Source organism: Equus przewalskii, chromosome 1 (genome assembly GCF_037783145.1).
Source record: "Equus przewalskii isolate Varuska chromosome 1, EquPr2, whole genome shotgun sequence".
Lineage (NCBI taxonomy): Eukaryota > Metazoa > Chordata > Mammalia > Perissodactyla > Equidae > Equus > Equus przewalskii.
The window spans coordinates 71,251,725-71,537,631 of NC_091831.1; the positions used below are offsets into that span (position 1 = coordinate 71,251,725).

The following is a 285,907-nucleotide window of genomic DNA, read 5'->3' on the forward strand; positions in this document are numbered from 1 at the left end:
TGTTACAGTTGTGGTGTGTGTTGTCTCCATGCTCTAACTTGTCTTTTATTGTAGAGAAAGTTTCTGTTTTTATTTTGATGTAGTCAAGTTTATTTATCATTTATTTTACAGATTTTGTACTTTGTGTCTTAAGAATGACTTTCCTATCTCAATATGCATACTTTCATATTTTCTTCACTTATAAATATATTTTAACATATTCAAGTGATTTTTGTAATTTTGTTGGGATAAATCATCTGGATTTGTTTTAGTATTGTGAGGTAGCTCTCTACCTTTCTTATATTACAATGTATAGTTAGTCAGCCCAGTACTATTTTTTGTAATCGGTATTTTTACACTCTTTTACTGTATATAGTAAATTCCCTAAATGCATGGGCCGGTTTCAGAACACTATCCTCTTTCAAAGTGAATATCTATTCTATATGTTTATTCTTAAATATTTCAATTATAATAGTTTATTATACAGTTTTATATATCAGAGAATTTCTACCTCATTGCTTTCCTTTTTCATAACTGTCAACAATTCTTGCACATTTTCTCCTTTGAATATAAGAATCTACTTGTCAACTTCATAGGGAAAATCCTGTGTGATTGTAATTAATATTGAATTTAAATTCTACATAAATTTTTGGGAAAATTGGCATTTGTACCATATTTAATCTTCCCATCAAGGAACACAGTGTATCTCTTTATGCAAATTTTAATTAAAAATACATTTAGAGACACTGTACTTTACCATTTTCTCCATGTAGGTCCTGCATATTTTGTTTGGTTTACCTCTTGCTGTGTTGCAACAGTGTTGCTGTTATGAGTGATGCCTTTCTTCCTATGCTATAATTCATCCTTGCCGACAGACAGGAGGGCGTGGAGTAGACAGACAGGTCTCCACCTAATGGAATTCATCCTATTCTTATAGTTTGTTAGTTCAGTTTTCTAGGTAGAAAATCACATTGTCTGACAAAAATGACCCTGTATTTTACGGTAAACCTTGGTCTCTCTTGTCCATTTCCTCCCTTGCAATTATTAGCCTATTGGGGTTTTCTTACTCATTTTGATAATTCGCGTTTTCCTGTAAATTTCTCCATGGTGTCTATGATTTCAAACCTTTTATTGGACAATATTGGCCTGCTATGATTTACTTAATTTGCTTATCTTCCCTCATCTTTCCTATTATTGTCCATCTGTGTTTTCTCTCACTTTCTCCTGATCGGTTTGACCAGGTTGCTGTACCCAAGTTGCAAATGTTCGTGTGGCAGCACTGAGTCCCCCAGCACCTGTCCAGCTCAGGACTGCTATATTCCCAGGGCCTGCCTTGGGTTTTACAGACTAACAGAGTGAACTTTTTCCCATTGTATGTCTGATTTCTATTTCATTACTTTCTTCTTTCTCTATTGCTTTATTCAACTTTCTTGGGTTTATTTTGATGTTAGGTCTTCTTTCTCTATTGCTTTATTCAACTTTCTTGGGTTTATTTTGATGTTAGGCTTCCTGCTTTTGAATTAAGATAGTAGTGCATTTATTTCTAACCTTCCTTTTCTTTAATAAATGCATTTAAGGTTCTAAATTTTCTCTGAATATTGCTTTGAAAACACTTCACAAGTTTAGAAAGTAGCGTACTTTGTCATCCATTTCTTGGTGGTTGGCAATTTCTGTTGTGAGGTTCTTTTAAATCCAAGAGTTATTTTAAAGTGTGTTTTGTAATTTTGGGGATTACTATTTTCTAACTTTATTACTTTGAAGCCAGTGAATATGGGCTGCACAAATTGTACTTTTGGATTTAAGAAATACTTAGGAGATGTAAATCTCAAGAAATTTTTGTGTCTTTTTAAAGATTAATCGTTTGTAGAAAGATTTTAATGGAATAATTCAAATCCTCCACGTATGTATCTATGATGTATCTATCATCTATTTATCTTTCTCCATTTTACCTATTGATTTCTCAGTGAAGTGCATAAAAATTCCTGCTCTAAGGAGAACTATTTTAATTTCTTCTGATGTTTCTATCAGTTTTAAAAAATATCTTTATATTTCCCAGTTTTATTGAGATATAATTAAGATACAGCACTCTATAAGTTTAAGGCGTGCAGCGTGATGACTTGACATGCATATATATTTGACCTTAGTTTAATTAACCTTAGTTAACCATCACCTTACATAGTTTAAAAAAACTTTTTTCCCTTGCAATGAAAACTTTTAGGCTTTACTGTCTCAGCAACTTTCAAATATACCATATGGCAGCGTTAACTATAGTCATCATGTGCATTGTAGGCCAGTACTTAATAATCTTATAACTGGAAGTTTGTATGTTTTGACCATCTTGTCCTAATCCCCCCACCCCCCACGCCCCACCCCCTACCTCTGGCAACCGTAACTCTGATCTTTATTTTTATAAGTTTGGTTTTTCGGATCCCACATCTAGGTGAGATCATACGCATTTGTCTTTCTCTGTCTGACTTACTTCACTTAGCATAATGCCCTTGAGGTCCATCCATGTTGTTACAAACGGCAGGATTTCCTTCTTTTTTATGACTGAACAGTATTACATTATACATATACATATCTCACATTTTCTTTATCCTTTCATCCATTGATGGACACAGTGTTGTTTCCGTGTCTTGGCTGTTGCAAATAATGCTGCAATGAACATGAGGGGTGCAGATAACTCTTCAACATAGTGATTTTGTTCCCTTAGAATATATACACAGAAGGGGAATTGCTGGATCATATGGTAGTTTTATTTTTTATTTTTTTCGAGGAAGATTAGCCCTGGGCTAACATTTGCTGCTAATCCTCCTCTTTTTGCTGAGGAAGACTGGCCTTTAGCTAACATCCATGACCATTTTTATACGGGGGATGCCTACCACAGCTTGGCTTGCCATGCGGTGCCATATCTGCACCTGGGATCTGAACTGATGAACCCCGGGCTGCCGAAGCGGAACATGCACACTTAACCACTGCGCCACCAGCTGGCCCCATATTTTTAATCTTTTTGAGGAAACTCCATACTGTTTTCCATAGTGGCTGCACCAATTTACATTCCCACCAACAATGCACAATGGTTTCCTTTTCTCCACATCCTTGCCAACACTTGTTTTCTCTTGTCGTTTTGATGATAGACATTCTGACAGGTGTGAGGTGATATCTCTCTGTGGTTTTGATTTGCATTTCCCTGATGATTAGTGGTGTTGAGCACCTTTTCATGTACCTGTTGGCCAATTGAATATCTTCTTTGGAAAAATGTCTACTCAGGGTCTTTGCTCATTTTTGAATTGGATTATTTGTGGGTTTTTTTGCTACTGAGTTGTATGAGTTCTCTATATATTTTGGATATTAACCCCTTATCAGATGTATGATTTGCAAATATTTTCTCCCATTCAGTAGGTTGCCTTTTCATTTTGTTGATGGTTTCCTTTGCTGTGCAGATGCTTTTTAGTTTGATGTAGTCCCACTTGTTTATTTTTTTATTTTGTTGCTTGTGCTTTCAGTGCCATATCCAAAAAATCATTGCTAAGACCTATGTCAAGAAGCTTTTCTCCTATGTTTTCTTCCAGGAGTTTTGTGGTTTCAGGTCTTACAATTAAGTCTTTAATCCATTTCGAGTTAATTTTTGTGAGTGGTATAAGATAGGGGTCTAGTTTCATTCTTTTACACATGAAAAATAGCTTTATTGAGATACAATTCGCACACCATAGAATCCACACATTTGAAGTGTACAATTCAATGGTTTGGGTGTAGTATGTTACTAATTTTTAAAAATTGTGAAAAAATATATAACGTGAAATTTGCCATTTTAAAATGAACCATTCAGTGGCATTAATTACATTCACAACGTTGTACAAATATCACTACTATCTACTCCCAAAATATTTTCATCACCCCAAACAGAAACTCTGTATCCGTTAAACAAAAACTTCCCATCCTCTCCCCAGCCCCTGGTAATGTTTAATCTACTTTTAGGCTCTATGAATTTGCCTATTTTGGGTAACTTATGTAGCAGAATCATGCAACATTTGCACTTCTGTGTCTGGCTTATTTCACATAGCATAATGTTTTCAAAATTCAACTATGTTCTAGTATGTATCAGAACTTCATTCCTTTGTATGGCTGAATAATATTCCACTGTACATGTATAACACATTTTGTTTATCCAATCTTTTGTTGATAGACACTTGGGTTGTTTTTACCTTTTGGCTACTGTGGATAATGCTGCTATGAACACTGGGATACAAATATCTGCTCCAGTTCCTGCTTTCCATTCCTTTGGGTATATACCTAGGAGCAGAAATGCTGACTCATACGGTAATTCCATGTTTAGCTTTTTGAGGAACCACCAAACTGTATCCAGAGCAGCAGCACCATTTTAACGTTCCCACCAGCAAGCCATGAGGGTTCCAATATCTGTGCTTTTGGTGTCTAATCCAAGAAATCATTGCCAAATCCAATGTCATGAAGATTTCGCCTATGTGTTCTTCTAAGAGTTTTATAACTTTAGCTGTTATCTTTAGATCTTTGATCCATTTTGAGCTAATTTTTGTATATGGTGTTAGGTAAGGGTCCAACTTCATTCTTTTGCATGTAGATATCCAGTTTGCCCAGCACCACTTGTTGAAAAGGTGATCCTTCCCCCATTGAATGGTCCTGAAACCCTTGCCAATAGTCATTTGTTTATATATGACAGGATTTATTTCTGGGCTCTCTATTCTATTCCATTGGTCTATATGTCTGTCTTTATGCCAATATCACACTGTTTTGATTACTGTAGTTTTTAGAACATTTTGAAATCAGAAACTGTGGGATCTGCAGCTTCATTCTTCTTTATCAAGATTGTTCTGGCTATTTGGGGTCCTTGGATATTCCATATAAATTTTAGGATGGGATTTTTTATTTCTGTAAAAAACGCCTTTGGGATTTTGATAGGGATTGCATTGATTGTGTAGATCACTTTGGATAGTATTGTCGTCTTAACAAGATTGTCTTCCAATCAATGAACATGGGATGTCTTCTCATTTATTTAAGTCTTCTTTAATTTCTTTCAGCAACATTTTATAGTTTTCATTGTATAAATCTTTAAACTTCTTGTTTAAAATTATTCCTAAATAGTTTACCCTTTTTGGTGCTATTGTAAATGGAATTTAAAAATTTTTCTTTTGGACTGCTGGTCGCAAGTATAGAAATGCAACTGATTTTTGTGTACTAATTTTATATCTTATAACTTTGCTTAATCATTTATTTGCTCTAACAATTTTTTTGTGTGCCTTGCTTTGGGTTTTCTACATGTAAGTTTTCTGAACAGAGATAATTTTAATTTTTCCTTTCCAATTTGGGTGCCTATTATTTCTTTTTCATGCCTAATTGCTCTGGCTAGAACTTCCAGTGCTATGTGGAACAGAAGTGGCAAGAGTACACATCCTTGCCTTGTCCCTGATCTTACAGGAAAAGCTTTCAGTCTTTCACCCTTGAGCGTGATGTTAGCTGTGGGTTTTTCATATATGACCTTTATTATGTTGAAGTAGTTTCCTTCCTTTCCCAGTTTACTGGGTGCTTTTATTATGAAAGAGTGTTGAATTTTGTCAAATGCGCATGTTATTTTCTTTCAATTGCATCTCATGTTAATATAATATCACTGTATCTTTTCTACTTTACTCAATCTGAGATGTTTATTATTTTGATAAGAGAATGTACCCCAGGCACGTGTACTGAGATAGAGGATGTGCTTGTTTTGATTCCTACCAGCTCATTTTGTGCTTTCAATTCCCATGCTATTTTGTTGGTTTTACATTTCCTTTTCCTTGCCTTTTGTCATATTGATTAAGTTTACTCTGTTTATTCTTTTCTCTGATGAATATTTTAAGCCATGAGAGAATAGTGTAACCTTTAATTTTTAATTTCATGGTGTAATCTTTAAATTTTTAACATATTGCTAAATTTTTTTTCTTTCAATGCCTAGCATTGATCTCTACTTCCAGTTTCTTCCCAAATGAAACAAAATTCTCAGCATGGCATTCTTTGCCTCTACCTCTTCCACCATTTTCCATGAAATTATGAGCTAGTATTCCTCTCCAGATTGTTATTATATATTTAGTATCACCTGCACTTATTTCAAGGTAACATTATTGATTTTCTTTTCATCATGGCTTCTTGTATTCCTTTTCTTCCTCTGTATCTATTTTGCATTCTGCTAGAATATATCTTTCATAATTCTTTCTCAAGTTTATGGATACTAAAAGTTGTGTGTTTGCTAAAAACTTCTAAAAATTATTATTATCATTTGGTGAGGAAGATTGTTTCTGAGCTAACAACTGTGCCAATCGTCCTCTATTTTTCGTATGTGAGATGCCGCCACAGCACGGCTTGATGAGCAGTGTGTAGGTGTGCACTCAGGATCTGAACCTGTGAAACTTGGGCTGCTGAAACAGAGTGCACAAACTTAACCACTATGCTGCTGGGCCAGCCACTAAAATTATTTTTTAAATAAATATTTCTCTATAAACAGAAATCTATATTTAAAATTACTCTCACTCAGGATTTTGAAGTTACTATTCCATATATGTTGCATATTTGTGGAAAAGGAGAAGCCCTATGTACCTTTCTTTTCTGTTCCTTTGGATGAAATCTCTTTTGCTTTTAATGTCTAGAAGTTTTAGGTATCTCTCTTTATTCTTGGAAGTCTGAAATTTCACTGAGATGTTACTAGATGTGGGTGTGTGGTTAAGAACTTCATTGAATTGTAATTTATGTACCATAAAATTCACTCATTTTATGTGTACAAATCAATGATTTTTAGCAAATTTATAGAATTGTATTACCATTGCCACAATCCAATTCTGAACATTTCCACCATCCCCCCAAAATGCTTTATTTCCATCTGCAGCAAATCCTTATTCCTACTCCCAGCCCTAGGAAATCACTAATCTACTTTCCATCTGTAGATTTGCATTTTCTGGACATTTCATAAAAATTGAGTCATACGGTATGTGGTCTCTTGCTTCTGGTTTCTTTCATTTAGCATAATGATATTAAGGGTCGTCTATGTAGCATGTATCAGTACTTCATCAGTACTTTTTATCTCCAAATAATATTCTTTTGTATGGATACACCACATTTTGTTTATCGCTTCATCAGTTGACGGACATTTGGATTATTTCCATTTTTTGGATATTGTGAATAATGCTGTTATAAACATTTGTGTACACATCTTTGTGTGGAGCTAGGTTTTCATTTCTCTTGGGTAGATACCTAGGAGTGGAATTGCTTGGATCACATGGTAAATTTATGTTTACCTTTTTAAGAAACTGCCAAAGTGTTTTTCTGAAGTAGTTGCCTCATTTACATTTCATCAGCAATGTATGAGTGTTCCAGTTTCCCCACATTCTCACCAACAGTTGGTATGGTCAGTCTTTTTGATTATAGCCACCTTAGTGCTTGGGAAATGATATCTCATTGTGGTTTTAATTTGCATATCCCTAAACAACTAATCATGTTGAACATCTTTTCATTTGCTTATTAACCATTCTTATATATTCTTAGCTGATGCATCTCCTCAAATCTTTTGCTCATTTTAAAATTAGGTTATTGGGTTTTTAAATTGTTGTTATTTACTGAGTTGTAAGAGATCTCTATATATTCTGGATACAAGTCTTTTGCCAGACACATAATTTACAAATATTTTCTTCCTGTCTGTGTCTTGCCTTTTAATTTTGTTAATCATGTATTTTGAAGGATGAAAGTTTTATATTTTGATGAAGTCTAACTTATTTATTTATCTTTGGTTGCTTGTGCTTTAGGACTCATTACTAAGAAACCATTGTTTAATCCAAAGTCATGATGACTTGCACCTATTTTCTTCTAAGAGCTGTATAGTTTTCATCTCTTACATTTAAGTTTTAGATCGATTTTCTGTTAATTTTTATGTATGGTGTGAGGTATGGATCCAACGCCAGATTCTTGCGCATGAATATTCAGTTCTCCCAGCATCATTTGTTGAAAAGACTATTCTTTCCTCCTTTGAACTGTTTTGACAACCTTTCTCAAAATCAATTGCTCATAAAAGTGAGGGGTTTTTTTGGATTTTCAATTCTATTCCATCGATCTATATGTCTGTACTTGTGCTAGTACCACACAGTCTTGATTACTGTAGCTTTGTAGTAAGTTTTGAAGTTGGGAAGAAAAAGTCCTCCAATTTTGTTCTTTTTCAAAATCATTTTAGCTATTCTTGGCTCCTTGAATTTTCATATAAATTTTAGGATCAGCTTGTCAATTTCTTCAAAGAATTCATCTGGGATTTTTTATAGATATTGCTTTGAATCTGTAGACCAATTTGGGGAGTATTTTCATCTTAATAATATTAAATCTTCCAATCATGAACATGGCACGTCTTTCCATTTAATTAAGTTTTCTTTAATTTCTCCCAATTTATGTTTATATTTTCGGTTTATGAGTCTTGCACTTCTTTTGTTAAATTTACTCATGGGGCCGGCCCCGTGGCCAAGTGGTTAAGTTTGTGTGCTCCGCTTCGACAGCCTGGGGTTTTGCTGGTTCAGATCCCGGGCATGGATGGATCTAGCACTGCTCATCAAGCCCTGCTGAGGCGGCATCCTACATAGCAGAACTAGAAGGACCTACAACTAGAATACACAACTATGTACTGGGGGGTTTTGGGGAGAAGAAGAAGAACAAAAAGATTGGTAACAGATGTTAGCTCAGGGCCAATCTTTAAACTACAAAAAAATTTACTCATAAATATTTTATTATTTTTGATGCTACTACAAATGGAATTTATTATGAGTTGAATTTCCCTCCCCTAATCCCATACATTGAAGTCCTAACGTCTGGTACCCCAGAATGTGACCTCATTTGGAGTTAGGGTCTTTAAAATTAATAAAGTTAAAATAAGGATAGTAGAATGGGCCCTAATCCAATATGACTGGTGTTCTTATAAGAAGGGGACATCTGGACACAGACACACACACAGTGAGAAGGCCATGTGAAGATTGGAGTTATGCTGCCATAAGTAAGGAAGTACCAGAAGCTGGGAGAGAGGCCTGGAGAAGATTCTTTCCTCACAACCAGCAGAAGAAACCAACCTTGCCAAAACCTTTATTTTGGACTTCTAGCCTCCAGAACTGTGAGTCAATAAATTTCTATGTAAGCCACCCAGTTTGTGGCATGTTCTTATGGCAACTGTAGCAAACTAGTGCAGAGTTGTCTTCTTTCTTTTTTTTTTTAAAGATGGGCACCTGAGCTAACATCTGTTGCCAATCCTTTTTTTTTTCTTCTTTTCCCCAAAGCTCCCCCATACATAGTTTTACATTCTTGGTTGTAGGTCCCTCTGGTTGTGCTACGTGGGATGCCACCTCAGCATGGCTTGATGAGTGGTGCCATGTCCGTGCCCAGGATCAAAACTAGTGAAACCCTGGACTGCTGAAGCACAGTGTGCCAACTTAACCACTCGGCCAGGGGGCTGGGCCCCAGAGTTGTTTTCTTAATTTTATTTTCAGGTTATTCATTGTGGTGTATATAAATACAACTAATTTTTGTATATTGATCTTGTACCCTGAAACCTTGCTGAACTCAATTATTAGCTCTAGTAGTTGTGTGTGTATCTGAGTGTATGCTTGAGGATTTTTTACATATTAGATCATGTTATCTGCACAGAGATAGTTTCACTTCCTCCTTTCCCCAATCTGGATGCCTTCAAGATTTGTAGCTGAATACTTTTCTGGCTTCCTATTCACTCACTCCTCTCTGTGGATGTTAGTTATACTTGTTCTAAAGTCTTATTCTGTTTGCTCAGTTAACTCTAGGTCCTGGAATGTTGATTTCCCTTGGATGTGTTGGCTCCTCTTTTGTAGTGTTTGTTTTCCTTGAATGTGTGTTGAATTGCAGGGACACATGATTGTGTGCTCATTCTTTCCTTTGCTGTTTCCTATTTACTCATGTATGAATGTTCTCTTCTTTCCTGCGGTCCCCTGCCCAAGGAAGGTGGGGGGTAGTGGCAAGCCTTGTGGTCACTTGTGAGCCCCAGTGGTGGAGGTTCCTGGATTGGGGCTACTTGGCCTCCTGGGAGTTGCCTCGGGCTCTTTCTGGGCTCTGAAGCCCCACCTGCCTCTGTCCTGCAGCAAGCGAAGGAGGAGGACAGAGGGCCTCATACCTCACTTACTGCCCGCAGTGTCCCGAACCCTCACCCTCAGTAAACCAGGCCCCCTCCGCTCCTGTGTTTCTTTCCTCAGAGTCTCCAACACAACCCACTTTTCACCATAGTCCTTTCCAGACATGGTTTTCTAAAAAAGATATTTTGTTATTGCATGAATTTATGGCCACAAAAGACTAGAAAACTGACCTCATTGGTTTCATCCTCTCATCTGTGAAATAGGTGTATTACTTCTCTCTCAAGAGATCAGCATGGAATAAACAGTACACGTTTCAGCAGCATCTGTGCATTGAGGTGCATTCAGATGTCCACGACTGCCCTCGTCACCTCACTGCAAGCAAGTTTGGGAAGTGCCTGTACCCGCAGGCCTGTCTGTGGCTCTCAGACCCTGACCAGTGGGTGGCCAGAGTCTTGTGGGAATTCATGGGAGCAGAAAAGCCCAAGCACTCTCCCACTCTGGCTCCAACTCCTCGAGATTTCCAGAGATTCCAACAAGCTTCATTGCCTTTGCTGGCAGTGCTTATGTGGTGGATGCCCACTCCATGGTTGTGGCCACATGATTGATGCTTGCCTTCAGCTCGGAGGGGCTCAGGGGTGCATCTGTGAATATGCACTGCTGACACACGTGCCTCCTTCGCTTGGTTCAGGTGTGTGCACCCCCATAGATGTGCACACACACCACACATGCCCAAACTCAGATGTGCACGCTTAGGAGCACAACTCAGAAACACAGGCTGTTCTATTCTTTCTTTCCTCATATTTATCTCTACTTCTTCTTTGTCTTTTCCTGTCCATTTCCACTCATTCTCAGGGAATCTTCTCTTCCTCCATCTGTCCATCTCCCTCTCTGTTCTCTTAGCCCCAGTTTTGGTTTTCTGTGTTATTTTACCAGCCATCAGTTGTGCTGCAGGCAGAGCAGCAGAAGTTGATTCAGCACCAGTCACTCCACCACGACAGCCACCTATGTAGGCTCCGCCCCCGAGCACAGGAGGCAAGTCTGATGCTGGCCCCTGCCCCTGACTGAGGAGGGCTGGTCATGTTGGGGGGACACAGCGATGTGAAAATCAGGACCAGAGACCTACTGCAGTGAGCTCATAGAGTACACACACTGTTGCCTCGGATGAGGCCCAGGGCACCTCCCCAGAATGTCTACTCTCCCATCCCTCATTCTCTGGGCAGGGGTTCACAGGCCACCTCCTCCAGCAGCAGCTGTGGTTCCAGTCCTGGAGTCACCAGAGGAAGTATCTTTGGTCCAACCTGGAAGAATGGCTGAGGGTCTGGCTATGAACAACTCAAGACAAGGTAAGAGGCCTCACGATGGATGGGATGGGGATGTGCCTATAGCTGGGTGGTCAGGGCTCTGCCCAATCTCTGCCATTGGCTTGGAGCAAGTCTGCCAATTCCTTGGGGCTTATCCTCCTCTGTAAACTGGCTGCCTATTTCCTTGTGGGATGTGAGTGTTACGGAACCCAAGTGACCAGCTTGCCCAACTAAGTGAACACCAGTCCTTCCCTGAATTTTCCACTTCTGCAGCTGTCTTTTCCATTCATTTGCTCATTCATTCATTCAATGAGTATGTGCTGAGGGCAGGGCACTGTGAGTTGGGAAAGCAGCAACACGATCCAGCCCTGGCCCTTGGAAAACCCTCTTGCTTCCTCTTTCACACACTCCTCTGCTCTCTTCTCTAGGAGCCTTTAGCTTATTGGTCCTCCCAACCCAGAGCCCATTGTCTGCTTCTTTGAAGTTGACATTTAAAGCAGATAAATGAGAAGGATGGAGAAAACTTTCTAATCAGTTAACATCTGTTTAGATTAAAAACAAATATTGTTAACAGCAGCACCCATGTAGGAGCTTTTTATCTACATTAGAGCTTTTTATCCAAATGAGAAATGAGTCATTTCATTTGTGAGGAGGGGCAGAAGTTGGATTTTGACAAACACTTCAACCTCCAGAAAGACAAGATGCTCACCTTTCTTTCTCTCTCAACCAGCAGGAACACCACTCCCTCCGTTTGTGGCTCTCCTCTTTCTAGTGGAGAAAGGAGGGGGGAAAGGGGAGATAGGAAGGGGCACCCACAGACCCTCAGTGTCCTGACCAGCTAGTGCCAGGTCAGGAGCCTGGGGGGTGAGGGTAGCAGGCGGCGTAGCTCACCAGGCTCCATCTTTTTCCTCTTCAAGGACCAACCAACCCCCTCTTCCAGGGAGGCCCAGCACACTGCTGTGTGGGAGGCAGGGAACCAACTACACTTCCTGAGAAATGCTGTCGGCCTCCAGGCATTTATCACTCTCAAATCAATGTTTCAATTATTCAAAATGCAATCTTGGAGAGTTTGCCCTGCTGGACTAGTTAAGCATGTTTGGGGACAGGTATGTGTGTGTGTGTGTGTGTGTGTGTGTGTGTGTTGTGTGTGTGTGTGTGTGTGTGTGTGTTGTCAACCTCTGTTGAGCACTCCCATATGCCAGGCACTTTCCTGGTGTCTTCCATGTTTTACCTCCTACTTTATCTGAAAAGGGGGTCCCAGTTTACTCTACTTTACTGATGTGGAAACTGCTGCTTGTGGGGTACAAGCAACTTGCCCAAGTACAAGCAGCCAGGAAGTGGCAGAGCTGGGACACGAATCAGCTATGGCCATCTCCAAGCCCCCTGGGGCTACAGCCCTATCCACCTCTAGTGTGGGCATCCTAGTGTCCTCCCTTGTCTCTCATTCAGGACACCAGCCCCTCCCTCCAAACTCCCATGCTCTGTGGGCTTCAAGCAATCCTCTTACTGAGTGAGAGGCACCTTGGGCTTCCAAAGAAGAGAATCACATGCCCAGGGAGTCTCAAAAACTGACCTTCAGTAGCATAGAAGTGAAGGAAGGGGCAGTGAACAGGGAGTGGCCGTGAGGGAGATCCCACCCCACCCCCACCTCCAGGATAGCAGACTAACCATAAGGCCACCATGCAGGGGCTGCTCAGCCTTTGTGGCCTCTGGCCTCAACCTACTACTGGTGACTCAGTGTCCAGAAGAAACAGGCTCGGTTCATAGGTTCCCCTGGAAGGAGGTTATGTTTATTGAGCTATACCATGGGCCAGACACCTTGCAGTGGAATTCCTCCCTTGGGAAGTGCTGTGAGAAATACCTGATTGTCACGAACACATTGAACAGGCAAATAATGGAGACTGGAGGTTAACACTGTATGATTATTTGCATATTGATGTTAGCCTTCCCATCACACTCTTGGCTTCAGGAGCAGAGACCTTGTAAGCCCAGCACTGAGCAATGCCATTTGTTTCCTGATGCCCAAATCTAAATGACCTCTGATGACCCAGAGAAGGAAGGCTATGGGGCTTGGCTGTGGTGTGTCCTTTACCCCAGAAATCCTCTGCCCTCAGAGCCATGCGGTCCAGAACAGGGATGTTGGTGGGAGGCAGATCTGGGTTACAGTCCTGGCTCCACTACTCACTGGCTGTGAATTAGCCTCTCTGAGTCTCAGTTTCTTGCCCACAAAATGGAAGCAGCAGTAGTACCCACCTCACAGGGTTGCTGTGATGATCAGAAGCGAGGACATAGGTAAAGAGATTAGTGTATGTGGGATATAGGATGCGGTCAGTAGAGGGTAGCCTCTCAGGGGCAAAGAAGGAACAGTGTCATACCACTTGATGCTGGGAACGGAGTTTCAATTCAAATGGAGCTCTGCCCCAACCCAGCAGCCGTGTTGGAACCTCTGGCAGGAGCATGGGGCAGTCTCATCCCAGTAGGACCTTCTCCCTCTTGCAGTGTCTCCTACTGCTCTCAGGATTTCTCTATACCAAGTTGGACCATAAAGGCACTTCCTTTCCCAAAGCATCCCAGCGTCAGCAGTTTGAGCACTCAAACCAGAGAGAGAAAGCATGCTTTGGCCAGGAGGCAGAGTCATTAAGCCAGTCTGCGTAGGTCAGGCAGAACTTGCCAGTTTTTGGGGGAGCACATCACATATCTCTCTCTAGGGAGGTTGTCCAGCCTCTAGTCTTCTCATGGCATCCATTGGCACCATATTTGGCCTCTCAGACCCTAAGTGAGTCGGTACCTCATACTTTAGAAGATGCAACTAGATAACTCTGGTTGTGATGACAAGAAGGGGGATATTGGCTGTATGTGGCATTTGCAGGGCACCTGGGGACACCTCTACCCTCAGCCTGACCCTTCCTGGTGTCAGTAAGTATAGGTCCTTCTTTCCGGACAGCCTGATATCCAGGAATACTAAGCGCTGTCCTGGGCGCTGTCCTTGGTGCTGAACAAATCGCACCTCCTTGTGGCCAGCAGCCAAGGACCCCTAAAGCAAAGAGTTGGTCTTCCAATCATCGTGTATAAAGCTGGATTGGGCTGCAGAGTTGCAAGTTCCTGAGCCCTTATGGTACCGGAAGCCTGATGCTGCATGGCAGTCCTCAGTCTCAGAAGCAGCTGCTGAGGCCCTGCTTGACTTCAGGAACAGCAGCATGCACGGCTGGCTGCTTGTAGGGCAGTGGCCAGCAGGCCGTGGTGGCTGTGGCAGAAGCAGCTGCAGTGGAGGCACTCTTCCCTTGGAGGCAGAAGCTATCCAGGGCAGAGAGATATCAGTCTTGGCCATCGACCTAAATAAGCATTGCTTTGATGTTGTACTCTTTCTCTTTCTATGTAGTAAAACGCACACACACACACACACAGACACACACCCATTCTTCCATGAAATGAAAGAAATTGGATATCTTTAAGGGGACAAATTGAACCCCAGCCTCGGTTACAGGTGGGACTGGACTCCCCACCACTTCCTGGGGCAGAGTCCTTCTGGGTCTGCCATAGGATTTCCTAGCTCAGTATGAGGGCAGAACCTCAGAAGCCTCCAGGCCCCTCCTACAAGGATACCCTTGGCTCAATCACACTTGTATAATCCATTTGACCATGACTCAGGCCATGTTTCTAGCATAGAAATACACGGAGCTGCTTGGATGAAGTGGAAATGGGGAGCTCTGGGGTTTCACATTCAGTCTCCCTAGAGATTCAAAGAGTTCAGGCCACTAGAAAGAACTTTGTCAACAGTGGTCTTTGAATGATTCCAGGTGGAGTGAACAGAAACATGCAGCCCGGGGGCATTTTGAAAGACCCACCGCTCCTCATCCAGTTTCTCCTGTCCCTGCTAATTTGGCAAATGTGCATACTGTGGAATAGCTTAAGGTACAAGTTTTAGCCCAGAGGAGAGAGAGAAAGAATGTCTCAGTTCAGAGAACTTGCCCATAAACGTGCTCTAGAGGCAACAAAAATATTTATCTTTTGTACTTGATGCAACAGACTTCCAGGTAAAATAGCTACATTTGTACGCAACTCTAACTTCTTTCCAAACTTCCAGTGAGATGACCAAAACCAGAATTTAGAAATACAAAAAGCATGCATTAATGATAGAAATTGGAGAAGTGTGGCATTACTAAATTAGAAATTCAGATATTCAAGATATTCTTCCAGAAAGGGATGAGATAAGACCAAATAGAAAGAAGGACTGACTCAACCCCTGGCAGAGCCCCCATGACCATCTCTTTTGGAGATCCGGGACTTTGAGGCAAGGGCAGCTGGGAGCACATCTGGATTCCACCCTCTCTCTGAGAAAGGACTAGAGCCTTGCCTCATGGCAAAAGTGGACGCTAAGGTTGCACTTGATTTGGGTCCAATAAAAAGTGTTACTGCACTGAGGAAAGAATGGGGATACTGCCCAAACTATGTTGCCATAACAAATATGGTTTAAAGCAATGACTCTGATCAGGGTCAGAAGTGTCTAGATTTTCACCTAACCCTCAACAGCTGAGTGACCTTGGGAAAGTTACTCAGTTATCTCTGAAGCCCAATTTTATCTATTAGGGTTATTTTAGAATGCACTTCATGGAGCTGTGAGAATTAAATACAATAATCCTGTTATGGACTTGGCACAGGCCTGGTACTTAATAGGTAAATATTACTTCCAGTATATGGCAGTGATTTCCAATGTTGAGTGAGCAAGACAATCCATTCTATTTATTTATTTAAAATATAGAGAAAAATCCAGCTTTACTAATAGCTAGCATTCAGACTGGCCCTGGCACCTGCCTTGACCAAATGTCAGGTGGAGTTTTGTCGTGTCTGGTGAAGGCCATGTGATGGGTGCAGAGCAGGAGCATCCACTGAAGGAGGTGGACAGTGATCCTCTCACTCATTTTCTGCTTTCAGAGTTTTCCATCTATTGTAGTTTCCATGGACCCAGCTAAGGATATGTATAGGTTATATTTTCTTAAATAGTTGAGTCTTTGCTTCTATTGTCTTTGTCTGGTTTTGATCTTAGGGTAATGCTGGCCTTATGGAATGAGTTAGGAAGTATTCCTGCTACTTCTATCTTCTGGAAGAGATTGTAGAGAACTGGTATAATTTCTTTCTTAAATGTTTGGTAGAATTCATCATTGAACTCATCTGGGCCTGGTGCTTTCTCTTTTGTAAAGTTATAAATTATTGATTCAATTTCTTTAGTAGATAAGAGCCTATTCAGATTGTCTATTTCTTCTTGTGTAAATTTTGGCAGATTTTCTCTTTCAAAAAATTGGTCTGTTTCATCTAGGTTATCAAATTTGTGGACATAGAGTCATTCATAATATTTCTCTGTTACCCTTTTAATGTCCATGGGATCTGTAGTAATGTCCCTCTTTCATTTCTGATATTAGTAATTTGTGTCTTCTTTTCTTTTTTCTTACACTGGCTAGAGGCTTATTGATTTTATTGATCTTTTCAAAGAACTACCTTTTGGTTTCATTGATTTATTTTCAATGAAAAAACTTTTTTGAGGTATAGTTGACATATAATATTATATTAGTTTCAGATTTACAGCATAATGATTTGATATTTGTGTATTTTGTTAAATAATCACCTCAATAAGTCTAGTTGACATCCATCACCAAGCATAGTTACAATTTTTTTTCTTGTGATGAGAACTTTTAAGTTCTACTCTCTTAGCAACTTTCATATACGCAACACAGTATTGTTAACTATAGTCACGATGCTGTACATTACATCCCCATGATGTATTTATTTTATAACTGGAAGTTTGTACCTTTTGACATCCTTAACGCATTTCACCCATCCATCACCTTCCTGCCTCTAGAAAACATCAATCTGTTGTCTATATTTATGAACTTGTTTTTTTTTTCTAGATTCCACATTTAAGTGAGATCATATGGTATTTGTCTTTCTCTGTCTGACTTATTTCACTTAGCATAATGCCCTCAGGGTCCATCCATGTTGCCACAAATGGCAAGATTTCATTCTTTTTTTACAGCTATAGTATTCCTGGTTTCATTGATTTTTGTCCATTGATTCCCTGTTTTCAATTTTATTGATTTCTGCTCTAATCCTTATTACTTCTTTTCTTATACTTCCTTTGGATTTAAGTTTCTCTTTTTTTTCTAGTTTCCAAAGGGGGAAGCTTAGATGATCGATTTTAGGTCTTTTTTCTTTTCTAATATACGTATTCAATGTTAAAATTTCCCTTTAAGTATTGCTTTTGCTGCACCCCACAAATTTTGATAAGTTGTATTTTCATTTAGCTTTAGTTCAAAATACTTTTTAACTTCTCTTGAGATATTCTTTGACCCATTTCTTATTTAGAAGTATGTGTTTAATCTCCAAGTATTTTCGGATTTCCTAGCTATCTTTCTATTATTGATTTCTAGTTTAATTCCACTGCGGTCTGAGAGTAGACATTATGTTTACATTCTTTTAAATTTGCTAATGTGTGTTTTACGGCCCAGAATGTGGTCTATCTTGGTGAATGTTCCATGTGAGCTTGAGAAGAATGTGTATTATGCTGTTGTTGGATGAAGTAGTTGATAGATGTCAATTACACCCAGTTGGCGTAATTGGATGGTGCTGTTGAGTTCAACTGTGTCCTTATTGATTTTCCGTCTGCTGGGTCTGTCTGTTGAAATCTCCAACTATAATAGTGGATTCATCTATTTCTCCTTGAAGTTCTATCAGTTTTTGCCTCATATATTCTGATGCTGTGTTGTTAGGCCCATACATTTTAAGGATTGTTGTGTCTTCTTGGAGAATTGACCCTTTTATCATTATATAATTCCCCTCTTTATCACTGATAACTTTCCTTGCTCTGAAGTCTGTTCTGTCTGAAGTTAACATTGCTGCCCCCACTTGATTTTGATTAGTATTAACATGGTATATCTTTCTCCATCCGATTATTTTTAATCTACATGTGTCTATATTTAACATGGGTTTCTTTTATACAACATATAGTTAGGTCTTTTTTTTCTTTTAAAGATTTTACTTTTCCTTTTTCTCCCCAAAGCCCCCCGGTACATAGTTGTATATTTTTAGTTGTGGGTCCTTCCAGTTGTGGAATGTGGGAAGCCACCTCAACATGGCTTGATGAGCAGCGCCATGTCCATGCCCAGGATCCAAACCAGCGAAACCTGTGCTACCGAAGCAGAGCGCTAGATTTTAACCACTTGGCCACTGGCCGGCCCCTAGGTCTTGTTTTTTGATCCATTCTGACAATCTCCGCTTCTTAATTGGTATTTTAGATAACTGACATTTGAGGTGATTATTTATAAAGTTGGAGTAATACCTACCATATTTTTTACTGTTTTCTATTTGTTGCCCTTGTTTTTTGTTCCTATTTTTGTCTTCTACACTTTTTTCATTTCTTTTCTTTTTTTAAAGATTGGCACCTGAGCTAACATCTATTGCCAATCTTCTTTTTTTTTCCCCCTTCTTCGCTCCGAAGCCCCCCAGTACATGGTTGTATAGTCTACTTGTAGGTCCTTCTAGCTCTGCCATGTGGGACACTGCCTTAGCATGGCCTGATGAACAGTGCCGGGTCCGCTCCCAGGACCCGAACCAGCGAAACCCTGAGCCGCTGATGCCAAGTGCACAAACCTAAACACTCAGCCATGGGGCTGGCCCCTTCCACACTTTTTTCTGACTTTTGTAGTTTTAATTGAGCATTTTATATGATTCTATTTTCTCTCCTTTCTTACTTATTAGTTATACTTCTATTTTTACTTTTTTAGTAGTTGTCCTAGACTTTGCACTATACATTAACAACTAAACTAAGACCACTTTCAAATAACATTATATGGATTCACGAACAGTGAAGGTACCTTATAATAACAAAATATTCCTAATTCCTCCCTCCTGTCCCTTGTATCATTGCTCTCATTCCTTTCACTTCTATATAAGAATATATATGCATATATATAGATACATTGTTGCTATTACAATTTTGAACAAACTGTTATCTGTTAGATCAATTAAGAATAAGAAAACTACAAGTTTTTATTTTACCTTCATTTATTCACTCTCCAATGCTCTTCCTTTCTTTACATAGATCAGAGTTCTAACTTATATCATTATCCTTCTCTCTGAAGAATTTCTTTTAAAATTTCTGATGAAGCAGGTCTACTGACAACAAGTTTTCTCAATTTTTGTTTGTCTGAGAAAGTCTTTTTTTCTCCCCTACTTTTCAAGGATAATTTCATAGGGACAGAATTCTAGGTTCTTTGGTTTTTTTCTCTCAACAGTTTATTTCACTCCATTCTCTTCTTGCTTGTATGGTTCTGAGGAGAAGTCAGGTATAATTCTTATCTTTGCTCCTCTATAGGTAAGATTTTTTTTTTCTTCTGGCTTCTGACAAGGTTTTTATTTATCTTTAATTTTCAGAAGTTTGAATATGGTATGCCTAGGTATAGGTTTTTGTTTTTTGTGGGTTTTTTTTTTTGCATCTATCCTGCTTGGTGTTTTCTGAGCTTCCCAGATGTGTGGTTTGGTGTCTGACATTAATTTGGGGGAAATTCTGTCATTATTTATTCAAATATTGCTTCTGTTTCTTTCTCTCTTCCATTTCCTTCTGGTATTCCCATTACACATATGTTACACCTTTTGTAGTTGTCCCAACAGTTTTGGATATTCTGGGGTTTTTTTGCTTTTGTTTTTAGGTTTTTTTCTCTTTGCTTTTCTGTTTTGGAAGTTTCTATTGTCATATCCTCAAGCTCAGAGGTTCTTTCCTCAGCCATGTCCAATCTACTAATGAGTCCATCAAAGGCATTCTTCATTTCTATTATAGCGTTTTTGATCTCTAGCATTTATTTTTGATTCTTTCTTACAATTCCCATGTATCTGCTTACATTATCCACCTGTTCTTGTATGTTGTCTACTTTTTCCATTAGCATCCTTGGCATATTAATCATAGTTGTTTTAGATTCCCGATCTGATAAGTATTCCAACATCACTACCATATCTGACTCTCATTCTGATGCTTGTTCAGTCTCTTCAAACTGTGTTTTCTGTCTTTTAGTATCCCTTGTAATTTTTTGTTGAAATCTGGACATCATATATTGAGTGATAGGGACTCTGGTAAATAGGCCTTTAATAATGTGGTGGTAAGGTATGGAAGAAGGGGAAGCATTCGGTGGTCCTATGATTAGGTTTCAGGCTTTTGATGGACCTGTGCCCCTGGATTGTGAACTTTACCAGTGTTTCTCAGGTCTTTTCCCCCCTTAGATGAGACAGAATGGCTAGAGGGGGCTGGAGCTGGGTGGTTCCGTTTTCCCAGGTAGGTTGGGCACTGACGAAATAGCTTCTCCTGAGGTCAGGCATTGTTAAGAACAGAAGGGTCTAGTGTATTTCAAAATGGTTCCTTTTCCCCTCTCTAAGCCAGAAGCATGAGGGGATTTTTTTCTGAAATTTGCTTTGAAGGCCTGATGGAGCTCTTGGAGGTAAAACTCACAAAAGTATGAGGTCTCTCCTGATGGTTGCACCCCCCTCTCCAGAGTTTTTAACTCTCAGACTTGTCCACACTGAGCCTCCTGCAGTTTATCAATTACAGTTTAGATTTTTCTGCCCTGGCACTGGTTCTTGTGGAGGTTTCTGCTCCATTAAGTTGTGATTTTTGTATCTGCCTGTCTCTCCAATTTGGGGGACACCAGTTGCCCTGGGACTTCACTTCTCTGAGGAATCTAGGAAGAGTTGTTGATTTTTCAGTTTGCTCAGGTTTTTGCTAGCTAGGACAGAGTGGTGACTTCTAAGCTCCTTACACGTCAGACTAGAAACCTAAATACTTGAATCGTAATGTCCTCTGTGAGGAGATGGAGAGATGAGGAATGGACACGAAAGTCCTCTGTACCACAGAGATGTTTGCTGGCTACCACATGCAAATTACTGAAAAGAGTTATTGAAATTCATGATGTTATACCTTTTTCTTTGACAAGAGGCCAAGTGTTCCAAATTGCTGACATTAATGGAACTTTTTCTTGATTCTAAATTTGATGAAAAATGAGTGTCAGCTTTCAAGACAGGGAGAGACATGGTCAGATTTGAGCGTTTGAAAGATCACTTTGACTGCATCAAGGATATCCTGGGCGACCTCAGCAAGAGTGGTTTCAATCTAGTGTTTGGGGTTAAGCTCTTTTTATTCACAACACTCCTGATACCAAACGTGTGAAGTTTTTTCCCCTCACATTGACCAATTCTCCAACTCTCCAGACACCAACAGGGTGTCCTACAATTCAATTCAATTCTGACACTCTGTACTCGGTGTTAGCATCAGATCCCATAAGTTTAAGGACTCAGTTCCACGAGACTGCCCTCACTTCAGACACCAGTCACAAATATAAGGTTCCCAGGTAACCTGTACTACTGTGTAACTTGGCTACAAATCAGGATTCCTATGATCCACAACCCGTCAGGTTGGATACTTTGCTAGAACAGCTCACAGAACTCAGGAAAGCAGTTTATTTACTGTTACTGGTTTATGATAGAGGGCACAGCTCAGGAACAGCCAAATGGAAGAGATGCATAGGGCAAGGTATGATGAGAGGACCTGCCTTGTCCAGGTGCACCACCCTCCCAGCATCTCGATGTTTCCACCAACCTGGAAACTCTCCAAATCCCATTGTTTAGGGTTTCGTATGGAGGTTTCATCATGTAGGCCTGATTGATTATTAATTCAGCTCCAGCCTCTCTCCCCTACCTGGAAGTTGTGGGATGGTGCTGTCAGTTCCAGGCTTCTAAGCAATGTTTGGTCTTTATGGTGACCAGCCCCCAACCTGAAGCTATCTAGGGGCCTGCCAAGAGTCGTCTTATTAGAACAAAAGACACTCTTCTCAGGAAATTCCAAGGCATTTAGGAGCTCTATGTCAGGAACCAAGGAAAAATACCAAATATATATTTCTTATTATGCTACAGAGGTTCAGGCAGATTGGAGGGACATTCATTCTGCTAAGAAGCCTGGCTCTGAATGAGAAGAGAAGGTAGTATGGGACCTGGGAGGCACAAGGGAGTCTCAGGTATTTTTTGAAAATGAGAAAGTAGATGTTTAAATGGAGGACATTAAAGAGAGAAATGAGAGAGGGCATATTTGAATGTGCAATATTAAAGAGGAGGTAGGAGGGGATGTCATCCAGGGCAGAGGACAGAGAGTGACCTGTGGAAGAAAAGGGTTATGTCCTCCACTATGATAGGAGGGAAGGAGGGAAGAATGCAGACAAATGTATAAATTTTGGGGTAAGTGTTGAGACAGTTCCTGATGATGGTTTCAAATTTCCCCATGAGGTAAAAGAGGGAGAGTGATCATCCGACAGGGAGGGAAATAGAGAGAAGGCTGGGGTTTGGGAAAGGGCTGGAGGATTTGAAACTGTCAGGAATGCTTGGAGAATTTAGAAAGGAGTAGATAAAAACCTCAAACCATAAAGGAAGAGAGCCATCAATGGGACTGTGTTATACAGATTAAGACATTTGCTCAATCAAAAGACAACACAAAGGGAGTGACAGTATAAGCCACGAATGCAGAGAAGATTGTCCAAACAACTGGACATTTCCCAATTTGTAACACATTTAACTCTTGTTGCACTAGCACCTAGAATATATAGAAGGCTTCTAAATCAATAAGAAAAAGAATAATGAATAGAAAACTGAGCAAAAACCTTGAATAGGCATTTTACTAAAGAGTAAACCCAAATGACTAATAGATATCTGAAAATATGTTTGATATTGTTCATCAACAGGAAAATGAAAATTGAATCCACAATAAGACAACAATATACAACCATCAGATTGGCAAAAATTGAGGTCAACATTTAATGAAGTATTGGCAAGGATTACGTATTAGTGTCCTCTTGCTGCTGTAACAAATTACTACATACTGTGGCCTAAAACAACACAAACTTACTATCTGACAGTCCTGGAGGTCAGAAGGCCAAGATCAGTCTCACTGGGATAAATTCAAGGTGTCAGCAGAGCTGGTTCCTTCTGTAGACTGTGGGAGATAATCTGTTCCCTGACTTTTCCAGCTTCTACAGGCTGCCTACATTCCTTGGTTTGTGGTTCTTTTCTCCATCTTCAAAGCAGGCAATGTAGCATCTTCAAATCTCTCTCACACTCTTTCTGACCTCTGCTTCTGTCATCACATCTCCTAGGACTCTGACCCTCCTGTTTCCCTCTTATAAGCGCCCTTGTGATTACATTGCCCCCCCCCCCATCTCCCCATGTCAAAGTCCTCAACTAATCAAATCTGCAAAGCCCCTTTTATCATGTGAGGAAATATATTCACAGATTCCCAGGGATTAGGACGTGGATTTTTTGGGAGCCTTTATTCTGCCTACCACAATGAGAACTCCATACACTGCTGGTAGGAGTGTACATTGGTATAACCACTTTAGAAAACAATGGATATTTCCCAGTAAGAGTTGAACATGGGCATTTCCTGTGACCCAACATTTGCACTTCCAGCTTACAGCAGAGAAAACTCTTGTACCTAGGCACCAGAAACAGGTACTGAATTAATCAAAGGGGTCTAATCCTAGTAACTCTCTAATCTCATCTCCTTTTATTCTGGGCCATGATTACTCTTCTCCAGCCACAAAAGATGTTGTAATAATGAAGAATTTGGCTGGCCTTTGTCCTCTGCGTTCCTGGGAGGAAATTCTTGGAATTTCCTGAGTGATAGGAGTATCTTTGTCATTCATGGTGGGCCCTCAGACCACACTTGAGTTTAAGCCAAAGAGGTGACTCAGGATGGGGGCTAATCATGCCAGAAAGACCAACCACATGATTAGAGGGTTGGGGCTTTGAGTCACATGACATCAGTTCAACTTCCAAGGAGAGGAAGGGGGCTGGAGATTCAACCACATGGGTGATGGTTGATTCAATCATGCCTGCATAATGAGACCCTGGACATAGAAATAAAACTCTGGGTACAGAAGCTCAGGTGAACTTCCCTGATTAACTAACACTTTGTTCCGGGAGGGTGATACATCCTGACTCTGTGGGGAGATGACATGGAAGCCTTGCATTTGGGGCCCTCTCAGATCTCAGTGCTTACCTGAGTTCTTTGAGTTCTTCTAGTGAATTATCAAACATATGAGGGTAATGGAACCTCCAAATTTTTAGCCAGTGGTCAGAAGCTTTGGTGGCCTGGTGACCCATGAGCTTGTGGTTGGTGTCTGAAGTAAGGGCAGTCTTGTGAGGACTGTGTCCTTAACCTGAGAAGTTTGGCCTAACTCTGGGTAGTTAGTGCCGGAACTGCACTGCACAAACCCTTCTGTGTTAGTCCTGCCTCGAGATTGCTGTACTGGCTCCATTCTCTGCTGGAACACCTTGCCCCAGATGACTGCATGGCATCCTCTTCACTCCCTCCGAGTCTTGGCTTAGATGTCAGCTCGGTGAGAAATATCATAGAATTGCAACTTCCCGTCCTGGTACTTTTCCTCTCTTTCCCTGCCTTTGTTCCTAATTATCACTTCTCATCTTTTAACATACAATATAATTTATCTATTTTTTTCTGTTTATTGTAGTCATCCACTCCTAGAATAGGAAGGGAATTTTACCTGTTTTGGTCGCTCTTCCATCCCAATGTCTAAAGTAGTGGCAAGTACATAGTAGGTGTTCAAGAAATATTTGTTCAGTGAATGAATGAATAATAGCAGAAATATGTCAGCTCCCTAAATGTCTACTAGTAGTAGACCAAATAAGTATATTATAACAGAATACCAAACAACAATCAACATGAGTAAACTACATTCATCAGCATGAGTTAATCTTATAAACATAGTATTGATGATACAAGCAAGTGACCATAGAAAATATGGAGTATGATTCCATTCATAAAAGTTCAAAAACAGGCATACATATCTAGGGGTAAAAGTTTAAACAGAGGCGGGGGAATGAAAATCAGGATAACGCTTACCTCTGGGAGGGAGGTGGTAGGGAGAGGGTACAAGGGGCAAGCAATTGGGGAAAGACACAAAGGGGCTTCTTGTGTCCTGGTAGTGCCCTATTTCCTAACCTAAGTCCTGGTTCCATGAGTGTTCTCATTGTGATCATACTGGAAACTGTACATATGCATTTCATGCACTCTTCCATTGTGTGACATATTTCACAGTTTAAGGAAAGGAGAGAACCAGAGGAGGATGTCTGAGCAGTGTTGAGTTCTCAGTTCCATTGATGAGCTTCTTGTGAATTCAGAGCGATAGCAGAGCTGTGTGATTGCCTCTAGCAGCACCTAGATACCTGAGGGGACATCTGGAGAAGGCAGAGTTCTATTCATCTGTCACTGGAGTTTTGCCAGGTGGGAGATATGAAGGTAAAAGGAGCAAGGAAATCTAGGGTATTGGCAAGGGAATAATCGGAAACTTGTTCTACGGAAACAAAGTTAAAAGGGGAGGCAAGTGAAGTCAGGAGGGAGAAAGCTGAAATTCTGGTAAGACGTGGTTTGGGCAGGGAGTCAGAGATCTAGAGGACCTGGTGCAATCAAGGAACTGGACTCCAAGGGAGCAAAAAGCTGTAAGCCAGTGCAATCGTTGTGATGGGTGTCTTGAAGGGGGTACATTTGAGGCAAGACAATTTCTGGGTGCTACAGGAACAGTGAGTGGCTGAATTATCATGGATATATGTGTTTTAGTTTTCATAAGCTACAGAAATCCCTCCACCCTAAAGCCAATCCAAATAAAGCAACACTCAAAGTACTATCAGCATCCTGCTGTGCAGATGCACCTTGAGGCACTCTCCCCAGCGTGTGGAAGGTGGACAGTAAGAGTGCTTGTGACTAAAGGATTGTTGGCTCCTCCCTTTTCTCTGATGCAAGCACTTCTGGCTTTATCTGCAGTTCGTGTCCAGTTGCAAACACTTCTTATCACTGTGAGCACGACTATCCTGGCCTAAGCCACCATCATCCTTCACCCAATGATCGCAATAGCCTTTTAACTGCTTCCCTGTGCCCGCTATGGACTCTTCTTCATCTTCATGGCAACGATGGCAATGCTATATTCATTGGCAGCGATGAATCATCCTGGTTCTCCTCATAATAATAGATATAGCAAAAAGGAGGGGGAAAACCAAAACTTGTGGACAACATCTGAACAAAAAGAGATTACAGGGTAGTCACAGAAGCCCCTAATTATATTGGAGATTGTGAATTACTTTAAAATTTACATACAGTAAAATTCACTCTTTTGGGGTACAGTTACTTTAAGTCTTGGCAGATGCATAGAGTCATGCGACCACCACCACAAATCAAGATATAGATACACTTTCATGGACCTTAAAGTTTTCCCCATGCTGTAGTCAACCCTCCCCGACTCCCCACCCTCAACTCCTGGGGCCCACTGAGCTGTTCTCCATCTCTACAGTTTTGCCTTTTCCAGAATGTCATATAAATGTCACATAAATAGAATCAGACACTTTGGATTCTTTTGAGTCTGGCTTCTTTCACTTAACTAATTGAGAATCATCCATGTTGTTGCTGAGTAGTATTCCAATGTATGGATGTACCACAGTCTGTCCTTTCACTCACTGAAGGACTTTCGGGTTGTTTCCAGTTTGTTTCAGGCACTGACAGAATATGAGATACAACTCAGTAGCAATATAGATTTGGACTTGATTAATCAACCTGACTAACTGATATATACAGAATATTCATTCTTTTCAAGGGCATATGGAATGTTTACCAAAATAGAACATATTCTGGGCCATAAAGAATATATGAGCAGGTTTCAGAAAATATAAATCATTCAGAGGATGTCCTCTGCCTGATGTATAATTGAATTGGAACTCAATAACAGGAAGACAACTAGAAAATCCCCTCATATTCAGAAACTAGGCAACACACTTCGAAATAACACATGGGCAAAAAGAGAAATTGAAGTAGAGATTAAAAACTATCTCGAGCTAAAATGATAATGATAATTTAAAACTTGTAAGAGACAGTAAAGCAGTGCTTACAAAGAAATTTATAGCTTTAAATGCATATAGTAAAGAAGGTGGAAAACCAATGAGCCTAAGTTTTAAGAGACTTAAAAAAAAAAAGGACAATAAATATCCCCCCGAAATGGAAATAATAAAACTCAGGGCAGGGGGCCAGCCCCGTGGCATAGTGGTTAAGTTCAGTGCACTCTGCTTCCATGGCCCAGGTTCGTGGGTTTTGCACATTTACATCCGGGTGCAGACCTACACCACTCACCAGCCATGCTGTGGTCGAGACCTACATATAAAGTGGAGGAAGATTGGCACAGATGTTAGCTCAGGGCTAATCTTCCTTAGCAATAAATAAATAAATAAATAAGTAAAAAAAACCCCACAAAACTGAAGGCAGAGATCAATGAAATAGAAGGTACAATAGAGAAAACTCAAAAGAGTTGAAAGCTGCTTCTTTGAAAAAAAATTATAAAATTGACAAAACCCTAGCAAGACTGATCAAGAGAGAGAAAACACAAAGATTCCCAATATCAGGATGAAATTTGGGACATCACTACAGATTCTACAGCCATCTGAGAGATAATATGAAAACCTATGAACAACTTGTTAGTAAATCTGAAAATTTAGACAAAATGGAAAAATATTTTAAAACCACAATTTACCAAAAGTGATATAGGAAGAAGTAGATAATCTGCATGGTCCTACATCTATTAAAGAAAATGGACCTATAATTTAAAGCCTTCCCACAGTAAAAATCAATGTGCAGATGGTTATTAACAGTCTCACTGAAAATAAATCAAGCACCAATTTATGATGTGTGTACTATCAACTATGTATGTTTTACCCTAAAAAGTTATAAATGTTCACTTAATATTTATAATAATATAGGGAGTGCTGGGTAGGGGTATAGGTGAAACAAAATTGGCCATGTATTGATAATTGTTGAAGTTGGACCATTGGGCCTATTATATCTTCTTAACTCCTACTGTGTTAATGCTTGAAATTTTCCATAATCAAATGCTTTTGTAAAAAAAAAAAGTTAGACATAACATTACTCTGCAAAACCGTCCACCAGCTTTGCAGCTCCCTCTGAGTCAAAGCCACAATGGGCCAAAGGCCAGCCAGGCTCCTCCCATTCTGGTGACCCTGGAACCTCCTGGAATCTCACTCTCTACCACACTCTTGCTCACTTTTACATCACTCTGGCCTCTACGTTGTTGCCTACACATGCACAAGGCATACTCCCATCTCAGGGCCTTTGCACTTGCTGTTCCCTTTGCCTCAAATGTTCATTCTTCAGATTCAGCATGGTTTGCCTGAGTCAGATCTTGGCTCAGATGTCACCCTTTCAGCAAAGACTTCTTTGACTACCCAAAATAAAATAATTAACTCCACAAATTGCATTCCCTATCCCCTGTCCCTGCCATGCTTTTCTCCAGAGCATCCACATCATCTGACACATGAAGTATTTTCTTGTGCTTTTATTTACTGCCTGCTTCCCACAAGAATGCAACGTCAACCAGACAGGGACATCCGCACCTGTATCCCAGCATCCAGAATGGCACCAGGCACTTAGTAGGTGCTCAGTAAACATGCACTGAATGAATGAATAAGAAAGGTCCTCAGCGTCTTCAAGAGGTTGCAGGTGGGACACCTCCTCATTCCTCCACGCAGCCCTCCACCCTGTGGGCTTCCCCGCCCCAGAGCTGTTCCACATTCACAGTCTGTGCTGCCTGCAAGGGTCACTTCTGACCCCCAAGGGTTGTCAACAGAGAACAAGGACGTCCCTTCAGAGAGACAAGGAGGTTCCACTAGAAGCCAGAAATCCTGGATCCTCCTCTTAGTGATTTTGGAGAAATGGGGACTATGGAGTCTCTCAAGATGGTTTTTGACCCTTGCTCTGCCACTTACCAGCTCTGAGATCCTGCAGGGTCACTTCATTTCCCTGACCGTCATCTGTCCAATGGGAACAAAACCACCACCAACCTTACAGGGTGGTTCTGATGGTTAAAGGGAATAACCAAAAGGACCAGGATTTGCCTACGGAAGCGCTTTCACTGTCGGATGCCGCTGATAAAAATTTTGGCAGCTCTCGGGGAGTCCCCAACGGGTTTCTTACATGAAGTGGCCACATCACCTTTTGGGTTCCGTGTTGCCTTATTCTTTCTAAAATGAAAGCCTGGCCTGCTGTCTCCCTTCGCCCTCCCTCTTCACCCCCAACCCCCGACCCCCGACCCCGCCCTGCGCCCTGTGCCCTGCGCCCCGGCCTCTCGCTCTACCTCTCCTTGCACCTTCGTCCCGCCTTTCCCCTCTCCACGCGCCCGGCCCGCACCCTCCCTCACCCCGCGCCCTCCACTCTCTCCCTCACCGCACCTTCCTCCCCCGGTGCCCGCCCCGCACCCTCGCCCCGCGCCCGCCCGCTCCCTGCGCTCTCGCGCCCGCCCGCTCCGTGCCCGCTCCGTGCTCGCTCCGCGCTCGCTCGCGCTCCCCGGCGCCGGCTGCGCAGGGAGCTGCTCTGCCCGCAGCTGGCGCAGCGCGGGGGCGGCCGCGGGTGGGCGGGGGCGGCGGCGGCGGCCCGGGCGCCGAGCATGAGCCGCCGCCGGCGCCGGCCGCGCGCTGCTCGGGGCCCGACTGCGGCGCGAGGGCTGCGCGGGAGCTACGCTGGCCCGGACCGAGGTAGGCAGCAGCCGCCGATCCTCAGTCCCTCGGTCCCTCCCTCGCTCCTGCGAGCCGTCCCCTCCGGTCGCCGGCGCGGGCAGGGCGGGGCGTGCGCCGGCCCGGGGTCTCGCCCGGCGCGGCCGTCGTGGGGCCGGAGGCGGGCTCCCGGCGCGGGTCGGGGGACGCGCTTGGAGGGCAAGTGGGAGCCCAGCGCGGAGTTGCGGAGAACTCCGCCCCGGGCTGGACAGCGCCAGGAGCCCCTAGTCTCCTGCCCCTGCAGGGCACCGGCCGGTCTCAGCCAGGGCGTGGCGGGAGCGCACTCAGTAGGCGGGCGCGGGCACCGGCTGGCAGGTCCGCTGCCCCGGGCCTGGCTTGGGGGAGGGGGCCGGGAATTCTGAGGAGCTGGGGCTGCGCAGTTGGAAGTTTCCATTTGCTTGTCTGCATTCTGGGCCCCGTGGTGGCATCTCATGCCCTTGCTGTTTGGAGAGGAACTGGGCCGTGAGCTCAGCATTTGAGGGGAAATGGCCAGGGCCAGGGCCACATGCCTCCTCTGCAACATGGGCAAGGGTCATTTGAAGGACCGTGCTCTCTTTGCCCCAGGCCCTTCCAGCAAGGCCTGGGGCTGGTGCAGCTGGTTCTGGCCTGGTGTGTGAGTGGAGGGGGCTCCTCCTGCCTAGGGAGGGGCACGCAGCAGGCCCTTGCCCCCTGCATCCCTGGCTGTTTCGAGTGCTGGAACTGGTGGATATTTACAGGGGGCTGCCTGCCTTTTGGGAGCTGCCTGGGGGCTGAGATGTGTGGTGACTGGGGTACCCTCTTTCTCTGCTTAGAGCTGTGAGCCCCATCTGGTTCACCCTCCCCACCTCTGTCATTCTTCTCCCACCCTCTGGAGCAAGAGAAGGGCCCAGATGGCCACCTGGCCCAGGAGCCCAGGATGTAGAGTCAGGTTGGCATGCAGGGAAACCTCACAAAGGCAGTGGTCTATTCTGCCCCTCAGGGGTCTCCCACCTCCCTCTGGCCACAGTCTTGCCCGTCCCAGCCTAGTCTGGGTCTAGGCCCTTCCCTACCCAGACAGGAGGCCCAGAGGGCAAAGCAGCAGCTCCTGTTGTGAGAAGAGAACCAGGGAGTCGGAAGACAGCAGGTCTTGACTTCTGAACCATAGGCAGGCTGCAGGCCCCTCGGAGACTCAGTTTCCCCATCTGTAGAATGACACCATGATTTTAGTGACTTCTGAGGGCACTTCCCTCCCTGACATCCAGGGACACTTTGCATTGGAACCTCAGGACCCCAGACCAGAATAGGAGGAGGGGCTCCAGAGTGGGAAGAAGTGGAGGACTCGGCTCGGGGCACGTGAGTGGGTTCTCTGCCCATCTGGCCTTTCTTTATTCTTGTGGACATGGGTCACATGACCCAGCAGCCCTCTGGGCTGTCATGGGCCTGGGTAGGGGATGGCAGCTGAGCCAGCAGGCCCTGCCCCTGGGAAGGGAGTGAACAGTGGAGACCTGCAGGCTGACATCCTCCCAGGGCAGCTGTGGACGCTTGTACATGGATCCTTGGTTTGGGAGCACAAGCAGGTGCCCCAGGTATGCCATGGGGGCCTGAAAGCCAGCCAGCAAGTTTGTTTTTCCCTGGGAAACATCCTCGAACTGCCAGCCTGATGGCTCCCGTCCACCTGGCAAATCGTGGAAATGGAACAGTTCACACAGAGCAGAGGGGTTTTTTGGTGTAACTTAGCAACCGCAGGCAGAGGAGGAGGAGGGAGAAATACTGGCACCATCAGCATTTGTGTTGGGCAGGCCTGAGCAAGCCAGGGGCTAGTGGGCTCAGGCTGAGGTGGGGGCGGAACCCCAGCACAAGTGGCCCCCCCCACCCCCCCCCCCGCCTCCGGGCAGTGGGAGGGGCCTGGGCCCACCTCCACCTGGCCAGGTGAGGATCAGACCCACTAGTTCCTCTCCTTGGTCCTCCAGAGAGCAGTTGGAGGCTGGGATGCTCAGGTGTGGCCTGGGAGCCCCTGAGCACACCCATCTCTTCAACTGTAGAATAACGGGCCGATGGACAGGATTGGAATAGCTTTGGTTGATCTTAGGTTTTTAGCCACAGAACCCTGTTCTCAAGCTACATGTTTCACAAAAGCCAAATCTGTCAAACAGGCCAAGTGAAGGTACAAGGCTAGGAGCAGGGGCCACTGCGCTCGGAGTTGGGGTACTGGGGCCGGCTGGTGTAGGATGTGCATCTCTGCATGACCCCACCCCAGAAGAGGGCCCCCTGGGATCTCCAGAGGGGCTGCTGGGAGTGGGTCCCAGGATCATGGTGGGCGAGAAGGACAGAGATGCAGATCACGGCCTGTCCAGGTGGCCGTGACTCAGTGTGGCTCCCAGTCCTGGCCCGTCCCTCCTGCTGCCCCCTGCTGGGTCTCCTCCTCCCCCCACCCCGCTGTCTCTCTTGAGGCCATCTGCTTCAGCTCTGGTCCGCTCTGGCTGTTTTTCTCTTAAAGCTTCCAAATGCTGAGCAGAAATCTGCCTCCTGTAACTCCCACCCGCTCCAGGCTGCCTCTCCGTTCCTTTGCCCTCGCCTGCCCACCTCCCTCCTGCGGATGAGTGTTTACTTAGCAACATCTTCCCGGCAGAATCTGAAGAGAGAGGCAGGGAGGAAGGGAGGGATGCCCATCATCACGGGTTGCTGAAGTGGCAGGGAAGCTGCCAGGCCTGTGGTCGTGGGGGGGAAGGGCCTGTGACAGCCACTAGTCACCTGTCAGGGCCCCTGACCCATGGGGCTCTGGGGAGGACACTCTGCCCTCTTTTCAGAGTGCATGCCCCTCACCTCTTTCTGGGCACATAGCCTGGTGCTGTGGGTGTGTGTCAGAGAGTTGACATGAGGATGCCCGGGCCTGGCACAGAGTGGGCTGGCCACTATGGATCCATTCAAATTGTCCCTGTACTGGGGACACCGGGTCCCAGCCACCCTGAAGCAGGGCTTGGGAGGCTCCGCAGACGTCAGCCTGGCAGTGGTGTGGCGGGAACCACAGTAGGGAAAGCTGGAAAACCCTGCTGCATCCTGGCCTGCTCAGATTGTGTGAGTGGGGAGGGACAGGAGGCATGGAGGAGCGGGGCTCCCCAGGGCGGGTAGGGCTGTGGGAATTTGCCTCCTGCCAGACGGGCCTCAGGCCCTGTCAAGAGAGGCTTGTGAGAGGTGTCTGGCCAAGAGTATGAAAGTGTTAGGATCCACACGGAGGCCGGCAGGGGCCAGGGCGGGGCGAGGGTGTGAGTGCTGCCTGTCCTTGTCCCTGCCTGAGGGTCGACAGTCAGATGGCTTCAGGTGTCTGAATGCCCCCAGCTGCAAAAGCATTTCCTAAGAACCACAGAGGTGCTTTTGAGCATGATTCGGGGCAACACCCAGTGGTCCTGCCCTGGGAAGCTTCTCCCCACCTCACTTAATTGAAGGAAAGCTCCTGAGGGTCAGTGCAGTGATGCCAGGACGTGGACACAGCACAGGAGAAAAGAGCCTCTCAGCCTCCTCGCCACCATGAGCACCTACACTGGACCGGAGACAGGCTGCGGGCCTGTGCTGCTCAGGGTGGCAGCAGGAGCTCGGAGCCTGCTGTGTCCCTTCTGAACGGGCTGTGGGCTTCTCTGTGTGCCTGGTGAGTTTAGGGAGGAGAGGCCTGAGGCTCTGCCTGGTGTTCTTCAGAGGCTCTTCAGAGGAGAGCACCCCATTTCACACACGTGGTGAGCACCCAGAGCAGGGAGCCAGCCCCAGGGGCACGGAGCTGGCATGCAGGGAGCTCTTAGTTCCATTTGTCCAGTTCCTGCGTCACCTCCCCACAGGTGAGGTCTTGCAGCCCGAGCTGACAGGCAATGGCCGCAGAGGTGAAGCTGCTTGAATACAACTTCTCCCAGCTTCAACGCCACAAACCTTTCCCAGCTGGCTCCCCCTCCGGCTGTTTTCCACCCTCTCCTCCCCTGTGCAGGCTGACTTTGAAGCTGTGTTCTCTGCTTGCTCACTCCACATCCTCACTTCCCACTCTCTCGCAGCCCACTCCAATCTGGCACGCCCCCTTACTCCAGCAAACAGGCTTCAGAGGCCCAAGGACATCTCTGGCCCAACAGGCGTTCACTGCCTCTGCTCCCGGGCATTCATCCCCTGGGCTCTGCAAGCCTGTCCCTGGGCCTCCATGTCCTCTGGCCTTCCTGCAGACCTTCCTGCTGGCTCCTTTCCTGGGGCACTAGTGTCCCTGTTTCTCAGGACCTGGACCCAAAGCCTGTCCTCCCCAAACATGGCTTCCATTCCGTCCTCGGTGCTGGTCCCGTCCCAACTCATATCAGCCCAGCCTGTCCTCTGGGTTCTGGCAGCATTTGAGCCTGTGTGTGCTGGATTTCTCCCAGGTGACCACAGGCAGCCTGTCCATGTCATCGTGCCCGGAACCTTGCCTGCCCCAGGCTCCCCATCTGAGCAGTGGGACAGCCAGGGTCGTGCCTCTGCCAGGTCGGCCCTCGCACTGATGGAGTTGTCAGTCAGTCTGGTCCACCCACCCTAGACCTCTCTCCCACCCGCTCCACCTCTCCCTGCCGCAGGTCCAGCTGCCCTCCCCTAGCCTGGACAACTGCAGTGGTCTCTTCTCCTGCGATCCCTTCCCCACACCACAGCCAGGGGACCTTTTTAACCTTCTCTTTGTAAAAATGCCTGGAGACTCCTCCCCTGCAGGATTCCCTCTCCCCACCTGGTCAGCTCCCAGCCTTCCGTGGGGGTGCTTTCCTGCACAGGCGTGCTGTGCCGGGCGCCCTGGGCCTCTGCAGCATGCTGACCCTGTGGAACTGTCTGTGATCCTTTGGAGCTGAGTCTGCACTTAGGCTGTTGGCCCCAATTGGACCCCCTGCTCTGAGATGGTGGCTGTGCTGGTGGACTCAGCACGCGTTCGTGAGATGTGTGTGAAAGTCTGTGAGCTGCTGTGTGTGGCAGGGCAGAGAGGTGCAGATCTGTGTTGGAGAACGTGTGCGGGGGGCACCTGGCCTGGGCCACGCTGCTGTCCCCCTTTAGGGAGAGGAGAGGGGAGCAGACTCACAAGCTCTGGGACAGCAAGGGGGGGGTCTCTGGGGACCTGGACCTGTTCAGGGAGGAGGAGTGGGGTGGGGCTGGGAGGCCAGGCCTCTGCCTGTTGTCACCACCACTTCCGTTTCTCCAAGTGTCACCCTCAGACTCTACCTTGAAGAGAGAGTTCTCCCTGGATCCGGTTGCCATGGCAATGCTGTTAACAAAGAGTAGCTTCCATGGAGGAGGCTGGCTCACCCAGAAGCTGAAGGGGCTGAGAGAAGGTGTACATTCTGATGGGTTTATTAGCGGAGACTGATTCCACCCCCACCAAGGCTGCTCCAATCCCATGGGCCCTTCCCCCGACCCACTCTGCCTGTGGGGCTCTCTGGGCCTCTGGTACCCAGACCCTCCCAATGTGAATGTCAAAAGCCTGGATTCCATCTGGGTGTGGCCTGGATCCCAGCTACAGCTGGGTCACCAGGACAGGTCCAGAGAGGCCTCAGACTTGGGGTGTGGGGGGATGTGCCCAGCCCTGGCACCAGGCACTTCCCAGAGTGAGGAGACCCATTTTGTCGCTGTAGAAACCCAGGCTCACAAGCCCAGACTTCTGCCTGGGACTCCCCTGAAGACTGGTTTTGTGCCCAAGCCCTTTCTGGCTGTGAACTCTGAACCAGCCCTCCCTGGGTTCCTCCTCTGAGGTCTTGACTAAATGAGGGAGTAACATGCAGCACTGGGTGACAGCCTGGAGCTCGGCAGCCCTAGCCATGCTGACTGGGAGGGTTGGCTCTGGTTGCAGGGACCCGGGTTTCTGCCCTCAGAGCTGGGAGAGGGAAGAAGGGCAGGAAGCTGGGCACATGGACCAGCTGGGGATTAGGGTTGGATGAGGTTGGATGCTCACACAGAAGGAGCTCGCAGAGTTCTTTGGGGAGCCTCCACAGCTTTCATGAGTTAATCACTCAGAGTTGGCAGGAGACTGCTGTCGATTATTCATTTTATTATTGTTATTAGTAGTGGGTGGCCCCTGCTGGGCAGATGAGGCCAGGAGTAGGAGACATCAAGGCTGCCCTTGGGAGAGGGAGAGCCCATGTCCTGTCCACACTGCCCATCGCAGGCCAGGGCCCGTCCCTCTCAGCCCACCATGGGAAGGGGCCTCCCATGCCATGCGCCCTCCCTTCTCTGGCCTGGGAGCCCAGCTCACCCCCACTAAGGGGAGCGTGTCTGACTGCATCTCTGTGAGTGCTCGCTGCTGTGAGTGACTTGTGAGCACCTGGGCTCTGGGTCCCTCATGGCTGGGTCAGCAAACGAGGGTTCTCAAGGACATGGGAGGGAGGGTTGACAGTGAGCAGGCCTGGCCAGGGGCTGAGCTGTTGTTCCTCTGGGAAAGGCCAGAGCAACCAGAACCCCTTCCAAGAGTAAGCGGCCCACATGGGCGGGGCCTGGGCGGGAGCCGCCCACAACCTGTGCGTTACCCCGGACCACGCCCCCGACGCCAGAGCCGCTAAGCAGCTCAGGGCGCAGGCAGAGCCCTGGGAACGCTCCTGGAAACTGCCTGCAGACTGGCCGTAGAAACACCTGAAGAGCTATCACAGAAACACTGTGACTCAGATCATGTCTTCTCTCTACAGTGCAGTTCTGACAGAAATTAATAACAAAACATAACTCTAAAAAGTCTAATATTTGGAAAATTTAAAACACGTATAAATATTTAGTGGATCAAAGAAGAAATCATAGTAGAAAAATGATAATGGAATTAAATGATAAACATATAATGAAGGATACTTGTGGGACACCATCGTAGTGGCACTGCAAATGTGTCACCAGCTGACCCTGTCTGGAGAGCCGACGTTCTTTGAGAAGCCATGTCCAGGTGCCTCCTCCTTGGCCCTGGAAATGGGAAAAGGGCCAGGAAGTGGGTGCCTTGGACGAGTTAGAGGCAGAGGCCAGGCTTGCCCTGAATTGCAGGGGTGCCTGAGGGCGGTATGGAGTCCCCTGGCTTCTCCTTGCAGGATCAGACCAGGCCGGGTCTGAAGGAGTTGCCCTGCTCATGATCTTGCAGAGCCCAGGGGCTTTAAGGAATGTTCTCTGGGCAAGGTGGCCACCAGGGTGTGGCTCCAAGTCAGAGCCATTCACAGCCCTGGAGGGGAGGATGCCAGGCATGTCCAGAGGTTGGGCTGAGACTTTGAAGAGCTATTGTTATGTGAGGTGACTGGGGCACTGTTAGAGGAAGAAAAGGGAGGGGATTTCCACTGAAGGACCAATGTGAGGGAAGGGCCGAGCTGGCAGAGTGGAGAGAGGAAAGAACGGCAGGCAGTGCAGTGGAGGCCAGAGCCCTCAGACCCCCGTCCGTGCTCAGGACCTTGTTTTGCTGGGTGTGTGCATGGCCCTTGTGTGTGTGTGTGTGTGTGTGTGTGTGTACATTCACACGCCAGCTTCAGGGAGGGGTCCCTGACCAGCCTTCTGTCCCAAGGACTCTGCTGTGCATTTCACTAATACGTGACTTCATTTAATGCTCCAAACATTTTTTTTAAAGATTGGCACCTGAGCTAACATCTGTTGTCAATCTTTTTTTTTCCTCTTTCTTTATTCTTCTTCTTCCCAAAGCTCCCCAGTACGTAGTTGTACATTCTACTTGTGAGTGTCTCTGGTTGTGCTATGTGGGACGCTGCCTCAGCATGGCCTGATGAGCCGTGCCATGTCCGTGCCCAGGATCTGAGTGGAGTGTGTGAACTTAACCACTTGGCCATGGACTGGCCCCCCCAACTTTTTTTTAATGCTGGCATCATTATACCAGTCTTGCTGATGAGCCTTATGGGTCCGGAGAGGGGGCAGAGGCAGAATTTGAACCCAGGTCTCTCCTCTGTGTGAAGGGGCACTTTGGAGAATGGGTGACATGTTTCTTTGGTGTCTTCCTTCATCCTCATGTGCCCTTCCTGCTGCCCCCTCCCTGTGTCTGGGCCCTGAGCTGGCACTCGCTCCTTTTCCTGCCTTTGACTGTGACTTCCCCCTGTCCCCAGTGCTTCCCTGAACTCACTCTGGCACCTCAGGTCTCAGCTTGGACAGGTGTCCTGGCAGGAAGCTTCTCCACCTTCTGGGGCTGTTGGGATACCCTTCCTCTGGGCTGTAGAGCACCAGGGACTTGTGATGGCAGGAACTAGTGTGTCCTGTGTGCCAGGTGCTCTTCTAAGCACTTTGCCTGCACCCACTCATCTCATCTACTTCTTTGAAGGGATGGCTTAGGTCAGATTCCCCAGATGCAGAGCCTGAGACAGGGATTCTGATGCAGGGGGTGTAGAGGGTGTGCTCTCAAGAGTCAACTGTGAGGGGGTGAGCAAGCAGGGTATGGAAGGGGAGGAGGCTGGACAGGGGGCACTTTCAGGCCAAGTCTCACCTCAGCCTGGCCAGTGGGAACTCTGGAGTGTAGACTACTTGTCTTGCTGTGAGGCAGCGAGTTGGGCTCTGGCCCCCTGTGCTGGTCAGCTGTTAGTTGCTGGCCCTTTCAGTCCTCTGGAGAAGGTTTCAGGTGTGAATGACACACATGCTCCAGGCCGGTGGGGGGTGCCTAGAAATCTGGGTGGGCCCCAGCAGCATGGCCCCAAGTGCCAGTGTTACCAGTGCCGCCTGCCTTCCCAGCGGCCCCTCAGCTAGTCCGTCAGGGGCTGGGACGCAACCTCAGGTTCGGCCTGCTTCCGCGGTGGTGGCCTGTGGCCTGGCTCACATAGCACTGGCCTCCTTGCCGTGATGTCTCATCTTCCCAATGTGCATCTGCATGTGTCCAGGTCTTCTGGTCTGTGCTGTTCGCTGCTGGGCACCAGGACTGAGTGCTCTGCTGGCACACCGAGGGCCTCTGTCAGTTTGTCCAGAGGACTGACTGACAGTCACAGTTGTCCGCTCTGGGCTCAATGGCAGGAGGCGGGGTATGCCAGGGATGGGAGAGGGAGAGCCCACCAGACTTGAGAGAGGGTCCCAGCCCTGGGTCAGCAAGGGTGGTGTAGGGTGAGGAGCCCTGGCCTGCACTCCAGCCCCAGCCACTGTCTCATCATCCACCCCCAGTTGTCCTGCCCAGGCCTGGTCAGCTCCCTGGAGTCCCCACACAGGCATGGCCCACAGCAAGGGGGCCTATGAGCTTTTCCTGGCTTCTTGCAGCCTGGCTCAGGGGTGACAGCATACATTTCTGGCCTGGAGAGACCACCAGGTGTGGAGAGGCTGAGCCGAATGGGCGGACAGTGAGAGTCAGCGTGGGTGTGGCTGGCACAGAGATGGGCTGTGGGCCTGGCCCAGGAGAGTACCTGGTCCAGCAGCCCTGCTGGCTCAGTAGCCCACCCACACCTGTCAGCCCCTCTGGGGCTCCCTGCCATCTGCACACTTGGCCTGCCCAAACCAAGCTGCTCTTCTTCTTTCTAACCCCACGCCACTCCTTATCATGCTCTCCTTGCCTCCCCCTCGCACACTTTGAACTTTTCTTCCTCTGTGCTCCAAATGGTCCTCCTATCTCCCAGGAATGGTCCATGAGGGCCCTAAACCCCCTCAGGAGCTTCCCGCCTTGGTGGGGACAGTTACAGGGGTCTCTCCAGGGCCTTGGACATCACTGAGGTGCAGCGTGATGAGTTTATAAACCGCAGTGGGGACCAGTTCTGTTCTCCAACTGGATTTACTTTTTTAAAGATGTTATTTTTTTCCTTTTTCTCCCTAAAGCCCCCCAGTGCATAGTTGTATATTCTTCATTGTGGGTCCTTCTAGTTGTGGCATGTGGGACGCTGCCTCAGTGTGGTTTGATGAGCAGTGCCTTGTCCGCGTCCAGGATTCGAACCAACGAAAGACTGGGCCTCCTGCAGCGGAGTGCGTGAACTTAACCACTCGGCTACAGGGCCAGCCCCTGGATTTACTCTTTTAGATACAAAATTATAAGTCAGTCCATTTGCACAGTCCTCTCTGGACCTGTACAAGTCTGCAGGGCTGTGGTAAAATGTGTCTCCATCAGTGCCTCAGCCACCGGGCCCCCTGGAGCACCCTTGGGTGGAAGGCCCTCCCCGCAGCACCCGGCCCCTGGCCTGAGAGGACAGGGCGCCTGTCACTGTGGTGGGAGGGGCCTGGCATGAGAGCAGCCTGATAGTGAGTGGACGTGGCTGGCCAGGCTCCAAAGTGCTTCCTGGGATGCCGGGAAGGATCACTCCAGTTTTCATGGATCAGCAGCGTTTTCCATGGAAAGTTCTGGGGGAACTGGCATGTGATGCTGCCCTACACCCCGAGGTTCTAGATGCTGGAGGACCAGGGGTCCCCTCTAAGGACAGGAGCTAGGGCTGGGAGGATGGAGACTGATCCATTGGAAGTTCCAGAAAAGGTCACTCCTTTTTTACTCAAGGTCACATGGCTAAGAGGTTTCAGAGTCAGAACTGGAGTCCAAGCCCCCCTGCCTCTCAAACACAACGTATAATGAGGTCAAGGCGGGGGCGTGAGCCCCCTCCCACTGAAGGACCTGTGGCCCTGTGAGGTGGAGGAAGAGCGAGTCTGCGGAGGGCGATGGCCTGTTAGCCTAACCTGCCCATCCGCACTTCCTCTGGCCACCTTCTCCTGACTAGGCTCAGCTCAGACCCGCCTCTGTGACCTGACCCCAGCACTGTGTGGCCCTGGTCTTGCCCCAGGAAATGCACTCTGCACCTCTGGTATCAGACATAGTGTGGAAAGTGGCTTTGTGGGCTGTCCGCTTGTGGAGCTGAGGGCAGTGGGCACCAGGTTGGCCATGAGGACGAGGGTGGGGCAGGCGCAGGGAGAGCCATGCCTGATTCCTGACCCTGCTTCTCCCCCTGCCTCACCAGGAAGGTGTCCTCACCCTGCCCCTGCCTCACCTCAGGCCTCCTAACAGGGCAGGCTCGTTTGGCAGTGCCAGCAGTGGGCGTCCCCACCCGTGAATCCCCCACCTCAGTGTTAGACACCCCTAGACTCACCTCCCAGATGATGCTGAGTTGAATTAAACTGAACCACGCCTCAGTTTCCCCATCTTTCAGTGGTGGGTTGACTAGAGCAGGGTTTCCAGAGCCCTGGGTCTCTGGGTGGCCAGAGGCAGGCAAGGCCTCTCTGAGAGTGCTCCCATGCATGCCCACCGACTTGCCCTGTCTCACCCCTAGCAGCTCTGAGCTCACCTGTGGTGTGCGGCTTTCATCGAGAGTCAGAAATGTTCTCCCACTATAAGCTCCAGAAACCTCTGAGCCTCTGCAGCTCTGATGTTGGAGGCCCTCTTATCCTGGCCAGGCCCGCTGCCCTCTCATGAGGGACCTCTCTGCCCTCCCCAGGCTGCAGCCATGTGCCTTGGCCAGCAGTGCTGACTGCCTGGTCTGCCATGCCCTGGACGGTGGGAGGAGGGTGGCTGTGGCCCCATAAGTCTGTCAGTCCCAACTGGAGCACACCTTTTTCCAGGCCAGCAGGGATGGCCAGAGCCAGGCCCATGTGTCCTCCTATGGGAACCCAGTGAGGAGGAACCTGGGCTGCAATCAGACATTTTATTGCAGGGATAAAAATGATCAACATTGACTAATGCAACAGACACCAGGGCTGGCATTGGAGGATGGGAATGTGTATGCCCCAGGTCTCCTTCAGAATGGGGAGGACGCAGTGGACTCTGGAGCCTGTCATTGCTTAAGTGCTCTGTCACTTACTGCCAGGGCAAGAGAGGTGGGGAGGCCCAGGCAGAAGAATGTTGCCTCATAGGACACTGGTGCTGGACAGGCCTGCAGGCCAAATAGGACAGAAGTGGGGACTGAGGTGTGGAGGAGGGTGGGGGCCCAGGTGCCTGCGGCGTGAGGTGGATGTGGAGGGACACTTAGACACAAGTGGGTCCAAGGTGGGCATGGAAGTTGTCACCCGTGTATTGGCAAGGCTCCAAGGGGCTAAGAACCGTGCCTGAGCCCAGATGGCCAAGAAGTGTCCAGTTCAGGGTGTGGACCCAGATCTGCCCCTCCTCACTACATCACTGCGACCTCTGGACCACATGGGACCCACGTTCAGAGATGTCTGATCATCACCCCATTCCCTAAGGTGCGGGTGGAGAACCTGCATGCCAGGCCCCGTCCACTCTCTGGGACTAAAGACAAAATCCGAAAATAGATAGAAAATGAACGTAACAGGTAATTAGAAAGTGACTGGGGGAAGGAGGGAGGAGTGCTAGGGGCTTCTATTTAGCTGGAGGGACTTGGGCAGCCCCACTGGGCAGGCGGAGCTTGAGCCAGGCCCTGAAGGAGGGAAGGAGAAGGAAGCTGCGGGGGCATCTGGAGGCAGGGGGCTCCCCGCAGAGGGAAGAGCTAGTTCCATGCCCCAAGAAGGACACGTGCTGGTGTGCCCAGGAACTCCAAGAAAGCCAGGGGACATGGGCCAGGGCAGGCATCAACTGTGGGCCATTGATTATGTGTCACTTGGGGTGAGCCAGTGGACTTGTGACTTGACTGGGGTCTCATGCCACTGCCATGGTTCGTCCGTGTCCATGTGTGGATGGCTCTGACAGCAGGGCACCTGATCAACCACACCAGCTATGTTCTCAGTCTCAACCTGGACAGCACTGTGCCTCCTCCAGGAGAGAGCCTGTGGGGTCTGTTTGGAGGAACCAGCCGAGATTGATGGAATTGCACTGAGTTTGGGGTCTCCTGGGAAGCTGAGAGAGACATGACCTGTGTGTGGCCATGTGGGCGGGGACTCTGAAAGGGCCACTGTGGGTGACCTGCTGCACCTCACCTTCTTTTTCCCCCTCCTCCCTTTCGCTCTCCCCCAGCTCTTTCCCTGGGAATCCTGCTAACCTCCTCAGAGGAAAACCCTGCCCCCTCCTTAATTTACAAATCCCGGTGTTGTCTTTATTTTAATAGCATTCAAAAAGTAAAAAGGGTCCACGTGGAGCTTGGGTCTCCTCCCATCCCTGGCTGGCTCTCGGCTCCTCTCGGTGCCAGAGGCCCTGTTGTTACCTGTTTCCTGAGCATCCTCCTGACATTTCTGGTCCATACATGCGTGCAGTGTGTTATTCCTTGTTACGCACGTGGCAGCAACGTGTCATGGGCCATGGCCTTGCTTTGCTTCTCTCACTTCGCAGAGCACCTTGGATTCCCTATCTCTGTGTGCATAGAGTGGCCTAGCTGTCTTTAACACCTGCGTGGTCATCCACTGATGGATGTACCACAACTCATTCATCCAGGTGCTGAAAGGTGGCCATTCAGACTCTGTCCATTCCCCTTTTATGAGCAGTGCTGGAGCCAGCATCCTTGCACATGTATCATTTTGCACGTGTGAGCATATTTGTAGGATAGGTCCCTAGGAGGAGAATTGCAGGGTGAAATGGAGATGCATTTGTAATTTTGATAGATTTTGCCAAAATGTCCTCCACACCTATACTAATTTATACTCCTGTTGGTGACACACGTGAGCACCTGTTTCTCTTCCCCCTTGTCTTTGCCAATCTGATAGGTGAGAAATGATATCTCGTTGCAATTTTAGTTAGCATTTCTCTTAGTATGGATGACACTGAGTATCTTTTCATATGTATAAGATCCACATGTATTCTCTTTTTAGTGAACTGGTGTTTGAATTCTTAACACAGTATTTTTGTTAGATTGATGGTATTTTTCTTATTGATTCATAGCAGCTCTCTACACAGTAAGGAAACCGACACTTTGGAATATGAGTGGCAGATCTTTTCCCCAATTTATTGTGTTTTCATTTTGTTTGTTATTTTTTTTTTTTTAAAGATTTTATTTTTTCCTTTTTCTCCCCAAAGCCCCCCCGGTACATAGTTGTATATTCTTCGTTGTGGGTCCTTCTAGTTGTGGTATGTGGGACGCCGCCTCAGCGTGGTTTGATGAGCAGTGTCATGTCCGCGCCCAGGATTCGAACCAACGAAACACTGGGCCGCCTGCAGCGGAGCGCACGAACTTAACCACTTGGCCACGGGGCCAGCCCCTGTTTGTTATGATTTTTGCCATGAAGAATTTTAAAAATTTATGTAGCCGGAACCATAATTTTTTTTTTTTTTAAATAGTTATTCTTTTTTTTTTTTTAAGATTTTATTTTTTCCTTTTTCTCCCCAAAGCCCCCCAGTACATAGTTGTAGATTCTTCGTTGTGGGTCCTTCTAGTTGTGGCATGTGGGACGCTGCCTCAGCGTGGTTTGATGAGCAGTGCCATGTCCGTGCCCAGGATTCGAACCAACGAAACACTGGGCCGCCTGCAGCGGAGCGCACAGACTTAACCACTCGGCCACGGGGCCAGCCCCTGGAACCATAATTTTTTTTATGGTTTTGTAACATATATATTAGGTTCGAACTCTGTGAAATTACTGAAATTATAGAAAGTAGGCAAAAATGTTCCCTACCTGTAATTTCATGGGATTCAAACTAACAGAAAGGCCTGCTCTACTTTGAAACTATTAAATTCTCATGTGTTCGCCTGGGTTTATGGTTTCATTTTTCAATGTGAATATTTGATCCATCTGGTAGGACTCCAACTTAATTTTTTTCCAGATGGTCACCCATTTGTCCAACACCACTTATTAAATAATTACCTTTTCTTCACTAATTTGAACTATCACCGTTATCCTGTACTAAGCTGCCATTTTTGTTTGGGGTTATTTCTAGACTTTCTTGTTTGCTTCATTGCTCTGACTGTATATTCACGTGCTGATACCATGTTTCAAAATTTTTTTTTTTTTGAGGAAGATTAGCCCTGAGCTAACTTCTGCCAATCCTCCTCTTTTTGCTGAGAAAGACTGGCCCTGAGCTAACATCCGTGCTCATCTTCCTCTACTTTATATGTGGGACACCTACCACAGCATGACTTTGCCAAGCGGTGCCATGTCTGCACCTGGGATCCGAACTGGGGAACCCTGGGCCGCCAAAGCAGAACGTGTGAACTTAACTACTGCGCCACAGGGTCGGCCCCCATGTTTCAGATTTAACTTTTATTATGAAAACTTTCAAATGCACTGAAAGGCAGAGAGAATAGAATATGAACCTCCATATCCCCATTACCCAGATTCAACCGTTAAGATTTTGCCAGCCTGCTTCACGTACACATTTTTCTTTCTCCCTTCCTCCCTCCCTTCCTTCCTCTTTCTTTTCCTTTCCTCTTATTCTTTTCCTTTTTGAGAAGTATTTAAGTCAACTCCCTGCCCTTGATAATTTGCCCCAGTATACTCCAGTGTGGATCTCTAAAAAAACAAGGCCATTTTCTAACAAAACCATGTGGTCATTATCACACTTAACAAAATTAACAGCAATTCCTTGCCATCATCTAACACCCAGTACATATTTGATTTTCCTTAATTGTCTTGAAAATGCCTTTTTGCAGTTGGCTTGTAAAATTGGTAACCAAATTAAATCCATGTGTGGCATTTCGTTTTTATTTTTCTTTAGCCTCTTTAATCTAAAGCAGCACCCCCCCCCCCCACCTTTTTTAAAGCCATTGGCTTGTAGCAGAAACTTGGTGAGTTGTCTGTAGAATGTCCTATTTTCGAGACTTGTCTGCCTCCTCACAGTGTCATTCAACTACTTCCTACGCTCCTAGTATTTTCTCTAAACTGGAGTTTAGCTCAACGACTTCCTTTTACAGAGGTTGAGGTTGTTTTGGCAAGAATGCTTCATGGTGCTGCCCTGTACTTTGCAGGAGCCTATCGTGTCAGGTCTGGCTGCAGTGGGTGTGAACGTGGGGGCAATGGGCCCTCGTTCCCTGGCGTCCATTTGGGGTCCTTCTGATGTTTTCAACCATTGACCACTGTCTGAGTCAAGGATCACATCAAAGTACCTTTCTAATTGTTCCTTCTGAATGCATTTGTGGAATTCTTCCATAAAGAACATTTCTTCCTCAACCAGGGCTATTTGGTTTCCCCAAAATCATTTCATTAAATAAAGCAGGATAAGTGCTAAATTCTTTCCTTTGCCAACATGTGGTTCCAACTCATCCTTGCAATTTGCGCTGTCTCCATAACTCACCACCCTTGCCTGACCACACTCCTTTCATCACGTTGCCTTTACCATCTTTTTTCAGGCACATCCCTATGTTTACTGAAGTATTCCTCTGTCTGGTAGGACTTAGCATGCCTTGTTAACTGTGCTGCTAATTACTATGGTTGTCACTGAGGCTCACTGTTTCCTAGTTGTGATGTCCCACCTATGGGGGTGGTTGGGCCAACCTGGTTTTCCCATCATTTCTCATGTGTTGAGGGGTGACCTTACCGCAGGTGAGGTTTTCCCCCCAGGATGCTAGATCTTGTAGCAGAAATGCCTGCACATTTGGGAGGTTGATGAAGAGCATGCTTGGAGGGAGGCCCACCTGGGAGGTGGGGAGAAGTGCATCCCAGCCGCCTTGCCCTCTCTCCATCCATGGATATGAGCCATCTGTGCATTAGGAAAGGGTGGGAGGGGAAGCTGAAGAGTCCTAAAGGGCTCACCATGTCGAAACCAAAGAGGTGCCATTGCACGGTTGAGAACATTAGGGAACGACGGACAAGTGGCACCCTCATGACATGGCAGAGTTCCCAGCTGGAGGAGACGCTGGACCCAGAGCATTGGGGGTGGTGGGGCACACATAGGAGCTGGCTATTCACCCTGAAGGGCCTCAGGAGGTGAGGACGTGTGACGAAGAAGGGCTTCCGGAGCCGATCCAGTGCAGCCCTTCGGGGTCCAGACCTGGGCCTGCGGGAAGGCGGGGCCTGCGGGAAGGCGGGGCCAGCCCAGAAGATCCCTGGGCAGAGGACCCCAGCCCCGTGACCCACCACATCCGCGCTGACTTTTGGGGATCTGAGCTCTGCCCCTGTGTTGCTGTGCCTACCTTCAGGGTGTGATGAAGACCCTGCCGGTGGGTTGATGCCTGTATGGATCATGGGCAGTGGGTCTCTGACTCCATTGTCCAGAAGAACCCGCTAGGAGTCGAATCCACACCGTGGAGCCGTCCTGCCCATCTCTTGCCTAGAGGCCTCTCCAGCCCGGCCTTGCTCCAGCGCAGCTCCTGGCTCCAGGCGGGGGCGCCGACAGCGAGGGTTTGGTGGTGCATGGACCCAGGGTTCCAAGTGTTCAAGCGGCCGGCCTGCTCTTCCCTCCGCTCTCGCAGAGCGTGCTCCTAGGTGGTGCCCGCCCCAGGCTCCTGGCTGAAGTTTGTTGAATGGAGTGAGCTGGCAGAAGCTGCCTCCCCAGATGACAGGGCTGTAGCCACCGAGGCAGAGAACTGGCGGCCGCCTGGCCTGCTGCACATCCGATTCTACGCGGTGCTGGGACGTCTGAGGCGTGCGACTAGTGACAGGGGCTCTGCTCGGTTGGGGGCCAGAGTCTCCCTTGAGATGAAGTGTTGAGGATATGGTTGGCAATGACAAGGGCCCAGAAGCAGGAGGAAGCGGCTTCCGTGAAGCTCCCAGGATCAATGTCCCCGTGTGTGGCGCGGTGCGGGGCGAGGGCCCAGCAAGGCCAAGGCTGCCGTCGTTGCGGCTGGGGTGCTCCTCCCAGCGGTGCGGCCTTCACCTTGAGCCACCCGCTTCCTAGCCCTGCCCAGCCTGTCAGCTCGGGCTGACCCGAGGCTGCCTCTGCCCACGGTGCCTCCTTGCCCCTGCTTCTCAGGCCCTCACCCAGCTGTGCTTTTAGATTAGTGGTTTTCAAAGTGCAGTCCCAGGACCAGCAGCATCCTGGTCCTTAGCCTCTGGGACCTTATTATAAATGCAGATTCCCAGGCCATGTGGGGGATCTCCTGAATCAGAAACTCTGGGGGAGGGGCTGCAGTGTGTTTTAATAAGCTCTCCAGGGTACTCTGAAGCCTGCTAAGGTCTGAGAACCACTTTTCAAGACCAAACATCCCAGCCCAGGAGTTCAGGCCTGGACAAGACTAAGATCCCTCTTGGTCCTGGAGCCTTCCCAGACCGCAGCCCGTAGTTCTGAGCCCACTGAGCTCTACTGAGCGCACACCTGCTCCCAGATGGGGACCCACCAGAACGTCGAGCCGCGCTGGCATCTGGAGGCTCCACACTCTGGGGCCTGGACATGTGTCTGACCTTCGAGGTCAACCCAAATGGGAGCTGCTCTTTTCATCCTGTTTGCTTTGGTCTCGGGAGAGCTGCCCAGTGGCATTTGGCTGACTCTCAGCATCAGTCATGGCGCAGAAATCATGGGGCAGAAATCTCCCCCAGACCCGGTGGGCTGCGCCCTTGGGCTGACCTTCGGGGCTGTGGTCTGTGCCTTTACCTAAAACCTTCTAGGGGAGGTTAGTCCCTGGCCCAGGGCCAGGACGTGCGAGCTCACTTCCCAGGCCACCCCTCCCGGTCACCCCCCCACACTCGGCTCAGACAATCACTCGGTGTCACTGGACTCGGTTACTCAGAGCACAGATGAATCAGACTTCCCGTAACTGGCATTCAGGAGCTCGGGAGCTTGGAAGGGTTTCCAGGACACTCGGGGGACTGACGTCTCTTGTTGGCATTCTCTCCCTGCCTGGGGCGAAACAGCATCCGGGTCAAGGAGCCGCTGCATTAGAGGGAGATAGTACCTGGCAGAGACCTTCTTTAAATGAATCATTTGACAAAGGATCCCTGACTGTGGGCAGGATGAGAGGGAAGGCCATCACTCTTTGGGGGCACTTTCATACAAGATATTTCATCCTCACAGAGCCCCTGAAACAGTGGTCTTCTCCAGTTCTACAGGAGCGAAAAGGAAGCTCAGAAAGGCTGAGAAACCCAACAAAAGTCACACAACAGTAAGAGTCAGAACTAGGACTCAGACGGTGTCTGGCTGTCCCCAGACCCCCCAGGCCGTCTCATCAGGCAAAACACAAGCCGTGGCCTCCAGTAGCAAGTGCATGACCTGGAGGTTGCCTCCCCCCAAAATACAGGGAGAAATATTTAGTCATTCGATAACAAGTTTAATTGATGTCTTTACCATGGGGTTTGCTGGAGCCGTAGTGTGTTCACGTGGTTTCTGAAGTTTTGGGAAGGGAACAGAGTGAGTTGAATCTCCACAGCCTCCTGGGGAGGAGGGACGGGTGCTCCTGGATTCCGTGTGAAGGGGGCCCTGGGCCAGACAGCCCCAGAGGCAGCTGTGGGCCAGGGCTCCAGGAGTGGGGTTGAAGGGGCTGGGACCTGGCCCCTGACATGCTCTTCTTGTCTGCCCGCAGGCCAGGCAGCCTGAGCACATGGTGCTGGACGTGCCTCAGCAGGGAAGGCATGTTCCGTGGTGTGGCCACAGAGACCTCAACCTGGCCACCCTCCTTCCACCCAGTGGAGGGCCAAGGCTGCAGCACACCTCGTGGATGGGGGCTCCTTGTGATGAGTAGACAGCCCTCTACAAGGTCCAGGGAGGTCACTGGGAGACTCTGTCCACCCCGAGGACCCAGGCTACAGTTCCTGGTTTCCTTTACCCTGCCCCAGGGCACAGCGGGGAGCCCTTCATTAAATGCATGGGGCAAATGACGGGGAGAAACATCCCTAGGCTGCCACCGAGAGAGCTCACAGCGTGTGGATCTCACACGCCCGGCCCCTGCCCACCCTGGCTGAGCCTCCAAGCTCCCATCCTTCTCAGGGTCCTGGGTAGAAGTGGGTGAAGGCCAAAGGGGGGGGGACAGGAGTCCCTACCTTTCATAGCCCAGAGGAAGTCCCAGGTGGAGGACAGCACATTTAATGCTGCGAAACTGCGCTTCATTCATTTACCCATGAGGCGGTGCTTGCTGTCTCGGGAGCCCCAACCTGCTGCCCACCAAGCCTTTCCTTTCACCCCTCCCCCCTGTCCCCATGACACCCCCTCCAGTGGTTTCCACTCCACTGCAGAAGCCATCCCCCTCCCTGCCCTGCCCACCCTCAGCCCCAGCCTTCTGAGCCTTTGCTTACCCGCTGACTGCTGGCAGACAAATGCCTCCCCTCTTGCCTCCTGCGAGGCCATCATCCTTGCTCTGTGCCTGGGTCCCCAGCCTCGCCCTGCCCTCCAGTCCACTCCCCAGGTCTGACCCCTGGGAGCCTGTGCCCTGGGCCAGTTCAGGTCCAAGCCCTGGAGCTGATGCCCTGGTAAGGCCCTATGTCTCTGAGCTGAGGCCTGCCTGGGCCTTACGGAGCCTGGCCCAGCTGGGCCCTGCCCTGAGGCCACCCTGACTCCAGCTGGGGCGCAGCCTCAGTCCCTGCAGTGCCTGCCCTATGCCTTGCAGCTGTGCCCCACCCCGGCCCCCACCTCCCACAGTCACCACATCCTGGACTACCCCCTCATGACTTCCACCTTCCTTCCCCCACAGCTGAACCACCCACCCGTCCCCACCCCCTCCCGCGGGGGGACAGAATGCTACAGAGCCAAAGTCAAGAAAACTCAAGCCCAGACCGGTGGTGACCTCTGAGGCCTTTTCTGTGAGCGGGAGGAAGAAGGAAAGGAAGCTTCTGCAGGACCCCTGAAGCCCCTGCCCCCCTCCCTCAGCCCTGCCTATGGCCTGGGGACCCCAGAAACAAGCCAGCAGGCCTGCCCTCCCGCTCTGGAGGGCACGGGGGGCTCAGTGAGTCAGGCCCAGATACACTCTGTGGGGCGAGTGCCTGGGGGTGTGGGCGGAGGATGTTACGATGCAATGAGAGGGTCCAGGAAAGAGTATTGAGGGGTGCCAGCAGGTTCTCTTTAGACTGGAGGTTGTCCACTCAAACATCCAGGCCTGTTGGGTTCCATTGTGCTTTCTCTCCATTACTGGCGTAGCAGATGGGAACTCGACCTCCACTGGTGAAGGCCTGGCCTCTGGGGCGCCCTGCCGTGGCTCAGAGGCCCTCAGCCCCCCAACCCGCCAGCAGGTCTGGCTTCTGGTCTGTCCGCAGCACCCCGACAGAGCTGGCCTGTGAAACAGCAGCCGGGGTGATTTCTCTGGCTGCCTTTGCTGGGTGGGGTAAGGTGGCCAGACACACCTTCCTCCTCTGGTTCCCACCACACAGTGGGAGCCACACTCTGGGCCACCAAGTTCAGCCCAGAGCCAAGGCCCACAGCTTGGCTGAGCCCAGGACAAGCAGTGTGGCACCTCAAGCCTTAGTTTCCCCATCTGTGAGGCAGACAGCCAGGCTGAGGCCAGCCCAACTCTCCATAGGGTGCGAGGGGGCTCAGTGCACACTGCCCAGCTGGACCCACTCACGAGTCCCCCAGAGACTGTCTCCCTGAGTCCCCCATGTGGGTTGGTCAGTGGACTTCCCTTGCTGTCCTTCTCATGTGAGGCCCAGTGGTGTCCATCACCCCTTGCGAGGCCTGAGTCCCTTGACCTGCTCAGCCCTGTAGGCTTTTGGAGGTTTTTGGGGCCCCCTCAGGGCAGGGGTGGTGGGAGGTGCCAGGGACGCCAAGTGGAGGCCTTGGTGAGAATGCCCCAAAGGGTCCTGCCTGGGGGCTGCTGGGCCCTACTCCATGTCTTTCCCGGATACCCACACCCCCAGGCCCCGACTCCCCAGCACTGAGCACCCGCTCAGGCCTAGGCCCTCCTCCCTCTCCTTCATGTCCAAAGTCGGGGGGCCGGGAACTGGGGAGACCACCTTCCCACGTGAGCCCCTCCAGTGGCAAGCTTAGGAAGCATGCGGGCAGTGAGGGTGCTGCCCTACGTTGGAACCCAGCTCTGCCACCTCTTGTTGTGCACAAGTGGCTGCCCGCCTCAGGTCTCAGATGCCTCCTGTGTAAAAGGAGGTGACTTGTGAACTGAGTTCCAGGACAAGGTGATGCTGCACCTCGTGGGGGGCTGGGCGCTCTGTGGCCTGCCCTCTCCCTGGTTCTCCCACCTGGCACGAGGCCGCTCCGGCTCCCAGCCCCAGGCACACATGGGCTCCACCCAGGTCAGTCTCTGAGGGTCCAGGCCCAGGAGGGCATGAGTTCTGGCCGACCCAGCTGAATGTCACGGAGCACTGCTCAGCAGGCCCGGCTCTGCGTGGTCAGGACAGTCAGTGGGAGTGGGTTCCTTGTAGTCAGGTCCACGCTGGGTCACCTCGGGGGCCTCCTGTTGCACAGTGCTTCCCCCAGGCAGGGGACAGGTACACAGTCTCTACTATAATCAATCTGACAGAGGTGGAGGGACGGCACCTGAGGAAGGAGAGAGAGAGAGACAGAGAGATGGAAGGCTGGGTAGGCCTCCCTAATTCACATGCAGGAGGTAGCTTTTAGTGTTGCTTGGCAACCAGAGGAGAAAGGAGGGTGTCAGGGAGGAGTCCAGACTGCACTGGTGCCCCAGCCCCACTCTAGGCTAATCTTCCTCGGGAAGGAGGGTGTCAGCGGGCAGACAGAGCTGGAAACCAGACCCCAGATGGCGCCAGGCTCTCCTTCCAGGGCTGTCTTCCCAGAGGAGCCAAGGATGACGGGGCTCCCGGGAATGGCCACAAGCCTACCACCTGGGGGTCCTGAGCCAGAGGCTGGGCTGCCCCCTGCCCCCAAGCACTGGGCTCCAGGGTGCCCCTGATGTGGGAGTCTGGGCTTTGGTTTCAACTTTGACCCTGACTAGTTTCCTGTGTCCTTGAACAGACTGCTTCACATCTCTGACCTCAGTTTGCACTCCTATAAAATGGGTCGGTCACATTCCTCACAGCAGTTACTGGGAGGAGTAAATGACAGAACTGTGTTGTTTCAATCCCAGGGCCATTCAGTCCTCAAGGGCATGCTGGGCATTGAAGAGTGGGGCTACAGGATGCAGGAGGGTCCATGAGGAATGGTCCCCGCCCCCAGGAGCTTAGTCTAAGAGATGATGAAGGTGACAGGTCCCCCCCGACTATCCTGGACCTTTGGACAAACTGGACAGAGGTGCAGCCCTGAGACTGGATCAACATGGGGTCAGCTTTTCCCCCCTCAGCCTGCACAACTGTCCAGGTCATCCCCAGGGGGGTCCAGGCCCACAGTGGCAAGTGAGGCAAGGGTGATGGCAGTGGGCAGAGCAGGAAGGAGTGACACTGAACAGGCGGCCAGCCCAGGGAGTGAGGACGTCAAAGTCAGCTGGGGTGAGGGTGTGGGTGGGTGTTGGCTCCTGGGAGGGGCCTGTGACATTGGGAGGGTTTTCCTGCATCCACGTGCACTTCCCTCCTGGCATTTCCACTTCAGCCAAGCCAAGAGCCTGTACTGGGCTGGGTGGGGCTCAACTGCCGTGCCTGAGGGGACATCCCAGGAGGGTGCTGGAAACTCCAGCACCTCCTGGTTTCCTCTCCAAATGCCTGGGAATGTGGTGGCCTCTGCTCAGGAGGAAAGTCCCCAACTTTCCCTGCTGGGTGCTGTGGCCATGGCTGTGGGGTGCAGGAGCCTCCAGTGGCACTGGGGGTGGGGGCATAGAGACTCACTCTCCCATCTGTATGGGACAGAGCCACCAGCCCTACCTGGGCATCCTATGTGGTCAGACCCCAACAGGGACATCCCAAGCATCACTTGTGTCATTGTTAGAGTGCCATGAAGAGGCTGCCTTTTTTGGTCCCTCCCTTTAGCTACAATTTTGGGGACTCCAGGGAGAACCCCTGCTTGAAGCTCACCCCACAGTGCCCTTGAGCTACAGCAGTGGTTCCCGACTTGCTTTCGTAATAAACACTCTGCTTAGGAAACATAGCCTTATGGAGGGGCCCCACCAGAGTAACCACTGAACGAGGTGCCTGCTGGACCTCCCAGCAGCACCATCCCCCCCCTCCTCCTGCAGCTCAGGGACCAAGAGACCTGGAGCACAATGGTGTGACCTGGGTGTGAAGGTGTCAGTTCCGGGCCCGCCAAGGAGGAGATGCTGATAGGACTAGACTAGACATACAAGGGAGGGAGGGAGCCAGAGGGGGTGGCCAGCAATGCCATTGTGAGCCCTGAGCTGGAAAGGATAGGATGGGAAGGATGAGGCAGGAAAAGCAGCAGACCACAGACTGCAGCCCAAGGTCTGGGCCAGGCTGATGGAGCCGAAGGAAAGGGATCTGTTAGGGGACGCCTGCCCTGAGCAGGAGTGGTGTGGGGGCAAGGACAGCCCCAGCACCTTGCTGTGGGAACAGCCCAGGGAAATGTGGCTTCAGCGGGCACCATGGCAGATCCAAAGAGACAGCAGCTGGGGGCCGTTGGCATGCGGAGGATCAACAGCCCCTCACAGCTATCTTGGTGCCATTGTCACAGTGGGGGTACCCCGAAAGGGCCCTGAGGGCAACCTCCCTCCCGTGCCCACTGCTCTCTCTGCATCCCCTCCAACTCCTTGGAGTCCCACATTGGGTATTCTTGTCCAGCTCACTTCCTCCTTGGACAGCTGGGCTCATGGAAGGCATTTCTGGAGGGATGCACATTCACTGGGTACCCAGTGTGCCGACCCCTGCCAGGTTCCAGCACACATGTTTCAGTCCTCACAGCAGCCTTGCAGGGTGGGGAAGGGGGTGCCAGACCCAGGCCCTGCTCCTGAGGACAGAAGGGACAGGCAGGTGGAGCTGTCAGCTGTGTGCATGTGGTCGCAGACGGGCTGCTGGGCATGGGCAGCCTCCAGAGCCCATGTCCAGGTGAGCTTGTGCCATGGAGTCCAGGAGGCGTGTGAAGCCCCTTTCCAGGTGCCCCCAAGGCCACAGCCTCTCCCTCCGGTGCTCTGAAGCAGAGCTGTTTGCCATGGCCCCAGGGATCTGCGCAGGGTGGTTACCCTCACAAATCACCACAAACTTAGCGGCTTCGATAACACATCCTTATCATCTTACGGTCCTGTGAGTCAGAGGCCAGAGCCGTCTCAGCGGGCTAAGATCCTCTCTGGAGGCTGGCCTTCCTCTCTGGAGGACGTGGGGGAGGATTGTTTGCTGTTCATTCAGGTGTTTGTTCCACCTGCTATAGGACTGAGGTCCCCATTTCCTGCCGGCTGTCAACTGGGGGCCCCTCAGCTCCTAGGTCTTGCACATGGCTCCCTACGCCACAGACCCAGCAGCGGGGTGTCGGATCCGTATCTCTGACCTACCCTGTTGTCACGTCTCTTTCTCTGACCATAGCTGGGAAGGCTGCCTAATTTTATGGACTCATGTGATTCAACTAGGCCCACCTAGATGATCCTCCTCATAGCAAGAGCCTTAATTTAATCATGTCTGCAAAGTCCTTTTGCAATGTAGTCTTTTTACCAAAAGTCCCTTTTGTCAGATTCACGGTTATGGGGATCAGAGTATGGGCATCTTTGGGGACCATACACACTGTTGAGAGCCTGGTCTCTTCCGTGGGGCATCAGGGAAGCCTCTCTCAGAGGGGCCTTGGGCAATCACAGCCCAGGGCAGACATGGTTGGGGCTCCCCTGCAGCCAGCCTCCCTGGTTTGAGGGGATCAAGCCCCAGCACCCCCACCATGCCACAACCCCCCAAAGTGGGCCTTTCTCGGGGCTGGGTATGCGATTTCCTGTCTGGGGGATAGACACCAGACAAGACATGGTGGTCTCTCCCATGCTTGGGTTCCTTGTGAACTCGGTGGTCCTGAGGGCAGGGGGCTGCGCCCTGGGAGGAGAGTTTGGGAGGCACATTTGCCTGCACGTTGTGCAGGTCCTGTGGGGGTTTAGAAGATGAGCAGTCAGGGGGAGGGGGAGCACCTGCTCAGGGCAGGGAGCCTGTGATGGGGGTGGGGAGGCTCCCCGGGGGTCTGCTTTCAGGGTGTTGGCACCCAGAAAGCCCCAACCAGCCACCCCTGCCACAGGGCAGGAAGGGCAGAGTCCCTGCCTCAGCCAGTCCTGGCCCTTCCTGCAGGCGAGTCTCTGGACACACGGTGAGACGGAGCCCGCAAGCACGCTGCAGAGGTGCTTGCTCAGCGGTCTACTTGATTCAGGTGGTCCTTGCAGCCTGAGCCCAGAACCGGCCTCCTGTAGTGCTGTGCAAGGTCCCCAAGCTTGGGGCAGGAGAGGGGAGAAGAGACCTTCCAAAAAGCAAGAGCACTGTGGATGCTTCGTGTGCGGCAAGAGATCCCAGTTCAGCGACTTACCCAGGCCAAGCCACCTTAGCCGACATGGGATTTGAACCCCTGCTGGGGGGTCTGACTGAGGCCTGCCTCCCCACCCCCCGCCACGATGTCCATCCATTGTCTATGTGCACGGGCTGCCCCACTCCATCCCACCTCCATGTGAATGTTCTGTGTAGCCCAGTATCCCTGCCTGGTGGCCCTCTAGCCACAGCTTGTGTACTTTTCCCTCCCTCCCCTTCTAGAAAGGGCTGCTGGATGTTGAGCCTGACCTGTCTCGAGGCCTGCCCCCCACCCCACCCCACTGTCAAAGCCCGTGACTCTTGGGGTTGAAATCCTCTGCCTTCACCACGCCTGGCTTGGGGAGAGTTGGGTCTGCTCCGTCTTGGGTGCCCTGCTCCACCTGTTGACGCCTTTTGACATGGAAATGTGTCCCCTGATGTAGAGAGTGTTTGTGTTGGGGGGCAGTGCCATGCACACGCATGGGAGGGATGCCCTGGTCAGCTCCGTCTGCTCCTCGGAGCCTGATCTGGGCAAGTCTCTGTCTGGGCCTTCGCAGCATCAGTGGGGACAGGTGCCCCTTGTGTCCCCATCCAGAACTCTGACACCATACTCCATGGCCAAGGCCAGGTGGAAGCTCGGTGCCACTCCCTTGTGTCCTTGGGGGTGCTGCTATCACCCAGCCAGGGACTCCCTGCTGCCTGTTCCCACGCTGTCAGCCATCAGACATGTCGTGGGGACTCCCGTGGCACAGCACCTTCACCACTGTCCTCTGAACCCGACGATAATGAGAGGAAACTAATACTGTGAGGGTTGGGGGGCTGGTCCAGGCCACTCTGCCAGAGGCAGAGCTGGCCCAGAGCACGGCTTCTGTTCTCATCCAGCAGCACCCTGTCCACCCTCACGGTCCAGGCCAGGCTCAGAGACAGAACCCAAGGTGCCCATCGGGCTGAGCAAGGTCGCTGAGCCGTGAGTGCTGAGGCAACGACCCAGATTTCTGACAGTCCTGATAGGACCGAGGCTCTGCAGCCACCGCACCGAGCACATTTCACAGTCTGCTCAGGGTTCGCACAATTAACAGGACTGTGCTGTGTGTCCTGGACACGTTTGGAGGTGAGATGGCACAGCTGTGGGCTCTGGGTTGACATCTCAATTTTCACAGCTGCCTGTGTCCATCACACATGCCGACGCCTCCTGCTCTGTTGCAAATGAGGAACAGTATATCAGTCTTTGTGGCTTTTTCTTTTCTTTTCAATACATGTGTGGGTGTGTTCCTGCTCCAGCGTTGGTGCCTCTGGGGGAGCTCCCTGTAAAGCCCCAAACCACGGGATAGTGAGGGGGCAGCCTGAGAGGGGGCAGCATGCAGCAGCACCCCACACTGGGGAGACTAGGGGACCTGCCTCCGAGCCCACCAGGACACTTCTCCAAGTGCTCCACGGGGCTGCTACAGGCTGATCCATGCTGCATGCCGGGACTGGGGCAGGAAGGGAAACCGAGTCTCAGCAATGGGGTCACAAACAAGTGGAGCCAGGCCCCATCCCCAGAGCAGCCTCTTCCCACAGTCCTTCCTGTTGGATTTGTGGGTTTCTGGTGCCTCCCCACCTCTTGCCTCATGGGCTGGTGTCCATCAGAGGGGGTGACCACTGCCTTCTGTGTCCTGCAGCCATGGAGGTGCCCCCAGAACGCTGGGGTTTGCAGTGCAGTTTGCTCTGCCCTGTGTGACATCCAGGCCCTGCCAACTCTTACTCTGCTTCTTGGAGCAGAGGCCCCTCCTCACACTGTCCCACCAGATGCTCAGCAGGCTGCAGGTGCCCTGCCAGCAAGTCCTTGCCCAGGACCAGGCATCTCAGTTCCTTGAGGGCTGTCCTGCCCCAGCCTCTGGCCCTCTCTTTCCCCTGCCGTAAGGAAGCTGCCCTCGGCCGGGCAGCAGGTGGGAAAACAGCTGAGCCAGATGCCCCTCAGGTGCCTTTGATGTTTTGGCCGGACCTAAGGTCTGGGCAAGGGACAGATGTAAACAGGAAGCCAACAGTGAAGAGACCTGCCTAGGGTATCTGGCCACCTTCCCCTGCTGGCTGCACACCCACACCCAGGGGTTCTCACACCTGGCTGCACGTTAGAATCCCCCTCAAGCTGGTCAGAAGTATAAATTCCCAGGCCACATCCCCAGAGACTCTGGTTTAGTCAGCGTGGGGGTGGAGCCCAGGAATCTATTTTGAGTAGTCTTGTTAGGTGGGCATGGGGGCCACTTTCTGGAACTGACTTATGCCAGACAACAGGCAGAAACTAGACCTCAGTCCATTCGGGCGATCATCTTGTGGTTGCTGAACTGGGAGCCTGGTATTCGCCTCACCCCAGCTGGGAATTGTCAAAGCTGCTTGAAGTGTCCTGTGGTGGGGACCCCCGCCCTCTGGGGTCTCCCTCAGGCCTGACCTCTGCCTCATCTGTGGGTGTGCAGTGCCGAGAGGAGGTGCTGGGCTGGGAGTTGCACCTGCCCTCTCGATTGTGCATCAAACACTGCATTTTCTAGAAGAGAAACCGAGGTTCAGAGAGGTGAAAGGCTCATGCCAGCTCACTCAGTTGGCAACGCAGAGCTGGGGACCTCAGCAGGTGGCCAGGCCCTGCTGTGTGCACTGTGCTGCCTCCCTCAGGGCTTTGCCTGAAGAAGGCACTGAATAAGCCTGCTTTAAAAATAAACTTTAAATGCATAAATGGAAACATCCGCAGAAGCACTTTCACCGAGAGATTAAGGAACAATCAGAGCCTGGAGCCACCTGCCCCAGCAAGGGCCCTCAGTCTCAGGACATGGCCTCCTACTCCGACCCCCTCCCCCACCCCTCCAACGGGATCCCTGCCCAAGACCCTCGGCCTCAGTCCCTTGAGGGCAGTGGGGTTCACTGAGAATGTCAGCCCAGATTCCTGGGGATTGAGAGTGAATTGTTATGTGCCTTCTGTCTCTTTCTAAAGAAGGTTCATTCGCAGCAGAAATCTGTAACAGCCTGAAGGAAGGCCGGGCCCACGCTGGGAGCCTGACAGCAGAGCAGGCAAGCTCATCCGCCTCTGTCCCCTGTTCTCATTCCTGTGTCCTTCCTTCTCACTGCTCGCAGTCTCCTTCCCCACACAGCGGCCCCCCTGTTCAGCAAGACATGGAGGCGGGACTCAGGCCACACTGCAAAGGGCACAGCACACAGCGGCCGGGGGGCTCCCTGCGGGCTCAGCCCATGGCTTCGAGCGCCTCTTCTAAACTGGAGGCCACGTGGTGTGTGGCAGGCAGTTTCAAACTTTCTGTAGCAGTGAAGTCCTTCTTCAAGTGAAAGAAACCCAAGATAATGCAAAATAGATCAAAGGGAACCAGCTCTATTTGAAGGGAGGTGGGGAAGGCCTCTGTGAGTCTGGTCTGGGAGACTGGCTGTTGCAGGATGGTCCCAGGAATAGTACAGCTGTGTCCTGGGAAGGGCTCGGACAGAAGGCTCCTGACCTGTGAGCCCTGCCTGGGAGCGGGGAGGCCTGGGGCTGGAAAAGCATTCTGAGCAGAGGAAACAGGCTGTGCAGGGCCCGTGGGAGAGGGAGCAGAGCCACCCGACAGCAATGAGTGTCTGGGCCTTGCTGTCCAAGTCGCCAAGTTTTGTCCTCCTTGAAGCCATTGGAGTGTTTTAAGAAGCTAGGGCAGGCAGAAGCCACACATATGATTCCATCTGTAGGGAGGTTAGCAGATGGGGAGGGGTGGGGTGGGGCGTGGCAGTGAAACAGGGGCAGGCTGGGAGGTCAGTGCCATTCCCTGGGGGAGGAGGGATGGCTGCTTGGACTAGGGCGTGCCAGTAGGGACGGACAGACAGACGGGACGTGGTCAGACATGGGGAATACAGAGCAGGCAAAGCTGCTGGGATGGGTGATGGATTGGATATGGGGCAGGGGCAAGGGCGGGGTCTTTGCAGTTCTTGGTCCTCAGCTGTAGCATCCTACTCGTTATGTGGATACAGTTTCTCAAGTCTCTCTCTTTTACACTTGCTTCCTCTAAGATTTCTCTTGTTACTTAAAGTATCTGTTTTCTCTGATTCTTCCCTTGGCCATTCGGCCTCTGGGTTTCATGCTGTTCATTCTTCTCTCTGGCCTGTTTATGCCTCCTGGACTTGGGGCTGTCTGTCCATTTTCAGGAGGGGGTCTAGGGGCCGGCTGAGCGCTCCTTCTGCTGTGTCGGGGTTGGACTGTATTGCGCAGTGTCTGGTCCCTGCGTGGAATTCCCAGGCAGAAACGGTGTGGTGAGGCGGGGCATGTCAGCACTTTGCTGTAAGGCGAGTTTGGGGCAGGGGGCTGGCTGTCAGCCACCCCCTCAGTGCCAGGGCTTGGAGAGCTTCCCACTGGGCTCCACACTGGAAGCCTGCTTAGAAGACGACTCTCCATACGGGGTCTGCCCTGCCTCCCAGCTGGGTAATGACCCGGCGGTGTCCTGTGGTGGGGGGCGGGGTGAGCCCTCCTGGGCAGCCCTCCACGTGCTATTTTGTCTACATGCCCACTGTGCCCCTGAAAGGTGGGGTTTCCTGCTGGGGCTTTTCTGTGACTTTGTCCATTCAGCTGCTCCCCATCTGCCTTCTGTTTTCCAGAAGTGTGAGTCACTCTTGTCCACCACGACCCACCCTCTTCCACAACTTTTCCTCAGTGCTCTTTTATTTCATGGAGGTTGGGAAGGGTGGAAAGCAAATGCCTGTGCTCAGTTCACCATCTTGAACTAGAAGTCAGAAGAATTTCTTCCTATAGAAAGTGCTCTTACAAATCTATAGATTCTGTTTTTTCCTCAGGCCTAAAGCCGTGGTGGCATCCTTGATCTCCCTCTCTCAAAACCCACATCTGATCAGTGAGCGAATCCTGTCCTCAGTAAAGTCCAGAGTCTGCCACCTCTCGCACCCTGCACTGCTGCCTCCCAGTCCAGCCACCCACCCGAGCACGTGGATTTTTATAGGAGCCTCTAACTGGTCTCCTGCTTTGACCTTGCCCCCTTGTCTCCCTAAATCAATCAGAGTGGCTTAAATTAGATTGTGTCATTCTCCACTCAAACCCTCCAGTGGGAAGTAGAAAGTGTGTGGTGGATGAACGAGGCAGGGAACACCGCAGACAGAGAGATGCCAAGGGTCTGAAGAGGAGCCCTGTCCTGGGGCGTCCACCTGGAACCTGTGATGGAACCTTACTTAGAAACAGGGTCTTCGCAGATGGAATCAAGCTAAAATGAGGCCATACTGGATTGGGTGGGCCTTACAGCCAATGACTGCTGTCCTTGTAAGGAGAGAGAGACACGCACAGAGGGAAGAAGGCCATGTGACGATGAAGGCAGAGACTGAAGCCATATATCCACAAGCCAAGGAATGCCTGGCGTTCCCGGCAACCTCTGGAAGCTCAGAAGAGGCGGGGAAGGATTCTCCCTAGAACCTGAGAGGGAACGTGGCCCTGCTGACACCTTCATTTCAGGCTTCCAGCTCCCCAAGCTGTGAGAGAATATGTTTCTGTGTTTTAGGCCACCCAGTTCATGGTAGTTTGTACGATGACCCTCAGAAACGAATACAAGCCCTTATCACAGCCCGTTCTCACCCCTTCCCACCCTCGTGCCACCCTAGCAACACTGTGGTGGAACAGGCCGGTTCCTTGAACAGGCCACGTGTGCTTTGGCCCCACGGCCTTTGCACTTGATGTTCCCTCACATCCACACAGGTTGCTTCATTCAGGTCGTGCTGAGAAGTCACCTCATCGGAAGGGCCTTCCCTGAGGGCCCCAGGTGTATGCCTAGGCCTTTCTCCCCCATGCGCTCCTGGTCCTCGGCTGCTCTGCTCTCCCGCGGTACTTCCTGCCAGCTGGTGTGTACTCGCTGGTTTAGCGTCTGTCTTCCCTCTTGTGTAAGCCTCACGAGGGACAGGGCTTTGTTGATTGTGTTTATGACTGTGTTGCCAGTGCCTAGAACAGTGCAAGGCACATGCTCAGTATGGAATCACTGAACGAATGAATAAGAAAAAAATCCACAAACCACTTGAATAAAAGGGAAAACTCCAAAACAGACAACTGAAGAAAAAAGGACCTTTTTACCTCAGTCTCACTCACAATTAAAGAAACACAAATTAAGTCTGCACTGAGATCGTTCTCACCCATTAGATTGTAGTGAGTGTCAGGGGAATGAGTGCTGTCCTGGGACTGTAACTTGGGCCATATCTTTTCTTCTTTTTTATTTTTATTAAACTTTTTTTTTTTTTTTTTTTTTTTGCTGAGGAAGATTAGCCCTGAGCTAATACCTGTGCCAATCTTCCTCTACTTTATATATAGGATGCTGCCATAGCATGGCTGATGAGTGGTGTAGGTCCGCGCTGGAGGTGCAAACCCATGAACCTCGGCTGCCAAAGTGGAGCATGCCAAACTTAACCACTACACCACAGGGCTGGCCCCTCTTTTCTTCTTTTTTAAATTGAAATATATAATTCATATAACAAAATTGACACTTTTAAAGTAAATAATTCAGTGGTTTTTAGTATATTCACAGGGTTGTAGAACCATCACTGCTACTTCTGGTACATTTTCATTACCTCAAAAAGGAACCCCCATAGCCGTTAGCAGCCACTTCCCCTTCCCCACCTGCCAGCCCTTGGCAACAACTATCTAGTTTACGACTCTATGGATTTGTCTGTTCTGGACATTTCATGTAAATGGAATCATACAATATGTAACCTTTAGTGTCTAGTGTCTCTCTTAGCATGGTGTTCTCATGATGTTGTAGCGTGTACTTCATTCATCTTTGTTGCCAGGCAATATTCCATTGTATGGATATACACATTTTGTTTGTCTATTCATCAGTTGGTGGACATTGGGTTGTTTCCACCCTGTGGCTAATAAGAATAATGCTGCTGGGAACGTTTGTCTACAAGTATGTGGGCAGAAGCTTTCAAATATTTTGGCTGTATACATAGGACTGTAATTGCTGGTCACTCTATGTTTAAAATCTTAAGGAACTGCCAGACTGTTTTCCAACCAAAGTGACTGCACAATTTTGCATTGTCACCAACATTGTACGAGAGTTCCAACTCCTCAACAGCTTCATTAACACTTGTTATTATCCATCTTTTTTGTTATAGCCATCCTAGTGTCTGACCCCACCCCACTATACCTTCTTTGGGCATCCCCAGGAGGTAGCACATCTCCCAGAGTTTTCCCTGTTCTGGGAAAACCAAATGAGAAGCGACCTAGACAGGTTTGTAACAGGGCACAGCGCTTTACAGTTGTCCAGCTGCTTTCAGGCTTCCTGGGCCCTCTCCACAGAGTAGGGAGGGCACGGGGCCCAGGTTCTCACAGCGAGTCTGGCCTCTCCAGGACTGATGCTCAGGATAGCCCCTGCCCCTCACCTGGCTAACCTGAGGGTGCCCAGAGGGCAGGCGACCTCAGCCTCCACCTGGCCCAGCCCCCACCCCGGGCAGGGAAACTGAGGATAGAGAGGGCACAGGAAGTGAAGGCAGCACCATCTGCTCCCTTGGAGGGCCCGGGCCAGCCATCCTAACAGTGGCGCCACAGTGGACACCAGCAGGGGCTCAGTGGACGTCCAGCAGGCAGGAAAGAGGGATTCCACCTGGGACCCACGAGTGCTGTCCCTTTAGAGCCAGAGGCAGGGGATACGCAGATGTGGAAGGCCGGGTCCCATGGCCCCATGTGGGCCCCAGGCATGTTCTACCCCCACTGGGGTTACATGGCCCTAAGGACCAAGGATTAGGTGGTGGATGGGGCAGCAGCAACAGCACTGCTGAGTCCTTCCTGCATGGAGGCCACAAGCACACAATGGGGGCATGCTGTCCTCTGGGAGGCTCCAGCACAGAGAGGGTAGCAGTGGGAGTGGGCCGGCCCCCAAGCATCTCAGTCCTCCTGCCAGGCCCATCCAACCTGCCTGCCCAGCAGCCTCAGGACTCCGCTCTGGAGAATCAGAGGTGGCCAGCTGCAGGGTCCTTAGAGAAACTGAGACCCACAGAGGGGCAAGGCTTGCCCAGGGCCCCACAACAAGCCTTATGCCCCCCGGCTAGTGGGGCCAGTCCACTGCCTGAACACAGAGCCCCGTGCCATGCGATGGCCCGTGCGAGGCCTGTTCCACAGTCACTGGGCTGGCCCTGCATCCCTTCATCTTGTGCCAGGAGGAACTACTTATGGATTCCAGCATCTGTTTATTCTTGCAGAAGCATTTTTGAAATATTGAGATAACCAAAGTCCACACAAGCCATGCTTGCATTTCCAAAATCATACTGCAGGCATTTGGACTCTGCCCAAGAAGAAAATGCCAGCAGCCCAGAGGCCAGCCCCCATCGGTGCAGGGAAAGATTCGGGGGACAGGCAGGCCCTGGCTTGGGGTTTTGAGGAGAGAGGCGGGACCCTGGGTGGTCTTGGGACATCTTCCTGGGAGTGGGGAATGACACAGACATGGGAAGACAGTGGTTCCCTTGATTCCAAGAGAAAGAGGGAATAAGTATGCCCAAGCTGCCCCTGGGTGGCTGTGGATTTCGAGAGGTGGGGAAGAAGTCAGGATTCACACCCCGAATTCACTCCACCCTAATGGCCTCAGCTCTCTTTCCCCTTTAAAAATGGAAAAAAGCCTTGATCTGCAAAGTCAGCCCTCCCCTGCAGGGGATCCTCATGCCCCCTGGCGGAGGGCCGATGCTGGGCTTGCCCTCAGCCCTGGAGGAGGGCCAGCAGGGAGGGTGGCCAGCCCCGTGACGCAGCCCTTCTGCTGTGCACATGGCTAGACTTGGTCTAAAACAGTGAAGTGCTTCCATCCAGCTGGGAAATTGTTACTGCTGGGTCAGCCCAAAGGAGTTAAAGCTGCACGGGGACTGCTCAGGGCCTGAGCGGGGCATGGCATCAGAACCCCACAAGGCCTTCCATAACAAGTGTGGAAAACTCTTAGGTACCGTGTATCTCCCTCTCCCCCACCCCCCACTTGGCCGCTCTGCTGAGCTTCTGGAGAATTCTCAGGACAGCCATAAGTGTCCAGGTATCTTTCACTACAGGCCCCTCTGTTAGTCTCTCTGTGCCTGGAACGCACTGAGCTCCTAGCAGCCTCAGGGCCTTTGCACTACTGTGCCCCCCCCACAGGCAGGCCCTTCCTGGTGACTTTACGGGACGGCTCCCACCCAGCAGCGCAATCCCCATTCCAGGCTCACCTCCCCGGGAGGCCTCCTCTGACCACAGGCTCTATGCCATCGCCTTTCTCATCACCAGCTGTGTTTTGTTCATTTGTTTACTTGTTTACCATTCCCCTACACACACCCTGAGAGCAAACTCTGAGAGCAGGGACTGTGTCTCTGAGAACTTGGCACATAGTAATGTTCATTAACTTTTAAAAAATGAATAAGTGAATAGTCTAGGAATGCAAATTATTAGCCAATTGTTGAAGAACCCACCAGTGAGGAGCTGCAGGAGGGATGCAGATCCAGGGCCCTGTGTGCCTCCTTCCTCCACACCCTCACCTGAAGCAGACATCACCAATCTAACACAGAATGTTTGATTCCATGGAGCCCAGACGTGAGCTCCAATCTTTACAGCAAGGCCCTCCAGGGAGCCACTTACTCTTCTTGAGAGGTGGTGGGAGGAAGACTAGGGTGTAAAGTGCATGTCTTGAGTGGGCTGGCAGTCCAAGGGCAAGGCCCTTGAGGATGCTCCAAGAGTCAGGAAGGCTTCCTGGAAGAGGTGACAGGGTGGGCCTGAAAGGCATTGTGGGCAGAGGGGGAAGGAGAAGGACAGTTTGGAGGGTGGGTAATAATATAAGCCTTGGAGGTAAGAATCCAGTGGACACGTCCCCAAGACAATAAAAACCAGCTTGTTTGAAGAGGAAGGTGCCTGTCAGGCTGGCTCAGAGGGCCCACTTGCCTGCCCCCAGCCAGCTCCTGCAGCATGTCCCTGCCTCGCACCAAGCAGAGCCTTTTGGTCTGCCATCTGGGGAGAGAAGCTAGCAGGATGTAAGGAGAGGAGGAGAATTGGTGAGCACTGCTGAGACCATACGCCAGAACACATTCCCAGTGGGTGCCCGGGGGTAGGGGACTCTTCCAGGTTCCTTATGACAAAGAGTGACTGGAGGTGTCTGGAGGGTGCTGCACCCATGCAGTTGTGCCGCTGCATGGTGATGCGCCATGCAGCTGATGCAGCCTTTCCTGACGCCCAACCAGTAGGGTCCCCAGACTTCTCTGACTGTCCATGCCACCCCAACTGCCCTGGGTACCCTCCCAGCCTTGGTTGCACCCAGCTGGCGGGAGCAAGTCTCCCTTCTCCAGGAGCCTGTGAAGGACCTTGAGGGTGAGTTCCCTGGTGGGCTTGCTGGTCTAGCACTGCCTCCCGCCAGGCATCCTCAAGAGGAGCACTGGAGCCTCAAGTCCTAGTTTTAGAAAAAGAACATGCATTGTGTAATGCTGATGACAGAGCCATTTATGCTCATTGGAGAAAATCTGGGAAACGCTCGACAAGGATAAATGAAGAGAAGAGGTCAGCAGGGCACAGACACTGATTAACCTTTCATTGTGTGTGTGCTTGTCTCTTGTATAGGCACACGCGCAAGCACGTGCACATGGATGCACAGGCACGTGCATGTTCGCACACAATGCATGCACACATGTACGTGCACACATGCATGCTTGCACAGTACACATGCCACTTGTGCGCTAAGCACACACATGTGCAAATACATGCACACAGAGACACATTCATGTGTACATGCACAAGGGCACACATGTACACACCTACACACACATGGGTGCACTGTGCTTTAAACCAGGCCTGCTGCCAAGGAGGGGCTGCTCTCCTGTGGGAACCCATCTCTGTCATCCATTCCTCTCCTTTTTCTACCACTGACCTTGGCCTTCCCCCAACACACGTGCTAATACTCTGTGTTATGTTTAACATTGTTTTTGCAAATTTCACAGGTGAACATTGATGACTCGGGGCTTTTTGTTGCCATGAAGCAGTTTGCTCCTTCTTGATGGATCTTTCCTGCTTCTTCATGTGTGTGTGCCTCCTCCTCTTCCGGGGTTCTGAGCTGGAGGCTCTGCAGGGTGTGCAAGGACATTCACACTTTGTCCTTGTCCCACTTTGTGTTCTCAAGGCAGTCCTCCGCTCAGGTGATGGGGCGGGTGTTGAGAGTTTTGTGTGGGGAAGGGTCTTCCTCCGTCTTTCCTTTTATGTCTCCTGCCTTTGCTGCCCCAGCGGACACTTTCCTCAGGCTCTTTATGGGAGCCTGGTTACATCATAACCTACTTCATGGGGGGGAGGTCACCTGCCCCGGCCCCTGCCTGCCTGGGCGGCCCAGCACCCTCCTCCCTGTCCTCCCACCTCCAGCTCCATCCTCCAGCCCCCGCGGCTGCCCTGAGCCTCACTGGGTCCCGCTGCCCTGTGCCCCTGCCCTGTGCCCCGGCTGTCCTTTCTTTGAGTGGCTCCTCACTGTCCCCTCTGTGTGTTTGCACTGGCTGACTCTCTGTCCTGTGACCCCATGTGGACCCTTAGCTGCAATCTGAGTTCTGATGCGGTCTCCCGGAGCATCCAGTCCCCACGCTCGCTGGGAGGCAGGATCCCTGAGGACAGGGCCTTTTTAGCAAGTTCTGGGGAGGTTTGGTCAGGTGTGAGAGCCCCCGTCTGGAGAGCACCTCCCAGCCCAGCGTTCCGGCCTTTCCTCCCACTCCTGTGTCTGTGACAGCTCCATGGTGCAGCTGAGTCCTGGATGGGAGGGTGGCCATGGACCCCTGGCCTGCAGAGCCAGCACAGAGCGGGCCCAGGACGTGACTTCAGGAAGAGCTTCAGGAGACACCTGTGTCCTCTTGGCCTCTAGGAGGTGGAAGCGGATGGACGGATTCACGGAAGCCTCATGTGAACAGACATTACGAAGCCTCTGTGGCACCTACCCCATCTCCCAAAGGAGCACGTTTGTGCACATGGAGAGTCTGATTCTCAGATGATTGAGGAGAGATGCACATTTACCGTTCTGGCCGGTGGCTCTGTTCCAGGAGCACCTGGAAGCAAGGCTGCCTCCACCCCGGCTTCCTGCCTGGCAGGGGCCTCTTCCAGGGTGGCCCTGCCCCAGAGGCTGCACTTGTGTGGGGCAAACACGTGGGCAGGGCCAGTGCCACAGAACCACAGCTGGACCAGGATGGGCAGCAGACAAAGCAGATGGCCAGCCAACACAAGGGGCATTAGAAGGGCCTTCCTCAGCCACTGCAGGGTGTCCTGGAGCGCTTGGGAGAAAGCAGCCCTGTGGTCAAACACCTCTGAGAAATGCTCTGTCCAGTGCTCCCTACAGAATGCAGCTGCCACATGCGCAGGTTCCAGGCTGGTGGGCGGCTGGACTGAGAGCCAGCACGCTTTCTGCGAGCCAGTATGCCCTGCTGGGGCAAGGGGTGCTTTTTTCTAATTCTCACGAAGGCGCTGTAAGGACTAGAAGCATTTCCAGTGCTGCTCAGATCTACATGACGCCGAGAAGCCCTGGGTGGAGAGCCCAGTGCTTACCCACGTTGATCCCAGAACCCAGCTCTCCTGCAGCCCTGGGGACCAGAGTGCCCTTGGGGAGTGCTGGCCGCAGGTCACAAGATTCCCAGGAGGCAGGCCAGCCCCTTGTTTGCACCACCTTGCTTTGCGGCCTCGTGTGGGCCCGAACTCTGCTCTGGGCCCAGTCTCCTCACCTGTGAGATGTGTGGAGATTGTGCTCAAACTGCATTGGTTTATGGGTTGGTGCAAACCCAGACAGCAGCTCCACCCTGGGGCACACTGCTCGGTGCTCCTTGTCAGGGTGACCGACGGGGATGGGGCAGGTGTGAAAGAGAGTAGGCTGGAGGCACCTGGGGAGTGACACCCTGGGATGAAGTGGAAGCACAGTGGTCTGGGGCATCTGCACTCACCCTTCCTCTGGCCTTCAGATGTTGACGGCCAGCTTCCCAGCTCCTGGATGGCTGTGCACCTGGGAACAAGGGCCTCAGGGCCTCAGTCTCCCTCCCTGTACAATGGAGAAAGGGGAGGTGCTAATCCAGGTGGTCCCTCTCTCTACCCTCGCAGCTCCTGCCATGTTGTCCCTGATTCGGTTCACCAGACACCCCGCCTCTCTCCCAGCAGCCGGGACAATTGTGTGCCTACACATCCTGCATACTTTCCTCAGCCCTTGCCACCCTCCTGGGGACACCTTACAGCCTCCTCTGCCTGCATGAGAACCAGCATCCACCCAAATCGTATTTGGTTGTCAACATCATTTTGTGAGAAAGAACGTCATGAGTCCTATTTTTGAGTGAGGGACTGAGGCTCACAGAAGCTGTGACCTGGCCAAAGGCCGTCTGCTATGACATCACAGTCCAGGCAGCTGGCCATGAGTCCCAGGCACTTCCTACTTCACCACCAAACTCTCCTGGAGAGGAGAGGCCAGAGGACTGCTCAGCCCAAGGTCATGGGCCTTCAGAGGGCCCAGCCTCAGGATCTCTGTGCCCCAAGTCCTGGGACTCTGCAGGACTCAGAATTCTCACCTCAGACCTGACCTCCATGTGACACCCCAAGGTCAGCTTCCCTGAGGCAGAGCTTCCAAACCTGGAGGCTATATCCCCTTCACAAAGGGAATGTTCTCTCAGGACGACCAGCGCTGATTATGGAACCAGGCCCCTCAATGTCAGGGCGGCTTTTCAGCAGGGCCACACATCTGTGTCAAAGGAACGGGAACTTTTAGGGTGCAGCCGGCAGGTGGGGCCTCGCTGCTCCAGTCTGGCGGGCATCTGACTTTGGTGAGCAGCCAGCTTCCTCTGCAGCTTCTGCTGCTGGCACTCGCTGAGAGGCATGTCTGGGCTTCCTTCAGGGGTTCCTCTCCCCACCTTTCCCCAGGAGTGTCCGCTGCTCTCAGAAGATAAATGCTGGTGGCTGGTCACACACAAAGAGGAGGAGGCAACCTCACACCAGAAGCTGGCCCGGGCCAGGGAGTGTCATCCAAAGGGAAGCCTTGCTTCTGAGAAATGTATTTATTTCTTTGTGAGCAGGAGCCTGAGTGTGGCCTCTCTGGGGCCTTTGGGTGGGGCCATGCAAAGGGCTGGCGTGTGGCCTCAGAAGCCCTGGTGGTACCTGTTCACAGACCACCCTTGATCGGAGTCCTGGTCCCCAGTGAGCTGGCCCACCCATCCGTGGGTACCAGGGCATCAGCCCCCGGGCCCCTGCAGGCCACCCTGCAGGTTGCTCCACCTCTTCCTGGTGGTCTCCTCTGCTTCACGCTCTGCCCACCTCTGCCAGCCAGGACTGATGGGGACTCAGTGTAAAGGGGCAGCAGGACCCTGGGAGCATGCCCAGAGAGGAGCACTGCTAGGAACTGACCTCTGTCCCTTCCCTGGTGGGATGGGACCCAGAGGTGCTCTCACCCAGGCCCGCCTCTTTCTCTTCCTCCCTCCACAGCCTGTGTTCCACTGAAGGCCTCATCTGGCTGGAGGAAGGCCCCTCCTCCCTCGCCGCTGCATTTTCTTCCTCTCGGGTGGCAGAAGCCAGGCCACAAGCACGGAGGGAGGGATTGTTCTCCTGACACGCCCCCAGCTCCCTTTCCAAAGGGCATGTTCTCTGATAGTCCAGCACCTCCTGGCACCCTTTGTGGGAGCAGGGTCCCTGTTCTGAGCACCAGGATTTCTATGTCCTCCCAGCCTTGCCCACCAGGGCCACCCAGGCCCTTCCCCAGCCCCCAGGACCCTCTGGGTCTGGCCAGGCCCCCTGGGGAATTGTGCCATCTGGATGCAGACGCAGGACATCTGTAGAGTAGACAGAGAGGGTGAGTGGGAACCTGGCTGAGTGAAGGGTGGGTGTTTAGGGGCCTCTGGTCCGCGGGGGTGTTTCAGTGGTCAAGGGCTCTACAGGCCCTTCCAGGTAAGCATCCTGTTTTCCCAAGGTGGGTTCTGAGGCACAGAGGTGAAGTGGCGCCTGGCGACCCAGCACCGTGCCCGAGGAAGCCCTGTCTATGACCTGGGAGTGTGGGCTGCGTCCAGCCTGGAGGGAGGGCTGCTCCTTGCCAGGCCCTGCCACGTGTGTCTTTGGGGAAGGGCTGAATTCTCTGCCCAGCTCAGTAGGACATGGTGCTCTGTGCTGTGAGCTCCTGCAATCTGGCGGCTCACAGGCACACCTCTCTCTCATTAGCCCCATCGCTTTGCCTGCCCCTGCTGTTGGGGCCTCACCTAGCCCACCCTGCCCCTCAGTCCTCCAGCCACGCACTAGTCCCTGTGCATGGCAGGGTGGGGTGGGCATGGAGAGGGCTGGGCCAAGGGGAAGGGAGCCGTGCTGCGGGTACTGCGACAACACTGTGGTCAGCTAAGGTCCCTTCTCCACCTGCTTGGCTCCCAGTCTGTTGACAGGAGAGTGGTGACAGGGCCTGGGTGCAGGCAGCGGTACCGTCCTGAGCAGCCTGTCCAGTTAGTTACAGTTAGTTACACGCCCAGTTGTATGTGTGTGACTAATTACACATGGGGCAGGCGGCTGTCCGCTGATCTGTGATGGGTCAGCACAAAGGGGAGGGCCACAGTCAAAGGCAAGCGGTGGCTGTGGGGAGGGGCCCATTGAGGTTTCTGACCCACTGGGGCCTATATATTTAGGCAGAGCAGTAACCTCTGTGCTATGAGGGACCATCAGGAGGGTCAGCTGTCCCCTCCCCTTTTGCCCCTTCCACCTGTTGCTCTGGTGGTGCCTAAAACCAGTAGTGATTCGTTTGCTTAGAATATTATCCTCCAAAAGAGAGTATTCATGGGACAGTGGTAGGGAAATGCAGAGGCCTGGATGAGTCCCCCAGTGGATATCAAGTCGTGCCCAACTGGTCCAGGTCCCTTGGGGACAGTGTCAGCAGCTGAGAGAATCAGCTCCCTGCCCCTCCCGGGTGTCGGGCACACCGGCCATGAAACTCATGGTGTGATTGGGTGTGAGCGCCACAGGGTGACCAGTGACCCCTCCAAGAGTGCTGACCGGCACTCAGGCCACACAGTGTCCCATGGGTTCTTGTTAAGCGTTCTTAGCAAGGGCCTCCAGTAGACCGTCGCTGAGAGCATGTGGCCGGGCCGTCTCCCAGGGCAGCAGATAGCCTCTGGACAGCTCAAGCCCTCGGAACTAAACACTGGAGGCATTTCTAGAGCTCACCAAGCACTTGATTCATTTTGCTTTGTGTTTGGCCAGCCACCCTGTGAGTTGAATGTCGTGAACCCTACTTCCTACTCGGGAAATAACTCAGAGAGGTGCACGCCTCACCCATCACACTCGGGTGGGAGCCAAAGCTCTGCCTGCATGGCTGCCCTGGTGATGGTGCAGCTGGTGGGGGGCGGGGTGGCCTCAACTGGGCAGTGTGGAGCGAGAGTCAGTGCAGGAAGCAGAGCCCAACTGTCATCTGCTCCGTCACTCTCGGTGCCCACTCCTGTGTGGTCCCACGGGTGCCATACAGACTTTCACCTGTGCCTGCTGGCAGCCTGGCCTCCCCCACCCAGGAACCCTAGCTTCTGAGGTCTTGGCCTCTGCAGGATCTTTGTCGTGATCCTTGTCAACAACCCCTGTGGGGCACTTGGTTTCTGTGTCCTGTTCTGCAAGGTCAGTCACCCCACCTTAGGCCACCTCCCATCTTCCAAAACCAAAACCTTGCAGGCTGTACCTTTTTAAAGGAGGGAGCAGGCGTTTTCACCAGAGGGGCCTTTGGTCTTGGGGGAATGAGGAGAGGGAGGCCGAGACCCCCAGTGTCCCTAGAAAGCTCCTTCCCCCAAGCCAGCTTCTCTGAGGTGTGGCCCACAGTGGACTTGGAAGGGCCCTGGGGCTCGGACAGCTTTGCCCGCTTTGCCTAGGATGTTGTTTCTTATTTTTTTCTTTCTCAATTTTTTTTTTAACATAAATTGTTTTGAAGTGTAATGTACATACAGAAAAGTGCATGAGTCCTAAGTGTTGCAGCTCAGTGAGTTTTCATGGGGTGAATACATGGGTCTCGGGCACCCCGCCCCTGCAGCGGCCCCTGCAGAGCTGGTTGTGCATGGGATCCTGAGTAGATGTTCTTTTGTGCCTGGTTTCTTTTTGCTCCACGTGATGGTGGTGAGACTGGTCCTTGTGGGTGGTCATCTGCACCCATTTCCATTGCCTTGGGGTGCCCCCCTGAGTGAATACACCACAGCTTGCTGTGGAGGGCGACTGAGGGGCTTCTGTTTGGAGCCATAGTGAGTAGTGCTGCTGTAAACACTCCTGGGTGTGTCTTTTGGTGTGAGTATGTAAGCATTTCTGGCACCCAGGGAGGAATTTCTAGGCCTGCATATGCTCGGCTTTCATAGGGACTATCTTCCCACGTGGCTTTACGGGTTCACACTCCCACCACCAGCCGCTAGGAGTTTCCATTGCGCCACGTCTTGCCAGCACGTGGCATTTTCTGCCTTTTCATTTTAGCCATTCCGGTGGGTGTACGGCAGTGTCACACTGTGGTTTAATTTCCCTTCCCCGATGACTAATGAAACTCAATGCTTTTTTGTATGTTTATCACCTTTTCGGATATCCTTTTTTGTGAAGTACCTCTTCATGTCTTTTGTCCATTTTTAAAAAAATTGAGTCTTCTGACTTTTTAAAATCTGTATGAGTTCTTTATATATTAATTTGTTTGAGTCCTGTGCTGGATATACACATCTGTCTCTCTATCTGCTCATGTGTACAGAGACACACAGACACACACACACACTTATTCAATCGGTGTTGAGAGCCCCCATGTGCCAACATGTCACAGTCACTGCGGCACAGCCGTGAACAGAACAAAGGCCCTGTCCTCATGGGGCTTGGATCCTCCCCAGAGAAGACCAATAAATAAGGAAGTAGAAAGACTGTCAGACTGCGGTAACTGTGCAGAGAAATGTTCAGTGGGAGAGGAAGTGCGGGAGTGGAGGGTAACACTGTAAATATGTCACGGAGAAGGTGACATGTCAGTAAAGATTTAAGGGGGAGAGCCACTAGATGCCTGGGGAGCATGGCACGCAGAAGGAGGGCGGCAGGGTCTGCTAGGGGGCTGGCGCAGAGCAAACGAGGGGTGAGTGGGGTGGGAGGTTTCAAATGGGGTCAGGTCAGCAGAGCCTGGGGGGCCACTAGAATCTGGCTTTCATTCCACTGGGGGTTCTGGACAAAGGAGGGACAGGACCTGACTCCGGTTTTAATAGGGCCCCTTGGGCTGCCATGCTGAGGCAGAAATGGTGGAAGCAGGGAGACTAATTAGGAGCCTGTGGCAGTAGGTCCAGCCTCTTGTCCCAGTTTCCCATCTGTCCCAGGTGTCTGCACTCTGAGGACGTCCAGAATCACTGTCGTCCCAGAATCAGGCATCCCTGCTCTTTGCTCTGCCATCTTCCGAGCGTCCTCTAATGGCTGTGGGATAGATGCAGTGTTCCTGGCCTCACATCCAGCCCCCATCATCTGGGGTGTCTCTTCCTATGTGCCTTGTCTTTCCAGAAGGTCCCAGCGGATGTCCACTGGCCACACCACACCTGGCTTGTTCTCCACTTCCCTAAAGCTGACTCTGGCAAGGTAATGGGGTTCCTCTGTCAGTCTCCACAAGCCCTCCCTGCAGGACCTTGCTCCCTGTACCCAATCCCACCCCCAGCTTCAAGCAGGGGGACACCTGGCAGGAGTCAGCCCTGGCATGCCCATCTCCCCGCCTCCTTGGCACCAGGAAGCACATAGAGGTAGTCATAAGTCAGCTGCAGAGGCCACTGTGAGCTTTGCATCCTCCAGCTAGCCTGAGATGAGACGCAGAAGCAGCAGGGGGAGGACAGTGTGAAAGCTTGGGGGGCTGATGTGCTGGCAGCTGGCAGTCCTGGCTATTTCTGCCTGGTGCTCCCTCCCCCACCACTGCCCACCCACGGGAGCAACAAGGCCCGTAGTCAATAGTGCAGGTGCTACAGCCGTCAGAGCTGGGTTTCAGTCCAGTGGAGAAAGTGGGAGTTGGGGTGGGCAGAGCTCCGAGACAAGGACACCTGTCTCCAAACTCCTGCATCCTCTTGGGGGAGGCCAGTGAAGGGACTCAGCACAGCCCCTAATTCCTCAAGACAGAAATAACTGTCCACCAAGACAGCCTGGTGGCCCATCTTGCTGCTGGTAACAGAGCAGGCAAATGAGAAGGGGTACCTGGGAGGAGAGAGGGTTGTCTCACAAGGCTGCTGGGCAGCAGGCGGGGTGTGTGTGGGGGGGCAGCATCCTGGGACACTGACAGGGTCACCTCTGCCCATCCAGGCCCTGGGGCTTGCTCATGAGCTCTCCTGGGCTGGTCTCAGCTTCTCTCTGGGCATCCCCTCCCTTTAACGTGCAAGCTGAGCATGTCGCTTGGTCCTCTCTAGTGGTGACTCCCCCAGAATCCTCCCCAGCTCCCTCTTCCAACTCAGCCTCTGGGCCCTCCAATACCAGCTCTCCCAGAGTGAGTGTTCTGCCGTCAGTCCATCTTTTCCATCCGAATTCTCAGAGCCTGGGTGGCGGGCCACTGCAGGAACACGGCGGAAGGGGAGACCCGTCACCTGACAGGATTCCTTCTGAGTGCTGGGGCTCCTGTGCCACATGCCAGGCCCGCCCCACGCCGTATCTCAGATGAGCCCTCTCACAAAATCGGCTGCCATGTCCCTCGTGTTCACTCAAGGAAGTGGAAGGACAGAGAGTTCTGAGTGACGTTCGAGGCCAGAGCTATATGTAGTAAGTGTTCCGTCAAGGGAAGCATTCAAACCAAACGCGGGCTAAGCGCCTGCCCGTAGCTCTGCAGTGGACATCGACAAAGAGGTGAGGGCGGGGAGGGGAAGAGAGGATCGAGGGAGGAGGTGGGGCGCAGGGGGCTCTCTGTGAGCGGGATCTCACCAGCACAACCGCTCCCATCGCGCGCTGAGCCCTGACCCACACAGCGCCCCTACTCCTAATGGCACAGCCCGCCCGGCGCACGCAGCACAGACACCTTGGCCCCCCGCACTCCCGGCACCCCCAAACCCGGAGCCAGGCCGGTGCGCCCGGCCCAGGCGGCGCCCCTCGCCACGCCCGAACCCCAGGATCTTCGCCGCCGCCCTCCAAGCGGCGCCCGGCCCCTCCTGTCCCTTCCCTCCCCAGCCCTGCTGCGCCGCGACCCCCGCGCCCCCCTCGGCCCGGCCCGGCCCGGCCCTGGCCCGACCTCGCTGTTCGTCGGCCCCGCGGCTCAGGCGCACCCAGCCCCGCCCTGTGCTCCGGGCCCCGGCCCGGCCCCGCCCCGCCGGAGGCTGCGAGCGGGAGGGAGGCGGGCGTGGGGAAGTCCGCGGGCGGGGTCGGGGGGCGGGGGCTTCCTCGCGCCGGCAGAGGAGCTGCCGCACGAGGCACGCCGGCTTTGCCGGGGGACAGCGCGGGGACCTGGCAGCCAGGATGTTTCTGGAGCCTCAGGTAGGGCTGCGGCTCGTGGCAGGTGCGGGGCGGCGGGTCGCGGAGGCAGCGACGTGGGCGCGCTCGCAGGGCAGCCCGGTGGTTGCGGCAGCACCGCGGAGCTGGGGGTTCCTCCGCCGCCGAGCTCAGGAAGGGGTGCTGCCCTCCCGGCGAGGAATGCGACCATCTGGAACATCTATGGCCGTGGCCGGAGGCAGCCTGTCCTTGGGAAGCACTCCCTCTACGTGTCCCCATTGGGGCACCTGTTGCCAGGTGGGCGGCGCCCGGAGCTCAGAACGGGTGGGCTGCTCAGGCTGCCACTGCCCTTTCTGGCATGGCCTGCAGTCGCCGGTGATTGTCTATGGCTGAGCGGCACCTGCAAAGCTGATAGGGACCCCTGTGGGGTGAACAGGCCCTGGGAGGCAGGAGACAGCGACCCCAGCAGCGCGCCGACGGTAAAGTGGCCGCTCCGGGACGGGCTTGTAAGAGCCAGGATGACCCTGGATCCTTCCCCAGACTCGAGGATTCCAGAACCACTGTGTACCCTGGAGGAGGTGCCAAGGAGAGGAGGAGGTGTGCGATGCAGTGAACATGTGGGAGGTGTGTATGTGTGTATGTGCGACGTGTGGGCACGAGTGAGAGTAGGTGAAGATGCGGGCACGTTTATATACGGGTGTGTGAGAGCGGCAGAAGTGTGTGGGGCAGGATTGTGCCTGCTTGGGCCCACAAGGAGAGTGAGCTCCGAGTGGGGCTTCGGGGAGTGTGGACTCTAAGGTGAGGGGTAGCTTCCTTTCTACAGGAAAGGAGGCTGGGAACCTGTCCAGGAGTTAATCCTGAGCATGAGGCAGTGTCGCATTCCCATGGCTGTTTGTTCCACGGGTGTCTTCGAGGGGGACCTCCCGTTGTGGCTCAGGTGCAGTATGGTTGAGCTGCAGCCTGCTGCTGCTGTTCCCCACCCCCTTCTCATGGAACTGACCACCAGCCCGGCACAGCCCTGGACCTCAGGCCCAGGGCACATGGGGGTGCAGAAGGGGCCTCAGCTGGGCTGGCCAGCCCTGGCTGTGCCAAAGAAGCAGGTCTTATTTGTTCTTTTGTTTGTTCACATGTTCAGCACACATTTATTGAGCACCTGCTGTGTGCAGGCACTGTGGATTCGGCAGAGACCCAAATACACCACTTATATTAGTATAGCACATGTCATGGAGCTCACCTTCTAGCTAGGGAGACAGGAGAAAAAGCCTGATCAGTAAATAAAATGTAGACTGTCGCGTGGTGATAAGTGCTAAAGAGCAAAACTGCAGCAGGGAAGAGGAATAGAGCATATCCTGGTGCACAGTCAGGAGAGTTTAGGTTATCTGCAGTAACAAAACAGGCCCCCGGTCTGGTGGCTTCCAACAGCACAGTGGAATTTTTGCTCACGTGCGTGACCATCGTGGGTTGGCATGCCTTCCTCACTCAAGATGCTGGGCTGATGGGTCCGCATGGCAGGGGGAGAGAGGCTCCTGCACTAGCATTTTAATGCCCCAGCTCAGTGCCACATGTCACTTCTACTCACTGCTCTTGAGCCAGATGAGTCACATGACCCCACCCAACCACACTACGACCTGTGGTGACAATCCTGCTCAGCCTGGCAAGAAAGGGCTGACACCTTTGGTGCTGAACATACTGACCACCAGTGTGTGGGTGCTGTTTGTACTTTGGGTACAGTGGTCAGGGGAGGCCTCACCATGTGTTACATGTCCATGAGGACTTGTTGGAGGCTAGCAAGAGAGATAAGTGACAGTGGGAGCAGAGGGACACGTAAGGAAAAGGCCAGGCAGGGCTTTGAAGAGGAAGCTGCCTGTGTGTCAAGGGCTAGACTGGAGGCCGGGTGTCACGAGCAGAGCAGGTAAGAGGTCAGTGGGGCCCACGCAGTGGCCCAGGGCCTCAGACCTGGGAGGTAGCAGTGGAGAAGGAAAGAAGGGCTGATTTGGACATGCTCTAAAGGTAAAGCAAGAGGCCTTGCTGGTGGCAGGGATGTGGTGCTGGAGATGGAGAGGAGGTAGGCTCATTCCAGGAAGGAGGGCGTTGTGCTCAGTGGAGGCAGGAGAGGATGCAGGTGGAGCAGGTGGGACAGGCAGGAAGCAGGGACAGTTTGACAGCTCCAGGGGGATGCCACCTGGCAGTGGGATGGGCGCTCTGGAGTTCAGGCTGGCCTGGAGTACTCTGTCCTGCAGGTCCCTTGCTACCTCCTGGCCACGCTACCTACACCCGCCCCTGCTGGCTCAGGACAGCCTGGCCCTGGGCCCAGCCTACCTCCAGCACTGTACCTCCATCTTACTGAGCCTGCCTGCTTGATGTAGGGGGCCTTCGTGTGAGCTCCACCAGAGGAGGGAGGGCAAGTTGAGGGGGCTACGGCATCTTGTGTTGACCTGGCTGCCGTGTGCACTGGGGGCTGGCCAGGGTGCAGGAGCACTGGGGACAGCACTGCCTGCAGATGCACAGGGCCCACAGTGATGTGGAGTCTTTGAGGGCTGGGCAGTCTGGGAGGGCCACCTGGGGGAGAGAGTCATACGTTGGCTTTGCGATGGGTAGAGTTAGACTCAGGGGCAACATGGCCCAAGATGGAGCTGGGGTGTGTGGAAGTGGCCTGCACCCTCCACATCTGGGCTCCAGGGGAGCTGCTGGTGAGTGAGCAGAGCAGGGTCGGATCTGTTGGGACTTGGATATCAGCCAGGAGACCTGTTATCTCTCCATGCTCCTTCTTTCTTACCCCGCTGGAAAACCCCTGGTCATCCTTGGAAGCCCATCTCGAAATCACCTCCTTCAGGAAGCCCTCCCTGACTTCTCCCTACAGAGTTAGTTCCCCCACCCTCCTGCCTCCTCGGCACCCATCGCATACCCATAATCCCGAGTTGCTCACACTGCACTGTGGTGTTACATCTGCCTCCCCTGGCAGGCACCAAGGTCCACGGGTTCTTCCATTTCCAAGTGTATGGCCCAGGTCAGTAGGGCCTCATTGATGTTTGTTGACAGAATCAGTGAGGAAGGAAGGAAGGAATAAACACAAAGGCTGGAAATGGCCTATGGAGACTGCCCAGTTTTGCCTCCCTGTTTACACATGGGGAAATTGAGGTCCACAGTGGCCGCGGCTTCCCTGAGTTCAGCCAGGAGGTCAGAGATCAGAGCTGGCTCCTAGATCTGATGCCTCTTCTATGCTAGGTTCTGGGCTGCCTGGGTCCCTGTGGGTTCCAGGACAAGGAGGAGCCCAGAGGCAGACAGATTGAGGGGCCCAGAGGTGAGCCATCAGGTGGGAGCACATGGACCACAGCAGTGGGGTCTTGGGAGGAGGAAGGCAGGCAGAGGTCTCCACAGGGGCCCTTGGCTTCTCTCCCCTCCGCAGCCCTGCAGCTTCCAAAGGCTCTAGCTCCGTGGCCACACGGCTGGTCTGGCCGCGGCCAGCCATGCTTCTCAGCCTCCAGTGGAACATTGCCTCCCCCGCTGTCCTGCTCACAGTGCCTGCCGGGCCGGCCAGGCCAAGCCCACGGCATTTCCCAAATGTCAGTGTGGCTGCCACCACGAGCCGCCCCCTGCCCGTGGTGGGGCCAGCGAGTGTGAGTCAGAGGACCTGGGAGCCAGCTCACAGGTCTTCTTTAACTCTCACTGTTAAAGGAGGTCACTGTTCCAGTGGCACAAGTGGAGGCCGAGGCTCCGAGGTAGAAGGCTGCAGCAGCACCAGGAACAGGGGAGCCCACCCCAGAGCCTGGCCTCCCTGGGGACAGTGGGGTCACATACCACTTGGAAGAATGACAGCAAGTTCCTAGAGGATGCTGGAAACCAGCAGTGCCCAGCCCAGAGGGCGGAATGGTGTGTGTTGTGGGTTCCTGGCCAGGAAAGGGGGCTGTGGGCTGGGTGGCTGACCTGGGGGGCAGAGCAGGCCCACTAGGGACAACGTGTCCCTGGCCAATGGCTGGGAGACCTGCAGAGCCAGGAGACCCCAAGGCACGTAGGCACACAGCTCACCCCATGTCACTGGAGTCAGCATTGCCGCATGTGCTCCACGTGGACTGAGTGGGGATGTCTTTGGGGATTGGGACACCTGTACCCAGGGGAGGTAGATAGGTGAGTATTGATTTAAAAAAAACGTATGTTAAGTAACTGGTAATTAAACTCTCTTATTATTTTAAACAAATTTTCAGTGTGGCTTCCTGGAAAACCCTAGAAATTAATCCCGTTACCTGCACAGAAGCAACATTGTATCTTTTCATTTTTAATGTGTCTTTTATTTATTTCTTATCTTATTGTGTTTTCTAGAAGGTGGAAGGCAACGTTAAATAATAGCATCCTCCTTGGCTTGATCTGCATTTTAATGAGACACCCTCTAATGTTTTACTGTTAAGTCTGTAATTGGCCCTAAATTTCGAATAGATTTTCTTCATCATGAACTCCTATGCTCCATTCCTACATTAATTGCTGAGAGTGTACACCAAGAATGGATATTCAGTTTTATCAGAGGCTTTCTTGTGTCTAGCAAAATCATCAAATTCCTTTCCTCCTTGGGCCTATTAATGTGTTGACTTATAGCTTTTCTGAACTAAATCATCCTCATGTTCCCGGAATAAATCCCACTGGGTCAGCCTCGATTGTGCTTTAAAATGCTTACTGATCTGTTGCTTAGGGTATTTTTCATCTATATTCATAGGTAAGAATTTATACGTACGTTCCTATTAGGGGACATATTTGTCACATTTATAAATCACAGTTATGTTAGTTTCATGAAATGAATAGAAAAGGTTTTCAATATGAATTGTGGAGTTGAAATAGTTTAAATATCATAAAATTATCTTATTCTCCAAGGCTTGAAATAATTCATTTTGGAAACTCTCTCAGCCAGGGCTTGCTTTTTATTTTTCCCTGAGGTTAGTTGGCTGTCGACTTACTTAATTTGTACTGTGGTTATTGGTCTTTTTGGGTTCTAAACATTTTTAGTCCATTTTGGTTATTTATATTTTCTAGATTGTATCCCAGTTCAAAATGCTTCCAGACCTTTTAGCACAGATTTACAGTCTATTCTTTTAAAGTTTCTTCTCCCTATTCATGGTTAGATCCCCTTTTTCATGCCTAATAGCTATATTTTTGCATTTCCTCTCTCCTTCCCTCCTTCTCTACCCCCTCCCTGCCTTCCTTCCCTCTCTCCCAACCTCCTTCCTTTCCTCCATTCTTTTGTTGATTAGAATTGCCAGAGGTTGATCTTTTTAATTTATGTTTTCAAAAGAAAATCAGCTCTTGAATTTAATCAGCAATTCTACTCTTTTCTTTGATTAAATCCACTAATTTATCTTTTAGTTATTCCTTTCCCTAGTTTTCTTTGCTGTACGTCTGTTTTACTTAGAAGCTCTCTTTTAGCCTTTTGAATCAAGTGCCTAGTTCATTTATTTTCATTTTTTCTTGTTTATTTAAAATATATTGAAGTCTATGAATTTTTCTCTGAGTACAGCTTTGGCCGTACACATCAAATTTCATAAGGAGTTTTCTTATAAGGGTTATTTTTCTGATGTGTCTGTAATTGGAGTTTTGATTGTTTCTTTAGCACAGATATGATGTAGGGAAATTTCTTTTAATTTTTTGGTACACTTTTTTTATTAATGTCCAACTGTGTTATGTCCACGTCATTCTGTCACCCATACGTTTTGTTTTTTTTTTGAGGAAGATTAACCCTGACCTAACTGCTGCCAATCCTCCTCTTTTTGCTGAGGAAGACTAGCCCTGAGCTAACATCATGCCCATCTTCCTCTACTTTATATGTGGGACGCCTACCACAGCTTGGCGTGCCAGGCAGTTCCATGTCCACACCCGGGATCCGACCTGGCAAACCCTGGGCCACCGAAGTGGAACGTGTGCACTTAACCACTGCACCACTGGGCCGGCCCCTATCACCCATACATTTATGTTTGGAGACTCTATCAAGGTTTCATTGGTGATGCGACATATGAACAGTGTGGATGAATATTCTGGATAGAATATGCCTTTCTGTTTTTAGGCCATGGATTTCATGTATTCTCTTTATGTCTCCATTCTCCCATTTCAGGAGAATGCACTGCAGCGTTTTCATCCCTTCCACTGTTCCTTCCACTGCTCATCTCTTTGGGTATCCCTCACTTGTCAGGAATTGTTGTTCTGCCTGTCTGTCTTGTCCAGGAAGGCAGCTCACCACATTGTAAGTGAGCTTGGGCACAGGGCCCGTTTCCTAGGCACAGCAGGGCAGGTGTGTTCTCTGGCTGCCTTTCACTTTCAACTCTTAGTGGAAAGCTCCAGCCTGCAGGCGGGAGACCTGGGCTGGGTTCCTGGCTCTGCCCTGCCAAACTGTGTGGCTTCAGGCTGTCCTGAGCCTCCTCTGCTGCACCTCATCTGGCAAGAGGACCATCATGCCTTGGAGGGTGCTATGGGGATGTGTAAGATGGCCCAGTAGGTGGGAAGCCCTCTGTGAATGTCACTCATTGACAGTGAGGCTGCTGGGCCGTTCAGGGAGGGCCTGGATCTATGCTGCACTCACAGGCCCCGCTCTGCACATTCCATGTAGGGGGCTCTTTCTGGGCCAGGCCTTGTCCATCTCTCAGGAGCCCTGGCTGGTTCCCACCTGCCTTGGCCTTGCACCTGCTCTCCCTCCTCCTGAGCCTGTACTGATGGCCCTGGGTTTCATGTCATCATGGTGGTCACACTCACTGGGGTTCAAGTCCAAGCTCCCCTACTTTGGTGCTGTATGCCCCAGGGTGGATGACTTCAGCCCTTTGGGCCCTTGTTCCTTCATCTGGAAAATGGGACAGCAGCGTGTGCAGTGTGGTGCGTGGGGAAGGGCTCTGCCTTGAGGAGGGATGGTGGCCACTGGTACTCCAGTGGACTGGCCAGGTTCTGGCCACCTGGTAACAAGCTCCCAGGGCCAGGGGATATGGGGTGGGTGTGCACAGCACAGGGAGTGGGAGATGTTTTTGTTGGAGGGTCAAGACACATGTCCTGGTCCTGTTTCCGAAAGGCTGTGGCTGCTGGCCAAGACCATGGCTCTTCGGGCCCAGCAGGGAGCTGGGTGCCCCTGCCCTGCACCCCGAGGCTGGCACACAGAAACCTCTGGCTCCCGCAGAGCAGCAGGGTCCCAGGGGCGCCACTCTGGGCATCTGCCAGGAGGATGACAATTCAAGCAAAGGAAGTTGATTTTTATTTGTTTTTAGACACAAAGGAAAATCGTTGCTCAGGCTAATTAGATGTCATTTAAAAATAAAAGAACAGTACTTCCTTTTTTCCATACCCCAGTACCACCAGGCAGCCTGGGGGGAGGTGGAAGCTGCCACTCACTCCTAGAAAGGCCTGAGCTGGGGCCTGTCCCCTGCGCCACCCGTCCATCTAGGGGGACCCAGGCTCCCTGCCTCTCAAGGCCCCTCAGCTCTGACATGGTCCCCTCATTGGCCCGCTGGCTCGCTGACAGCCTTGCCCTGCCGCTCCTCGCACGGGAGAGGCTGGGTAAGATGCTCCCCCTGGAACCTGGGGTCTTCCTTCCTGACGGCTGGAGCTCTAGCATCTGCGCCAGACTCTGATCAGCAGCAGTCTTAAGTGGATGCCCCTTATAGGAAGAGGATCGCAGGGGAGCGACTTCAGTTGAGGTGGGGGTCTGCACCCTGTCCCCCTAGCCCTCCCACCTCTGGGGCACCTTGAGGGGACTTCCAGAAATGATAGGACTGGCTCTGAAGTTTATCTTAGTTCACAAACTCTCCTGTCTAAGCCTGTGCCCAGCTCAGCCTCCAGGAGTCCGGGTTGGCTGCCACGTGCAGGAACGCTCGGGTGACCCGTGCGGAATCCCCTGGAGTTGGCCCAAGAGGGAAGGAGGCCAGAGGGGAAGCGGGGAGGGGGAGGCCCCAGGCATCCTCTCTGGCCCCAAGGGCCCTGAGTGGGAGACCAGCGTGCCAGCTGCCCGCCCTGCCGGGAAAGGGCAGCAATTCTCTGAAAGCCTACCTGCTCCGACCTTGGGCCTCTCAGGGCTCAATAATGGGATGGTTATTGGTGGACAATGGCATTTTGTCCCCTGAGCAGCCACCAGAAGAAGCTGACTGGACAGAAAGGGAGAAAAGAAGGAGGAAAAATCAAGAGGAGAAACCGTGGACTCAGCAGAATTTGTATTTAGGAGTGTGAAGAGGAGATGGCAAGATTCCTTCAGTCAATTCAAATAGTATTTGGTAATAGGAAGGAATTCAGAAAGACAAAAATGAATCATGCGTCTGTAACAAAGCTTTAATTATCAGCAGCGCTCCCTAGGCAGGGCCTTTGTTGAGTAGGCACCCGGCCAGCAGGCGAGGTGCTGCGTCTCTGGTTCCCATGGCAGCTGCCTCCTGGCTGGAGTCTGGCCCACAGCCCTCTGCCAGGCCGCAGGACGGCCCTGGCCGGCCCAGAGGGTACATGAAGGTAAATATGGCCCTTCCTCACGGCATTTGTGGATGTGTTTCTTGAAGCTTGGTTTATGTGAAAGATGTCACCCCTCGCCCTCCAGTCCCCAGTGCCAAGCAGGCTGGGAGGACGGAGAGGTGGGAGCTGCAGGGTGTTCCCATGGCCCTACCTGCAGGGATGGGGCCAGCCATGTCCTCCCAAGGGCTTCCCTGCTGGAAAGTCCATGGGGGTGCAGAGGGAGGAGGGGTGGGGACTATAGAGGCCTTGCCACAGAGGTGTCACCCCTGCCACTCCCCACTCTAGGCAGGGGCCAAGCAGCCACCCTGAGGCCAGAGCCAACTCTGAGCCCCACATGCTGGGACAGGGCAGTGCAGCCAGGTCAGTGGATCTGCCTGCCTGGAAGCAGGAGGCAGCTTCTCTCTCCTTTCTCCCTGTCTGCAGAGGGCCCACAGGCTGTCCTGGGCATGGGGAGGTCAGAGGGGCCCCAGAGGTGTGATCAGGGAAGAGGGGCAGCCCCCATAATCTGTGTCTAGGAAGGCAACGAGTCACCTCAGAGTGCCCACCAGTGTCCTGCAGTTCTGACTCCACCCAAACTAGCAGGTACTGAGCATGTCCTGATTATGGCAGCCTCGCTGCGTGCTCACTACCGCCTGAGAAACAGGTGCTGGAGGTGATGTTTTACAGAGGAGGGTGCTAACTCCCAGCTTGTCGGGTGGCCAGGCCTCACTGCCAGGCTGCTGGACCCCAGCCCATGCTTGCAGCCGGACTCCAACTATCTGCCCTGTGTGGCCCCAGCAGGCAGGACCTCTCTGGAGCTTGAGGGAGACACGTTTCACCTCAAAGTTAGGAAGATCTGAGAGCTGGGGTTTGGGGAGGGGCAGGACAGCCCCCAGTAGGGAGCTTCCTGCCTTAGGAGGGTCTGAGTTCAGGCTGCAAGGGCAGCTCCTGTGCCCTTCTGTTGTTGGGGGTCATTGGGGGAAGGCCTTTCCATCCCTGGGGGTGGAGGAGCCTGAGGTGGCCAGGCAGCAGTAGCAGGGCCAGGGAAGCAGCTCCCCAGTGGCTGAGGATTGGACCACAGGCCACCTGGGGCAGAGGCCAAGGTCTGGCTTGCAGGGTCCTGGCTCCTGGATCCTATTGTGCCAACTGGGTCTCTGGAAATGACAGTGAGCAAAGCGCAAAGACTCTCTCAGCAGGTGTTACTCACCTGCGCCCTGTGCAGATGATGCCCAGAGGGCCTGGCTACTGGCAGGTCACTGTGTGTTCTCCCTGCAGAGCTGCCAGTGCCAACTGACTCTAGCTGGGGATGGGGGCGGGTCAAGAGAGTTCCAGCATTCAGAGAAACCACAGGGTCCTGGAGTAGGAAGGGGTAGGGGGTGTGGAGTAGGGGAGGGAAGGACACTGAGCTTGCGATGACAGGGATATTAGAGAAGTGGGGAGAGGACAGAGGACCCGAGAGGGGAAGCGGCCGCAGTTGGGGCCTGTGCCCCTCCTCCCCCGAAGCCCCTCGGACCTGCCCCTGCCCTGTCTGTGAGCCCCACTGCCCCTGTGGAGCCTGAGCTCTTCGGCCTGGGTTTTCCCACCAGTTAGTGAGATTCAGGCAGCAGGGACAGTCCCCTCTGGGTCTCCCCCTCCCCTGGCAGCCTGTAATGCGTATGCGACTCCAGAGGCCACGGTAAAGTGGCCTGTCCACTGCCGGCCTGCTGGCTTTTGATGCCTTTTCAGGTCTGTGAACCCAGTTAGGAAACAGCAGGATCCCAGGACAGGGCAGATCAGGGGGTGACAGGGGAGCTAAGGATGCATGGCTGCTTCTACCACCTGACCTGTCCTGTTTGGTGGGTGTGGCCTTATTCTTGCCACCTGCCAGGTAGAAGGGAGAAGGCCCTGAGATGCTGGCCACGGCCTCATGGCAGAGAAAATACAGGTACAGTGCACTTCCGGCCATCTGTCCCCCGCTGTGAGTCCCTGAGCCTCTGTCCAAACCAAGAGGACTCCCAGACCCCTGCCCTCTCCCCTCCCCTTTGGGTGGCAGAGCCAATAGTTGAGGTGGGCCCCTCGGCTCCCACACTGAACACCTAGCTTTATACTCTCCCTATACCCTGCAGCGGGCAGATTCTTAGTTATAATTTAGTGTCACAACATCCCAGAGAGTCAAGGCCACTTTTAGCTCCTGATGGCCTGCTTCTGGCAGGGGTGACCCCCAATCCCTCCCCTCTCCCCCGCTCAGGTGGTGTGACTAGAGAAGGCCCAAAGAGTAGGCCAAAATCCTCACTGCTGCAAAGGACCCACGAAGCTTTACCAAGAGGTTTTCCATTCGCGCCAGGAATCCTATACATGTGAGGTGGGGGCATGCATTTAAACAAGCATTTAATTTACAACTTTGATTTGACTTGCAGCCTCCTCCTTAGAGTTCCCTGCTGTGTAAAGTCAGGGCCCTCAGCCAATTCCTCTGCCCAGACTGCTCCCTGAGGGGGTCACCTGCCCTATCTGGGAGAGCCTCCTTGAAGGGGCACTTCATCGAACGTGGTGCCAGAGGAGTCCACCTGGAGACCTGTGCAGGCGCAGGCGGGCCTGGAGGAGGGCAGGGAGGGCACCCCGCCCACTGCAGACCCTGGGGACCTGGCAGGGGAGGGGGATTCCACGTGATTGGACTGGAGCTAGGGGGCACCCCCGCGCAGATCCTTGTTTAGCAGGGCTGACACATGGATAATAAGGAAATATTTGTTTTGGAGTGAATGAGCCAACAGGAAGTGCTCCAGGCAAGACTGTTTCCAGGGAGCGAATGGGATGGAAGGTTCACAGATCTTGGGCCCAGGAAACGTTGGCACCATTCCTCCCTCTGTGCATGGCACTCTTCCTTTTCCAGAAGTCTCCTTCAAGTCTGCTCAGATCTCACGTCCTCAGGGAGGTCAGCCTCTGCACCGGTTCAGTTGCCCTCTGCCCTGCCCCCACACTCCTGACCCTCTTCTCTTCTTCCTCTTCCCAGAGCACTGATACCTTCCTAACCCGTTATATCATGGGTTTATTGTGTGGTTATCACGGGTACCGGCCACAGCCTGCTCCAGGCAGGGCCCAGCGAGGACAGAGAGCCCTGATTTCTTCTTTGGTGGATCTCCAGTGTCTAGGCAGGTCCTTGTTAACAATTGTGAATGAATGAATGAGTGAATGAATGGAGAGATGGGCAAAGAGTAAGGGCTCTGTGGAACATCCCACCTCCTATGCCAGCCCAGTGCAGACTATTTCAGAGAACCAGACAGCCCTAGAAGGGAGATCGGGGTCCATTTTGCAGATGGGGACAGGAGGCCCAGCCTCGCTGCTCCAGGTCCCCAGCAGAGCTGGGCTCCAGAGTTGCTGGCCCTGGTCCAAGTAGCCAGCATGGTTTGGTCCCCAGTTGTGGCCTCTGAGTGTCCACGGGGCTCCTGCCCTGCTCTCACCAAGACTGGATTTTTCTGGAATGGGGATGCAACCAAGACAGCTCTGTGAATGCACCAATTCTGAAGTCTCTGCCAAAGGCTGCCCTCTTGGTTAAGTGGCTCCCCAGGGTGGGGGCCCAGGGCTGGCACCCAGCTCCCTCCAGGAGCACTCTCTCTCTCTCCCTCCAGCCAACAGAGGGGAGAACTGGCAAGATGTGTAATTTTCAGTTGCTAATTGTGATGCCCTGCAGCTTGCTGAGCTAAAAATAGCCTCCGTTTGTGTTGAGTAGGTTAAAAAATAGAAGCCCATGTGCTGCCTTGGAAAGAAGCACCCCTTGTAAAGCCTGGCACGGGCAGGGGGCTAGCGGGGCCCCTCCTCCACCTCCCGGCAGATCCCTGGGGACTCAGGCAGGATGGGCCGGAGGGCTATTTTTGTCCCAGTTTTCCAAGAACCTGGGTTTCTTAACTTGGTGTCCATGGACGAGCTTCTGGGAGCCCATTAATCCCTGGAATCACTTGCAGAATGCCATGGGAGTGTGCATATCCATGGGTCCAGGGGAGGGCCTCAGCCTTCATTGGATGCTGAAAGGGTCATGCCCCAGCTAGGGATGAGGAGAAATGACAGCACCAAGAAGGAGCAGGGCTGTGAGGCAGGCAGGCCTCGGCAGAGCTACTCACTGCTGCCTGCCTGGGCAACCTCTGTAAGCCCCAGAACTTGATGTCCCCATCAGAAAGGATGTCTCCCCACTGCCCCCCTGGGTTAGGGGGAATTGTGTCACGTGAGATGAGATGTGTAATGCCCAGCACACAGCTGGGTCCAACTCCTGATGATAAACCTTTAAAGTACAAGGCTTTGCTAGCCCTGGTGGCCTAGTCGTTAAAGTTAGGCACTCACTGCTTCCGTGGCCCAGGTTCATTTCCCGGGTGTGGAACCACACCACCCATCTGTCAGTTGCCATGCTGTGGCTGCAGCTCACGTAGAAGAACTAGAAAGACTTACAACTAGAATATACAACCATTCATGGGGCGGGGACCAGGGAAAAAGGAAGATCGGCAAGAGACGTTAGCTCAGGGTGAATCTTCCTCTGCAAAAAATTTTAAAAAGTACAACAAGGTTAGCCAAGAGAAAGCTTGTGCCTGCTACTACATTTCTCAGAAATTTCCAGAATTGCAGGCTCCAGGATCTGGAAGGGGTCCTAAGATTCTGACCATACCATGGGAACCTGCCCCAGACAGCTAGTCCCTTCACAGTTGAACAGAAGCCTGACAGTGTTGCCTTCAGCTGTGCAGTAGACTCTCCCTTCCCTGGGCTGTCGACCCTACTGTCAGCTGGAGCAGAGCTGGCTGTGTCCAAGGCCAGCCGGTTATCCCTGGTGCCACCTTCCAACGTTCCTCCCTTTGTCCCTCTGGGCTGAGAGATGTGCGTCCTGCAGATGCCCCAGGGTGGGGGGAGTGCATGCTCCTTGAGTCCTGCCTCTCTTTCCCAAGACATGCCCTGGAGTGCAGAGTTGGTGTTGGGGGCAGGTAGCTAAGAAGCAGAAGCCAGGAGGCCTGAGGGCCATGGAGGGGCAGGTGGGGCAGGCCCTGGCCACTCCCATGTGGCTCCTGAAGGATGAGGTTCCTGCCCCACCTGGACACCCTGAGTCCCTTCCTGCCCCCACCATCTCCCTGCCTTCCTGCCCAGAGCCAGGATGGTAAAGCCTGTGTCGGGTGAGGCAGTAAGCTGGAGGCCGGCAGGCCCTGCTCTGGGGCAGGGACCCTTGCCTTCACGGGCTCATCTCTGTGAGAGCAGACCCTGGGCATGGGAAACCCTCCAGCGAGGCATGCAGGGCTGCCCCAGACAGTTGTGAGCAGGGATGACTCTGTACAGACACTGCAGTAGCTAGAGTCAGTGTCATTTGTATTCCTGACCCAACTGTGTTTAAGTAAATCATTTGTGACAGCTTCAGCTGTGGGATTCTTTTATGAGACCACTGGGCAGTGTCAGGCCTCCCCTGGGCCTTGATGGGCTCTCAGCACAGGAAGCAGAAGCATGAGGGAAACAATGTCACCCTTGCCCATGTCACCCTTGCCCAGGCGCGGACAAGCACGAGAGTGAAGATGCGTGAAGCCCTTGAGGATGTAGCAACGGTCACATTTGGGTGCTCACAGAAGGCTGTGGCCATCGTAGTTAAGCCGGCGGCCCTGGCTCAGAATGATCTGGGCCTCCATCATAGCTGCAGCTCCCAGGGGTCCAGGGGGCTCCTGGGGTCATGGGAGTGGTATACAGGGTTTCTGAAGGCCACCATGTTGAGCATAACTGGAGTTTGTGAGTGGAAGGACGGTGTCCCAGATCATAAAAGGTGTACACACATGTGCGGGCGTGGCTGCCCCTCCTAGGGCGTATCTGGGTTTTGCACATGAGTGGCCAGAAGCTGATACCTTCCTCTGTAGTTTGCTTCCTGACGGAGGGCATGGACTTCTCAAGGCCCAAGTTTGCTAGGGCCACGCGAGGAAGCAGTGAGTGGCACTCTACTCTCCAGCTCAAATCTCTTGAAGAGGCTGCAAAAGGGAATTTCATTCGTAATCTTCTGCAGAAAGTTCCTAAAAACCCTCTCTTCCCATCTCTCCCAGGATCTCTCACGGCACTCAGGCTGCCTAAGCTCTCTCCACTTATTCTCTCAAAGGCCCAGAAGTCTTGCAGATCCCGGCTGCCCCCACTGTGTTCCCCTCTTCTGCTCCAGGGCCCTCAGTCCAGTCAGCTTCCATGCTCTCCATACTTTGGTGCAGTGTGTTCCTTAGATGTGAGTGTGTGTGTGTGTGTGAGAGAGATGCAGGGCAGCAGCAAATACTCAGAAGTTAAAGTTTTTGGCTGAGTCCCCTAAAAGGGGTCTCTGACTTGAGTTGTATTGATGCCGAGCTGCAGGCTGCACCCTCTGGAAAGGTTGGCGGGGATCGAGGGCAGTGTCCATGCAGTCCCCTGGCTGGGCTGTGCAGCACCCAAGGACCGAGTTTACTTTCTGACTACGACACACTTGGTGTGCAGGCACTTGTTCTGGGCTGGAAGCCACGCTCTGTGCGTCCCCCATCTGTCCTCCCACCCTACACCGTGAAGCTCAGTGTCCCTGTTTGACATACATGGCCTTCAGCATGGGCCTATTCTAGACATTGGAGTCGGGCATGGAAACAAGACTAATGGCTGCTCTTCTCTGAGGCCAGCTTCCCCTGGAGATCAGAGCTCAAGGCAAAAGCTTGTGTGAGAAGACTTTATTGGGGAGTGAGGTCCCAGGGGAGCAGGAGGAAGCAGGGGAGAGTGAATAGATGTAGGGTGCCTTCCAACATGGGATGCATCTCTGGATGTCTTTGGAGAGGATGTCTCTGGATGTCTTTTGTCTCCGTGAAGCTGTTGTCCATCTGAGGTGCGGAAGGGGAATTTACCTTCTGGCTCCCATGTCCCATTGACCCAGGTTTGCCACTAGGGTGTTCATGGCCCTGCCCTGACTTCTGGGCTGTGCAGGTGGGCCCCTGGATGGATCCGCAGGGCCTCATGCCTCAGCGAGAACCGGCAGCCTGGGCAGGAGGCATGTGACTTGCTAATGGCTGTGAGGGCCTAGGTCAGAGGCCGTAGGTCAGAAGCAGTGGCAGCCAGTGCTGGGCCACTTGGGTGCCATCGAGGCAAGGCCCAGACCCAGACCTGAAACACAGGAAAGGACTCAGGCGAGTGTGGATGGATGGTCGCGGGTGGGGGTACCGACAAGGAGCCTTAAAAGAATGGAGTTGCGGGAGGCCGGGGCTTCCCAAGGCCGTGTTGTCTGTGCTGGACCATGGCAGGGAGCAGGCGTGAGCCCTGAAGCAGGCGTACGTGCAGGACCCCGCTGCAGCCACTCGTGCTCTGGGGAGCAGCAGGAGATGTGGCAGATGGAGGAGCTTGGGCTGAGTGGGGAGGGCCGGATAGGTAGAGTGGTGGGGGGAGCCCTGGGAGGGGGCGGAAAGCTAGAGGGGGCAGCAGTGCAGCCGCACCAAGCCCTGCACCTTGTTGCTTTGCCTGCCTGGCCCACCTCCCCTACAGCCAGCACGCGGGACACTGATGGTGGCAGCTCATCCAGGCAGGTAGCAAAGGGCCCCTGGGCCTCAGCCTCTGCCCCGCCAGCCCTCTTTGCCTCCCCGGACCCTCACAGTGCTGCTCCGCCTGTGCAGGGGCAACGAGTGTGGCCTCCTCACCTGGCACCCTTTTAGGCTCGGCCAGGAGAATTTGGGCCCAGATGCAGGGAGGACCCCTTCCTCAACAGTGCCCCCAGAGAGCCAAGTAAACCCAGGTATGAAACAGGCAGGTGCTAGCCCATGGCTGCTGCCCCTGAGCCCGCAGCCAGCCCTCTCCCTCCTGCACCTGGGTACCTGGGCCTGCCCTGCACCCACCTGGCCCTGCGGGCGGCAGGCAGCTCCCAGGCCTGTCTTCTAGGAGAGGTGAATCACGTTCACTTGCCTTGCTGTGAGCCGACTGCGTCTATAATTAGAAGGTGCTTGTCTTCCTGCCTGAACAGAGGAGGAGCTGCAAGGAGGCAGCCTGGGTGCTAGTCTGACCCCACTCTCCCCAGAAGGGCTGCTGCAGCGTCCAGGCCGGCCTGCCCCAGCCGACTGGGGGCAGAGCTGCGGTCCCCATGGGCTTCATCCTCTGGCCCTACAGAAGCTGGTGCTCTATCCTCCCCACCCCTGGGCTGGACTCAGGAGGCTTCTGGAGCTCTCCGCTGAGTGTCTGTGACCACAGCGTGCAAACGGGTCTGGATGCGTCAGAAGTGGCTGAGGCAGGAGAGAGCTCCCTGTGCTTCCTGCTCCTATTTTCATCTGGAAAACCTTGAAAAACCTCAGTCCCTGGCTGTACCCCAGGACACTTAAATCAGAATTATTGGAGTGGGAGGTGGGCAAAGTGGTTTCTTTAAAACTCCCCAGGTGATTCTGGTGTGCAGCCAGAGCTGAGCGGCACTGACCCAGGGGAAGCTGGCTCTCCTCACCTGCAGGCTGAACCCCTCAAAGGGACTAGCTCCGGTGAGGACCCGGGCCTGACCCAGCAGCCTCGGCTAGAACTCCGGGGCCTGCATTTTAACAACCGACCAGGTGATGGCGCTGCTGGTCCAGGCTGCACTCAGAACAGCGAAGCTTTAGGAGAGGATCTTAAACCCCGAGAACCGGTGAGTTCTGACTCGGAGAAGAGACACTACTGACAGATTTCTGGGGATTCTGACGCTGTGGCTCTGGCCATGCACCTGCTTTAGAGCATTCGCGAGGGTCTGGTTCTCTGGGGGCCTCCGAGGTCAGTGTGTCTAGAATAATCCAGCGCTTCTGTGTCCTGGGCACCCACATGGCCTGGGGCGGGGCGTGCGGAGCAGGCACAGCTGTGGGAGTCGGGTCCTCAGTGGGGAGGTGATTCCACGTCTAGTGAGCAGCTCTGTACACAGTGGGCTCATTTAATCCTCCCAGCAAATCTCTGAAGGAGCGCTCCCTGTGCCCATTTTACAGATGAAATTCAGGCTCCAAGAGGTTGAGGATTCTGATGAAGCTACAAGTGGCTGAGCCAGGCTCAGACTCAGGCCTCCCTGCCTGCCTTTCCTGCCATCCTGGCACTGCTGCAGTCTAGCTGTGTGACCTGGGGCAGTTACTTAGCCTCTTGGTGCCTTGTCCTCCTCTGCAGCCTACAGAGAATAACAGTTTCTCTCATGGGTTATTGTGAGGGTTAAGGAGATTATCCGGCTCTAGCATTAGTGTCGCTGGTGGTGCGTACAAGGTGCTCAGGGTCTCAGCTGCTGTTTTCTTATTGTGATTGCCTTTGCTGTGTGTTCGCTCCCAAGATGTGAGCCCAGATTTCCTGGGAGCTCTGCTCTGAGTGGCCAGAGAAGGGGACCAGTTAGTGGTGATGGACACACAGGTGTGTGGCTAGAAGTCACAGTTCCTTTTCTTGCTGGGATGGGAGAGGAGGACCCCACGTGCAAAGACAGAAGGGACCACAGTGCTAAGAGGGGCGGCCGCAGAGGTGCCAGGCATAGGGCTCAGCGGGAGTCACCTCATTTAACAGCTGTGGAAATTGAGGCTGGATAGACTTGTCCAGAAACAAGGAGCTAGTCTGTTGCAGAGATTCAAACCTGAGGGTGCTCTAAATTCCTGCCCAGGACACCCCACTCCGGGAACCTCCTCCTCCCACTTGGCCCTGAGCCTCAAGACACTCCCTGCAGTGCTCATGACTGGGAGGGGTGGGCTCTACCAGGGACTGAAGTGAGGGGCAAGGAAGGGGCTCTGGGGGTTCCCCAGGACCCCAGGGACTCAGTGCACAGAGGAGGAGGGAGAGGAGTGATATGTGGGCAGGATACCTGTTCAGAGAGACAAAGCCCCAGCCAGCATCCCTGGGTGGGTCCTGGGGCAGGGGAGATGCTGGGGTGGTCCTGCATGGCCCTAGTGGGGTCTGCCCATTCCCCGAGGGGGTTCTGGGCTCCTGCCTTGAAGCCCACCCTCACAGGTGACCCGCTATATGGTGGTTGTGCTTCTGTACACAGGCCCAGCCCTGGGGCTCCTGCTTCTTCACTGTGCTTTTATATAGAAACATGCTGATTTAAGAACAGCCTGTTTGCACTAAAAAACAGTTATTTAAAAAATGACAAGATAGAACCACCGCAGGGCTTGTTAAAGCACAGGTGGTGGGCCTGCTGGAGTTTCTCACAGGCTTCTGACACTGTGGGGCCTGAGAGTGTGCAGACGGGAGTGTTCTGTGAGTCCGAACCTGCATCCTGGAGTGAGGGCAGCAGAGCCTGGGTCCACAGACATTCCAACTCCAGCCTTGTCCTGGGGAATTCCTTTGAGCTCCTTCCTCTTTACAAAGGGTTTTCCGAGGATTCCAAGGCGACCTTCAGGTGTTTGGCAGGGAAACCAGCGTTGTTTGGCTGGGTGCCCTTTTCCTCTGGTGTGCGGCTCCGTTGATGTGCTGTGGGTGGGAGTCAGCCCTGCTTGTGCAGCCTGGGGCCCTCTCATGGCAGTGAAATCATCATGGCTACCATTTGCTCTTCTGCGCAGTGGGGAAACTGAGGCCAGAATGCTCAGAGGCTTGCCCTGGTCCTGGTCAGAGAGCAGGCTGGCCTGGGGGCAGTGGCATCAACGGCAAGGCCAGCACTGAGGGCTTTGGGGTCCTCGGAGGACATATACACTTTCTAACTCCCCAGGCATGAGGAGGCAGCCCTCCTCCTAAGAGGGAGGGCAGCATGGTTCCCTGGGGAGGCAGGTGCTGGGGCTGTGGGACCTGCTGGCCAGTGACCTGAGAGGGCACAGCCTGGCTGTGGCCCCCGCCAAGGCAGGAAGGCCCAGCGCCTCCACTCCGACCTCAGCCCGGCTGCCCTCCAGGGCTGGGACTAGCTGAGCAAGTGGGGCCTCTGCTGGCAAATGGGCATCATGCTGACCCTCCGGGCGGCCGGCCGCCTCAGGCGATGGGAGTCCCCGAGGGCTGCAGGCTCTCCTGGGCCTCAGGAAAGCTCCCAGGAGAGGCCTGCTGCAGCGAGAGTGGGAGACCTCAGCCCCCGCCACACTGGGCCAGGACAGTGTGCGTGCCCCCACCGTGGGAGCAGCAGGCCCCAGACTGCTGCCCGAGATCTGTGGCTAATAGGCATTTCAAATTTAATGTGTCCAAAAGCAAGTTCCAGATCTTTCCCCAAAGCCCACCCTAATGCTCTTCCCCACACTGGGCAGGCTCTCGGGCCAGAGCCATGCTTCACAGAGTTCAGTTGATCCTGCTCCCCTCCCCCTCTGCTACCACCTGACCTGAGCAGTCTCTCCTTGGTTTTCAGATCCCTCTCTTGCTGGGTCTGCACATGACAGCCATGGTGACCTTCGCCCTAAGTCAGGTTGCTCCTGCGCTCTGAGCCCCCATGCATTCTGTCTCAGTTGGAGAAACAGCATGCCTCACCCAGGGCCCCGGTGTGCATGGCCTGGCCCATTACTCCTCAGACCAATTTCTCTCCTTATCCCCTCCACGCACACTGGCCTCAGGACCTTGGCACCTGCTGTTCCTTATGCCTAGAACTTTTCTTTCTTATCCCAGGAAGCTGCACAGCTAACACCATCAGTCTGTCCCAAAGCCACCCACCTGAGGCTGCCTTGACCACCACCCTCATGCTCTGTGTATTCCTCCTGGGCGTTGTTTTTCTCTGTAGCTTCTCTTCTTCCCCTGGGATATCCCCCTAGGAGGCAGGGCCCTGTGTGTCCAGGCCCATGGACTGAGGCCTGGTATGCATGGAGCAGGTGCTGAAGAATCATTTATGAGACACCCGGTGGCTGTGGGCCACTGAGGGGCCCGCCTGCCCACCTGAGCTATCTAATGATGCCCCTGCTGGCCCTCAGGGGCTCTCACCATGCATTTGTACCCACGCCAGCTGCAGGCTGGCCTGGAGGAGGGCCTGGTGGAGGCGCCTTTGATGCCTCATGGCCTCGTTCTTCTCTCTCAGGAAACTATGCCCCAGACATCCGTCGTCTTCTCCAGCATCCTCGGGCCCAGCTGTAGCGGACAGGGGCAGCCCAGCATGGGGGAGCGAGGAGGCGGGGCCAGCGGCTCCGGGGACCTCATCTTTCAAGATGGTCGCCTCATCTCCGGGTCGCTGGAGGCCTTGATGGAGCACCTGGTCCCCACGGTGGACTATTACCCTGATGTGAGTGCCTGGAGCCTGGAGAGGGGTGTGACTGGTGGGAGCGACCTGGGCTCCAGGAGAGGCTGCTTCTGGGACAGGGAGGGAGGCCCAGATGGAGCAGGAGGGGGCAGCAGGGGAGGGCAGGGCAGCGAGGAGCCCCAGCCCCACCTCCTGTGCCTCCCTTGCCTCCTACCCTGCTCCCCGCCCCAGCCTAGGTGAGAGGAACCTGCAGTGACTTCCCTGCTGCTCCCAGGCAGGTGGGAGATGGCCCTGGTGGCACAAGGAAGCAGACACATGAGGGACCAGAGCAGGAGTCTGAGTTCTCCTGGGGGAGAAACAGGAGTCTCAAGAGCAAGGCCAGCACCTCGGGGTCCTGGTGAGGGGCCACCCAGCACGTGTCCTGTGTCTCAACTGGTAACCTCCATAGTCCAGAACCAGAGGGGACAGCTTTGCTGGCATGCAGATCCCAGGGCACATGCCCGCAGGCAGGGCTGGCCTTCAACAACAATCCACATCCTCCATTGTCACCTCAGGATGGCACTGGTACATACTTAGAACAGAGAGAAAGAGTTCCCTTGTCATGTGTGGCTTCCCTAATGCCTCCATAGGTGACAGATGACGTCTCTTAGCAGCAGTGGTGTTGGGCTTGCTTGTTCCCTCTGCAGAGTTGAGCTGCGCCAGCCTCCTCCCGGTGTCCCCTCCCTCCTGAGGGCAGAGCTGTGAGGTATTGTCCCCCTCCACCCTCCAGCTTTTATCTGATGGTGCTGGAGTCAACTCAGCTCCTAGGGTTCCTGGCCTACCCCACATGTCAGGCTGCCTCCCTTCCTCCTAGGGCTCTGTCTATCTTTTGTCTGTCCTCGCATCCATCCCGTAAACTCTCTCAGGGCCTGGCGGGGGCTGGTGTTGGTGGTGTAGACATGGCAGCTGAGGGCCCAGGTGGCAGAGCCAGGAAGAGGGGACCCGAGGCCCTGAAGAAGCCCAGGGAAGGGTCCTCCCGCCCCAGTGCTGGTCTTGGGGCAGTGACCTTGTGGGAGGAGCCTCCTCTCTTTTTTTTATTTTTAAAGATTTTATTTTTCCTTTTTCTCCCAAAGCTCCAGGTACATAGTTGTGTATTTTTAGTTGTGAGTCCTTCTAGTTGTGGCATGTGGCATGCCGCCTCAGCATGGCCTAAGGAGCGGTGCCATGTCCACGCCCAGGATTCGAACTGGCCAAACCTGGGCCACCGAAGCAGAGCACACGAACTTAACCACTTGGCCATGGGGCCGGCCCCCTTTTGTTTTTGTTTTGTTTTTAAAGATTTTATCTTTCCTAAAACCAAGGACATTTTTTTTTCTTTTTTTGAGGAAGATTAGCCTGGAGCTAACATCTGCTGCCAATCCTCCTCTTTTTGCTGAGGAAGACTGGCCCTGAGCTAACATCTGTGCCCATCTTCCTCCACTTTATATGTGGGACGCCTACAACAGCGTGGCTTGCCATGCGGTGCCATGTCCGCACCTGGAATCCAAACGGGCGAACCCCGGGCCTCCGAAGCAGAATGTGTGCACTTAACTACTGAGCCACTGGGCCGGCTGAGCCTCTTTTAGGTGTGTCCCAGAGTGGTCTCCTTAGCCAACTGTCACACAGTGTCACCCCCAAAGCACTGTGCCCTGGGATCGTGCTTCCCAGGAGAGAACAAAGGGGTGGCGGGGGCAGAAAGGGGGAGCCCAGAGAGTCCAGCTGGGCGTCGGCTCCTCCGCCAGCTCCTGGGTTTCCTGCCCTCCCTCACTGCCCTGCCCTGCATACGTGGGCAGCCGGGGACACAGGTCAGTCTCCATGCTTCTCCTGGGAAACACATGGCTCCTCTCTGGATTTTCTTCTTGCCTTTGGCTAACAACTCCAAGGTGTGACACCTGGGTGCCTTTCCTCACAGGGTTGAACCATTTGCTAGAAAGGGGACCACAGACCAGATGGGACCCCTGAGCGCCTGTGCTGCACAGTCTGGGGATAGGGCATGGGAAGTTTGGGGGTGGTTAGAGGAACCCCTGCTGTGCGAGGGAGAGCCTCCCCCTCTGTCCTCTGAGTGCTTCATGGGGGTAGTGAGGCCCTGAGGCCCTGAGGCCTGTCCCATGAGGCCTGTGCTCCCAGCAAACACAGCCCAGCTTGCTTTGGGCTGCAGCAAGGAACACGTGCTCCTTTGGGCCTGGAAAGGGAGTGGAGGGTCCTGAGCCCCAGCCTGCAGCAGCCATGTGGGAGCAGAGTCCCCGGGAGAGCCCCAAGCAGCCTCCCCAACCCCCACGTCTGCCCCGTCTGCAGGCAGGGCCCAATGTGGAGATCCCACAGGCACTGACCCCCACCCGACGAGAGCCTTTGGAGAACCCTCGGCCCTGGGCCCTGCTCTCTGCCACCTTTCAGTCCAGATCATGAGGACGCCTCAGAGCCTGCACCACACAGCCCGGTGACGAGGGGTGTGTTGACCTGGGACAGAGGGGCCCTGGTGTGGCAGGTGGGGACAAGGCCCACAGCCTGGTAGCAACTGCATGGGGGCTTGCAACAGGGGCTGAGGAGGCCCTGCCCTGCCCCCTGGATGAGGCCCCACCCCGCTGGCCCTGGGCAAAGCCAGTGAGGATCTGGAGAAGCAGCGGGCTTGGAGCCCGACCCGGGGAGCACCCCTGCCCCAGTTGGGTTGGGCAACAGGCTCACACAGGTCCAGAGTCCCACCAACATCCAAGACTGGGTTCAATTCCCATCATGGGGTAGGACCGAGGGCAGGGGAGAATCCTAGCAGAATAAGACTGCCGGGAGCCAAGCCTGTCAGGGGAGGCCTCTGAGAGGTGCTGCGAAGTGGGGTTTGATCTGTGCCTTGCAAGGTGGACAGGATTTGGGTAGCAGTGAGAAGGAAGGGCATTCAAGGTGATGTAAACCATGCAGGAGAAGGCATGGCCGCTGGATGGTGATGTTGGGCTGGGAGGCGGTTGGACCAGGTCGAGGAGAGGCTGTGACCACACCTGGGGGGCCACGCCAAGCCTGACCCAATCTTCACCCTCTCTCCCTGTCTCTTTCCTTCAGAGGACATACATCTTTACGTTTCTCTTGAGCTCCCGGGTCTTCATCCCCCCTCATGACCTGCTGGCCCGCGTAGGGCAGATCTGCCTGGAGCAGAGGCAGCAGCTGGAGGCCGTGTCGGAGAAGGTAAAATCTGCTGATGGGAAGCTGCCCGTCTCTCTGCCCCTTGCTACTCCTCTGGCTCACGCTAGGGAGAGAAGCATGGTCAGAGTAAGCTGGCAGGACAGGTTCTGGCTGAGTCCACCCTGGGTCCCTCCCTGATGGGGGCAGGTTGGCTTACCTCTGGCCTCCTGGCACACCTGTGGTGTGGCTCCCCAGGGTCCAGAGGAGGGCTGCACTCAGAGCTGAGCACACCTCCCAGGAGGTGGGAAGTAACTGCTGTCGGTGGGCACTCCCCCACCCCCTCTCGCAGACAGCTCTGCCAGCTCTCCTGGTCAGTGCTAGGACACCCAAAATGGAAGGTCTGGCTATAGCTGGTAGAAAAGCAGCCAGTGGGGCCTGGGTCATTGCCCCTCTAAGCCGGGTCGGGTGGCAGCACCCTCAGGCTGGTGCCTACTCAATAGGAGTTTTCAGTGACTCAAATAGGGCTGTTTGCTACTGCTGTCTCTTCTGATTGAGCCAGGCTTTGGGCAGTCAGGATGGTCAGGAAGCCACTGCTGTCTCTCAGGCCCTGGGAGCAGGGACGTGGGGTGAGGCTTTTAGAAGCCTGGGGTCTGGTGCAGAAGAAGGTGTGGTGGGTATGCTGTCAAAGAGCTGGCAGGGCCTAGTCTGGGTTGCAGCAGAGCAGGGCCTGTCCTGGTTTGCTGATGACCCTCCCCTCCACGTCCCCTCCACAAGGCCGCCTGTTCCAGCAAAGGCCTGTGAACGCCTGACCCCCCCCTCAGAGTCTCCTCTCCAGAGGGGCCCTGACCTGGGGTGCCACTGGGCAGGGACAGAGACAGACGCTGTCCACAGCCTGGGGGTCAGGAAGGGGTCCTGAAGGGACAGGTGGAAATAAGCCAGAGCAGGGTGAGTTGGGGGATGAAATTCTAGGCCAAGGGTCAGTGTGGGGACAGTAGAAGCCTGAGAGGAGCCTGGGGTGAGCAGCCATCCTCTGTCCCATGGTGACAGGCAGGGCAGGGCCTCTGAGGAGGGAATTCTGGGTTCCGGCTTCTGCTCAATGTGGGGTGCTGTAGCATCTGGGGGAAGTGTCAGCAGGGCCCCTGGGAATGCCAGGTGCATGGAACTCTGGCAAGGAGGAGTGGCTGCAGGGAGGAGGGGGCCAGCTGGGAGAGACTCTACCAGGCTGGGAAGCCAACACTAAAGGACGGGCTGGGAGCGTGGGGCATGGCTAGGGCTGGGGGCATGGCCGGGGTGAGGAGAGCATCAGGTGGGTTGGTGGCAGCAGCGTGGGCAGACGGGGGTGGGAAGATGCAGGGTGGAGTGTTGGGTGGTGTGGGAGCCGGGTCCTGAGGGCCGAGGCCGCCCCCAGGAGCCAGGGCAGTCGAAGTCGGGCAGGTACGGGCCGGCAGGGGGCTGGTCAGGGCCAGGGAGGAGCCTCGGCGGGCACAGGAGAGGTTTGGGCCCACGTGGGCGTTTGGCAGGACAGTGCGGGCTGGGCACTGAGCGTCCGGCTCCCCCTCCGCGGGCTGTACGCGTGTGTGTGGACCTAGGGCGACAGCAGGGGGCCCGGACCGCCTACCGTGACACAAAGTTGGGAGGAGGTCACCTCCAGTCGGCACCACTTCCCAGCACTTGCCAACCTGCCTGTAACCGAGAGGGGGCAGGCGAGAGACTCGTTTAATGTTAGTGATTTTGCTTGCTTTTTATTGTGTTCTTTTTTGTGGGTAACTTATAATTACAGCAAATGAAATTAGTTTTCTATGTCATGGTAGTGATAAGTTTTTTGAAAATGAATTTATTTATGTGACAAAGAGAGCTGCCTTAAGGGGAATATGAAACAAAGCAGGTATGATAAAACTGCAGGTGGACTGGGTGGGTCACGTCTCTTCCCAGGGACCCAGCTTGGGGCGGGGGTCGCAGGTCCTGCAGGGAGATGGGTGGGGGATGTTACAGACCGGGGCAGGGGTGGGGGACTTGAACCACTTGTCATCTTGTCGCCCACTCTGGAGGGTCAGACCTCACTCTGTCCCCCACTTCCCCAGGCCAAGCTGAAGTCTTTCTCAGCCAAGATCGTGCAGCTGCTAAAGGAGTGGACAGAGGCCTTCCCCTATGACTTCCAGGATGAGAAGGCCATGGTGGAACTGAAGGCCATCACCCACCGGGTCACGCAGTGTGACGAGGTGAGGTCCTCCCTCCTTGAACCCTGGCAGAACTCCCTGGGTCTATGTCCAAGGAGGGTCTACTCTCACAGGAGAGTGAGTCTTCAGGGACAGCTTTGCTGTCACTCCCCCAAGAGGAGTGCTGCGTGGCTCCATTTTGCCCCTCCAAACCCCCCAAGAAAACAGTTCAGCTGGCCAGCAACAGGCCAGACTGGCCCTGGGCACCCTCTGCAAGTGGGAGACCCTGTGGCCCGAGTGGTGGGCTAGAATGAGCCCAGGCCCCACCCTCTCCTAGCCTTTGGGTGGGTGGAGTGTGGGCATAGTTAAGAAGTTGTAAGAGCCTGTCTGCCTTTTTATGGCTCCCAGCTGGCTCTTGGCCTGCAGAGGAGACAGGAAACCTGGAGAGCCGAGAGGGAGCCTGGGCTGGCTGGGCCTCGATGATGGAAGTGCTCTGTGTGCTCAGCAGCTTCTGTCTGCCCAGAGGTCTCAGAAAGCCTAGGGAGAGCTTGGGAGCAGGGCTGCCCCTACCCACGGAGCGAAGGATCTTTGTCCCAGAGAAAGCCCTTCTGGATGCTGTCATCCTACTGTGGGAAGGCCACAAGAAGTACCTCAGTTGGCTATTACTGGGAAAGCCGTGCTTCTCAGACCCGAAAGCCTACCCCTGGCCCTCAGCTCTCTTCCCCACAGGACAGCTAGCTGAGCCCACCCTCCCCAGAGGTCCTCAGAGAGCCCCACACTACCCCTCTGTGTCATCAAAGGCCTAAGCACCCATGGCAGGGTTACATAGGGGATGTGGGTTCAAAGTTAGGCCCATCCCTGGAGATGAGATGGGTCCCTCTGGAGAAGTAGTGGTGTTACTGCCAGCCCACGCCGGCACCTTCATCACCCCCTGTCCCCTGCAGGAGAATGGCACAGTGAAGAAGGCCATCGCCCAAATGACGCAGAGCCTGCTGCTGTCGCTGGCTGCCCGAAGCCAGCTTCAGGAGCTGCGGGAGAAGCTCCGCTCACCGGCCATGGACAAAGGGCCTATCCTCAAGGCCAAGCCGCCAGCTGCTCAGAAGGACATCCTGGGCGTGTGCTGTGACCCCTTGGTGCTGGCCCAGCAGCTGACTCATATTGAACTGGTCAGTGCTGCAGTGCCCCCTTCCCAGGATGGGGCTGGTGGTGCACTCACTGATGCTGTGGGCCACTGGACCCTGGGCATGTTTCTCAACATAGTGCTGCATGGTGTGTCCCCTGCCAGTCAGACTGGGGTGTCAGGTGAAGCCCACTTGCTAGCTCCAACCACTGCCTCTGGCAGGTGTCCACTTGAGCAATGTGTTTCTCTGTGCCTGGGTCCCCAGGATCAAGGCAGTGCTATGTTAATGGGAGGAGCTGGGGCAACGGGGACCACAGAGGTCCCAGGATAGAGGACCAGCCTGGGAGGAGGTGACGGGCTTTGAGAGGGAGAGCCACTTTCTCTGCCCCGTCACCTCATCCTGCCTGTGTCCTGTGCTGGGAAGTTACCCTGCACATAGCAGCCATTGCTCCAAGGCTTCCGCCTCACTCCCACACAGTCCTGTTTCCTCCCTTCCCAGGGGAGGGCCTTCTAGACCCTAAGGTACATTTGGGTGGGGCCTGGGCAAGGCCTGCCCCCTGGCTTGGTGCCCTATCAAGGAGCAGCTGTGGTGCATGCCTGCAGGGAGGTCCTAAGTGCTGCGCTGAACATGCCCTACCCCCCCGAGTATGGGGCCTGCCTGAGGATGGCAGGCTTGTCACCCCTCCTGTGCTCTCTCCCCACTTACCCCAGGAGAGGGTCAGCAGCATTCACCCTGAGGACCTGATGCAGATTGTCAGCCACATGGACTCTCGGGACAAGCACAGGGTGAGGGGCTGCACTGTGCTCTGGGGTGACCTGAGGGTGGGCCTGGCACCTATACCCCATGCAGAGTGGGTGGGGGCCTCATCTAGCACACCTGAGCGCCCCCAGAGTGTCAGGCCCGCAACCTGATGGACATGGATCTGGCCTCCTGGTGCCTGCTTCAGGGGGTCAGTGGACAGCCACGCAGGGTGATGCCTGCTGGGAGGGGGCCCAGTGTTCCCAGGGGCCTGGGGAGCCAGCCTGACCTCTAAGCCTAGCCCTGGGGGACCAGGGGGGCAGTCATCCTGGGAAACTTGGGCCAGCCAAGGGCATCTGTCTAGCTGCCCCCACCCCATCTCCTCCTCTGGCCACGGGTCCTGCTCCTTGGTTCTGGGGTTAGGGCTGGGAGAGCACTTGCCGACAGGGTCCTTGGTCTCCCTGTGACCTGCTGTGTCCCCCTAGTGCCGAGGGGACCTGACCAAGACCTACAGCCTGGAGGCCTATGACAACTGGTTCAACTGCCTCAGCATGCTAGTGGCCACCGAGGTGTGTCGGGTAAGCGCTGCATGGTAGGCACGGTGGAGAGGTGCTCTCTCCTCCCCGACCCCGCAGTGCTCCCCAAGGCTCCAATTCCTGCCCCCCTTGGATGACTTTGACAGTGGAGACAGGAAGTCTCCATTGCCAGGGCCTTGGAGGTGCCACCCTCCCCCGCCATGCCCCGTCCAACATTGATGCCTTAAATTACAACAGAGACCCATCCGTGGAGTGCACCTTGTGCCTAGCGCAGGCTGCGAGCTCATTCAGGGCTCCCTTGGTCCTCTCAGCCCGCCCTCCTGCCCCTCTACCCAGCACTGAAAATGCCACAGCTGCGTTTCCTGCCTCTGCAGCCAGTGAGCATTCCCCCACCCTGGGTCTGCCAGCTCGGTGGGCACAGGGCAGCTCCTGTCCAGGCTGCCCTTCAGGGACTGGTGCTGGAGGGGACAGCCCCCTGGTGGGGCTCACACCGGGTCTGACCACCCTCTAGGTGGTGAAGAAGAAGCACCGGACCCGCATGCTGGAGTTCTTCATTGACGTGGCCCGGGAGTGTTTCAACATCGGGAACTTCAACTCCATGATGGCCATCATCTGTGAGTGTCTGGGCCCCAGGGGCTTCCCATGCAGCTTCTGCATGGCCTGCCTCCCTAGCCCTGACCCTACCTGCTGTCCCCTGCAGCTGGCATGAACCTCAGTCCTGTGGCGAGGCTGAAGAAAACGTGGTCCAAAGTCAAGACTGCCAAGTTTGATGTCTTGGAGGTAGGTACCCCAAGCCTCATCCTGCACTGGCCTGAGGAGGAGGGTGGGCCTCCCATCATGCTCAGCCCCCTTACTCAGGACCTGTCACTCACAGTTCAGTCTGGTGTTGGGCAGCCCTCAGGAGGCAGGTAGCTTCAGCTCTCCTCGGCCTTTCATCACCTAGAGCAAGTTCTGGGGAGGGGTTAGTAAAGAGTCGGCTAAAGTGGGCCATGAGCCTCCCATTGGGCGATGCTGACTAAGCAGAGACGGGCCTTCTCCTGGCCCGACTTCCCGTGGTGCTGGATTATCTGAGTGGCCCAGGGGCTGACAGGTATGTTTACGCCAGATGCATTTGATTGTAGAATCCACTTTTTGCCCAAATGTATGTCTTGGAGCTGTTCAGGTTTGGGAGGTGTCACTCTAAGTAAAGGGGCAAAGGAAGGTTTCAAAATGCAGGAGGTGAGACCCAGGCTCTGCAGGGCAGAGAAGAGGTGTGAGTGAGCTGTGAGACTTCTCTACAGCTTTCCTGAGGCACTCCAACCCAAATCTGGAAGGTCCTGGACTGGTGCTCAGCCAGGTGCCTCTGGGCCCTATGCTCACTCCTGGAGAGGAGGCCTCTTCTGGTGACAGTCTGAGACCTCCCAGAGGGGAAGTACCTTCCCCATCAGCTGTTTCCTGCTTTGCAAAGGGGCATCCTGAGCAGTTCTGAGAGGCACAGGGGGAGCGCGGCCCACCACATTCTCCCATCTGCCCACAGCATCATATGGACCCATCCAGCAACTTCTGCAACTACCGCACAGCCCTGCAGGGGGCCACGCAGAGGTCCCAGATGGCCAACAGCAGCCGAGAGAAGATTGTCATCCCTGTGTTCAACCTTTTCGTTAAGGACATCTATTTCCTGCACAAAATCCACACCAACCACCTGCCCAATGGGCACATCAACTTCAAGGTGAGTTCAGCCCTTGTGGTCTGAGGGGAGGGACCAGGGTGTCCCAGCACAGGGTGGGCAGACCACCCGGTCTTGCCTCAGGGCAGGCAGAATCTGTGAGAGCTGCAAGGCAGCAGCCCTGTGGCAGGAGGGCCTTTAGGACTGAAAGCTCCAGGGTCGGTCATGGGTGCCGTCTGAGGGGTGAGGGTAGCCTCAGCCCTTCTGGGTGGGTGATCTGGTTACAGAGCTGGTAACCCAGGGAACCTGTATTTACCCAGGACCCTGGTCCCAGTGCTGACCCCACTAGTTACACAGAAAAGCGGCACCCCTCGGGGGTTTGGGGGTCAGAAAGGCTTGAGGCAAGAAGGCACACGGGCATGGAGGAGGGGGCAGCAGAATTCTAGATGGAAGCTAAGGGAACTTGGCCAAAGCCGGGAGGGTAGGACAAAGATGAGTGGGGAGATGTGGGGGAGTTGGACTGCCCAGTGTTCACCTCACACAGGTGAGGGGTGGGAGGGAGGGAGAGATTCTTATACAGGCCCCCCCAGAGAGTGAGATCATGATGTGTTCTGATTGGCGGTGCTGTGCTGGGCATGGCGGGGAGGCCCGCCTCAGCCTGGAGTCACAGAGGGGCCTCTTGGGGTCCCTGCATAAGGGAGACACAGACCCTCCTGCAGCCTTTTGGACCAAGCAGAGTGCAGGAGAGAGTAGCCTTGGGGACACCTGCTGGTTCTGATGCTGTTCAAAGTGCTTCCATGGCCATGAAGTCAGCTATGCAGGGCCACTGTCCCATCTCGCTGAGACCAGGGAAGTGAGCAGAAGACTGACACTAGACTCTGCATCCCCTGCCCTAACCAAGGGTTTCAAGCTTGAGGTGATAAATGAACATCCAGTTGGTCTTCTGCCCCTTCAGAAATTTTGGGAGATCTCCAGACAGATCCACGAGTTCATGACATGGACACAAGTAGAGTGTCCCTTCGAGAAGGACAAGAAGATTCAGAGTTACCTGCTCACGGCACCCATCTACAGCGAGGAAGGTGAGGGCTGCCTCTCCATGGCAGCACGCCCACCTCCCCACAATGTACACATCACCCTGACCGCCCCCCCCCCACACGTCCACAGCCTGTGTAGTTCTTGGGGTCACCCTCAGAGGCAGGCCTGATCGTTATCCCCATGCTTCAAAGGGGAAGCTCAGCTCGTAGGAGTGAGTGCATGAGGGTGGGTTGTGGGCAGATGACAGATGAAGAATAAGGACAAGAGATGAGGCTCCAGAGGCCACTTGAGAGAGCCAGAATGGGGTTGGGTCAGTGCTGCAGAACTAGGAAACTTCTCAGAGACCCCAAATAGGTAGCCAGGAGGTCTAGGCTTCATAGGGCCTGGAACCCCATACAGCAGAGACCTGTGGACGAACTCAGGCCAGAGGTCATTGTCCCCTTGGTCTGGAGTTTCTTCCCAGGCCTAGCTGCACCCCTAGAAGGGAGAGTTTGAGAAGGGATAACTGGTGCAGTAGGCAGACTGACCACATGTGGCCATGGGTTCTAAGGGGCCTCCCATCTCTCAGCTCTCTTCATCGCCTCCTTTGAAAGTGAAGGTCCTGAGAACCACATGGAAAAGGACAGCTGGAAGACCCTCAGGTAGGAGAACTCCAGGGACAGTCTTATGAGCCCCTGAGACCAGCCCCATGCCTGAGTTTACAAGGAAGGGAGAGGACTCGGGGCAGAGGGAAGCATGATCTGCCCCTTGCAAAACGCACCTATGCACAGGCTGGGTCGGGGAAGGCATCCCTGGTGCAGGCTGCCAGTCAGTGGGATTGGGGTTTGAACGTCCCTGACTCCTCCCCTTGGTGGCCGGTTCTTGGAATCCAGGCCCTCCCATAAGAGCACAGGCCTGCCCTCTGCCTGCTCAGGGAAAGGGCCTGCCAGTTACCTGACCATTTCCTGTGGTCCTTTAGGACTACTCTCCTTAACAGAGCCTGAAGGCATGGATGCAGCCTGCAGACGCTGGATGAAGCACACACATGCACCGAGTTTTAATCTTGATTGATATGGGTTGAGATGAGGAGGCCTCACTGGTTGGGGTCCATTTTGTATATAACTTTTATGAAAAAAAAAAAAAAGGTAATTATTTCATGCATCAACCTTTGGCACTTACAAAGCTTTTTTTTGTGTTTATTTTAAATAACAGGGCAGGGCCCTGCTTTGGGGAGGGGTGGGAAAAGAGTATCATGGGAGATGGCATCCATGATAATGTCTTATTCTAATGAAATGTAGATTTTTATTTTATACTTTTGATTATTAACATCTTACGAAAAGATATTTTAACAAAACCCAACCAAAACCAACGAGAGCCCTGCCTGCTCGGACGCCCTTCCAGCCAGTGTCTCTGATGTCGGGGTTAGTGCCTTAGAGGGTGCTGGAGGGCTGGTCCCCACTCCATTCTTCTGGCCTGCAGCCAGCCAGTGCTGCCGGGAGGCGCCGGGAAAGCTCTGCCCTGGGCCACAAGGTGCCTGCCCTTAAAGCCTAGGCCAGCGAGGCTCCAGCAAGAAGGGCTTGGGTGGCCAGGAGGTCTCATTTGCATACTTCTGGAAGTGAACCTTGAGTATGGCTTTTCCAAAGTTTACATTTTCATTTTCCTTTATCAGGGATTTAGGGGGTTGGGGAGGGGCAGGGGGACACCTGGCAGCATATTTTCTGTTGGAATATGTCTGGCAAATGGTTCTTCAACTACATTTTAGGAAAAGAAAAAATTTAAAATAACGTAAGGGGGGGAGTTGTGCAATTGTCATTTTTCCAAGCTGTAACTGAAAGACACACTTAGCTGTAATGAAGAGAATACAAAGCAGACTTGAGGATGGGGACATTTAAAGTCGTTTTTGAAACCCAAGTACAAAGTGAAAAGAAGCAACACTCAAATCAGTATCCTGGTGGACTGCTCCCTCCTTCCCTCTGGGTGAGGGGCTCCCCTTATGGAATCTGAAACACAGAAAATTAGCCAGGCCAGTAACTGCTGGAGCCCACTCACATAAAACTGCCCGACCTTTGGAGATATTTCCACACCCAAACTCGAGGAGTACACTCCATTTGCTGTCTGACTTCCTGGTTGTGGGAGGTGACAGCTCTGATCCCTTGAAAGTCAGAGGTGAGCAATCCATGCTGATTCTCCCTCCCTCACAGTGGGGCTTTCGTTCTGCACAAGCAGATCTGGAGCTCCGCACCTCACCCTTGTTTCTCTCCGCATGCCTGGCTTCCGCAGAAGCCTTCAGTTGGGAGGCCTGGCTGAGGAGGGTCAGTTAGTTGCTAATTCCCAAAGCTCCTAGGAGAGCCTGGAGATGTGAAGGTGAGGCCTCTGGAAGGAGGTGGCTCCGTGATCCACTGCTGATGCCCTCAGCCCTGGGTGGAGCAAGAATATTTACACTGTATTGTCACAGTGTTTTTGCACTTTTCAGATGTTCTAGATAGTACATATTGTATATTGATGGTACATATTGCTTTGTTTATGTATTTGAGATAAAGAAAGTCTTAAAACTTGAGAATATATATTTGGAATACAATGTTAGAACACTTCCTGTACATGCGTTAAGGAGCTTTCACTTCAGTGTGCACTTCACCGGGTCATCAGTTCTAGTACCTACCTGACACAGTGTCTGCATTTGCTACTTTATTTTCCCAATTTGATACGTACCCTAAATTATGATGTTTCGGTATTTTAAGATGAACTTGAGTATAAAGCTGTACCATAACGCAGGATGTCAGTTGTTGGTGTGACTGGATGTACTTACATCAATAAAAGAACATGTTGCTCCCCTCGAGTGCCTGCTCTTTGTGTGCAGCCTGGACGGCTCTGGTGCTGGCAGGAGTCGCAGGGATGCCTGGGCCAACGAGGAGGATGAGACTGCCAAGGCCAACCATGGCCTTTCAAAGAAGGAGCAAGAAACCCTCATCTACCCAACACATGCTCACAAAGGGCTTTTTAAATAAACAATGCAAAAATAGACAAAGCTGTACAAGAGGCGTATTCTAGTCCTGCTTTCCTCAAAGTAAGATCCAAGAAGATGTCACTGGCTGTTTGTATTATGTGATCATGTGAGTTTGGGAAACCTCTAACTTAAACAAGATTGTAAAGGTTCCTTTACTGTAAGACTAATCAGAACCTTCAGCGTCCATGGGCACTGAGCTTCCCTCCCGGGCCAGGGAAGATTGCAGAGCACCTGCTGACATCTTTCTGCAGAGCAGTTTGCAGAATGCAGTTCTAGAGGGGGCTCTTTTTGTTGTAATGAGTCACATTGAAGAGCACTAAAGAAAAGAGATTTGGTGAGGGGCACATGAGAGCTTGTGGAATTGAAGGAAAAAGCAGCAAGATATTAGAATGGAAGCTGAACTCCCACCTACTTCTCTCTGGTCTGTCTCACCACCACCCTGTCAACAACACCCAGGCCAGATGAGGTCCGCTTGCTCCAGCTCAGTCAACCTTGCGCTGCTCCTTCAGAGCTAACTCACCCAATTTTAATGTGCTCAGTGTCTGTCATGCCCACTAGACCAGCACTGTCCAACAGGAAACTTTCTGCAGTGATGGAATGTTCTGTATCTGCACCGTCCAGTATAGTAGCTGCTAGTTACATATAGATACTGAGCACTGAAATGTGGCCAGTGTGACTGAGGTTTTAAGTTTAAATAGCTAGTGGCCACAGCATTGGACAGGCAGCTGGGCCTGCAGGGCTTTGTCACCTGGTGCTTCTCCAGTACCTCAGTGGGTGGAAGACACACAATAGGTGCTCAGGTGTTTGTGGAGCAAATGGAGGACACCTGTTAGGGTGTGTGAGTTTTGGGTAAATGACAATACCTCTTAGGTCTTTACCAGGAAATTAAGGATGCTATTGAATTTAAAGTTAATTTTGGACGTTTCTACCTACTTCATCTGAAGAAGGGGCAGTGCATTATTTGGTCTGTGCCTTGGACGCAGGGCTTGGGCTAGGAGTGGGAGGCGAGCTTGCTTGGCTAGCTGTGGCACTTTCCTTCACCCACAGGGTAGTCTCTGCAGGGCAGTGCTTATCAAGGTGTGGGTCCTAGACCAGCAGCAGCAGCAGCACTGGGAACTTGTTCAGAATGTATGCTCTCAGGGCCTCACTGTAGACCTGCTGAATGGGAGACACGAGGGAGCCCAGGTAAGTTTGAGAAACTCTCCTGGCAGGTGAGGTTCTGCAGGAGTTGCTGCCTGCCTGCCCTCACAGCCTCCTTCTCCCAGGTGCTCTCTACTTCTCAGGCATACTAAACTCACATGCCACACTCATGCACCTCATCTAATATTCGTGATTCCATTCTCACAACTCCTTCCTTGAGCCTCCTGATATCTTCCTGGTGAGTGATGCTCTGTGCTTCTCTGGGCCCTGCCCCTCCTTCCACATCACACCGTTGGCATCTATCTCATGCACTGGAGTCTCAGCTCTTTGTGTGTAGAAGCCACTTGTCATATAGCTATGTGGCCAGTGACCAGCATGGTGTCCCATTCCTCACAGCACCATATATGATGACTGAATGCTACCTTTCACTTCACACACGTTTCAGGAACAAATACTATGTTAGAGCAGCAGATGTGACAGCAAGATAAGCTGAGGATCTCTACTAAGGCCATAGAGACTTATGTGACAAAACCAAGATTATTTGTGAAATATACACCTACTATACCTATATGTCAAACGTATGCGTTGTTCCCCAGGGAGGCAAGACAGGATAAGCCTAAGAGTCCTAGTGTCCAGTTCCCAGCCAGGTACACTTGGACAAGTTGTTTACGTTTTTAAGCCTCCATTTTCTCATGATTAAGATGGACTCACAATACTCCATCCCATGGGGCTGCTGTAACATTACATGGCAGAAAGTGCAGCGCCTGGTTCAGTAGTAGTCAGTATTAGCTGTATCCTCACAGTGGCACCCTGATGAAACTACATGCCACTTCTCCTGCAGAGAGTGGAAGCTTCTGGGAAAAGTGAAACAAAGGATTATAAGTGCCCTTCTCAAAGGAAAAACTGAAGTCCTGGTCGATACAAATATATGCTAATATTACCAAAGAAGCACGTGTTAAATTTAACTAGCATATAAACATAATGGGAAAAAATTCCCACAAATTTGGGATTCAAAACTACTTTCTAAATGAAAAACTTACTATCCACCTATAGGCTGGTAACTTTAGGGCATTTTTTTTCTATCTTTATTCTCAAAAAGGAAGTCACGATACTTTGAGTAAGGTGAGGGGCTGCCAAAAAACGCCACAAATATCTACCCCCAGCACACCCAGAACTCTCAGGTATGGATCTTCAGCAAGATGTCGAAGATCAATGTCATCAAGAAGATAGGATAGTAAGTTACGCACCTGTCCATTTCTGGCAGCATGAAAGAGTGAGTGCTTACCTGCTGAAATCAACTGATAAAGTTACGCAAAATTTAAAAATCCAAGTGAAGGCAGGAACCCAGAGTCAGGGAAGCTCTGAAGTCTGTTTTTGCCCTGAGGGCAGGGACCGTGAGCTTCCATTTTCATGTCCACAAGCAAGGGAGATAGAGAAGACAGTTCAGGGCCTGCTCAAGCTGAGAGATCAAATGGAAGACCCTAACCCATAAAGCTGGCATCCCAAAGAAACACTCTTCTGCCTAACCATGAACTTTAAGTAAAATGCTCTGCACCCAACCCCACCAAGGGGTATAAGGAAAATTGCCTGTTTTGAACCTTGGCACTGCAGGTGGAAAAAAATTTACCCCTGATAATTTGTAACCATAAGTCAGTGAGTTTCACAAAGTTTTGCAGCACAAATCACACTGGTCAAAAAAACTTTAAGCTGAGAATTTAGTTTAACATGGCCCTGAACTGGTACTGCCCCTAAGTTACCCAGAAGCAAATATTCTGACTTATATTCTAGTTTAAAAAGTCTCTCCTTAGCTATGTCTAATCTTCTGTTAAAGCCACCTGCTGGGTTTTAAAATTGATTTCATTCCTAGATGCTCTATGTGTTTTTTTTCCCAAATCTGTTTGGTCAAAATTCTGAAGAAATACCAGAATGCAACACAGAAAGACAAAGATTGGAAAATGTGAAACAGGTTAAGAGACATGGAGGTTACAACAGGTTTAACTTGTTATCAGAGTTACAGAAGAAAAGAGAGAGAATGAGGCACAGACAATGAAACTCTGACAGCTGAGAGAATTTCAGAATTGACAGAAGACAATAATCCAGGGAGCCCAAAGATTCTCAAGCAGCATCAGAGTAACAGAAAAATCTGCACACAGACATAGCACAGTGATATAGAACAGAGATAAGAAAACTTCCCAAAATTCTGTACGCTTCAAAAAATATTTTTTAAATGAGACAAAGATATTTACAAAGTAAAATGGAGCTTGCTATCTGCAGATCCTCCCTAAAAGAAGTTCTGAAGGATGAATCTTGACTCCTACTGCACACTATACCCAAAATTATTTCCAGATGCATCATAGATCTAAATATGAAAGGTAATACAATAAAGTAACTAAAAGAAAAATGAAAATTTTTCTTTACTTTGGAGTAGGCAAAAGTTTCTTAAATTGGACACCAAAATCACTAGCCATAAAAGAAAGAAAATTGATAAACCAGACTTTACAAAAATTAAGAACTTTTGTTTATTAACAAATAACATTAAGAGATGAAGAATAGTCCCATGCCTGGGAGAAGATATTTGCAATATATAAATCTGACAAAAGACTCATATCTGAAATTTAGAACTCCTAGAAATCAATTTTTTAAAAAGCCAATTAAAAAAAGGAGCGAAAAATTTTAATAATCATTTCACAGAAGAATTACAAATGGCCAATAAGCATATGAGAAGATACTCAACATTATTTCCCTGATAATAAACTAAACCAAAAATGAGACAGCTGTACACACTCAACACAAATTAAAGGGTCTAAATTAAAAACACTGAAAATACTGTGTTGGGGAGATGTGAAGTAACTGCATCTCTCATATGTGGCTAGCAGGGGTCAGTTACTTGAAAGGACTGAAAAAAATTTGCCAATCTCTGGTAAGCCTAATCAAGAAAGAACAAAAGACTCAAACAAACAATATCAGGAATGAAAGAGGCACTATCACTATAGATCCTGTACATATTACACAGATAAAAGGAGATCACAAACAACTTTGTAAGTTTCCTCTAAATTTTCAAATTTATCAGTATAAGTTCCTAGAAATTTGCACCTTACCTAAAATAACTCAAGCAAAAATGACTTCAGAAGAAATAGAAAATCTGAATAGTTATACCATCATTAAATAAATTGAACCAGTGATCAGAAATCCTCCCATATAGAAAAGTTCATGCTTAGGGGTGGCTTACAGGCAGTTCATTTAAGGAAGAAACAATTCCAGTCTTACATAACTTTTCTAGAAACAAGAATAAGAGGGAACACCTATCACTTGTTATAAGCTAGTATAACATTAATAGAAAAGTCCAACAAGGAGGAGGAAGGGAAGTCCCAGGCAATCTTACTCATGAACATGCATGAAAAACACCTGACATATATACATACCCACACACACATGCAAATACATACACAGGTCTGTAAATGAATGTGTATGTGTGTCTGTGTGTATGCAAACTGAATCCAGCAATGTATGATGAGGATAATACATCATGACAGATTAGGGTTTAGCCCAGGAATGCAAAGGTACTTCAGAAAATCAATCAACTCATCAATTTAACATATCAAAGATGGGAAAAAAATCATATGATCATTTCAACAGATATAATAAAGGTATTTGATAAACCCTCTCGAGCATGATAAAAACTCACCAAGTAGTAATAGAAGGTAACTTTGTTAACTTGATAAAGGGTATTTACAAAAACACCTCCAGCAAATACCTTACTGATGAAACACTGAGTGAGCTCCCCTTGAGATCAGAAACATGAGCCAAAGGCCCACTCTTATCACTTTCAGTCAACACTACACAACAAATCCTAACAAGCATAGGAAGACAAGAAGAGTAAAGATACAAAAATTTAAAAGAAACAAAACTTTCAATACTTATAAATACGTGATATGATTATGTAACAGAAAACATGAAAAAGAAACTAGAAATACATTATTAGAATTAAGTGTTTTTGGCAAGGTTGTTGAACACAAAAATTAACACACAAAAATCAATTTGATTTCTAAACACCAGCAATAGACAATAAAAATAAAGACAGTTACAGTGATATCGAAAATGCAAAGTATGTAAGTCCCCTGTGGGAAAAAAGTATCAAACTTAATTGCAAGACAATAAAGAGTCAAATAGTTATGTCATGTTTAAGGATTAGAAGATTCCGTATCATAAAGATGTAAATTTTCCCCAAGTGATGTTACAGATTCAATGAGATTCCAATCAAACTCATAAAGATTCTTGTGAAAGTTTATTCTAAAATTTATATGACAGTACAAAGGCTATGTATAAGCATGGCAATCTTTAAGAACAAGGCGAGTGGACTCTCAGAGACATTGACTTGTATAAAGTTACAGTAATTTAGACTGTGAGGCAATGGCATGGTGACAGACAGAAAGCCTAACTGAACAGATGAGAGCCCAGAATCAGACCTGTGAATGTATGGACATCTGAGGATGACAGAGTGGTTCTGCAGATCAGCGAGTAAAATATGGACTTACAGGTGACCCTGGAAAAAAGTTAAATGCAATCCTTACCTCATGTCATACACAAAAATCCCTTCTACTTACATTAAAGACCTAATTGGGAAAAGCAAAGTTATGTATGAGGTATTCAGAATATAATACAGAACAATAGCTTTAAGACATCCTTCCCTATTATAAAGTCATAAATCAATAATAAAAAGTAGAATACATGAAGGAAGAAGATTCATTAATCACATTAAAGTTAATTTTTATTCATCAAAAAATACCATCAAGAATGAGAAAGACAAGTCATATCCTGGGAGAAGATATTTGCAAACATTTAACCAACAAGAATTGGTATGCTGAATCTATGAAGAATTCCTATGAACTGATAAAGATGGGCAAAAAGGCTGTAAATGCAAATTATAACAATTCATGCCTAAAGCCCATTAGATAAGCAAGAATTAATAAGCCTGACAAAATTAAGTATTGCCAAGGATGCAAGGTAAACTTTCTCAAAGTGCTGGAGGTGGTCCACTTCAGAAAGTAATTGAACATGCACACAGCTGATGATTTAGCATTATTACTCCTACAGAAATTCTCGCACACTTAGAGACATGTACAGGAGTATTCATGACAACACTGCTTGTGACAGCAAAAGCAAACAAGCACACAACAAAAAATCACAAACAACTCAATCTGTAAACAGTAGAATGAATAAATATTGTAGTATATTCATACAGTAGAAGACTAGTCAGTAATAAAAATGAATTAATTTTGAGATTAACATCTCAAATTACGTTTTGAAGCAAACCTCAACAACATAATACTGAATGAAAGTTAGAAACTATAAAATAAAATAATAGGTATATAAATTCAAAACTAGGCAAAACTAAACCATGTATTGGGAAGAGATACATAGACAGTTGGAAAAACTGTGAAGAAAAACAGGTGAAAAGTTAATCACAAAAATCAGGATAGTGACTCTTATGGAGAGAGTGAGGGTGTGTGATCAAGTAGGGGCATAGAGGCCTCTCACTGGTAATGTTCTATATCTTTTTTTTTTTTAACCAAGATTGGCCCTGAGCTAACATCTGTTGCCAATCTTCTTCTTTTCCCCTTCTTCTCCCCAAAGCCCCCCAGTACATAGTTGTACATTCTAGTCGTAGGTCCTTCTGGTTCTGATATGTGGGACGCCACCTCAGCGTGGCTTGACAAGGAGTACTAGGTCTGGGGCCAGGATCCAAACTGGCGAAACCCTGGGCCACCAAAGCAGAGCGTGCGAACTCAACCACTCAGCCACAGGGCCGGCTCCAGCGTTCTAGATCTTAATCTGGGTAGCTGGTGCACTGGTGTTGGCTTTATTATTCTTTAAAGTACACAATTACATGTTATACACGTTTTGTATTTATGATATCTTACAACAGAAAGAAATTTATCACATTTTCATTTAACTTTTGGTAATAAAATAGTTTATTGGTACCGTTTAATGTCAAAAACATGGCATTGTTTCTATTGCTTAGCTTCCATCTTTAAATTAAAAGCTAGTTTAAAAAACACAAGAGAAAAGGTGAAGTCATTTGATTCCGTCAAAAAACAAGCTGCAACTTACCTTTGCAAATAGTTAGGTTCTCTCACTTTAAATACGCTAATTCACTGGTCTTCCTAATAAATAATTGTATATAAAAGGAGACAATGGTGTGAATAATTTTGCAGAGAAAACTTTATGTATCTTAAAAATAAGCCTAAATGCTATCCCAACTTAAAACTTGTAAGAATTATTAGTAAGTTATTGTAAAATTGAATTCATATAGCACCAAGAAATTTGAGATTTGTAATATTTCAGACGATATGATTTACTGAGCAAAAAGAGTAACGATTTTTCAGGGGTTTATATACAAATAGATAGAATTCAATATAGGTCCCTTTTAAACACCAAAGGTTCAAAAATCTATGCATGCCTTTCACCATATCTCCAATTTCTGGATCTAGCAATTGACTCTATGGTAAAAGATCCACGTGTGATAAATAATAGGACAGTCCTTTCTGAATATAACTTCTTATTCATCTTGTCTCATTAATATATAATTTATATCTCAATTAAAACATCATTCTATCTGCAAGCAATGTATTTCTCTAAAATATTCTGTAATTCAGATTTCCATTCAGACTACCTTCCCCTCCTCTCCTTTTCTGAAATCAGTGTGATTTTATGGTATACCTCATGAAATTGTCTTTTCTCCCTTCAGTGAAACTCTCTTTCAACTCAAAGTATTATAATAATGCAAATATAGATGTAGCATACATTAACATATTAGGGGAAAAAAGGTAATAAATATATATGGATCCATGCTAAATGAGACTATACAAAGCAAAGACCAAAAGACACCATGCTATGCTCATCTATTCTGAACCACCGCAAGAAGGCCCTGATGTGGCTCTGACTAACATAATGTTCCCAGACACCCCAAGTGTCCTGTACTCCAGCATAATTAAGTGTTCTGTTAAGGAAATTTCCATGTGGATTTCTGTTTATTCAAACCAGTCTACAGTAACTCTGACTACTAATCCTGAACATGATGATAAAGTAGTAACACACTGTATTTTTAATCAAGTCATAGATTCTAACCTAAGTATTTCCTACTATTACTCATTTGTTTAAAACAGACATTCCTGGGGCTAAGCAACATTAAATTAAAGGTTTTTATCTCTTCCTTCTCTTGGTTGGTTGAGGATTTCAGATGTGTCATCTAATTATCCTCTGCTTCAGTGAAAAAGGATTCTTCAAGCAACTGACCAAAGATCTTCATTTTAAAACCAAGCAGGATGACTCAGTGGTCAGCAGGTGAAGAACCTCTGTCCACACACTTCATCCTTAACACTCCACTCTCTGCAGGAATAGGATGCTCCTGACCCACCATCAGCATAGCACATTTCATCCCTCAGCCCACATACAACCAGGACACATCAGAACATGGGTGCTGGGTAGAAACTAATTCGAAACTACTTTTGAGACAGATTTCAACTTGTCAATAGTCATAGTACAGTATTCTCACAAAACAGACTCTGCATTGAAGCACTTGCTTTGTCTTCTCATATCAAGTTAAACTGCTAAAGTGAAGTAATATCAGAAAGAACATAAAAGATAGGCATGTCTTCTCTGAAAGAGGCACTGCATCTGCAATGGGAATTAAGGCTAAATAAATAGTGCTGGTTTCGGTTCAGACTAATAAGTCAACAACTACGTTAACCGACAGCTTCGCTATTTGTCCTGTATGCCTGTTTATGAAGATGTGTCTCTATCTCCTCCCTGAAGACCAGCATTCCCAGGTGCGAGTGAGAGGCCTCATTCATGGCTTTGGACTGGATGCACATGCGGTACTGCTCAGGCGTCAGCTCATCTGCACAGCGTTTCTCATGCCAGAGGTGGAAAAGGCCAGGAACTGGAGTCCGAATCACAATCAGGTCACCATGCAAGTATTTTCGATAAAGATGAACATCTTCTCCACCCCAACCTTTTACTTCCATGTCAAATCCACCTGCAGGATCAAAATTGACACTATAAGTAACTGCCTGGCAGCCAGAGCACAGTGGAACCTGATAAAGATTTAAATGTTCTGCTTCAAATGTGATGGTATGGCACAGCCCAAAGAAACCTGATGCAGAGGACCGAAGTCCTGGTTTAGAAGTCCAGTTACCAGCTGACATCTAGGAGCTTAAGGTCTCTATTATTCAGAGTATCAAAATGAGATTAAATATTTGAGAATGCTTTGTAAACTTCCAAGTTCTACAGAAAATCTACAGAAAGTCAAATAAAGGAGAAGGAAATATAAATCAGCCATAATCTCATCCCCACTCATATTTTATTATGTTCTCTTTCTATCCTGTGAGACACAAGTTTTCTGGGTCACAGAAAACTTTCCAGAAGGGAAAACAGAAGAAATGATGAACCCAGAAAAATAAATTTGAGAAAGGGCACACAGATGATTTAAAGCCATAGAAATGGATGAAATTACTGAAGGAGTTTAGAAGAAACACAGGGCTTAGGTCTAAATGCTAAGAAAGGCCAATATCTCGAAGTTGAACAGATGCAGAGAAAGTTAAGTAGTAAGGGACTTAGAAATGGCCCCAGAGGAGGGAGAAAATTCTGGAGAATGTGTTATCATAGTCAGGTGAAGAAAGCATCTTGAAAAAATGGTCAAATATGTACTGCTCAATTAAGAACTTTAAAAGAACCAAGCAGACCTGGCAACATAAATATCACTTATAACCTGACTTAGAACAAACCTGATGGGACAATGGGGCAGAAGGCTAACTGGAGTGGGCAGGCACATGAAATGAGAGATAAAGTTGAGAGTATTTTCAAATTGGTTTAAGTCGAACAATTAACTTTTTAAAGAAGCATGAACACAAACTATTTGGAGTTTTTTTAAGAGCTAGAAAAGAGAGTCTTAAAAACTGAGAAAAAATTACTTCTTTAATTAAGAGCTAGGTTTCCAAATTACATATTCTCTCAAATAATTCTATGCCACTTAATTTCACACACATAGGATGACAAGAATCCTGAGATCTCGGAAAAGCATTACTTTAAACACATGGCTTTATTAATTGCTCTATGTGATACACCTTGGCTTTTCTTCCTTGTAGACACAAATAAGCTCTTCTAATAGTAGAGATGGTGTAGATACTTAAAGTAAACGGGGGACTTCCAGTTTCTGTCCTAGAAGTCATCACTCTGTCCTAACAAGTAAAAGCTGAACAAATTGAAAAATCAACAGCTCTTCTCAGATCCCTCCGAGAAGTAAGGTCACAGGGTAAATTGCTGCCCCCAAAATTTGAGAGACAGACAGGTGGGAATGACAATTTACTAGAACAGAAACTCGTAAGTAGAAATCTCTGGGGCAACCAGTACCAGGGGTAGGAAAATCTGAACTGTAATTGACAAATGGAAGCTCAAAAGACAAGTCTGAAAGTTAAAAATTCCAGTGAGGGGCCCAGCCCTGTGGCCAAGTGGTTACAGTTCCATGTGCTCCACTTCAGCGGCCGGATTTGTGGGTTCAGATCCCCGGCGCAGACCTACTCCACTCACCAGCCACGCTGTGGTGGTGTTCCACATACAAAGAAATACAGGATTGGCACAGATGTTAGGTCAGGGCTAATATTCCTCTAGCAAAAAAAGAGGAGGGTTAGCAATGGATGTTAGCTCAGGGCGAATCTTCCTCAGCAAAAAAACAAAACAAAAAACAAACCTCCAGTGGGGGCCAGTCATGGGGGGGGACCCCTACATTTTTGTGAGTTTTACCTCTAGTTAGCTCTACCAGGTTCTCACAGTGAAGACTGGAGAAAAATCCCCTAGTGCTTCTAGCAGGGGGAAGGAGGAAAGTAACCATTTTGAAACATGCTAGAGCATTCTATTCTTCTTAACAAGACCTGCCCTCAGGAAAAACCATTTTACCAGAGCCTAACCTACCTGGAGGAAGGGATATAACCAACTCCAGCCCACTCTAGCCATCCTGTCTCAACTAAGGTGGGGGCAGTGTCTGACAAACATTTATGAACTTCACTGTCCAGATGCACAGGCTCACTAGAGAGTGAAACCTAATCACAGGACTACAGCATGCTTCCTCTTCTCCACACCTTACCTCCACGTCACTAAAGGCCTATTTACCGCAGTTTCCTTTTACCTAGTACATCATGTTCAGCTATCAAGAAAAAATTAGGCATACTAAAAGGCAAAAAATGAAGTGTGAAGAGACAGAGCAAGCATCAGAACCAGACTCAGATATGGCAGGGATGTTGGAATTACAGGCACACCTCGGAGATATTGTGGGTTTGGTTCTAGGCCACTAAATAAAGCGAATATTGCCATAAAGCAAGTCACATATATTTTTTTGTTTCTCAGTGCAGACAGAAGTAATGTTTCCATTACACTGTACTCTACAAAGTGTGCAATAACATTATGTCAAAAAAATGTACTTAATTAAAAATACTCTATTGCTAAAAAATGCTAACTATCATCTGAGCCTTCAGTGAGTTGTAACGTTTTTGCTGGTGGAGGGTCTTGCCTTGATGTTGACGGCTGCTGACTGATCGGGGTGGTGGTTGCTGAAGGTCAGGGTGGCTGTGGCACTTTCTTAAAACAAGACAACAATGAAGTTTGCCCCATCGATTGACTCTTCCTTTCATGAACGATTTCTCTGGACTATGTGATGCTATGTGATAGCATTTTACCCACAGCAGGACTTCTTTCAAAATTGGAGTCAATGTTCTCAAACCCTGGTGCTGCTTTATCAACTAAGTTTATGTACTACTCAATCCTTTGTTGTCATTTTTACAGTCTTCACAGCATCTTTACCAGGAGTAGATTCCATCTCAAGAAACCACTTTCTTTGCTAATCCATAGAAGCAACTCCTCATATTAAAGTTTTATGATGAGATTGCAGCAATTTAGTCACATCTTCAGGTTCCACTTCTAACTAGTTTCCATCACATCTGTAGTTACTTCCTCCACTGAAGTCTTAAACCCATCAAAGTCATCCATGGGGGCTGGAATCAACTTCTTCCAAACTTCTGTTAATGTTGATATTTTGACTTCTTCCCATGAATCACAAATGTTCTTAAAGGCATCTAGAATGGTAAATCCTTTCCAGAAGATTTTCAGTTTACTTCGCCCAGATCCATCAGAGGAATCACTATCTGTGGCAGCTATAACCTTACAAAATGCGTTTCTTAAATAATAAGACTTGAAAGTTGAAATTACTCGTTGATTCACGGGCTGCAGAATGGATGTTGTGTTAGCAGGCATGAAAACAACATTAATCTTGTTGTATACTTCCATCAGAGCTCTTGGGTGACCAGATGCATTGTCAATGAGCATTAACATTTTGAAAGGAATCTTTTTTTGAGCAGTAGCTCTCAACAGTGCACTTATAATATTCAGTAAACCATGTTGTAAACAGATGTGCTGTCATTCAGGCTTTGTTGTTCCATTTACAGAGCACAGGCAGAGTAGATTTAGCATAATTCTTAAGGGCCCTAGGATTTTTGGAATGCTAAATGAGCCTTGGCTTCAACTTAAAAGTCACTAGCTGCATTAACCCCTAATAAGAGAGTCAGCCTGTCCTTTGAAGCTTTGAAGCCAGATGCCTCCCTAGCTGGCATCTTTTTCCAATATGACTGTTTCATCTACACTAAAAAATCTGTTGTATAGTGTGGCACCTTCATTAATAATTTTAGCTAGATCTTTTGGGTAACGTGTTGCAGCTTTTACATCAACACTTTTTGCTTCACCTTGCACTTTTATGTTATGGAGATGGCTTCTTTCCTTAAATGTCATGAACCAATCTTTGCTAGGTCCAAACTTTTCTTCTGCAGCTTCCTCACCTCTCTCAGCCTTCACAGACCTGAACAGAGTTAGGGCCTTGCTCTGGATTAGGCTTTGGCTTAAGGGAATGTTGGGTTTGATCTTCTATCCAAACCACTAAAACTTTCTCCATATCAGCACTAAGGCTGTTTCACTTTCTTATTATTTGTGTGTTCAGTGAAGTAGCACTTTTAATTTCCTTTAATAACTTTTCATTTGCATTCACAAGGTGGCTAACTGTTTGGCACAAGAGGCCTAGCTTTTGGCTTATCTCAGCTTTTGACATGTCTTCCTCACTAACCTTAATCATTTCTAGCTTCTGATTTAAAGTGAGAGACATGCAACTCTTCCTTTCGCTTGACAGAGACCCTGCAGGCTTATTAATTGGCCTATTTTCAGTATTGTTGTGTCTCAGGGAATAGCGAGGCCCAAGGAGAGGGGGAGAGATGGGGGAACAGCCAGTTGGTGGAGGAGTCAGAAAACATATAACTTAATTTATCCATTAAGTTCACCATCTTACATGGGCAGTGTTCGTGGAGCCCCAAAACAATTAAAATAAAAACACCAAAGATGACTGATCGCAGATCACCATAACAAATATAATAATGAAAAATTTTGAAATATTATGAGAATTACCAAAACGTGACACAGAGACACGAAGTGAGTAAATGCTGTTGGGAAAATGGTGCCAACAGATTTGCTTGGTACAGGTTTACCACAAACCTTCAGTTTGTAAAAGAATGTAATATCTGCAAAGTGCCATAAAGTGAAGCACAATAAAACGAGGCATGCCTGTATCAGATCAGGAATTCAAAACAACTGTGATTAAAATGCTAAGGGCTTTAATGGAAAAAGTAGACATCATGCAAGAACAGATGGGTAATGTAAGCAGAGAGAGAGAAATTCTATGAAAGAATAAAAAATAAAGGTTAAAGATAAAAAACAATGTAATAAAAATGAATAATGCCTTTGAGAGGCTCAATAGTAGATGGATCTGGATGAGGAAAGACTCTCTAGCTTGACGACATGTCAATAGAAACTTCCAAAATTGAAAGCAAAGAGAAAGAAGACAAAGGAAGAAAAAAAACACAAAACAGAACAGAATATCCAAGAATTATAGGACAACTACAAAAGGTGTAACACGTGTCTAATGGGAAGATCAAAAGGAAAGGAAAGAGAGAAAGGAATAGAATCTCCAGATGAAAGAATCTAAATTCCACACAAGTGCTGATGAGAGGGCAGGGGCTCCCTTTCTCACTCAGCCCACGTTCATAGGGTAGAGGTTCCACTTAAGGTGTGGCAGGCCAATAATACTGGGGGACCTTCTACCCCACTCAGCACTCTACTCATAAAGCAGGGTGTCACCCTGAGAGAACTGTGCCACTGCCTCCACCCCAGCACTGGAGCAGAGGCTTGGAGATTTTTCCCAGGGGAAGAGGAAATCCGTAAGAACAAACTGCTCCAAAGCTCTTCCCAAAGGAACTGACTATTTGAAACAGAGTGTACAGAAGTTCAAGCCAAAAGGGGCTCTTGAAAATAATGGAGATTTTGATGGTAAACAACTAAGAGGAGGCTGATAGCCCCATTAGAGGAACAAGCTAAAATGCAGGCTGGCTAGTTTACCAGAGAGAAACAGGGAAAAGTGACAGCTAAGAGCCCTCGTGGGGTGGGAACAAATCTCAAAGACTTGCCTCAAAAACTACCCTGCAAAAGGGCACAATTTAATAGGGTCAGACTGTGGAACAATTTATGCCCCAGAGCATTGTCAGCAAGCAATTAGTGAAGCCTTAACAAGTGGGTGCAATACCAAGAGAGAGGCATGGAAAGAGACAAAGAGAGCCCTGCTAAACCCAGTGTCATCCCAGGATGACTGTGCACATGCCCTGAGGAGTGACATGAGAGGCTTCATACTGGTGGAGGGTGGGGAATAGAATTAACTAAAATAGTAAAGTGAAGTCAATAAGTAAATAAACAAGGAAAAACAAAACAAAAAACAAGCCCTGGAGGCAGGGGGGAATCAATATCCAGAATTGACACAACATATTACCCAAAATGTCCAGTTTTCAAACAAGAAATTGCGAGGCATGTAAAGAAACAGAAAAGTGTGACCCATATATCAGAAAAAAAGCAGGCAACAGAAATTGCCTGTGAGAGGGCCCAGATGTTGGTTTTAACAAAGATTTCAAAACAACCACTGTAAATATGTTCAAAGAATTAAAAGAAATCATACTTAAAGAAGTAACAGAAGGTAAAATGACAATGGCTCATCAAATAGAGAATATTAATAGACAGAAATTATATATAAAAAAAGAACCAAATGGAAATTCTGAGGTTAAAAAAATACAACTCAAAGAAAAAATTAGCGTAACTCAACAGTAGATCTGAATTAACAAAACAAAGAATCAGAGAACTTGAAGACAGATCAATTGAGATTATGTAATCTGAAGAATAGAGGGAACAAGAGTGAAGAAAAATGCACAGTCTTAGAGAAATGTGGGACATCATTAATTGCACCAACATATGTCTAATATGAGTATGAGGAGAAAACAATGAGAAAGAAGCAGCGAGAAATAACAGAGGTCAGAAGGCAGTGATATATCCTTACTGTTTTATTAAGCAAAAAGTCAGGGAAAAGGGCATTAGTTTCATTTAATAGTCTTTTTATTGCTATTTGCTGAATTTCCATTATTCAAGTGTTATAATGATAAAGAGACAAGGTAGAGGAATTTCCAAAACAAATGGCTGATTAAAAAAATGAATGTATGATGGACGTAAAAAGTATATGAAATACATTCTATTATCAAATATAAAAAAATAAGTATATATATAAAATATATAAAATATTTCTAATATGCTGTGGCAAGGTAGTCACTGAATGAATCAGGAGATATGGAATCAGGTTTCAGCCTTTCTTAAACTATGCTCTGATGCTTTATTTTTTTGCTGTGTAAGAATGACGATGGGGTGGGGCAGGAAGATTAGACGAGATTCTTCATGGTCATCTTTGGCTCAGGAGAGTGAGTGGATGACGAAGCCCGTGACTCTCAGTCCCCTACTCCAACTTCAATGACAGCTAGAAAGAGCAGCTGTTTTTTCATTTGTTTTAAATACTGGGATTTTGCATGACAGTTCAATAGACAATTAAAGGGGGTTTCATCTCTAAATAAAAAAATATGAAAGCCCGTGGACTAGATAATCCACCATTACTTCCAGCTGTAACAATCCATGAGTACAACACCAAAGTTATGTAGAGACTTTTTATAAGTACTCGAAACAACTGCAAATATAGGTAACAAGCCAGATGTTTTCAAAAACTGGTTTGATTTTAAAGAAACAAGTAAATATTATATTAACACTTTTATTTTATCTTTATGACCTCATTTTTGCTATTCAAAGACATTAATTATAAACTCACTTTGCCTTTCATATTTCCAGACTCCTCTTTTTAGCTAATCTCAGACATTCATAATTTAATAGGAAAACACTCAAATCTGAGATATTTTAGAAAAATGCCATAAGGTGCTACAGTAAATACGTAAAGTCCTATCCTTAAATGTCAGGTATACTTACCAATGGTTAGGAAATCTGATCGATACTGACAAGTCATTCCAAAGCCAAAATCTCGCCAAAAGCCAGAATCCTTTTTGTGAACCTTAAGTTAAAAAAAAAAGTTCAATTTAATCCCTCAAGAACCAGAAGTTTTAATCAACAATGAAACAAATTACTTTCCAAATAATAATTTTTCCTGTCATTTATGTGACTGGTAATGGATCACATGCATTTATATTATTAAATCCTTACAAAACCAACAAAAATATAGTAATCACTATGAGCAAAAAATTCTTGCCACTTTCACTTTAGTTGAATTCAAGCCCTGTCAAGGTGCAAGTTAAGGCTACTAATAATCAAACAGTGTGTTGCCTGACCTCACAGGCAACATTCTATTCTAGGAGGACAACAGCTGCGCAAACACATACTGTAATACACTGTGATCAATTCTTCACAGGAGACCTTATTTGGTGCCTACCCAGCATCCACTCCCTGGCCACTTCCTGACTGTACAGTTTTGCTCTGGTAAGTACCTGGCCCCTGGCAGCCCATGAGCTTCAGGGAAGCTCCTTCTACCTGTAGCTTCAGACTGGGCCATGAGTATTCTATACCTCACTTACTGTAGGAGTTGATTCACTAACAGGCATTAGATAAAATTCAGACCAACATGTTAAAAGGGGAGAGTTGTTGGGAACTTTGGAAAACAAAGCCCCCTCATTCTTCTGAGAGAGCTACTAGAAAAGACACTTGCTCGTTTTGGATGGAGTAGGGCAGGAGTAAGTAAACTACAGCCTCCAGGCTAAATCTGGCCTGCTGCCTGTTTTTGTAAATAATTTTAGCGGAACACAGCGACACTCATTTGTTTACAAATTGTCTGTGGGTGCTTTCATGGTACAATGGTAGAGGGGAGTAGTTGTAACAGCAACTGGATGGCCTGCAAAGCCTAAAATATTTTCTGTGTGGCTCTTTACAGAATAAGTTTGCCAAACCCTGGTGTAGGGTGTAGATGTGAAGCTGGGAAGTGCTGCAGTCCTTTTCTACGACAAGGGAAAAAAGCCCCCTGGTACATAGTTGTACATTCTTCCTTGTGGGTCCTTCTAGTTGTGGCATGTGGGACGCTGCCTCAGCGTGGTTTGATGAGCAGTGCCATGTCTGCGCCTAGGATTCGAACCAATGAAACACTGCGCCGCCTGCAGCAGAGCACGCGAACTTAACCACTCAGCCACGGTGCCAGCCCCAGGAAACCAGCTTTAAAATGAAGCTGTCACCACTGAAGTCCAAGCAGAAAAAGAAAAAGATGATCAAGGCTTTGATGATACTGAGCCTCCAGAATCAAGTAAAAGTTGAAGCTTGATAAACCTCCTTTATCTTATTCATAGATTCAAGAAGTGTTTAATCTGTTGGACATGGTTCTGGGAGCTGGGACCCAGCAGAGAACAGAGCTGCAAAGTCCCTGCCATCACAGACCCTCTGTTTTGATGGGAAAATAGCAAATAAATAAATATATATCTCAGGTGGTAATACATGGAGAATGGGAGAGCATGATGGAGAGAAAGTCCATTTTGGATATAATGGCCACAAAAGGCCTCTCTGAGGAGGTAACTTTGGAGTAGACACCCTAAGGAAATCAGGGACTGAGCTATGCAAATATCTGGAGAAGATCATTCCAGACAGAGAGCAACATGAGGTAGGAGCATGCGTGGAGTGTTTGACAAACACTAAGGAAATGACTGTGGTAAAAGCAGAGAAAGCAAGGGCAAGAGCAGAAGACTGAGGCTCCAGGGTCAAAAAAGGGCTATTATATTTTTTAAAGATGAATGGTATTATTTTTGTATGCTTACAGTAATGATCTAGAAGAGGCAAAATGTTCGGATAGGAGAGAATAAAGAATGGCTGGAGGGGTATCCTTATTTAGGCACAAGGGATGAGCTCTATCTAGTTCACTACAAAAGGACAGACTAGCCTTATGAAGGGACATGGGAATGGAGAGAGGCTGAGGATGTCAACACAGAGGCAGTGAGGCTGATGGATCTCATGATAGAATGAGGAAGTGAATGTCTGACTGCTTCTCTTTTCTAAGCGAAATATGAAGCAGGGTACGTGGAGAGTGAGTAGTAGAGACAGGTGCTGGGAGGTATGAGGAGATGGACAGCGTGGCTGACTTGGAAGACAGAGAGTGGGTGGATCAGGGTAAGGTGCAGGACTTCAGGGCAACCGGTGATCCCTGAGGCCTGTGGTCATATATTTAAAGCAATGTCACGTAGTGGGCTGTGTTCCTCACTCTCCATATTCTGCTGCTCTGTGGCCTGAACCAGGCCCTAGACGGAATTGCTCTTAGTCAGGTTGGGGTTCTAAGACAAAACGCTGGAAGGAGTGAGGGATGAAGGAGGTGCGTGCATAGCAAAGAGGCTGTGGATAATGACTGACGATGGAGTCGGAGTTGGGAAGTGAGGATATGGATGTGTGGAGGGTGCCAGAAAGGAGAGAGAGGCAGCTGATCCAAAGAGCAGCGTTGTGAGATAGCTCCCTTGAACAAATGAAGTTGGAGCTGGGATATGAGAGATAAGTAGAAGTTAGCCAAGTGAAAGAAGATGTGCTGGGAGAAAGTCCCAGGCACAAGAACAGGCTGTGCAAAGGCCTGGAGATGGGAGAGCACACTGTGGGTGAAGGATGGTGGGACTAAACATTGGAGTCAGAAGTAGAAGTGCCCACAAATGTAGACCAGGGCTCAGCAAACTTCTATAAAAGACTAGGTAGCAAATGTTTTAGGCTCTGCAGAACACAGGGTCTCTGTCTCAACTACTCAACTCTGTCATTGTAGTGTGACAGCAGTCATTAATAATAATCAAATGAACATGCTGTGTTCCAAGAAACTTTACTTATGGACACTGAAATGTGAATTTCACATAATTTTCAGATGCCATGAAATATTTTTTTTAAAGTATTTTTCAACTACTCTTAACTTGTGGGCCATACAAAACGAGGCAGCCGGCCAGATTTGGCCCACAGGCCACAGACTGCTGTCCCCTGGCCTAGAGGGATCTACAGGGCCACATCAGAGAGAACTGCGTATACCTCGTCACGTGGTTTCAGTTTTACCCTAATGGCAAGGGGAATTCTCTGAAGAGTCGGAGTAGAAGGACTAATGTGATCAGATGCTATTTTTGGAAGATCACTCTGGCTGGAGTATAGAGAATAGATAAAAAGGGGCCAGAAGGGACACAGGGAGGCTGATTAAGAGGCAACAGTTATAATCTGGGAATGGGAAGCTAGTGGTATAGACTATCATGGTATGTACAGAAAGAAAAAATTGGACGGATGTAAAAAAGATTTAGGACACAGAATTGACAGAAGTCAACAAGTGACTGAATTGGCAAAAGTTGGGGGTGATAGGGAAGGATTAACCAAAGATGACAGCAGGCTACCACCCTAAACAACAGGTATGTGATGCTGCAATCCTCTGAGAGTGGGGGCATAGAGGAAAGGAATGATGTGGAGCTGGGTTCTGGACATGATGAATTTGAGGGATCTGTAGGGCAACCACGTGGAAATTCCTGCAGAGAGCAGGAATATAAGGAATATACAGGTATGTAGAGGAGTAGGGACAGTGAAAAAGCTGCTTTGCAGAATGGGAGAACCGACTGGAAAACGGAGAATGAACTAAGCAGCACTGAAAACTCAGCTCAAGCTGGAGCTAATAAATGAGGTACCAATTTTCCTTTTCCGTTTCTTTGTTTGGGGGAGGGCTTCTTCCCCTTCTAGAATGTAAAGCTCACTGAGGGCAGGGCTTTTTGTTAATTTTGATCACTGCTATATCCCAAGCACCTGGAACAATGCCATGCACATGGCATAGAGGCATAAGTTTTGTGGCAAAACCAAGGCTAGGCTCTAATATTCTTATCTCTTTAGTCAAAATATAACCCTGGTGCAAAGCATTAAAACAAAACACCCACTTTAACATTTCTACCTTATGCCAATTCTGATTTTACAAATATTATGACTTCATTTATAACTTAGTTTCTTTAAAAATTCTTCAAATATTATTAGACTTAGGGAAAGGAGTCATTGGTTTTATTTGATTTTTAAAGCAATGCATTTTCCCTGAGGAAAAATAGAAAGAAATTTGGATTGTCCATAATCCCTGAATTTTAGTATCTTACCGCATTTTTATCTGTCCTTCTCTTAAGCATGTGGGGGACACAGCTACCTACATCTCCAGCCCTCAGCTGCTCACAGACACCAGACTCACAAATCCTACTGACAACTTGGCACTTTCCCTTGCATGTCTAATAAACAATACACACCCACTATGCTCAAGTTGAAGTCCTGATCTCCCTCTTGCCACTGTCTTTCCCTCACTCCCACATCTAATCCCCTAGCAGGCTTTCTATCACACTTAGCATGAAGTTCAAACTCCTTATAGGAGCTCTTTATGACCTGGCCCAGCTTTGTGCCCCTTGCCCGCTGTGCTCTAGCCACCTTAGGAAACCCTCTGTTCCTTCTGCCTGGAACTGCCCTCCCCAGCCACTGCGCAGCAGGTTCCTTCCTGTCATTCGGATGGCCCCTCCAACAACCCATCTCAGAAAGGCCTTTCTGACCAAACACACCCCAGAAACGACCTAATTACTCTTCATAACTCAGCCTATTTTAATGATCATGGTATTTATTAATTGATTTTATTTTCTCTCTTCCTACCAGAATAAAGATTCTTGTGAAGAATAACCATGCCTGTATGGTTCTATTCAGTGGTAAATAGTGGCTGCCATAGAACAGACCCTCACATTTGATGAATTAATATAACAGAGGCAGTCTATGAAGCGGATAAGAGGTGGAGACTGTGCAGCCACAGTGCCCGGGCTCCTGGCCCCATCCGGACCAGCTGTGCATTTGGGTGGGCACTCAACCATCAATCACACAGCTGTGTCCTCATCTGTAAAATATGGGAAATAACAGCACCTACCTCAGAGGTTGTTACAAGGATTAAATGAGTTAATATGTATGATAAACAGAATAGTACTTCACACGTAGAAAAGGGTGCATGAAAATATTAGCTGTTATTAGCATTAAAGTATCTAAAATATATATATGCCATTTCCCATTTTATAACAACATTTCCACTGCTGTACTTATTTACATTTCAGGAACATTTTCTTCTTGATACCTAATATTCACCACAGTATATACTGTAATTCAATATATTATTTTAATATTAGAGTTTTTCTTGCTTTTAATGTTCGTCAATATTATACATATTGCTACTCTACAGTTCTGATTATTTCCTCAAGAGAGACTCCTGGAAGTGGAAATTACTGGATCAGAGGGATGAACCTATTTGACAACTCCTGACCCAAAAAACTGGCGTGTATTTCCACACCACACGCAAGGATGGAAGAGCTCCATCCCGCCAGGCTCACTCACATGGTTGTTTTCAAAAACAGCGATTTTATAGCAGAAAAAAAGTACTGCATTGCTGTTGTAATTTATTCTTAGTAAGACTGACTATTTAAATATGTTTATTGTGAGTTATTATCAACTGTCTTTTACCTATTTTTTTTCTGAGTGTATTTCCTATTAACTTTTAATATATCTTTAAACATTAAGGAGAGAAAACTTTTGTCTTGTGTTTTAAGTGAGGAGACTGAAGCTTAGAAAGGCTGAGTAACCTGCAAAGGTTACAAAATGAAACTAGCATCTGAAGTGGAAGTACTTAAGCTTATTTTTCTACACAAAACCTAGAATAAATCTGCATTCAAATCATTCTTTGCCCACATCCTCCCAAACCAGACAAGAATATTAGCATGCTTTTGCATTCCCCTCTTCACCCTCATATGTTGAGTCCATTTGGCCCTTTTTGTTTGTTTGTTTTTCAAGTATTTTTTTTTAATAAATAAACTTTTTATTTTGAAATAATTTTAGATTTACAGATAAGGTGCAAAATAGTAAAGAGTTCCCATTTATCTCTCACTTACTTTTTGCTTCCTCCAAATGTTATTATCTTACATTGTTGTTATAAATTTGTCAAAACTAAGAAACCAACACTGGTACATTACTATTAACCAAACTCTAGACTTTATTTGGAATGCACCAGTTTTTCCTTTAATGTCCTTTTTTCTGTTCTAGGATCCAGACCAGGGCACCACTGTATTTAGATGTTATGTCTCCTTGGTCTCCTGAGACAGTTTCTCAGTCTTTCTTGTTTTTGATGATCTTGACTGTTATGAGGAGTACTGGTCAGGCATTTTATAGAATGCTCCTCAACTTGGGTTTGTCTAAAGTTTTTCTCATGATCAGTTTGGGGTTCTAGGTTCTTAGAAGCCCATAGAGGTGAAGTGCCCTTCTTGTTACATCATATCAGGGGTGCAGGACAACACTGGTGATGTTAACCTTTATTACTTGGCTTAAGGTGGTGTTTTTCAGGTTTCTCTATTGAAAAGTTAGTTTTTCTTTTTCCATACTAATTTTTCTGGAAGTGAGTCATCTAGCTCCACCTTTTGGAAAAGGGAGTATCTACAAAAGTTATTTAGAATTCTGTAAGGAAGATATCTCTTTCCCCCTATGTAAATCTATCTCATCTTATCTAATCAAATTGACCTATCCACTCATTTATTATTATTTACCTATTTATTTACTCACTCATTTATTTATATCAATATGGATTCATGGATATTTTATGCTTGGGGTTATAATCCAGTCCTATGTTATTTATTTTGTTGCTCAAGTTGTTCCAGCTTTGCCACTGGCAGCTCTTTCAGGCTGTTTCCCTTTGACATATCCCCATCCTTTTGTTGTTTGAGTATTTCCTTACTTTCTGGAGCTATAAGATGCTCCAGGCTCCTCTATTTCCTGTCCCAGCACTAAGGTCTGGGAGCTGGGTGTGCTTGCTACTCTTGGGATGTCACTGCTCCCGGGCCCTCTCAGGAGACAGAGCTAGAGAATACATGTATGTTTACCATGTATATACCCTTTGACTTTTTAATCCCAAATTGCTATTAATTTCTTTTTTATTATGTGTGTCATCAACAACTGTTAAACAAAACTTTTACTGGGTTTTTGCTGTTGATCACTCTTATTCTCAGGTCTTCCTCTTTTAATGTATTCATTTCTTATTCTGCTGAACTAGAAAAGGTCTGTGAGAAATAAACTTTTGAGTCCTTGAATGTTAAAAAATGTCTCTTTTACCCTCAAATAGTAGGTCAAATTTAACTTCTAAAATCAAAATTATTTTTCTTCAGAGTGTTTAAAGTATTGTGTTATTGTTTCCTAGCACCAACATTATCAAGAAGAAGCCAAATGCCAATCTGATTCTTAATCCTTTACAGACAAGCTAGGTTTTGCTATTTTTGGTATCTCTGGAAGCTATTAGGATTGTCCCTTAACTGCTGTTCTCAAATGCCAGAAGACTTGTCTTTCTTTAGTTCTTTGAAGTTTTCTTCCATTTCCTTGCCTCTCCAATCTGTTCTCTTTTTTCTCCCTTCTAGAACTCCTATCAAACAATTGGGAGCTTCTGGACTGATTTCCCATGTCTCAATTTTTCTCTCACATTCTCTCTTGGTCTTTATGCACCCAGTTGGCTTATCTTCTAGTTTACAAATCTGTTTCAGTTGTGACCGTTCTTCTATTCAGCCCATTTACTGAGTTTTATATTTTCACAATTTCCAAGTTCTGACTCTTTTTTAACAACACATATTGTTTTATGAATTTAATGTTTTCTCTAATCTCCCTAAAGGTATATTTATTGTAAAGTTGTTTTCTATCTGTATTCATATTATCATGTGTTGATTTTTCTGTTTATTAAAATGTGGTGCCTCTCTTTCATAGTGTTGGTTTCCTTCAAATGTTTGGCTAGTTTTGGTTAACTGCTACTCATTTTTGTTTCAAAAATCACTGTTCAAAAATCCATGGCTGTTAACTATGATTACGGCAATAGCAGAGGAGGGGCCAAACGTGGTCTCAGGCAGAAAGTGCTAACAGCAGCTCATCCTTTGAGTCTGGGGCTCCCTATCCAACCTACAACTCAGTATTCCCAGGACCCTACCCTGACTTTCTAGCTCCAAGGACCATACACCCTGCCTCAGCCTGTGGGCCAATCCCCGTGGTACCTGTTGCTCAGCACACCCCCAGAGAAGCACATGTACTCCACCACTCTGTCTTCTCTGAGCTCAGAGGATGCAAGGCAGCCTCATCTTCAGTGTTCTCCTGAATACGTCCCAGACAGTTCTCTTCCATTAACCCTATGCCAACTATTGCCATCTTACAGAAATTTCTCAAAATTTAGATCTACAAATGGCACTTCTCTCATTTTCCAACACTAATATAACTTCTTTTTAATAATTCATTTTTACAAAGGATTTAGAGTGTCAGATAAGGCGGATGTGGTGCTTGGTTTGCCATTTAATCCCATTTGTATCCATATTCCTAAGCAGTACTGGCCTACAGAGATGGTAGAGGGGTATGTGTGTGTACATGCTCTGCCATGGGTTGGTATGAAGCTAATGCTGGCCTCATAAAATATAAGTAGATCATATGGCACTAATATTACTGTTCTTTGAAAGTTTGGAAGAACTCACCAGTAAAACATTCTATCTATGTACCTGCAGGGTAATTTTATGATAACTGTTCTAATTTTTTAAATAGCTCTTAGTCTCTTCAGAACGTCTATCTTTTATTTATAAAATACTAACATGAGCTTTTATAAAACACTAACATATACTTCGCTCACGTTACTATTTTATAAATTCTCAAGTCTTTCCTTTTATTTAGAACTTTTTATACCCATTATATAAAACTCATTTCTCTCAACGTTTTCTTGTTCTAATTTCCAATGTTGTTTTCCTTTTCACCCTAAATCTGCCCACTTTATTACAAAGAATTTTTTTGCAAATATAGAAGCAGCTCCTATATTTGTCAACCTATTATTTTTGGTTCTTTAATTTCTGCTTTTATTTCTTTCCTCAAAGTTATTTTTCATGTTTTTAACATCTTAACTTAGTTCATTTGTTCCCATTTTTTCTTAATGTTAACAATAAAGATTAGGCTAAATGCAATATACTATCCTGGACTGGACCCTGGAACAGAAAAAAGGCATTAGTAGAAAAACTGGTGAGATCCTTATAAAATCTATAGTGTAGTTAGCAGTAACTTACCAATGCTAACTTCTTAGTTTTGACAAATGTACCATGGTTATGTAAGATGTTAACATTAGGGGAAACTAGGTGAAGTATAGGAACTCTCTATACTATCTTTCCAACTTGTCTGTAAATCTAAATTATTTCAACACAGTAAGTTTATTTAAAAATTTTTAAAAATTTATGTAAGTATAACTTGGTCGATATACAGCACTTCCATGCCATGACTAAGTAATTTCCTACAGTATCTTATTCCTTCTTAGTTATTTAGTAGTTTTAATTTTAAAATTTATTTTTAGCATTACTAAAAATAAGTTGGCAGAAATGACTGTAAAATTTTCATATTCTGGAACATAAAGTTTTTCTCTGTGGCCTAAACTCCCCGCCCCCCCCCCCCCCACCAGAATGACACAATTCTTCAAACAATAAATGTGAAAGCATTTGGGGATGGGGAGAGACGATGAAAATCTGTTTATAATAACTAAAGTTTTTTTACCGAAACTTTGTTTTCTACATGTGAAACACATAAAGGAACCTAGCAAGGATCTGTGAGGCCTTTTATATCTGACAGTAAGAGTCTTACCAGCTGCTGCTCCACAGGCGGTGGCACATCCTGATTGGCATAAACGATGGCAGGGTTGTAAAGACTGAACACCACAGGGTAAAACACTTTCTTACCTATAAATTAAAATATGTTTAGAAAGCACAAAGAAGCTGTAAAGTGAATGACTGATCTTTACTGCAATATCTAATAAGAGTTTATATTAAAATCTCTTTGTCACATATAATGATTTTATTCTATCAATATTCAAGCTACTGAATATCATGTTGATTTGATGAACACAATGATTTTATAACATATCAGTAGGTGACTATGAAACTATGACGCTGCAAAAGAACAGAGAAAAAAATAGACTAAAGGGTGCTTTACATGTTTATTCCTTTTGACTTTGGGGAGATGCGCAAAGGTATTCTCTCAGCTAGGTGAGCCATTTATTACTCATTATTTCACTCATTAGCAGTCATAGATGTAGGTTAACTTCTGACCATCACCAAGAAACTTAGAAACTTCTGTTAAATACGCTCTTCAAAATGAATCATACAAACAGTAAATCCAAAGAATACTGTACAATGGATATATATAATCAAAATATAGAACTGTAGACAGATTTGAACAAGATCTGGAAAAGTTGGAAGATTAAGAGTTAAAAATACTTGACAGAAGGCCTACAGAAGGCCTTGTCGTTGGCATTCAAATTGTTAGTACTGAAGGTCCCTCAAAGGTTAACTTGCTGGTCTCCCCTCAATAGAGAACCCTTTGCTAAGACTAGCCTCAACCAGAAGTGATCATATGAAATGCTCAGTAATTGTCAAGGACCTTGTAAGTAATGTGGCAGCCTTTGTATTACAAGATTCCTAGCAGATGCTCATCTCACCTTCGTTAAAACTCACTTAAGGATGGGGAACTCAATTTCTGAGAGATCTATTTCTGGATATAAAAATATTTCTTTTACATTGAGCAAATATGTCTCCTTCAACTTCCACGTTCTGAACTTCATGCTGTCTGCTGTAACAAAGTAAACTTAACCCTCATTTACTCACTAGGCTCTCAGAGAGTTCCTGACAATTATTCCTAACCAAACTGAATAATAAGAATGTAATAATTTGCATGATATGAATAGTTCTACATAAAAAAGATTTACTATGAGATTTTTCAATACAGAAAAACTTTCTTTTCACCTTTAAAATAAGATTTGATTTATAAAAATGTCATTTGCTCTTACATTTTCAAAAATTATCTACAACACAAAGCAAAGTATAGCAAGTCATCCCAAAATGCATAGTCTGGAGACCAAGCACTATCTGCAATGTAGACCTCTGTGTGCGTGCCTGTGTGTGTGCCGGCTCCATCCGCCTGAGGTAGAGTGCTTCTGACTCTCACACATCTCCACACTGTCTGCTTGGCTCTTTTTCTGATGGGGTGCTGCTTCCTCCTTGTCAGCTGCAAGGCTTTTTATTTCTTTGGGTTTGTTTATTTGCATTCAAACGTAGACATTGGAATTTGGCAACAAGAGAACAAGGGGTATGAACTTCAGAGGGGCAAATTTTCACTTTTCTACTTAATATTCCAGTTAAACTATGCCTACTATAACTTTAAAAAAATACCATTAACTTGACTCAAAATATGGGACATGCTGACAGTTTTCTAAATTCTATGCTCAGCTCATCTACCAACATTTTACGCACCTGGCTCAGCATTTAACCGGCAGCTGTTAAGGAATTCGGCTGAGAAATATATATCAACATCACAGAAAAACATCAAGACCTCTCCCTTGTCCCAAGCTCGGGCACCCACGTTTAGTCCTCGTCCACGGTTAAATTCTTCATTCAATGAGACCAAGGTGTAATTGTGAAAATTAGACTCACTATGAGGAAAGAACATACAACACATGATAATAAGTGCCACTTAAAGATTAACAACTCTCTTCCTTCAACACAACTTACAAAATATGTTTAAAGTTCGGATATTTTATTATGTTGGTTCTACATTCACACAAGGAAACGAAACCATCAGTTTCATGTGTATGATTGTCATCAGGGACACATATTCACTAAATGCCCACATTTGAGGCAACACGCTGGTTGTATAAGGTTAATAAGTGTTGAGGGGCCACTGGCCTTCAAGATCTTAAAAAACTATTGGGGAGAAAAGAAATATACATATGGAAAAATAGCCATAATGTCTGGTAATAAATAATGCATTTCACATGAATGATACATACAAAGAGCACTCTTCTCTAGAGTTCTTCAGATCTTTGCTCAAATGTCCTCTTATCAGAGGGATCTCCCTCATACCATACATGGAGCAGCCCCGACTTCCCTCTCTTTAATCTCTATCCCCTTGCCTAGCTTTGTTTTCCTCAGTACCACCAGATCTCTTTGTTTGAGTGTCTCTCCCACTGGAATGTAAGCCCCATGAGAGCAGAGATGCTGTTTTGTTCATTACTGTGGACACAGTGCTCGTGATAAAGTAGGAGTTCAGTAAATATTTGCTGAATGAATGAATAAACAGCAGTTCTGAGGAAAAAAGGTTGCTTTTATCTGGAGTAGTTAGAGAAGACGTTAGAAGTGGAATTAAGTTATGCCTTGGTTAAAGTCCTGAATTCAGTGGTGAGTGTAAACGTCATTCCAATTAATTATTCTCAACAGCAAAGAGGTAAGAAGGTAGAAAGCATTTTGGAGAACAGGGATCAAACAAATCAGATTGGAACAGAGGGATCCTAAAATGGGAAGAATGAGAGAAGACCATAAAAGTGTCAGACTGAGGATCATCTTCCATGAGAAGTTAAAGAAGCTGGTCAGTGTCCTAAAAGCAAGGAAGAGTCAGGGTTTTCCTGCCAGGGCAGTGGTTCTCACAGTGAAGTCCTTGCATCCACAGCATCAGCTTCCCTTGGGAACATGTTAGAAATGCAAATCCTTGGGCCCCACCCAACCCCTGAATCAGATACTAGGGGTGGAACTGAGCATTTGTCTCTCTCTTGGGACAAGTCACTCGAGGTGACTCTGATGTTAAAGCTGGAGAACCGCTGCACTAGGGTATAGCTGGATCAAAAAAAGGAACATTTTAGAAGATTACTCCTCTAATAGTATAGAATGGCAAGTAGAGAGAAGAGAAGGCTCAAATAGTGCATGGAGTAGACTCCAAAGGCTGTGGGTGCCCACACTCCCCCTCTTACAGGATATAAATCTCTCTCTTCTTTTGGGGAAACTGCCAATCACCATCTCACACTCCCAGCACCACGTGGAGGAATAATCACAGAATACCCCAACCACAGTAATTTCCTAGGGGCGGGGACCAGACTCCAACTGGGCCAATCACAGTACTCCCACCCCACCTGGCCAGGATCACTGGCTTAAGGGTGGGCAAAAGTCCTTCCCTGGGATTTTCTCAACTGGATGTGGGAGAAAGCTCTTTCCTCTCTGATGGCAAAGCTAAGAAGATGCAAAGCCCAGAGACGCCAACAGCCATATATCTCATGTGTGGAAGAAGTCAATCTGCAACAGGAGAATGAAGTCAACATGCAGAGAAAAACAGAAAAGAAGAAAACAAGAGAATTTTGATGGTATTCAAGTGTTTGGTTTCAGTCCCTAAGATACAAAGCCGTTTTGGTTTTCTTCCCCAAATTTGGTTGTAGTAATCCCTTTAGTTTTAGGAGTTATCCGAGATTCTTCAATAATGCTCCCATTTTCCTTAAGCAAATTCAAGATAGGTTTCCATCATTTGCCACAGAGGAGTCTTGATTATTGCAGGGAGAACCTCAGTAATACTAATGTGTGTGCTTGGCACTTAGTAGGTGACCCAAAAATGGTAAAAAGGGAAGAGAAGAAAGGATGAAAAGGAGGGAGGAGGAACCTGGGTTAGGGTGGTGGCAGCAGCAAGCAACAGACAGAAAAGAGGTCCCATGTAGAAAGCAGGAACTGACTAATCAGGGGTAAAGAATGAGGGAAAGGTGCTGGCTGTCAGTCATCAAGTCCAGGGGATCACGAGAACAGTCTTAGTCTGAACAGAAAGAGAGCCATCAGGAGGAGGAGCTAGTGTAGGGGGAGGAGAAGACAATGTTTGTTTCTTATACACCGGTGCTCTGAGAGTCCCTTTGGAGTAGGGACTGCAACTCCCTCCTCTGTGCCCAGTCCTATTTCAACCACCCCAGTCAGACTCCCGAGCAGTGTACCTGGAACAGAGTCGGTGGGACTCGAATGTTAGTTGAACGATTCGAGAAGAATGGCCGGCCAAATCTGGACTCTTAGGGAATGGCCACAACTAGCAGAAAGGTAAAGAAGCAAGTAAAGGATACAGAGTTGGTGTGGTCAGAAAAGACAATCAACCTAATATCTTACATCATAACATATTTACATTTACAAAATATTTATATTATACAAACATCAGAGTAAAGTTTCAAGAAGTAAATACCGGTTAGGTGTCAAATGTAAAAAAGTGATCAAAGAGGATGACAGAGAAAAGGCTGTCAGTTAGTCGGTTAGATCAAAACTTTGGGTCCATAACTTAGAGATGAAAAAGGCTGAGAAGCTAGAGAATTAATAATGGAGTATTAAGGAATTACTAATTCATTCATTCAAACCTCTGAGCACCTACTATCTGCCAGGTACTACGTGAGTTGCTTAGTTAGAGAACTACTGTTCTGTGAAGTTTAGCTGTGAAAGGACAGAAACCTAACAGTAGCTACTGGGTACTGTAGAGTCAGGTGAGGGGTTCTTTAGGATAGGGGAGACCTAAGCAACATCTGCAGGGCAAGAAGAAGGAATTTGGGGAAACAGAAGGAAAGAAAGGTGACAAGAGACAAGCTCAGGAGATGATATCAAAGTGAAGGCATTAGATTTAGAAAAAGGGAAAGAGTTCAACAGAATGAAGAAATGGAGGCAAATACACAGAAGGTGAGAGGGCTGCAGAGCGAGCATCCTGATCATGCCAGGCTGTCTGCTAAGAGTTAAGGGAAGACAAGTCATTTAGAGTTGCATGAATGAGCCTAGCGGTGAAACGAACTTATGATGACCACCGCTCACATGCTCAGCCAACTTTTAAACAGCAGCTACTCAAAATTATTAACTCATTAAATATCTGCAATTGTAATTCTTCTAATGTTATGTATTAAGGACTTCAATGTTGACATGGTTCACCAACCTTGTGACAGATTCTAGGATATACTTCACTTTAGATAGTCCTTCTTTACCAAAATACACCACTGTGAGATGAATTCTCTTGTCTTGATGAATACATACATCCCTAATAGAATTGAAAAACAAAGTTCATTCAAGAAAATACATAAAGCACTACTCATTCAGAAAGCAATCACATGAAGCTTTAACAAGAAAATGAATGAGACATTACTCATTTAGAATGAAATCACATGAAGCTTTAAATAAATACAGAAGAGGCAATATTGCTGAGTTGTTAAAGGCATCACATAAACACATAATGCATGTGTTTAAATGAATGCAACCATTGTAGGGCCATGGAAGCAGTCCAAGAAGTTTCAAAACATTTTTGGAACTTTTGCTTTGGTATTGCCTTCAGAAACAAATTATAAGCTACTCAAGGAAATAGGCACAATCAGTTCAAAACCAAATAAATAAATATTCAAGTTTTGGGTCAAGAGTTATTTTGTCTTCAGACTCGCTAATTCCAGAAATCATAACTATCATCAAGGAATAAATATTTGCCACAAGTGAGGTTACTTAGTATTAAAGAATAATGTAGCATCTGAAGGCAATTCCAAGAAAGGCAATAAAAAAATGCTTTAGGAAATCAGATCTCAAGTGAGCTATTTCAAAAAGGCAAAACTCATTTGGAGACATGACTTCTAGATAGTCTGCTACAGAATAGTGTTAACTAACTTGTAAATCCAACAATTTTAACATGAGAATAAAGACTGGGGTTACAAAGCATTAAAACTAGCAGATCCAAGTATTAAAAACATGGCAATTGTTAAATTAAAACAAAAAAGCAAAACTTCCCTCAGTCACCCTAATATATAATTGTTAATTCTTTAACACTTTAGCATTTTAAAATATCCAAATTTAATGACCAAAAAAAGGGAAAAAATTCTTTTAAAAATCGTTAAGTCTCTGCTTCCCAAGATGGAATAACTCTCATTTTTAGTTGAACGTTTGTATTTCTAAAATCTATTTTAATTTTAAAATCCAAATTGTTCTCAAGAGAATTTTCTGGGGAGACAGCTATTTTCCATATCTTGATTGGGGAGGCAGTTACATGAGTACATACATTTCTCAAACAATATGAAACCTCTATCCTGAGAATATGTGGATTTTACTGTATGTAAATTATGCCTCAATAAAATTTTTTTTTTTTTGAGGAAGATTAGCCCTGAGCTAACATCTGCCGCCAATCCTCCTCTTTTTGCTGACGAAGACTGGCCCTCAGCTAACATGCCTGCCCATCTACCTCTGCTTTATATATGGGATGCCTATCACAGCATGGCTTGCCAAGTGGTGCCATGTCCACACCTGGGATCCGAACTGGCAAACCTTGGGTCACCGAAACGGAATGTGCAAACTTAACCGCTGCGCCACTGGGCCGGCCCCTCAATAAAATTATTTTTAAAAATTCAACTTGTCCTAAAATGAATTCATACACAATTATAAAGGTCACCAAATTTAGTTTCTAATAGTTGTCACCTTCAATTTACTTAATAGTTCAAATAATCAGTAACACAATATACTGTACATGCTTTAAGAAAAAAGAGACTACCAAAAAAATAAAGTTCCCCAAAGCCTATAAAATTATTCTGTAATTCTAAGTAATCATACTCAGTGAAGATAAACTAAATAAACCCACATGAATGTGATTGTTTTAGGAGTGCTTAGCTAAATCATTAAGCCCTGAGAGTTACCTGAAGTTCTGCATAAACTGTGCAAAGGCTTCAGTTCTTTCTGCAAGTGGCACAATGATATTAATAATTGATCTCGTAATGTCAATCATCTCGCTCTTCACTTTCATTAGAGGTCCAAAAGGGCGGAAGAGGGTCACGTGTCTATATTCCATAAGGTCTGCTTTCTTAAAAAAAAGTTCATACTGCGTGCCCTTATCTCTCTCGGTGCGATAATAACCTAAAGGAAAGAGTTAGGGACAAAGATGTCTCCATGGCAAAGATTACAAATTCAATGTGAATAATGATTTTACTTGATTCAAAGTATGAAACCGGACTTGTAGTGTTTTTATTTATTTGTGAAAATATTTATCCCCACTGTACAGTCAGTAACAACTACTTCTTGAAAAGGAGAGGTTAAAAAAATGTTCACTGCTCTGCTATATTAATATTCAATCCATAAAGTATGCTCCAAATGACAATTATTCCTTTTTACATATGACTTTTTTTAATAGTAGGGCCTATCAATACTGTAACCATAGGACGAAAATAAATAAATAATTTCTGGCAATATTAAATTCTAGACCTGAGAGTAAAAACTTCTGTTGCTTGGTTCAGCTCAACAAAAATTAACTGAGTGCCTTTGTGTCAGTCACTGGTGGTATAAAGAGGGCTACAGAGTCCCAGTTTTGAGGAAGGGTCAGTCGAGTGAGGGAGACAGAAAAATAAAGAAATAATGCAGTGATACACACACACATACTGACTAGAGTGAATTCAGACCAAAAAAATTAGTATAGATTTAAACACAGTAATCTGAGATGTCTTTGAGAGAAAAGTATGGAAGTTTGCAGAAAAATTAGAAGAGTTTTGAGAGAAACAATCCATCAAAAATTACAGGAAGTGACAGCAGAAAAAAGAGGTGGCTACAGAGAAAAGACAGCTGAAATGCCACAGAAAAGCACAATGCCCTCCCTGATGGCCTCCAAAGGCCTCAAGGTATTATATTATAGTACAGCAAGTGATATCCAAGATCATTTTGGGTCAAAAAATCTACATGTGGTATATTGTTTATAGAATCAAGCAAAGAGAACTTTCAAGAAAGATTTATATCCAAAATGGTTTTAAGCTGTAATTAAACATCTAGCAGGGGGTATTAAGATGGAGATGGGTGGGGATCTACAATTATTCCCATTTATATCAATCAGTAATATCTTAAATTTATAGAAGTGTTCCTCAATTTTTGAGTCATGTCCCATCTTGATATATAAAAATCCCATGCCCTTTCTACAGTCTATCTTAGGAAAACAAGTTTATTTCTTTACTTTTTTCAAATGTCAAATATGCTTTTGAAACTACGTATGCCTCCCTAACCTTTTCGTGTGCTTCTCTTCCCCTCAAAATAGAGAATAACCCTAATCTACTAAATTAGGTTCTTTGTCTTTCCTTTATCAAATAGTTTTTCAAATCTTGACACATTTTTAAAAATATAAAAAAAGAACATCAAGATCAGTTAAGAGAGGAACGCAAATATATACGCATGCACACACAGCCCTAAGAGCCCTTCAACTTGAGTAGTATTCTATATAAGCTTATTCTATTTCCTTGGTCCTTATTCTCTATTTTATTATGATCACTTTGTAACTTTTTCTAAAAAGCCACTTCAAATTTGTGGTGGAATGAAGTGGATAAAAACATAAATGTTTTAATATTGTGGACAATGACTGACTTATATTACCAAGATACAATAATAGCATTTTGTCACACTAACATAACTATGGACCAACACATTTTTCATTACCTTCTATGAAGTCATTTTCATTAAATATCAGCTTCTCTCCGAGGGGACCATCCTCATCTTCCTGTTCATCATCTTCATCAGGATTATTAATGACCTCCAAGCCAGCTTCAATAACTTCTACCAATTCATCTCGCTTGTCTTTTCTAACTGGCTTTTCCTCAGGATGGCGAGTGAGACCCATTTCCAACTGGAATACTTTCATTAAGGTAAAACTTTCAAAGGGAATGACTCCATACTCACTGGGTAGTTTGGCTCCGATGCTAACTTCAGCTTTGTCAATTTGGGAATGAAGAAACTCTAAAAGATCGCTAGGTGCTTGTTCTTTGTTGCCTTGATAGGCTATGCCGTTACCCCCTACATTCTTTCTCTCTTGCAGTGACCTCATCTTCTCACTCATTTCTTGTAATTCTTGTTTTAGTTGGGCAATCTGGCGTTTCAGACTGGTTGCCCTGGTTTGATAATGTTCTTCTTGCTCCTGTAGGAGGGCTTGATAATACTCTTTACCATAATTTTCCCCAATGACACCAGGAAGAGATGCATTCCCATCAGTCTGAGGGGCACATTCCAGAAGGTACAAAAATAATACCAAACTGCAGAGTAAAGCGAGACCCAACAGTAGCCAATGGGTCCGGGTCTGAAGAATCAATCCTCTTCTAGGCATTCTAATAAAAGTGGACTTGCCTAATGAGGTAAGTTCTTTGCTTGCTCATACCTTTAACAAAAGGTTATCAAAAATTAAAAATAAAATCAGGATTTCCATAAAAGGTACCAACAAGAATTCTGCTGTAGCTTAAAAAATTTCTTCCTTCAGCAGTGAAGACTACTTGCAGAAATAAATAATGCGTACTTCCTGTATTGTTACCACGATATCCGGAATAAAGAAATCTGATCTATAGAATCAGATAAAATTCCATTATATGGGTGGTGACTTTTCTGAAAGAAACAGATCAGAATCAATCAGAACTTTGTTTCTTTAAGTACATCAAATTGTTAGCAGCTTCAGTACACTTAGCTATGTGACTATTACATGTAGAGCACCATGAGAGGTGCTAATATAGAATATTCAGTAAATGCAGGGAGAAGGTATGAGGAAAAATATCTTACAAAACACTAAAATTTGATAATGTAATACTTTAACTGGAATGTCTACACATCTATAACCTATTGAATGAGTCAAAGAAATATTAAAATTATGTTTAGCATAGTTTGTGTTACATAGATTCTACTGTTCTCTAATTATTTGAAAATTATATCACTTACATCTCTTTATTAACATAATATTTCAATTAACACACCATTTCCCACGTACAGCATATCGCCATTTGGGAAGTGAGTTTCTATAAATTATTTTTGTTATACTGATATTGGCTTACTAGAGACAGATATTTTCTTTCAGTTTATTCAATTCAAGTATTCTACTTCATTAATTTCTATGGCTCAATTCAGTCAATCTAAGAGCCTTAAAATTAAGTGGGGGGCGGGGGGACAATTTCAAAACGTCACAGACATCTGGAAAACACATTAAGAAACATTTTTATATCCAAAGTCCTCCAGTAGATTATTTGAGCATTACATCATATAATCTTTCCACCGTAATACACAGCAACAGATTTCCTCCAAGTCTGGAAAGGTTTGGAGTCTATATGAAGAAAGAATGTGAACATTTTAATGTTTATCTATAAGGAAAAATATTCAAAAACTATTTATAAATTTACAAAATTACATGCTATCATTCATAGTACAACCAGTTGTGTGAGATCTTCTGAGTTTCTTTATAAACTAAGGATCCTTAATTCTAGAAACAGAGAAGGTTAAACTTATGAGACAAGAGGCAGGGGAGGCCTCCACTGCAGAGAGAATTTCCACTCTAACGAAGTGGTTGTTAAGGATATGTGATACCACAGAAGACTTTTAATCAAGATGGTTTCTACCGGTGCAGCAGAACCTACGGAAGACGATCATGAGGGAACGTCAGTCCTAGTCACTTTCTTAGTGATCAGGAAAGCCTGGATGCCTTCTATGAAAAATGCTGCAATGCGCCTTTTTTTTGGTGGCACACACCTGTATAAAATGTAGGATAGATTCAAACTTCTTACACTACAGACTAAGTTAAGTTCAAACAATGGACTTAACTACCTTTAGCTATTTTTTTTAATTTAGTTAACCAAATGATAACCAAGTATCCTGAAAAATTTAATTCACCACAAGGAAGGTTTTCTATGATGGTATCTGTTTTACTGACTGTAAATCTTGTTTTATTTTAAGTGATATAGAAAAAAATGTTGGTATTAAGAAAACTATCTAATTAAAAATTAAAGATGCAGGGGCTGGCCCCGTGGCCGAGTTGTTAAGTTCTCGCGCTCTGCAGCAGGCGGCCCGGTGTTTCGTTGGTTCGAATCCTGGGCGCAGACATGGCACTGCTCATCAAACCACGCTGAGGCAGCGTCCCACATGCCACAACTAGAAGGACCCACAATGAAGAATATACAACTATGTACAGGGGGGCTTTGGGGAGAAAAAGGAAAAAAAAATTAAAGATGCAAAGCTAATATTAGTTCCAGGACTTTACCATGCTTCAACACCATAACTCTTAGCGTAAGAAACCACTTCATTACTTAAAGATAAAACTTTGAGGTATCTCTTTTTAACTATTTATAAGTTATTACCAGCCCAATTATTAGGGAAAAGAAAGACTAAAACTGAGAATGTGGAGACATAATCTTATATAAATTATTAATAAAATTATACATATTTAACTATACTATATTCAAACTGTTTTGAAGTGAAACTTGATAACAGAACTAACAGTATGTAATCTAAGTACCTCTAGCTTTTATTAATAAGGTACCTCACTGTTTTTTCTTTATATAGACAAAATATTTTAAACTGTGAGATATGATGACCCATTAATGGGTCACTAACAAAGGTTTATTTTTCAGTGAAATAGAACAGGAAGCATCAGTGTATACCACATATAGTAGTAAACTTATATATATATATATATATATATATATATATGTATATGTATATGTATGTGTATGAGAACTCCACATAAGATGTATTTATAAGGGGGTTATGGTCCCAAAATTCTGAAAAATACTGATTTATAAAGTATTTTTACATATTTTCCATGCTATCTTTTCAGAATAGTGTTGATATTATCTTCATTTTGTAGAGGAAAAATAGGCTCAGAAACGTAAAAATTTAAATAAGGTTATATAACTATTAAGCAGTAGCATTAAAGCCAAGGTCTTCTTTCTCCCTCTTTTAAGCAAAATATAGGTTTTGAGATATCTTACATATTTATCTTACAGTTGAATATCTTACAGTTAAATATTATCCACTGAAATGAAAGAAAAGCTGCAGTAATTACTTTAGAACATAAATGTTAGTTGCATAGTTCTGTGGTTATTAAAAATACAAGATTACAATTAAAGTCTTACTTGTCTAGTTCCTGAAGGAACTCTTTAGCCACGTCGTAGAACATTAGATTATAACAACTCTAAATATGTTAAGAATATTAGAAAAAAACATCCATTTTCTGCTGTTACACTTAACTGCCATCATTCTATGTAATGTGTTTGTATCATAAACAAGGTTCATTCATAATCCAGAGTTAATCCCAAGCAAACTTCCAAGGATAAACAGCAGAGTTAAGTGTTCTGAGGAGAGAATGGGATGCTGTGAAGATGGGAAAATGAGCTGTTAAAGATATGTAATACAAATCAAAGATCTCAGAGTTGAAAGAAACCTTAGGAGCCATCAATTCCTACTCTTTAAAAATCAGACTAAAGAGACTTCCTCTTATAGCCAAGATGGAATAACAGGGACCAGATTTACTCTCGAACTTGAAACAACCAAAAACAAACAAACGAAATCCGAAAAAAAAAAAACCCACTCCAAAATATGAAACAGTGGTTTTCAAGATACTGAACATTAGGTAATAAAGGACAGGGATCCCTGGGAAAACAAGAAACAAATAACCGCCCAGCTCACTGCCTTAGTTTCCAGGCCACAACACAGGAAGTTCCCTCCTAAGGAATGCCCAGCTGATTCCCTGAGTAGATGAGATGGAGCTGACAGCCTGAGGAGACCAAGGCAGCTAGGTTCAAAGGATACAGTACCAGAGGAGAGACCTGCAGAGAGAGATCTGAAGAGTCTGCTCTGAGTATTCAGCAGAGTGCTGATCAGTACAGGCATATGAAGAAACTAACTAAGGCTAAGGAAAGAACCACACAAAAAATTAGAAGACAGAACTCAGCATTCATTCAGAGCCAGAAGTAGTACATGTTCCCACCAGACAGACTGGAAAACCTCAAAATTCATGGGGCATTGGAGAGGGTATTCAAAAAGGTCCTGCCTCAGCAGTGGGAAATAATTAGCTCTAGACTAAACATGGCTCTGGTCCTGTCTAACAAATCTTAAAAGCAAGACCTGAAAGGATCAAACTTTTTCCAAATAACTGCACAACAAGCCTCAAAAATATTTACAGGAATATAAAAATATTCAGTACCCAGGAAAGTAAAATTCACAATGCCTGACATCCAAACAAAAATGATCAGGCATACAAAGAAAAAGAAAAATACACCATTAATGAGAAAAATCAACAATTGAAACTGACAAAGACACTGGAATTCACAGAAAAGAATATTAAAACAGTTATTATAATTATATTTAAAAAGATGTTCACATTCAAAAAACTAAGTAGAGACACGGATGACATAAAAAAGATTCAAACTGAACTTTAGGAGATGAAAGCTTCAATGTCTGAGATGAATACATTAAATGGGATTAACAGCAGATTAGATATTTCAGAACAAAATATTAATGAATTGAAGACAGAGCAATAGAAATTATGCAAAATGTAGAAGGAAAAAAGAATGAAAAATATGAATAGAGCAACTGGTAAGCTGTGTGACAACTTCAAGTAGCCTAATATATATGTCATTAGAGTCTCCAAAGAAGAAGGAGGGAGCTAGGAGAAATAGTTCAAGAAATAAGGCTGAAAATTTTCCACCTTGATGAAAATTATCAACATATAGAACAAAGAAGTTCAACAAATACCAAACACAAGAGCCACAAAGAGAACTAAAGCAAGGCATATGCTAATCAAACTGCTCAAATTCTATGATAAATAGAAAATCTTAAAAGTGGCCAGAGGAAAAACACATAACACATACAAAAAACAAGGAGAGTAGAGCAATATCTTTACAGAACTAAAAAGAAAAATATATCAACCTAGAATTCTATACTCAGAAAAAGTATCTTTCAAGAATAAAGGCAAAATACTTTTTCTAGACATTCAAAAGCTAAAAGAATGCATCACCATCAGATCTGCACTACAAGTCCTTTAGGCAGAAAGAAATGATACCAGATGGAAATATGGATCTACACAAAGCAATGAAGAAACCAGAAATGATAACTACGTGGATAATTACAAGATTTTTATTATTTAAATCCCCAAGATACAACAAATAAATTGGACTTAATTAACATTAAAACTTTTGTGCTGCAAAGGATGTCATCAAGAAGTGAAAAGGCAACAACAGAATGGGAGAAAATATTTCTAGATCATACATCTGATAGAATACGTGTGTAGAATGCATAAAGAACTCTTACAACCCAATATTAAAAAGATAAATAACCTAGTGGGTGGGCAAAAGATCTGAATAGACATTTCTCTAAAGAAGATTAAGAATGGCCTATAAACACATGAAAAGATGCTCAATATCATTAGCCAACAGGGAAATTCAAATCAAAACCACAATGAGATACCGCTTCACATCCACTAGAATATAATTCAAAACGAATCATAGATTTAAATGAAAAACCTAAAACTATAAAACTAGAAGAAAGCATAGGAGAAAACCTTTGTGACCTTGAGTTAGGCAAAGATTTCTCTGATATGACACGAACAGCATAATTGATAAAGTAGAGTTCATAAAAATTTGTAACTTGTGCTCTTTGAAAGATACTGTTAAGAGAATGAAAAGACAAGTCACAGACCTGGAGAAAATATGTGCAAAGCATATATGTGATAAAGGACTTGTATTCCAAATAACTTAAAAAACCTATCAAAATGCAAGAAGAAAATAAACAAAGCAATTAAAAACTGGCAAAAGATTCAAACACTTCAAATAAGCACGGGAAAAAAATGCTCAACGTTGTTAGTCATTAGGGAAATGCAAATTCAAACCACAATAGATACTACTACACAGAAAGGCTAAGTTTAGAATGGCTAAAATTAAAAAGACTGATATGTTGGTAACAATGTGGAGGAACTAGAACTTTCATACATTGCTGGTGGGAATCTAAGATGGTTTTGCAGTTTTGCAACAAGTTAAACATAAGCCTACCATATGATCAAGCCATTCCATTCCTAGATATTTATCCAAGTGAATTGAAAGTATATGTCCAAACAAGGACCTGTACACACATGTTCATAGCAGCTTTATATGTAACAGCTCAAAATTGGAAACAATTCAAAGGTCCACCAACAGGTGAATGGATACACAAACTGGTACAGCCATATAATGGAACACTGCTCAGCAATAAAAAGGAATAAACTACTGATACAGGTTTCAAATGGTGAATCTCAATCATTACTCTGAGTGATAGAAGCCCAACAACAAGAGTATGATTCCATTTATATGAAATTTTAGAAAATGTAAGGTAATTTGTAGTGACAGAACACAGATGAGTGAGTGGTTGCCTGGGATGGGATGGGGGTGAAGAAGGTGGTATCACGAAGGAATTATAAAAGGGCACAAAGAAACTTTTGGGAGTGATGGATATGTCCATCATTTTGATTGTGGTAATGACTTCACAGGTGTATACATATGTTCAAATGATCAAATTGTACACTTTATAAATGTGTAGTTTATTGTATGTCAATTATACCTCAATGAAGCTATTTAAAAAATAAAACCAAATCAGATTTAGTTTCAGTAGTAGAGGCAAAGAGTCATTTTTAAGAAAACTCCATTTTGTTCATTAACAAGACAAGCATGAAAATTTGTTGACTGCAAGTTTGGATTTAAAAAACAAAACTAGCCATCTTCCCTCCTCCCCCTAGAAAAGTACAACTCAGATTACTCTGAAGGTTTTATTACATCTTTTCTATTTGCCTTGTGATTTTGAGACAATAGAAGAGTGTTCAAGATAGTTTATTTTACAGCATTGACCCCTATTCAATTTTTAAGCAGGTTCTATGCAATCTTTTGATCCTATAATTTTACATTACTACTAATACATATTTCATACATCATTTCCAGGATACTTTCACTGCAGTGTGCCAAATTAACTTCTGCAATAAGAGTAATCTACTGGCTTCTGCAAAATACAAACAATCCATTTGAATCTAATTATTTTAAAAGTTCTAATTCTGTATAATCTTCTTAAATTTTCTGCACAGAATAATTTTTTATTAAAGTTTGCAAAAACTAAATTTATAATTTTGAGTTCAATTTTACAGAACAAAAACAGTCACAAAATTATTTGGAAAACATAACTGCTGTCAGAAAAATGAAACTAAAACATTATGAAGTATAAACATTTGTGAGGGAGAGAATTAGAACCTTTTACTTCTTGAGCACTTTGGTAAGTATTACAATGATACATGGCTTCTCTAACATGTCACTGAATAAATAGTTTGTAAGTATTTAGAAATAAAAGTAATTATCACCAGAAGGCAGCACTCATTCAACAAATAATTTAAGTACCTACTGTGTGTCAAGCACTGCAATGGACTGAATGTTTCTTTTCCCCCAAATTCATATGTTCAAATCCTAACCCTCAATGTGATGGTATTAGGAGGTAAGCCTTGGGAGGTAATTAGGTCCTGAGGTAGAATCCTCATGAATAGGATTAGTGCCCTTATGAGAGAGACCCCAGAGAGTTATGAAGCCCTCTTTCTGCCATGTGAAGATACAACGAGAAGTCGGGAATCTACAACCCAGAAGAGGGCCCTCACCAGAACCCAACCATGGTGGCACCCTGATCTTAGACTGTGAGAAATAAATTTTTGCTGTTTATAAGCCACTCAGTCTATGGTTCTTTGTTATAGTTGCCTAAACTGACTAAGACAGGCAGTGTGTTGGATGCCAAGAACAAGTCATACCAGATGGATCATTTTGACAAGTGTTTCTGGGGAAAACTATACTCATGTATTCTAATTTCAGCAAGACACATGACAGTAATACTCATGATATCATTACAGGTAAAGCAGAAAAACGTGCTAAAGGCAGCCTGTGGGACAGTAAAAACAACTCAGAGTCAAGCGTAATAGCTACATAATAGTATGTAATCTTGGGCATAATATTTAACCTCTCTGGGCTTCTTCTATAAAATGAGGTAGTTTGCCTGGATGGTCAAAGTTCCTTCAAAGATGTTACAATTCCTTTGATTAAAGACACAGTAGGGGCCAGCCCCATGGCCAAGTGGTTAAGTTCACGCACTCTGCTTGAGCGGCCCAAGGTTTCACCTGTTCGAATCCTGGGCACAGACATGGCACCACTCATCAAGCCATGCTGAGGCAGCGTCCCACATGCCACAACTAGAAGGACCCACAACTAAAACACAGAACTATGTACCTGGGGGGCTTTGGGGAGAAAAAGGAAAAAAATATATATATTAAATACACACACACACAAACTTCTTATTTTCAGAGGACAAATCTGATTTAAATGCACAAGTCCTTTAATCCAGCAATTCGCAATTCCACTTTAAGATTCTATACTACAGAAATATTCATGCTAGTATATAAAGTCACATGCATATGATGTTTACTAGTGTTATGTGTAACAGCCAAGTAAAAATAAAAGCAACTTAAAGTCCAGCAAAAGAGGAAAGGTTAAGCAAACTGCAGAGATTTATACAACAGAATGTTTAAAAGGAATGAGGTGGATTCAAATGGGCTGACATAGATAACACCTATAAAATGATGTTTGCTTACAAATATTTTTGTTTGTCTTGTCTGTATAATAGGCTTGGGAGCCAGACGGCCTAAATTCAGCTGTCTGTTCTATCACTTTCTAACTCTTCCTTACAGACAAATTCGTTAACCTCTATAAACTTTAGTTTCTCATCTTTAAGTGGGGATAATTATAGAACCTCCTCGGAGTGTTACCATAACAATTAATCAAGTAAAACATGACAAGCATTAAGTGCTCAATTAAGTGTGCGGTATTACTTCCCATTATGCAAAGTTTTGTTTTGTTGTTGTTGTTAAAGGAGTTAAATCTATCAATCTTTTCCTTCATGACTTACTGATTTTAGCTTCCCTACTGGAAATAATTCTAATACAAAACTTACTTCCTCAGATAGATAGCCAATTCTTACCATTTATTAAACAATCCATGCTCTTGTCACTAATTTGAAAGGCCACTTTTTTCCTTTCTTTTATTTTCCAAAGAAGTGGGTCAGTTAACATTTATTTATTTATTTATTTAATTTTTTTTTAAGGTATGCTTTTTTTGGTGAGGAAGATTGGCCCTGAGCTAACATCTGTTGCAAATCGTCGTCTTTTTTTTTTCTCCCCAAAGCCCCAGTACATAGCTGTATATCCTAGTTGTAAGTCATTCTAGTTCTTCTATGTGGGATGCCACCACAGCATGGCTTGATGAGCAGTGTGTAGGTCCACACCCAGGATGCTGAAGCAGAGCATGCGAACTTAACCACTCGGCCATGGTGCCAGACCTCAGAAAGGCCACTTTTATCAAAAGCAAAATTCCTACACATATAGAGGTCCATTTCTGACCTCTAAACCAGGGATTAGCAAACATTTTAGGTCAAGGGTCAGTCAGTAAATATCACAACCAGTCAACTCTGCCTCATAGCACAAAAGCAGTCATGGACGATGCGTAAATGAATGAGCCTAGCTGTGTTCCAATTTGAAATTCATATAATTTCCACGTCACAAAGTATTCTTCTTTTGGTTTTTCTTCAAGCACTTAAAAATATAAAAGCCACTCTTAGGTCACATGTCATACTAAAACAGGTGGCCAGCCAGATTTGGCAACCTGTACTCTAAACCATGATATTTTTTTACACTCCTAAAATTGTTTTATATTTCTAAAATTCCATAAAATAAATACATGTGATAAAAAGGTTAAACATGACATAAGGGCATACAGTGAAAGCTCGCCATTCTATCCCAGAGGCCCAGTTCCCCTTTCCAGTTTTTGTGTATCCTTCCAAATCTACTGCCACTATTAAACCTCTCAGCATAAATAGTCTTATATATACATTACTTTCCACATAAGTTATTTCATCTATAAGATAAATCCCTGGAAATGGAACCAATTTCCTTGAAGGATTCATTCCAACATGTAATTAGCCAGTATCTACAGCTTCTCCCTTGCTCAGGATAAGCATTCCAAAAGGCCTTTACCTATTTCCTACCTTCCCAATCAACTCTAAAATCCTGTTAAATATCTGTTTCAGATTATAGACTTCAAAACTATACCTACTCTGGTTTATGAATCCTTCCTTGGCACTGCATTAAATTTTTTAGCTATAGTTATCAATGTCTTGGAGTTAAGAAATAAGTTTTACTGTTTTCTTTGATCACCGTTTCTTGAATTCTAAGTCTATTTTTCTTGGACTGATTTCTCATTTGATATCCTGGGGTAATCCTAGTGGGTATGGGTGAGAAGGACTTTATTTTGTCCCCTCTTTGAGACAGTTTGGTTAGGGATAAGATTCTGAGTCCAACGATGTCCCATGAGCACTTTTCAAACATGGCTCCACTATTATCTCACATGCCATGTCCCAGATTAGAAGTCTAATTGCAAATCTGATTTCCACTCTTTTATAGGTAACCATATGTTTCTCTTTGGAAGCTTATAAGACTGTATATTTATCCCAGAAGTTCATAAATTTCATCAGAGTGTATCTAGGTGTGTCTATCAATATTCTTTTAAGACTTTCAGTATGTCTATTCCATATATAAACTTACATACTTTCACTCAGAGAAACTTCCTCGCTTTCTTCCTTGGCTCTCCTGACACAGTATTTTCTTTCCATTCTACTGTAAGGTAGGAATGGGAAATCTGGCATCTACTGTGAGTTGCATGGGGAGGAGAACAGGCCACAGTAGCAGTTAGCCAGAAATCCTAAGTCTGTGCCACATCTTTTCACAAGTTTTCTGAAAAGGTATACTTTCTGATCATCTCCATCACAAAGATGAAGAATCAGAGACCAGAGAGAAAAAGAGTTGATTTTTATTTGCCAGTACTTTCTCTCCTAACTGACACATCTTTCGTTTGGCTCTGACCGCCCAAGACTCTGCCTGGATACTCCTACCCTCATGATCTCTGTTATCTATGTGGTTATTTCTCCTCTTCCAATTTTTATTCCTTCCTGGAACTCCTATTAGATGTACTTTGGCTCTTCTGGATCTATTTTCCATGTTATGGCTGGTTTTTCCTACTTTCTATGTTTTAATATTCAAGAATTGATTGTTTTCTTTCAGGGCAGCCTGTATGTGTTCAATAGGCTATTGATACACTCTGAAATCTGAGCATACTAATATTTATTTTAAAGTTTTCTTCTGTTTCTTACATTAACTCCATTGTTTCAGGTCTAGTTCTTATATGTTGTTCAGTCTGGGGCATCTCTTACATGCTGCTGACTTACCACACATGTTTACTAATTTTTGTTATCTGTTCCCTTTATAAACATATCAGTATCTAAGTACACATGGAAATCACTGTACTCCTGTAATAAAATCACATTTGTAACTAACTGTATAATTCAATTTTACATTTATGCCTAGTTCTTGTGTAGCATGACAACAACAATGTAAGTTCTTTGGCTTGCAATCTAATGATTCTTCAATCCATTTTTAGTCGTATGCTTTCCGTGTTTCGTTTCCCCTAACAACCACTAACTTGAGTAACACAGTTCTTACCTAAGTGTTATACAACAAGCTTCAGGGACAGATCACCACCAGCTCCATCTAACAGACTTGTCTAAGAGACAGTTAAACAAGTAACGACAGTCTGGAAGAAGACTGTCATAGATGTGCAATCCAAGGAGTAAATAATATTATGGTAACGAATCACTTAAGTCTTGAAATCCTAATAGTTATGCTTTTTACCAATTTTTAATATTACAGAACTTAAAATAACAAATTCTACGAGGAAAAAAAAGAGGAAGGCTCCATTTTGGTTAAAACGTAATTTTCAACCTACCATATGATTCAGCCATCCCACAGCTGACAGAAATGCATACAGATATTCACCAAGACATTTCCAAGAATGCTCATAGCATTCTTCAAAATACATAACATACAAAAGTTGGAAACACAAATACCCATCAACACAAGAGTAGCCATATAATCATACAATTGAATACCACACAGCAATAAACAATGAACTACTGATACATGAAACATCATAGGTGAATCTCACAAGCAATGTGCTGAGCATTGTGTATGAGTCCATGAACATCAAGACCAAAATACACAAAACTAATAGATGATGACAGAAATCAGAATGCTGATGGGGGGACAGGGGAATAACTGACTTGGAAGAAGCAAGGGGGAAATCCTGGGAGGGTGGAAATGTTCCATAGGTATAACTTGATTTAGCTGGTGGTCGCATGACAATTTTAAGTAAATGGTATCAGAATAATAAAACAGAATGAACGTTAACATTCTCAGTCATAGAGTACTTGGTTTCCCACTTTCAAGTTCGAAAGTACTGTTTCAATACAACATTAATTCAACCAAAAACGCAGGCCCAGCTCCTGAGAACCTTCAATGACGGTTAAACGTCCAGACATCGCATATAAATCTCAAGAGCAGGCTGAAGGATAAAAGTTTAAGATTTACAGTCAAATAACATCCCCATAAGTAAAGCCTCACTACTGCGTTTACAAATTATTCCTCGGCAAGTTGCTGTGGAACACGCAATTTTCAAGATGAAGCCTGAAAACGCAAGAGGCCCCCGGGCCGGTCTCTGGGCCCCAGCAAGTCCAGCCCGAAGGCGCGCTGGCAAAGGCGGCCGGTGTCCGGCAGCCACAGCGCGAGGGGCTGCGGGCGGAGAGCGCCTGAACGCACTCAACAGCTGAGAGCCGACCACGAAGTGTATCCACTGACAGCAGCAGAGATGGCGGGGAATTGGTTAAAACAAAAAAGTGATAAAAAATAAAATACGCGTAAGCCAACGGTCTCTGGCAACACCGTTCTCAAAAGAGAACTCAACCGCTTCGAAAACCCGCAGCTTTCCCTGACACCGGAGCAGACTCCCGGGGTCTTGTCCGTGAGCGACCCCGCGGGGACAGGACCCCCGGAGGGCTCGTCCGCGAGGTGACCCGACCCGCTGAGGGACCCAGAGAGCTCCCGCCCGTGCGCCCGCCCTGCCCGGGCCCGAGCCGTGCGAGCCGCCGGCTGGCGAGGCCGGATGGGCGGGGTACTCACCGCGCTCACGGTCCGCGCGCGGCAGCCGCCGCCCCGCCGCCTCCTCCTGGGCCGCGAGCGCACCCGGGCGGAGCCCCGCGCGCTGGAGCTGGGGCCGCCGCCGCCTCACCAGCCCCCTCCCAGCGCGCCGCCGAGCCGACAACCGCCACTTCCGGTGCCCATGAGGAAATGAGGCAGCCGCCGCGCGCGCGCCCGCCTCGCCAGGCCTGGCCCCGCCCCGCCCCCGCCCCGCCCTCGCCCCGCCCGCGCCCAGCGCCTGGCCTGGAAAGCTCTGTAATTGGCGTATAGAACTGATCATCCGTTGAAAGTGTGTGTGTGTGTGTGTGTGCCGTGCGTGTAGCTCAAAAAACGATTTGTGGAGGCCAGGAGAGTGCCTGAGGCAGGGAACTGCTCCTGCCCGAGAAAGCGTCTGCAGGGTACCTGCTCAGGCTGGACCCCTGACTTTGCAGGAGGAAGGGACTCTGTCCGGGATGGCAGCGCTGCCCTGCCCAGTAGCCCTGTCCTGGGAGCCCGAAGGGGCGGTGAGTGCCTGCGTGGGCACTGAGCTAAGCACTGACAGGTCGCCGGAGCTGTCAGAGCATCCTCCGGAGTGCTGAGCTGCGCATGAGGCCCTGGCAAGGGAGCCCTGAGCTGTTAGTGACCTTAGGCTAGTCACTCCATTTCTTTGGACCTAAGTTGCCTTATATGTGAAATGAGGGAGTTGAGGTAGGCATTCTGTAAAATGGCTTCAAGGTCTGACGTTGTATGATTTTAGTGAGTGGAAAAAAGAAAAGCCCTCCTTCACGTCTCCTCCACTCAACTGCTTATTGCAGGTACATCACCAAGGCACTTTGTCCTGCCCTGGGGAGTGACAGCCCGCAGTCAAGAGGATGCTGGGCTGCACCAGCCTCTGCCTGTGTCTGGGCAGGACATGGCGGTGCTAAGAGTGGCTCTGGAGTCACCTTCCACCTGGCTCTGCCTCTCATCAAGGTCTGCTTTCCTTTAAGGAGCTATGTGGGCAAATTATCTGGGCTTAGCCTCTCTAAGCTTGCTTCAGTTTCCTCAGCTGTATTAGGACAATAACAATAGCATGTGCTTCCTAAGATTGTTGTGAGGATTATACACAATTTTGTATTTGAAGTGTTTGGCATTGTCTCTCACAGGTGGCAGGCAGTTGGAGCCCATTGTCATCAAGTGCATTAATTAGAGCAGAAGGTTGGGGTGACTATGGGATGCATCCAGTAGAAGAGGCATTCCGGGAGGGGAGGATTTATTCCTAATCACAGCTGTCTTCATTGGATGATGGTTGTTGGGATATCTTTAATCCAGATGTTCTCCTTGGATATTGTCCTGTGGGAAATCCCATGAGTGAGAGAGTCTGGACAGCCTACTTATAAGCCAGGCTTGCTGAATATCCAGTCTTTTCCCAACTTCAAAGTCTCCCTTCTCATGCCATTTCTGAGCACTTGTAAACATTTATAGGTCTAACACTCCTTCCCCCCAACCTGGCCCAAGAGTAAAGAATTCATCTAGTCATAGATTCCATGGGTCTGTGAGCTCCTGAAGATAAGGATCATGTCTTTTTCATCTCCCAGTACTTTGCACATAGTAAGTGTTCAATAAATGTGAATTGAATTGATTAAAATAAGAACATGCAAGGATTCCTCCCTTGTCCAGAGTCTCTGTCACTTTACCAGCTCCTTGAGCAGACGGCATGCCTGATTAAATTTACTGTCCGTCATGAGTAAGCTTTTTGTCTGGTTGGCTGGTTATGCTCTACTATGGAGATCAGACTTGTGTGAGTCTACTTAGTGTAAGTTAGTTCTCTGGAGTCTAAACCTGCTATGAGTGTTTATCCTGTAGGTTGAGGACCCAAGTTGGGCATGTGAATGCAAAGGTGAGGTATTCTCTCTTGGGAGAATTACAGAGTGAGGAAACTCTGGTAAATGGTACAGAGCACAGCATTGGTGGATATAAGAGGATAAAACAAAAGTTCTTTAAATACTTAAGGTGTTACTACAAGTAAACATAAATGGCAGATCACTGAACTATCAGAGGATTATGTTACCGGGTTGGCAGCTTTGAAGCTCTGAATTCGAGTCTAAGTCCACTATATGTCCTTAGTTAAGACGCTGTAATCAGCCCGTACTTGACATTCTGCTGATGGCCCTCAGGAAGTCCACAAACACAGGGGCATCTGGACCTTATCCTCTAGCCTCACATCCAGTAATGGCAAATGCTTCGGCTGCTCTTTCCTTCTGTTGTCCCTGAACACTTTAAATTGGACAGGACTGTCTACTCCCTGAGGGCAGGGATGTGGCCTCTCCTGTTCTCTCTGGCACCCCTATGCCAGGCATAGGGCCTGACCCATTATAGGTGCTCACTGCATACCCATGGATAAGTGAATGAATGAATGCTGGTAAATGCTACAGCTCTAACTGTTCTTTAGTGGGGGCCAAAGTGATGAAAAGATAAGTCTGTTCCTCCACTAACCAAATTCAAAACAGCCTCACTTCCTAACAAGCTGCAGTGTACAGTAGAACCACTCCGTGCCACATTAAACATTCTTTTCTTTGTCCTCCTCTGCTAGCCCTGTAAGTGCCGGGTGGGTTTTCTTTTTCATTTATAGCATTTGTTTTTCTCCCTGTATCCTCCATTTTCCTTATTGGCCATGCTGTGTAGCCACATCTGGCACAAATGGAGCATGCACTCAGCAGCGCGTGCTTCTCCCAGTGCTCCCTCTGTGTTCACCCTTTTAATCCTCTCAACCTCGCTGTGGAGTATGTTGTGGTCCTCATTTTACAGTAGAGGAAACAGAAGCTCAAACAGGAAACTGCAGAGGCTCTCCCAGGACAGGGCCTGACGTGAAACTGGAGCAGCAGGGGTAGGGCTAGTTGTCACTTCTTGTAAACTCTTATTTGAATCGTTCATTAGAATTGTTTTTACAATAATTGAGGTTCTGCCATCAATGGATTTCGATTTCTTAGCTTTTTATTATTTTTTAATTACTAGCTCAAATACTAAATGTATGTAATTTGAATTTGGAGAGAAGATAATGCATAATTCAAATTCTATGGCAGATAATGGGTGATTAACTGGGGCTTATAAAATACGTAATTCTCTTGCAGAAAATACTAAAGTATAATTGTGGTATGATTAACATCAGAAGAATGTAGTTTTATTTTTAAATTAAGTTTTTTCCCAAGAGTCTCCACTCTGAGGCTTTTTTTTTTTTAACTGTAAAGCTTTTCCACTGCCTTAGCCTGCCTTTGAGTCTCTGCCAAGCGAAAGTGATGGGGGCTGACTCCCTTGCTATCTGTGAATAAATAGCATCTGCCTGTTTTCATTTGGGTGATCTTCATATGTCTCTACTGTTTTCCTGGTGGCCCCACCAGGATATGGTCTTCACTGCTTGTTGCCTCAAACCACAGCCTTTGATCAGGTGCGGTACCCACAGAGGCCCCTTGTGGCTTGCTGCTCTTGGCTTGTCAAGTCCGCAAGGATTGGGTAGGTTGACATTGGGTCTGACCTCTGGTCTCTTTGCATTGAGTTACTTGTTATCTATTCTCAGTTTGGAAGTCTGGTTTTGTTACTGATCCCCCTTTGTTTGGCATCTTTGATGGAATCAGGCCATTCCTGTCATCCCTTTTTGCTGTCTCTTGTGTTACTGTTTTGTGTGCTGTCTAAAAGTGTTGTTTGTCATGAAAAGAAGAATCATAGGGTCGAACACAGACATAGGCCATAGAACCCTTTTGCTTGAGCCAGCCTTACAGCCCTGTGAGTTTGGGGTTCCCACCGGACTAGCATCTGCAGTCTCCACTGTGTCTTCCTAGTGCCCAAATGTCCCTCTTCTTGTAAGGACGTCAATCATTGAATTAGAGCCCACTCTAATCCAGGATGACCTCATCTGAACTTGATTGCATCTACAAAGACCCTATTTTCAAATAAGGTTAAATTCACAGGTTCTGGGGGTAAGGACTTGAACACATCTTTTGAGGGACATAATTCTACCCATTATAGATGGCAACCTCATCAATTTCTAGTAGATTCAGTCTCTGCTTTTTCTGCATTAAACGCTGCTACTTTTGCTCAACCTTTTCCTGGGAGTAAATATACAATACAGGTGGCAAGCATTTCAAATAACCCACAGATTTTCTCTGTTTCCTAAACCTTAAGTGTAAGCCTTGAGACCTTGATTACAAAACATTCCTTCCTGCTCTGTGACACCACTTCTGCAAATTTAACAGGAAGAGACTTACTCTCCAAAATTAAATACACTCCAGAGTATTTGAGACTATTTGTGAGATTCCAGATGACTCCTCTGTTCATAAGCAAGTTGATCTGCTCTAGATCTCCCTTTGCCTTCTCCATTATACTTGATGCATACCCCAGATAACTATCTTGACACTGTACCTGACACTCTATGGGATAAAAATTCCACTGATATGGGAAACATAATTGGAGCAGAACTTATTAAAGTTCAGATCCTACCAAACCATTACCCAAACTTCCCCAATATCCCTTGAAGCCAGAGGCAGAGGAAGGCATTAAACCTATAGTTGAAAGCCTCATATCCAAAGATCTTTTCATACTCTGCCCTTGTAATACATCCATCTTGGCGGTAAAGAGACCAAGTGGAAGGGATATCCATTTGTTTAACACCTCAGGGCCATCAAGAACATTGTTATTCCTCACTTCCTAACCCAAATACCATCCTGCAAGCCACTTCTTGTAGTGAATCTTTGCTCAGCTTTTTTCAGTGTGCTTTGTATTGACAGAAAGTCAATAAATTTTTTTATGTGTTAATGGCCAAATATACACAACATAAAATTTACCATTTTAGCCATTTTTAGGTTTACAGTTCAGTGGCATTAAGTACATTCACATTGCCATGCAACCATCACCACTGTCCATCTTCAGAACTTTTTCATCATCCCTAACTGAAACTCTATACTCATTAAACACTAACTTCCCACTTTCCTTTCCCCCAGCCCCTGGCAACCACCATTCTCCTTTCTATCTTTACGAATTTAACTACTCTAAGTACCTCACGTAAATGGAATCAAACAGTATTTGTCTTTTTGTGTTTGGCTTCCATTTCACTTAGCATAATGTCCTCAAGGTTCATCCATGTTGTAGCATGTGTCAGAATTTCATTCCTTTTTAAGGCTGAATAATGACTGTCAATATCTTTTTTGCCTTCACTGGGGAGAACAATAGTCCTCATGGACAGTCATGTCCCAGGGGTTCACTGAATCTCCCTGCTATTTTTACCAGGTCTTTAATCAAGACTTACATGATCTAAATTTCCCTTGTGATTCAGTTCTGACACAATATGTAGATGATCTCCTACTCTGCTCAGGGTAAAAGGATTCCATTTACTTATTCTCAGCCTTAGAAGAAAAGGGTCATAAAGTTTCAAAAGATAAATTACAGTTTTGCCAAAATGCAGTCCATTATATAGGGCATGGCCCATCTACAGAGGGAAAGACACTCTCTTCTGATAGACTAAAAACTATCCAAATCTATCCTAGACACCTCACAAAATGACATTTGAGAGGATTTCAAGGTTTAATGAGATATTGCAGACAATAGGTGCCAAATTTTTCTGCAATTGTGACACCTCTTTATCAACTGACTAATGCTTTGTAAGAGACTCTCTCCTCCAGGAGCCTAGAGATGAAGAGGCCTCCTGGAACCCAAAGGCAGCTCCTCAACGGCTTCCTTCCCTAGACATTCATAACAACAGAAAGCACTTTTGTCTATTTGTGTATGAGCAATCTGGACAAGCCCTTGGAGTTTTCTGGGAACCATCCAAAACCCAGCACTTACTATTGCCTTCTCCTGACCTGGTGCAAAGTCTTATCCCCCTAGTCTTAGGGCAAGTACTCCGCTGCAACTTTGTTGATGCTTCTGCTGAGCTGGTTCTAGGCTCCCTGCTTGACCTCATGGCTCTTCCTGCCGTACAGACATTACTACTGACTGACAACACAACACTTTTCAGGCAGCCAGTTAACCTCTCATGAAATTCTATTACTCTGTCCCTCTCACATTCACTGCGGCAACACGCTGAATCCTGCCATTCTCTTTCCCCTGGCAGAAGAAGGGGAACCTCATGATTATGTTACTTCAAATAACTAGGGAACTCTCTGCACCTCACTCAGATTTATTAGAGTCTCCTATTGAGAACCCTGACCTAATACTGTTTGTTGATGGCTCATTCCTGAAACTGTAGTTATCAAGCAGCATGTACTACCACTAATTTAAGGTCTTCTTTAGAATATAGTCCTCTACTTGAGATAAAACCAGCCCAGATGGCATAACGTATTGCCTTTACTAGAGCATGTCAACTAGCCAAAGACTAGAGAGTAAACAAATATACAGACAGCAAATATTCTTTTGGAGTAGTACATGCCTTTGCGAAGCTGGAAGCCCCACTAAAATGGACAGCAAGATAAGCAACTTTTAGATGCACTCTACTTCCGAGAGAGGTGGCTATTATACAGGTTGAGAACCATGCAAAAAGAGAACATTGAAGCTAAAAGAAATTCTCTAGTAGATCATCATGCCAAACAAGCAACCTTAATCAAGATTATGGTCCCATCTAAACCCTCAGAAGATAAGTCTGCAGCAACTGAAAGAGGCCATTACAAAATATCAACATTTAGTCCCTGATTCTGAAAAGGAAGAGTGGGAAGAATCTGATTGTGCTCTTCATTTAAATAATCTCTGGTGCCCCCAAGATAGTCACTTGGTAGCATCAGATGATTTCAAATGGGTATTAGCTAAATTTTTCCATGGAACTACTCATAGGGTACAAATTGATTACTCTCTTAAATCAACTCTGGAGGAGAAGCTTTAAAGAGACAGCTGAGGTTATTTTTGGGTCATGTGTCACCTGTCAAAAACATAATCCTGGAAAAACTATAAAGGTGGGACGTGGCCAGGAATTAAAGCCTCAAGGGCCCTTTGAACACCTTCAGATGGATTTTATCCAGTTTCCACCCTCCATGGGATTTGAATATGTTTTAGATTTGAATGTGTTACAGCAATCCAACTTTAGGGCGTCAATCAATGGGTTCATGTTTCACAACTAAAGAAGCAATCTGGAATTCCACACAATTTGACGATTACTCCAATAGGGGACCTCAAACTGAGGATTCTCAGAGATCCTCTAAAAGCAGCTGATCTTCAGAAGCATACAGCTGACTCAAGACCTTTAGAACAACCAGATGACCTAGGATAGTGGACGATTACTGCTCAAGACGTTGGACCAGGACCCCTGTCTAATTCCTGTTTGTTTGTTTGCTTGTTTTTTATAAAGATTGGCACCTGAGCTAACAACTGTTGCCAATCTTCTTCTTCTTTTTTTTTAATTGCTTGTTCTCTTCAAATCCCCCCAGTACATAGTTGTACTTTTTAGTTGTGGGTTCTTCTAGCTGTGCTATGTGGGATGCCGCCTCAACATGGCCTGATGAGTGGTGCCATGTCCGTGCCCAGGATCTGAACCAGTGAACCCTGGGCTGCCGAAGTGGAGCACGTGAACTTAACCACTCGGTCATGGGGCTGGCCCCTGTTTGTTTTTTTTATCTGCTTGTTTATAACCATTCTTCTTCTCATTTTCTATAGACCCCTGGTTGCCATCTACCAGTAATGACCTTTTTCCTCTTTTGTCTTTCCTGTAATTACAATTGTTACGTCAGAACATTGCTAATTCTAATGCCATTGTTAGATTATTCCAAACAGTAGCCACTGTCCTCGATCTTACTGCCTGCTCAATCTGCATCCACCACCAGACTCACTTGATGAAAACATCTGGGAAATTCCAGTCTCATCAAAGAAGGCAAAAGGGAATAATTCTCATAATGCCTCATGGCGGCACCATTTGCAGCAACATGGATCAACGACTTTAAACAAGCTAGCCTGTGACTGCTAGTATTCTTCTCTCCCAGAAAAAGAACCAATTATTACAATCTATTGATCACACCCTAGGGAATTCTAAATTTGAATTCAACAACCTTCACTGGGTGATGAGTCAAATACTTGTCACTATTTATAAGAGACCATTAGAGATCTAAGTATGTAACCCGGCTAATGGAAGGCCTGGTTCTGGCCTTGTCATGAACAACTTCTTTTTTCCTAGATCTCTATGTATCCCTAGCAGATACTACACCATTTTGGTCAGGATACCTGGTTCTGTTTTCTTCAGAATAACATCTCATGTATGTTAGGAATAGTATTCCAAGACTTGTCTGTACACAAACCCTATAAGTCACCAAGGCTGAAAATTCCAACTCAGACATGAGCTCCAAAATGAAGCCACCCTTGATTATTCAGTACTCTACCCAGGGGAATTACTGACTCACTGTTTATGAGAACAATCAGATTCCCATCAGTGGGAATCATACATATAGGACAGTAAGAAACTTATCACTAACTCTGGCAGAAGTCATTAGCAATACCATTTCTTTCCTAGATGAAACACAGATCAGTCTCAACTGATTGGCATGAGTAGTGATGGACAGTCGCACTGCTCCAAATATCATGTTGGTTAGTTATGGTCCATGCCATTCCTAATACTGTTGGTGGATCAGTGAAACAGGGCAGGTGAGACAGGCTATATAAGGCAAAGCTACTTGGCTCTCTAAGGTTGATCTTCATGGCCTTTATGCAATTTATCTTTGGCCTGGGTTGGGGTTCTTGGTTCAAAGCACCTTACAAGGATGATTAACTGTTCTTGTTTTCATCATGGTGGTCATGATACTGGCCCACTGCATTCTATCCAGGGTCTGAAATGCTTTTGCACAGCCACTTCCTCATCAGATGATCACCATGATGATACAACAGAAAGGTTAAGAAGACCTCATGATACAGTTGGCCATGGAGATGACTGAACCATCAACCTCTGAGCAGTGAAGATCTGGATTCCTAGATTTCCCTGAAGTCGTCAACCTCTCACAAGCAAAAAAATGACCAAAAGGGAGGACTGAATATGCAAACAGACAGTGACCAGACCACACAAACCAAAGAACTCTGACACACAATCTCTGCAGTAACCAGCCCAGAATGGTCAGGACTTGGTCAGTGACTGCTGGCTTCCCTATTTTTTCCTGTTTCCAACTCAGGACCAATCAGAGAAAACCAAATATGTTCCCCAAGTGAATCACGTAAGGCACCCAGCTTCTAGTTAGCCTATCTCCAGCTTCCTCGTGCCAACAATCTCAAATCACAGCATACCTGAAGCCTCTCCTCTGCCTGCCTTTCAGTCTCTGCCAAAAACAAGTGATGGTGGCTGACTCCCTTGCTATGGCAAGTTCAGAATAAATAACTTCTGCTTGTTCTCATTTGGGTGGTCTTTATTTATTTTGACAAAGCTAAGGATTATAGATAATTGGACCTCTCTTAAAAAATATAATTTTCTACTACAACACTTCCTTTACTTCTTTCGTTGACTCTCTTGTGAGAGACCAGAGTCCTTTCATCCTCTGTGTCACTCCTACTCTTAAAAAGTCACTTCCTTTAATCTTACTTTTCTTTCCAGACACTCATAAAGTCCCCCTAACCCTTGGCGTGCTCTTGGCCTCTCACGTCCTGGGGCCACAGGGCCACTAGGAAAATCTTCAAGCTTTTTGAAACTCTCAGAATAGAGGCACAAAATATGGAGCAAGTCACACGCCCTGGGTGAGAGGAGCCTCCGAGGTCAGAGGCTCTGACACAGGAATCACATGGGCCTCCCGCAGTCCTCCAGACAAACAAAGTCTCTTGCCTCAAGTAGCAAGAGGCAGCTTCATGTTCTTCCTTCTGGGTGGGACCCTTCCCAACCTACAGGAATGACTTCCCTCCGTGGGGAAAATGACAAGTGCAGAAGAGGACTGGAGTCCAGGTGAGAAACAAGAGCAGCCAAAAAGGATACGGTTTACTCTGGCACTGTTTGCAAAATTGACAAAGATAAATAAAAACACAGACACTTAAAATGAACTTCACATTTTTATTCAAGAAATTGGCAATTTGCATAGTAAGTATTATCTGTGTATGACATATCAAAATGGTTTCCTTCTCAAAAATGAGGATTTTTTTTTTAGTTTTAGAATGCACTTTTCTTACCTTGCCTGATTTACCTCACACTAATTTTGAACTTGAATTGCTCAGTGTCATCTGAAAGGGTGCAGGATCATGGTCTCTCCTGGTGTGGCACAGAACTCCTGAAGTCACAGTGGTTGCAGTCGTCTTGGGTCCCAACTCCCTCCATTCAGCCTGGCCCAGTTCTCTGTGACACTGACGTCCCGGTAGCTGCCAAGATGGGTTCCCTGTCACAGATCCCTGGCCTTGGCTCCCGCTGAGAGATCTCAATTGGCCAGGCCCTGTGATTTAACACATCCCAGAAACATCTGCAAAAATATCCTGTCGCTTAACATAGGAATCGAAACCTGAGTTGCAACGATTAGGTGTGATTTCTTTCAGACGTTCGCAGTGTGCACCTCTTTAACTCTGGGGGTGAAGCTTTTTCTCCTAGCTGTTACACAGCCACCCATTGGGCCCAGGCTGCAGGACATGGCAGCGTACCCCAAATTGAAACATTCTCTGCATACAGGTTCTAGTTTCTCATGATCTCAGCTGAGAATCCTTCATGTGAGTCCCAGCTCCCTAAAGAGGTGTGAGACTCGACAAAGTTCTCACGGGGCCATCCAGGCTGCTGCTGTGGAGAAGGGACCGGGCCAGGGCAGGCAGCCTCAGTGGAGAGGGGCGTTTTCTGTCTGTGTGGGCACAGGAGCAGAGGACAAGCTCCCCGGCATCTTCAAGCTGAAGACCAGAAAGGCGCGCGCCCCCACGCTGCACGTGTCCTTTGGAACCACGTTTACTATGTCCTGTCCAGGGCCACAGAGGCAAGGATTTCTTAGGCACTTCCTAGAACCACCTTAAATACCACCAGCTACATATCCTACAAGTGAATAAGATCTAGAGGGAAGGACCCCATTCACTGCTCTGCTGGGGGAAAACTCCTTTCTTTATTCTGGAGGAAATTATGCTTTCCTTCCAAATTTTCTTTTATATATAAAGTATTTGTCCAAACCCAGTTCTCAGATATTATATTCAACTACATTTCTACCCAAATAAGCTGGCTTTGTGGTGGGAAGGAATCCTGCATGGAGGCTGGTGGAGAATGTGCTTTTTAAGAGAAATAAACCAACCAAACACACACAAACACTCCTAATGGAAGTTCTTTGCTCTTGAAAAAGGGGCTTTTAGTATTTTACTATTAGCTTTTCTCAGCGTGGGTTTCTAAACATTCAGAGGTAGAGACTGCAGCAAATAACAGACCCTAGAAATCACATTTATTTCCAGTCCCTGTGGTCCAGGTTGAAAGAGGAAGCTGAGAGTAGATGCAGATGGTGAGGGCCAGGAGCTGTGGCACTGTGGGCCTGAGGCAGCCCCTGTGTGTGCATATGCTTATGTACGCACCCAGAAAATGACACGGGCCCTCAGCATCCAATGCACAATGCAACCGTAAATCAGATTTATGTTGGTAATAACTCATGTTGGCTGACTGATCCACCTGCACCTTGGCAGGCGTTTGAGGAGCAGCTCATAGAATTCCTACACAACCCAACAGGAAGACATAAACAGAAGCATTTGGTATTTTAAGCTTCAGAGTGGTTCAGGGCAAAATTTTTCCTCCAACTTCTAATGGACCTTCAGTCATGACTACACATTTTACATTCTCTCTCCCACAACTGTCCAACTCCAGCTTCAAGGAATAAGCAGCAAGTAACTTGATAGAGAACTGCGAATACCTGAACTCGACATTGGCTGCTGCTCTATCCTAGGGAAGGAATTCCCGAATGGCAGAATTAGTGAGTTTTTAACAGTTATTATAAATGTGCCTATTCACATACATATTGTGCAAAACAAATAAATAGCATCACCAAGAGCCTCCTAGGCCTTCGGTCCCTATTACTTCCTGGGTGGTTACCACAACAGATTCTCCTGTGATATTTGAATCCTTGTATTGAAACTTCAAAATCAGAAGTCTGATGTTTCCCACTAGGAAGTTAAAAAGAGAAAAGAAGTTTACACATTTTATGATATGTGATTTTATTTACATAACTGAAATTATTTTATTAGTCATCTTGATTACAAAAACAAATTAACATGGTACGGTTTAAGAACCTTTCATAAATAGATTTTACAAATTTTAATAACTGACAGATTGCTACTTAATACTCAGTAATACTTAGCACTTAGTAACTTCTGCATATATGCATATGAAAATTCTGTCTTCTAGGACTAGTAAGTATGAGTACTTTTATAACTCAGGAATAGACAGATTATTAGTCAAGGGTTAATTCCTCGTCACTGGGTCAGCCAGTTAGAGCTGAAGTTCTCATTCTGCCGAGAACAAACCTGCTGGAGCAACTCACACTTATTGGGTAGGCATTTTTAATAATTTGAGAGAGTTTGTCCTTATTTAATAAGACTATCATTAAGCACATCTGAAAACCAAAAGTTTACCGCTAGATATTTGTAAAAGAATTTATCACAGTGTATCTGAAAAATGGCCCCAATTAAAGCCACGTTACATCTCCAGTAAGTGTTTTTCCAGCTCTCTCTCTGGGTGTGTGTACATATATATACACACACGCAGCATGAGGCTCTGAGACATACTCAATGAAGCCTTCTTGGCCACAAAAATGCAATGATCTTACTGCTTTTGTGAAATGCCTATAAAACACAGTATTTTAATGGGGCTACTGTAAGTCCTTTCACAGTGCTTTAAGTCTGAAGACTAGGCAGTGTTTTGGTAACGACCCTCTCCTGCAAAGTTACAGTGCCGAGACAGACAGAAGCGCTGCTGGGGCTTCCCGAAAGCCACCCCCACAAGATGGGAGGAGTGCTGAGTGTCTGTGACCACAAACCAGCAGTGAAGAATGACAAGAAGCTTATGAGTCATGGTCAGAAACTAAGAAACAAAAATGGGCTTGCTATAGCAGCGTTAAGTTACAAACACAGGAAAAGTGGATACATGTACGTTTTCACACAAGCTCTATAAGAGCCAAAACATTGTCTTTTCCACATCAGAACTGTAATCAGAGGTGTAGCAGTCTTTGGTCATTGTCAATGCAACTTCTAACATAACTAGCTGAGCTGTCCCTTTAAACTGAGCACTAGCTCCACCCACTCCTAATGTGTGAGATGAGCCACCACTTTTTGGTGCTGGACATGTGCCCTGTACTGAAGGCTGGCGGGGGTGGGATTCACAGCAGCCAAGTCTCTGCTGTCAGCAATCCTCGGACTGGAGGCCACTCCACTCATGAGCCCCTTTTCTTTGTACTGTTCTCATCTGGGGACTAATGGGATTTGTGGGCCCTCTCCCCTCATGCCACCTATCTACGTAGCAAATATGGCATCCAATCTCTCCATTGTGCTAAATCTAAGAATTATCTGAATCATGATAAAAATCAAATGTCTTCCTAAGAAAAGGTTACATGATTTTAAAAAACCATTCCCTAGGTTCTCAAATGCTGAGCCAAGGCCTGTCCGGCAGTCCCCTCTTCCCCCTGAGCCCTGGCAGGGCTTTGACACCACTTGGACACCACTATGAGATGTCTTTTATTCTGTTGCTTGGCCAGTTTTTTTCCTGCTGCCTTGTGTGTGTGTGCTTCAGGTTTAAATCTTGTTGCCTTGATTGCTGGCAACCAGAAAAATCAAACAGTTCAGGCAGTGAGTGAGGGACTCACATGTGTAAGCACAGAGTGTGTGGTGGTCACTGATGAACACAGACCAACACTGGACACTGCCGAGGGCTGAAGAGAAAGGAGTCCCTAAATGCTGGACTCAGGACCCTCGTCCAGGGCGCTACGTCTGCTAGGGGCCAGCAGACCTTCCGTTCTCGGCATGTTCTCCCCCTCGTGAGTCCATTACCTTTCACAAAGAAATGTTAACTATCAAACGCGTCCATTAACTGTGCCGCTGAGGGTGAAACCATCCAGTTAGCATATACACTATCATTTGCATATCTCGGACACCCAGTGTTAGTGCCATCGGCTCTCGTGAGTGGTACAGGACTCTCTTCAGGCCAGTTCGGGTCTGACATGCCTAAAAATGAAAACAGATCATTTGTTCTGCACTGAAGAACAAAACTTCATGTGCAGACAGTAAGGCCTTGGCAAAACTCCCTTTGAGGTTCAAACCAAACTTCTGGTTTCTGTGCCAATTACACGAATGGTTTCTTGTTCCAGGTTTCCAAAACACTGTTATATTTAGGGGAAATGTCACGTGCTCTCTTGGTAACTGTAACATAACAGAAACTACCAATTTTGATTTGTATGAGCTTCAAACTCTCAAATCTGATAAACGTATTTGTTGACCTGTTTAACTCTTTTTACGAAGGCAGCATAAAGCATCAGCACGTTGCTGTACTAAATGGCTTACTGCAGCAGGAAGCTTCTATAGAAATTCTCTAAAGTAAAGATGCCTACTTGTCTTCCACCCAGGCCTACCACGGAGGAGAGGATCTTCCAAATCAAGGGCGCACGCAGGCGAGCCCTACAGCGTCGACATGACAAGTGGCGTGCAGCCCTAGACCCAAAGCCAGCAAGGAACCCGTGACTCAGGAGGCATGCAAAAGGAACCATCTCAGCTGAGAAAGGCTTGCAACTCCAAGACTTCAGAACGATTAATGATAAAGGTAGGAAACAGAAAAAAATTTCAAGTATTTAATTGAAGACAAAAGAAGGAGTTTTGGCAAGAACCATATTTACTGTCCATTGCAAGACCAAAGCACCACGGACTATGTTCTTTCAAAAAGCATTTGCTCTAGCTTTTAGCACTGACTTCATAAATGACAACCATCATGACAGTGACTAATGCAAAGGATGTGAAAACAGCAGTCTGCGTGTGTCCTCCCTGAGGAGGGACACATGGCTGGGGCCAAGGCCGGACACTGTTCCCCAGCACCGGTGGCCTCCAAGAGCCGCCTGCCGGCCCAGACGGGGTCTAGGGGGCCCACTGTCTGTGCTCTCAGTGCAGGCAGGGTGTGCCGGCTACTCTTTCTAAATTAAATGCCTCCCCAGATTGGGTAAATTTATCCCAGTAGTTAAATTAGAAGTACTATGACTTGATATCCACCCCAGAAAGGACTTATTCGTCATTTTCTCAATATCCCCTGAGAGGTCTGCCCTGCTCTCTTTCTCCTCCTCCATCATCTTAAATTGCTGGGCAGTGTGGTTATTACACATTTTCACATCCTTTTAAAAAAACACAGTTGCAAAAATGCCTGAATGTAGACAGATGCAAAGTCAGACATTTACAAAGAAAAAGGTTCAGAGCAGACTTTGGTTTCATTCAGACCAGAAACACTCTTAAAAAGCATTACAGAGAGTAAGGACAGTGCAGAGAGGAACAATGTAGCTAGAATCTAGTAAATGCATGTGAAATTCTACCATAGAGTTTGTTTTCAATCCACGTGGAGGGGAGGGTTCGAGGGAGGGGAGTATTATTACAGTCCACCAGGGGTGTCTCCTCCTCCGAGAGGCCATCGTCGTAGAGCAGGGAGTCAGATGGGGTGGACGCAGCCAGGTCTAAGTAGTCCTGGAAGAGAGAGATGGTTGATCACTACCTCGGCACGGGCTACTACTAGACATGCCCCGGCCCCTCTCTGCCCAAGTGCAGAAGCCCTGGCTGAGTCCCATCCCACACTGGCCTACTTGCCTCTCAGCAAGACCTGAGCCTGGGGAACCAGCCTGTTGACAATGCCCAAGGCTCTGGGAGAGCTAGCTGCAGCCCCATTACTCATGTGGGAGTGCCAAGAAGCACCCCAATCTGCTGGACACTTTTCAGCTTTCCTCCAAGGACCCTTGCTGTCTAGAACATCAGTCAGGACCCAGAAATCTGAAGCCACTGATGTGGGTTCTGCACAGGATACTGCTATAGGCTTCAGCTCCCAAGCATGACGATTCTCAAGTGTGTACTACTTCCACTGCCCTGGTTAAATGCGTAAAAGAACAGTTCCGACGTTTTTCTGGCTGTTTCTCAATACTATTCGAGGAAGGCCAGCTCTTTTGGCATCAGCTATTACTTATTTTAGGACAACCCTGGATTCACAGGATTCAGCAGCTTTGCCCAAGCGATACACTGACGTTAGGTTTGTTAAAAGTGGACTGGACCATGCATCTTGCTTTTGTGTTAGAAGAAATAACAACTTTTAGTAAATGTGTCAATGTAAGGATGAAACCCCAGGGCAAGGTCTGTGCCTGTCTTGTTTACTTGTATCCCCAGCACCTAAGACAAAATACGGTACGCAGCAATTGCCCAATAAAGGAGTTAAAACTTTGTTGACTCTCAAATTTAGCTGCAGAGTTGGAAACTGTAGGCACAGGGGCTGAAACTAGCCTCCCAGATATGTTTTGTTTGGCCCACACTGAGCTTTTGGGAATTTAAATGAGTTGCTAACATTAAAAACTGGAAACAACAAAAATATCCCTTAAAATTCAGAAGATCTGACATGCTGGCACTCATATTCCTATAGGTTACATACGGCTACAGTGAGGGGTTCTTTAGAGGGGGCTGGCGTGCTCACGTTTGTCACAGTCCCCACCATTCCTTAGTCACTTCCCACCCCCAGCTGGGTCCCTCAAAGCATCTGAATTTAAGACACCCACTTCAACTCTACTTTCTCATGTTCCATTATTGAAAACGACTTTATTTGGCTTTAAAATATTTTCCTCCCACTCTGTGTGTGGAGAGTTCTTCCTAAGCGTCAAACTAATAATCTTGGTTTATTCATGATTTGAAAAAAAGCCCAAGGGGCCTGGCTGAAAGAGAAGGGTTCAGTTGCTGGCTGCCCTCAGACGACAGCACGACCATCTCCCTCTGCACAGCCTCACTCTACCCCTGCACTGGGAGCTCCACAGACCTAAAACCATTGCCTTGGGGTGAGGCTGGCATCCGCCCAGTGCCATGTTCAGCCTGTGAGTGGCCAGCACCAGGAATTGGCTCCAGGTACTCACTCTGCTCTTAACCATCATCTTCTCCAGGTCTTTGCTGATGTCAGCAAACACTGGTCTCTTGTCTGGCTCCTGCTTCCAGCACTGCAGCATCAGACCGTACCTGGCGGGAAGTGCAGATGGGCAGTTATAACCCAGCAAGGACCATCCAATCACAGCACCACACCCAGCACAGTGCCCTGGACCCAGGGGGTCTGTTTCCAAACCCCAAAGTTTATGCATCACTGACATCCTTCTCTGAGCTGGGCCAGGGTCTGAGGGGTCATTGGAAGCTCCAGGCACCACATGCTGTGGTCCAGCATCCTGGAAGCTTCCCTTCCCTTCAGAAAGATTTGTTTTCAATTCCCTTTCAGAGACACTGGTAAACAGTTGACGGGATGCCGTGCCCACTATGGTGGCTGAGAGGGAAATACAGTCCTTAAAACTCTTACAAAGGATGAACTGGGTGTGGAAACAAACAAACAAAAACTTCTGCCAATCACACCCCTGGCACGGCAGCAGGGCTTCCAGGGCTGCTGTGTGGGTGCGCGCTGGGTCAGCTGGCTACCAGCCCAGGCCAGCCAGGGAGGCAGTACCTACTCACCCTTGCAGTCCCCTTTCTAGCCCCAAGCTTGGCACGTGGCAAGTGCACAACAGACTTTGTGGGATGAATGGCCCAGCCTGTCTCTGCCTGTGGATGGCCCCTTTCTCATGTGTTCTCAACCTGTCCTCTGAGAATCATCTGACAGACCACCGACCACCAACTACAGTGGGTGAAGACTCTGATGCCTTTGGGCTGAAGTCCAGGCTCCCCGTACCTGACTTTGTGCTTCCACTTGGCCACTCCCTAGTACACACCCCTTGGGCCATTCTGAATTACTTGGCCCTCCCTGAGTGTCCTGTGGCGACAGGTCTCTGGCCTGGGGCTCGAGAGCGGCAACCTTAGTCTGAAGTGCCCTCTCATCCTTCCTACCTGAGCCCTGCTCCCCCTCATCCTTGTAAGTCCCCCAAGGAAGCCCAACCAGCCCCCAGCGGAGTTGGGGTCCTCAGCATCTGCCGTCATGCCTGAGGCCGGTTCTCAGACTTCTGACCCGTCATACTCTGCCCTGTCACTACCCACCACCCAGCTCACTCTGGGCCAGTGTCTCAGGAGTGGGGAAGGAAATGAGTGCACGTGTCCCCTTTCCTCTAAAATCCAGCGTGTCCATGTCCAAGGGAGGTTGGGCCAAGGCAAAGCCTGCTCACATCTCCTCGCTGCAGTTGTCTGGCCTCTCCATCCGGTAGCCTGTCTTCAGAAGGTTGAAGAGCCGCTCAGGAGGAATCCCAGGATAGGGGTTGCCCCCCAGGGTCACAATCTCCCACAGCAGGACACCAAAGGACCATCTGTGGGGAGCAAGACGATCAGTGAGTGGCTGCACTGGGCCTGTAGTGCCCTCCATGCGGCCCACATGTCCATCCCCCCAATAGCTGCTGACCCCATCAGTCCCCAGTGCAGAGAACAGCCCAGGCCCAACTGCTCATGGGTTTCATCCTGGGCCTGCCAATTGCACAGATGGATGTGGAATGGAGGTGGGGACGAGCATCTGCCTGCCCCACGCCACCCCTTTGATGCTGAAGCCCTGCCAAGCCCCTGCCTGAGCTCGGCCCCCACACCCACAAGGGGCACCTGGCTGGCCTCAAAGTGATGTGCCGAAGCCCCAGAGATGGCACAGAGTAGCCAAACATGAGGTGGGGACCTAGGCCACGGGGCACAGGGATCCTTGCACAATTCCTTCACCTTTTATGTATGCTTGGGAATTTTCATAAATCTTAGGGGGAAAAAAAGCACTGCTACGGAAAAATATTTAATTGTGAGGGAAAATTTACTGTGAAGTAGGCACAAAATTCTATCAGAAAACAGCATTATCATACAAGCCCACTTACACTAATAAAAAACATTTAACTGCACACCACGGAAAAGACTAGAAGGCCATGCCTGTGAGGGCCAGCTGTAGTTACTTAGGGGTGGTGGGATCCAAGTGACTTTTAGTCTCTCCATTATGCTTTTCTCTGCATTTTCCACTTGCTTTACAGTCACCTTTTGTAATCAGAAAACAGTTGTTTAAAACTATTTAAGAACTGCCTTTTCACACCCTACATTATTCAAGATACGCATGTTTGTTGATAGCAGAACACTCAAAAACAAGTCTGCTGTGTTTTTGAAAACTATCAAGTCTTGTAATTTGACCTGGGAGACTGAGTTTTGATTCCCATCTCTGAGCAGTTTGGGGCACACCAGCCAAGAAACTCACTCAAGGCCACCCCAGCCTGTGGGTGGGGCCAAGTCCTAGGGGGGCCTGTCTGACTCCAGCCCATGTCAGGCCCACAGGAGGGGAACTGTGGCTCGGCCTGTATGTCACTAAGATGCCAAGAGAGGAGAGGGGAGGGGAGATGAGGGGGGGGGTGGACGAGATGGGAGGAGAGGGGGATTTGCAGCCACCTGCTTACTGCTCCACGCATTCCACTGCGGCTTTCAGAACTACTGCCTGGGCCCTGGCCATTTGCTGAATGAATACACAAAGTCTCCTCAGCTTGGGTGGGGTCACTGTGGATGGGTGGCATGAGCTGACAGGCACTCAAGGCCAGCACTGCTCCCCAGCTGAGCTGCCTGACAGGCGTCATGGCCCCTTAAGTGTATAATTTCCACCCCAGCAAGGCTCCACCCACACTTACACATCACTTTGGGTGGTGTAGATATGATCAAAAAGGGACTCAATTGCCATCCATTTGACTGGAATCCGACCCTAAAGAGAGAGAGGGGAAAAAAGGCATTAATGTCTCTCTGACACCCTGAGAAATGGGGGAGGGGGATGTAGAGGAGGGTGGGGCCGTGTCCCAGGCACTTCCAGCTCTTGAGGGATGCTGAATAATGACACCTCAAATGTTCCTGGGTACAGAACTGGCAGCACAGCCTTGGAGGGGCCGTAGCTACAGCATGGCCCTCCCAAGCATGGCTGAGATGCCAGAGGGAGTCAGCTGGTCTGCCCACAGCCACACAGGGTATGCTTGTCATGCAGCACATCCTTGCTGAGAAGAAACCCAAGGAGTTGAGACCAAGCCCAAGCCAGATCCCCCTATGACTGCATCTGGGAAGCTCTGGGGCGCCCTGGATAGTGCTGCCCAAGTTGTGGGCCAAGAACACTGTCCAGCAAGATGTCCCCTGATTTCTGAAGGCAAACGAATTTGGGAAACCAACATCTAGTGCTTCCATCCTGGGGACTTCTGACGCAAACTAACACACTAAAGCCTCTTCTGAGAAGCTCTGAGGGAAGAAATCTATTTACACGCCTTGGGGCCGGTTTTTTCCTTTTATTTTATCCAGGGCCATTTTAGCATCCTCTGAAAGAGTGCCCCCCACCACAGCGGTGCTGGCATCAGACCTAACAAAACCTTTCCAATGCAACTTGAGAACAGCTTTTCAATAGGTTAAGTCTTAAGGCACAAATCAATAAAAAAGTGACAGCACCGGATTTTAATGCAACATTTACTGTAATTCCTTTCTCTTTAAAGCATTCCTCAGGATTTATGTCCTTAAGCACCATGACTGTTTCTGGGGCATGTGTCTGTAACAACGCTGCCTGCAGCCTCTGCTCTCCAGGGGCTGAGGTGGCTCTTCTGTTTGGATGTCTTGTGCTTCTCCATGCCATGACACAGGGCCTTCATGAAGGACAGACAGTGCGCCCACAGGAAGGTTGTCCACACCCCTCCACGGGCAGGGAGTAGCCCTCTCTGCTTCCCCTTCAGCAGTTCTGAGATGTGCTGTCACTACGGAAACCCCAAAAGAAATGGAACATCATCCTCACAGCCGTTGACAACACATGGGCTTCTCTCGACCACTCAGAGCAGAGCTGGAGTGTAAGGGGTTCCTTTTTGTGTTTTTCTTTTTTGAGCAGTGTCTGTTCTGACTGCTGGGTCACCCACAGCTCTCGTGAGCTGGCTCTGTCTGGTCTGTCATAGGGAGGCTACAGGAGATGGGCTGAGAGGGCAACAGAACTAAGAAGGTCAAGACCAATGCCACAGGGAACTGGACAATGCCAGGGAACCAGATGTCCCCAGAAGGGTCCTGGACCACATACTGCAGAGAAAGCTTCCAAGAACCGTATGCTGCATCTCTGGACCCCATCTCCAGGGCCTCCTGTGTGTCTTCCAAACTCCCCCAGCTGGGGGTTCCCAGGGCCCTCTCCTGGGGAACCTACACCTGCAAAGTGGTTCATTCCTTTCTGCAAAGAATGACTGCCAAGCTTGGGTTTATTTCACTTTACTCTCCTCTGAGTAAAGAGCTAAAGTTACACAGAAAGGAAATGGTGACCTTTCACTCTGTAGAAGTGAGAGGAACAACTGCAGAGAAGAGAACGGGTATTTCTGCAACATTAGGTGACCTTCAAAAGTGACTGTGACTAAACACAAGAGAAGCTATGCGGCCCCAGCTCCCTGGCAGGCAGCTCTGGAAGGGTGGGTATGGCCCTCAGGAAGAGAAGAAACAGACCCGGGGATGAGTCCTGAACTGGGTCTCTGGGGACCCAAGATCAGGAAAGGATTTGGGGACAAGGGCTAGAAGCTTAGATGCTAAAAATCTGCTTTACCCTCTCCAGATGTTCTAAGTGTCCTGCCCCACCCCTGCGGGCACCCTGACTACTGCCCCCCATCCAGCCTGCGAGCCCCGTGTCAGCACACCCCAGGACACGGTACCTTGCTCCTCTTCACGTAGGAATCCTCCTCATAAACGTCTCGGGACAGGCCAAAATCCGAAATCTTCATCTTCCGCCCCTCAGCTACTAGGACATTTCTGGCTGCCAAGTCCCGATGGACAAGCTATGAGAAAGACAATAGTAGGAACCCCTGAAACCTGGGCCCCATCACAGGCAGTGGGGGGCCGGGCTGGGACGGCACATACCTTCATCTCAGCCAGGTACTGCATCCCCCGAGAGATCTGCCAGGCGAAGGAGATGAGGTCGCCCATGGTCAGGGCCCGCTCGTCGGGGTTGTCCAGGTAGCTGGAGTTGCGGCTGCCTCCACTGCCCACGTAGCCAGGCCCTGCCTTGCGGCTCTCCCGGAGGAAGCCCCGCAGGGAGCCATACTTGGCATACTCCACGATGAGGAGGAGTGGCCCTGGGGGCAGACAGGGGGCTGTGGGCTGGCTGCCTGCGGGGCTCTGGGCAGGCGGAAGTCAGACCAGCTCTGGGTGCTTCGTGGAGCATGGAAGAGCCTGCAGGGCTCCTGGGCAGGCTCTGCACCCTATGAATAAGGGGGCAGATGGACACAGCCCTGCTCTGGGTGGTGAGTGCCTGGATTCTGGGCAGCACGAGGACTCATTAAGTCCCAGCTCACTCTCACATCACTTGCTCTCTGCCTCTCCACTGCCTGTGCCAAAGCTGACCTTCTCCCGGGGTGCCCACAGCAGACTGCCATGTGCTCAGTGCTGCCCTAGGAGGCTGCTAGGATGTCATGCTTTTCTACATCCTCAGTCCTGCTGCAGCATGGGCTGGGGACAGCTAATGGAGGCAGAGAGTCTGGATCCACACATGGCCACCTGCTCCCTGCTCCCACCCGCTCTCAGCAGCTCTTGGGCTGCAGTCCTGCCCTAGGCCCAGCCCTGAGTCCTGCTGGTGCTGACCTGCATCACTGCTGCTCTCGCCCTGCTTGCTCCCTGTCTCCCTCATACCCTCAACACACACAACGCATGTGCACACAGTGAGAAGCCCCTGGGTGGCACAGTGGGTTTGGAAAACCAATAGACCAGGCTGGTCTTCTGTGTCCTGTGAGAAATGGTGACATGTCTTTGCCATGTAGGGCTGGAGTTGGGGTCACCTGGAGGTTATGGCACACCTGGTCCCTAGTAAGTGCCCAGGAGGCACCATCTATTTCTGGAGCCCCCTGCCCTGGGAGATCTGCCTGGAACAGTGCTGACAACCAGCATGTCACCAGAGACCTCTGAGCAGCCCCAGCAGGCCCAGGGAGCACTCAGAGCAGAGGCCTGATGCAGGAATTCCTGCAGCACCTCCTCCCAGACCTCTAACTGATGCAGGAGGATGCAAGCTCCAGGCAGGGGCCAGAGCCAGAGAGCATGTTTCCAGGAGGATAGAGAACAGAGGTCAGAGAAAGAGAGGATGGGGAAACGAGAGGAGGAAGAATGGAGCGGCCCAGAGCCCTATGGCCTATGCCTGGCAGCTGCCCGTCCCTCAGCTGGCCTTACCATCCTGGCTGCAGGCCCCGTACAGCTTGATGACCTGTGGGTGGTTGACCTGCTTCAGGAGGTTGAACTCTGACAGGAGGTCCCGCAGCTCGCTTGGGGAGGCGTTCTCTGAAACGCATAGAAACAGAGCAGGCTGCAAACCGATCCTTCCTGGAAGCCCCTTCTGTGACCATGCTGGGTCACATGACCCACACCAGAGGTCTGCACAGACCATGGTTATCTCCTTCAGACATCCGACCCAGTTTCAGATCATGGCCCGCAAAGACCCTGTGTGATGGCTGACAGAGACCTCATCTGCCTCTGGGGAATAAGATCCCTGAGGAGCAAACTTCCAGATGAGCAGGATCTTTCCACGGAAAGGCCCCCAGGGCTGGGCTGTGTGTATAAGTGGCATTATTTCCCTCCAATCACCATTATTTTAAAGACAGTGGTGCACAGAGACCGCCCCCCACCATTAATCCTTCTGGGAAGGTAAGGGGACTCCCTGGTGTCCCCAAACACCCGATGATGAAGCACTCAACAGTGGGGGGCGAGGCCTGGAGAAGGGTGAAGACCATGAGACTTCACAGAAGCCCTCTTGCACGCTGAGTGCATGCATCCCGAGGGTGGGAAGAGCTGTGCTCTGCTCCCACCAAGAACCTGGGTGTGGAGGTATCTGGAGTCAGAGCTGTGGCTAAACAGTTCTTCTGGGTCAGCTGCCATGTGGTCCACTGCCCAGCTGTGCTATGCCACCTCCTCTGGCTGCAGACTTGTCTGGAAACAAGAAGAAAGCTGGGAGACAGGGCATTGGGACCCCATGGATCACATGGGGGTGGCCTGGGGCCAGCTTCACTGTGTTCCCTTAGGGCCTGGGGTCTCATGGACAAGGGGCGACCTCAGTCTGAGGGCCTGGGTAAGCATCCAGAAGCACTCTGCGCTATGTGGCCCCCGACTGCTGCACTAGAACCTGCATGTGCACCGGCCAACTTGTGCCTGCCTCACGGCTGCTGGGCCCTCCCTCGGTTGGTGGAGCCTGGCCACGGCAGAGAGCATCCGCCCAATCTCTGCTGAAAAACATGAGTATGAGTGTGCGTGTGTGCGTGTACATGTGTGTCCGCCCAGAGCCAAGCTTGTGGCATGACTGGTCACTTGTGGCAAGACTGGGGTAGAGTAGGCCCACTGGGGGCCACTGGGGATCAGGCAAGGCAGGGCCCTAGGGGGCAGGGGCCAGTCCTAACAGGCAGTGTCTTCACCAGGGCCCCAGTGGATGCTTGGCTGAGAGGAATGAATGGGGCAGACTGGGGTGGAGAGAGCTGGCGATTCAAAACCAAAAGGCTTTTAAATTTTTAAAATCTCAGATCTTTATCCAACATTGGTATAGAAACAGAGCCACTCTAGAACCTTCCAAGGGAAGAAAGTCCTTGCTCTGCTTCCCATCACCCAAGCCCACATCATCCACAGTGGGGGTCCCCAGACTGTGGCCACTCAGAACAGCAATGGGAGGCTCTTCAGGAGGTGCCAGGCTGGCTGCCTGTGCCCTGGCTTTCGCAGTGGCCTCATCCACCCCAGGAGCTCCTGCAGGTGTACGTGACAGAGCCACCTGTGTGCACTGCCTGGACAGGTACCTTTCAGCATCTTCACAGCCACGGTCGTGTACCCAGCTTTGCCTTTTAGCCTGAAGGCCGTTGCCTCAACCACTTTTCCAAATTCGCCTTCTCCCAGAGTTTTTCCAAGAACCAAGTTCTTCCGAGGGAATTCCCACTTTGGATCCTCCTACGTTGGGGTTGAAGGAAGGGAGAGAAGAGAAGAGGAGAGAAAGATAGTAAGGGTAAGAGGCCAGGAAGAGGGGAGACCCAGAAACAAGCCCCTGGTGATCAAGCTCCAGTGTGCAGAAAACTGACTGTCATCTGAACCAGTAGGTGATGGCCACCCACGTCCCCCAAGGACAGGACCCCACAGTTGGGCCCTGAGGTGCCGTTACATGATGAATCTCTCCCATGGCAGGTGTTGCCATGGACCGGCCCTGGACTCTGGTGTCCTGGGCCACCCCAGGCCCATGTCGTCTCTCAGGGCTTACTCAGCACCCACAGGTGCTCACATGGGAGTATGGCCTCTTTGCTGGGAGTCAGGCCCAAGCCTCTTGACACTGCCTCCGCTTTGGACACCAGGCCCACAAGGGGCTGACTGGCCTGCAGCCCAGGCGCTGGTGTGCCCTCTCCAGAGATCCCCAGGACCCTGAAGAGGACCGAACTGGCCCCAGTGGCCCACGTTGCCTCTCAGCCCAGGACCCCCAGCTACAGGTAGAAGTGTCCAGTGTAACTTCTCTGCATGGTAGCCCCTGGAAAAGCACCACTGTGCTCCTTGGGAACCTCCACTTGACGTGTGGAAGAGGCTGCTCCTCCCATGGGGCCGGCCATCACCTTGAACCTGCACATACCTGCTCACCGTGCTGTCCTCCACCTCCCTGTCATTCCACTGAAGTCCCATCCATGCACCAGGCCCACTCAAGGGCACTCTGACATGCCTTACCAGACCCCTAGCTGGGCCCCATGTTCTTGAACTCTGACTGGGGATGCTGAAGCCTCTCTGGAACCACCCCTCCTGTGCCAGCACCGGGCATCCACTTCCCCAAGTCTCCCTGCAGCTGCGCATGGGTGTGACTTCAGGGTGATGCTCACGATGTGCTCTGCCAGGCTCACCCAACCAACTGGGATGACACCACTGGGGACCCGCTGCCCCCAGATGACCAGAGCCTGATATCTGATATCTGGGTTGCAGAGGAAGCCCAATCTCAGCACCGTGGCCAGGGGCACCACCCAGCCAGCTCCTGGGCCTCATGGTGTTATCTCGGGTTCCTTGAGAACCCACAATCAGGGTCAGAGTTGACAACCTCGTCATCACTGCCCTGGTGTCCTCACCTCCACACTGCACTGGATAACCATTTACTGCACACAGAGATGCACTAAGCATGCATGAATATCACCGACTTGATCCTCTTAAAAATGTTCAAAATCATTCCCCCCACTTTATTTTTTAATTTTTTTTTAAAGGTTGGCACCTGAGCTAACAACTGTTGCCAATCTTCCTTTTTTTTAAATTGCTCTTTCTCCCCAAATTCCCCCAGTACATAGTTGTATATTTTAGTTGTGAGTCCTTCCAGTTGTGGCATGTGGGACGCTGCCTCAACATGGCCTGACAAGCGGTGCCATGTCCGTGCCCAGGATCCGAACCAGTGAAATCCTGGGCCACCAAAGCAAGTGTGCGAACTTAACCAATCAACCACAGGGCCAGCCTCATCCCACTTTATATAAGAGAAAACTGAGGCCGAGTGGTTGAGTAATGTGTCCAGGACCCCAGAGCTGGTCAGTGTGGCCCACAGGCCTCAGGTCGGGCTCTGGCCACTCTGCCTTCCGGGCCAGAGGTGACATGGGCCGAGGGTGGTGCATGTCCACTTGCCAGAAGTGCTCTTCCTGTGCCCCTCACTGCAAACCACCAGGGCATATAAAGGAATCAAATGGCTCATCCTAGAGGCCTTCTCTGGAGGCTGAAATGCTGCTGGTGACAAGGGTTGTAGACCTCCCCCCCCCCACACCTGCCAAGTGATTGGAACTAGGAAAGCCGGGAGGGAGGCCACAGTGGCCACCACCTCCGGGAACTGCCTCCACGGCCCAGACTCTCACCAGGGGTGAGCACCCCTTGGATGGCACTTCCTATAAACCCCAGCCTGAGCTGGAGACTGCCAGGGCCCCAGGGCCCCGCGGTCCACCCTCTTACAGAAGGGTGCTGAGCTTCCCGCCTGGAGGCCCCTGCCGAAGTGCACCCACTGCAGTGCTCCCAGCCCAGCCTCATGGGTGGCACTTCTGTTCCCATGCACCCTCAGCTCTAAGCACTTCCCTCAGCCCCTCCCAGAACCTGGCTTCCTGCACCTCAGGGAATTCCCGATGAGAAGGCTGAAGGGGCACGGCAGGCAGAGGGGAGGCTTGGCCAGCATGGGAGCCTCTGAGGAGCACGGGCTGACCACAGGTCCAGGCCCTCCCATGCAGAAGGGGCTCGGGAAGCCTGCTGGCTCTGGCTGGCACTCCCTGTTGGATGGCTGGTCACAGAGCCGTGGGGCCTGGCTCTACCATGGGCGCCTCAGAGGCCCCTCAGCAACCCCTCCCTCCACTGCGGATGGACTCCCCTCCTGCCGCTGCCATCCTGGCCAAGCCCCAACCTGCTACCATTTCTCGCCTGGATGGGGACAGTGCCTCATCACAGGGCTCCTACTTCTGCACCCTCCCTTAGACTCCCCAACAGAGTGGCCGCACAAATGAAGCAGAACATGGGCCTCTTCTGCTCAAGCCCCAACCCCCAGAGGCCCCACCCTCTGAGAATAAAATCCACATCACTCTTTAGGGCCTCCCTGCAGCCCTTGGTGTGCCTGCAGGACAGTTCCTCTGTCAGGTACAGCATAGCCTGACCTCCCAGTATCCTCATGGCCCAAATCTCAGTCCACCTAAATCAGCACCCTTTGGTCTCCAGCCTCTAAACAGCCTCCATGCTCTCAGCCCCCCGCCCTCTGTCCTCCCTGGAAGGCAGCTCGGTGAAGGCAGCAGGGTTACTGTAACGCTTGCGGTGTCCTCCGGCAGGGAAGGATGCACTAGCCTCTCGTGGGCTGTAGGACACGCAGCAGGAGCCCTGCGTGCCCCTTCCTGTCTGCACCTCCAGCTGCCGGAGACCAGAGGCCAGTGCCACCTGCAGGGCCTCTGGAAGGGGCTGCCTCCCGTAGAACCTCACCGGGATCTTGAAGGCGTCCACAGAGACCTGGTTCTCCATGGAGTCCAGCGAGGGCCGGCGGGCACCGGCCGAGGAGTAGCTGACCGGGAAGGCCTGGGTGGGCCGGCGGAAGGTCATCTCGGCTGAGGCGATGGGCGGCTTGTGGGCATTCTTGTGGTAGCGGTGGATGCAGAAGGTGGAGAGCAGCACGGAGACGATGAAGGAGAAGAGCACAGCCGCCGCGATCACTGTGCGGCACAGCTCGTCACACAGCAGAGCTGCGGGCAGGGGTGTGTGAGGGGCCACAGGCCAGGAGGGGTCCGCAGCGCGGCCAGGTCTCCGGCCTGCCAGGTTCACAGCAGCCCGGAAGTGGTGGCTGTGACAAACTTTGAGCAGGCAGCAAGTGCTGCTGGAGTGAAGGCAGGAGAACAACTGCCAACACTCCAACAGCACTGAGGGTGGCAGGTACCATCAGGTATGGTTTCCCTATTGGAGACGGTTACCACTCTCTTACACAAGGAATGAGAGGCACAGAGAGTGTAAGCAGCCTGCCCAAGGTCACACAGCAGATGCAGTGCACCCACTGCACCAACCGTGGAAGGCGGCACTGCAGCCAGCTGGCCCTGGAGGGCAGGCGGGGAGGTGAAATCCTTCCTCTGTGTTCCCCATATCTTTTGTATTTTCTTTATAAAAAGGGGGAAGTGGAGGAATGTGGCTCAGGACCTAGGACCATGCAACACCTCTAATACCAGCAAAGTGTCCCTGGGCTCCCATGAGCTCAGTGGAGCCCATGCCACCCACCACCTGCTGCCCCAGAAGAGGCACCTGGAGGCTCTGGCTGGGGTGGAGACCCAGTCAGTCAGTGCTGTGTGCCGTCAAGCGCCTGCACAGGGACAATCTGAGCAGATGCTGTTATTTGGTGGAAGAACTAATTTTCTAGCCCAATCTTTATAGTAGAACTTCAGGTCAGAAGGCACTCTACAGAGGCCCCCATCCAGCTCCCTGTGTGCACAGATGGGGGAATCGAGGCCCAGAGGGAAGGAGAAGGTCTCCCCGGTTTCACTTGCCTTCCTGCAATTTCCTCCCTGGCTCACTGGGGCTCAGGGAGGTGTGGGAAGCCTAGCCCCTCTCACCCTGGCTGTCTTCCGGCTCACAGAAGCACTTCTTCTCCTCAGGGAAGCAGTTGCAGATGCCGAAGCCGGCTTTAATCCCCCGGCGCTCCCCTGGCTCATGCCCACCAATGATGCTGCCGCCCCCTGGTGACAGAAACAGCCTCTCAGCAGCCCACTCAGCTTCCTGGGGTGACCAGACAGGAATGCAAGAGGGCCCTCCCCACTTGAAGTCAGCATGCTCAGGCGCAGGAAGGGCAATGAGCTCAGAAGTCTGGGTCACCCGAGCAGGAGTCTCAGCATGACCTGCCCCTAAGTCAGTTCCCCGGCCACAGCAGGTGGGAGGGGGAACCCATAGCCTGCCCAGGGCCCTTGCTGAGGTCCACACACAGTTGCTTTTCAGAAGCAGAGAAGGGGCAGCCAGGAGTCAGCAGAACGGGGAAGAGGGAGCTGCCTCCATGTGAGCTGACCAGGGTGACACTGCAGAGTGCAGGTCAGGGCACCAAGCTTCACAGTTCTGGGGGGGCAGAGCCCTTTGTTCAAATGAAATGTTAGAAAACGGTTTGGGACATAAAACTCAGGAGCTCGGTCAGTCTGGCTGAAGTAGAGATGGGAGTCCAAGCCTCTCCCCCTCGCTACCCCCACCCACCCTGGGCCCCATGCTGGCTCGGGTTGACCTCGCAGGCCCAGCAAGCTGCTTACGGAGGCAGTCCTGGGGGCAGACATTGGCATCTCTGCTCTCCACAGCGTCACAGTGGCCATCGGGGCAGGTCCTGATGCTGGGGGAGCAGGTGGAGAAGTTCCTGGTGATCCCTGCGACACACAGTGGGCAGGTCACCTCCACCCGGGTCACATGGGAGTGCCTGCCCTGGTCAGACCACTAGAGCCAAGAGGGCGGAAGCCCAGGGCCTCCTAGGCCAGACCGGCCCCTCCAAGGAGCAAACTGAGGCCCGCGCAGGGAAACCATGAGTGAGACCCTTGTGGTGGGCGCGGCTTAGAGTCGACAGGGTCCACATCCAAGCCAGCTCAGGCCCCTCCTTCCCTGGGGCCACATTCCTTGGCCTAGGACGTCCCAGGTAGAGCCTCTCTGTCCCCTGCACCTCCCAACTTTGGCCCAGACCTTCCAAAGCCCAAAGAGAGTCCAGCCCCCGGGCACCTGTGGCCCCAGTGATGAACAGCCTGAATGTCCTTGTGCTGCCCACACTCCGCACTCCTGCCCACCCTCTCCTGACATCAGGAGCCACAATGGGGGACAAGGTGCTGGAGAACAGACTTGGAGTGGGGAGGGCCACCGCAGAGGCTGGAAGGGCCTACATGGACCCCGTTTCCACTCAGCCATCACCACCCCTCTTGATCACCCAGCCGCAGTGATCTGTGTGGCTCTGCGTGGGGCCTACCTTTGCCATCTCCCTGTCTCCACTCGCACCTGCCGGTCAGAGAGCCCAGGCCACCACACTCCTCACACTCGGGCCGCCTCTTGCTGACTGCACAGGACAGGGGGCAGCCTGGCTCCTCAGCCATGTCTGGGGGTGGCAGAAAGCAGGTCACAGGGGGCCGGCCGGGGTCCAGTGTCCAGCCAGCACCCTCAGACAGGGGCAGCACTGGCTGAGCTGCTCCCATGGGCAGAGCCCAGAGAGCGAGGGTGATTTAGCACTAAGGTGCAGGGCAGGAGTGGGGCCTGCTGGGGAAGGGCGCTGGCACCATAGTCACAAAGTGGGGACAGCTACTGGACTGGGATAAGTATGGAGGGAAGGTGTAAGGTGGCCAGACTTAGCCAGTGATGCATAGGACGCCCAGTTAAATCTGAATTTCAAATAAAGAGTGAATGCTCGCTTTGTGTAACGTCCCTAATATTACGTGGACATGCTTGGAAGTTTGTCTTCTAAGAGACTCTGCAAAGGTTGCATGGGACATAAAAAACTGCTCATTGTTGACCTGAAATTGAAATTTAACTCGGGTCCTGTATTTCATTTGGCAGCCCTGAGGCAAGTGCTCGTGCAGAATGCGTGACAGTGGTGATGGGGAATGGTGACCATTTATTGCATGGTCACTCTGGGCTAAGCTGTTTCCCACTTTCCCCTTGTCCCTCCAGCTCCGCCATGTGGCATGCATTGTTATTCTCATGTTACAGGGAAGGAGACAGGCTCAGGGAAGCTGCCAGTAGATGCAGGGAGCAGGACCAGGCCCCTTCCATGTGGGGGAAGCCCGTGGCCCCACCACACTCCACCCATCCCGACCCTCACAGGGCCCCGGCACTCACACATCCCCTCCACGGTGACGAGCACTGGGGCCTGGGCCTGCCTGCGGGTCGGCCGGTCAGCGGCCACCACTGTGTACTGGAGCTGGGTACACTCGGGCCGCCGCAGGGCCTCCGTGTCATTCACGAACAGGGTCCCTGAGGTGTCCTCAGCCGAGGTGACCACCCCCAGGGCACTGCAGTTGGCGTTGGGAAGCTGCAGCTTATACTGCACATGGATGCCACTGAATTCCTGGCAGTTCTCCACACAGACTTTCCCAATCTAGGCAGGGGGCACAGGGAACGCCTTAGCTGGTGGCTGGACCAGCCTGTGATGGCAGCTGGAGAGGCTCCCAGGTAGCCCGAGTCCTGGAACAGTCCCCTACGCAGCCCGGGGATGGCAGCCCCCCTGACTCCCCATCCTCCATGCCCTGGAACCTGCAGACCCATCCACCTGCCTGGCCCTTCCCAGGCCATCACACCACCATCTACCCCAGCTCCTGGGAGCTGGAGGTGAAAGCAACTTAGTGCACTGAGGTTTGGTTAGTGGCTGGCGCTGCAGGGAGGAGCAGGCTAGTCCGGTTCATTCCTCACTTGCTTACTCATTCAGCACAAAGGCCAACTGGATCCCCCCAGTGTACCTCCTTCGCTTCTTCTGGCCAGGTCAGTTTTGCTCTGGAGACCACAGTTCCCATCCTTAGTGCCTGTGGCTAGGGTGGTCCACTCCCTCCCAGGTCACTCGCCTGGTCGGTCAGAGCACTGCACCCGGCTCACATGACTCGTGTAATGGGGCTGCCTGTTCCACATAGGATTCGGGGCCTTCCGGGACTTTGGCTGGAACCCCTGAGGAAGAGGGGATGCTTCTCCCAGAGATGCCAGGCTGGGGCCTGGAGTCAGGCGGGGGCGTGGCGAGGCTGGGGTGGGGCCCTGACTGCAGCCACACAGCAGGTCTTTGCTTAGCTCAGGGCAGAGCCAGGCTCCTCCCAGCCCACACCTGACACCGCAACAAAACCAGCCTCCTGGGTCTCCCAGCATTTCCCCATACAAAGCGTGCTCACTTCCACTCTCTGATGTGATCCTCAAAATTGCCCAAGGTCACTATCTTCCATTTATAATCATAAAGCTAGGGAGGGAGTGAGAGACCCCAGTGAGTCTGGGGCTGGACTGGGACTCAGGTCCCTGTGGTCTCCTGAGTCTGTTTCAGCACAGGTGACCCACCTCCAGTCTGCTCCCACTCAGCCGCCCTCGGTAATCCATCAGGGCCCTCTGCCTCATCATCTCCCACTATCCTTAACCCCTGCCTTCGTGAAAAGGCCCCCGGGGTGGGTGGCAGGTCAAGAAGCTTAGATATGTCTAAGGGTGGGGTCCTTTTTGCGCTGGGCCCCAGTGGCTGCCAGGAGTGGAGGGGGCACGAGAACCAACCACAGAAACTGGCAAAACCACTGGGACAACAGGAGATGGCCCTAAACATGACGTTCTGAAGAGGATGTATCCACAGCCGCTCCACTAGGAGAGAGCAGTATGTTAAATCATATGCATGCCGTAACTGCAAGGAAACTTTAAAAAGTGCTTAAGAGAAACATTTTAGAAAGAACTGCACCAAAATGCTAAGCACTACTTGTTAAGGGAAGACTCGGTCCCTCCTCTCTATCACTTATTTTCTTTGATGGATACTTATTACTTTATTTTTTCCACTTCTAATCATTATTTTCCAATGACAAATACAAGATAAGCTCTAGCAAAGCTACTTGCTGAGTAAAAAGTGGAAGCACTCCCAGCCTCTCCCCACAGAGGGCGCCACGGTTAACTGCTGCCTGCGTTTACAGGCTTGCAAATTTCCGTCAATGAAGATTTGTTTTTGAACATACAGAGCCACGTGAGACCAATATTTCTGCAAACCACTTTTTCACTTAACAATCCACCAGGAATGTCTTCCAAGTCAGCACATGTAGATTTACCTGGCATTACTCTTACATTAGTAGAAAACATGTTATAAAGTTACCAAGAAGGGAGAGGTTAAAAAAGAGGGCTCAGGGAGCCCACCAGCCCTGCCTGTGTTCCACTCTCCCACAGCCCCAGCCTCTCAGGCCCTGTGCCTGGGCCTCCCCCACTCCGTGTACAGTTAGCCCAGGGAGGGGCTGTCACCCACTCCCAGCCCTGCTTGCAATCCTCTAAACAGAGTGCCCCATCCTGGGTCCCCTGGGTCTCCACGCCCCTCCTCAGGCAGGCAGCAGGCCTCACCTGGGCAAAGCGGCGGGCCCGCCTGCTCACGGTGAAGGAGTAAGCGCTGGGCAAGCGCAGGCTGACGGGCAGCACAGACACGTTGAAGTGGAGGAGGAGGATGCCCTCACCAGGGCCCTGGAAGTCCGAGTCGTTGACTAGCACGGCCAGCTGCAGCTCGCGGCTCTCCGAGATGGGGAGGCTCCTATTCAGAACCAGCCCTGCGGGTGGGGGCACGGTGATGACTGCCTAGCTGGTCCGGGCCTGGGGCCACTCCCCCGTGCCAATGCATACCTCCTCCCAGATGCATATCCTGCACACACATGCACACTTGTGCAAACATATACTTTCACACGCACAGATAACAGACCTGGCAGGCAAGGCTAAGTTAGAACCACCAGTTGAACGTTAGCTGTTGTGCTGAGCTGGAAGTCCAGAGAACCCTTCTCAGCTGCGAGGTAATGTGTCTTTGTGTGCATGTGTGTGTGTGTTTGTGGGGGGTGGGCACACACGAGGTAAAGACCCACCACCACTGAGGCCCTGGAAAGACTGTTTTGGCCCTCCAGTTCCCCCAGAGAACTCTCAACAGCAGCAGCCTCCAGTGGACCCGTGGACTCCACAGGTCTCCAGTGCCTGGGAGCTGACACACTTCTGTGTACCTGCCACGTGCCAAGGCTATGGTTCTGGTTTAGTAGAGATAGAAGGATTGGGGGAGGGGAATCTGGTACGCACGATGTATGGATCAGCTAAGCAGAAAGGAATAAATGTACCAGTGATCCTGGGTTCCCCTAAAAGCAGATCCTAAAATCCAAGTGCAACTGGGGTATTTGGAAGGTGATCCCAGAAGACATGGGCAGGAGGGCACGGGAGGGAGGCAAGGCAGCTGGTGAAGATGCCCATCCCACAGGTGAGCATGGTGGGCACCTGGAGCTTAGCCCTGCGGGTGCATTCCAGAAGCCAAACAGGACAGTCACCTCAGAATCCTCCTACTCGAGGGCATGGGGCTGCTATTGTACACCAACTCCTGTTAATAGAGAGCTGCTGGTGGGGGGAGCAATGATCCCCTGGCACTCGGGCACCTGGGGGGCGGCAAAACAGGTGCCAGGGGCAAGAAAGGCCTCAGGCAATGACATAGGTGTTTGCAGTGAGCCCTGGTGTGGTCAGCATGGGGAGGTGTGGTGGGGGTCCTGCCAGGGTTGGCCATAGGGTAGTTCAGGGAGAGAGGACAGCCCATGAAATCCCACCAAGGTGGCCACAGTGAGCCCAACAGAGATAAGGAAGGGCTGGGTGGAGGGGAGGAAGGGGCGGCTGCCTGGGGCTCAGAGGACCAGGACAGGTGACTGTGTGTGCAGGGAGCTGTCCTGCCAAGAACAGTTCCCTGGGGAGCCCAGCCAGGCCATGCCTGGCCCCTCTTACTGTAGTCATGCACGGTGGCCCGCACAAAGCTGCCGTTGGCCTGGACCAAAGTCTCATTGGGCAAGTGCTCTACACGGAAGGTCTGGAGGGCCCAGGCGTCCCCAGGGAGCAGCGTGCTTGTGTACCGCCTCAGGAGCTCCCCAGACGCCGGCACTACATCCGCATCGAAGACACGTAGTGTGGCCACCACAGTGCCCTGCAGAGAACAGGGGTGCCAGTCAGACCCGGTGAGAGAGACCCCTCAGAGCTCCTGAAGCCCAAGACCACGGGAGGACGTGTGCCCCACAGGTGGAGCAGGTGTGCGCAGTCAGAGCTAGCTCTAGAGACAGGGTGACCTGGTTCAAGTTCCCATGGCACCCCTCACCAGCCTGGCCCGGTCACCCTCCCTAGGCCACTGTGCCTCACCTGAGCAACAGGTGTGACAGACATCTTCCTGTCAGGATGGACTAGAGCAGATGCCCTGGTACCCTGCTGGCAGGCCTCATCCAGGTCCCCCCAGAGCAGAGTGAGTACCCCTACTCTCCCCTGAGGAAGCTGGGCGCCCAGGGTGGAGGGATTAGCTTAGTGTCATGCAGCCATACATGGCAGAGCCAGGACCCACACCCAGGTGTACACCAGAACGCTCTCCTCCAAGCATCTTCTGTATACCAGGCTGGAGGGATCACGAGGAAGACTGAGCAAAGTCACAGGGTACCTCTGCTCTCTCTGCTAACCGGCGTCCCTGCTGTCACCCCAAGGCGGCCCTGCCAAGCTCATGCGACATTTCTCCACAAGATGTATTTTTCTCCTGCCCGCCAGCCCATCCACCAGACCTGCTCCTGGGGTGCCCAGAGATGCAGGCAAAGATAACACCCTACAGCCGCGCCCTCCCACTGTAGTCAGCCGGCTGCAGGATTGCCCAAGGCCCAGCAGGTGGCAGTCACGCTCCATCTGCGCGGACCAGAGAGGGGCGGGGAGGCGTAGGGCGATCCCCGCTGGATCCACTGCCTTTCCACTCCCAAGTACCCTCCAGAACATCAAGGGCCCTCCCTTGAGGGCCTGATAGGCCGGCTCCCGGCACATGTCCTCTCCCCTCTTCGGGGCAGAGCGCCGCGCCCGCTCGGTGGCACAGGTGCGTCCCCAGACTAGCGTCCATGGGCCTTGCCGGCCTGGTCACACACAGGCTGGGCACCCAGGGGCTCGGCCTGCCAGGTCAGCGGTCAACTGGGTGCCAACGGGCTGGCCTCCTCTGTCCCCTTCAGCTGCCTTGGAGGCGGACAGAAAACCCCGACAGACGGACGGACAAATGAAAGACAAATAACCAAAAGGATTGTGGGCCACGTGGCTGGATGGTGGGATGGCCAGATGAACAGACCAAGGATAAATGGCAGATGGAGAGGCAGACACCGACCAGACAGACGGATGGCCCACAACAGACAAGCACACGAGCTGCTAGGCACCTCCTTCCGCTTGAACTCCACCACGGCGCTGGCAGTATCAACGCCCCCGAGGAAGGTGGGCGCTGAGTCGTCCTCATCGTACACAGTCACGAGGAAGGGCACCATCACCTCCTCCTCGCGCGCACGGATGCGCACCGTGCATACGGCCACCAGCTCGTACTTCTCCCGCCGCTCGCGGTCCAGGGCCCAGCGCGTGCTCACTTCCAGGCTGTCCGGGGCACAGCGGAATGGCAGACTCTCCCCTGCACACGAAGCAGACAAGGCACCCCAGCATGACCCGTGGGCTGGGGATAGGGTGAGCTGCCCAGCTCAGGGGCCCACTAGGAGTGGTGGCATGGGAGGGGTCTTTGTGGACAGCTGGGGTGCATGCTGGCCGCGGGCCCGCGCTCCCGAGGGCCCTGCCCTCCCAGACTCCTTGGCTCCGCCGGGGCACAGCACTCCAGTCTGCAGCGATGACTGTACTGAGCTTTGCTGTGGCTGCAGCCTTCACTGGCACAGATGGGGAAGAACTGGGACCAGGAGGCCTGCGACAGGTCCTCAGCCTGATCACCCCAGGAGGGCTGTGTCCCCCTTCACGCGTCTTGCCTCGGCTGTGGGGAGGGGTGGCACCAGCTCAGCCAGGCTGCAGGCCCAGAGATTCAACTCCAGCATTTGCTGGTTTTTGAAAAAATGTTAGGATTTTTTTTTTTTTTTTAATATGGAAGCAATATGTGCTCATTTTAGAGATGGGAGAAATAAAGGCACAATACCACCCTTGAAAACAAACACAGTGGATACTGGTGTATGATTTTACGTTAACACAAATATTTCCACCTGCCTGGTTCAAATCCCTGCTCTACACCTCATGGCTGTGTGGCCCCAGGCTGGTTGTTCTGTCTCTCTGTGCCTCCATTTCCTCACTAGAAGATGGGATGATGAAGGCAATGGTGCCTGTTCCTCCCCAGGCACACTTGTAGGTTTAGTCACTCTCGTATCTTCCCACAACTGGGTGAAGGCAGGACCAGTAACCAACACACTCTTCGCCCCAAGCCTGTCCTGGAATTCATCCTCCAGACATAACCCAGAAAAGGGGAAATGCTGAAGGCCTGAAGGTCAACACTGACCACCCTCACAGCCGACCACGGGACATCACATACATCTCACATCAGTGCCACACGTTACATGTGGATTACACATATGGGAACTGCTTATCATAGAAAGTTTCCCTCTATTGTTTATGGTTACAAAAACATGCTCAACAAAATTTAATTATGTACTTTTTAGTGAAAAAGGGCAGCATGCTAAACCCCATGCTTTGCCGGCAACCTTGCACAGACACCTATCCCTGCCACAGGGCAGGTGAAAGGATGCTGCGGGCAGGACTGACTTCTCACTTTACGGAGATTTTCTTTAGCGTTATCACCGTGTATGCAATAAAACTGGTGTGAATCCAGCTTCTACCTCCTAGCAGTCCAGGTAGTAAGTGCTCCTTTTGAGTCCCAGTTCCTTGCCTTTTTTAAACGGTTTAATGGCACCTCACATGTGGCTGCTCAGCTGCCTTCTTTCTTCCCCACTGGGATCCAACTCTCTCCCCGTGCCCCACACCTGTGCTCTTGGCCTCCTCAGGACCATCTTGAGGCAGGGTCATCTTGTGGTAAGGTTGGCTGTCCTTGCAGCTGCTCAGGCAGAATCCTGGAGCCAAGCTTGGTTTCCTCTTTCCCTCAACACCCCACATCCAACTTATCATGAAATCCTTCTGGGTCTTCCTTCAAAACATGCCCAGGAGCTGCCTGCTTCTCATTGCCCCGTGGCTTCCACCCTCGGCCCAGTCCTTATCCTCTTGCTCAGGGATTTCTCACATAGTGTCCTGTTTCCCTCCTCCCACCCTAAACTGCCCCACCCCAAATCATTCCTAACACAGTAGCCAGACTAATCCTTAAAGGAAAATCAGGAACTGTCAATACTTCCCCGCCCCAAAAGCCTTCCATGACTCCCTAGTCCCTCAGTGGGAACTTGCCTCCTCCTCAGGAGCTTCTCTGCCCTCGTTGGCCTCCACCCTCCCCTGTCGCTCACTCCATTTTGGCTACGGGGTCCCCATTTGGTGCTCTCGAAGGAGCTAGCCCTGCTTGCCTGGTGCCCTCCCACCTTTGCTCCTGTGCCCCCTTCCCCAGCCACTCGAATGAAGACAGTGGTCTCCACTGCTCCACGCCCTCTCAGCTTTACTTCAGAGGCCACCCGATTTCCTTAGCACGTGCATGGTCTCCATCTCCCACAGGAATGGAAGCTCCAGGCAGGCAGGATTTTGGCCTGATTTGTTCACCGTCACATCTTTGGCCCCTAGAACAGAACCTGGTCCATGAAAGTCACACAAGAGATATTTCTGGAACGTTAAATGAATGGATGGTGTGGTGGTGAAGAGTAAACAGATGGCTCATGTCGAGGGTTTGCAGCGCCATGCCTGGGACGCAGCAGGCACCAAGGAATGGCCCAGTGAGGCCGGCACTCACCTCCCAGGAGCCTGTAGGCCACGCTGACGTTGGGGCAGAGGAACTGCACGGGCAGCAGGCGGAACTGGTGGAAGGTGCCAGGAGGCCTGTTCTCCCGAACGCGGAAGGAGAGGCCTGTCTCGGGGAAGCAGAGCTCCCGGGGTTTGAGGGAGCCACAAGCTGGGAAGGAGGTGTTGATGAAGGAGAAGTACACACGGGCACAGCCTGGCCACTGGCACTCGCCCTCACGCAGGGACGTGGGCGACAGAAAGACCTGGAGGTAGACGGTGAGCAGGGGGAAGCCCCCATCTGCAGAGAGAGAAGAAGTCAGGCCGGTGGGGCATCAGTCACCCCTGCCGGGTGCTGCGGAACGGGACAGAGCGGGCAGGAGTTCCAGGGCTGCTGTAAAGCTCAGTCCTCACCATGGTCCACAGGGCTCCACTGGGCTCTCTGCCCAGGCCTGCCACCTTCCGCTTGCCCCCAAGCACCCCGGACCCAGGGTCTGTCTTTGCCTCAGGGCCCTGTGGCTCTGCTCCCTCTGCCTGGAGGTGCCTTACAGGCCGACCCCTCTTGTCATTCAGGTCTCAGCTCAAATACCCTCCTCAGCGCCCTGAGCCCTGGGTCTAATGCTCCCCCAGGATGCCCCCAGTCACATCACTGCGCCTCTCAGAGGGGTGCCCGGAGCCCCGGCTCTAACACCAGGTCAAGAGCTTCCCCAGGGCTGGCTCCTACCTTGTGTGATGACCAGCAGCCCACCCTCCTCTCACCCTCCCCAGGCGCTTTCATCCTGACGCGTCTGCAGAGACATACCCCATGGCCAGACTTCCCCAGCACCTAGAGGGGGACTTCCAGGAAATTCCATCATGGAGGCACCACAGCGGACTCTCCCTCCAACAGAGTCTGGACCCCAGCGGGGGTTGGGGAGGCTCTTCCTGCGCTCTCTCTCTATCTCAGCCCTACGTTGTGGCTGCTTCTCACACCTGCCCTTCCCGTATTCATTAGAGTTCTCCTTGCTTTTCACTAGCCTGTCCTTCGTTGCTTCAATCCCTGCTGTAGTTACTAATTCTCTACTCAAACTTTCTCTGCTCAGGTTACTGTGTGGTTTCTCCCCTGACTGGATCCGACAAGTGCATGAGGCCACTCTCCAATCACAAACAGAACAGGTGTCCTGTGAAACACAGACCCTCAGCAATTCCACTCTGGCCTCCCTGCCAAGGACTTTAGTGCTTCAAGTTCCTCACGGGGGCTCGAGATGAAGATTGTGGCAACTGTGTGTGTGGAACCAAGACCCATCTCAGATGCTACGTCCTCCAGGAACCCTCTGGGGTGACCTGGTGGGTGGCCCATCATGTGACCCTGGCTTTACTTGGCAGATGGGTGCAGTCATTTTGCCCCTTCTGGGCAGTGCTGTCAACTCTTCATTCACAGGCATGCACAAGGGGGCTCAGGGCTGGTTTGAGGGTCCAGTGAGGCCATGTCTCCGGAGGAGGTGCTCAGAGGTGGGGCAGACTACTTAGGTGTGTGATCACCATTTCATGCCACAAGGCAGAACTCTGCTCCATGCCCCACCTTGTCCCCCAGGACCAGGGTCACACATGGCCTTTGCTCTGGCTCTGACCCCTGCTCTAAGAAGCTGGCTAGGTCTTCCTTCTGCTCCCCTTTCCTCCTTGGCACCAGGTCCAAGTCCCCACAGGCACCAAGGGCAGCTTGTTGCTGATGGGAAGACAGGCTTTGTATGGAAAGTGCTGCTTCTCCAGCAAGTTCCAGATCATTTGCTAAATCAAAACCTTGGGATTTTTCCAGCCCCTCTTAACCCCTCTCACAACCCTAAATAAGTCGTTGTTAACCCAACTGGAAAAGGGATCTGGGTCTAGCATGGAAAAAGTACCCAAATCCTTCACACGGATTCTCCAAAATCCCAACAGCCTCAGAAGGCCCAGGGTTATCAGTGGCCCCCACACTCATCCTGGCTCCCTCGCCAAGCTGGACACAGAGGCAGGCCGGCCTCATCCCACTGCTTCCACTCTCACACAGCAGGAGTCCTGGGGAAACCACCCTCTGAGCCTCGGTGTGACATGGGCTGTTGGGGGATGAGACAAGGGGAGGTGGGTGGGATCCGGGCTGCTTCCTTACTGCGGACGCTGAGCTGCTCCCAGGAGCTGTGGTCCAGGCTCTGGTTAAGGTAAAGAAGACCCGTGTCCTCCTGGATGCGGATCCAGTCATTCTCGTGCAGCCGCGTACGGTAGGCACCATAGAGGTGTTGTCCCAGGCGGAAGGTGGGCACCTCCTCAGGGACATCACGCAGGGCGTGGACATAGAGCAGGGGTGTGCCGGCCGGCTGGTCCACATACAGCTTCTCCCAGTAAGCATCCCTTGAGAAGTAGAGTCCCAGAGGGGCTGCAGGAAGCAGGGAAGCGCGTGAGGGAGGGAGGGGTGGTGACAGAGCCCAAGGATGCTCCCAGGCAGACACTCCCCAGCGGCTTTATTTCACACTTTGACAAAAGCGTTTTGTAGACGTCCCCCCCTCCCCCAAAAGATCACTAATTTAAAACTGTGACCTTAGTAGGATCTTCTCATCTGTAGTCCTAAGAACATCAACACACAATTATTTGTATAGCTAAATGCTAGCTGAAAATACACTGCTTTAAAATGGAAACATAAAAAGGAGGAAGCGAAGGCATTATACAACCATTGCACAACCAATCTCAATTACCTGTTTGACAAGCACATGAGCACACAGAGCCAGGAGTTCCCCCAGGCTTCTGAACACAGCACCTGGAGCCAGAGTTTTCAAGCTTATAAGATGCTGGCAGACAAGGCAAGCAAGCAATACTTGCCCAAAATGAATAAGGGACTTTAATAAATCTTCATCTGAAGTTAAGCACACTCCTACCATCTGATCCAGAAATTCCACTCCATTTATCCAAGAGAAACGGAAATATATGTCCATCAAATGACTATTCACAAATGGCAGTGTTGTTCATAGCCAAGAACTGGAAACAGCCCAGATGCCCTTCAGGACAGGAATGGACAAGCAAACTGTGGTCTCTCACACTGCGGAATCTTATGCAGCAATGAAAAGGGATGAACCATCCATACCCACAACAACCTGGACAGATCTCATTGACGTCATGCTAAATGGAAGAAGCCAAGCACAAAAGAATACACGTGGCATGATTCTAGACTGATTTTAGGTGACAGAAACCAGACCGGCTACCTGTTGGGGGTCAGGGGAGGCACAGACTGGGAAGGGCAGGAGGGAATGTTCTGGGGAATGTAAAGATTCCATATCCTGATAGGGGTGTGGGTCACATGGGCACATCCATTTGTCAATGATGTGCAGCCAAGATTTGTGCATTTCAGTCTATGTAAATTTTGCCTAAAGAACTGGGCACTGAGGAGCCATGGGTAGAGCTGTAAATGCCAGGAGGAAGGCCGATGCGGACCATGGCTGTGCTGGGCGAGCCCATGCAGGAGCTCATCCTACGACTCTGATGACTTCGTGTATGTTCAGCATTTTTCATAATAAAAAACTTTTAAAAATAGTAAGAATTTCTTAGAAGATGGATAAATAGGCAAAAAATGCTTAAAAACCATCAAAAATTTGCAAATATACTCTATAATGCACAAAAAAAATACCCACACACAAAGCAAACACTACAAATACTGCATTTGTGTGTAATCAATTTCTCTTTTCAATCACCTACATCCCACTTTCCTCACGGCCGTGAGGGTGAGCAGCAGGTCGTCTGCAGACAGCCCTGGGGCCACCTGGGTCCTCAAGGACACACTCAGGTATGGGAAACAATCAAGTGCCAACTGCAGTCAGATGAAGAGAACAGGTAAGACTTTCAGGATCCCAAAGTGGCAAAACAGTAAGAGAACTGGAAGGCTGCTTGCACTGAGGAATGTTTCCCAAGGATGACCTCAAAGGCAGCCAACCTCAAAGGCAGCCAGGCTGGGAACAACAACTTGGAGGGAAGTGTGCCTTTGGTCCTGTCTGCCCCAGTGTGGATGCTGCCCTGCCAGATTGGCCTGGCCACCAAGGAGGGAGGGGAAGGAAGAGAGAGAGAGAAAAGAGAGGGAGGGAAGGAGGGAGGGAGGGAAGAGAAAGAAAGGGAAGGAGGCAGGGAGACAGAGAGAGGAGGAGAGAGAGAGAGGGAGCGAGAGGAGGGAGCAGAGATGCTCTGGTTAAGCCAAAGACCTGGCCCAAAAGGGACACTAACAACACTCCTCATCATCGAGGCTCTTGAGACAAGACAGGAGCACTCCCTGTGGGTGTCTCCCCACCCACAGAGAGGGGAGGGACAGCTGCAGAGGGGTCCCTGATGGAGTTTGGCAGCCACTTCCTACCAGGAATGTGCCAGAGCCCCTACTTGGGAGAGTAACTTTGGGCCTGCCCTCCTTAGCAGGGCCACCCAGCTTCCCTCACAGAAATCAGAGGGGTGCCCAGCCCATGGCATCGCCCCACTGCACCCAGCATGGCACCCAAGCACAGCAGAGTCTGGGAAGGCAGACTCAGAAGGGGGATCAGAGCCAGGCACAGCACTGCAGCCCCATAACACGGGCCTCAATCACAAGCAACAGTCAAGTTTCCTTTTCCTCCAACATTCCATGAAGGTTCTGAGTCAGAGGGTCCAGGGGAGCTCTGGTGGGGGGCTGGGAAAGGGGCCAGGAAGCTGATGCTCACTGTCCCATGGACAGGAAGACTTAGTCTCCCTTCCCTCCACCATGACCCACCCTCATGACCTTCTCAGAGGGGCTGGCCCACTGCAGTCTTGGCTGCCTCTCACAGGTCGGGTCGGGGGTGAGCACAGCCCCGCTGGACGGCTCTGGGAGGCTCTTGCCTCTAAGAGAGCACAAGGCCAAACCCCCAGGGACACGCACTTATCCTCCATCCTGCCCACAGTTCCAGACGAGGAGTTGTTGGGATCATCGCTTTGCAGATACAGACACTGAGGCAGAAAGAATAAAAAGTCATTCTGTTTGCTCAAGGGTACACACACAGACAAGAGAACTGCAACTCGTAAAGCTGCCTTTCCAGAGGCACATCCTTCACCAGCCCACTCAGCTCATGTCACAGCGGGCGAGCCCGCAGCAGCGTGCCCTTCACCCTCAGCTGACTTGGCCTGGGGCCCCGCTGAGGTGGCCCTGCCTGCCGGGAGAGGCTCTGCCCCACCACCAAGACCTGAGGGATCAGGAACACCAGCTAGCAGTGGAAGGCATCCCTGAAGTGTCTCGAAGTTTACCTTTCTGGTCACAAAGAGACTGTAACTCCTAGAGGCCTCAAAGGGTGGTGGCTGGGGGCAGCCCAGGCTTGGTACATCACACCCGTTGGGAGAGGGTTTAGCCAGTACCAGCACTGCTGACCTCCTCCCCACCCTGGCAGAAGGTCGTGCACCAACCACCAGTGATCTGAGGTGCTCCCAGTGGGCCCAACTCCCAGAGCCGCAGGGAACTCTGCTGGGGGCGGGCAGGGTGGGTATGGGCCACAAGACAGCACCCAGACCAGGGAAGCCTGTGGCTCCAGAGCCTGCCAGGCCCCCAGCTCTCCTCAGTGTGCCTGACCCCTTCACAGTGAGGCGTGGTCTGTGCTCTTGCCCTCAGAGCACCAGCCAGTGGATGCTGTGTGACGACCAAGTTTTTGTCATGAGAGGCAACCCAATTTCTGCTGGCTGGTTCTCTCAGGACACACATCCTGGCCCTGGGCAGCTGTATAAGAACTGGCTGCCCTTGGGGCCACCAGCCAGGAGGGCCTTGTGGGGGCAGCTGTGGTGACACTTAGGGGCTTCAGAAGAGCAGATGGGTGTTGTCAGGGGGGAGATGCTCCACCCAGAGAGCCCCACCTGCCAGTAGATAGGAACAGAACCAGAACAAGGCTCCTCATCTCGGGGGGCCTCCTTGAGTGCACACTTTTAGTGGTCCAGGCACTGGGAGGTGGGATGGGCCCGAGCTCCTGAGAGCCCCCACCTCCACGATAGTCCAGTCCCTGCGACACAGAACACATGTGCAGGGGAGAATGGGCCCTGCCAGCGCTCATCTCACGGAGCCCAGCCCTACAAGATCCACGTGGGGCCCAGTCTGCTGCTGCCAAAACGGATTTGTGGCTCCGGCAATGATTATGAGCAGAAACAGATTTAAACGCACTTAAAATGCCTCCCAGGTGGTCCCTGCAGTAGGGCATGGCCGCCTTAATGCTCCTCCTTGTCACAAACACTTTTAGATAGAAAAACACATGGTCCAAGGCTGGGAACTGAGGAGGTGGGTGAAGGACCGGCCTTGGGAGGCAGAAGCCTGGGCAGTCCCAAAGGGCCCTACACTTGGTTTAATGTTATCACTGTCTTGAAATTCTTCATAATTCTAGATCAAGGGGCCCCCATCTTTATTCTATACTGGGCCCCACAAATGATGTAGCCCATCCCAGTGGGTGAAAGAGGAGAGGCCAGGATGGGCCGTGGGTGTCCAGTTTTATAGGCCTGTGCAGCCTCTACAGCAGGCTGGCCTCCACTGGGCCTCAGTTTCTCCAACTGTGAACAAAAGGAGGGCATGCTAGGAAGAGGAGGAGCAGTCAGTGCAGGTGCAGACAGGCTTCACCTTTGCACAGGTATGTACCGTACGAAGCTCTCACTTCAGATTTACAACTGCTGTGTGCTTCACTACCCCATTTCACAGTTAAGAACACTGAGGCTGGGAGGGGAGAAGCCTTAACGATGTCAAACAGCTGGAGGTTCTATGTCTTGGGGTCTGGTACAATGGCTAACAAAGTGGCAGCGGAAGTCAGGTTAAGGGCAGACACTGAGCCCACCAGGAGGCCCACTGCCCCTCACTGTTGGCACCTTTCTTCTGGGGGGCTCAGACCTGCCTCTGATGAGAGCTGCCCCTGGCACTTTGGCTAGGTCAGCACAGCAGGACTTGTAAAGACTTTCCCACCCCCGCCTTCCACCTCTGAATGCCACAGGGTGACAGAATCCTTCCCCCACACTTAGTGTAACGTTTCTGCCTGGACAGGCTTGGCCAGAGTCATGCCCAGTGGCTCCTCGTGGTTCTGGGTCCTCAGGATGCCCTGGTGCCCTGGTACCACGCCGAGAGGTGAGGAGCCGGCCTTTCCTCACACAGGACGGGCTAGTCCTGCATGGCTCATGGCACACCTGCCAAAGGCCCAAGTCACTGCTAACGTTCAGAGAGACCCCAGGAACCCTCATGCCCCGTGGTGTGTGCGTGCGAGCGCACACACACACAGGCATGCAGGAGATGGAAACAGACACTGAGGCCACCAGCCCAAGACCCCATCTGCTCCACTCTGCCCAATCCCAGCAGGGAAAAGAGGATGAACGTTCAACAGGGGTGAAGTGCTGTCCTGCTCCCAGCAAAGCCTCCTCCAACAGCTCCTTTACAGGTAAACCCACCGTGGTGGCTGTGCCTTCGCCGCTGGACACGATGGTTTCATCCTGGGCAAGCAGCTGCTCGGCCAGGATTTTGCTTCTCCCTTTACCTTCTCATAGCCTGGCAAGGCAGTTTCCCATGCTCCATCCTTGGGTGGGATGTTTAATTTATTCACATTTAGATGCAGATGGAAGCAGGCCTGAGTGCATTGCTGCCTCTCATCATTCAACCCTTCACAAGAGCACATGTGGGCACACGCTCACACACGTGCTCTTACACACACTCTGTCACATGTGCACCTGTTCTCGTGCCCACACAGGACACTTTGAGTACCCTCCTACGAGTGAGCAGGAAGCAGAGCTTCGTCGGGGGAGGACGCTGCAGGTAGACAAGGGCTTTGCTTCTTCTCTGGTTAACACCTTGCTTTCTCTAGCTCCTGCTGCCTGGGCAGGAGTGTGGGGACATTTTGTGTGCTCTGCCCTGGCCACATGCCTAAAACACGCAGCCCATATCAGAGCCCAGTGATCACTTTCCAGAAGCCTCCCAGACACAGACCCCTCTGTATGCCCATCCACAGCCTGGGTTCCCCTGTGCCCTGGAGGGTCACCTCCTGGTGGCCTCTGGACTGTGGGCCAGCCCTAGCCCAGACAACCCAGCTGACTTCTCCATGCACAGTGGGCTGCAACCCAGCTCCTCCAGTGGGCTCTGACCCCAGCCTGGGGAGGGTGCTCCCTCCCTCAGCCCTCAGAGCTCTCATCACAGCTTAGTAACTCTTATGTTAACTTCTCCTGCTGTGTGGGACCTGTCTCCTGATTGCACTCAGACTGATACATATACCTCTCTCTCACACACACATACACGATTACAAACACTCATACACATATTCTCTCACACTATTACATACTCACTGTCCGTCCCGTCCCCCCCTACCCGACCCCTGTTCTCCTGCTCACTTACTGCAGATGCTCTGAGCCTGGTCCTGGCCCTGGTCCTCAGCTCACCTGAGTTCCTTCAACCTCCTTGCTGCCCTCGGTGGTGGATGTGAGCCATCTGACCACGCCAGTCCAGATGGGGCAGGTACTGCCTGGGTGGGTTCCTTGGTCTCTCACCTCACCACTGGGTCTGTCCTCACAGTGACTCACTGTGGTCACTCTGCCACGGAAATGCAGAGCCCCAAACAACTAAAAATGTCCTAGGCCTGCAACATGAGACCCGGAATTTGGGGCTTGTAAGAAAGAAAACAAGTTGTAAAGTGGTATGATCCAAGAACAGCGTGGGGTTAGCAGGAGCACCCACGTCTACGTGCAGGGCAGGCCCTTCCTGCAGAATCAACTCACCGGGCAGCCCCGGCTCCCACCCTTGACAAGTGCCAGACCATGCAGATGACAGTTTTATTATGGCCCAGCAGAATCTCCTTAACAGACGATTTCCTAATGCCATCATCTTCACTGGGAATGGAAAACAGACCCCACGACTCCTCCGGAGGGTGGCCCCCTCCCCTTGCAGGCCAGCTGTCCCTGTGGGGGGTCCCTCCAGCCCCAATCTGGGGCTCAGGCCTCAGCACTTGGCACCATCACCCTCTCAGGATGTGGCCTGTCCACCCCATGGAGCCTCCTCCCATATCCATTCACGTTTTCTCTTTATTCTAGTTGAATATTTGATAGATAGAAGGAAGACATTTTGCAGAACATTTATGTTGAAAGTAAACACTACAGCAACCACCCATGAACCCTTGGCCAACCTAACAGGACACAGCCACGCTGGCACCCTCCCGTGTCCCCACCTTCCACTCTACCTCCCTCACAGCAAACGTGAACCTGGGTCTTGCGTTTCTTTTCTTTTTTTCTTTAAATGCTTTTATCTCATTCTTGGAAGGTACTTTTGCTGGGTAGAGAATTCTGCAGGAGAGTTATTTCCTCTCAGTCCTTCAAAGACACAATTCTGCTGTCTTTTTGCTTCTGTTACTGGAGCCGAGAACTCTGTTCATTCTAATTGTCATGCCTTGGATTTCCCTTCTCTGTGGCTGCTTTTAGGACCTCCTGGCTGGTGCTCTCCAGTTTCATGTCGATTAGCCAGCTTGCTCACCTCCTGTGCTGGTTTCCTCCCCATCAGCCTATCCTCTAGGTAGGAGGAGCTCCCTGTCCTCACTCCATATTCCCCCCTACCAAATGGCAGCCAGCCCCATGGATTTAATTACCACCTCTGTGTTGCTGACCACAACATTCACCAGTCCTGACCTCGTCCTGAATGCCAGATGCCTATCTCCACCGCCTTGCTCCATCCATCCCATCTCAGTCTAACTTAGAGGACAGCCCAGCCTCCCCACCCCGGCCTGCTCCTCCCATTCTTCCCACCCCAGTCAAGGCCACCCACCTCACTGCTCAGGCCATACATTGCAGACTTACCCTGAGCCCTCCTGTCTTCTACCCCTCACACCAACCCACAGACTGCCCTCTGCTGCCCCCAGCCCTAGCTGCCATTCTCCCTTACCTCCCTCACCTGGAGGACACCATGCTGCTGAACCAATCTCCCTGGGCCCATTCTCGACCCCATAGGCCACCTGCCTCAGAACAGCCAAGGTCAGTCACATCATGTCACCCTCTGCCTGAAGCCCTCCATTAATTGTCCACTGCTTGCAGAATAAAACACTGTTCCTCACCAGGGGTCAGGCCCCATCTGCCCCCCCAACTCACCTCCTCCCCACTCTTCTGGGCACCACCTTCCAGCAACCATCGGCCAACTCCCTATATATGAGCTGAAAGAAGGAACTAATGAGTGAGCCAATGAATGAATCAATGAAGGAACAAACTAATAAATAAACGGTTTCCTGAAAAGGGGTGTGAAATGGCTGGGCACATTGGGAAAATGGTCAGAATCTGGGATAGGAGATGAGCAGCAGGACAGGATAGGGGTGGGGTGAGGAGGGGGGTGAGATCAGACTCAGCTAAGATATTCTGGCTGATCTGCCGGGCGTGGAGACCACAGGTGGATGGTCAGGAGCAGGATGACAAGACTTGTGTGGGGCACGCAGTGCCCTCTAGTGCACTGGCCTTGGTGAGGCTGGTGGCTGGTGCTGAGCACACAGCTGTCAGGCTGAGAACAAAACCACTGACCCCAGCTCAGGAAGTGATTACTGGTGGCTGAGAAACACTGCCCATTGGTACGTGTTAGCCAACATGTGTGCTCGCACACACACACGCATGCACACACGCGTGCATGCACAGGCAGGGCCACCCTGCAGTATGCTTCACACACCCTGCAATTGGTATGCTACCCCAGCTGGAAGCTGCTTCTGCAAGGGATTATAATGTAATTTTGCTTTTAGGAAAAGAGCACAGATCAGAGGAGGCCCTATTGTAAACAACAAATTTGGGGAGGTGTAAAAGGGGATCGGAGTTCCAAGTTTTTTATTAACTGTGGTAAAATATACATTACATTGGGGCTGGCCCCGTGCCCGAGTGGTTAAGTTCACGCGCTCCGCTGCAGGCGGCCCAGTGTTTCGTTAGTTCGAATCCTGGGCGCGGACATGGCACTGCTCATCAGACCACACTGAGGCAGCGTCCCACATGCCACAACTAGAAGAACCCACAACGAAGAATACACAACTATGTACCGGGGGGCTTTGGGGAGAAAAAGGAAAAAATAAAAATCTTTAAAAAAAAAAATCTTTCTTAAAAAAAAATATACATTACATTGACCATCTTATTTAAGTGTACAGTTGAGCAGCATCAAATATATTCATATTGTTTTGCAACGATCACCATCATTCATCTCCAAAATTCTCTTCACCTTGCAAAACTGAACTATTCACCACTCCCCATTGCTTCCTCCAGCCCCTGGGAACCACCATTCTGCTTTCTGTCTCTATGATTCTGACCACTCTAGGGACCTCATATGAGGAGTCATACAGTATTTGTTTTTTTTGTCACTGGCTTAATTTCACTTACCATAATGTCCTCAAGAGTCAGCCATGTTGTAGCATGTGTCACAATTTCCTTCCTTATTAAGGCTGAATAATAGTCCATTGTGTGGATATACCACCTTTTATTTATCCATTCATACCTCAATAGACACTTGGGTTGCTTCCACCTTCTGGGTATTGTGAACAGTGCTGCTATCAATGTGGGTGTACAAATATCTCTTTGAGACTGATTTCAATTCTTTTGAACATATACCCAGAAGTGAAATTGCTGGATCATATGGGAGCTCTATTTTTAATTTTTTGAGGAACTTCCACACTGTTTTCCATTGTGGCTGCCCCATTTTACATTCCACCAACAGTGCACCAGGGTTCCAATTTCTCTACATCCTTGTCAACACTTGTGATTTTCTGGGTTTTTTTGATAGTAGCCATCCTAATGGGTATGAAGTGATATCTCATCGTGGTTTTGATTTTCATTTCCCTAATCATGAGTGACGCTGAACATCTTTTCATGTGCTTATTGGCTAGTTGTGTATCTTCTTTGAAGAAATGTCTGTTCAAGTCCTTTGCCCACTTTTGAACTGGGTTTTTTGCTGTTGCTGCTGAATTGTAGGAATTCTTTATATATTCTGGATATTAGCCATTTATCAGATATGTGATTTGAAAATATTTTCTCCCATTTCATAGGTTTCCTTTTCACTGTTGATTGTGTCCAATAATGCACAGAAGTTTTTAATTTCGATATAGTCCAGTTTATCTATTTTTCCTTTTGCTACTTATGCTTTTGTTTTCATTTTTTATTTGTTAAAAATGTGCCCACAGCTCTATCTTTAGCGAGAACAGGGCCAAACAGAACCACAGGTTCTTGGTCTCATCTGGCCTCCCACCAGTGCTGTCCTGGCTGCCTGCCACGGGCCACGGAAATACCTGGGTACTGATGGTTTCTGCCATGGCTCCAGCCTCGACTGCCAGTTACTCACAGGACCACAGTGACCAGGCACAGGAGAGACCTGAATGGCTGAGGAGCTCGCCATTGCATGCGTGACAGCACACAGGTGCCAGGGTCTCAGGGGGCCTCTGTTCCCCACAGGCACCAACACTGCAGATTCTGGCTCTGGGCCTTGTGCTCACTCACCCAGCCTTGCCCAGGGCTCCTGGGTGCATGGGCCTCCCAGGTTGTCTCTCTCAGGTGAGCCCCTGCTCAGCTCAGCCTTTACCCCCAGGCCCTATCCCCAACCTCGCTGACCTTTGCTCTCTTAACTCTCAGAGCACTAATCTGACACTAACAGAAGCAGAGGCTGATGCTCTGACGCCAGGCCCTGTTCTCACCACAGCAACCCATCCACCTCATTGCGCCTGCACCATCACATTCTCCTGGGGGCTACTCCCATTAACCTAATTTTGTGGATGAGGAAGCTGAGATGAGAGGGCTCAGGGACCTGGCCAGCCCTGCTGAGGAGGCAGGAGAGGTAGGGCAGGCTTCTGCTCCGGTGCAAGCCCTGGTTGGAGGGGTTGGTTCCTCAGCCACGCTGCCCGTGAGCACAGAGGAAGGCCCAGCAGGCCGACCACTGTGACTCTGAATAGCTGGGGCTGAGCAGGCGCTCGACACCTCCCCATGTGGGAGGTACGTCCACACAACTGTTACAACCCTGGCACATGGCAGGAGCACCTCAGCCCAGGGCCTCCCAGCCTCACCTCTCAACAACACCCTCCTAGGACCCTGGGGAGCATCCTACAGAAAGAAGGGGTGCCCATTCCCCTGCTGCTCACCTGCCTCTGGAAAAGCGACAGTGAATGCGTCCTCAGTGCTCTGGCAGACCCCAAGCCAGGCAGGAAAGACAAACAGACACACAGGCTGACTGCCTCCTGGCCACTCCCGGTCCTAGGCTCACAGGTCAGCTGGTCCCTTCCCTGCAAGTAATCCCAGCTTTTAGATCTTGTGGTTGGTGACACTGAGATGCTCCCCGCCCCAGCAGGAATATCAGGAAAGCAGACTGGGGGGGGGGGGCATGTGCACCCTCCCTAGTGTCATCCCTGACCAAGGGATGCAGTGGCAGTGCAGGCTGAGCCTGGTCAGCACCAGGTCAGCAGGGTGGACCTGTGTTGTCACACACTTTCCTGCTGAGCAGATGTGGGCTGCCCTATCTGAAAGGACCCCAATCCTGGGTGGGAAGTGTCCCTGAAGGAGGCTGGGGTCAGAGGTCGGGGGCTGAGGATGGTGGAGGAGGAGACAAACCCTGAGGGGAGCGAGTATCCCAGGCCTCCGGATGCCCTGCAAGGGCACGGGGACACCTTCCCAATGCATCCTCCCCTTGGAGCAGGTGGCTCCAAGACGGCTGGGGCTGGGGGCTGGGCAGGGCACTGTGGGCACTAAGGACGGCCTGAGGGAGGGAGGCCAGCTCCAGGAGTCCTGTGGGGACTTGGGTCTCAGGAGCCATGCCCACCTGTGTGTGTGGCGTGCACAGGGAGAGTGTGGTATGTGGGGGAAGTGAGTGTGGGTCTGTGGGGCCGGGGGCACATCTGTTACGTGTGGTGCGGTGTGTGGGGTGGTGCCTTGTTGGTTCAGTACAGCCCTGCTGTGTTTATCGGCTGCTCAGGCAGAGTTTAAAAATAATCCTATCTCTCGGGGACTCGGGCAAAACTAAACTGCCCCTTCTGAAAAAATACCTGAACTGAGCGACAGAAGGAGGGCTGGGGTGAGCTGGGAGGGCCCAGGCCTGGATCCTACAGACGGGCAATCAGAGGCCAGAGTGGGAAGGGATGGTCCTAGAGGCCAGCTACAGAGTCCTGGCAGGACACAGGGATGAGAGGAGGGTGGTCTGAGGGGCTCTGGCAGGGTGGGGGGGGGCTTGGCCTTGAAGGCAGAGGAGAGGGAAAGCAGCAACACTGGCTGGTGACAGGAAGTCCAGCTCTGCAAGGCCAAGAGGTCACGAACTTGGAAAACCTGGTAGAAGAGAGGTGGACTTGATCTTCTGTGGACTTGATCTGGGGGCAATGGAGAACACAGTGTTTGGGTAGTGGGGTGGAGGGCACCAGCCTGGGTAAGTGACATAAGTTCTGTGCCTCAGTTTTCTCCTTTGTATCCAAGGATATTAAGACGTCCCACCTCACAGGGTCAGTGGGAGGCTAAAATGACTCAGTGCACATAATGCACTCAGAACAGTGTGCACCCAGTAAAGCTCAGTGAAGGTGGCTACACCACCACAACCATCACCACCATCACCACTACCATAATCACTATCTTCAGGACAACTGTCATCACCATCGTTCCCCGATCCCCGTCACCACCCCTGTCACCACCCCCATCACCAGCACCACCTATACCATCACCACCACAACCATCATCACCACCATCATCACTTTCACCCCACCACCCCCCTCACCACCACCTCCACCACCACCACTTTCACTATCACGATCATCACCACCATCACCACCTTCACCACCATCACTGCCATTACCACTGTCACTTTGCCAGCCATCCTGAGGCTTGCAAACGAAAGCAGTTTTGCCAGGTTTGGCCCACACAAGCCACGGGAGGAAAGCTGTGCTGTAAAGGCCTACAGGGCCAGCATTGGGCCTGTCTTGCTCACTGTTGCATCCCTAGAACCTTGCCTGACGTCTGGCACAGAGCAGGTGTGAAGGGAAGGCCTGGGGCAGGCTCTAGGGATTTGATGCTCCACAGGTGCCTCAGTGTCAGAACCAGCTGCCTCTGCTCATGGGTCCCCGGCTCAGCTCAGCTGTGCTTACTCATAAGCCAATCCCTCCTTTGGGGAAATCTGACAGCTTGTCCCGGTCCTGATGCCCTAAATTTAAGCCTCTGTCTGCAAACCCTTCAAGAAAACTCTGACCTCTGCAAGTGTGCCCAACAGAAGGACAGCTTAGTGCATACACTGTGCACTCAACAAATGCCAGAGCCAGCTACTTCAATGAGGACACTATCACCATCACAGCAGGGCAGCCTCAGTTCTAGTCTTAAATTCCTCCTTCCCCAAATGCTGCCAGCAGCCCTTAGTGGGCAGCCTGTGCCACTGTGGCCACAAGACCGAGTAGCTTTTCTGATCTGGGCTGGGCATACAGCAAGGGCAAGCTGGATGGGCCTAGCACACTGGAAGGAGCGAGTGGCCATCCTGGCACACACTGGGTGCCTGGGCTTCCCAGGATGAGCTCTGGGGCTCTCCATGCTCCCGAAGGTTCTGTCTGGGACAGAGCCCAGGGCTCCTGCCCACCCGTCTGGTCAGGGGCTTCACACACAGCACAGCTCTCAAGGCCCTTCCCATCGTCATCCCTCCAGCCTTAACCCACTGTGTGGTCCTTTGTGGGGGAGGGCACGGGACCCAATGTGGGGTACAGTGTCTCCCCAGACACCCATCTTCTTGGGCCCTGGCCAGGCAGGGTGGCTGGTGGCCAGGAAGAGCAACTGGATGGGGGAGAGACCTGGGGGTCAGCCCTCACCCAGAGGTACCACTGACACACACACACACGCACAAACAGGCACACTCCTCTACCTTCCTTTGTGAAAAGCTCTTCTACACACACCTCGCCTGAGCTCTCTCTGTAGGCCAGAGACATCACTCTCCCCATTCAATGCTGGGAAAGTGAAGCCCAGAATTCACCTCTCGCACTCACTGTGGAACTGCAACCAGAGCCCTGACACCCCTGTGTCATCCATGTGGCCCTCTGCTGAGGGTGAGGAAGGGGTGGGGGCACGGCTGAGGTTTGGGGGAGTGAGGTCAGCAAGTGACATCTGCAGCCCAGAAGCTGGGGAGCCAGCAGCCCACACTCATCCTCTGCCCACAGGCCCCAGCCTCCTGCTCCAGGGGGCCTGGGTCCCAGGCTGCATCCAACATGCACCCGCGGCCACCACCCACACTTCCACACCCACCCCGACCAGCTGCAGTGGCCTTGCTGAGATGACGGACACTCCTGCCCAAATGTGATTTCCCAGCTGCTGCCCAGTTAATCACCAGCCTCGCTGGCAGTTCCTTCCGGCTTCTATGCAAAGGAAACTGCCAATTAGGTTACAATTAATTTCTTACCCGGGGCAAGGCTTGGCTGGAAAAAGACTGGCCACCCAAGTGGCCTGCTGATGACCGTGTACGGGTCACCAGGCCCCCTTGGCTCCAGGGCTCTTGTGTCCCTCAGCCCAGTTGACTGCAGTTGCGGGTGTGCCGGCTCCGGCCTGGGGGTGACGGGCCAGGAGATCATCGGTTTTGACCCTGGTGCCTCTGCCTGGGCAACTGTCCCTCATGTACCCAGCAGAGCACCATGACTCAGACTTAAACACATCTGTCACCCACCCATCTTGAGCTCCTGGAACAGAGATGGTCCTGATCCTTTCTGACCCCCCAGCACCCTTCTGGCCCACGTTCAACATTAACTGGGCACCTTCTACTGTGCATTCTTCATGAGGGGCTCTGTTCTAAGTGCTTCACACACATCACCCATTTAATCAACACAACTGCCAGAGGTATGATTCCTGCCTTACAGGGGGGCAAACCGAGGCAGAGAGAGGCTAAGTACTTTGCCCAAGGCCACACAGACAATGAGCCAGAATGAGGGTCACTCCTGGCCAGTGTGTGTGGCCACTGGGTTCCTCTGCTCGGCAACAGCTGTGCACACATGTCGAGAAGCCAGGGCACTGTGACCCAGGACCCCTAGCCACCTACCCATCTGCTTGCAGACCAGGCCGAAAATGCTGCCATAAATAACCATCCATGGCCTCCCTGAGCTTCCTCTAAAAGGTAGGTGCCCCTAAAAGTTTCCTTGCATAAATTCGCTCTTTAACATTTCAGAGAAATGGAGTGAAGGCCAGGGAGGCATAACCGAGTGGGAGTTTGCTGAGGCAGCTCCCGCCTAACGGGGACAGACGAAGTAATGGCTGCCCTGGGTGGAGGGAGCGACTGCCAGGTGCCCACCCATGCTTGGGGCCTGACACACCCATCCCCTCTGGACACAGAAGTGAGCCTTGAGGGGTCCTTCCCTTCCCCCTGTTGGGTCCTAGTACCACCAAACACTTGAGGAGGTGGGTCTGGCAAAGTCTGGACAGAGCAGCACTTTTGCACATAGATGGTGACCCATGACTTGTACGTCCTGGGAGGGGGTCAGGGCAGTGCCAGAAGAGCGGCACCCACATGGGGCCACCCACATGGGGTGACCAGGACAAAGGTGTCTCCACAAGCCCACGGCAGCCTGTCAGTCAGAGCTGGGCCTTGCTGGGCCCTGAAGCAGCCTGAGGGGGTCTGGAGGGCCAGCCTGTGGTCTGGCTGCACCTCCTTGTCAAGTTTGAAAGGAAGAGAGGGGGCCAAGTCGGCCCTATTAAAGGGAGCCCCTTTGTCTCAGGTGCTCAAGGACTCCAGTTGAGCCGGTCTGCCCTCCTGTCCCCAGTGTGCACTCCCTCCTGCGTGGGGCACGCTCAGGATGTCACAGTGCTCCTGTTGGGAGCCCCCTGTGGCCTCTCCCTGCAGCCTCGGGCCTGCTGTCCTCTCCTCTCCCCACTCCCACTGCCAGTGAGGGAGGTGCAGCCAGGGTGGACGGTGGGCAGGCCACTACGGTCTCCGAGCAGAAGACGGGCTCTCCCCAGGGCTGTGGGGGCTCCAAAGAAGGCCTGAGGCTCCGCCCTGCTGGGAAGGTGGAGGGAGGAGAGCTGGGGAAGCCTCCGAGAGAGAAGGTTCTCGCCGAGCATGGATGTGGGGCCAGACAAGTCAGCAAGTCCTGAAGGCCCACTGCAGCCCAGACAGAGGGTGTGGGGACACGTGCCACCTGCATCTGGATGCTGTTATCAAGACCTCAACTTCAAGAGTAAAAACAAACCCAACTCCAGGGCTAGAGTGGACCTGTGGAGAAGGGGTCATGGCAACCAAGTCTTCAGTTGATGCCTCCGCAACATGTGACAACTCGTGACTCCCACTGGGCCTCAGTTTCCCCATCTGTAAAATGAGAGAGTTGCACCTGATGCTGAGGCTTCTTTCAGATTAAGTTCTGATTCCCTTATGAGTCAGTGTGACATCTGTGCAAGAGCATTCATGGAATGACCTTCCTGACGAGGGGCCAAGGGGCAGGACAGTGGGCATGATGGGAATTGGGGTGAGTTTTGGCCTGGGTGGCCCCTGGGGCATAAGGAACATTGGGCCAGAAGAGGATTAGGACCACAGATGTCCTCCTTGGCCACTGATGATAAGGTAAGAAGACAGGCGCCTAGATCCAAAGGAGAGATTTCAGCACAACAGGAGGAAGCAGAAAGACAAGGGCAGAGTCGGGCCCAAGTCCAGGCCCCTCCACAGCCTCGCTGTGAGACGGGTTCAGCACTCGGCCTCTCTCTTCTGTTCCCAGCTGTGAATATGGACAGGGACTCCTCCCTGGAAGCTCTGCTGGGACAGCCCAGGCACAGAGCACCTGCTGACGGAAGCTGGTTCTCCTTTCTCCGGCCCCCAACTCTGGAATCAGATCTACCTGGGCCCACAAAGCCTTCCCACTACCCCTCAGTCAAGGCCTTCCTGCCCCATGTAGGCCCAGGTACCTGTGCAGCTTCTGGGTGCAGGGAGGGGTGGGCCCTGCCTCTGCACATACCACTGTCCCAGGAAAACGGCTTCACGGGACTGGCAGCATGACATCACACAGCTGCAATTATGGTAATCAACTTACACTGGATCTGCCTGGTTATTTTTAGAGTCTGGATTGAGGTTTAGCAAGACAGGGCAGCCCTGGGTTCCCCTGCTGCTGAGTCCTGCCTTGTCAGGTGGGCTAGGTGGGCGGCTGGATCCTGGCACCCCTCCCTCCTCCAGCCTTCATAGGGTGCCCTGGACAACAGCGTCTCACACACACTGCTCTGGGACATTGAAGCTCAATGTGGCTTTAGGGTCCAAGTCTTTGAGAATGTCCGCAGGGTCCCAGTGAGGTCATGGTGACTCAGCCTCCACAGGAAGACATCGGATGAACCCATGGTCTCCTCAAAAGGGATCTGGGGCTTAGACACTGACAGACATGCTGCTGGATGAAACCGCTTCTCAGTAATACTTGGAGGAGATTTGATAAAGCGAAGTAAACCCAACAAAGAAAGACACCCAAATTAAACATGGGCAAAGGACCTGAATAGACACTTCTCGAAAGAAGATACTAATGGCCAACAAGCATACGAAAAGATGTTCAACATCACTAATCACTAGGAAAATGCAAATCAAAACCACAATGAGATATCACCTTGTTCCCACTAGGATGGCTATAATTTTTGTAAAGACCCAGAAAATAACAAAGGTTGGTGAGGATGTGGTAAAATTGTAAACCTCACACACTGTGATGGGAATATAAAATGGTTCAGCTGCTATGGAAAACAATTTGCCAATTCCTCAAAAAATAAAACATAGAATTACCATATGGCCCAGTAATTCCACTCCTAGCAACATACCTAAGAGAACTGAAAACAAGGACTCCCACAGGTATTTGCACATGAATGTTCATGGCAACATTATTCACAATAGCTGAAAGGTGGAAACAACCCAAATGTCTATCAACAGATGAATGGACAAATAAACATGGTCTATATGCACAACGGAATATTACTCATCCTTAAAAAGAAACGAAGTACTGACATATGCTACAATGTAATGCACCTGGAAAACATTATGCTACGTAAAAGATGCCATACACAAGGTCCAAACTGGACAAATTCATAGAGACAGGACGCAGAGTGGTGGTTACCAGGCGGTTACCAGGCGCTGGGATAGGGGAGGAGGCAGCACTGCCTGATGGATATGGGGTTTCCTTTTGTGAACATGAAGATGTTTTGGAACCACACAGAGGTGACACCTATGCAACACTGTGAATGTACTACATGCCACTGAATTGTTCACATTGAAATGGTTGATTCCGTATTACATAAATTTCACCTCAATAAAAAAAAGTAAATTGTAATTATTTACCATGCCATTCTGCCGCACCCCCAGCTGCTAGCTCTGACACAGGGCCCTGCTGTGCCGCCCTGTAGGGGCAGAGCTGGAAGAGCCCGTGAGCAGGGGTGCAAGTCTGGAGAGGAGACTCCCAGAAGCGCGTGCAGGTGCCCCAGTGTGCACCCCCTCACTTGCCTCACTCTCCTCTGCACCCCAGGCCTCCTTTGCAGAGAGAGGGCCAGGTGACGGGATTCCAGCCCATGGAAATGGGCATAGAGCCCTGGGCCCCTCCAGGCCTGGCTGCTCAGAGCTCCATGCACACAGCCAGGCATGGAGTGGCTGACAGGAAGCGCCATGAGCAGGAGACAAATGGACTGCCTTGGGTCACTGAGATGGTGGGGGTTTCTGTTACCAAGTACAGTCTCGCTTCCCCTTATAGATACAGGTGGGTGGGAGGCTGGGAAGCAAAGAAGATTCGAGTGGGCCTCAATAAAGATTTTTCAAGGCTCTATGGAGTCATGTCTGTGGTCCTGCTGGACAAGTGGCCTGCAATGACCACCTACAGGCTACCCACTGACAAGGCTCAACCCCTCCTGGTGGCTAAGCATGTCCCCACAGCGCTATGTGCATGTTGACGCTGCTTCCACAGGTGAGGAGAGGAAGGCGGCTGTGCAGGGACCTGGCCAGAGCTGCGCATGCCTGAGTGGTGGCTGGGACGGAGCCCTGCTCCCCGACTCCACCCTTTCTCCTCCCTAGAAAGGAGAGAACAGAAAGCAGTGGACACCTCACAGGCAATGATGGGTGAGGAGAAAGCCCATGCCCAACCAGGACCAGCCCCCTGGCTTCTCTCTTTCACTGTTTCTCTAAGTCTTGGCCTCTTTCACTGGCAAGACAAGTTGGAGGAAGAAACTCCATGAACTCTCTCCCTTCACTGAGATGCCTACCGTCACTCTGTGCACCCCCAGCTCACCCTCCACACTCACCCACTCTGAGTCCTGGCATATGGAGCACATCCTCCCAGCATTTTCTAGGCCATTCATTCAATTTTAGGAAATTACATTTTTTTCTTTCTCCCTTTCTGGAAGAGTGAGAATCACTAGAATTTTCTGGCAATCATACAGGCACATGGGGGGCACTGGAACCACTGTGATGACCCTGATCTTGCCAGGGGTTTTGTGACTTATTTTAGCAGCAGAACCCTTTCTCCAATCAGAGTGCAGGTCAGGGCTGGTGCTCTGGTGCAGGGCTGGAAGCCTCACCTCCCCTGCCTTCCCCTCCCATGCCATACTGACCCCTCAGGCACTTCTCTGGAGCCCAGGGCCCTGCAGAACCCAGACATCAGCACCCATGTCTCAGAGGAGCGGAGGCTCAAAACTGTGATGAGGTGCAGCTGCCGGCACCTGAATCTGGGAGGGCGGCTGGGTCCCCCAGGACCTAGGCCGGCAGAGGCACAGGCATCTCCCCTGAGCTGGTCCCAGAACTGGACCCTGCCCTGCAGAGCCCCAGCTCTGCCCCCACTGGGCATCGCTGATGTCACAGAGAGGCTGCACCTGCCGGCCCACCAGGTGGGCACACACCTGTCCAGGTGCACAGGTGACCTTTCTGTATAGTGCCCTGGCTGCTATACTTTGTGGAACCACCCACAAGGCTAAAGCAAACAGCGGTGTTTGCTCAGGGCTGGCCACCTGCTCTCCTTGAGGGCCCACGTGGTGCCTGAACTGCTGCCCTCAGGTCCTATTGGCGTCATCTGCCCCACAACCACTTTCCAGGGGGCATCAGCTCCAATGGTGGAGAAGCCAAGGGAACAGTGCCAGCCTGCTGCCACCTCTTGCCCCACCCTTGCCTTGTCCAGGGTCTCTGAGGATAGCTCAGGGATCCACTGGCTTCATAGGCTCCAGCCTCGGGGGCAGAGAGGGTCCCAGAGGCTCCTGCAATTACCTAGCTGTGAGGCCAGAGCTCAATGGAAGCCCAGGCCTCATCTGACCCTAGAGCTCAGGGAAGGCAGACGTTGGGAGGACCAGGGAGGGAGGGAAGACAGGAGGAGGGTCCAGTCCACTGGGGCTCCCAAGTGTCCTGGAGCCTTGGTCCCTGGAGGGCCCCATCCTCTAAGGTCCTCAGAGATGAGGTGGAGCCCTGCCTCAGGAGTCAAAGCCTCCCCTAAGTCCCCAAATACCACCAGCCCTGGGCTGCTACTCTGGGTGGGGGGAAGGGAAACCCAGGTGGGCTCTGGGAAAACTGACCCTTCTCACCCCTTCAAGGCTCCCCAGAAGCACTGTCCCCAGGCGCCCAGATGGACACTCTGGGCCTGACCTCTCTGAGTTATACTGACTGCCCAGCCTTCTAGGGGCCGAAGCACCCCAAGCCCATAGAGCATGGAAGAGGGCCCTTGTACACCCAGGGGAGGTAAATGAGAGGGTGGGAGAGAAGGGGAGAGAGACGGCCAGGGAGACAGAAGAGCCCCCACTGCCATCATCCCCCTTCAGCCTACACCCACGGACAAGAGGGCCGTTTCCCTGCCTGGCGGCCCACTGCCCTCTCCCACCCTACCCTCAGCCTGCCTCCTGCCATGCACCTGTACCTGAAGTTACACATACACATTTGACATAAGTGATGGCTTAGCGCTTCCTTTACTGTCTGTCCCTCCCTGCAGAGTGACAGCTCTGAGGTCAAAGGGCCCTCTGTTGTCTCCCCAAGCGCATCCGTAGCCCTGGAGAATCTCCCCAGGCTGCAGGTGGTCCCTCCAGGAGTGTTTGTGGGCTGAAAACTATTATGGTTACTGTTACTATTAAGCCACTCACTCAGAAAAACAATTGTAGAAATAAGGAGGGAGAGGAGGACTACAACATGAGGGGCCTAAGCTGAGTGGCCGTCAAGGTTAGGAGCCTGAGCACAACCCCCACACCAGGAAGTGTCCTTCCCCCGACACCCACAGGAAGGGGGAGGGGGTTCCACGGTGGAAATGTAGCTACTTCCACAGGATGGAAGGAAGAGCTTCTGTGGGGGGAGCACTTCTCCAACTTTGCCTTTTTTCCTGGGTGCCCGGTTTCTGGATCCCTGGGGAGGCAAGCCCTGTCCCGGGTAAGGAGACATAGTCGCACCCATGCCGCCTGAAGCCTCACTCCCACCCCCCCCCCCCAGCACAGTAGCTTCTGTCAGGTGCTGGGTCCCCAGGTAGAGGCTGGGTGCAAGGGCCACTCCAGAGCACACATGCCCCTCTCCTGGGGCCAGCTATGACAGGGCCATGCCTGGTGGTGTCCCCACACCCACAGGGCACCCAGATGTCAGCTAAAGCAGCAGTCTCACCCAGAGAAGCTCCTGTTTTAGGTGTCAGAGCACAGCGCCACACTTCACTCTCATACCTAGGCCAGGCTGTCCCCAGGGTCCCTGGAGCCCCAAGCAGGGGAGTCACCGATGGGTCAGTGAGCTCAGGGCCACCTCTCCCTCCCAGGACCCCTCCTCAGCCCCACTCCTGGTCCCCACCACTGCTGGCCCAAAGAAGTGGCTTGTTGAAAGCCAGAGAACCAGGGGTGGGGAGTCACCAAGTCCTCTCCACAGGCTACAGGAGCCACAGTTTCCTCACCTGTGAAACGAGAAAACAAGGCTAACCCCCCCCCACCCCCCCCCAGGGGTTCAGAAGGATACAGTGAGCTAGCAGATAAGCAGTGCTTAGCACAGGACCATAGGCTGTGAGCCCCCAGTGGATTGGCTGCTGCTGGCATCAGCCTTACCCAGTTAGGGAGGAGTCCTCTCTTAGGTCGCAGAAGGGCGGAAGGCCTCAGGGGAGGCCGCAGCTTCCAGGCCCTCCCTTCCCCTTGGCACCCCAGGCTCCATTTTAACAGATACCATAATTTTTAATTAGTTTTCTCCTCCCCCAGCTAAAAGGCCATTAGCTCCCCATTAGGTGAATGCATCCCATTTTCTTCACACCACCAAGGAAACAGTGATTTACTTAGCTGTCCCTAAAGCAATTCTGCAGAATAAAGGCAATTTAGCAACGGGCTCAATAAACTTCCCCATTTGCTCTCTGTTTGCAGGCCCCACCCCTAGGAGCCCACCAGCTGGCCCAGCCCCTCTTTCCTGGTTAGGATGCATCCCAGCATGGGATACAGGCAGCTCCCAGAGGCCAGAGGGGCTTAGTGGGCTGGAGTGGAGGAGAAAGAGGGCAGGGCCCAGGCCAGCCTGGGGCAGAAGGACATGTCTTCCACTCGCCCCTGGCCAAAGAGAGGGGAGGAGCCACAAGAGAAAGGAAGAAGTAGGTGGAGCAGCTTTCCTGGCCAGGGGCTGCTCTGGAACCTGCTGGTCCAGGCAGAAGTGGCCTGCCCAGGCCCCAGTGCAGAGGGGTGGGCCCGGCAGCCAGGAGAGGGGGCCTGTCAAGTCGTGGCAAGTTTTCCCTTCTTCAGTACCCGGGAGTGAAAGGCTCAGGGGGTCCACAGGCAGAGAGGGCAGGTCCTTCCTTGTGGCCAGAGGTGCTGAGCAAAACGGGACCCAAGAAGTCAGGCTCGGAAGACGAGAGACGTGAGGCCTGCTGAGAGCTACAGGAGGCCAGCGAGATGGTGCTGGGTGAGGGGTTGGCTTGGGAAATGCAGGGGGAGCCCCAGAAGCTGGGATTCCAATTCCTCATGCAGGCAACAGGGATGGCTGTACTGTGCTGAGCAGCAAAGCTCTTCTACGAGCAATTTTTAGATGGAGGTTCCCTACCTCTGGTTCCAGGATATCCAGGGCAGATGGGTCTGCCATGAGTGTATGAGGTGGTGAGGGGCAGGTGCCCCTGTGTGCCTTAGCAGCAGGGAGAGAGGCTGAGTTCCCTGGGGGAGAGTGGAGTGTGAGGGGCCACGCTGTGGGAGTGTATGTGTCCACAGGCCTCATGATCACATATCCTTGAGAAAGGGCAGGAGTGTATCTTGGTGATGACTGTGTGTGTGAGCAAGCACAGATGCAAGGGCATGTGTGTGTGAGAGCACAGATGTGAGGGTGTGTGTGCAAGTGTGCACGGATACCAGGGTGTGGGGAAGAACAAGTCCTGTCCTGCTCTGGGAGTCTGTGTTTCAACTGGCACCTTTTTCTGAAGGTGTGTGTGGTCACAAACAATGAGAGTGTTGCACATGTTGGTGGGGGGGGCGGGGCGTGGGGTCTGTTAATGTCCATGGCCTTGCTCTGGGCTTCCCTGGGCCCTCCAGCCCACCCCTGCCAGCCCTGAGGCAGCTGCTTCTCCCTCTGCGCTGTAGTCTAGGCCACTGCCTCTTCATTTGGGTCCCCTCCCTGACCCCGTCCTGCCATCTTCCCTGGCACAGAAGGGAGCTTGCTGTCTTTCCTCAGTGTCTGACCCAGGAAAGGAAAACCTTCATCCTCTGGAGAAGGAGCCCATCCCCCTGGCAACAGGCCCGACCAGTGGAGCGCTGCGTCCACAAGAGGGCGCACCGCGGCCGAACTGGCCCAGTTTGGGTGGGTCGGGGGAGTAGCAGCCCAGCTCACTAGTGGCAGTCTGGAGCTGCTCACTGAGAGCACAGCTCGCTAGCTCCAGGGCTGCTGCTCCTGATAAAGGGCACCTGAAGGCCTCTCCAAAGACCCCAGCTGCTCTCCTTGGGTGCTGTGGGGCCACATCTCCACTCTCAGTGCCACCAATCACGATTTCTTTGTCATCCCAAGATAAGGGTGGGTGGGGCGGGTGCTCACTTTCCCTGGATTGGAGAGCCTGTCTTCCGCTGCCCAACACCTTGGGCCAGGGGGGTGGAAAAGCCACCTGCGTTCCTGCCAAGGGCTACGAGGCCAACCCTTGCAACCTGCCCCCCAGTCCAGCCCCCCACAGCCTCACTGGGCACCCTAGTTAAGTGCAAGGTGGTGGAAGGGCAAGGGAAATCCTCTGCAGGCTGCCCAGTGCCACAGGCTTCCGGCTCACACCTGACCACATGCCCACAACTACAAAGTTGCAACCAGGAGTTACAAGAGATCTTCAGAAGACAGTGTTTGTGTTTACTTCTGTCCTTTAGCCTCCTGCCTGTCTTCCCCCTGCAGCACTGTGACCCCAGAGTCCCAATACTGGAAACAGACTCCCTCCCTCCATTTTTCTCCAGGGCAAGGAAAGAGTTTCTCCCTTGCTCTCCCTATGACGGACTGGGGACCCCATTCTGGCTTCACTATCTGCCCTTTGAGTTGGGGATCCAGTCACACAAACGAAGCCTTGGGCAGGTCTGTGAACCCAAAGCCTGCACAGGACCTGGGGCTAGAGGCAGGGGACCCGGGCTCTTGGGTTCCCAAAGGCCACAGGGAGAGAAAGTCCTTTGTAAGCAAGTGGGGGAGGGTAGCCTGGGCGCCATCCCTCTCAGAGGGAAACCTGGTGCATACATAGTACTGCGGGAGGCGATCAGGGTGGATTTGACGGACCGCGACATGGCCAAGGGGGTCAAAGATTCTACAGGCTTGGGGTTCATCTGTCAGGGTTTGGGGTGAGGGCAGTGACCAGGCTTTGCGAGGCGACATCTAATGCTCCCAGCACCGACGCTGGCGGTACCCCACCTCGAGCTGGTCAAAAGCTCTTGATAGAAGTTGGCCCAGAGCCATCATACGGTCCCAAAGGCCGCACCTTCAGGTGCCCATTCCGGGCAGCGGCGCGCGACTCTAAGCTGTCGGGTGGGACTAGGACAAGGCGGGCCCTCAACCGGCTGCGCCGGGCCAGTCTGAGCGGCCCTCGAGGGCAGGCTCCCCAGAAACCACAGGCTTTTTAGGACTTTTAAAGACTAGGGCGGCAAAAATGTACAGGGAAAAGCAACCTTTTATAAAGAGCAGATGCCCTCCGCACTTGCGGCCGGCCAGGGTATCAGAGCTGGAGGACGAACGCACGGACGTGGAGCGCGAAAAGGAAACCAGGACGGGGCATGTTCTGCAGAAACAGAACTCCCCGCTCAAGTCGCAGGCTTTCTAGGGCTACCTCAGTCGTCCTCTACCTGCGCCGAAACGGCGGCAAGATATGCCCAGTTCGCTCCAAGACGCGGCTGCTGCGTGAGGCGCGACCAGGCTGGGACGAGCAGCTGCGGCTCTGGCCCTCGGCACCGATCCCGGCCGCCCCAGCCCGGCCTGCATCGCGCTCCGGTCCGAGACCCGCCCAGCTCAGACCCGAGGCGCCCTGCCCGCCGCACCACCTCGCTCCCAGCAGAGCCCGGGCGGCCGCCAACTGCGCAGCCCGCTGCCCGCCGCAAACAGAAAGGCGTTTCCGAACGCGTCCACTCCGCTGCTCGGCTCCAACTTCGCCCCGGCTGTTGCGGGCACCGGCGGCCGGCAGGACTTACCTTCGCCGAGCAGCGGCAGCAGCAGCAGCAACCGCAGCCCCGCGGCGCCGGCCGTCGCCTTCGCCATCGCCCGTGCGCGCCGGGGCCGCGGCAAGAGGGACGGTGGCTTGGTCTGGCGGGTCTCGGCGGCTGGGTGCGGCGCTCAGCCTGGCCGCCCCATGCCCGCCCCGGACGCGGCGGACACTGCGGGCGCGGAGCGTCGGGGCGCGGACTCCGGGGCGCTCTCCGCTGCCGTGCGCCTGGCTCTGGTCGCGGGACTGAAGCGCGGCCGGCGCGGACTGCGCCGGAGGAGCGGGCAGGGGCGGGGCGGGGCGGTGAGGGGGACTGGGGGAGGGCCGCGGGGCGGGCCGGGCGGGGCCAGGGTGCGGGCGGGGTGCGGGGTAGAGGCGGGGCTCGGGGTACCGGTCTGGGCGGCGCCGGGTGCGGGTCCGGCGGGGCGCGAGTAGGAGATGCGTGCTGGACTCGGGGTGCGGGCTGGGCGGGGCGCGAGTGGGAGCCAGGTGCGGGACACGGGCTGCGGGCCTGCCACCCGCAGCCCCAAACCGTGCACCCCCGCACGCACAGCCACTCTTTCTCATCCTGTGCACCGGCTCGCGGTCCTTGCGCTTAGCCCTTCCCAGCCGCCCAGAGAAGGCAGGGAAACCACGCCGGGATGCGGAGTCTGGGCCGACTGGCTGGGGGTGAGCCCGAGCGGACATGGAGACTAGGCGGGTGCCCCGCCTCCAGGTTCTTGGCGCGGCGCGGAGCGCATCCTCCGCCATTTCTCAGTGAGGGGAGGCGCGGTGGGAGCGCGGCCTCTCGGGGGACCCGAGGCGGGGAAGCGCCTGGCAAGGGAAAGGAAGCCGGAGCACTTTCTGCGCACTCCTGGGCTGAGCCTGGCGCGTGGCTTATGATGTCGGTGGTCGCGCCGGGGAAGAGGGTAGGAGGGCTACTTTGTGATCCCTCTTTTTAGGACTGGTCCAACCAATGGGAGCAGGAAACTGGCGCCAGGCACGCTTTTCAAAGAGACCTGCCGCTCGTGGCCTAATGGTGTGCTTAAAGGGTGGGTACCCTTCCGCCCTTCCAAACAGAACGCTTAGGACGTGGGGCTGATTGGGTAGGAGGTAATAGCAGGGAGGATCTAGAGCCCAAAAGAATTTAATATTTGCCCAAGGCGATGATGCCCATAAACACATCCAATCCTAAGGAGGAGAAGACTCTGGACCTCTAACTTGGACGGTCCTGGGGTTGGCTCGGAGGTGGCTTCTAGGCCTCTGTGGGAAAAGTCTGCTGTTCACCTATCCTCTAGCTGCCTTTTGAGGGTTGGCCTCCACCCAGGTGCAGAGGAGTGGAAGCCCGTGGGGCCTTGGAGTGGGAGGGTCCAGTGTACCCGGGCCTGGGGTGTCCTCTTCCCGCTGTGCACAGAGCCCCGCCCTCTTGCCGGACTGGGCTCAGGGCTGAATAACAGATTTGCACATCGCTCTGCAGATATGAAGTCAAAGTGAAGTCACCCTCGCCGGCAGGAGGAGGAGCTGCCAAGACAGAGCCTCGCTGGGGGCTCTGCCAGCTGAGATGTCCAGAGCCTGCCTGCTGGCCAGAGGCCAGGCGCAGTGCTCCCAGCTCAGGAGAGCCACCCTGTGGCCACCAGACCTTATGTTGCCTGCCACACCCCCCCAGGGCCTGGGGCCCTCGGATTTATGGGGCTGGAGTTGGCCATGGGGTGCTCCCTTGGGTGCAGGTAGGGCCTGCCTCTGGTGCTAATGACTACGAAGTGTGCTGAGTAGGAAGCGAGAGGCTGAGGGACTCCTTTGTTGCAGACAGGTTCCTGTGGCTGCCACCCAGGAGAATTCAGAAAGAAGAGGGGTAGCTTGACCCACTCTTCCAACGAGCCCTACTCCTGTGCCTCCCAGGGACCGCCCTGGCCAGGCCTAGGCTGACACTGGATGGCTGGATGTCTGGCTAGGCTCTGTGTGACCCATCTGAGGCTGTTCTCTGCCTGGGTCTCCTCAGGCCTTTCCACCCTCTCTCTACCACCACCCTTGGGATCTTGGGTGGACACCTGACACCATGGTGGGGGCATTGCCCTCTTCTTAGAAAAAGCTCTGGGGGGGGCGCCTCACATATGTAACTGGGCACACACATGTGTATGCACACATGCATACACCTGTGTTCACACACATGGACATGGGTACATATACCCCCACCACCACCACGGTGCGTGCCCAGGGTCCTGACCAGAGGGGCATCTCGTGGAGGGGAGAGGTAAAGCCCTGGGCTTGCTGGGCTCAGGACTAAGGGAGGGGAGTGACTCAGCCCTGCCTGGGCCTAGGCATTGGCTCAGGATCCAGAACATCAGAGCAGCAGGAAGGAGCTTCCTCACCAGCAGAGAGGAACCGCATGCAGCCTCCCTGAGGTCCCACAGGGGAGGTCAGCTGAGCTGAGGTAGATCCCAGCTGTGCCAGTCTGTGATTCCCCAGGAAGCCCTTGCCCTTTCTTCTCTTTGTCCCAGGGAGACAGAAGTCTGCAGGAGGGTCCTACTTCTTGTCTTGGCTTCCCTTAGTCATCTCTCTCTGAGCCTCAGTTTCCCCAAGTGTAAACATCGCCCTCTCAGAAGGAGAAATGAGGATAAAAAGAGGGAGTACATGTGAGGGTGGAGCTCAGTGCCAGCACATGGTAAGTGTTCAATAAATCGTAGCCACAGGCGCTGAGAGCTCTCTGGGAACTGGGGGAGGGGGTGCATCGCAATGTGGTCAGTGCCCCCCACCCCTGCCCGTGTGCCCACTTGGAGTATTTGCAGGGCAGCTTTTATCCATACGTAGGTTCCTGGGCCCCACCTCTGTAAAAATCTATATATTTTTTAAAAGTTCCCCCAAGAGGTTCTGATATGGGATTTTGCTTTGCAGTGAGTCAGATCTGAGTTTGAATTTTGTCACTTATAGTCATGTGACATTGCACAAGTCATTTTACCTCTCTGAGCCTCGGTTTTGTCATCTGTAAAATGGGGGCCAAAATAGTATCCCCCGGCCCTCAGGCGACTGCGAGGAATGACTAAAAATGTTTGCAAAGCCCCGCCCCCAGCGCAGGATAAGGTGCTCCGTGGGCTGCTGGCTCACAAGCGATCCTTGCAGCATTCCTTGCTTCTGAGTGCAAGAGGCCTACCTGGAGCCCCTTGGGTCTGGCCCCAAAGCACAGCACAGGCCAGGGAGGGCAAAGGTCCAGCCAGCACGGACGCAGATTCCAACACAGATCCCAGCTGTGCAGCCTTGCCCAGGTGGGGAAGAGCTGCTGCTGGGGGTAGGAGGCAGGGCAGGATGCTCTGCGACTGTGGACCCAGGTGGCTGAAGGGACTCAGGGAGAAGGCAACTGTTAGGAGTGGAAGCTTAGCGTAGGGACAGGAAACCTTGGCCCTGGGGTCCTTGTAGGGAGGGGGAAACAAAGCCAGGAGGGCAGCACAGTCCTGGGGGCACTGGAAGGCCAGTGGCCCGGAATTGCTGACTGAGGCCTCTCAGGCCCCTGCCTGGGACCAGATGTGGTCAGAGTGGGTGTAGGAAGAGGTCTCATTGCCCCCTAGAGGCAGCATGCTGCAGAGGCTGGGGGCATAGACTTTGAAGCTGACCATGTGCCCTGTTACTTAACTGCTTGGTGCCTCAGTTTCCCCTCTGTAATGGGGGTAGTAATAGTACCACTGCACTCTGCTACCCCAGTGGGGTGCTGAGGTGGAGGAGGATCTATTGCTCCCTGCTGGTTTGCCCTCCCCCAGGTGCAGCTACAAGGAAAGCCAATGCCCACCAGCTGGCTCGGGCACCCACTCTGAGGCTCACCCTAATGTCACACATACTCTCCCCATAACATACTCACAGCACGCCAGGCTTGGGCCCACAGGGTGTGGCCCAGGGACACACTTCACCTAACTCTGTGGAGGCCCTGCCTGCCTGCCTCACACCCACAGCTGGCGGCCACCGACAGGGCCTCAGCCTGGCCAGTCAGAGGACCCTCCCTCTGGTCTGACAGGGAGCTGGGCCTGAGCCCAGGACCTTGGAGCACAAGCAACTGGATCCTGCATGTCCTTCAGAGACCCCATGAATATCAGACAAAGCTCACCCCCACCCAGAGGGTCTAATCTTAAATCTTTGCCCCAACTCACCTTTCCAAGCCGCCCCCGCAACAGACTTGTTTTGTCCTCTGAATTTTTCCCTCCTCCAGCTTTCCTTTCCTCTCCTCCCCTTCCTCCCTTCCCTCCCTCCTCCCCTACCTACTTTTCTGGGAGGAATCTCACCTCCATTCCTTTTACCTAGCCTGAGACCCAGGCTAGCTGCATCACTGGGGCTCGATTCTTCATCTGAAACATGGGAATAATAACACAGCTAAACCCAAGTGAAGAGGGACAGGTCATCACAGTCCTGGCTCAGCAGACAATGGGCCTTTTTCTTACTCTTCTTTCAAGATGCTCTCAAGTCCAGGGAGGAGCTGTCTGGGTGTGGGTGGGGGCCAAGTGGTGTGCTGTGAAGGTTGTAGGTGGGCTCTGAGTTGTCTTGGCTGTGTCTCTTGTCTCTGTGATCTCAGCATGTTCCCAGACTCTCAGTGGGAAAGCAGAGTTCCTTCCCCCTGGTGCCCGAGGACAAGATGACAAGCGAGTCCCCACGGCAGTCACTATGAGCTGTCACTGATTCCCATCAGCTGCAGGAGCAGGGCCAAGAGGCCAAAGAGGTCAGTGGACATTGCTGAATTTGCACAGAAAGCCAGTGGCCCCTAAATCCAAGCTGTGTGCTTCCCTCCCCTCTGGCTTCCCACCTGCACAGGTATCAATTCACACCTGTACTACGGTTGGCAGCCAAACTGGGACTGACCTACAGGAGCCAACAGCTGTCTCTTGCTCTTCCACTTGACCTGCAGCCTTCTCAGTGGAAGGAGAGAGAGCCCTGAAACCCCAGAGTCCTCTTTGCCATACAGCACTTATCTGGGTGGGTAATTACACATTCAGGAGTGGTGGGCTGATTAACTCCTGTGCCCACCCAGGCCCCTGAGGGCTTTGCTCACACAAGTCCCCAGCCCAAGGGAACCACTGGCCCGAGGCCAGCTGGAGCCTGGTGGGGCCTCAGACCCAATAGTGCCTGCCTCTCGCATCATCCAGACGCCAAGGAGAAGGCCTGTCCCGGCTCACAAGCCAACCGTGGAGATATCTGGGAGCTTGAATCGGCAAGTCCGCAAATATGGCCTGAATGCTTTTTAGAAAAACCGTCTCCCTAGGCAGTTTCATAATCTGCCTTGTAATGCAGATTTAGACAACTTTTTACGAATGCACTTTTTAAAATAGGTCTTAATGGATCCTTTGCAGTAGTTACAGTCCATTGTGTAAATGCAAACAGAAGGCTTTTTGAAAACATGTATTATTGATCAGAAAGGCAGCAGCAATTAGAAGCCAGTGTGTCATATCATTCAATATGCACTTCCTATACAGCCCTGCCTGGACACACTCATAACTTTCTGACAAATTGGCCTGTCGCTAGGAAGCCCTTTCTTTCCCTTTTGCTTCTGGAAGTGAAGAAGGACCTCCCCACCAGTTATTAGCTAAAGGTGAATGAAAGATTAAGCTTACCTTTACCATCACAAAACCTGTTTACGACTTCTCTGGTTTCAAGACTAAAACGGCAAAACAATCAGAGAAGATGGATGATGCTTCTCGCTTTGGTCTACCGCCCACAATGAAAATAAAATAGGTGACAGGGAGTAGTGTGCTGCGGGAGGGCAGACTCACAAAGCCGGGAGGTCTGAGCTGGAGGCTCAGGGAAGCTGCTTTGTGGGAAGGATGCTGAGGCAAAGGAGAGAAGCAACCCCATGAGGGTCCACAGGGAAGGGTGCCACCCGGCCCCAATGTCCCCAACGTTTTCATTTCCCCTCCCCAGTCATAAAAGCTAAAATGATCAGCTGGACATAAAGCTGAGACTTGTTTTTGCTCAAAAACTCATATGTGAGTCTATATTTCACCCAGTTTGCACGTTGCCCATTCGCCCTTCTTCTTGAAGAGTTAATTTATTTAACAAACATTTACTGAGTGCTTACTAGATTCCAGGCAGCAAAAGTGTATCCCAAAGTGACTCCAGATGGGAAGGGGTGTGGGCCAGGGTGTCTGTCAGGGGTTGGTGCCCTGGGGAGCAGACTTTGGGTAAAGAAGATGGAGCTGTGGGGACAGCGCTGCCCACGCTGGAGATGCTGGGAGGCAGGAAGGTGGCAGGACGGGCCTCGGAGTTCCCCACACTGCCCCAGCAGGGTGGAGGGGCCAGGGGGCAGTTGTTCTTCTCCCCAGAAGGGTGTCACCCCTGCCCCTCTGGAAGCTGCGGCTCTGGTCTCTGAGAGGGTTACAACCTGCAGGATCTGCAGAGCAAATACTCTGGCCTGGATGGTCTGTTGGAGCCAAAAAAACCTGCTGTGTTGTTGGAATGCTGACAAATAGGAAGTCCATTGACTTAATGCCCCATAATGGCTTCCAAAGGCTCCTTGCCCAGGATGGCGTGGGCTGCAGTTCCAGGCACAGCGTGCATCTTGCAGATCCGTCTGAGGCCTGCGGGTGCTGAGGTGGTGTGCTGTGAGATGGAGGGGTCGGGTAGAGGGGCCTGCAACCTGCCTCTGGGCAGGGGCAGAGCATGGAGGTATAGCTGGGGTGGCCTGTGTTTGCTGACAGGCCCAGGAGCACAGCACTTGCTCTGCCACTCCAGCCATGCCCCTGTAGACCTCGCCCAGCTATTTCAGAAGCCCTGGGGGGCTGGTCTCAGGTAGATGACAGGTGCCCTCATTGCTTCCTCTCCAGCACCCCCTGAGGTTGCTACCTGAGCCTAGGACCACCCAGGCCCCACCTTGCTGCAGACCCCTCTCCCAGGCCAGATGGGTCCCCATCCCAGCTTGTTGAGAAGTTGGCTGGCCTGGCCTTCATCCACTAGAACAGTGATATGCAATGAAACGTTCTGCAATGATGGAAACATTCTACTCTGTGCTGTCCAATAGGATGGCCACTAGCCAAGTGTGGCTAGTGAGCACTTGAAATGTAGCTAGTGTGACCGAGGAACTGAATTTTTCATCTTATTGAATTTATAATGATGTAAAATTAGGTAGTCACATGTGAAATTAGATAGTATAAGTATTGGGCAGTGGAGCTCTAAGAAACAGCTTCCCAGCCTCTCCCTGGGGTTCCTGGGGGTGGGGCAGGCTCTCGGCACAAACCTCCCCACTGGAGTGAGAGCAGAGAAACCAGAGCCTGCTGACTCACCCGGCCCTGTGGGCGCCTGTGTGGCCCCAATGGGCTCTCTGATCCAGCAGCTTTTGCTCTGTTTCGTGGTAGTCTGAAGATGCCATAGCCGCAAGGAGAAGGGTGGCATTGGTGAGGTACAGTCTGGGCACCTCCCTTTGCCCTGGGCAATCTTCTGGTCCCCTCCAGGCCCAGCCCCAGCCTAACCACGCCTCCTGAAATCCCTGCCCGCTGCAGGCAGAGCAAGTGCAGCTCAGCGCTGCTAGGCCCTGCTCTCAGGGGCCTCTTTGTAAAGGGGCTGATGAGCTCGTGCATACTAAGATGCAGTGATGAAGGGCTCTCAGGGGACTCTGTGCGGCAGCCTGAGACCCAAGGGCCCTCTCGCTAAGGCTGGGAGCTCAGCACCTGGCCCCTCTCCATAGTCCTCGTCTCTCTGCTTCCAAGCGCCCCCACCAATGGCCCCAGGCTCCCCACACGCTCTCTGGCCACTGACCTCCACTGAGTGTTCCTTCTGCCTAGAAAGCTCTTCCTGCCTCTTCCTAGCCTTTTCTGTTGTTCAACTCCTATTTATCACTCAGAAGTCTCAACTCCAAGGTACCCCTTTTCCCAACCCAGGCTCAAATGCTCCTTGTGGACACTCTGAAGAGGGCCCAGTGTGCCTCCTGGTCCAACTGTGCTGGATTCATCTCTGAGCCCTTTGTGTGGGGACCATGATGATTCAGAGTGCTGGTCAAATGTCCTGCTGTGAGAAACGGCCTCCAGCCAGAGAGGAGCATGGGCAAAGGCACCGGTGGGGGTGGGGCAGTGCGTGCAGGGCCACCTGCTGTTATGGCACCAGTCCTGCTACCCACCCTGGGCACACTCACACCCCCTGGGGCCCCTGCTTCCTTGGGCTGCCTCCCTCAGTGTGAATCAAAGCGATCTATAAAAATCCGTGGAAGAAGCGAGATGACCAGGGGCCTGAGCCGGAAAACAACTCACAGGGAGAGAACAAGGCGCCCAAATAAATCATTCGGGGCCTGACATTTGGAGCATTTGATTTTGAGACCAAACACAGATGCCCTTTAGATAAATACATTTTTGAGAAGTGTTTCACAGGAGAAGTTTATGACTTTAATAGGTTTTTAGTGTCAGACGAGCATCAGGAAGTGTTTTGTTGAGGGACATTCTCTTAAAAGCTCAGAATCCTTCTCCCTCTGGCCCTTTAAACATAAGGATATAAGAATCCTCAACAAGGGGAACTTCTCTTTCTCTAGATTCCCTGGGGATTTGCCCTGTGCTGGGATTGCTCAACTGAGGAATGTTCTGGAAGGTTCTGAAGACCTCATGCTTCAGGCCAGTGGGGGTGGGGATGACAGGGGTTTCTTGGGAAGCTGATTTAGAAACTTAGAAGTGTCCTCTTTGCTGAGAGCTGCTCCCCCTCCCCTCCCCAGCCCCCCTGGGGAGCATCCTGGATAACTGGTGCTCAGGGATGAGAAGGGCTCTGGGTGGAGGATGTGGGTCCCCCTGAGGCCTCCAGGGGTTGGCAATTTTCTGTGGATTGGAAACTTTACAAAGTTCCACACGCTGAAGCCCAGGAGCCTGAAGGAGCTGAGCTCACCCGGGCCCTACGCCAGACAGAGGAGACACAAGAAGGTCAGATGCAATCATGTCTGGAAGCTTCTCCCTTCCGGCTTAGAGACAGGCCCCCACCTGCCCATCCTGGGCTCTACCTCAGGGCCTCCAGGGAGCCCTGGGTCCTGCAGCTACCCTCTGCCCAGCTCGGACCTGGACACCAAGAGGCCACATGTGGGGTTGGTTCCACTACCCCTGGGTGTACTGCTCTGCTCTTAGCCCCTGCCCTGTCCCCCAGGACTGGGGCTGCACTGTGAGGGGGTGAGTGACCTCTTCAAATTGCAACCCAACCTCGAATGAGGCCACCACCAAAGAGTACACCTCAGATCACCAGTGCTGTGTCTCTGGACCACATGGGAGAGGTGGTCACCTGGCCAAGCTGGGCTGACTTCAGGCTTGTCTTCCCAGCATAGTGGGTGTAGGTGGGCTGAGGGCACACAGAGCCCAGGCAGGAGGAAGAGAACCCACCACAGCTCGCAGAAAACACAGAAATGGAATTGAGAGGAAGCCTATGTGGGCTTCCAGGTGGTGTGGGCCCCAAGGGCACAGATGAGCCGCCTCCTAGCACAGCTGTGCGATGAGCGCTGAGGGTGGTAGGGAACGGCAGGAAAAGGACGCTGGTGTCTGTGCTGTTCTCCAGACAGGACCCCTCCCAAGGGCAGCAGAAATGTTCTAATCAATCAACACACCAAGACGCCATGTTGATTGCAGGGAGGGGCCTCGTGGTTTGTTCTGGTGACTTCTGTGGACACCCGGAGCCACGTTTTCAACAGTTCCAGCTGTTCTAACAGAGAAACTCAGCCTTGGTTTTTCTGTTTCTGTGTATTTTCTGCCCTCCCATCCTGCCTCTCCATCTCCCACCCCCTAGCCTGGCCCTTAGGGGCCTGTCTCAGACCTTCACCTTACCCCAGCCCCATCTCGTGAAGATCTCTGCATCTTCCTGGATGGGAGGGTGTGTAAAGGGGATCAGGTGTGGTCAATGTTCCCGGTCGTTTGTCCTGGGCTGTCTCTTGAGGTGGACTAATAAGGAGGTGGATGCTGAGAGGCCAGGATGGAGCAGAGACCTGGGTTCCCCCCCTCCCCGGGCCCTTAACTCACCTCCTCAGCCCCTGGGACTTGCCACACTCTCTTCAGAGTCCAGGAGTCCACCTGATGGATAGATGAGAACAATTTGGACAAAGCACCCACAATCTTCTAAAGCTTCATTCCTGCCTCATAATTTATTTCCTTGTAACATCTAGACACATGGATGTGGCTGATTTCTTAGTACCATTCCCATCAACCTCTTTTGTTGTTTCACAATGGTGTCTTGGATTCAGCTGCCCACAAATTGAAAGCAGCCCATAAACTACGTATCACCTTTGGGGGCTCTGGTGACCTTGCCTCTGTGTAGGGCAGGAGGGAATGACCTCTGTTTTATTTCTGAGGCTGATACCCAGGTTGTGGGGTGGGGGTGGGGGGAGACTGTTGACTGGTTATCCATTTGCATCTGTAGTTTATCAGCATTCTCCAAATCCTAAAGATTTGGGGTTTAATTATGCATGTCTAACTCCTGGAAGAAAGGCTGAGTGAGGTTGCTCTGGGAGGCAAAACTTTGGGGCCTGAATCATCTCTCCTAGAAAAAGAGGCAGGCCCTGGGCAGGTGTGAGTGATAACAGCTTATGACTACCTAGAACCTACCTGTGGGTGGCCCTGGATGCCACAAGCCTCTAACTCATTCAGGATCACAGCACCTGCCCAGGTGGTAGCAGCGTCCCATTTTGCAGGTGAAGTCACTGTGGTGCAAGCCCAGGTTTTCTTTCTCTGGAGCCCTCATTGCACACTGCTCCTGGTTCTCATTCTAGGGGAGGGCTAGTCAAACACAAGGTGGGCCCACCCCCTAGATTCTTACTCCAGGTGTGGAGTGGAGCGAGAGACCGTGCTCGGCACCAGTTCCCTGGGGGTGCACTGTGGGATCCACTGCTCCAGAGCACAGCGGGATGGGAGAGAGGCGGGTGAGAGTCACAGGGTGGAAGGTGCCCACTCACTTCACCCGCTGGCCAGCATGCCTTGTCTCCCAGAGCCTCTCCTTCTCCTCATTCCCAGCCTCCATTTGGCCCTGACTTACCCCACAGTCCTGGTTTGGTTGGGAGACCACTCAGATATGCCTTCCGTGCTCCTCCACGGGCCCCTCCTGCATTTGCAGACAGCTCTGTCTCCTCCTAACACCCATTTCTTCAGCTAGGCCCCTCGTGAGAGGCTCAGACCCCTTGGAGTCCACTCGGGGGATCGAGCACCCTCACTGTACAGGCAAACAGGATGGGCATTTCGTGGTCCAGCTGAGATCAACCCGTGATCTGTGACCTGACCTTCATATTGTACTGAGCTTCAGGGAATCCATAGCAAACACTCTGTCTACAGAGCAAATGGCTACTGCCATCATCCTGATGACCATTTGCTCAGCTCTAGGGGTCCTGGTCTCTGACAAGCCACAGTCACTTGATAAATGCTGATTCAGGACCTATATGTGTGTGTAAGGCCAGCAGGGGCCTGGAAAGCCAAGGGAAAAGGGGAGAACAGGGGAAGCCCAGGGGACCCTCTACCCTTAGTTGGTTCCCCTGGGCCCCTCCAGACAGCACACACAGGTGGCAGTGGTGGCAGTGGGGGTATTGACTCTGGCTGGCCTGTGTATTGTTATTTCCAAAGACTGAGGCTTTGGAGCAAAAAAATTTTCATTCTTTAATGAAAACCTTGCAGCCAGAGGAAGCCCCCCACGAAATGACTGATACTCCACGAGATATGCACTGCTCAGAAATGTCTCCTAGTCAATGAAGAAGAGATCACAGTCAGTGGAATAAAAATTAATTTGGCCACTATAGGAATTAATATAAAAACATCAGATGCAGGACTTATAAGGGATGCCACCTCCAGCTAACCCTCCCTGGGTTAAATACCTGGGGGACGATGATTTATATTCTGGGCTGCAGGGCTCTGCTGGCATAATCGATAGGGATGAGAAATGGGGCAGCCTGGCTGTGCCTGCCCACGGTGCTGGGGAGGGGGCCCAAGGGGAGCACACAGCTGCTCTGGAGGCTGCTGGGAGCAGGAGGCGCCTCTGAGCCCACCCACCCTCCTTTCTTCCCCTTTCTCTCCCTCTCTGGTGAGCTCCAGGCCAGTGGCTGACAGGTTTCCAGAGGCCTGGGCCATGACACCCTCTCACTAGGCCTCACCCACTGCCCCCACCGCTCCAGGGGCTGCAGAAGGTGGCCAGGAGAGAAGAGGACAGGGTGGACTGGGCCAGGCCTTACCTGAGATGTGAGACCCCCACGCCCACTCCAGGAGCTGGGCTCATGTGACCCTCCTGACAGTAATCAATCACATACTCATCTTCACCCTGTGAGAATTACTGGTCCACACTCTGGGTTTAGGTGGAACTTGCCTAAGCAGCTATTCATTCCCACCATCCCTCACCTAGACCTGCTGCTAGATCCTTCAAGAGGATGTAAGTCCAAGCCCTTGCTGGCCAGTCCCTAGGGGCCATCTCTGCACATCCCTGCAAGGAACTTCAAGCTGAGGCCCGTGCATGGAGGCAGATGGCCCTCCACACTGCTGCGAGTCTGGCCTTCCTGCTGTGCCAGGTGAGCCATGAGGTACCCTCACTCCTCTGTGATGAGGGCCCTGCTTGATCAATTCTGCTCCGTGTGCACACACTGCACCTGGGCGAGGGTGGACAGCGGGGTGAGCAAGGTGGTGTCAAGACCAGCCAGGCTCCAGCTTCCTGTGGAAGTGTCTGCCCCCAGCTGGCTCGCTGCTTCCCTCCCTTCTCGGACCTGCCCTTGGTGGGCAGAGGAATACATCATCATCTGTCCCTTGATACAGAGGCCCTGGAGGAGACCAATATGAGGAGGACAGAGTGTTTATCCTCCAGCCCTTCCCTGCCAAGCCCCCACCTCCCCTTGGGGGTCCCTCTCCCTCAGCCACGCTCTCTACTGGGTCTGCATTCCGGCAGCCGTCAGATGATAGTAGCTCCCTGCTGTGCCAGCCTCTCACCGTGTCCTACTCAGCCCTCTGCTCTTCCATTCAACATAGTCATTGCCCCATCGGATATGCCCTCTGCCTCCGCTGGACTCTACCCATACAGCCCCCATGAGCTGCTCTCCCAGGCTGCTCAGGGCAGGGCACACAAAGGAGGCATCAGTAGGCCCCCTGGGAAGGGCCAAGTTCTTGAGTCATCAGGAACAGGGAACCAACCCTCCCCGAGAGCTTCCTCACTACTGACCCTGCAGGATTTTTCCTTGGGGGCTGTATGGGCAGAGTCCAGCGGAGGCAGAGGGCATATCCAATGGGGCAATGACTATGTTGAATGGAAGAGCAGAGGGCTGAGTAGGACACGGTGAGAGGCTGGCACAGCAGGGAGCTGCTATCATCCGACGGCTGCCGGAATGCAGACCCAGTAGAGAGCGTGGCTGAGGGAGAGGGACCCCCAAGGGGAGGTGGGGGCTTGGCAGGGAAGGGCTGGAGGATAAACACTCTGTCCTCCTCATATTGGTCTCCTCCAGGGCCTCCGTATCAAGGGACAGATGATGATGTATTCCTCTGCCCGCCAAGGGCAGGTCCGACAAGCCTCCATGCCTTACTTGGCCTAAAGCCAGGCATAAGTGACCCTGAACAAGCTCAGGGATAGAAAGGCCCTGAGGGACCACCAAACACAAGCCCCATCGTACAGATGGAGAAACTGAGCCCCTAGGGAGCCTGGTCAAGGCTACAGAGGAAAGCAGGCCTCCTGGCCCTAGGGCAGTGCCTTCTGCCCTCTGCCTGCTGGAACTGGCTGCAGGGTTGCCCGTGGTGCTGGTCTGGGCTACCATAGAGTCATACTGCATCTTACTAAGGAGATAAACATAAACCCGAATATTATTGTTTGCACTGTTATGGGTTGAATTGGGTCCCCCCAAATCTGTATGTTGGAGTCCTAACTCTCAGTACCTCAGAATGTGACCTTATTTGGAGATAGGATCTTTACAGATGTAATCCAGTTAAAATGAGGTCATTAGGGTGGACCCTAATCCTATATGACTGGCATCCTTATAAAAAGGGAAATTTGACACAGAGACGTGCTGAGGAAGATGATGCGAAGAGACAGAAGTCGAGGAGAGAGGCCTGGAACAGAACCTTCCCTCACGGCCCTCAGAAGGAACCAACCCCAGTGCTGGACCTCCAGCTTCCAGAACTATGAGAGTGAATTTGTGTTGTTTAAGCCACACAGTCTGTGGTGCTTTGTTGTGGCAGCTCCAGGAAACTAACATACACCATAAGGAGATTCACGCTAATGGACTTAGAGCACTATGGGCACTAAAAATATTCTTTGGGGGGTTGGTGTTTCAGATATTTTTTGTGCTTTTGACTTTTTCATTTGTTTTTATGGACCCACAAATCAGAATGTCTTTATCAACAATCAGAGGTTTAGAAGAAGATGCTGATGGGGAGGCAGCCTGGTGCATTATGGGGCGGTGGCCCTGACAGGAGGCTAGTTCCGCGGATGCAGGGGTAGAGGTCAGAGAGTTGCAGGACATGTGGGCTGTTGGTGGCATAGCGTGGATAAGGGAACTGTAGTCCACATCTCCCACTGTCTTGGTGATGTTTTCTGTCACACATGGCAGTGCCATTGATCAGGAAGCCCATGATCATCCAACTAGGGCACCTCCATCCAGCGAGAGAGATGGCGGCAGTGGGCTTCTGAGTGCTTGCTTGTCCTTTCACATAGTAACAGGTCAGCGTTACTTTAATAATTAAAAAGAGGGCATTACAGGTGTAGGCGCAATCATACGATATGTATTTTAAATAAAATCATAGACACTCGTTTGCTGAAACTTACTTCAGAGAATTTCCACATTGACCCACCCTGCCCAGTGCCAGCTTTTGCTCTCACAGCAGTCCCCCCGTGCTGCTTTTCAGTGGAGGCTTAAAAAAAGCAATTTCTCTACAGGCCAGAACTCAGCTTGCTGCAAGTTTACAGGGAGGATTCAGAGACCTCACAACCTTTAGGAAAATGACCAGATATCTAATTCTGAAGGCTAATACAGAATTAGATAAACAGAAAACCCCAGGCAGAGATTCCAGGCATGGGCTCTTCCTGTCCCGTGCATGGCAGACCCTGTTGAATGTGGCTCTCAGCCCTTCCCACGGACCCAGGTGAGCTGCTATCCACCAGTGGAGTTCCCTCAGGACAGGGAGCCCTGTCCCCACCAGGGTCCTCAGTCAGTCATCCTCAGAGCAAGTACTGCATCCCGGGGACAGGACATTCCAGGGGAGGCCGAGGGATAACCTAGGACGCTGTTCTCATAATCTATTGCTGAATAGCAACTATTCCCAAACTGAGGATCTGAAAACAACACTGTCATTTCCTTTGCTCATGAGCCTGCAATCCGGACAGCACTCAGCTGGGGTGGCTTGTCTCTGCGCCACTCCACTTAGCTTAGGGTGGCTTGCAGGCTGGGCTGGAATCGCCCGAGGGCTCCCTCATGTGCCTGGGGCTGCTGTTGGCTGTCAGTCCAGAACTTTGACCTCCGCTGGCACTGTCTGCCGGGACACAGACACCCTGCCCTGTAGGATATGGGCTTCCTTACAAGATGGTGGTCAAAGTCGTGTCACCTTCTTTGACCTAGCCTCAGAAGTCACCCTGTATCCCTCTGCTACGTTCTATTCATCATGGTGGTCACAGACACCTGCCCAATTTCAAGGAGGGGGGAAATAGAATCTATCTCTTAATGGAGGCTGGCAAGATTCTAGAAGAGCATGGAGGCAGAAATATTGCTGTGGTCATTTTTGGAAATGCAATCTGCCACACCATGGACCAGAGGTCACACCAGGGAGTCTGGGTCAAGGGGGCAGGTCCCAAATATGATTCACCACCAGGAGTTAGGGACACAGTCCAAGAATGCCTCCCCACTGCTGCTGAAGTGAGGCTGAGTCAAGACTCCATGGGGTGTGCCTGCGTTCCCTTCTCACCTGGTGGGCCCACTGGCACAAAGGGAGACCAGCCGTGATCCTCTCTCAAGGCTCCTCAGCTCTGACCTCTGATGCCAGGCTCTCCAATCTATGAAATGAAGCATCAGTGGAATCTCCTTCAAGAAATGACCCACTCAAAGAGAGGATTTGTCCTGCCTTGGGCGTTTTGTAAATCTTGTTGCTCCACTTGGCAAGCTGTGGTTCTATTAGTAACAGCACGGCCAGCTTGAGGTGATGTTGCCAGGGCAGACGCTCTGATCAAGGGCATGTGGAGAGGGATATGTGACCTGTGATCAGGCTGTCTTCTCCCTAGGATGAGCCCCTGGAGCCCACCTGCCTCAGAAGGGACTCGGTGATCAGCCCCTCCCAGCCAACACATTTGATTGGGGTCGGCTGGGGCCTGCGCACTCATCCAGCTTGCACTTCTATCCCTGTGACACGTGTGCGAGGATGGATCTCTCTGAGCTGGGCTCTCCTGGGCCCCAACACGAGGGAGGAGCTGGCAGGGGTGCAGGACAGTTGTTCACCACTCGAAGACCCAGTCTGCACCCTGCTCCTCCACTGTCTGGCATGGGACAATGTTCATGGGCCCACTTGAGGCCGCCTTCCACACCTGTCACCCAGGTGATGCCCACCTTGAGGCAATTGGCACAGGCCCAGGAGTGCTGGGTGCCAGGGGCACAGGGACGCCTCTTCTCCATTTCTTGCTCTCCCCATGAGGGCTAGCACAGTGCTGGGCACACGCAGCCTCCTTCGTCAGGCCTCTTTGGCCTCCTGGTCATTCTCAGAGTGTGGACTGACCTGTGGCCACAAATTAGGGCCGGCCAGGACTTGGGGAGGACCTGGCACCTCAGGGTCTATGGGATGGGGTGGAGCAGGCTATGGCCACAGTGCTAGTGTGGACACTGTGAAGACCCAAAGGGGACGGAGAGGGTAGGGGCTGCTTTCCTATGTCTGGTTGGAGTTCCCTCCGAATGTCTGGATTCTGGATCAGAACCACTGGAGTCGAGACTTGGAAGGGACTTCAGCAATCTTCCAAGTCTATAAAAGAAAAGAGAGGACTCAATCGCTCACTCACCTGATAAGCACCTTCTGAACCCACTGTGTGTGGAGTTTTTCAGAATGTGGGGCTCCTGGACTCCTTGGAGCATCTCCCACCCCTGATCTGGCCCCCACATTCTCCTCCCATGTCAGCCTGTCACGAATCCCTGTGTCCCCTCACAGAGGATCTGCCCATTTACTGAGCCCTTCCTCAGCTGCACCTCATGGGCACCCGGCTTCTGGAACTCAGTGGCAAACCTCATGTCCTCAGCTGAAAAATGGGTTAAAAGTGGTGCCCACCTCAGGCGGATGGTGCAGCAAACCTGCAGAGCATCTGTCTCTGTCCTCTCCAAACACACCACACCCCAGATTGTATGTGCTCCTACTCACCGGGCAGAACCTGAACTCTGGATGGCCCAGCTGTCTGCCTCCCCCTGGCCTGCACCAGGCTGGAGGAGAAGCAGCAGGCTGCCTATTCTCAGGACACGCCTAGTCTCAGCCAGCCCTGGTCCCTCACTCCCCAGTGGTGACTGTGCCATCCCAGCTCCTTCTTCTCCTCCCTGTACCTCCTTTATGAAGGAACCGCTTGGCCTTTCCTGCTGATTATCCGTCCACTGGCATCTGCACCCTGTACTCAGCCAAGGCTCCTAAAACCGTCACGTCCACCTTGCACATCCTCTCACTGCAGCTTGAGACGCCCCTCTTGTGCCTGCTGGATTGTTCCCTTCAGAATACAAACACACTGTAATGCTCATCTTAAAACCCAGACTCCAAGATCTCATGCCTCCCTCTTATTTCTCGGCTCCCTTGACATAAAAATGCCTTGACAACATTATGTCTAACTGCCTCCTCCCCTGGTCCCTGTGCCCCCTGAGGATCCCCACAGCTCCCCTGACTTCAGCCCCATCTAAGCCCGAAGGCCTCCACTCCTTGGGCCTGCGGTGACCCTTTGCCGTTGGCACTCACGTCTACAGCGCGTGGCAGCAAATATCTACCTACCTGTTCCCGGAGCCTCCCCTCACTGGGCTTCCTGCAAAACACCCCCAGCTCTCCTCTTCCTCATCTGTGTGCCTCCTCATCTCCATTTCTAAACATGGAAGTGTCCCCAGAGGATCCCCATCCTGGGCCCTCCACTTACCCCACACTCACCACTCAGCGACCTCCGCCTGCCCCAGCTGCTCTCTCAGCCTCTCCTCCCACCTGGAGTCCACTTATGGAGCTGCCTGCCCTCCATGGCCTCTCCACACAGCCCACCAGCAGGCATCTCAAGTTTAATGCATCGGAAACAAACTCTTGATTTCCATTCTTCCTTCCCCTAAAATCTTGCTTGTCTCAGTTTTTCCCAACTTAGTAAAAGGCACCATGGCCACCCAGTTTCTCAGGACAAAAACCAGAGAGTTCCCCACGACCCCTTTCTTTCTTTCACACCCTAGGTCTGGTCCCACAGCATGTTCTGCTGGTTCTCTCTTCAGAATATATTCAGAATCTCACCCACCCCCTTGGCCATGGCCACCTTGGTCCAAGCTGCCGTCCTTTCTAGGCCATTGCAGTGGCTGCTTTTGGGGCTCCTGCCTTTGCACTCACCGGCTTCTACTCTGTTCTCCCTGCAGCCCCAGAGTGAGCTGGAAAATAAAGAGGGCCCCAGCACATGGAGGGGGCAGCCGAGGCCCTAATCCTGCCGTCCTAACTCAGCAGGAGGCTCCAGTTTGTGGACCCTGAGGGTGCAGCCTGCGGGATGAGTGGTCAGGAGCCCACTCTGAGGGGCAGGTGTCTCCCCACTCTGGCTCACCCCACCTCCCTGGCCTCACCTCCTCCTCCGCACTCCACTTGGGCCCCTCGGGCCTGCCCTTCCTTGGACACAGCAAGCCTGTTTGCCCTCGGGCCTTTGCACTGGCTGTCCTCTCTTTCTGGGAGGTGCTAGTCCCAGAAGGCCTGGCCCCTGCCTCTGTTTGCCCGGGTGTCTGCTCAGATGCTGCTCCTCAGCAGGTCTGCTCCGGTCACGCTGTAAAGCAGTGCTCCCACGGTATCCCTTCCCCACTTTGCTTTCCTTGGAGACTTGTTCTATTGCATAATTGTATTTGCACGTTTATTTACACGTGTATGTGGTCTCACACTATAACGTAAGCTTCTGAGGGCAGGGATTTTGCCCTTCTGGGTCTCTAGTGCCTAGAACAAAGCTTGGAACCAAGTAGTTGCTCAACAAATATTTGTTGATTAAATGAAGAAATGAGATGACGATGCACCCACATTAGGGCACATGGCTTTCCTTGGTCTCCCCAACTGCTATGCACTATCCGCTGTGTGTATCTGACACAGTTTAATTAACCACCTCTACTTGAGGACATTGTTTCTATTCTTTTTCTGCTAAACAAAGTTGCATTGCACATCTTTGTACACCTATCTGTGCGTTCATGGGTGAATATAGTGAAAAATCAGTAATTCAGGCTCTGGACTTGCTGGGTCAAGGAACATGTGCTTTTAAAGCCTTGGTAGATGGTGCCAAACTGTCCCCCAAGAGTATTTTTAACAAATTATGACTTCTAAAATATTTGCAAACACAAATTCAAAAGAATGAAATTAGCCCCACTCCCTTATAGAGCCCTCGAGACTGGCATCAGGCTCTGGGACCGAGTCTCATTTCACAGGGGTGAGGCTGATCTCAGAGAGGGTGTGGGGCTCTGATTTCTCGGCGACTGTGGCTGTGGTCACCAGTATGGCCCCAACCATTCTCAATCTTGCAGAAATTGACCTTCAGTGCCTGTCACTGGATCACTTTGTAACACAGGAAGATAAAATTGCAGTCACTGCTGGTGGACAGTCATGTTCATGTTGCGTTGTAAAGAACTTCCTGAAGTTCAGCAGCACCAGCCCGGCAAGCATTTATTCAGCAGCTGATGTGTGCTGTGACAATGCTGTTGTAGGGGGTAAGGATACAGTTTGCAACAACACGGAAAAGCCCTGCCCACAAAGAGCTTGCGTTCCACTTGGGGAGACAGACAACGAACAGAACACACAAGCAAATTGTATAGCATGTTAGGTGGGAAGAAATGCTATGAGAAAAACAGCAGGAACTGTGTGGTAGCCAGCTTCAGAAGTGGCTTCAGGTGGTGACACCTCCAGGTGTTCATGCTCTTATGCAATCTCTTCCCTTTGAGTGTGGGCTGGACCTAGGACTTAATTTTCATGAACAGAAAAGGCAAAATTGATGGGATGTCACTTCCAAGATTAGGTTACACATAACTGTGAGTCTGTGTTACTGGCATTCTGATCTTCTGTTTCTTTCACTTCCGTGTTCTGAGTGCAGCTATGGTGGGCCCACATGCAAGGGACCAAGGGCAGGCAGAGGGGAGCCGATTCCTGCCCACAGTCTCATGTGGGAGCCCAAAGTGGATCCAGCCCTGAGATGACCATAGCCCAGCTGACACCTTGACCAAATCCTCTGAGAGACCCAGGGTCAGAGCAACAGCTAACTCATGCCCAGATTCCTATCCCACAGAAACTGTGAGATAAAAAATGTACACAAGCTGTTGTCTTAAGCCACCAAGTTTCGGGCTGACTTGTTACTCAGCAATAGCTAACTAACACAAAGGGAAATAGAGAATGCCAGGGTAGTGGGTGTAGGTTAAAATAGGGTGGCAGGAAAGGAGTTATTTGAGAAAAGACTTGGGGCCAGCCCCGTGGCTGAGTTCATGCTCCGCTTTGGTGGCCCAGGGTTTCACTGGTTCAGATCCTGGATGTGGACATGGATCTGCTCATCAAGCCATGTTGAGGCAGTGTCCCCCATGCCACAACCATAAGGACCCACAACTAAAATACTATATAACTATATACTGGGGGATTTGGGGAGAAAAAGCAGAAAAAAAAAGAAGATTGGCAACAGTTGTTAGCTCAGGTGCCAATCTTTAAAGAGAAAAGACTTGAAGAAGGGAGAGAGCCAGCCGTTGGAGCCCAGGGGCAGAGCTGGATCTGGAGACATGAGTTTGTGGGAACTCAAGAGAGAAGGGTGGTGGCTGGGATAGAGCAAAGGGGCCAGAGGCAGGGGGCAGGGCAGGGAGGGGCATTTGGGCTTCGACTCTGAACTGGGAAGGGGGCCTTTAAGACTTTGAGCAGAGGCACATTTTGTTGGGGTCCAGGTAGGTGGTAAGAGTGTTTGGGAAGGTGGGGGGTCTCAGGGAGATGACAGAGGTGTAAGGTCCTGGGTTTGCTTTAAAGGTGAGCACAGGACTACATGTGGCATGTGAGGGAAGAGAGCTGTCCTTGCACCCAAGAGAAGACAGTGACAGGCAGGTCTGGGGAGGCCTGGAAGTGGGGGTTCAAGCCTAGATGCCTGTCCTGAGCTTGAGGTGGAAGGCTGAGGAGGCGGTTGGGCCAGGCAGCGTGTGGAGTCCTTAGGGCCATTAGACAGGAGTGAGTGTGGAGAGAGGCGAGGAGAGGACGGAGGGGCAGAGGGGCCCAGGGCAGGGAGCCTGGAATGCAGATGAGGACAGTGTGGAGGGGCAGGGAAGGACGGAGGGTCTGAGTCACCACTGACAGGCTGACTCCGGCTTAGCAGCTTGAGGGGCAGTGGCATGAGGGTGTCACGAAGCCTTTGCAGAGGACTCCAGAGAGTGTGGAAGGGGCGAGCCAGACACAATTTGAACCAGATTTACTGTCAAGAGGAGCAAAGAAATAGGGCAGCAGCTGAAGGGCAAAGTGAGTCCAACAGAGGGGTGTCTTAAGGATGGGGAACAAACAGTATCTTCAGACCTGACAGGACCATCTGCTGGAAAGGGAAACACCAGGACGATACAGGAGCCAGGAAGGGTGGCTAGAACTGTCCCCGGTGAGGGAGGGGGACATGCTTGGAGCTGGCTGGGAAATTGGAGTGTCTGGTCCTCAGGAAGTTCCAGTGACACAGGTGCCCCTGCAGCATGCACCGGTCCCCTGACATCCCGCCACACTGGCGGACAAGTGACCCTTGGGGTGACCGAGAGAGCTGGAGCTGAGCTGGGAGACTGCACTCGGAATTTCCTGACCTGGACGAGCTTCAGCCTTTAATCTCATGTTGCATCTACAGCCTCGCTTCATGTGGTTTGTGAGAAGCTGAAAAAAATAAGGGCTAATAAGCTTTACAAAGGGGAGGAGAGGCCAACCCGAGACACCCTTGACTGACCCTCTGAGGTGCTGGGGGCAGGACAGAGCCTCAGGGGGCACAGCGGCCAGTCACTGCCCAGGGTGCAGCCAGCGGCCAGACATCCTGGACTGAGAGACCAGGCTCAGGTCCAGGCTCCAGCTGTGGTTTCAGGCAAGGGACAGCCTTCCCAAGCCTCGGTTTCTTAATCTGGAAAATGGAGCAGGAAAGAGCACAACCTCACAGGCTGTGTGAGGGGAGCGCGAGGGCGGCCCGGCCCACAGCAGGGCAGTGACTTTGTGTAGATGAGGAACTGGTGGTTCCACCAGGAGTTGGTGGCACCAAGGTGGCACTAAGAGACAGGAGAGTAGCTTGAGCAGTCAAAGTACTGTTCTGCGGGGAGGCCAAAATCATTACCAAAGAAAGCATAAATTTGCTACTGAATTGAGGACAACCCCTTGATTGATGCAGCGTCTGTTCCCTTCCTCTTCATCTGGGCCCAGGAGGATTTGCTGCCTCTCAATAGCCAAGAACGCAGGTAGTAAGAGCAGGACCCCAGGGCTGATGTCTCAGCAAACTGAATTTTCCTTCTCTTCTGGCCTCTTGGGAGAGATATTATTTCTTCCATTGATGCAAATGTGTTCAAAGTGCACTTCCCACAAACTCAGAAATAACAAACCGCGTTTTCTCTGAGGCCGGGGACTCTGGCTGTGGCCCTCCTGCCACAGGTGGCCCGTGGCTGGCCACAGCGCCATCACCCAGCGTGGGTTCAGAGCCCAGGCGCTGTGATGGGTGTGCCAGGGGCCTGCCAAATGTGTCCAGGAGAGCAACCCCAGGAAATAGCTGATCCGCCTCCTTCGCTTTACTGATGAGGAACTGGGGCACAGAGAAGGCATGAAGTTGCTCGGGGCATGTAGGGGAGGCCTGGGCACGCAGCCTGCTTCTCCTCCTCCACCATCTGCGTCAGCCCAGGCTCGTTTCTGGGAGGCGGCGAGGAGTTTTCAGCCAGGCGTTGGTATTCAGCCAGGAGTTTGGGGTTCAGCCAGGAGTTGGTACTTGTTAGAGGAGATGAAAAAGGTGAAGCTGTTATCAAGAGAGAGTATCTGGAGTCTGAGTTCACTGCGGGGTCTCAGGAACTAGATACCATCAGCCCGGCCTGCCCAGCGGAGGTGAGGGAGGTTGCGGCTGTCACACATGGGAGCTGCCTAATCCTCGGCAGGCCCGCCCAGTGCTCCCCCCCCCCGGAGCCCGGAAGATGGAAAGCAAGTTAACAGTCCGGGAGGAAATGAGCAGAGGTGCCTTGGTGCCAAGGCCTGGTCCAGCAACCTGATCGCTTCCCGCTCCCTCCACCGGCCCGGAGCTGGAGGCAGAGATCCTTTCTGGCAGAGAGTTTGGAAGTTGAATCTGAGCGCTTTGGGCTTTGGAAGTCCTGGATCTTGGTCTGCATGGCTCTCAGCTTTGCTAAGTCCCCAAGGAATGGGAGCTCCCAGCTGCCCCCCACAGCTGGACGTTCCCCTCCTGTTTCACAATAGGCGGGCCTCTATTTAGATGGACCCCAAGAACAGGCGAGGGATAGAAACATTGTAATGTTCCCACTGCTGAGAAAACATTTGGTAAACTCTCCCACCCACTCCCAATTCACTAAAACATGGTCACAGAGATTTTTCTTTAATGGGAGAAAGAAAATAGTGGCAGGCTCTGCGAGGTCATTCCCAACCTTCTTTCCCTTGCGATCTGCAATATTGAGGCTGAAAATCTAACTCTATTCTCAGCCTGTCTGGAACTAAGTGTGGTCAAGTGACACAGTTCCAGTAAATGAGAAATAATTGGCAATCAGCTGGGGGATTCTGGGAAGGCTTTTTTTTTATTGATAAAAGAGCCAAATGTGGCTGATACTTCCAGTTTTCTCTCCATTTCCCTTCTTCCTACCTTGAAAGTGGATGTGATGCCAGGAGTTGGGGCAGCCATGTTGTAACACTGAGGCAGAATGCATGAAAGAGAGGCTAAGCACTTGCTGAGACAAGGCCCTGACATGGCTGAACTGTCTACTTGCAGGCCTCTTGTAAACTAAGGCAAAACAACACCCTATTTATTTAAGCTGCTGTGTTTGGAGTTTTAGTCTTTGCAGCTGAAAGCCTTCCTAGCTAATGTGCACCACTATGGCAAACTACCAGCTAGCATCACATGTAACAGTGAAACCCTAGCTGCATTCCCATTACATTCTGAGATAAGACAAGGGTGTGCCCACTGTAACTGCTAGGAATGATAATAACACAAACAGTGTTTTTTTGAGAATTCACTACATGTCAGCTACCATCCTAAGCACTTGGCATATTTGCTCATTTGATTTTCCAACAACCCTACAGGGGACACTTTACAGGAGTCAAAACTAAGGCACAGAGAGGCCGAGGGAACTTGTCAAAGTTGGTAAGCGGTGAGCCAGGATGTGAATTCGGAGAGTCTGGCCCCAGGATGGGTCCTTGTAATCACATGTGGTACTCTCTGTCTATCTACAAGATCAGGAGGCAGAGATCAACAGCACAGCCCAGGTCGGAGGACTCTTGTCCTGAGCCTCGTGGTCACCACATTCCCTCCCTCCATGAACCACTCCAGGGAAGCCAGTTACCTTCTGAAGGAGGGTGGGAACCATGATCAGAGCTGGGAGCTGACACCTGGAACATTTGAGAACCTCAGGCTGGGGGAGCCGGTGGGCCCTTCACAGGGAGCCAAGAGCTTGGGCCAAGAGCTCCTTTGCTCCAGGGCATGTCTGAGTGAACACTGCCAGGATTTTCTCTTTCTTCTCTTCTTCCTCTGTTTCCAAAGCTGATTGCCCCCACTTCTGATGAACATCTTTTTCTTTATTTTTAAAGCTGCTTTAGTATTCAACAATACTTGAGAGTCTTATAGGTTGGGGAGCGGCTTCCTCTTCTTCACCTATTATCTCTTAATGCGTTTTTTAAAAATTATGAAGGAAGTACATGGCTGTTATAAAATCTTCAAATAGTTCAGAATTGTCTGAAATAAAAACTATAATTTTCTGCTCCCATATTTTCAACCTCCCCATCCCTCCCCCGATAACTCAGAGGGATAACATTGCCTAGGAGATTGGAGGATGTCCTGCCAGGTTTTCTCTCCACAAGCCACACCTCTGTAAGATGCACACATCTTATTTTAAACTTCAAAAAATCAGACTATACAGGGCATTCTGTAAGTTGCTTCTTCTCCAGTAATAATTCACAGACTTACACAAATCTGGCTCATTGTTTTCAACGTATGCTGAGTGTTCTTCAGGAAGGAAGTACTGTGATTTCTTTAGCTAACCTTGCATCGATGGACACTGTGGTTGTTTCCAATGTGTTGCTTTTGTGCACTCGTGTGTAGTTTGGGTGGAAGAGAATCCTACAAGTGGTGTGGCTGTGTCCAAGTGTGCACCTAGCAGTGTTTGACAGGTATGGCCACATGTCGTTCCTAAAGTGCTGCAACGGTTACTCTCCCACCAACTGAGCCTAACAGCACTCTTTGCTCATGCTTTCACCAACCCTGGATGCTTTCAATCTTTAACAATTTTGCCAACACTCCAGTAACAATGAGCACGTCCAGTGCTGAAATCTTGGTTTCTAAATACCATCTCCACTAAAAGGAACCAGGGCTCCTTGGGGAAATGACTGGTTCCAGGGCTGGGGCAGGGAGTGACAAAATGAGCTCAGAACATCTTGCTGGGACAGAAAGTAAGGAAATCCTCAAAGAATGACGGGGACACATCAAAGGGACACAGGAGCCAACTTGAAGGAGCTCCCATTGGCTCAATTGGAACATTTTGAACACCAAAATAAGCAATTACAGTAATGAATTATAACCATTGAAGTTAAAACTCCATGAGTCTATGATGATAGAAAATATAAAGAGAAGGAAAAGCTTGTCCTTGTAGTAGAATGTCAGTTAATAAATGTAGACGGAATTTAGAAAAATCATCATCTGGCAACAATTTATAAAACTAATTGATTCAGACAAGAATTATTAGCAGATAATTTGTGGGTGAAAGTTTGAACAGGAACAGTGGAATCACAAACTCAAAGTATCTTCCCAAAAAAGTACCTGTTTATTAAAAAAGGAAAAACAGCAACTTTACAATTGAGAAACCCAGTAAACATCAGCTTAACAAAATAATCAGAGTTACTATCATCAGGGATGGGACAGACTTCCACGTCCATCTCAGTGTGACGTGCTGAGAGTACCGAGCGGTTCTTCGGCAGCGTTCCTGCTGAAAATGATGATCTGAGTCTACTCCTGAGGGAACGTCACACAAACCCATACTGGGCATGCTCTACAACATAACAGGGCAGTTCCCTTCAAAAATGTCAACGTTATGCAAGCAAAGAAAGGTGGAGGCTGTCCCAGATTACAGGAGACCACTGGGTCATGACAATCGGATGCAATACATGATCCTGGACTGGAAAAAATTGTTATTAAGGACAATATCAGGACAGCTGACAAAATTAAAGTATGACTTCAGATAGTATATTAAAGTATGACTAATAGATAACAATTGTATCAATGTTAACTTTCTTGCACTTGATTAAGGGACCATGGTCAAGTAGGAAAATATCCTTGTTTGTAGAAGACAGAGGTTTAAATATTTAGGGGTAAGGAGGCATGGATACACGTGACTTATTGTCAAATAGTCTGCAAAGAAATTGCATATACATACACATACATATACACATACGGCATATACATATACATATGAGTATGAGACAGAGAGAGAGGTAGAGAAAAGAAACAAATATGGCAAAATGTAAACAGTTGGTGAATCTGGATGAGTGGTAAAGAGAGTTCTTTGCGCTGTTTGAAACAGTTTTCAAATAAAAGGTTTCAGGAAAAGATGATTTTACCAATGTGTTAATTACAAAATAATATCTCACAGGTATTTTAATTTGCATTCACCTCATCCCTAGTAATGTTGAACATATTTTCACATATTGGCCACTTCTAGTTATTTTGTGAACTGTGTTCATAATCTCTGCTCTTTTTTCTATTAGATTGTTTTTGTTTGACTTAGTGGAATGCTTTCTGAATTTGTACTAAACTTCTTTTCTATTTTGTACATGGTGAGTATTTCTCCTATTTTGTCATTTGTCTTTTGATGTTTATAGAGTCTTTAACTATGTAGATGTTTCACATTTTTATTAGTCAAATCTATCATTTTTCCTGCCCCTTGCAAGAAAATAAAGTATATATATTTTCTAGTAATTAAACAGCATAGCTAGGGCTCAAGTCTGCTTTTAATTTCATCCTCATTTTTTTGAATTAAAATTTTCATGTTGAGATAATTGTAGATTCACATGCAGTTGTCAATAAATAATAAAGAGAGATCTCATATACCCTTTACCCAGTTTCCTCCAATGATAACATCTCGCAAAACTGTAGTACAGTATCACAACCAGGATATTGACATTGATACAATCAAGATACAGAACATTTCCATCCCTACAAGGATCCCACTTCCCTCCCACCTCCAACCCTCCTTAACCTGTGGCAACCACTAATAATCTATTCTCCATTTCTATAATCTTGTCACTTCAAGCACTTTATATAAATGAAATCATACAGTATATAACATTTTGGGACTACTTTTTATCACTCAGCATAATTCTCTGGAGATTCATTTAGGTTGTTGCCTATATGAATAGTAATTTGTTCTCTTTTTTTTGCTGAGAACTATGCCATGGTGTAGATGTCCCGAAGTTTGCTTAACCATTGACCCATTGAAAGGCATTTGAATTTCTTCCAGATTCTGGCTAATACAAATAAAGTTGCTATAAATTTTTGTGTACAGTTTTTTTAATTGAGCTTATGATAGTTTACAACATTGTGAAATTTCAGTCCTACGTTATTATTTGTCAGTCACCGTATAAGTGCGCTCCTTCATCCATTGTGCCCACCCCCAGCCTCCTTCCCCCTGGTAATCACGAAACAGTTCTCTTTTTCCGTGTGTTTATCGTCCACATATGGAAATCATACAGTGTTTGTCTTTCTCTGCCTGGCTTATTTTGCGTAACATAATACCCTCAAGTTCCATCCATGTTGTTGTAAATAGGACACTTTTGTCTTTTTATATGGCTAATATTCCATTGTGCATATTTACCACATCTTCTTTATCCAGTCATCAGTCGATAGGCACTTGGGTTGCTTCCACATCTTGGCTATTGTGAATAATGCTGTAATGAACATAGGGGTGCATAAGTTTCTTTGAATTGTTAATTTCAAGATCTTTGGATAAATACCCAGTAGTGGGATAGCTGGGTCATATGGTAGTTCTATTTTTAATTTTTTGAGAAATCTCCATAGTGTTTTCCATAGGCGCTGTATCAGTTTGCATTCCCACCTGTAGTGGATGAGGGTTCCTTTTTCTCCACAACCTCTCCAACATTTGTTATCTTTTGTCTTGGTGATTATAACGATTCTAACGTGTGTAAGGTGATATCTTAGTGTAGTTTTGATTTTCATTTCCCTGATGATCAGTTATGATGAACATCTTTTCATGTGCCTATTGGCCATCTGTATAGCTTCTTGGAGAAATGTCTGTTCATATACTCTGCCCATTTTATGATCAGGTTGTTTTTTTGTTGTTGTTGAGTTGTGTGAGTTCTTTATATATTATGGAGATTAACCCCTTGTCAGATATATGACTTGCAAATATTTTCTCCCAGTTGGTGAGTTGTCTTTTCGTGTTGATCCTGGTTTCTCTTGCCTTGTAGAAGCTCTTTAGTCTGATGAAGTCCCACTTGTTTATTTTTTCTTTCGTTTCCCTTGTCCAAGTAGACATGGTATTTAAAAAGATCCTTTTAAGACCAATGTCAAAGAATGTACTGCTTATATTTCCTTCTGAAAGTTTTATGGTTTCAGGTCTTACCTTCATGTCTTTGATCCATTTTGAGTTTATTTTTGTGTATGGCGTGAGATAATGGTCTGCTTTCATTCTTTTGCATGTGGCTGTCCTGTTTTCCCAACACCATTTGTTGAAGAGACTTTCCTTTCTCCATTGTATGTTCTTAGCACCTTTGTTGAAGATTTGCTGTCCGTAGATGCGTGGTTTTATTTCTGGACTAAATTTTTGTGTACAGGTTTTTGAGTTAAAATAAGTCTTCATTTTTCTTGGGTAAATACCCAAGAGTGCAATTGTTGGGTAGTATGGTAGTTCCATATTTAGTTTCTTGTTTTGTTTTTTTTAAGGACTGTCAAACTGTTTTTCAGAGTGGCTGTAGCATTTTACATCCCCACCAACAATGCATGAGTAATCCAATTTCTCCACATCCTCGTCAGCACTTAGTGTTGTCACTATTTTTTATTTTAGCCTTTCTGATAGTGATATATCATTGTGGCTTTCATTTGCATTTCCCTAATAGCTTATGATGTTGACTATCTTTACAAATGCTTATTTGCCATCTACATATCATCTTCAGTGAAATGTCTGTTCGTATCTTTTGCCCATTTTCTAATTGAATTTTTTTTTAACTTGTTGACTTTTGAGAATTCTTTAAGTAGGAAAATGCCCTACAAAATGGTACAAAATGATATATTCTAGCTACTAGTCCTTTGTTGGATTTGTGGTTTACAAATATTTTCTCCCACTCTGCAGCTTGCCTGTTATCCTCATAACAGGGTCTCTGCAAAGCAAAAGTTTTAAATTTTGATGAAACAGCTTAATAATTTGTCTTTTTAAAGATAATGCTTTTAATGTAAAGTCTATGAACTCTGCCTAGTCTTAGATCTCAAAGATTTTCTCCTTCTAAAATTTTTTTAGTTTTAAGTTTTACATTTAACTCTGTGATCCATTTTGAATTATTTTTGTATGAGATACGAAACTTAGATCAAAGCTCAGTTTCATGACTATGGATGTCCAGTTGCTCCAGTACCATTTGTTGAAAAGGTAATCTTTCCTTCATTGAATTGCTTTTGTACTTTTGTCAAAAATCAGTTGGGTACATTTTTGTGGACCTATTTCTGGGTTCTCTATTGTTCTGTAGATCAACGTGTCTCTCCATTTGCCAATACCAATACTTAATCAATACACTCTTGATTATCGTAGCAACAGAAAAATTTTGAAATTGGGTAGACTGATTTCTTCCACTTTATTCTTCTTTGTCAAAATTGTTTTAACTATCCTAGCTCTTTTGCCTTCCTATATAAATTTTAGAATAATTTTATATGTATCTACAAAAACTCATGCTGAGATTTTATAGGAATTGTGTTAGACATATATTCCAATTTGGGGGAAATTGACATCTTTAGTATGTTGAGTCTCCTTTTCCATGAACAAGGTATGTGGAAGGATATCTATTTATTTAGATCTTCTTTGATCTTTTTCATCAGTATTGTATAGTTTTCAGCATTACAAGTTTTGTTAGATCTACACTTACGTATTTCATTTTTTTGAGTGATTGTAAATAGCATCGTATTTTTAATTTTGGTGTCCATATGTTTGTTGCTAGTATATAGAAATAAAATTTTTGTATGTTTTGTATCCTGAAAACTTTCTGGACTCACTTATTCATTCTAAGTAGTTTTTTTGTTGAGTTCTTAGGCTTTTCTACATAGACAGTCATCTGCAAATAGGGACAGCAGCTTTATTTTTTCCCTTCTAATCTGTATGTCTTTTCTTTCTTTCTTCTTTTTTGCCTTATTGCACTGGCTATAACTTCTGGCACCATATTGAATAAGATGGTGAGAGTGGGCATCCTTGCCTTGTCCTGGTCTTTGGGGGAAAGCATTCAATCTTTCACCATTAAATGTAATGTTAGCTATAGATTTTTTTTTTTTTGTAGATGCTCTGTATTGAGTTGAGATAGTTCTCTTTATTGTTATTTTTCTGAAAGTTTTTTTTCAGTGATGAATGTTGAATTTTATCAAATACATTTTCTTCAATCAATTGATATGATCATGTGATTCTTCTTCTTTAGCCTATTAATATGGTGGATTACATTGATTGATTTTTAAGTGTTGAATCAGCCTTCCATTCTTGGAATAAACCCCATTTGGTCATAGTATAAAATTCTTTTTCTATATTGCTGAACTCTCTTTGCTATTATTTTGTTACGGATTTTTGCATCTATCTTCATGAAAGATATTGGTCAATAGTTTTCTCTTTTTTGTACTGTCTTTGTCTAGTTTTGGCATCAGGGTAATACTAGCTTCATAAAATGAATCATTTCCTTCTCGTCTATTTTCTGGAAGAGATTGTGTGGAATTGGTGTTAACTCTTCTTTAAGCGTTTGGTAGAATGCTCCAACAAAACCATAAGGCCTGGAAATTTCTTTTGGGGAGTTTTTAAGTTACAAATTTAGTTTCCTTCATAGTTATAGGGCTATTCAAATTATTTGTTTTATTTGGGTGAGTTATGGTAGTTTGTGTTTTTCAAGGAATTGGTCCATTTTGTCTAAACTGTCAAATTTATGTGTGTAGAGTTGTTCACAGTGTTCCCTTATTATCCCTTTGATTTCTGTAGGGTCTGTAGTGATAGCCCCTGTTTCATTCCTAACACTGGCAATTTGTGACTTCTCTCTTTTTTTCTTTGTCAGTCTTGCTTGAGGTTTATCAATTTTATTCATCTTTTTAAAGGCCCAACTATTTGTTTCATTGATTTTCTCTAGTGTTTTTCTGTTTTCAATTTAATTGACTTCTATTCTTATCTTTATTATTTCCTTCATTTTGCTTGTGTTGCAGTTATTTTGCTCTTCTTTTTCTAGGCCCTTGAGGAGTGGGCTGAGTTATGTTCCCCCATAATTGGTAAATTGAAACCCTAAACCCAAGTACCTCAGAATGTAACTGTATTTGGAAACAGGGACTGAAAGAGGTAGTTAAGGTAAAATGGAGTCATATGGATGGGGCCCTAATTCAATATGACTGGTGTCCGTATAGGAAGAGGAGGTTAGGACACAGACACACACCCACTCCTCACTTGGCTTGCAATGTCTAAAGGCATCACAAACTTCACATGTTCTGAGTTGAATTCCTGGTCTTTCTTCTCAAGTCTATTTCTTCCACATTCTTCCCCATTTCAGTAAATAGAAACCCCATTTGTCCAGTTGTTCAAGTCATACAACCAGCCTTTATTATCTATTGCCATGTAAAAAATTACCCTCAAATGTAGCAGCTTAAAATAGCAAACATTTATATGTCATCATTTCTGGGGGTCAGGAGTGGCATAGCTGGGAAGTTCTGGTTCAAGGTCTCTCGAGAGGATGCAGTTGAGCTGTTGGCTGGGGCTACAGTCTCATCTGAAGGCTCAGCTGGAGGAGGATCCACATCCAAGCTCACTCACATGGCAGGTCTCAGCTCCTTGCTGGCTGCTGGCCAGAGATTTCAGTTCCTCACCCCTTGGTTCTCTCCATAAGCTACCTAAGTGTTCTGATGGCGTGATGGCTGGCTTCTTCCAGACAGAAGCCACAGGCTTTTTATAACCTAATCTTGGAAGTGACATATCATCACTTCTGCTCTTTTCTGTTCTCTAGAAGTGAGTCACTAAGTCCAGCCCACACTCAAGGGGTGGAGATTACTCAGATGTGAGTACCAGGACACAGGGATCACCAGGGCCATCTCAGAGCTGCCTACCACATAGCCCTTACCCAATCTGTCATTGAAGCCTGCCACCTCTGTTTCCTCTTTCACCAAATATCCTCCATGACCCCTTCACTCACTCCATTTCAGCCACTGACCTCCTTACTGCGCCAGTCAAGCCCCCACTACAGAGATTCTGCACTTCCTGTTCCCTCTGCCTGGGATTCTCTTCCCTCTGATGCACGTGGTTTGCTTCATTACCTCTTTCAGGTCCTTGTTCACGCAGAAGCCTCTCCTGACCACTCTATTTAAAGGGGCAAAACACATGTTGCACTTCCTCATCCCTTTTCCTGCCTTGTTTCCATAGCATTTCTCACCAGCTAATATGCTATACATTGACTTGTTTTGATTATTTTCTGTTTTTCTCAAAAGGACATAAGCTCCATAACGGCAGAGAATTTTGTCTGTTTGTTCACTGTTGTACCTCCAACACCTAAAACAGTGCCTGGCAATAGTGAGCTCTCAAAAAATATTCAAATAAAAGACCAAATTAAGTTTTCTTTGTTTTGATGTTTACTGAAAGCCACCCATTCTATTTTTATTTTTCTAGTAGTTGCTATTAATTTTTTAATACAAATATTTAAATTTGTATTTTCCTAAGAGTCTAAATTTAGTCAGCAGCTATGTTTCCTCTACCAGGAAATAAGGATCTGGGGCTGACCCGGTGGTGTAGTGGTTAAGTTCTTGCACTCTGCTTCAGTGGCCCACGGTGTGCAAGTTTGGATCCTGGGTGAGGACCTACATACTGCTCATTAACCCATCCTGTGGCAGCGTCCCATATACAGAACAGAGGAAGATCGGCACAGATGTTAGCTCAGCAACAATCTTCCTCAAGCAAAAAAAGAGGAGGATTGGCAATGGATGTTAGCTCAGGGCCAATCTTTGTCACCAAGAAAAAAAAAAGATATAAGGATCATAGTATGCTTCTGCTCTCCTCTTCTCCCTTTCAGAACCTCCCATGTTGCAATGATCTGGGACTTTCATTTCATTCACTTATTCATTCATCCTCCTTTCATGCAGCCAAAATTTACTGAACATCCTCTAAGTTTCCAAATTTTTTAGCAATTACAAATGTTTTAAACCTTATTCTATGTCATTTCAGAAGTATGTGTGACATGGCTGCACCATTTATCAAAATTGTACAGCTAATATTTACACATCTCAATTGAGAGACTGGATATACAAATAAGCAATGGTCAAACCATATACAAAAACAGAACTCTGACCCATAACCTGCAGCAGCCTGCCCAGGAAACCAACCCCTGCCCTACAATAACCAGCCCCGGGAGCCAGCTGGCTATAGCCAGACTTGCAGGAGGACAGATGGCTATCTCTAGTGACGATGCAGGAAGCTAAACAATAACTTCTGGGACAATTGGCCCCAAATGGCCAGACTTTGCTTAATAACTGACAGCTTTTCTAGTTTTGGTCCCCTCTTCCAACTTAGGACTAACCAGGCAAAGCCAAATATGCTCCCCTAACCAAACATGTCAGCTGCCCCACCTCTAGCCCGCCTACAGCTTCCCCAGGCCAACAGCCTCCAACTGGAGTGCACCTGAAGCTTCCCCTTCTTTCCACCATGAAGCTTCCTGCTCCTCTGCCTGCCTTTGAGTCTCTGCCAACACTCAAGTGACCTTGGCTGACTCCCTTGTCATAGCAAGTTCAGAATAAATAACGTTTGCTTTTCTCATTTGGATGGTCTTTGTTTATTTCTACACAATGTATGTAAATTTTACCTATAAAAATAACATTGAATAGAGTGAGGAGTTGATGGAGGTATAAGATGATATAAGAATGACCACAGGTTGATAATTGTTGAAACTGGGTGATGATACGTGGGGGTTCATTGTACTATTCTGCTTACTTCCTGTATATTTGAATTTTTTCCATAATAAATGTTAAAAAATTATTTAAACATGACCACCACTTTTTCTCTTGTTCTATATCTTTCCTTTTTTCATTTTGCTGGAACTCATTCACTGTGTTGAGTATCTCCTGTGTGTAGGCTGCTCTAGGTGCTGGAGGTAATAAACTAAACAGACCAACTCATGCTCTCTCGGAGCTTGTCTTCTAGTGGGTAAGGATGGTAATTAAACTGATAAATATATACTGTGTCAGGAGGTGATAAGAACTGTTCTCACCTCCTTACTAGTGGAGAAGGAGGAGCCTGGAGGGTGGTGGTGACGGGGCTTCTCCATCAATAGGGGCTCAGGGACGGCTCTGGGTAGGGTGACCTTCAAGCAGGGATCTGAAGAAGTGAGTGAGAGCATGCCACTATGGGAAGAAGGACATTTCAGGCCAGGCCCTGAGACACAACTTGGACAGCAAAGGCCTCAGGTATGGCCCTTGGCCTGCCCATCTTCATTCACAGCTGTGGGAGACAGTTCTGTGCTCAGACTCACCCCCACCATAGTGTTTCCCTCAGGCCATGGCCTGAGTCTTTCTCCTTTCTGCCTTGAGGCCTTCCTAAGGCAGACTGGGGGTGCAGGGAGGCAAGCTGTGGCAACCCTTAAGCAGTGGAGTGAGAACATGGATGATGCCCTAGCTGAATGTCCTCCCAATGGAAGATTCTGGAAGCTTTACAGGGGGTCCTAGCAGCCCTCAGCCTCCATTGATGACACACTCCTCTACTGGCTTTTCTCTTCTCTCTCACTCCTGTATCCTGTTATTACCTTGCCAATCAACTCCCTAAGTCCTTGTCTCAGGCCCTGCTTTGAAGGGACTGAGGCAACATGCTCCCTGGGCTCCAGGATCCCCAGGAGGCCATTGTGCCTGGAGCACAGGGGGCAGGGAGGGTTTGGGAGATGATGTCAGTGAGGCGCGGGGGCATTGAAGGCCACGGCCAAGGTGATGGGTTGTCTTTAGAGGGAGGGACATGAGGAGCACGGGAGGATATTGAGCTTAATGGTCAGCTTCTGCTTTTTCAGGATCCCTGTGTTGAAAATCCTCAGCAGGGGGCCAAGTGGGGCAGGAGACCAGTCAGGAGCAACTGCAGTGGTCTAGTTGAAGGCTGGCGTGGCTGGGACTGCTGGGTGAGGTTGGAGTGTTTGCTAATGGAGGGTGGGGAACAATAACAGAGTCACAGTGGCTTAGCTACCAGCGCTTTGAATTGAGCACTTGGAAGAACAAGGTTGCCACTTGTAGCAAGGGGGAGGACATCTGGGGAGAGCAATGGGAGCATTGGGGGTGCATCGGGAGTTAGTACAAGCTACCCTTGAGAGCCTTTTGGAGGGTCAGATCGGTGGTTGTGGGCGGCTTCAGCACCCAGATGCACCAAAGCCGCAGCCCAGATGAGATCACCGAGGAGGGAGTATGGAGAGAGAAGAGGATCAAGAGCTGTGGATCCTGGGACATTTCAAAGTCCACAGGTCAGGATGAGCTGGTAGAGCTGGCCAGGGGACCAGGGCATGGGGGCAGGTGGCCGGTGGCAGGTGAGGCAGACTCCAGGGCTCTCTGCGTGGGCTGGGACTCCCCTGTGGTGGCTTGCTGCTGCTCATCCGCTGGCTGGGCCAGGGAGGGAAGCGCTTCCAGTGGGGAGGGACTCACCACACCAAGGGTAGCCCCAGATCTACTGAGATAGAGAGGAGTGGCTGGTGCCCTCCTGGGCCTGTACATCTCTGAAATGTCCCCACTTTTCCTTCCCATGTCAATTGCACTTGGGGGAGGAGGAGAAGTGACCTTTTTTTCTTTATGGTTTTCTATTTCTCAGTTTTCTGCTTTGAGCAGATGTTATTTTTGTATGAGGAAAAACTCTGGTGAATTTTATTTTATTTAAAAGTAGAGTTAGGTTCCAGAGGCGTTCTGGGTCCCACAGGCACGGAGGTAGGCTGGGGACAGCCTCCTTGCCCCCGCATGGGTCTCGAGGCTTCACACCCAGCTGAGGACAGATCACCTGGGCACTAAAAAGTTGAGTGGGCTGGACCTCTGGGGGATCCTGAGAAACATCCCCTGCAGAGAACCAGACACCAGTTAAGACAGCCTGTGTGGCCTTGGGGAGTCTCATGGCCCCTCTGTGGCTGTTCCTGCCTCTGTCCATGGACAGAGGACACCACTGTGGCCTCTGCGCACAGGGCTGGCACGAGGCAGACAGGTCTCCATTGCCCGTCAGGCTGTATATCTGCCATGACCTTCTTAAGGGGACAGGCGTCTAGCTCATCGTCTCACAGCTCCAGGGCCAGCTCAGAACGACTGTTTGTAGCCATCGTGAGTGTTCATGGTTAGCATGGATTTATTCAGCATTCACCTGTCACGTGGTCACTGAGCACCCATCATGTGCTGCCCACTGTTCTGGTTGCTGGGTATGAGCAGTTAACAAAAGATGAGGTCAGAGTGGGATCAGGGACAGTGGGACACCTGTGACCACGAATGAGACGGCTGAAGGTGGGCTCGGAGCCCAGAACTGAGCTGGGGCAGCACCCCTATCCCCATCTGTTGTGCCGCCCCACGGCTGAGAATCGGGAGTGGCCAGGCCCTAGAGACCCCCTGCAGAAGCATTAAGGTCTGGGCGAGGAGAGGGAGGACCACAGAGAGAAGGGGTGGCCCGTGGCCACGGTGGGTGCCCTTCTCCCAGGCCTAGGCCTACTCCCTGTCCTTCCTTCAGCAAACACCCTAACTGTCCACGCCAAGCTTCTGGCCCTGTGGACACCTGGCACTACGCAGGGAACACGACCTTGGGGGCAACACAAGGACAGATCACAGGCAGTGGCTCCTCTGCAGGACAGGCTGCTCTGCAGCCACTTACAGACACAGCTTTAAAGGTCAGTGCAAGTCGCAGGACATCCCCCAACCAGCTGGATAGCCTCATGGTAAAGCAAAAACAAAAACAAAGGCCTGCTGACATGCAGCCCTGAGCAGCTTTCTCTGGGCCCTGGCACCCGTGGCTCCTACAGTGACAGTTCTTTGGGGCCCTGGACTCCTGGGAAAGTGGAAGTCAGCCTGCAGGTTCTTCTCACAGTCTCATCAACTGCCCTCTCAGGCCGCAGCCCCAGGCTGAGAGTCCTCTCCCAGTGCTTTGCTGTTTTGTTAGATTTGCTTGTCTTTTCCAAATTGTGAATGAAGAATGAGTTACTTTTATAATTTAAAAACGAATATTTTCATGAAAATGCAAAGGGAAGTTTATAGTTTACTTTCAAGAACAATGGAGCAGCTCCAGCTAAGCCTGGCTTGGGTAAAGCACATTCCCAGACCCCAGGTGGCTCTGGCCAGCACCTGACCCACTGCCGTAGCCTCTGGGGGGTTGGCAGGGAGACGGTGGGGGTGGGGGGGGCGGTGGGAGGGCTGTGGTAGTGTTGCTGATTAATTTATTTCAGGCCTCTCGGTTTGGGAATGTAAGCTTCTTGGCCTCTGGGCTTCACCCCGTTCCCGCCCCCTCCCATCTTTCTTCCTCCAAAATGACCAAAAGAAATACAACCTCCCATTTCAGTGAAGAAAAATTTCATCTAAGTAGCCTTTTAATAAAAACAGAGGCTCTTGCTTCATCAAAAAATCAATTAGCAGTGGAGAATTTTATTAGTCAATCATGTAAGTAATTAAAAATATTGATTGATGGGGGCACCCGTGGCTGAGAGCTGCTGCTTTGCCCCAGCAATGTGGCAGTGACTGGCATGGGGGCGCTGGGAAGTGATCTAGAGTCGGGGCTTTTAAATCACTCCCTGGCTTGCCTCTTCCAAGGTCAAACCGGGACGCATTAGACAAGGGACTCAGCGGATCCTGGAGCCTCAGTTTTCTCATGTGAAAAATAACAAGACCGAGCACAGAGTTTGAGCAGTGAGTGGCACAGCCTCTGGCTATATTCTCGAGGTGGAGGAATTCTGGACTCCAGGTCCCGGGGCCTCAGGCTGGGAGGGACAGATGGAATGGGTGATGTCGGCACTCAGCCTTCCATGTTCAGCACCCAACTTGGGGAGTCTGGGAAAAAGGCACAACCCCAGAATGCTGATGCTCTGTTATTTCTTGCTACATACCAAGCCGCCCCACAGCTTAGGGCTTAAACGACAATGTTGATTTAGCTCATGGAACTGCAAATTGGCCAGGGCGTGGTGGGAACAGTTTTTGCCCCATTTGTGTCAGCCGGGGTGGCTGAAGTCATCTGAAGACTCATTGCTCCCAGGTCTGGCCGTGGATGCTGTTGCTGGGGCCTTTGCTGGGGCTGTCAGACACACTCCCTCCATGTGGCCCCTCAGGAGCTCTGGGTTCCCTCACAACATGGCGACTGGGTTCTGAGGGTAAACCTCCCAAGAGAGAGAAACGAATCAACTTGTCTGACCTAGTCTCTGATTTCACGTGGCGTCACTTCTGCCGAATCCAGGTCCCGATCCTGCCCTGGTTGGGGAATGGCAAGTTTCTGAGAGAGAATGTGGAACTAGAAATACTTTTGTGGCCATTTCTGGAAAATACCATCCACCACAGTGGACCCCCATGCCCAGAGACCCAGGGATGGCATCCTCTGCAGTGAGAAGGGCCTGACTCAGCACCCACTCTAGAGGGATTGAGGGAGGAGGATGAACCTCCATTGACTGAGCGCCTTGCCCGTGCCTGGCACCCAGCACCTCACCCTGCTCTCTCCTCCTGACGGTATGTGAGGCTGAAATCACTTCCCTGCTTCACAGATCAGGAAATGGGGAATCTGGGGGGCTCGATGACTTGCTTGTCCAAGGATCCCCTGCCATCACGTCAGGGGCAGTGCTGAGATCCAAACCCGGCCCACAGGACTCTGGAGCCTGTGCCCTCTCCCCACACCACCCCACTGGAGGCCCTGCCTTGGCTGGGGAGCTGAACATTGCCTTCAGGGCTGGCTGCTCGCCCACCCGCTCAGCCTTGGTAGCCCTCCCTGTGGTGGGCCTGACATCCCTCATCAGTGAAGGGGAGGTGTGGGTACCTGCAGGAGGCCCCGGGACCCCTGCCTTAAAAGCTGCCTGCCAGCCCTCTGAGCAGCTCCAGCCTGCTCTCCCGAGCAGGTGCTGACTTCTTGGCCCACCTCACATGTGGCTTTTGCCTAGACACAATCCACAGAGGCCATCTGAACCCACACAGGGCCCAGCAACCTGAAAACCTTTCTCGACTATGGAGGCAGCCTGGGCCCTGCCCACTCCTGCCCTGTGTGTGGCTGCAGCTGGACCTGTCACTCAAGGAGTGGGCACCCATGGCCTGTGCAGCAGGATCTCAGGGACACCTCAAACCCTGAGTGGATCCAGATCTTTGGACGCTTTTGGGGCATGAGCCACCAGCTGTTCCCCCAGCCCCCAGCCAGGCCCAGGCCCCAGTTTGTCAAGTTCTGGTTGTAAGGTCCCTCCTGCTTCTGGGACTTCTCCTCCCCTGATCCGGTGGACGCCATGAAGGATTGGAGGACCTCCCACCTCACCTTGGCAGGTCCCTCAGGATCAGGCTCCTTTGGTGCCTCCCTAACATAGAAGTCTGCGTAATGGACAAGAAGGAAGATGGGCCTCCAGGAAGTGGACCCCTGCAGGGGCAGAGGAGGGAGGGACACCAGGCCTGAGATGTGTCTGCTGTCATCACCACACCTCTGCCCCTTTGTCCACAGGGCCTCAGTCAGCCCTGCATGAGGGTCCTCAGGAGGGAACCCCCATCTGATGGGAGCCCAGCTCCTCAGGGCCACCTGGGACAGTCACCCTGGACCAGGCCCAGGGTCCACCTGCCCCTTCCTCCCCAGGGACCCTGCAAGCTCTGCCTCTCTGGGCTCAGTCGTCATGACCCTAAATGTTTGCCCCACCCGGAAGGATTCAGAGCTTCCTTTCTGGAAAACAATTTTCCAAAGCCACCTCAAAAAGCGGGCCCTGGAACAGCTTGTATGCAGGCTGCTCATCCTCCATAAAACTTGGCTATTTGTTTAGACTAGCTGACATTTCCGTGGTCTTTTATTAAAGAAAATATCCTGGGGAGAAGGCAGGATGTTTGCACAGAGATTATGCCCTCTGCCTCTGGTCCCCAGGCCCCAGAGCGGCTGGGCCTGCACACTGTGGGCTGGTGAGGTGGCAGGAGTGCTCGTCTCTCCCTGCCTGTCTTTCCTGAGAAGGAGGAGTGGCAGGCAGCCTCCCAGCAGGCGCAGGGAGCCTCCAGTCTCTGCTTGGCCCTGCACTGGGCTCTGAGGGGCAGGATGGATGGAGGGCCAGGTGAGACCACCACATCTCTCCTCCTCGGTGGGACTGCAGCTCATGGGGCAGAGCACAGGGTGCCTGCTGACCCCACGCTGGTCTCCCGTCAAGCTCCATCGCTGAGCCCTGCATTAGGCTGTCTTGGGCTCTGGTGCTCTGTGCCTCTCCTCTGTGTCTTTGTGTCAGCATCTGCTAGGGGCGCGGCGGCAGCTATTTTGAACTAACAATTGTAGTTATACTTTAGGATCTGTCTTGAGGGCTGTATCCTTCCTGAGGCATCCCCAGCCAGGGCCACCTGAGGCCTGAGGACTATTCTTCTCCCTCAGCCCTCACCCAGACACTTTGGAGGAGGTGACTGCACTCAGCGTCCTGCCTCCTCCCCAGTGCTAGATCATGGTGTCAAGGTCACCTGACTAGGGTGTGGGTCCCAGCTCTGCCGTTTACTGGCTGTGTGACTTCACAAGCCCTCTGCACAGACTCTGACCTGGGCCTGCCATGAGGTGGAAGGAGCCACTGTGAGAAAAGCCCTAGAGTGCTTCCTGTACAGGCTTGACCCTCCCCAGGGCAGCACCATAGGCATCCCCATTCTCTCCACTGGGCCAGGAATGCGGTCCAGGTACCAGGTCCTGGAACCCTGCTGGGCAAGCAGAGGAGGGAGCATCAGCTCATTCCAGGGGTGTGTTCCAACCTTTGTGGTCCAGGAGAAGAAGAAAGAAGGAACTGCTCAGCACCGCCATCCAGTGATGCCCAGCACGGAAAGCCAAAGACTGCGGTTGATTTGACCTTGATTAAATCACCCGCAGGCCCGGACTCACTGAGATGAATTGCTTTCACTCCCGTGGACCCATTTCAGGCAGGATCCTTGCTCATCTGTGTAAGCGTCCCCACACCCTCCACTCCAGCTCCCGCCTGCAAATTATAGGAGGCATTTCCATTTTAATTGACACAAGGCTCCAGTTGAGACCAACTGCTGACACAATTGGTCATCCTCATCCTCAATCATCATGAAAGGGCTACTTTGTGTTCGCGGATCAGGAGAACACAACTGCCTCCTTCCCGAGACTGAGCTGCCCAGTGGGTCTTGGCCATGCCCGGCTGAGCATGTGGGGTGGGATGGGGATGCCCGGACTGCAGCCCAGATTCCACCTGCTGGAGGTGGGGCTGAACCCACCTGCCAGGAATCGCCCCTGCGGGCTCTCAAAGTCCCAGTCATTGTCAGCATTCAGAGGAGGGTCTCCCAGCAGCTGAGAGCCTGCCTGAGGGGTCAGGCCCAACACCATTGGCATCCTCACAGGAGGGGAGGGGAAGGGGGGAGAAGGGAGGGAACACAGAGGGGAAGAGGAGGGAACAGGAGGAAGGGGAGGGAGGCGCACAGGGGCCTGCCTGGGTAGTGGGTTTCTTAGCTGACCAGGAGAATGAGGGTCTCACAGGCCTGATGCCCACCCTGCCTTTCCCTCCTTGGACTCTTTTTCCATACGGAAGCTGAGGAACAATTAGAATTTCTGGGACAGGGAAAGAGGCCAGTAGGGGCTGGGGATGGGGCAATATGAGGCTCTCCAGATGCTAGAGTCCCCATCTGGAATCTGTTCAGACAGCACCACATACCACAGGGAGTCAATGGCCTCTTGCCCATGGCTCTCAGGCCCCCGGGTGAGGTCTGGGACCTGGCTACAGTGGGACGGCCGAGGGCCAGGAGGGAGGGTGATGGGAAGGCACATACCAGGGCAGAGGCTTCCCACCGGATGTGGCAGGTCCTGGGCCTGTAAGGAGAGAGGCATGGATGGTTCTAGGCACGCCCAGGGGCAGAACCAGAACCTGGAGCAGAGGGAACAAATGCACATCTGACCATGGTTTGGAGGGCTTTGCATGGCCAGGGCTCCGAAGAGGCACTGAGCACCCCCACCCCACCCTGTGGGTGAGTGCCTGAGGCCCCGTTCAGTTCCTGACCAGGGAAGGGGACCCATGAGGTCCTGGCAAGGATCTTAGAATCCAGGAGATGACCCTGATTCGACAGATCTTTTGTTTCTGGGCCCCAGTTTTTCCTTTGGGGCACACTTTTTTTTTTTTTTTTTAAATATTTTATTTTTTCCTTTTTCTCCCCAAAGCCCCCCGGTACATAGTTGTGTATTCTTCGTTGTGGGTTCTTCTAGTTGTGGCATGTGGGACGCTGCCTCAGCGTGGTCTGATGAGCAGTGCCATGTCCGCGCCCAGGATTCGAACTGACGAAACACTGGGCCGCCTGCAGCGGAGCACGCGAACTTAACCACTCGGCCACGGGGCCAGCCCCTGGGGCACACTTTTTAAGGGTGGCCAGTGATGGGGCTGAGGTGATCCTGGGCCAGTGCTGAGAAACCACAGACACCCCGACCAGCAGGCCTGGACGTGGGGTCAGCTGGAGGGCAGAAGGGGTCAGGCACCTGGGAGCGGGCTACTCCGGCACCACCAGTTCCTGCAACAGCATCTCAGTCCTGAAAGGGCCTCCATGGCCTGGGTCCAGGGGAAGCGGCTGGCGGCCAGCAGGAGTTGCCCATTTCTGCCCCGACCCCAGCCTCAATGAAGCCCAGAGTGAGCATTCCTGGACCTGGCCCTCCATGTGCCTGCACAGGCCACAAGAGGAGATGCTGAGCTCCTCCCCAGGAGGTCCTCCACCTCTCGGAGGCTGAGACTGGAAGGACGAGAGGATGTGGGCTGCTCCAGGGACTAGGAGTGGATGTTCACAGCTGGGGTGGGTGCAGGACCAGGGAGAAGGCAGAGCCCTCTCTTTAGCATTTGAGAATTCCTGGGGTGGCTGGTCTCCAGGCCAGGCCTGCACCAGGCTCAAGAACACTCACATAGGATTTCCTGTCAGGAGCCCAGCGTGGAGTAAGCTTCTTGCACACAGCAGCCAGCACGCCACCTCCCGTGGTCCCCTGGCATTGCCCCTGCCTGCCTTTAGATTCGGGAAGTTGCCCTCATGGCTGAGATGCTGAGAGGGGCCTCCGGGGCTGGGAGGTGGACAGGTCAGGTGGGGCTGTTCTAGGGCCGAGAGGGCACTGGATTGGAGCCTCCCAAGGGGTAGACCTGCCCTCCCCCCAACACACTCTTCTAGGGCTGCTTCCTACCTGGGAAGATCAAGGGGCCGCCTCCCCGCCAGCCTTCCACATCTCTGACCTAGCACACCCAGGAGGAGGGAGGAGAAGCAGCTGGAGCTGCTGCTGAAGCCAGGGACTGAGGAAAGGGAAGGAGGGACTTTAGGCTGGGTAGCAGGTAAGGGAGGCCCCAGGGGTGGGGGTCAACTCTGGCTGGTAAGTGAACCCTGGGCTGGTCCCCAATGTCCTTGAATTGCCCTTGCTCTACCTCTAGCTTGCTGTGTGTTCTGGGCTATCTGCTTCCCCTCTCTGGACACCAGCTAGGTGAACTCCAAACCGATAGAGCCAGCCTACTCCAGACTTGTCAAAGTGTGCTCTATGGAGCCCTAGGGTTCCTCAGGAGATGCTTCAGGGGTTATGGAGGGACAGTTTATGGTGTATGGGAGGTTGGGGGCCAGTTCCGGCCTCTCATCTCACTTCAGGAGATGGAAAACCACAGGATCCTTCTCCACGGAACTTTCTGAGATTCTTTGATTCTGATCCTATCCCTGAACCTCTCCTTTGCTCTTCCTTTCTTAACTCCCTGCCCTGCCTGGGCCTCCTCTTCCCTCTGGCCTGGACTGCGCTCCCTGCTGCCTCTGCCTCAGCTCTCCTCCTCCCCAGCCTGCCCAGCACCTTCCCCAGCCAGCACAGCAGTTCCTCTCGGCTTTCTCTCCTTTGGACCTCTCGCTCCTCTCCCCTCTCGTCCCTGTCACCACCATCTTGATCCTGGGCCAGAGCAGAAGCCTCTCACTGGCCTCCCTGCTCCCCTCTGGGCCCTACAACCTCCCCACCCCGATTCACACACACATGAGCCAGGGTGAACTTTCCAAAATGACGGTCAGATCCTATGGCTCCTTCACACGAATTCCCCCGTAGCTTCCTGTTGCTAGTAGAATAAATTCCACATTCCTTCAGATGGCCCCCAGGGCCCTTTGTGGCCTCCTGGCCCCCTGCTCCTTCTCTAGCCACTTCCTTCCTTGGGACCACACTGCCCGCCCATCCTTCTGGCCCTTTGCCACCTGGGGCCACTGCACTTTTCCCTCTGCCTGGTCTGCTTTCTCCTCACCTGTCTAGCTTGTTTTCTCGCTTCAGCCTGAGCCCAGCTGTGTCTCTGCAGAGAGGCACTCCCTGAGCACTCTCCGCTGTCCTGTGCGAATCACACCTCCATAACAAGCTCTTAGTCCCTCGCCCTGTCTGTCCCCTTCACCCTGCCTGCTTGTCACAGTCTGCTAGCATCTTCTTTGTGGACTTGTTTGCTGTCTCTCTCCTAAGAGAGGTGGAGACTCACCTGTGTGGCACATGCACTGAGTGGTCCTCACTTCAGGCACGTCAGTCTCGCCCCCGTTAGCAGGCTGCTGGCTCCTTGAGGGTGGAGACCATGTTTTCTGTTGTCATGGACACTCTTCCTTGTGCCTCCATGCCCGGCATTGTGTGATGACTTTACTCACGTGGGCTCAGTTGCCTGAGGGTCACTGAAGGTGCAGAAGAGGAAACACTGCCTCAAAGCGTGAAAAGCCTTGTGCCCAGGCCAGGCGCGGGAGTGGAGAAGCAGCAGGACTCAACGCTGGCTGGAAGGCCTGTGCTCCCAACGCTCTGCGGACCCTTGAGGAGTCCCTACCCTGGACGAGCTGCACTTGGTTGACGCCTGGCTGACCTCCAGCTGTGGTGGACATCTGCAGCAGCTGGGTCTGGTCAGCGGCTCTGCCACATGTGTTCTGTCTCGAACCCTCGGCTGGGGACATCCCTGATGATATGTGACTCACACTGTGATTTCCTGTGATGTAATTAGCTCCCTGGAGCCTGGGGAATGGACGGTTGCAGGCGGGTAGCGGGTGGGCTCCCTGCAGGTGTGTGTGTGTGTGTGTCTGTGCATGTGCATGTGTGTAGCTGCTCCTCGGGGACTGAAGGGTCTGGTGCGGAGATGCAGCACGGTTTGCTCTGCTTTTTAAAGAGACAGTATCATGCTTTACCTAAGAGCTTTGGAGACTCAGAGGCCTGCTTCCCGGCACATGACCCTGACAAGTGGCTCGACCTTTCTCGAGTCTCAGGATACTCATCCATAAAACAGAGGTAACAATCCTACTTTGCTCTCCGACTCACACTGAGGATTAGAGTGCACAACAAGTGCTGAGGGCCACACCTGCCCAGAGAGGGTGCTGGAAAGTGCTGCTGCTGAGCAGCAAGTACCTCATGCTGAGCGGCCTCGGGTGGGGCAGGAGGGCGGGCGAGCTTGGAGTCCAGCCCACTTAGTGGAGGGTGGAGGAACCTCAGGTAAACCAGTAACCTTGGAGGTGACCTCTTTGCCTACTTCCTCAGGAGGCAGCTGTGAAGGTCCTGAGATGCTACGTGGGCTGAAGCAGCCGGAGCAGCCCTGGTTCCAGGGGTTAGGGGGACAGTGACTCTCATGGCTGAAATCTGAGCTCTGTTCAGGCCTTAGCTGCCGGGCGTGGGCGTATCTAAGGAAACTATCTTTTTCTTGGAGGCTTCTAAGATTTTCCAGCTTGGGAAGATGGAAGGCACCAGCCCTCAGGGATCCTGAGGGATTCTCTGGAAGCTGAGGAGGAGTAAGAAACTTCGGAACCTGCCCCCTGCTGCAGGGAGAGTGTGCCCCAACCTCTGCATCTGGGCCGGGCCGAGGGCTTTTCTGGGGCTGCCTGGGAGGCAGCTGGTATCACACCTCGGCCCCTCGGGCCCCACCAGGGAGGCCCCAGTGCACCTTCTGCCACCTCCTCCAGGCTGGCCTGCATGGATGCGTCCACCAAGGGAGTTGAGGGCCCTTAGTGCTGTCTACACGTCCCCCTGTTCCTCCCCCAGCAGCCGGGCTGGGCACGTGGGGAGGATTAAAAACAAGAGCAGTGGTGGGAAAGCCTCCCCAGTCATGCGGAGTGGGGACCCTTAGGTGGGGGTGGCCCCCTGCACCTCCCACAGGAGCATCACCTGCCCTGACTGCTCCTGGGCCCACCTGAGGGCCAAGTGGCAGTGTTGTGCGAATGGATGGAAGTGATAAAAATGAGAAAAATGAGCCAGCTCAGGTTATTGTTTTGCCCTCTGCGTCCTTGTTCTGCTAACTCCGCTGGCTCTGGGCTGAGCTGAACGCTTCCCGCGGAGGGAGATGTTGGAACAGTTTGTTCCTTGGTGTGCAGCCGACCAGAAACACTGCCTCGGGCTCCGTGCCCAGCGGGTAGCCCACGAGCCTCTGCCTGTGGGACGTGGATGCTTTTCTTCCTCAGCCTTCCCTCCTGTGAGGTGAGGCACTGGCACAGGGTTGCCTTGGAGCTCTCTTTCATTCTGAATTGGGCAGTGCTTTTCCTACATTCCCAGGGATCTCTCCAAGCAGGCTCTCCCCAGGGCATGGCATGGATTCTTCCAGCTCTCTAGGTGCACGTGCCGTCTCAGGGGACTGGAGCTAGAGAATGCTGCACCCCGGAAGCCTGTGTTTCCTGAGACCCAGGCACATCCCCCAGGCATGAGACAGCTCAGCTGCTGACCTGAGTGTCACCTGGTCATGCCCTCTGCTTGGTGGGACTGGTTGAGGGCAGGCCTGGACCACAGACAGGACACCAGCCGCTGACTCCCTCCTCACCTAATACCACCGTGCACTGGGCAGACACTCTGTGCTCCCCACCACAGCCTAGAGCTTCTGCACAGAAGGGCTCTCCCCACATAGGCAGGACTTGGACACTGGAGAGGCCACCCCAGCTCCCAGAGGTGGGGATCAGTACTGTGTCATGCCATACAAAGCCCCCACCCTGTGGCCAGCCCAGGGCCCAGCCCCTCCCACTGCAATCCTGAGGCACCCCATTCTCTCAAGCTCGAGTTTGTCCAGGCTTTATGCCTCGTCTGTGCTGTGCCCTCTGCTTAGTCTGCTTATCCCTTCTGTGCCCCCAGATGTCCCTCCTCTGTGAGGTGTCCTGCGACTGCCCTGTGAGTAGGGGCACCTCCTACCAGTACACTGCTTTTTCGTGTTTCCCACTGTTCTCCAGAGAGGGGCTGAGGGTGTCCAGGCCCCTGCGGGCAGGTGGCCAGATCTCTGTCTTCTCCAAAGCCCTGCTGGGCTGGCCCCATGGTCCGTAGACCTAGTGATGAGGTCAGAATCATAGACTCCATCCACTGGGTCAGGCTCCTAATCTCTGCCTGGGGGAAAGTGTGGACAGATCAGCTCAGAAGCCTGTGGATGGGAGGCATGTGACACTCTCTGCTCTTGGACAGTCCCAGGGAGGCCACCCAGGACAGATCCACCAGGTCTGCTCTGGATCTCGGCTGACAGCAGGCTGCTGTTGATGGAATGGACTCTTCACTCTGTGCACAGTGTTAGATGGGCTGGGACAATCTCCTCTGAGAGACTGGGGGAAGGCAGTGGGTGGCCTCCAATGGGGAAGACGGAGCTTGGAGACAGGAGAGCAAAAGTGTGGAGAAGGTGTCCAGGTCGGCTCCAGGCCACCCTCCAGTGAGTCCATGGAAATCAAAGAGGCCAGTGCCTCAAGATGTCTGGGCACGTCATTGCCTGTCCCACTCTTGGAGATTCATACAAGAAGTTTTGAGAAGCCCTGAGCCGAAAACCACACACAGGACCAAAAGCCTGTGCAGCTTTGTAGAACCTAGCACATCCAAAACACCTGGGACCCCTGAGCCCTTTTGGTGAGTGTGATGGTTAATTTTATGTGTCAACTTGACTGGGCCAAGGGAAGCCCAGACAAAACGTTATCTCTGAGTGTGTCCTTGAGGGAGTTTCCAGATGAGATTTGCATCTGAATCGGTGGACTCAGTAGTCAGCCTTCCCCAACATGGGTAGCCAGCATCCAATCTGTTGAGGGCCTGAACAGAACCACAGGTGGAGGAAGGAATTAGCCCTTTTTCCTTTCTGCTTGACTGCTTGAACTGGGACGTAGGATCTTTTCCTGCTCTCAGAGCTCCTGGTTCTCAGGCCATTGGACTTGACTGAATTATCCCACCAGCTCTCCTGGGTCTCCAGCTTGCAGATGGCAGATCGTGGGACTTCTCAGCATCCGTAAGTTGCATCAGCCAATTCCTTGTAATAAATCTCTTTCTATGTATAAATCCCATTGGTTGTATTCTCTAAAGAGCTCTGACTAATACAGTGAGAGTGACACTGCACCTGTTAATAACCCACAAAGCCAGTGGGCCTGGAGATGCCCTTGGGCAGCGCCGGGCCGAGAGTGTTAAGGGTGTTAGAGACTAGGGGGCCGTGCCATGCTTGCAGAGAGCTCACACTTGTCCTGGGTGGCCAGTGAGGCCCCTCCTGGCCTCTCCCAAAGCCCAGGCCCAGGCTCAAGCTCCACCAAGAAACCTTCATTTGAACCTCATTCCTTTGCTGCTTTCTGTTATCACTAATGCAGCCTCCAGGGTTAATGATGAACTCATGTTTGAAAAACAGTCATTACAGAGCCAGCCCATCATGAACACCATAACTCGATAAACAGCAAAAAATAGAAAACTCCAGACCATTGACCACGCTTCTCTGTGAAGACAGATGCAAACACTTTAAGTAAATTATTAGCAAATAGAATTTGCTAGGGGCAGGCCCAGTGACGTAGTGATTAAGTTTGCACATTCCACTTCACTGGCCCGGGGTTCGCTGGTTCAGACCCCGGCTATGGACCTATGCACCCTTGTCAAGCCATGGTGTGGCAGGCGTCCCACATATAAAGTAGAGGAAGATGGGCATGGATGTTAGCTCAGGGCTAATCTTCCTCAAACAAAACAAAACAAAATAAATGGAATCTGCTGTACACTAAGAGAATAATACTCCACAACCAGGAGGACGTGCCTCTGGTGAAGAAGGGTGTACAGTGTTAGGAAAGGTATTAACAGAGTCCACTGATTAATGGGTCAGGGGGTGGACAGTGACTGGAGGGGCTTCAGGGCCCAGCAGAGCTCTGACTTGGGTGACGACACAGAGGTGCACACTTTGCAGCATTCCTGGAGCTGCACGTTTAGGAGCTCTGCAGTTGCTGTGTGGTGTTACGCTTCAAAAACAATTTCAGGAGAAGAGCAGCCAACAGGGAGAAGATGTTCGCTGTACATAAAGCAAACTGAGGGTTAGCAACTTGAAAATCAAGAAGAAAACATACAAACAAGCTACAGGGAAAGTGGGCAAAGGATAAAAAAGAACAATTCACTGAAGAGGAAAAGTGAATGATCAATAAAAATATGCAATCAGATGTTCAACATCACAAATTATGAAGAAAATACAAATTAATAAAATGAAATGTCATTTTGTATCTATCAGTTTGAAAAAAAATTATGTCTAATAATCCCAAGAGAGGATAAAATGATGAGAAGCGGGAAGTTTCACGCCCATGGGCAGGGGTGTAAATTAATCCAACAATTTGGAGGATCGGAGCACAAAGATGTGTGAATTTGAAAAAGTGCATTCCTGAAGATGCTGAAATTCCACTCTCGGTGTAAACTCCTGGGAGACTGAATAAGGTTGTTCATTATGGTATAGTTTGTTACAGCACAAAATTGGAAATAACTTAAATCATTAGGGAAGTAGATAAATTGTGAGATATTTATGAGAGAGAATCTTTATGGAGAAGTTAATGAGTGAATTAGATCTTTATATGTCAATGTGGAGAAGCTGGAAAATAGATCACAGTTTGAAGAAGCACTGTGGACCTTTGCCATCCATGGGCTCCTGGACCCTGTGTGCACGTGGGTGGGTGCATGCGTGTTCACATGTCTTGCAAATATGAAAATATGGACTCCGCAGAGGCCCCTGAGGCCGTGCCAGCATCTGCCTCCAGGGAGGAGGGGAAGCACCTTGAGTGAGGACGGAAGTTATTCTGCAAGGTTGTATTGCTTTTACACGAATTTGAAACTTCTGAAGTAAACATGACCAGGTCTCAACATTTATAAATTCTGACAGTGCTGGCTGTTAATTCTGTACTTTTCTATAGTTTTAAAACTTTAAGCAGGAAAAAAAAAACCACACACACAAAAACTCCAAAGGAAAACCAAGGAAGTTAACTGGGGGGAAAGAAAAACCCGTTAAAAAAGATGAGTGCAGTTGGAGAAGGTGGCAGCTGCCAGTACTCCCAGAAAGCACAGGCCCCTGCGGGCTCAGAGTCAGGGGTCACACTCAGAGGAACCCATCCAGCCCATGACAGGGTCTGAGCCCTCCTGCTGCCCTTGAAGGACAGCATCCACGGATGCTCTGGATTATGGGCCTGGTCACTGCTCATTCAGGTCATGGAGGCCCTCGCTTCGGGTCGAGCTCTGGCCTCTGGGCAGCCCCTTTGGTCTCCAGTTTACCTTCATCCAGGAAGCTGCTTGGGGATCTGGTGGCACTGGCCCCAGCCAGAGGTCAGCCCCATCCGCTCCTACCCACGCCTGACTCCAGAACCCAGGGCAGCTCAGAGCTCCATGCAGCCCTCCGCGCTCCCCTCCTGTCCTGGGCTGAAGAAGTCAGGTTTACACCAGAGCTATAAAAATAACAGCGCACACTAATGTGCTTAGAATTCACCATGCAGGCACTGGCCGCTTTCTGTCCTCATCTGGTTTCCTCCTCACAACCACCCTCTGTGGGAGGCAACGTTAGGAGGCCAGCACATCTCACAAGGGAAACCCGTGTTCCTTTCAGCCCAGTCAAGACCCAGCAGCAAAGAAAGAACCCAGGACAGGGAGAGACGAAAAGGCTGGGAGTACTATTATTTTGACATTTTTTGTTTTTCTCCCTGACACAGGGAAGATAGGATGAGCTCATATCTGAGCGGTTATAAGAATGAGTGAGAGCCATCTGTTGGGTCCCCCTGTGCTGGTCCCCCTCCCAGGGTTGGGAGCCTACCTTCTTCCTCCCTCCCGCCTTGGGAGGAAGGAGCTAGGGGCAAGAAGGAGTTGCCCTAGGGTCAGGAGAGGCAGAGTCCAGGCCAGCGCTGTCAAGAACACCCCCGGATGAGTAACGTGGGCACTGCAAATGTCCTGGGACATCACCTGCTGGTCCTCTTGTCCTGGTGCCAGCTCTGGTCTCTCTTCCTAGCCCCACGGCATGGACATCCCGAGGCTCTGCTGACCCTAGCCCCGCGCTGGCTCGCTCAGGTCTTAGGGGCCAGAGCCAGGGGTGTGCCACCACAACAGCAGGCAGGAGGTGCTCTCTTGGCTTCTCACGAGCACTTGATACAAACAGAAATAAGTTCCAGGGACCCAGCATCATGCTGTGCTCCCCACGGCCCAAACACTCTCTGGATTGAGGCTCTGTGGTCGGGCCTGCGTTTTCCTGCTACAGCCTGTCCACGTTTGCGTCTCAGAGCTGCAGTGGTGATCCAGCTGAGTCTACCTTCCTGGGGTCTGCTCCCTGCACCCCACCTCCACCCTGAGAAGCTGGCCACTGCGTCTGCTCGCAGAGGACCCCGGGGAGGAGGCTCAGAGCTGCTGCCTGCTGGGAGAGCCTGACAGGACAGTAATGCAATCAGCACTTTGAGATGGTGCAGAGAGCTTTCACTGTGGTATCATGTTCATGCCTGTGACCCCAGCAGGTGGCAGGACGGGGAGCCCCTGCAGTGGCCAAGACCCTTCTGGGGCTGGCTCCATCCATCTGCCCAGCATTGGCTCCTGCTGTGCCCTCTTCAAACATTTCTTGGACCACCCATGCTCATTCCCACTTCACACCTGTGCTCGTGTGGGCCACCCTTTCTGGCAGGCCTGTCCCCTGAGCCAGAGGGCCCAGCTCCAGGGCCCTTTTCCCAGGACATCCACTTGTCTGATTGCCTTTGCAAGAAGCAAACTCTGGTCTCAGACAGCATCCCATCTACACATCCAGCATCTCAAAGCAAAGCTATAGGAAGTAAATCTGACAGATACGTGTTAGTATGCTCAAGTTCAGATAATGTATTAGAAATCATCATAATCATCTTTGGGAAAACAAAGTTGCACTAAAAAGAAAAAGCTTACGGACAGGAAAAGCAGGGCAGCTGAATACCAGCAGGTGTTCTAGCAGTAAATGCTGATTGTTTGCAAAATTCGGGTGAAGACCCACTTTCTCGTCTTGCACAGGCTGGAAGCAAACCAGTAACCTTCTGGGTTATCACCAAGAAAGACCTGGCAGAGTCAAGCAAGATCGCTCCGGAATCCATAAGTGTCAATGGTGACCTGATCCTGGGCGGCGCACAGGTTTGTCTCACGGGAGGGAAGGTGGCACAGAAGGGCTCCCCAGGGGTCAGAGCAGTGGCGTCTGAGCCTTGGTCTCCATGTGTGGATCCAAGTGTGCATGTCTGAGACCTCTGGAGGTGCTGAGGCCCGACCTCACTGGTTGGCCCCACAGGTCACCCCAAGCATGTCACTGTAAGTGGATTGGTGCCCCTCACTGTCTCTGTAGGGGCTGAGCACAGCCCACAGGGCTTGTGACTTGAACTCTGGGCTCCAAGTGTGGACGGACTTGGCCTCCTGCCTCCCCGAGTGGGCTGCATGTGGCTGTTTGCCAGGCTGGACTCTGAGCCCTGGGGCTGCAGAGCACATCAGTCTGAGGCTTGGGCCCTCGTGTGGCCCCTGCTTATGCAGGCCCACACGGACAGCAGGGTGTCCCGCAGAGGAAGGCATGGTGAGCCTGCAGGGCCTGGGAGCCTCACAAGAAACCCTTTTGCGGGGGCAGGAGCTGGCTTGTGGGCTCAGACGGCACAGAGGAGAAAAGAGTGCAGATGCTGCGCATGCCTGAGCGCCCGGGGACAGCGAGCCCATTCTGGGTTCTGTGCTTCTCCTTGGAAGGAAAGGAAGGGACAATGATAGTGGTGGTAGCCAAGGGTTACTGGCACCTAATACATCCCTGGAATGATGAGAAGGACTTTTTGAGCATGATCTTATCCCATCTTTCACATGATGGAGGATGTTATACCTCCCATTTTCCAGATGGGGACAGTTGAGGCTTCCAGAGGCCAGGGAACCTGCCCAGGGTCACACAGAGCTGAGAGTCACAAATCAGTGGGCTCAACTGCCTTCCCCGAGGGTGGAGGCTCCTGCTGTGAGCCAGCAGCATCACACGCCTCCTGCTAAGTCAGGGTGACTGCTGCGTGCCCCAGACATAGTCCCTCTGTTCTGGACATGTTGCTGAAAGCAGGGTCAACCAGGACAAGCCAGGAGGCCCTGCACAAGGCTGGCCTGGATGGGCACACCCATGGCAGGGACAACTGGGCCCTGACCCAGAGGGAGGCCACTCAGAGAAACCCCTCACAGACTCAGCAGGCCTTATGATTTCAAGGAATCATGGGAGGGGGGTATTCCTCCTCCTCTGGAAAAATCTACAAACAAACACAGCATAGCACGTCTACCATGGGGATCATAATGCAGCCATCAGAGGGGAGATTAGGAGCCATGGCTGCCCCACGGGGTAACATGAGGAGAAGGTGGTGGCCACAGGGCCTGGCGTGCAGACCTCAAGACTCCACTCTGGGCTGGTGTGTGCGCATGCCTCTGTGTGTGTGTGTGTTTGTGTTTGTGCACAGCGCATGTGCAGATGCACAGGAAGTCTGGGCAACAGGGAAAGGAGCCTGTCAGGATGGCAGGGCTGTGGCTACTCTTTTTTTCCTCTGAAAATGTCCTTAATGAAAAGACATGATAAGTAAATGAAATGCAAGATTTGGAGTTGGATCCTGTATTAGGAAAAAATCCCCCAATGGGTGAAATTTGAATATGGACTGAATATTAGAAAACAATGTTGCATCATTGGTAGATTTCCTGGCTTTGATAGTTACGCTGTGTTCCTGCAAGAGAAGGTCCTTGTCTTGTTAACAATTCTTGAATCTAAGTAAAGGGTGTAGGGGACTTCATTGCAGTCTTCTTGCAACTTCTCTGTAGGCTTGAGACTATTTTCAAATTCAAAAGTTAAAAAAGCAAAGTGCTCTTTATAGTCATTACAATGTTATTTGTGTAACTGAGAAAGAAGAGAAGGGAAAGAAGTTGAGATCTGGGTGTTGACAGCTGAAGGCCTGAGGACTCCCCGCGGGAGGCGAGCACGGGCCGTGCCCTGTGACCCCGCTGCCCAGCTGGCTTTCTTACAGCATGGAGGGTGTGTTCAGAGAGGTTTAAGGCCACAGAGGCTCTGAAGTGTAAAGTGGAAGGCGGAGGTCAATTGAAAATCGATTGTGCAAGACAAGCAGGTCAGCTCCAATTCAGGGACACCTCCTTGGGGGACGAGCTGCTCCTCCCCACCCCAGCAGCCCCAGGGCAGTGGGGGAGGGCAGGTGAGCTGGATCTCCACTGGGCCAGGGGCCTGCCCGGCCTTCTCATTCTCAGACTTGGCTCCTGTGGCCTGGATCCTGAGCAGCTGTCACATGTCCTGGATCTGCTCCTGGCACCCAGGCTGCCGCAGACAAGTCTCATTGGCTTGGCCTCAGCTTGTACACCAGCAAGACAGGTCCAGCCTGTGGTGGACCCCACTCACCTCACAGAGCTCGAAGTTAGAGATTGTCCAGGTAGGAATGAGGCTGGGAGGCCCTGGGGGCAGAGGCTGTTGGGTGGTCTACATCTCTGGGCCCTGGAGGCACCTGTCCCATCCGAGGTGTTCAGGAAATACTCCGTGGGTGGTCGATGCATTTATTCAGCAGACAGTCGTTCAGGGACTGTGCCGAACTTCAGACTGGGGCCAGGGGCCAGCTGGACAGACCCAGCCCTGCCCCTGCAGCTCATGTTCTAGTGGGAGAGCCAGACCCATGAACAGAACAGCGTGGGCAGTAGGAGGAGCCCCTGAGAGAAGAGGCCCTGCTCCATGAGGTCCTAGCAATGTGGACACAGAGTTGGCCAAAGAGAAAACAAGGAGGGAGCAGGTACAGTCTCACGGGCTAGCACTCAGAAGAGCCCGTGCTTGGTTTACTGCTCAGCTGTGCCCATCTTGAAATTCTCAATTTTATCTTTGAACTTGTGTTCTCTGAGTGAAGTCCTGGGACAACGGAGCATGTGTGATCAGGGGAGATACGTGAAGAAGGGTGCAGCCCCATTCGCACACACCTTCCTCAAGTCCCATGAGCACAGGGTGCTGGTGGACTATGTGGGAGGCCAATGACTCAGCAAGGACAAAGAGAGCTTGTCCTGTTGAAGACTGAGCAAGGGTGGGGGGTGAACAGCCCCGAGAGGCCACGCTTTCTGTTAGAACCAGATCTGCTGGGCAATGGCGTCTGAGAAACACAAACAAGGAGCCGATCGTGCCCTTTCTCCCTGGTGTTGCTTCCCTGTCATAGCCAACAGCTTACAGTGAAAATGATGCCATGGGAGGAGAGGGGAAGAGAGCGACCTTCCTTCCTTCCTCGCGAGTAGGCTGAGGTCAGAGAGTTGGCAGAAGGTGCCCTGGTGTCAAGAAGTGAAATTGAAACAGTTGAGTTAGTTGTGTTAAGTGTTTGCGCTGTTCTGGTGAGAAAACAATACATACGAATGGACAGGTTAAAGAAATGTTGGTGATTCCGCATATGAGCTAAATGCTCTTATATTTGTATTTAACACTGGCATTGAACAATAGAAAGGTGAATGGTAAAATTCATGCTAATAATTAAAAATTTTAATTTTTCTTTACTTAGAATTATTTTACTATGTTAAAATAGCAAATTAAAACACCAAAAAAGAAAGGAAGACTGAGAAAGAAAGGAAGCAGTCTCACATGGCAGTACTTTTAACACAGGTTTCCTCTGCCTTTTGAATGAGGGTCCCGGACTTCATACTGCACTGGGCCCAAGGGAGTGTCATATCGGGGGCCACAGCACTTGCAAGGGGCAGGAGGGAAGATGTGGTCAGAGAAGAGACTGTGGAAGGAGCCCGTGTGGTCTGGGGGACAGTAGCTGCCCACCAGGTTGTGATCACTGTAGGGAGGCGGGGCAGGGTGGAAGTGGACCACTCAGGTGTGCCATTTAGTGCCCTCTTAGAGACAGTCTGGAGCAGGGGTGCAGGGCAGAGAGGGAGCACCCCTTGTCTGGTGTCAACCAGACCAGCTTTTTACATCAGGCCTCCATGTAACATTTCACTTGAGCAGCGTTCTGAGGTCAAGAAGCATTTGGAGACCTGTGGAGTGGGCGATCCCTGGGCCGAGTCCAGGACTGGCCTTGAGCCTTGACAGCCTTGCTCCCAGAGGTATCTGGAGGGGGCATGTCCCCCTCCCAACCAGGTCTGCAGGAGCTGTGGTCACAGGAAGCAATTTGATTTCACCGCCTCTGGCTGTTCACCACCTCGCCCCACCCCAGCCTGGAGGTAATCTTGGCCCTGAGTGGGGGCTGCCTGTGAGGAAGGTCCAGCAACTCTCATTTCACTCATCAGTCCTGCTCTGCACCCCCAGTTGGAAGAGGATGGCCTGCCTGCTGTCTGGGGAGCTCTGCCTTCCACTTGAAAGCGTGGATGATTAAAGCCTAGGCTGGTGGTGATAGAAGCCGCTCCATTAGCTTTGGGGGAAAGTGGCACATGGCTTCCTTCCTTGTGCGTTTGCTCCAGGTCCTGCGCAGGAGTCCAGGGCAGGCTCCCCGGGGAGGCACCAATTACACACTCTCTCTCACACACACACACACACACACACACACACACACACACACTGCTCCAGGACCTCCTGTGATACTGACAGCAGCTCTGTGAGGTCAGCAAGGTGGGCTTGGGCAGGAGGTAGAGCTGGGCAGGGCGGGTAGGGAAGTAGAAATAAAGAGAAAACAGCCCTCTGTGTGCGATGCTGGCCTGGGCTCCCTAAATGCATTATCTCACTTATTTAATCCTCACATGCCTTCTTATAACTGTTATCACAGGACTACTGTTTCCAGAGCATTGACTCTGTGTCAGGGATTTTCAATGTTTCGTCTCAGATCCTTGTGAGCTGAACGGATCAAGGGGTGGTAGGCACAGTGGTCATGCCCTTGGGCTCAGAGCCAGACTTCCCATGCTGTTCCTGAGTACTCTCCAGGACCCCAGCGTTCCTCCCCTCCTGTCTCACTTCCCGCCTCTCTCACTCACTGTGCTTTCTCTCAAATAAATGCCTTGAACCAAATCCCTGTCTTAGGATCTGCTTTTGTGGGAACTTGAACTCAGACTCCCTGATGATACACAGAGAGGAAACAGGCCCAGAGAGGGCGGCAGGGCCTGAGTCCTTCCTCTCAAATAAATGCCTTGAACTAGGTCTCTGTCTTGGGATCTGATTTTGTGTCTATCTGAATGTTTCACTTGAAGGGGAACAAACACATGTGGTCTTTTGTGACTTTTTTCACTTAGCACAGTGTTTTCAAGGTCCATACATATGGTAGCATATATCAGTACTTCATTCCTTTTTATGGCCAAATAATATTCCATTGTATGGATATACCAGATTTGTTTCTCCATTCATCAGTTGAAGGACATGTGGGTAGTTTCCACTTTTTGGCTGTTATGAATAACGCTGCTAATGAATATCTGTGTATGTTTTTGTGTGGAAATATACTTCTTTTGAGTAGACACCTAGGAGTGGAATTGCTGTGTCATATGGTAAGTACATTAACTTTTTGAGGAACTACCAGACTGTTTCCCAAAGCAGACTGAACCGTGGTGCATTGCCACCAGCAGTGTATGAAGGTTCTGATCTCTCCACATCTTGCCAACACTTGTTATCTGACTTTTTGATTCTAGTCATCCTAGTAGGTGTGAAGATGTATCTCAAAGTGGTTTTGATTTGTATTTCCCTGATGACTAATGACATCGAGCATCTTTTCAAGTGCCTATTGGTTATTATATATTCTTTGAAGAAATGTCTATTCAGATTGTTTACCCATCTTAATATTATTTGTCTCTTATTGTTGAGTTGTCAGAGTTCTTTATATACTCTAGATGCCAGTCCTTTATCAGATATATGATTTGCAAGTATTTTCTCCCATCCTGTGGGTTATTTTTTCACTTTCTTGGTAGTGTCCTTTGAAGCCCAAAAGATTTTAATTTTGAGGAAATCCAATTTATCTATTATTTTATCACTTGCACTTTGGATGTCACATCTAAGAAACCATTGCCTAATTCAAAGTCACAAGGATTTACTCTCAGACTTTTTTCTAAGAGTTTTATAGTTTTAACTTTTACATTTAGGTCCATGATCTATTTTGAGTTAACTGTTGTACATGATGTGAGGTAGGCATCTAAATTCATTCTTTTGTATTTGACTATCCAGTTATGCCAACACCATTTGTTGAAAAGATTACTCTTTCCCCATTGAAAGGTCTTGGAACCTCTGTAGAAAATCAGTTGACTATAAAAGTAAGAGTTTATTTCTGGACTCTCAATTCCATTCCATTGATCAATATGTCTGTCCTTATGCCAGTATCATATTGTCTTGACTATTTTAGCTTTGTAGTAAGTTTTGGAATTGAGATGTGTGTCTTCCAACTTTATTCTTTTTTTTGTTAAGTTTTTTTGGCTATTCTGGATTCCTTGAATTTCTGTATAAATTTTAAAACTAGCTCATCAATTTCTGCAAAAAAGCAAAGCAAAGAACCAAAATAAACCAAACAAATCTGGGATTTTGTTAGAGATTGCATCAAATTGTAGATTAATTTGGGGAGTATTGCCATCTTAGCAATATTATGTCTTCAGATTCCTGAGTATGGGGTGACTACTTTCCATTTATTTAGATCCTCTTTAATTTCTTTCAGCAATATTTTGTAGTGTTTGGTGAACAAGTCTTGCACATCTTTTATTAAATTTTTCCTTAATATTTTCTTCCCCTTCTTCTCCTTCTTCTTCTTCTCTTCCTCCTTCTCCTCCCCCACCCCCTCCTCCTCCTCCTCCTCCTCCTCTTCCTCCTCCTCCTCCCTCTTCTTCTTTTCTTTCTCTTTCTCTTCCTCTCCTTCTCCTTCTTCCTCGTCTTCCTCTTCTTCTTCTCCTTCTCCTTCTCCCCAAAGCCCCCCCCGTACACAGTTGTATGTTCTAGTTGTGAGCGCCTGTGGCTGTGCTATTCTTTTTGATGCTATTGTAAATGGAATTTTTCTTCATTTCATTTTCAAATTGTTCATTCAAGTATGTAGAAATACAATGGACTCTTATCTATTGATTTTCCATCCTGAAAACTTGCTGAACTCATGTATTAGTTTTAATAGTTTTCTTGTGGATGCCTCAGGATTTTCTATGCACAAGATTATGTTATGTTACCTGCAAATAGAAATCGTTTTATTCTATCTTTCTGATCTATATGCCTTTTATTTTTTTCTTGTCTAATTGCCCTGGTTCAAACCTCTGGTACAATGTTGACTAGAAGTGATGAAAGCAGACATCCTTGTCTTCTTCCTTATCTGAGTGGAAAAGCACTCAGTCTTTTACCATTAAGTATGATGTTGTGGGCTTTTCATGGATGCCCTTTAGAAGGCTGAAAAGTTCCCTTCTATTCCTAGTTTGTTGATTGTTTTTCAGATGAAAGTATGTTGTGTTTTGTCAAATGCTTATTTTATGTCTACTGAGATAATCATGTGGATCTTTTCCCTTTATTCTATTTAATATGGTGTTTTATATGGATTCATTTTTGCATGTTATACCAACCTTACATTCCTGGATAAATCTCAGTGGCTCATAGTATATAATCATATATATATATGCTCTTGGATTTGATTTGCTAGTATTTTTGTGTTTCTATTTGTAAGGAATATTAGTCTGTAGTAGTCTTATTGTGATGTCTTTGTTGGGTTTTGAACTCAGGGTAATATTGGCCTCATGGAATGAGTTGGGAAGTGTTCTTACCTGTTCTATTTTTTGGAAGAGGATATGGAGGACAGAGCCTTGGGGTTTTTTTTGTGGGTAATACATTGGTTACTAGTTCAACTCCTTTACTTATTATAGGTCTATTCAGATGTTCTATTTATTCTTGAGTCCATTTCAGTAGTCTGTGTCTCTATATGGATTTGTCTATTTTATCTAGATATCTGATTTGTTTGCATATAGTTATTCATATTATTCCTTTATAATCCTCTTTATTTCTGTATGGTTGGTAGTAATGTTCCCTATTTCATTTCTGATTTTAGTAATTTGAGTCTTCTCTCTCTCTTTTTTTCTTTTGGTCAGTCTACCTAAAAGTTTGCCAATTCTGTTTGTCTTCTTAAAGAAACAAATTTTTGCTTCTTTATTATTTCTGGCGTTCTATTCTTTCTTCCATTTATTTATCCTCTAATCTTTGTTATTTATTTTCTTCTGCTTGCTTTGGGTTTAGTTCACTCTTCTTTTTCTAGTATCTTAAGGTAGAAGATTAGGTTATCAATTTGAGATCTCTCTTCTTTTATAATATAGTCATTTATAACTATAAAATTTCTTCTCAATATTGTGTTAGCTGCATCCCATAAGTTTTGGTGTGCTGTGTTTAATTTGCATTTAGTGTGAAGCATTTTCTAATTTCCGTTTTGATTTCTTCTTTTATCCATTAGTTATTTAGGAGTGTTTTGTTTAATTTCTACCTATTTTTGAATTTTCCAGTTTTCCTTTTGTTATTGATCTCTAGTTTTATTTCATTGTGCTTAGAAAAGATAAAGTGCATGATTTCAATCTTTTAAATTTTATTAAGATTTGTTTTATGGCCTAACATATGGTTTATCCTGGAGAATGTT

At 49.9% G+C, this 285,907-nt stretch overlaps 3 protein-coding genes across 10 annotated transcripts; 1 reads left to right on the forward strand and 2 right to left on the reverse strand.

Moving 5' to 3' along the window:
• Positions 1-29,844: 29,844 nt before the first annotated feature.
• RASGEF1A (RasGEF domain family member 1A) lies at positions 29,845-109,826 on the forward strand. 6 transcript variants are annotated; one of them, XM_070567707.1, is made up of 14 exons: positions 29,900-30,037; positions 96,499-96,699; positions 99,724-99,846; positions 101,373-101,504; positions 101,865-102,002; positions 102,884-103,105; positions 103,771-103,845; positions 104,284-104,376; positions 104,846-104,948; positions 105,035-105,114; positions 105,851-106,042; positions 106,935-107,058; positions 107,583-107,655; positions 107,973-109,826. In XM_070567707.1, exons 2-14 carry the CDS (start codon positions 96,505-96,507, stop codon positions 107,995-107,997), a joined length of 1,575 nt encoding a protein of 524 aa, XP_070423808.1. In that variant the 5' UTR covers positions 29,900-30,037; positions 96,499-96,504; the 3' UTR covers positions 107,998-109,826. The 6 variants fall into 6 exon arrangements, with proteins under 6 accessions (XP_070423831.1, XP_070423808.1, XP_070423824.1 ...); XM_070567697.1 differs by lacking the exon at positions 29,900-30,037 and adding an exon at positions 76,109-76,244; XM_070567717.1 differs by lacking the exon at positions 29,900-30,037 and adding an exon at positions 92,975-93,207.
• Positions 109,827-115,405: 5,579 nt separating this feature from the next.
• On the reverse strand, positions 115,406-158,469 carry CSGALNACT2 (chondroitin sulfate N-acetylgalactosaminyltransferase 2). Of its 2 annotated transcripts, XR_011524710.1 has the most exons (9): positions 158,301-158,469; positions 144,878-145,810; positions 143,104-143,320; positions 141,375-141,476; positions 140,407-140,495; positions 137,921-138,099; positions 136,257-136,351; positions 126,570-126,651; positions 115,406-119,175 (listed from the first exon to the last, which is right to left on the reverse strand). XR_011524710.1 is itself a non-coding variant. In XM_070567688.1 (8 exons), the coding sequence occupies exons 2-8, from the start codon at positions 145,536-145,538 to the stop codon at positions 118,883-118,885; spliced, it is 1,629 nt and encodes a 542-aa protein (XP_070423789.1). In that variant the 5' UTR covers positions 145,539-145,810; positions 158,301-158,469; the 3' UTR covers positions 115,406-118,882. The 2 variants fall into 2 exon arrangements, 1 of the variants encoding a protein (XP_070423789.1); XM_070567688.1 differs by lacking the exon at positions 140,407-140,495.
• Positions 158,470-170,357: 11,888 nt separating this feature from the next.
• Positions 170,358-224,916, reverse strand: RET (ret proto-oncogene). Of its 2 annotated transcripts, XM_008519603.2 has the most exons (20): positions 224,586-224,916; positions 199,246-199,509; positions 197,134-197,421; positions 194,648-194,889; positions 193,209-193,404; positions 191,814-192,013; positions 189,597-189,855; positions 188,734-188,859; positions 188,039-188,149; positions 187,361-187,483; positions 186,249-186,505; positions 183,098-183,245; positions 181,494-181,601; positions 180,195-180,409; positions 179,990-180,112; positions 177,974-178,044; positions 176,507-176,644; positions 175,286-175,385; positions 173,720-173,867; positions 170,358-172,373 (listed from the first exon to the last, which is right to left on the reverse strand). In XM_008519603.2, the coding sequence occupies exons 1-20, from the start codon at positions 224,650-224,652 to the stop codon at positions 172,216-172,218; spliced, it is 3,342 nt and encodes a 1,113-aa protein (XP_008517825.2). In that variant the 5' UTR covers positions 224,653-224,916; the 3' UTR covers positions 170,358-172,215. The 2 variants fall into 2 exon arrangements, with proteins under 2 accessions (XP_008517825.2, XP_070423464.1); XM_070567363.1 differs by lacking the exons at positions 189,597-189,855; positions 191,814-192,013 and having other exon boundaries at positions 224,586-224,888.
• Positions 224,917-285,907: the final 60,991 nt, after the last annotated feature.

Excerpts from the sequence above, each read along its gene's own strand:
- RASGEF1A (XM_070567697.1), top strand. Across the intron at positions 102,003-102,883 it reads GGGTCACGCAGTGTGACGAG|GAGAATGGCACAGTGAAGAA; the intron begins GTGAGGTCCTCC and ends TGTCCCCTGCAG. Across the intron at positions 104,949-105,034 it reads CTCCATGATGGCCATCATCT|CTGGCATGAACCTCAGTCCT; the intron begins GTGAGTGTCTGG and ends TGTCCCCTGCAG.
- CSGALNACT2 (XM_070567688.1), bottom strand. The coding sequence starts at position 145,538 with ATGCCTAGAAGAGGATTGATTCTTCAGACCCGGACCCATTGGCTACTG. Across the intron at positions 143,321-144,877 it reads TGAAAATGACTTCATAGAAG|GTTATTATCGCACCGAGAGA; the intron begins GTAATGAAAAAT and ends TCTTTCCTTTAG. Across the intron at positions 141,477-143,103 it reads CAGTTTATGCAGAACTTCAG|GGATGTATGTATTCATCAAG; the intron begins GTAACTCTCAGG and ends CAATTCTATTAG.
- RET (XM_008519603.2), bottom strand. The coding sequence starts at position 224,652 with ATGGCGAAGGCGACGGCCGGCGCCGCGGGGCTGCGGTTGCTGCTGCTG. Across the intron at positions 188,150-188,733 it reads GAGACAGGGAGATGGCAAAG|GGATCACCAGGAACTTCTCC; the intron begins GTAGGCCCCACG and ends TGTGTGTCGCAG. Across the intron at positions 180,410-181,493 it reads CGGGGCCTGCAGCCAGGATG|GGCCACTCCTCCTCATCGTG; the intron begins GTAAGGCCAGCT and ends GTCTGCCCCCAG.